The following is a 288,358-nucleotide window of genomic DNA, read 5'->3' on the forward strand; positions in this document are numbered from 1 at the left end:
GACCAAGGTCAAAGATATTGTGCCTACGCAAGCCCGTAGGGTTGCCACATCTTGCAAAGAAAATCATTCTCATTACTTTATTGTCGCACCTTGTATGTAGACATCTATAATAATGATGATAATAATTATAATAATAATTCACAGTAATTATGTGGAAAATCATTGGTACTAGTGTAGCCAGATAGGTATTTCAGTCATTCATCATCCTTAGTACTGATCAGAATAATGGCTTTTAATATTACATCCAGCTCAGCATCAATGTTGATCTCATTGTGAGTGGATGTGGTATCATTAGGAGTAATGACTTTCAGTATTATGTCCAGCTTGACATCAATATCGATCTCATTCTGAATAGAAGAACATTGTGTTGATTCATGAATTCTAATATTTTACCCAGCTTGGCATAAGTATTGCTCTCATTGTGAGCAAGTATTGCATTCACAGCAGCTAGAAAGAAAAAGAATCTCATGGGTAATGCACACAAGAATAAAACATATTCAAGAAATATCAATTATAAATCTATAACAGGAACACATCCCCAAGTGGAGATCTAGGTGTCTATGCTACTAAACATCTCTATAATCATATCTAGGTATTTTCATATGCCATTCGAACATCATATTATCCTTTTCCATTGTGAAAGCGGATTAACAAGTAGTTGTCCATCGAGTATTGGCACTCTGTACTGCTCTAAATGGTCTGGGTGGAATGACAGTAGTTGAGAATGTTGTCAGTACTCGTCCAGTGTTCTCAAAGGCAAGGTATGCAACGTCTTTAAACACAAATTGTCCATACTCTTCACAGAAGCCCTACACATCTACAACAACATGTGAACCTTAATGGGCCATCGTGTAATGCCTCAGCTGTGAAGCAGAAGCACCACATTTATACTAATTGCTGTACGATTCCTGTGAGAGATGAGTAATTAAAAACACATTCGTGTAACAATAATGCTTACACCACGGAGTGTGGAGGGAAATTGTCTAATGATTCATGTTCAGTATGGCTGTCTACAGGGCCAGATTTTATACTTTCATTTTGATTTGAGCAGTCGATCACAGTAACTGGCACCAAATCTTTAAACTGGTTTGGGCTGAGAATCCATCTAAATTCATTGCCCTTACAGTATGATGATCAAAACTTATTATATATATTGTGCAGTAGGCCAACGTTGTTATTGTCCCAGCCAAGCTGTAGATTATTCTGTGGGTAGTATAAAGAAGTCAGTAAGATTCTTGCATTGGTTAGCTTACAGTTCTCAAACACGTTGGGATCCTTCTTCACATTCTGTCTCCTGTCTGTTTGCATTGCCAGAATAATGAATCGAGGTGTCTCTAGTTGAACTGATATCTTAATCAGCCAACTCTGACTTGGTGCTGTAGGTAGAGTTGGATACTCATAAAGTTTCCATGAGTGGAAAATTAATGGTAGTTGAACACTTGCATTCATTACATGTGAAATTTCATATGATCCTTGAACGATGTAGATAAATGGGGCACTTTCCACATCATTGTCTCCAACAAAACTTTATTCTATTCTTTCTGCTGTATGTATTATTATCTATAGTACTTCCACCAAGAATCAGTTCTTGTTTAGCATTCATAGCGATGTGTCTATCATTCTCAAAGCACCCTATCAACATTTTTTTCACTAATAAAACTTTATGATTCACTGTCTCTGTATAATTGGTACTTCAGGCCTATACTGGCTGTCTCGACATGAAGATGATTCGATGGTGTCACCTGGTGGCGTAAGTACCTTACAAAAAATTATGTTGTCATATATAAGTCTCTGTACTTGCAAATCAAACATAAGATTTTTGGTATACTGTAGATGTAGCCTAAAAATGTTGTGCATTTTTATATAAATTAGTGTAAAGTGAATTTTTGTTGAATGGGAGACGATTTCATGTTAACTTATGTGTACACACTTGTTGTTTTTATGGGTCAAAATATGTAAATATGTTGAAATATATAAATAAATAGTCAAAATTTTTTGTGACCTACAGAATTCATTTTATATTAGCAGTAGGGTAAAGAAGGAAACCAGCTAAAATGTTCCTGACATACCACAAAAAAGGCGAATATGCACCTCTTTCATAGACTCTGGCAGAAAAATGGGGAACCAGCTACTTCATTTCTCACTTCGCCCTCCTCAACAAAAATTTTGGCATGCGAACATATTTGTCCTTTTATGTGTTGAAAGAGAGTAGCAGGGAGACAGTGACGGTGGAAGAGAGGACAGTGTCAGTCGGAGAGAGAGGGGAGACAGTGGTGGTGAGAAAGAGAAAATGGCGGTGAAAGAGATGGATTGAGATAGAAGCAGTGGGAGCAAAAGAGAGATGAGACAGTTGAACTTAAAAAGAGGGACAAGTGGAGAAAATATATAGATTTGGGGGGGGGGGGGGGGGTCTGGGCTCCCTTCCCCCACCCTCTCCCCCAGACTGGCGAACTTAGGCACTAATTTTTTTTAAAAAAATGCATATTTGTGCCATCAGCCGTACAATTTTATGTTTGTTCTCTATCGATTTTTGGCCGTTACAGCCATCTTCACAGGAGAAAAACAATGTGCATCAGTGAACCAAATATATATTTTTTTATTGTGAAGATGGTTGTAATAATAGAAACTGGTAGAGAATAAACACACAAAATTGTACAGTTGATGGCAAAAATATGCTCTTTTTAAAATATTTAACAGCTGTAAACTGTCACCTACGAAATGTTTTACTACAAAATGTGCCTGCCCTCCCGTGTACACACATGTCAAAATTTTCCCTGTCTAGGGGTCAAAACCCCGAGCAAACTGTCACCAAGGACATGTGTGGAGAGGAGACAGTTGAAGAGAAAGACAGCAGACTGTAAGTGTGAAAAAAGGAGACAGTGGGAATCGGAGAGAAAAAGGATGGACAAAGACCATGGCAATGGAACAGAGAGACAGTGAAAGTAGCAGAAAAGGAGACTGTGGTAAACATGAGCGAAAGAAAGAGATGGAGGCAGTGGAGAGACAGACAGGACAAATTGCCAATGGGGAAAAAAAGCAGACAGTGAGAGAGAGACATACATAGACAGTGGCAATGAGAGGGAGTTCCTGAGTATGAATGCTTTAAAAAGAGAGACTCGGTAAAAGGCTTTAGAATGTTCTGTGTTAGAAGAGTGCGAATTCTCCCACTTTGCTGTTAAGAGTCTTTTAAATAGGAGCAAATTTGCAGTTTTTCAGCTTGTAGAACTTTACTTTCGAATTTGTTGAATTCTTCATGCATGGCTTTCCTTACACAAATTTTTGCTTCATTCAGTTTTTGTTTGTTTGCGCGTCTTTGGCTACATTTAAATTTGCAATGCAGTTCTCTTTGCGTTAGTAACAGCTTTGTAACACGGCTGTCGAACCATGGTGGGTGTTTCCCATCCCCCATAACTTGGCTTGACACTTACCTGCCTAAGGCATTTTATATAATACTCTTGAACTTAGTCATATAAGTAACTATGTCCTATTATTCTTACCTATACCACAACAGAACCTAAAACATATCTCTGAAATGTATTTCCACTTTACCAAGTGTGTTAGTTGTAGCCATATTTGGTTGGGAGCGAGCGAGGGACAGACAGCGTGAGAGAGAGAGATGTAACTATATTACTTCTCCTAAAAACAATTTCACTCACGAAGTATCATTCCTGATCCTATGTGATGCTTGCTTCAGTAAATTTCTGTCCTTTTAAGTAAAACTAAACCGCCAAAACGAAAAAAAAAAAAACAGGAGAGATGTTAACATCTGTGTACGAATACACTCAGCAGCATCCACAAGGACTTCTTATTAGCATGATCCAACATACTTTCACAAGTGAATGTATATTTAACACTCCAATACACTCTATGTATCTGACAAATACATGGCTGAGTGTGTTTGATGACAGTTTAGCAGTGCAAGGGCGACGTTGTCTTCCTCTCTCCTATTGCTCAAGCACCTGCTCCTCAACAGGTTAGTCGAGCAGTGTCACGCGTCCCATGCACCAGAGGTGATTAATTTACTTTTGTATCTGACAAATACGTCGCGTGTTTTTAAGTAAGTATTTACAAATGTTTCAGTCTCGATTTTACCCTTCAATTTTCTTTTTAGAATACGTTGTGATATCTTGTGATTATAATTATTTTTGTGGAAATGGATTTGTGTACCTGATATGTACTCTTGTATCACTTTGACGCAACGTCTGTATCAATGTTAGTTTGACTATTTCAAATGTTATGGGTAACTTTATTCTGTCCAAGATACATGTACGTAATTTGTTTTTCCAAAGCCCAGTATTTTTCATTGTCAGGTTCAAAACAGCGACAAAAACAGTGCATTATCATCTCGGAATCCCCATCGACACCCAGCAAATTCACCAACTTCCATTTGATGTGGTGATGAAAAAAATTCTACCTTCACTAGCTGCATCTCCTGAAGGAACATCAAACCTCATTCCAGAGGTTCCAGGAGAGGAAGTTGACACTAATACAGAATAATAGGTTCAAGAACACGAAGAGAACTGTGATATTGAACAAAGTGTATCAGATACACTGCCTGATTGTGAAACCAAAGAGACCTCTTATGTTTGTCTCAAAAAGCAAGGAAGAAAAATACTGGATTCAGTTGGACAAAAACACCTTATCCACATAAGAGGAAAGGCAAACAACCTCTTAAGACAACACCCAGGCCCAATCAGAAAGGCAAAAGAGTCACAGACAATTCTAGAAAGCTGCCTCGGTTTATATGATGATAGCATGTTAGTGATGGTTGTAATGCTCACCAACATATTGATAACATCCAAAATAATTATTCATGTTGTAGAGGTGCTAAAAAGACCGACAAAACCGAGATAAAAGCATCTATTGACCTTTTCTATATTGGTGGAACTTACAAAGCCGAGAAACTGAAATTTTCAGATTTATGGGCTGGTGCCGGATTCAGGATTGAGATATTCCGTCTTACCATGGGCATCAATAGGTTTTGTTTCTTACTTCAGACACAAAGATTCGATGACAGGCAAACTAGAAAAAAGCGAAAAGCGCTCGATCGCCTTGCCCCTATCAGGGAAATTTTTGAAAAATCCGTCAAGAACTGTAAAGAGAGTTATCAAGTGCGGGTAGGTGTCACCATCGATGAGAAATTGAAGGCTTTTAGGGGTGGGTGCAACTATACAGTATATACCCTCTAAGCCAGCTAAATATCGAGTTAAAATATTTGGTGCCGTCGATTCAAGCGTGTATTATAGTGCAACATGGAAATTGGCAAGCAAGCAACATAGTAGCCCTTTCCAACAATGCGTGGTTGCCCCTCTTAGTAAATCAGGTCGTAATATAACAAACAGCTGACAACTGGTTCAGTGATGTTACTCTCCTTCACATCTTATCAACAAAATACGGCCTGTCCCATGTGGGGTCTCTGAAAAAGAACAAATGGCAAATTTCAAAAGAAGTGAAAGCTTTGGGTGATAGAGAGGCATTCTCCAGCGTTTCCGCTTTTTAAAACAAAAGGCTCTATGGTTTCATGTGTGCTGCACAAAAAAAAGAATAAAAATAATGCGCTCTTGATTTCCAGAATGCATGTGGGCGGAACAATTGACAAAGGAAGTGGGGAGAAAAGAAAAGCAGATATGATTGCATATAATAATAAACGTAAAACTTGGTGTGGACATGATTGACAAAACGTGTTCTGCTTACAGTGTCCAAAGAGGCACTAAAAGGTAGCCAACGGTAGTGTTTTCCACCATTCTAAAAGCAACTGGTATCAACAGCCAAGTTATTTGCCTGGGGAACGGATAAAAAGTGCCACCTCGCTGAATTTTCCTTCGTGAGCCAGCAGAAGAGCTCGTGTAGGATCACTGGGTTAGGCCGTGTCCTACGAGAGCAACAGAAGCGAGCGACATTGAGCGACTTTTGGATACGCAATACTCCAGCGACAAGCAGCAACATCGGGCGAAAACCTTGGGTGTCCTGCTGTGTGCGAGCGACCACGTCGCGCTACAAGATGGCTGCTTAGCGCCAACCAGTTGTTTCTATAAAACGGCGTCCTCAACCTGTAATATACTGTAGCTGGAGAGTAAGGCTACAGAATTAGATTTACTTAAGAAAATATAGTGAAAAGGAATGCTGTGCATGAAATTAACAAAGGGAGGAATCTCCATGGAGAATCTCATAAGTATCAAATGGTTCAAATGGCTCTGAGCACTATGGGACTTAACATCTGAGGCCATCAGTATCCTATAACTTAGAACTACTTAAACCTAACTAACCTAAGGATAACACACACATCCCTGCCCAAGGCAGGATTCGAACCTGCGACCATAGCGGTCGCGCAGTTCCAGACTGAACTGCCTAGAACCGCAGGGCCACACTGGCCAGCTCATAAGTATCGTCAACCATGAGGATCACCAGACAAGTTCTTTGGATACACCTGAATGAGCAGAGGAGCATTGGACTATCTCATCAATAAATTAAATAGGAATGTTTTTTACATGATCAAGAACTTTTAACAGCCAATAAATGCAGAAGAATGACTATTACATGACTAACTACGCTAAATACAAACATAAGCACACATATTGATATCACTGAACAATCGGTAGCTGTGGTGTAGGCGTAGTGTACGCAGTTTATAGTTTTATCTGAGGAATAGGTCCTGGGTTCGATTCCCAGCGTTCTTATATTTTTACTGACTCAGTTTACTAAGTTTTATGTATACTGTTTACACTGCATCGCTAAGTATATTTTAAGGTCTTACCAAAGAACTTGATCTTCACACCTATCCCAGTATATCACACACATTTAATTCCCAAAAATTACAATGAACCATGAAATTTAACAGATAATTGATGTTGCGAACGTAATTCATCAGCAGTCGGTGTTAAGGCCAAGCCTTTCAATTACTCTAAATAGTCTGTAAAAGTAAAACTTACAAAACTTTTGAAAAGAAAGTCAAACGTTTTGTGTAATGATTTGTCTAAAAGCATGAAATAAAAAATATTAGGGAAACGTTTGGTGCACCTCATTTTCTGTTCATGATTTCGAGCATTATTCAAAGGCACGTGCAGCGTTTCTCTAATCTACTTATTTCTTGTACACGAACCATTTCATGAAATATTTGACTGACTTCTTTCATTTTTTTTTAAATTTCAAGTTTTATTCAGATCTTACTGACTCCTTGTTTGCCTTCCTAACTTACTTAATTTGAAGGAAGCCTTTTTGATATTTAAATACCGCATCAATGTATATTTTTATGTGCAAAATAGCTAGATCTTGAACAGATGAAATTTTTGACACTTAATTTAAACAAGCTTTTGGTGAAATATTCCAATTTTTCCTCAGTTTATTAATTAAGTTTTCGTTCATTACCCTGATGACTTTCAAGGAGTTACATATTTTCATGCCAAACTAGACCTCATACTGGTCACTTTAATACCCCGTTTACCTGTTTCTCTCCCTTTGTTTGGCTATGAAAATTTGGACAAAACCTCTTGGTGTAAGTTATAGGGAGTCTTGTTTTCGCTCTGCTGACGCGTTTACAAAAACGTATCGAGTGTTAATCATATGAGAAAATAGTCCTTTCTGCGTGCTGTCATTTCCAAAATTCGTCGTTTCGATATCTTGAACCTTTTATAAGATATGATGATTTTTACGACCACTTGATTCCCGAAGCGCAGGAAAGGTTCGGACGCGCCGCGAGCGACCCGTCCGCCGATATAACAACCAATATCTCAAGAATGAAAAGAGATATCATTCCAGTCTCAACTTTAAATACAATTTAGATATATTAGTTACATTTCATATGCAATAACGTATGGCCTTAAATGAACTATACGGAAAGTCTACACAATATAATTTTACCTCTGCAAATCCTTAAAAATTTCGTACAGCCATGTACTCAATTTCGTGCAGCACATTAACTATGACGAGTAACGAAAATAAATTCTGACCTTTATCATTTAAGGATATCAAGCTATAGGTTGTGGAGGAATCAAATTTTTTCACCGAATAGTTTTCTCAAAATCAGATGTTAAGTAATTCATAGCTGCCATCGCGTCCTTTCCACTGATTTGGCAAGAAGACACGTGGCTGTCGCTCTGTGTTGCGCGTGCTGCAGCGACAAGATTCAAACACGTTTGAATTCAAACGTCGCGAGTTGCATCGGGAGACAGGCAGCGACACAGATGTCGCTCATATAGGACACTTCCGTAACTACACCTGCGGTTGTATTTGTCGCCTGAAGCGATCTAAGGTTATTGCCCGTTTTTAAGTGCTGAACGTTCTAGTCTTAGGAGTGTGTGTGTGTGTGTTTATGTTCTCTCTCTCTCTCTCTCACTCCTACCAGAACCTTCGATGCACCGATCATGGACTCTAGAACAATACTTTACACATGATAGATTAGATGATTTGCTTAAAAATCTATCGAACTACGTCGTGTATTTATATCGCCCGGTTTTTGTTCTTGTTCTTCTTAACTGTATGCTATTAAATTAAGGCACTTTGAGATCTGTTACTATAGATCGATATGGTGTGCTAAGCTCCAAGACTTCGTAACATTTCGAGAAATGTGGTGCACTTGGATGGATTAGGACTAGGAAAGCTCTATTCAGTCAAGATAGGTGGAGTGTAGCTGTATTCGTCTGCTCGGTTGAGGAATAATTGGGCAGCGATGTTGCGGGGTAGGTAGGTCAATGCCAAGGTGAGGATGGTCTTTTAACGCAAGAGGACTAGATAGCTCTGTGACCGCCATACGCAGAGAGATTGATCGATTACTATGCGTGAGGTCTTAGAAATATGTATAGCGTTGTCTGGTATAATTTGATCGTCTTTATGCGTTCGAGAATTAAGTATGAATGACGTGCTGAGAAGTCATATATGAATGGTCGCAATGATACTTGCAAAGTAGAGGATGTATGGTTTAGCTATGATACTGAAATTAAGAAAACAAGCTGTCACATGATTGGCCAGTGTTGTACTTACTGTAAAATTTTTCGCGATATCAGCTGTGATGTATAATATTACAGTAGATCGGTGGTGTCTTATCCATCGCATCTGTGCATTGGGTACAACATAATGATTGACTGACAATGCTTGCTTGAGTTGGGGGACAAATTTTGGTTGACGGACCGCAACTTCTGGGGTTGCTAGCACCGGACACAGTGATCCTGTACTTGTGTGCAAAAATGACCAATCACTAGAAATTGAATGCAGAGTTATAAACTGTTTGGTCACTGCGACATATGAGTTTAAATGTAGAGGTGGTCAATCACTTCCGAGGGAAGTCACTACAACGCCACCAGGCTCTTCTAGTTTCCCTATGTTGTGGCTGTCGCTCATTTAAAATCATTCAATGTTAAGCTATCGACTGTAAGAATATGATTTATAAGGTGCAAGGTATAGTTTCCTGTGAGAGACTGTGCATCAGTCCGTGTTAATGTCTGTTTAGAATCAGACAATGACTTCGAAGTCGCGGCAGAAAGACGAAATGCTCGGCAGTGTGGAAAAGCGTGTTAGAAAACTATTTGAACAAGGGCCAGAGGCAGCTTCTCATCCGCTTAGAGTATGGGTGATCAAACTTTAAAAGGGTCTCTGCAGCGTGTGTGTATATTTAATATGATCTTGTTCATATAGGCATTTGTAGTTTGAGGTGTTGGATTTGGTGAGCTGTTAGGAATTCTTGGATGGTTGCACTCTGAGTTATTCGGAGGGGAGTATTGTGAATTCCGTTTGTCCGCGCTGGAGGTGGATCGCATTGGTGCCTTCGTGAGTTTTTCACTGTTTGATGGTAGAGGATAAAGATGATAGGGTGTTGATCTGTTGTACTTGTACTTAGTTTGAGGTGTACAACATTGCGCGCATTTCCGGCGAATGGTCAAAACAAGGTCCTGTTGTAGTAACTGAGATCGTTCTGTTTATAGACAGGTTGCAGAAGGTAATAGATATGTCTTTCTCCGACTTAAATTGCAGAGATCAGATGAGTGAAGATAAATGCATACTATCTATGCTTAAAAAGGGAGAATGCTTTTTTATTATTAAGTGAGGTTTGGCAGGAGTGAATATGGTTTTATATATGCGAGTGGAAATTATCAGCAAAGGGTGAATGACGTCGGGTTCGCTGGCTGGGGGAGACACTGTTTACATGTCCTGTTGGAGATGCAAGGGGGAGATAGAGATCTGCGCTATTCAGGAATCCATTTGTGCACTGTATGTCGTTAGACAATAGCTGGAGAGCAGGTATAGGGAAAGCCCACTTCAGCATTCTGGTACTGGGATTGAGTGGACGGCTGTTTACATGGACAGCTATGTGGCTTTGACATGCCGCCGGCGGCGCTCGGACACTCGCTTTGTAAGGCGCTATGGGATTAGTTTGAGCATTTAGTACTTGTTTCGGTGGTTATTGGATTAAGAACTGTAATATTGAAGGTCATGTCCTCAGCGAGATCGCTGTGTAATTGAGTAAGCGTGTTCATATATTTGAAGATATGTTTCACGAATGGTGATGTTAAGTTGATGGCGCAGTTTAGCTACCACTGTAAAAAAAACAGCTGTCTGCTGCTGAAAGAAGGAAAGAAAGAAAGAAAGAAAGAAAGGGGTGACCTTGGCCCCAGACCTGATGAATGAGTTATTAGATAAGAGCAAGTGATAGTTGAATGATGCTGTGTGTTCGGATATAGGAGTCTCTAAACGGCGGGGCGAGATTTTTTTTATGTGGAAATTTATGCAATCTATAGACAGTAATATTCGACCGCTAGTGACAACAGTTAAGAGCGGAAAAATAGGTACAAATCGAGCGCTGGTAGAATGTTGCGGCAATGATAATAATATTTAATTGAAGGTGGAGGTGGTAAACATGGACCAGGCTTTGAATATTGGTGTGAGTGTCGTATGTGCTTGAAGCGCTGTATAAAAGTTTGAGTCTTTAATTGCGTTTGGTATTTCTGGGTGTGTGTAAAATAATTTTACTGTTGAAAGTGCGAGAAAGATGAGTTGATTGGTGTTTAGATAGAGGCTACGTTTGTAGTTCGAAAAGAGGGGATGAGAATGGTAAATTGATTGATGGGCATGGTTTGCGGGGTGATATATGAGTGTCAAGTTAGGGTTGAGGACGTTTGCGTATGTTGATGCTTGGACGGGTGTGAGGTTAGGTGCGGTGGGAGGTGTGAATTAGATCTTATTTTTTAAAAAATGTTGTAAAGTAAGAATAATATTGAAAAGGTTTTTAGATGGCTGGTCACGCGACGAGGCGAGAGCAGGGCTGTGTAGTTATGTTTAGTTAAAGGGCCGTGTAATGTCGTGTGAGGAGCAATGCGCAGTGTGCTACAGTGTCATAGGAGGTAAAGACATGTGCTGCTATGATATGTCTAGCGTATGGAGGCTGCGCTTTGGAATTATGTTACATTGATATAAAGTTGACTTTCACCCGCGTTCGGTGGTCGCGGCTCGGCATCGCGGTCCTGGAAGGACGTATGTGTGTGCTTTGACCGCTGACGAGCGCGTTGACCGCGCCAACTGGCGCTTGCAGAAGCCGAGCAGGGGCTGTGCGAGGTCTGAAATCAGACGGATGGGTGACTTCACGATCCTGTGGGCAGGGTGCAGAGTGGGGGTACCTGCACACGTATGCTGAGTTATTTTGCGACCGGATCTGCAGGCTCTGCTATGCGTTATTAGGATAGTTTACGAGTACTGAGCGTATCTACACATCTGTGTGATGTATTATGTAGTAGCAGTTTGCTATAGTGTGTACTGAAATTATGATTGGGTGCGTGTCTGTGGGCTGTCCAACATGGCCCAGGGCACATCTGGGATTGGTGTTTTGTGATAGCGTTCAAATGGTTCAAATGGCTCTGAGCACTATGGGACTTAACAGCTGTGGTCATCAGTCCCCTAGAACTTAGAACTACTTAAACCTAACTAACCTAAGGACATCACACACATCCATGCCCGAGGCAGGATTCGAACCTGCGACCGTAGCAGTCGCACGGTTCCGGACTGCGCGCCTAGAACCGCGAGACCACCGCGGCCGGCTGTGATAGCGCGATAGATACACTGTATGGTTAAATAAGTTGTTCGAAAAAAATAAATAGAGTGTTCTCAATGATTACAAGCGCCTGCAGCGCAGATCAGAGTAATTGGTTTCCGTCACCATCTCAGTTGCATGCGAGTAGTAAATGTTTTCCTGGCCGTGTTAATCGAGTGTGTCAACGAGCTATGAGCTATTCTGCCAATAGACGTGAAGGCAGGTCCAGACCTGAGACGCCGGCGGTATACATGAGAAGAACAATGCAGCTTTGACATGTGTCGGCTGTCACGAGCGCTCGGAAGCTGAACTTGGCTGGAGACTCTGGAATCCCCTTCCCCGCCGACCGCACGCGCGCGCGGCCTGCCTTGGAGCGCAATCTAAGGCGCATAGGCGATATCAGTTTCCCGGTGATAGATGCGAATGCGACGGTGTTGAGGTCATGTTTGGGGGAGGCCGAGCAGAGGCTTTTGGTCGGTTTGGCATCTGGTGGTGTTTGGGCGCGTCTGTTGCACTATTTTGCGAGCATGTCTGTGCACTGTGCGGTGCCTTATTTGGAGGGTTTAAGAGTACAGAGCTCGTCTGCTGATATTGTGTATTGCATTATTTAAGAGCTGTTTGCTATTGTGTGGTGAAATTAGGAGTTGTTTACGTGTTTGCGGCCTGTGTCAGATGACCACAGTCGGATCAGTGCGGGTGTTTTGTGACAAATATAATCCACGACTAAATAAAATGGCTCCAAATAAATAGAGTGCAGCCCTTCCTTACTTCCCTGAGCAGCACAGCGCAGTATGAGCTGTTCTTGCGCAATAAAGGCAATCTGGTCAGAATGTGAGTGAGTAGACAAATAACTGGACAAATTTATCTGTAGAGGAGTTACAGGTCTGGATTGGAATGAATATCTTGATGGGTGTGGTTGTGTTGCCAAGTGTAGTGCACTACTGCAGTTCAGAAACTACCTTATGTCAGCCTTACATATCGAAACCTATGAGAAGTAAAAGTTTCAAAAAGATATATCGCAAATAAATAAAGTACACTCGTTCTTCCTTCCATCAGCCTATGCACTGAAATTATTTCCGAAAATTAGCAGTTTTTTGCCTATTTGGAGGTAAATGTTTTGCATTATTTACGAGCGGTTCGCATGTCTGTAGGCTGTGCTATGAGTTATTTTTAACTGTTTACACTTACCAAGCGTGTGTCTAGAACATTATAAATGAGTTATGTAGGAGTGTTTTGCAGGTCTGTATGATGTGGGACATGTCGGTGTGATGCATATACTCCATTCCTAAATAAAGTAAATTCGTTCCTCGGTCCATGGACCTAGTGCAGGGTGAGTCCGTATACCAGAAACGTGTAGGAAGAGGTTGAGTGCTGGTGGCTTAGTTTGAAACAATTTTCTTAGGTTGGTGGCGGAAGCGCAAGTGAGCTTTGTTTACTGGCAGATTTCAAACTTGCCATGCGGTGGCGAGGATTTGAACTAATTCAGTTGGAGTGCGGACGTCGTGGTGACTGCACTGCGATATCAAAGATGTGTGCTGACTGTGTTGGAGAACAAGTGATAACCATACTGCTTGAAATAAAGTCTTCAATCCCTTCCCCCCTGCAAAATCAAAGGACGTGAATTACGTTACTATAAGTGCAGTTTATTATTTGACGCAATTATGATAGGCTACCAGTGAAAAAAGATAAGTGACGGAGAAAGCTCGTACATGTGATCAATTATGGTGTTGGGGATTTGAACTTGTGATAGATTTTTGTTATGGATGTAAGGAAAATGGCTTTCTCACCGAGAAAATCGGACATCTTGAATAAATAATAAATGATAATAATACATAGAAGTACAGTTTTCGAGATATTATCGTGTTGCAATTTGAATTTAGCGCAATTTTCTAGTGGAGGTAGGCCTATAATAATAAATGATAATGAATGATAATAAATGACAATGAATGATAATGAATGTTAATAAATAATAATGAATAATAATAAACAAAAGTAAGGTTTTGCAGCCATTATTGTGTTGGAATCTAAATTTGGAGGGAATTTTCTAGTGGAGGCAGGTCAATAATAATAAATAATAATAAATTATAATAAATGATAATAAATAATAATAAATGATAATAAATAATAAAAAATGATAATAAATAATAATAAATATTAATGAATGTTAATGAATGATAATCAATAGTAATAAAAAGAGAAGTACGGTCTTTACATGCATTATCCTGTTGGAATTCAAACTTCCCACCATTTTTTCTTCTGGAGGCTTAGGTTAGTGTACGTAGCACAATTGGACTATTTTCCCGCCAAAATTCAAACTTCCCGCCATTTTTTCTTGAGGTTAGGTTAGTGGACTTAGCACAATTGGACTATTCTCCCGCCAAAATCCGCCATCTTTGATGACGTCATGCACTGTTGCCAAGTGTACATGCCGCCATCTTGGATGACGTATTCGCCGCCATCTTGAAGAAATTTGGCAACAATGCAACGTGCGCTGCCACCACCCTTGTCCCCCTACTCAGGACTACCTCTGCCAATCTACGTTTCTGGGCACCGTCCATCAGGGAATCGAAGCACATGATGACTGATATGTGCCGGCCCCCTGTCATGTTGGAACCACATACGTTGTCTTGTAGGGAGCGTGATGTCTTCCAGCAATTCTGGCCATGCTCTGGCGAGAAAATTGTAATATTGCCTGCCATTTAATGGCCTAGGTAGCAGATACGGCCCAATTAATTAGTCCCCAACAACACCGACCCACACATTAAAGAAGAACCGCACTTGATGAGCGCTAGTAACTGTGGCATGTTGGTTATCCTCACTCCAAACATGTGAATTTTGCATGTTGAAGACTCCATCACTCCCAAACGTTGCTTCATCGGTAAACAACACAGAGGATGGAAATATAGGATGCATTTCACACTGTTCCAGGTACCACTACGAAAACTGTGCTCCGGGTGGATAATCAACTGGTTCCAGGTTGTGGACACGCTGTAGGTGAAATGAACGTAACAATTGCTCTCGAAGGACTGTTCTTACATTCGTCTGATTCGTCCCCATGTTACGTGCAATTTCGCAAGTGCTGATTTAAAGACCCCATTCCACATGCTGCAAGATAGCTTCCTCAAATTGCAGCGTTCTTACCATGCAACAGCGTCCCTCTCCAGGTAATCTGCTAAATGACCCGGTCTCAGGCAGACGTTGGTACACAGCAGCGAAGGTCGTATGATGTGGGATATGGCGATTAGGATATTGTTGTTGATAAACCTGCTGTGCAGCTCGTCTGTTGTGGTGCACTACGTAGTACGCACCAACCATATCAGTGTACTCACTCCAGGTGTATTGCTCCATTAGTAAACAGAGACAATGCACTACTACACCGGTGGACAGCAGTTGCCTACAACTGAAGAGCGTAATACGCCCTCTAACAACTGAAGATCGTAATACGGCCTCCACCAGTTTAAATAATCCCCACAGGAAAAAATGACATTAGGGAAAAATATTTGTTTTGATGTCCCCTACAAACTCCCAGAGTTTGTCGCTTTAAATACTATTCACCCTGTATACAATTTGACGCCTTGATACAAATGAAGATTTAAATATAATGTTTACAGGTTTACTGGTAAACCTATGTGTGGGTAGTTGTCTTGAATTTTCTTAAATTTAGCAGCCAGCATAGCAATCTGCTGTTTTTGGTGAATGTTGTGTTGACTAGTAGACTGTCACAGCATATCACTCTGTTGGTTTTCCTTTGTGTAATTTAATTTTTTTTTTTTTTTACTTTGCAAATGCATCATATGTAAAGTGATTGTGTGAAAATGGCGTGGTATGTATTGTCCAATATCTTATCACTAACACAGGACCTATGTTTACTTAATAGTTAGGTGTGTTAGTTTTGAGTTCAGATGAATCCCAAGAAGTCTTGCATAATCACAGGAATTTTCATCATCTAATATATAAACTGAAGAGAATATTTAGTTTTTTAGTGATTGACACGTAGTTAATTGATTCCCAAATATGTACTAGCTACTATAAGATGGTCCCTACTTTGATTATTTAAGCTTCTAAGTCTTTTCCAGCTGTGAGAAATGTGCTGACCTCTGTATGTAGCATCATATTACATGACGTAATGCTAGTCAAGTCATTTACATACATTATAATTAGCAGGGGTCGAAACATGGCATCTTGCATCATTCACTTAGAGAGGCCAAAAATGCTAATTTAAATCTGTCTCGAAAATATGCTGAATTAACAACTTAATAGTCATGTTATTAAGAACATTTCATATTACAGGACCGTGGCTTATTAGTGTTTTATTGGATATATATCAACTCTAAACAAAATTTTCCTTTGAGATTCATGATAAATTGATTACTTTGGCTCGAAATGTGACAGAAATATTCACTTCACTAAATTTTCTCCATATTTCTTCTTCAGTGCATTGCTTTGCACAGGAAACCCATATCTGGATGCCCAGGTGGGGATCCCAACTGCCGTCCTCACAAATATGAATCCAGTGTTGTATCACAGTGCCATCTCTCTCAGTGTGTCTGTTAGTGCCTTCATGTCAATAACAAGCAGTTCAAGTACATTTATTGTTCATCATAGGCTGTAGACCATGGCTGGCTTCACTGGCAGAGCATCTGGTGCTTATGCAATGGGTGGCAAGTTTCACAGATGCGTGGAGGACAAAAATATCTTCGCCATAGTCTTCATATTTTAGAGCTGACGTTCCTTAGTACGTAAAAAATATTACAGAAAATAACTAAAAATGTTAATAACGTCTAAAATCTTAAATCTTCAGTTTTTGGGGCGAAGACCATGAGGTTTTGAGGACCAATGCACACAGGTAGGGTTGTGTTGCCTTGAGTGCAGAACTGTACCAATCTCTTTCCTGTGTGCAGTCAGTAGTCAGCACTTCAACTGTCACCTTGATTGCTTAGCTTGCTAAAGACTGTCTTGATCGGTCAGGTTGTGCCAAAGACAGGTCTCCATTAAACGATAGAAGCATTAAACAGTGCTTGGGGATGATGAAGTTGCTGAAGACATGGGAAGTGTCTGTTCAAATATTTCGTCCGGGATAAAACTTGTGCGGTTTAGTATAAAAATTAAAAAAAAAATCAAGTCACATTTGTGAGAAGACAGCAGTGTATTACAACTGAGGAAACTTTTTGTATCGTTGCCTTAGGGTTTAATATCTTTAACAAGAGAATGGTTGGTTATGGCAATGTGGACCCATGCAAAGAGTCAGTATGCATCTACGGCTGTGAAACGTCTTAACAGAGCGAGACCTGCTTGGTTTCCAAACGATTTATTTTTTAGGAGGTAATGAGGTAAGTTTTGTTTGTATTATTGGTCTAAGAAACTAGTAACAATCAGTCATTTGAGTCATCGTCATCATTTTCTATTTAGTTTTAATCGTCATAGAAGCTCATTCAAGAACTGGTTTTAAAATTAGAATTGTCATTTTAGGAAGGGATTTGCAGTACTGGCGGCAGAATATCGTAGTGAATGGTGGGAGTGGCTCATTCCATATGAGTAAGCTAAGACACATGTCATAAATTGCAGAGGTGCAGAATCCGACATATCCCTTTCTTGAAACTTCCTGGCAGATTAAAACTGTGTGCCGGACCGAGACTCGAACTCGGGACCTTTGCCTTTGGCGGGCAAGTGCTCTACCAGCTGAGCTACCCAAGCACTACTCACGCCCCGTCCTGACACCTTTACTTCTGCCAGTACCTCGTCTCCTACCTGCTTCTGTAAAGTTTGGTAGGTAGGAGACGAGGTACTGGCAGAAGTAAAGCTGTGAGGACGGAGCGTGAGTCGTGCTTGGGTAGCTCAGTTTGTAGAGTACTTGCTCACGAAAGGCAAAGGTCCCGAGTTCGAGTCTCGGTCCGGCACACAGCTTTAATCTGCCAGGAAGTTTCATATCAGCACACACTCCGCTGCAGAGTGAAAATCTCATTCTGTAAATATTCCTTCCTTGTTTTATAAATGTCCTGTTCATGGCTGATGATTAAATCTGTATGGGAATGCATGAATGTTGAGATCTATTTGCTTAGTAATGTTGGTAGGTGCATAGTTTCGTATTTTTTCTGTTTTAATAAAGTGAAACTGAGGCAGAAATATTTATCTAGCTCACCAGTGTTTCGACGAGTGTGGGTTCACCACACGAAAAACATATTGAGGCTGACCAGCAGACCCGAGTTGAAATCACCTAGGGTCGAATGAAGACAGCAAATAACTTCCACAGTGTAAAGGTCTTGAGATGGTGGCGCAAAGTCGCCTTAGCAGGTTTCGATTGCTCTTAGTGGAAAGAGAAACAAAATACAGGGTGACATTTAACAATTCACTTGTCTAAACAATAGTTTTAATTTCTTTCTACGTGATTTGAACTAATAAAAGCAAACTTCACAGAGTAGTTTTAGTGTCTTGACTAGTGTTAATTATTTTGGTGTTATAACATTGCAAAAATCAGAGTACAAAGCACTTGGTAGCGCTTAAAATTAAAAAAAAATTATTAGACTTACCCATCATTTTACATGGGCATAAAATAATGTGTCAAGAAACAAGCTGCCAAACTGGGTGATAGGCTGGCCCCTACCACTAAAACTTCAGTCACAAAGCTGATTTAACCCTAATATAAGCTCACATACCCTTTTTGTTTACTTTATGGATTGTTCAAATATTACTTGTTTGACATATCTTTACCAGTGAGAAGCAAATGTGTCGAAATTATTTTACTTACAAATGGTGCAGTCATTGAAGGTAATATCTTAATCTGGTTTTGTGCATTATCAGGTTGGAGATAAGCAATCTATGAATGTTAAGTTATTGTGTTCATACACTGAAGAGCCAAAGAAACCGGTACACCTGCCTAATATCATGTAGGGGCCCCATGAGCATGCAGAAGTGCCACAACACGACGTGGCATGGACTCGACTAATGTCTGAAGTAGTGCTGGAGGGCACTGACACCATGAATCCTGCAGGGCAGCACATAAATCGGTAAGAGTACGAGGGGGTGGAGATCTCTTCTGAACAGCACGTTGCAAGGCATCCCAGATATGCTCAATAATGTTCATGTCTGGAGAGGTTGGTAGCCAGCGGAAGTGTTTTAACTTAGAAGAGTGTTTCTGGAGCCACTCTATAGTAATTCCGGAAATATGGGGTGTCGCATTGTCCTGCTGGAATTGCCCGAGTCTGTGGGAATACACAGTGGACATGAATGGTTACAAGTGGTCAGACAGGACGCTTACGTATGTGTTACCTGTCAGAATCGTATCTAGACATATCAGGGGTCCCATATCACTCCAACTACACACGCCCCACACAATTACAGAGCCTCCACCAGTTTGAACAGTCCCTGCTGACATGGAGGGTCCATGGATTCATGGAGTTATCTCCATACCTGTATACATCTATCTGCTCGATACAATTTGAAACGAGACCCATCCAACCAGGCAACATTTTTCCAGTCATCAACAGTTCAATGTTGATGTTGATGGGCCCAGGTGAGGCGTAAAACTTTGTGTCGTACAGTTGTCCTGGGTAGACGAGTGGGCCTTCGGATCTGAAATCCCATATCGATGTTTCGTTGAAAGGTTCACACGCTGACACTTGTCGATGGCGCGGCTTTGAAATCTGCAGCAGTTTGAGGAAGTGTTGCACTTCTGTCATGTTGAACGGTTATCTTCAGTCGTCGTTCTTGCAGGATCTTTCTCCGGCTGCAGCGATGTCGGAGATTTGATTTTACCAGATTCCTGGTATTCACGGTACACTCGTGAAATGGTCATATGGGAAAATCGCCACTTTATCGCTACCTCAGAGATGCTGTGTCCCATCGCCGATTATACAACACCACATTCAATCTCACTTAAATCTTGATAACCTGCCATTGTAGCAGCAGTAACCAATCTAACAACTACACCAGATACTTATTGTTTTCCATAGGCGTTGCCAACCGCAGCCCCGTATTCTACATGCCTACATATCTCTGTATTTGATTATGTATGCCTACACCGGTTTCTTTGGCGCCTAAGTGTATAAATAGTCCTTCGTTAATCAAAATAGAAAAAAATACATACAATCGTTGATAACTAGTTTCGGCTAAACAGCTAGCAAATATTCAGATCACATAACACAGACATTGCTGTGTGTAATCACCAGGATACGTTTCATACATGGTCTGGGACTGCACATGCAAGAGATAGATGCAGGTTAGTTACTTAAAAACGCCATTAACAGAAAGCAAGAAAATTTATAGTCTTATGTACTAAATACAGCATTTTTATGCAATTTAACCTCAAAATATTTATGTGGCCTTAATCTGTACCACCCATGCTGTGTTGCCTTCTTTTCGAGACATGTCATGCTATATACCCAATACAGTAATGAGCAGCTCCATCTATCAACAATATAAAAATTTGTACATTTGTAAGTATAATTATAAACTCAACACTCTTTCATAAAATATAGATGTTCATACGAACTGTTAGGCATGTCTCCTTGGAACCTGAAAACAAGAACGACAGGATCTAACTCTTTTCATGAAGTATGTGCATCATTGCCTAAATATGTGACAACAATATGTTGATGACTTAATCCAAACGCATGGTATATCCTACATTCCAATTTAGTACCAGTAGTTTTTACATCTCATACACCACAACTTCCTTGGGGCCCACATGAAGAGTAATCCACCGGTTCAGATCTGCTGGCCACTGAAGCCATGCTTTAGACCACATCTACCAATTAATTTACTGCCCAAAATAGTAATTACACTTGCCTGCTAAAGTTAAGTTTGCATACACTGCACATTGGTTTCTATAAACAAACCAATTACTTCCAACAATTCTGGCAATATATCCTGTAACAACATCAGATTTGTTACACCTGATAGGATAGGTCAGAAGGTGTCAGATTTAATAAAGTTGGTAGCGCCAAAAATTCACTGTTGGAATGGAGGGGCAGCTTTCCATGTGTTTTACGTCTACAAACATACTCTGCAAGCCAGCATATGGTAGGTGCTAGTGTGTATTCTGTACCTCTGCTTGTCATTTCCTTTCCTGTTACACTCGTAAACAGAGCAAGGGAAAAAACGACTATCTATATGCCTCTCTACTAGCCCTTATCTCTTTAATCTTATCTTCGTGATATGTACACGAAATGTACGTTGGTGGCAGTAGAATCGTTCTGCAGTCAGACTCAAATGCCAGTTCTCTAAATTTGTTAATAGTATTTCTCGACAGGAACATCGCCTTACCACCTGTGACTCCCAAAGCACCCCACCTGTAACATAGCTAGCAGGCCACCTCTGAATTGTTTCAGTGTCTTCCGTTAATCTGACCTGGTACACAACAGTGTGTCGCACTAGTGCCATATATGCAGACGTCTTTACAGATGAACAGATAGTCCCAACAAACCGAAGTCGACCATTTGCATTCCCTACTATAACCCTTACATGCTCATTCCGTTTCATATAGCTTTACAGCATTACATCTGGATGTTTAACTGATGTGACTCTATCAGTCAGCAGACTAGGAATGGTGCGTTAAAATGCTATCGATTTGTTTTCCCTACTCATCTGCATTAACTTTACATTTTTCTACATTTAGAGCTAGTTACCACTCACATACCAACTAGAAATTTTATCTAAGTCGTCTTCTATCCCTCTACAGTCACTCAACGACGACACATTCGCCTACACCACAGCATTAACAGCAAATAGCTGCTTACTGCTGCTTACACTGTCCGCCTTACGAAAATCTAGGAATATGGAATCTGCCTGTTGCCCTTAATCCATAGTTTGCAGGATATCATGTGAGAAAATGGCAAACTGAGTTTCGTAAGAGCGATGCTTTCTAAAACCATGCTGATTTGCAACCAGAATCTTTTCCCTCTCACGGACATTTACTATATTCGAACTGAAAATATGTTTAAGGAGTCTGCAGTAAACCGATGTTGAGGATATTGGTATATAATTTTGCAGGTCCGTTCTTTTACTCTTCTTATTTACTGGAATCACCTTCGCCTTATTCCAGCAGCGTGGGACTTTGTGCTAGGCTAGAGATTCGTGATAAATGCAAGCTATGTTGCCATTTACTAACTTGGAACAGCTCATGCTAGCATTATTTTTTCTTGAGAAACATGAAACACTGTTGTTTCCTGTGTACAGTGGCAGCAACAGCTAAAGTTTTAGGAAAAATGTGGATAACCTTTGTGATGCAGATATATCTGAAAGAAGATTCAAAAGATCGCTATGACTTCATTTGTAGTTCGCAAACGGAATGTAAATCAGCGTAATTTGGGCATGTATCACCTGAAGATTATGTAGTAAGAATCGAAATACTTCGTAGTTATATAATGAAACCACTGATTAAGTCTGTCTTTTTGTTGGTATTTTAAGCATACTGTAATAGACTCAACAACCATTTTTCGTTGAACGAGAATATTTTGAAAAAATGACATGTGACAATTAGTTAACATAAGTAACTTAATAATAATGTTAATACTGACTTAAGAGACAACAGAATAAATCATCAAAATTTTATTTGTACAACATTTCCAGTTTCTGTTATCGCTGTGGCCATAAATGGAAGTGTCTCATTTGCTACCTCACTATCATTACTTTCTGTGCCACCCTCTCCTAAATCTTTGTAGCCTGATATATTCTTTCCATTCTGAACAAATTATCTGAAGATTGGCGAAATTATTGGGTATTTGAATAGGACAACATAAACATTACAAAATAACAAACAATAAACGGAGTCTGTATCACAAGTTACAACATATCAATGAGGTGTGGTCCAAAAATACTGTGAATAATTTTGCTATAAACAAAGTAATAAACTTACATAGAAATTGATTTAATCTCATTCAAAGTTTTGTCCCATGGTAACAATGCAATTACACCAATTTTGATTCCATGACTGGGAGCATTTATGGGAGGCTTCTTTTGGAAGAGCATTTTCCTTTAACCATGGATTTAATTTTTGGGATGAGTCAGAATTGCATGGTGCTTAATCTGGTGAGAAAGGTGGATGTGGACAGACATGAACACTTTTTCGGCCAAAAACTCGCGAATCAAAAGCGAGGTGTGGCACAGCACTTTGTAATGATGAACAAGGAAGTCATTGTCCAATTTTTCTGGTCCTTTTCTTTGTACATCGTCTCGCAAATGTTGCAGTACACACTTGTAAAATTTGGCGTTACGTTCCCCTTGGAACGATTCTGATCACACTATGCAATCAATGTCAAAAAAAACAATGAGCATAACTTTGATACTTCATATTGACTGATGTGCCTTTCTTGGGAGAGGAGATTCACCGACTGTCCATTGAAACTCTGAACTCTCAGCATCATACCCACAGACCCATGTTTCATCCCCGGTTACAATTTTTCACATGAAGTCCAGATCCAAATGAAGACGATTCTTCAACCCTGTGCAAATTTTCCTTCTGTTCATCACTCGAAAGTCTGGGAACAAATTTTGTACTCACTCCTCTCATTTGCAAATTACCGACTTGGGCACAATGCTACAGTCTTTGGTAAGTTTTCGAATAGTTATTCGCCTGTTTGAATGAACAATTTTTGCCACTTTTTGCATATTTTCTTCTGTTTTTGAGGTTAATACTCGGACGCCCAGACTTTGCTTGCCCCCTCGAACGCCCAGAGGGGACATTTTGACTCCTACCATTTAAGAAGAGTTCTCTGTACTATTATTTTGAAATATTAACAATTTATTATATTTTAATGTTTACCAGATTTATAGTCATTTCAGATACAGAGTTGTGAATAAAAAGAACAGACACAAATTATATTATTTATTGACATATAAACAAATTTCACAGAACCTGGTAACACCCAAACAAGTGGAAGCAAGTGACAGGCTTTCCTTTGTTCGAAATTCACTAAAAATTGAACTTTTCCTCTGTACAGAAATTTCAGCTACTTCATTGTTTTACGCAATTGACGCTTTTGCATTCAGTTTCCTTTGTACATTTTCCACAAACCATCTTCTTACAAACGCTGCACTTGGAAATAGTTTATTACATTTGCAGAATTTGCGAATTTGAGATTTACGGCGTTTCTGTAGCATTTGGTCTTCATCTTCATTTTCATTCTTTTCATACTTGTCTGTGGTAATACGAGGAAAGCGACTCTTCAAGTACTCAGAGCGTAGTTCATCTGCAAGCTGCTGAATAATATGTCTTCTTTTGATCTTCTTCCCAGTAACAGCCATAAATACTACATTTTAATTTATTCCTGCTAGGTCAAAAATATTGTAGAAGGAGAGCACTGGCCATCTTCCTGAGGAAGCCTTGACTGAATACTGCCTCGGCATTTTGTCTACTATGTCAACCCCATATTTTGTTTTGTTGTAATAACATACAGTTTGTGGAGCTTTTTTCTCATTTGTATTTATGGTAACACTAGGATGAAGGAAACACATTACTAGCACATTTTTTTTTGCTTTTTTCCTTGATAGACTGTCAACGAAATTTCGTCATGTCTTAAAACTTTTGTGGAATACGGAGGCCTCTTCGAGTACTTCAGAGCATGTGGTATCTCTCTTCTTGCTCTATTTACCGTTCCTACAATGGAGGTTGATTTTTCTTTCAATTTTTTTGGCTAGTTCAGGTTAAGTGAAGTAATTGTCTGCACTGACATTTCTGCCTTTTCCCAGAAATCGGTCTATAAGACGCATCACTACATAATCTGAAACCCTTTCTTCTTGGAATTGTGCAGTATCCTTACCAAGATAAGGGAAACCACTGAGTATATACTTGTTTTCAACATCTAAAGCTAACCAGTATTTTTGCCCATACTTGTCAGGCTTTGAAGCCATGAATTGTATGAAAGGGCACCTAATTTCACTTGGGAAGAGCTGTGTGTCTATTATTATGTCAGCCGGCCGCTGTGGCAGAGCGGTTCTAGGCGCTACAGTCTGGAACCGCGCGACCGCTACGGTCGCAGGTTCGAATCCTGCCTCGGGCATGGATGTGTGTGATGTGCTTAGGTTAGTTAGGTTTAAGTAGTTCTAAGTTCTAGGGGACTGATGACCTCAGAAGTTAAGTCCCATAGTGCTCATCGCCATTTGAACCATTTATTATTATGTCACTTCCAGGTTTGTAACACATTGTACAGTTTTCTATGAATTTGTTCCAAACAGCAGAAACCAATGCAAACTTATCATTCTGTAATCATACAGAGCGTGTAGACTTCTCGTCGAAGCTGAGGAATCTCACAATCTCGCAGAGTCTATTTCTACTCATGGTTTCCACACAAAATAATATGCCCCTGGAATCTGACAATAAGGTGTGAAGGTCTATACTTTGGCAACCACTCACCCCACGAGCATAAATAATTGCAATAAATGCTTCGCGTTCTTTTGTGGTCAATGACCAGCTGTCATTCGCTAGTACTCTGTGTGCCCCTGTTATAGTACATTTCAAGATTTGTTTGATTATACAGGGTGGTCCGTTGATAGTGACCGGGTCAAATATCTCACGAAATAAGCAACAAACGAAAAAACTACAAAGAACGAAACTCGTCTAGCTTGAAGGGGGAAACCAGATGGTGCTATGGTTGGCCCGCTAGATGGCGCTGCCATAGGTCAAACAGATATCAACTGCGTTTTTTTAAAATAGGAACCCCAATTTTTTATTACATATTCGTGTAGTACGTAAAGAAAGATGAATGTTTTATTTGGACCACTTTTTTCTCTTTGTGATAGATGGCGCTGTAATAGTCACTAACGAAGTACGTGGTATCGCGTAACATTCCGCCAGTGCGGACGGTATTTGCATCGTGATACATTACCCGTGTTAAAATGGACCATTTACCAATTGCGGAAAAGGTCGATATCGTGTTGATGTATGGCTATTATGATGAAAATGCCCAACGGGCGTGTGTTATATATGCTGCTCGGTATCCTGGACGACATCATCCAAGTGCCCAGACCGTTCGTCGGATAGATACGTTATTTAAGGAAACAGAAAGTGTTCAGCCACATGTGAAACGTCAACCACGACCTGCAACAAATGATGATGCCAAATAGGTGTTTTAGCTGCTGTCGCGGCTAATCCGCACATCAGTAGCAGACAAATTGCGCGAGAATCGGGAATCTCAGCCGGCCGAGATGGCCGAGCGGTTCTGGGCGCTACAGTCTGGAACCGCGCGACCGCTACGGTCGCAGGTTCGAATCCTGCCTCGGGCATGGATGTGTGTGATGTCCTTAGGTTAGTTAGGTTTAAGTAGTTCTAAGTTCTAGGGGACATGACAGATTTTTTTGCACGCCTTCTGTTTAGCGACAAAGCGTAATTCACTAACAGCGATAACGTAAACCGGCATAACATGCACTACTGGGCAACGGAAAATCCACGGTGGCTCCGACAAGTGGAACATCAGCGACCTTGGCGGGTTAATGTACGGTGCGGCATTGTGGGAGGAAGGATAACTAACTGGCCCCAATTTTATCGATGGCAATCTAAATGGTGCAATGTATGCTGATTTCCTACGTAATGTTCTACCGATGTTACTACAAGATGTTTCACTGCATGACAGAATGGCGATGTACTTCCAACATGATGGATGTCCGGAACATAGCTCGCGTGTGGTTGAAGCGGTGCTGAATAGCCATGGCCCGCACGTTCAATGGATCTGACGTCCTCGGATTTCTTTCTGTGGAGAAAGTTGAAGGTTATTTGCTATCGTGATCCAACAACGCCTTACAACATGCGTCAGCACATTGTCAATGCATGTGCGAACATTACGGAAGGCGAAATACTCGCTGTTGAGAGGAATGTCGTTACACATACTGCCAAATGCATTGAGGTCGACGGACATCATTTTGAACATTTATTGCATTAATGTGGTATTTACAGGTAATCACGCCGTAACAGCATGCGTTCTCAGAAATGATAAGTTGACAAAGGTACATGTATCACATTGGAACAACCGAAATAAAATGTTCAAACGTACCTATGTTCTGTATTTTAATTTAAAAAACCTACCTGTTACCAACTGTTCGTCTAAAATTGTGAGCCATATGTTTGTGACTATTACAACGCCATTTATGACAAAGTGAAAAAAGTGGTCCAACTAAAACATTCATATTTCTTTACGTACTACACGAATGTGTAATGAAAATAGGGGTTCCTATTTAAAAAAAAACGCTGTTGATATCCGTTTGACCTACGGCAGCGCCATCTAACAGGCCAACCAAAACAGCGCCATCTGGTTTCCCCCTTCAAGTTAGACAAGTTTCATTCTTTGTAGTTTTTTCCTTTGATGCTTATTTCGTGAGATATTTGTCCCAGTCACGATCAATGGACCACCCTGTATAATTGTGTATGAACAAGTGCCAAGCACTTGATACAAGTTCATCACTTACATTTCTTTTTGCATGTGCTGTAGGTCAAGGAGATTCTCTCAAAATATTGTGATTAGGAAGACGCCCACCTTGTGAAATAGGCACTGCTTCTATCCAGACTGTCCGATCAGCGGCAAATTCTTTATGTCTTTCATCAGATGATGAAGAAGTAGTCACTTGTTCTACACTCCAAGGAACCGGATTATCTCTTCTTCTGTTACATGATTCTTCGCGATCTATGGAGCACGAATAATAGAACAAATGTTAGGAAGCCACCATAAAATCTAAATTAAATACAATAACATTATATGTAGATAAGAATATGATGTTTATAAATTAGCAGCAATAACAATAATATACTTACTAGACTGTAAACTTCCATTATCTGTATTTGAAGAATCAGAATCATTAGTATTAGATGTTTCATCTTCACTCAATGTCTGCGGTAAAAACTCTTCCTCTGAATCGTCAGAAAAAATTTCGCCACCATCTGAATCACATTCCATAACTCTTTGTATCTCTGGAAGAATCTCTTCAGCTCGTAAAAACTCTTTCTGATTCATTTCAGTCTTCAGCTCACAATCACCTTTGAAAGACTGATTCTTAAAAGGGATTGACGAACAATGGTGAACGAAGTCCATTGTTGTCATTTCATATGGCAATAATATGAACGAAAGCAAATTATTGCAATACAGAGTAAAGTAGTCGAGGCTTGAGAATGAATGAGATAAATGTATGGCATAACTATAAACAAAATTATAGCTTTTTTCTAAAGGGGTCAATATGACCCCTCTGGGTGTTAAAGGTAAAACTGGAAAAAAGTGATATTCAATTAGGCGAAATGCACTGTTTTTAATATAATGAAAGTACATGCCAAATAAATAAATGTCACGAAAGTAAATATTGCTTGAATCATTCTTCAAAACATAGCTAGCACTTAAAAACCGAAAAGGGTCATTTTGACCCCTCTGGGCGTTCGAGTGTTGAACGTTCCGAACGTTGCTCGTCTTCTACCGGCTTATTTCCGCTTCTAAGTCGCTCATACCACTTGTAAACAGTCTTCAGAATTACAGAATTATGGGCATACACCGATTACAACATTTCTTTCTTCAGCACTTGTATGCAACGTGAAACAGAACATATTCATAAGGACATATTCATACGTTGTTCGAAATCCAGGATGTGCAGCAGACAAAGTAAATACAACCTCACTCTAGCACCTCTGGATGTTGACTGACCAGTCAGAACGTGTTCTAACCTGATGCTGCCTGTCTCAATGGATCAGGCAAGTGAAAAAATTACGTCAAATGGCTGTAGCGTCGGAAGTTCCTGTAAAAAAAATTCATTCATCACATTTTTATTCACATGTTATATATACATAACTATATTTTCTGATACATAAACTCGCTACCAACAGTAAAATACTGAAAGATAGTTCGATTTATACATCTGAAACGTCAGTACATCTATGTACACAAACTGCATTTTCCAATACATGCTAATAACACCAAAATATTTAAGAAAATTTCCATTCTTATATTGGAAACTGAAGTACATCTATATACAAGGGGTTATCAAATGAAAACGAGGGACAAGGCAAAAAAGTCAGTAAACTGCTTTTTATTTCAAAACTAATCACCGTGACTGTAAATTATTTATCCCACTTTGAGACAAGACGATCAATGTCTTCATGGAAAAATATTTATAGTTGCCTATGGAACCATCACTGTACCTATGAATCACCTCTTTATCTGGACTAAATTGATGGCCATGTAAGTCTTTCTTCAGGACTCCAAAAATATGGAAATCGCATGGGGAGAAATCAGACCTGTATGGAGGATGTGTAATGGCTTTCCAGCAAAACTTCTGAAGTGTAGTCGAAACAACCTTGGCAACATGTGGGTGAGAATTCCTTAAATAACTTTTACATGACGCATACACAACAATGTTCTTTCACATGATGCATAGGAAGCTGAAATACTCATTGCTTTTGACTTAATTTGTACAAATCATGTAACACAAGCTTAAATTGCTCTAACAACTTGAGCAATGCAAGTAAAATGTCAATCTTCACTCTGGTTTGCTGTTTATGTCTTATGATAAGATTTTTTACTACCTTAATTTCTGCCTCCACCGAATCTGGATTGCATAAATAATTTTCTGCCAACGAAAATGGCATTTGTTTATTGATAAAATTTTCACTTTTTGGAGTTAAACATTTATTTATTTTATTTATTTTTTATTTGTTTCGTGTTCCATAGAGCCATATGGGAATATATCCCTGGATTAGAACGAGTCAAGGTTTTTACAGATTATTGTTTTGTGCACAGATACATTGATCTTATCATTAGATTAGAGAAACTGTGAACTTTAGCATATACCCTTACATATTAGTTAAGATACAGGGCATCTAAAAGAATGTACAGTCATACATAAATTTGGGTATTGTTCTTAAGTTATACAGGTGTCATATACATACATAAATTTGGGTATTGTATTAAGTTACACTGTACTGACAGAGTATGATTAATAAATTGTAGAGGACACACTGTAAGGTTTAAGCACAAACAAGAGATTCTGTGCATTTTTGCTAAGAAATTCATCAATACTGTAACAACATTCATCTAAAAGGAACTGCTTCAGATTTTCTTTAAACTTTGTCATGTTTCCAACCAGTTCTTTAATGTGCGGTGGGAGGGCATTAAAAATCTTGGTGCCACTGTATAAAACCCCCTTCTGGACAATGCTTTTCGTTTTTAGCTCATAATGGATATCCAGTTTCCTTCAGATGTTATAACTGTGGTATGAGCTACTGATTTTGAATAAGTTGCTATTTTTTGAAACAAAGCACATCAGGGAAAAATACACTCCTGGAAATTGAAATAAGAACATCGTGAATTCATTGTCCCAGGAAGGGGAAACTTTATTGACACATTCCTGGGGTCAGATACATCACATGATCACACTGACAGAACCACAGGCACATAGACACAGGCAACAGAGCATGCACAATGTCGGCACTAGTACAGTGTATATCCACCTTTCGCAGCAATGCAGGCTGCTATTCTCCCATGGAGACGATCGTATAGATGCTGGATGTAGTCCTGTGGAACGGCTTGCCATGCCATTTCCACCTGGCGCCTCAGTTGGACCAGCGTTCGTGCTGGACGTGCAGACCGCATGAGACGACGCTTCATCCAGTCCCAAACATGCTCAATGGGGGACAGATCCGGAGATCTTGCTGGCCAGGGTAGTTGACTTACACCTTCTAGAGCACGTTGGGTGGCACGGGATACATGCGGACGTGCATTGTCCTGTTGGAACAGCAAGTTCCCTTGCCGGTCTATGAATGGTAGAACGATGGGTTCGATGACGGTTTGGATGTACCGTGCACTATTCAGTGTCCCCTCGACGATCACCAGTGGTGTACGGCCAGTGTAGGAGATCGCTCCCCACACCATGATGCCAGGTGTTGGCCCTGTGTGCCTCGGTCGTATGCAGTCCTGATTGTGGCGCTCACCTGCTCGGCGCCAAAGACGCATACGACCATCATTGGCATCAAGGCAGAAGCGACTCTCATCGCTGAAGACGACACGTCTCCATTCGTCCCTCCATTCACGCCTGTCGCGACACCACTGGAGGCGGGCTGCACGATGTTGGGGCGTGAGCGGAAGACGGCCTAACGGTGTGCGGGACCGTAGCCCAGCTTCATGGAGACGGTTGCGAATGGTCCTCGCTGATACCCCAGGAGCAACAGTGTCCCTAATTTGCTGGGAAGTGGCGGTGCGGTCCCCTACGGCACTGCGTAGGATCCTACGGTCTTGGCGTGCATCCGTGCGTCGCTGCGGTCCGGTCCCAGGTCGACGGGCACGTGCACCTTCCGCCGACCACTGGCGACAACATCGATGTACTGTGGAGACCTCACGCCCCACGTGTTGAGCAATTCGGCGGTACGTCCACCCGGCCTCCCGCATGCCCACTATACGCCCTCGCTCAAAGTCCGTCAACTGCACATACGGTTTACGTCCACGCTGTCGCGGCATGCTACCAGTGTTAAAGACTGCGATGGAGCTCCGTATGCCACGGCAAACTGGCTGACACTGACGGCGGCGGTGCACAAATGCTGCGCAGCTAGCGCCATTCGACGGCCAACACCGCGGTTCCTGGTGTGTCCGCTGTGCCGTGCGTGTGATCATTGCTTGTACAGCCCTCTCGCAGTGTCCGGAGCAAGTATGGTGGGTCTGACACACCGGTGTCAATGTGTTCTTTTTTCCATTTCCAGGAGTGTATATTGGGCAGGTGTTGTAAGGATTTGTAGAGCTCTAAACATATCCCTGCATGAGTGCCTAGGATGTACTCCACACATAATTCTTATTGCTCGCTTCTGTGCGTGGAACATTTTTTTGCTATTGGTTGATTTCCCCAAAATATTATACCATAGGCTATAAGTTGGTGAAATAGCCAAAATATGCAGTTTTGATTGTGCTCATTTCCCTAGTGTCTGAAATTATTCTTAAGGCAAACGTTGCTGAGCTTAGCCTTTTGCACAGATCTTGAATATGGTGGTGCCACTTCATTTTGCCATCTCATGCAGACCCAAGAATTTGGAGGACCCAACCTTCAAAATCTCGTGCTCACCCATTTTTAGGTTCATTTCAATAGTAACATATGTGTTAGAAGAGAAATGAATGTAATTTGTCTTTTTTAGGTTGACTGTAAGGCCATTGGTTTCAAATCAGTTTGTCAAATCTGCAAAAGCTCTATTTGCAGCCTCATTTGACACATTCCCTGACAGATTATTAACTGATAAAGTGGTGTCATCAACAAACATGAGTATTTTCCCATATTCTGTACATAGTGCTAAGTCATTTATAAATATTAGAAATAGCAGTGGGCCCAATACTGAGCCTTGAAGTACTCCTGCAGTAATGGAGCCCCAGTCTGAAGATACCTGGCCACCATGCAGTCCTTCCACGATTACTTTCTGTTTTCTACCACACAGATAGGATTCAAGCCACGTGCCTACGGTTCCACCCATTCCTAGGGTCTTGGCTTTACGCAAGAGAATATGGTGACTTACACTGTCAAAAACTTTTGACAGGTCACAAAATATTCCAACCGTCATCATATTATTATTTATGGTTTCCATAACATTGTCAATAAAGGCATGTATTGCATCCACGGTTGATACCCCTTTCCGAAAGCCAAACTGGCTACTGCTGTGGATGTTATATTTACTAAGATGCTCAACCATTCTGCTATGCATCAATTTCTCTAGTACCTTGGAGAAAACTGAGAGTAATGAAATTGGTCGATAGTTTGTAGCCTCAGTCTTTTCTCCCTTTTTATAAATTGGTCATATAAGCCCATATTTTAGCCTGTCGGGAAAAACACCTTCTTCCAATGACATATTACTAATATGGAAGAGGACTGTACTTATTTCTTTAAAACAGTATTTCAGTAGCTTGCTGGAAATGTTGTGAATTCCAGCAGAATTTTTACATTTTAAAGACATAATTATTTTTTCTAATTCTATCACTGTAGTTTTTCAAAGATGCATCTCATCTATTTTGTTAGTTAAGGTGTTATGCAAGTATTCTGTAGCTTTCTTTACAGAACCCTGGCATCCCATTTGGTTGGTGACTGTTAGGAAATGATTGTTAAAGTTATTAGCCACCATTTCGGGAGCATCCACCGAATGGCTCCCAGTTCTTAAGCTAATTACTTCTTTGGCAGATAGGCTTTTCCCCGTCTCGCTTTTAACATATTTCCATATGGTTTTCACTTTGTTATTTGATTTGTCTGTTTCCTTTTTTAGATACGTACTTTTAGATTTATGGATCAGCTTCCTTAATATAATAGAGTACACTTTATATTGCCCCATCACTGCAGTATTGTTAGACTGTCTGGCTGAGGTATACAATTCTCTTTTTGTTTTGCATCAAATTTTGGTGCCCTGGGTAATCCATGGCTTAAATGCAGGGTTACATTGATTTTCTCTGACTCTTTTATTTGGAAATACCTCCTCAAAAAGATTTGATGTTAAATTAATAAATACATTAAATTTTGTGCTGCCATCTGCTGAGTTGAATACTTCAGACCAGTCAACTAACTGTAGCTTCTGCCCTTATGTCTCCATTGTTTCTTTATTTATTGGTGTCACATTTTTCCAGGTAGCATTTGGTTTTCTGTTAAGATTTAAATGGGGGATTGTCAGAAGTATAGCATCATGTTCTGACAGCCCATTTAGGACTTGGCTGACTGTCAAGCTACTGTGCCTAGACTTATCATCAAACACATTACCAATTAGAGTACTGTAGTAGTCAGTTACCCTAGTGGGAAATTCAACTACTTGCATTAGATTGTAACAGCTCAGTAGTCGCTCCAGCTCCATTCTCTCACAACTTTCATTCAGGAAATTTACATTAAAGTCGCCTAGTATTATGACTGAAATGTTTTTTTCCGTACAATTTTTGATAACATTGCTTCAATCTGTTTGAGAAAGATTCCAAGATCCCCTGCAGGTGCTCTATAAATTGATAATACACTCCTGGAAATTGAAATAAGAACACCGTGAATTCATTGTCCCAGGAAGGGGAAACTTTATTGACACATTCCTGGGATCAGATACATCACATGATCACACTGACAGAACCACAGGCACATAGACACAGGCAACAGAGCATGCACAATGTCGGCACTAGTAGAGTGTATATCCACCTTTCGCAGCAATGCAGGCTGCTATTCTCCCATGGAGACGATCGTAGAGATGCTGGATGTAGTCCTGTGGAACGGCTTGCCATGCCATTTCCACCTGGCGCCTCAGTTGGACCAGCGTTCGTGCTGGACGTGCAGACCGCGTGAGACGACGCTTCATCCAGTCCCATACATGCTCAATGGGGGACAGATCCGGAGATCTTGCTGGCCAGGGTAGTTGACTTACACCTTCTAGAGCACGTTGGGTGGCACGAGATACATGCGGACGTGCATTGTCCTGTTGGAACAGCAAGTTCCCTTGCCGGTCTAGGAATGGTAGAACGATGGGTTCGATGACGGTTTGGATGTACTATGCACTATTCAGTGTCCCCTCGACGATCACCAGTGGTGTACGGCCAGTGTAGGAGATCGGTCCCCACACCATGATGCCGGGTGTTGGCCCTGTGTGCCTCGGTCGTATGCAGTCCTGATTGTGGCGCTCACCTGCACTGCGCCAAACACGCATACGACCATCATTGGCACCAAGGCAGAAGCGACTCTCATCGCTGAAGACGACACGTCTCCATTCGTCCCTCCATTCACGCCTGTCGCGACACCACTGGAGGCGGGCTGCACGATGTTGGGGCGTGAGCGGAAGACGGCCTAACGGTGTGCGGGACCGTAGCCCAGCTTCATGGAGACCGTTGCGAATGGTCCTCGCCGATACCCCAGGAGCAACAGTGTCCCTAATTTGCTGGGAAGTGGCGGTGCGGTCCCCTACGGCACTGCGTAGGATCCTACGGTCTTGGCGTGCATCCGTGCGTCGCTGCGGTCCGGTCCCAGGTCGACGGGCACGTGCACCTTCCGCCGACCACTGGCGACAACATCGATGTACTGTGGAGACCTCACGCCCCACATGTTGAGCAATTCGGCGGTACGTCCACCCGGCCTCCCGCATGCCCACTATACGCCCTCGCTCAAAGTCCGTCAACTGCACATACGGTTCACGTCCACGCTGTCGCGGCATGCTACCAGTGTTAAAGACTGCGATGGAGCTCCGTATGCCACGGCAAACTGGCTGACACTGACGGCGGCGGTGCACAAATGCTGCGCAGCAAGCGCCATTCGACGGCCAACACCGCGGTTCCTGGTGTGTCCGCTGTGCCGTGCGTGTGATCATTGCTTGTACAGCCCTCTCGCAGTATGGTGGGTCTGACACACCGGTGTCAATGTGTTCTTTTTTCCATTTCCAGGAGTGTATGACTACTGATACACTATTTGTTGCCAGTTCTATACCACACACTTCAAAGTGCTGCTCAATACAAAACTTGCTTACATCAAAAGTTCTAAATACTACATTATTTCTAACATAAATCACTGTTCTGCCCCTCTCCATGTTGGATCTGCAATATTGAGATGCTAAACTGACTCTGTCTAAGCACAACATCTGAACACCACAAGTGACATGATGTTCAGTGAAGCACAGTATATCTGGTTGCTTTTCTCTTTCAATATCATTTATGTTTATTAGTAGCTGGTATAGTGAATTTTTAAGTCCTCTTAGGCCAATGTTCTGATAGAAAATTGTGAGTGGTTTAGTCTTTCTTAAATCTGCACCATTTTTACGATTAGGCTTACTTGGTATCAGGGTACTTTCACTGTGGACATGTAGGCCTACTGTTGGTTTGAGCTTCGGAACTTCTGCTATATCCTCTTCCTCTGCATTGAAGGATAGCAAAAATCCTCCTGGAGCCTGGAAGTTATCTTTCTTCTTGACTGCTTCACCACTTTTATGGTCGCTGCTGGAGATTCCAATGGTTCTGTCTGGCTGGTGTATTGAAAACTCTGTATGTTGCTGGCACAGGATACAGTATTTAAGTGAGTTGGCAAATCAGTTGAGAACGAACTGATTTCGTAAATTAGGGTACTAAGTTCGATCTTTTCTGTAATCAGTTCGTTTAATCTTTCACACAAAAATCGCTTCCCCTCATAGTTCAAACGTAATCCATGTACAGCACGCATGTATTTATCTAATGCCCCTATATCCAAAATCGAACATTTTTCATATCTTGAACAAAGCAGTTTAATCCTTGCATTTGTTTTTCTAATCTCTTTGTTAACACACGAATGGTATGTTAAATGATGCCGATGTGGAATGGTAAAAACAACAGTATTTTTACATTTGTTTTGTTCTAGAAACATGGACAAGCTTTCGACACAGGTCTCAGCTTCATTAAACGCCACGCCATTTGCGCCTGCTATACATACGATAAAATCATTGTCCAGCAACATTTTGTGTTCTAAGTCTACATTTGCTACGATGTTTTTGGTTCTTGCTCCTGGCTTCACCACGTTGCTTACTTGGATTTTATTGTTTACACTTTGCAGGGTTTCCGCTAACTTTCTTCCGTGGCTATCAGCAAGCAAGAGAATATTGCACTTCGATTTGGAGCGAATTTACAGTTGTTATCGCGCAGTTTATTGGGCTTGTTTATCTTGTTAAGTGTCTTCTTTCCATTTGTCTGGACCGTTTCACTACCTTTAGTTACAGGGCTTCGATTTATGTAGCAATTTTCTTTTGTGACCTGGTTTGTTTTGGTACTCGCTGACCTGGTTTGTTTTGGTACTCGCTGTTTATGGAGTTCATTGTCCTTAGTGTGTTCGTCACTATTTGTCGACAGTACTGTGAGTCTGTTTTTTCGGCGAACACAATATCATTTACAAAGTTAGATACATGTTTTGCCCATCCTTTACGCTTCTCGAGATTCTCTACAGCTCCAGTTTGCAATTTGCTTACAGTTTTATCGTTAGGAACACGACACACCTTCTGCAGCTCGGTATTTTCATTTCTTAGTTGCGAAATTTCACGTCTTAGGACTTCCACGATTTTTTGTATACTTGAAATGCGTTCGTTTAATTTCGCTATTTCAGTGTCACACTTCCCACAATTTGCATTTTTTACGACAAAACTGTAACTTTTTTTCGCTTGATCACTATGAACAACCACACTAGACACCATCTTGCCTGAGTATGTTGTCAACTAATTTCCAAGTGATTTATTTAATTATTCTGGAGTTTGAGATAAAATATCTCTCAAGTTCATTGTCTATTATATATAAAACTTTATCATATACTAAATATTTGAAACCAGTTGGTTATACAGGATCCAGACTGTCTTTATTCAGCAAATCACAAACCTATTAATCACGATGTTTTGGCAGCTTTCGAATTCTGCCAAGAAAAGCAGAGTCTTTGGGAATATCAGCACCTAGTTTTGTTGCCATATCTACACTCTCTTTCCATACACAAGTGAAACCTAAGCCTGATCTATGCATTTGGTTGAAATGATCACTTGTAGCTTCTACTAAGTTGATTGCAGCAACAATATCACAGTCTTTGCCCTGAAGGAAATCATATACTGATGCACTTTTCTAGCAAACTTGAGAACAGACATAAAAGAAAAAGAAAATAAAAATTGAACTTTGCACAAAACCCTAATGCTTCTAAATCTCGTTCTGAATTTTCTGCCAGAATGTGTATTAGGGTTACAATGGTACCTTCAACTGTCTTATTCATAGCCAAACATAAGCCATAGTAACAAGTCCATCTAGTGTCACTAACTTTTTAATTTCATTTCTCCCCTCTTCTGTTTTCTTGTGCATCAATAAACATTTTCTGCACTGCTCCCCTACTCATAAAAGTTCCTGCAGTGTCATACAAAAAAAAAATCTGCTGTGTCTTGATCCCTCCACATGTTGCTACTATGATGAAATTCAACTTATGGTTCATACAGCATGTATATATGGCTTGTGTGACTTCCCTGCTTAAAAGAGCTTGAACAACTACACAAGAACCACTCAGAACTGTAGTTTGTGCAACACAGTAATTTAAATTATCTTCACAGTGTGCTACTTTTTTTTTATATGCAGACTATCAAAGGAGACGCGTGTAGTTATTTTGATGGTTCAAAGCCTAGATACCTTCGAGCGTGTTACCATGTAAATAGTATTCAAAAATGGTTCAAATGGCTCTGAGCGCTATGGGACTTAACATCTGAGGTCATAAGTCCCCTAGAACTTAGAACTCCTTACACCTAACTAACCTAAGGACATCACCCACATCCATGCCCGAGGCAGGATTCAACCTGCGACCGTAGCAGTTGCGCGGTTCTGCACTGAAGCGCCTAGAACTGCTCAGCCACCGCAGCTGGCAAACATTATTCAATTACAGTTGATAGTTACTCAGTTTTTGAACAGTCTTTTGACTCATCAACAATTAGTGCAGAATACTGGGCTTGTTTTGCTTCATCTGGGATATGTTCTAGCACGATCATGATTATGGTGCTAAGAATTTCATTTTGTAATAGGATGACCGGAGCGAGTGTCGTGGTTGGGGTTGTAAGGCGTGGCTGGGTAGAAGAAGGTGGCTGTTATTAGCTATCTTCCTCTTTATTGTTGGTTCTCCCAATACATTTTCCGATAGCTCAACCCCATCGCTCATGTCGTGGTGCAGACATGCTGATGCGCGCAGTCTGGGGAATGCGACGCCGCGCTCGCTCAGTGGCTGTGCAGGCGTTCTCATGCTACTTATAGGGAGAATTAGACCCAGTTGCTCTTTTGCAATTACTGAAACACTCACTCATAAAACTAACCAATTCTGTTTTTCTGTCTTCAGTTTGGGCATGCAAAAATCGATACATACAACAAAATGCAGCATCACGTATGATACTATATTCCAGCCATGGGCGAATTTCGTACCAACCTGGCTGGAATTTTCATTTGTCTCAGTACAAGTGAAAAGGAAAATGCCATAATAGAGGTTGTTTTGATTCATCAGTCGGTTTTGTGGATGTATCACAAACTCAAGCAGATGCTGGGGCTATTGCTAGGAATAGAAAATAAATCGTTAATTTTATTTTCATTCAGATTTTCATTTTACAACTGTTTTAATTCTTCTGCTACTGTTTCATGATCATAAAAAGGTTTTTATATACTTCATTTCCTGGATCGTGAAATTTAAACTCTTCAGTTACAGACAAAGGGACTGTAATGTCCTAATTTGGTTTAGTAACTTTTCGTTGGCGACTCAAGAAAACTTATATGCTAAGCTGTTCTGTCATGTTACTATGATCACATACAATTCACTACAATAAACAAATCACACACCGTGATGATACTAAATATGATTATATTGTTCACCATTAATGCAAACTATAAAACTTACGTGCCAATAGAAAACAAAAACTGGGGAAGAACTGTTGGTTCGATAGATCGATCGACTGGTTTGTTCACTTGTAGCTCAGCATGTAGGCATCAATACATAGGTTGACATTAGCTTTTTTCGTAAAATTGACTTCTAATATATTTGTTTCGGTTTACAGCTATAATACGGGACAATACAAATCTGTTTGACAAATTGATGGAGTGCTTTACCTGATGCCTATAAATATATACAGTTTATTTTAATTTTAGCTTTAGTCTTTTATTCTGAAATTTGACCATCTTTTTTGTGTACATCAGAAGTTGGGCCAAGAAAATTATAAGTGAGCCTGGGCCCACCCTGGAGCCGCCATTGTTTAAAGCCCAAACTACACAAATCACCACTTGGGGCACCATCATGAGAGAGGTGCCAATGTGGAAGGGGCATCAGAGGCGTCACAACCAAATATTTTTATACACGAAATATCACAATTAGTCCTTTTGCTGTTGCAGACATGCTCTCTCCATTACATGGCGAGGGTGGCTTTTTTTATGTCTCTACTACTCACTAAATGTTGGAATGCCCGTCTGAGAGGTAGCGTTCTGGCCGATACGAAATAGTTACTCTGGTGTCACCGCCAGACGCCACAGTTGCTAGGTGGTAGCCTTTAAATCGGCCGCGGTCCGTTAGTATACGTCGGACTCGCGTGTCGCCACTATCAGTGATTGAAGACCGAGCGCCGCCACACGGCAGGTCTAGTCTAGAGAGACTCCCTAGCACTCGCCCCAGTTGTACAGCCGACTTTGCTAGCGACGGTTCACTGACTACATACGCTCTCATTTGCAGAGACGACAGCTTAGCACAGCCTTCAGTTACGTCATTTGCTACGACCTAGCAAGGCGCCATATTCAGTCACTATAATTACTGTCTTCAAGTATGTATTCTGAACAGATAATATTGTGAATCATGTAAGTCAAGAGCGACGTTCATCATTAATGGATTAAAGTTAAGTATCAAACTAATTACGTCCGCTTTCTGAATTCTCATTCCTTGTTATGTTCCAGACCTTATGTCAGTATAGTTCTTACCTCCTCACGCCAGCCTGCGTGAGCTAAAACGCGTGCATTTCGGCCTCCACTCGTAACACGGTGTTGGTTCTTCTGCTAACACAAAAGTTACCATTCGATATTTCGAAAACAATCAGATGAAAAAAATTGATGTTTGCGCATCTTATAGTCGGATATCTTCACTCAATAAGGATCTGAATTTCTTTTCGCTATCCATCATACTTACTGCGCGACGTCAAATTAAGTAAAACATTGCACAAAGTTTTTAAGAGTCTGCAGAGGTAAAAGTGCATTGCGTCAACGTTGTATGTGGTTAATTTTAGCCCTAAAATTGCTGGCTTTTAAAATGGAACAGCCAATGATATCTTAGTATTTTACCAACCATTGTAACGAAACAGCTAGTCCTTATCTTTATTCCCTGTACCTCACAGTGGTCAGTGAGCATAGTTCGATCTTTATACTACTCTTGGTGCAGGGTATACTGAATGCTAAAGTTAAATATTCTCACATCTAAAATATCTTTATAATATATCAAAATGCTTCTGACACTACCACTGATCAAACTTGCAGATTAAGCTACACTTCTCAAAGACCATATTTCGATCACTGCACCTCACTTGGTTAAGGCACAATGGACCCCCAAATGTCTGTCAAAAATACATAAAGTGTGTAACTTGCAGTACTTCCATGTCTTGTAGTATTTATCAATAATGTCTAAGCACAAACAATGATAATGTCAATATTGTTTCCACGTTTATATCATCTGTATTATTGATCTATAAACACATGTTAGTTAAAATGATGTGTCAGATACTGAAAGAGTGCAGTTATTGTATAACTTACACTTGACACTTAAAAAATGATTATGGTCTCTCAAATTAAGTGTCACAGTGCTATTTCCAAGTCTAAATTGTTTATATTATTAGTCTACAAAACACGTGCTAGCTATTATAATGTGTCAGTTACTGAAAGAGCACAGTTACTGTGTAACTTGGACCTGACGCATAAAACACGACTGTTGGCTCTAAAATTAAGTTTGCAATGCTATTTCTATGTCTAAATTTTTCGATAATAGTACAAAACACATGTGGCTGAAAATAAAATGCTGCAGTAGCCGTTGACGCTTCATCCTACACCTAATTGAGGCTGTGTTGCAAGTATAAACTGAGCAGGCATCAGTTTAGGAGAAAAGAAAATAATGCACCAAGAAAAATATAATTAATGTTATTACCTGGCTACTATAGCTTTTTCAATTACTTTAGCTTTTCAATTACTTTTGATCTGGGATCTATCTTTGGTAGCATGTTTAGCAACCATTACGTTTTCTGACCCTTGAACATACCATACTGTACCAAAAATGGCACAGTTTAATGAGCTCTTTAATGTGTTGTATAGCTTAAACTGCAACACACAAGTATAACTATGAAAACTGGATAAGGTTCCATACAGAGCGGAAATTTCGATACCCCAAAAATTCGATTATTGCACCAAAATAAAATGACTTATGAAAATATGTAAAGATTTTTTGTACAAAACACACATGGACTGTATATCATAATATGCAAGTATAAGTGCAGGTCACTGAGCATGGTCGAAAATTCAGTCTTTGGACCAAAATAAAATCGTCTGTTTTATTTATCAAAATATGTAAAGGTTTCACTTACCAAACATACATGTCAGTACTGTCATACTTTAATTGTTCTATAACATTTTAAAAAATCACATGGTTCACTTATTTGGACTACTGACATAAGTTATAGGCAAAACTGCGCTTGGAAATGAGTCTAAATAGATTGTTGTACCACACTTTAAAAACACTAAAAATTGTCTATATTATTTATCAAAAAATATTAGGGTTTGTTCCATAATATTACAAAACACACTGTCACTGTTGCTGATCTAACTTATAGCTTAAAGTGTGTACTTGTTGAAAACTGCTGTCTCACAGTGGAAAATACATGACACTTTGATGAACTAGCACACTGAACAGTAATAATAGACATTCATATAGGTAAAAAAATGAGGGTTGTTAAGCTGTTGACTACCTACTTTCAACAACTTTTGAGTCATCCAAATATTATAGTGACTCCAAGTTAGTGTATCAACTTCATTTTGCAGTACAAAATGTTTGGCATCTTCTGCTGATAATGCTAACTTATGTTACTGCACAATGGAGAGTACATGACAATTTGCCCCATACATCGCCATTTTACAGTAAAATAGTAACAAATTGACCCCCTACACTGCTGTGCAGTCAAGGGCGTCTTGCCATGGTTCGCACGGCTCCCTCCGTTGGAGGTTCGAGTCCTCCCTCGGGCATGGGTGCATGTGTTGTCCTTAGCATAAGTTAGAGTAAGTAGTGTGTAAGGCTAGGGACTCCCCCCATGAACCATAGACCTTGCTGTTGGTGGGGAAGCTTGTGTGCCTCAGCGACACAGATAGCCGCACCGTAGGTGCAACCACAACGGAGGGGTACCTGTTGAGAGGCCAGACAAACGTATGGTTCCTGAAGAGGGGCAGCAGCCTTTTCAGTAGTTGCAGGGGCAACAGTCTGGATGATTGACTGATCTGGCCTTGTAACATTAACCAAAACGACCTTGCTGTGCTGGTACTGCAAACGGCTGAAAGCAAGGGGAAACTACGGCCGAAATTTTTTCCGAGGGCATGCGGCTCTACTGTATGGATAAATGATGATGGCGTCCTCTTGGGTAAAATATTCCGGAGGTAAAATAGTCCCCCATTCGGATCTCCGGGCAGGGACTACTCAGGAGGACGTCGTTATCAGGAGAAAGAAAACTGGCGTTCTACGGATCGGAGCGTGGAATGTCAGATCCCTTAATCAGGCAGGTAGATTAGAAAATTTAAAAAGGGAAATGGATAGGTTAAAGTTAGATATAGTGGGAATTAGCGAATTTCGGTGGCAGGAGGAACAAGATTTTTGGTCAGGTGAATAGAGGGTTATAAATACAAAATCAAATAGGGGTAATGCAGGAGTAGGTTTAATAATGAATAAAAAAAATAGGAGTTCGGGTAAGCTACTACAAACAGCATAGTGAACGCATTATTGTGGCCAAGATAGACACGAAGCCCACACCTACAACGGTAGTACAAGTCTATATGCCAACTAGCTCTGCACATGACGAAGAAATTGATGAAATGTATGATGAGATAAAAGAAATTATTCAGGTAGTGAACGGAAACGAAAATTTAATAGTCATGGGTGATTGGAATTCGAGAGTAGGAAAAGGGAGAGAAGGAAACATAGTAGGTGAATATGGATTGGGGCTAAGAAATGAAAGAGGAAGCCGCCTGGTAGAATTTTGCGCAGAGCATAACTTAATCATAGCTAACACTTGGTTCAAGAATCATGAAAGAAGGTTGTATACATGGAAGAACCCGGGAGATACTAGAAGATATCAGGTAGATTATATAATGGTAAGACAGAGATTTAGGAACCAGGTTTTAAATTGTAAGACATTTCCAGGGGCAGATGTGGACTCTGACCACAATCTATTGGTTATGAACTGTAGATTAAAACTGAAGAAACTGCAAAAAGGTGGGAATTTGAGGAGATGGCATCTGGATAAACTGAAAGAACCAGAGGTTGTAGAGAGCTTCAGGAAGAGCATAAAGGAACAATTGACAAGAATGGGGGAAAGAAATACAGTAGAAGAAGAATGGATAGCTTTGAGGGATGAAGTGGTGAAGGCAGCAGAGGATCAAGTCGGTAAAAAGACGAGGGCTAGTAGAAATCCTTGGGTGACAGAAGAAATACTGAATTTAATTGATGAAAGGAGAAAATATAAAAATGCAGTAAATGAAGCAGGAAAAAGGAATACAAACGTCTCAAAAATGAGATCGACAGGAAGTGCAAAATGGCTAAGCAGGCATGGCTAGATGACAAATGTAAGGATGTAGAGGCTTACCTCACTAGGGGTAAGATAGATACTGCCTACAGGAAAATTAAAGAGACCTTTGGAGAAAAGAGAACCACTTGTATGAATATCAAGAGCTCAGATGGAAACCCAGTTCTAAGCAAAGAAGGGAAAGCAGAAAGGTGGAAGGAGTATATAGAGGGATTATACAAGGGCAATGTTCTTGAGGACAATATTATGGAAATCCCCCTGCAGGTCCGGGGTAAGAATAGGCCCGAGGTATTCCTGCCTGTCGTAAGAGGCGACTAAAAGGAGTTTCAACCATTTCGGCCTTTCATGCGATGGTCCCACTTGGGGTTTGACCTCCATTTTTCAAAATTCTACAGAAGTACGAGCCTTTTGGGGAAGGACGCCTTATGTGGTGTCTCACTGGTCCTCAGTGCACTAAGACCTTGGCACTCAGCATTGTAACGGCGTTGTAACCACACCCACTATTCCTCAAATTGGGCCTAAACGCCTGATGGGTTGCGCAAGTTACGCCCATAGTGCATCCCCATCTGCACCTACGATCATGATGGACTTTCCAAGGCACCCAAAATCCAGCACGGTAGCCAGCCCGTTATGGTGGGGTCGTCATGTACCCTCTAGGTTGTAGCCCCCTGACAACACAGGGATCGTACTGCCGATACCTGAGCTGCACCCTCCCAACGTCGGCCAAGGAGTAGATGCCAGTCCCCTTGGGGCATCAGGACTCCCGGCAACAGTCATCCTGCCAGGTGGCCCTTGCTGAGGCTGGGTGGCGCCCGTGGGGAGAGCCCCGGGTCGGAGTGGGTGGTATCGGGGCGGACGTTTCGCAGATGAAACGTCAACATGTATCAGGTCGCTCTGCGGCCGAGTCTTTTAAAAAGAAAGGTACTGTCTCTGGTTCTGGTTCTCCTGCCCTTTCCCCCTTGGCCACTCCCTGGGAGGAAGGACAGGCCCGCCGGCTTGGGGCGAAGTACTTCCCCCGCTATTTAGTCTGTTCTCGGACCGATGGGGGGACGTTCGCCACCTCCAAGCCCATGTTCTCTGTCCAGCACATCGAGGACATCTTTGGGGAAATCGAGGCTCTCAGTAAAATACGTTCAGGGTCCGTTCTTATAAAGACCACCTCCGCCACTCAGTCGGCGGCGCTCCAGGCATGCGACCGACTAGGGGACATCCCAGTGTCCATTGTCCCACATCTGGCACTGAATAGGACGCAGGGGGTTATTTTTCATCGGGACCTCCTGCTGCAATCTGATGAGGAGCTCAGGGCCAACCTGGAGCGCCGAGGCCTGCATTTCTTCCGGCGAGTCCAGCGCGGCCCCAAAGACCGTCGCCTTTATCCTTGCCTTCAAGGGGGACGTTCTCCCAGAGAAGGTTAAGATGATGTGCTACCGGTGCGACGTGCGACCTTACGTCCCGCCTCCTATGCGCTGCTTTCGGTGTTTGCGCTTTGGGCACATGTCGTCACGGTGTGAGGCTGAGCCCCTTTGTGGCGATTGTGGACGTCCTCTTCGTGAGGAACATACATGCACCCCAATACCTCGGTGCGTCAATTGTCCTGGCATCCACTCGCCTAGATCTTTAGACTGCCCCACGTATTAGATGGAGAAGAAGATTCAAGAATAAAAAACTTTGGATCGCCTCTCTTATTTTGACGCCAGGAAGAAGTATGACTGCCTCCATCCCATGACGTCGACAACTTCGTTTGCCTCAGTCGTGTCCACTCCTTCCACAGTATCCTCACCCCTATCCTGTCCCCCCTCCACCTCCTCACCCCTCCGGGGTCTATGCCTCCGCCTCCCAAATCCCTCCCTTCCAAATCCTCCTCCCTCGCGGCCCGTGCCCCTCTGTCCCAGGGGCCACCCTTCCTCCTCCTCCCCCTCCACCGCCTGAGGAGCGATCTTCTTCTCAGGCGTCCATTGGGGAAACGTTCCGGACCCCGGCTTCCGAAGTCCGGCGTTCCAAAACGGACCCCGCGCGTGAGGACCTTCTTCGGGTCCAGCCCACCATCCCCGTGCCTCATCGGACTTCCCAGAAGGCCTCCAAGAAGAAGTCTTTATGCAGCTCTCCACCCCGGCGCGTTTCGCCTGATGCTCCATCCGTGAGTCGCTGCTCCCGGCTGTCCTCAGTTTCGCCGGGACGCTCTGCTGCCAGGCGCTTAGCTGGCCTCTCGTCGGCGAATGATGCTGCCCCTCCTACGCAACCCGGGAAAGCGGCCGCAGCTGGCGACGACTCGATGGAACAGGATCCGCCTCCCGCCGGTTGTAGCGTTGTTCCCTCGAAACCTGGCCCTCCATGGCCGTCGAGGTGACCAGCTCTTCACCCGTTTCATTCCCCCTTTTTTCTGACTAGCGATGGCTTTGTTACATTGGAACATAAGAGGTATTCGATCTAATCAGGAGGAATTACAACTGCTCCTCCGCCTGCACTGTCCGCTCGTCCTTGGTCTCCAGGAAACCAAGTTGCACTTAACTGACCGTATTGCTTTTCCCCACTATACCTCGGAGCGGTCTGACCTCACCCCTGTGGACGGTATTCCAGCTCATGGTGGGGTCATGTTGCTCGTTCGGGACGATGTCTATTACCATCCCATCCCATTGACCACCCAACTCGAAGCAATAGCTGTCCGTATTACTCTTTCTGCCTTTACTTTTTCCGTTTGTACCATCTACACTCCATCGTCATCCGCAGTTAGTCGGGCTGAGATGATGCACCTGATTGTTCAGCTTCCTCCGCCGTTTTTATTGTTTGGCGACTTCAATGCCCATCATCCCCTTTGGGGCTCTCCTGCATCCTGTCAGAGAGGCTCCCTCTTGGCGGATGTCTTCAACCATCTCAATCTTGTCTGCCTCAATACTGGCGCCCTGACTTTCCTCTCGGACTCCACTCATACCTACTCCCACTTGGACCTCTCGATTTGTTCTACCACTCTTGCCCGTCGGTTCGAGTGGTATGTCCTTTCTGACACCTATTCGAGCGACCACTTCCCCTGTGTCGTTCGTCTCCTGCACCACACCCCATCCCCACGTCCTTCGAGCTGGAACATACCGAAAGCTGACTGGGGACTTTACTCCTCCCTGGCGACCTTTCAGGACCACGACCTTCTCAGTTGTATCATCCATGCTGCCGAACGTTCCATTCCTCGTACTACCTCTTCTTCACGTCGCGTTCCTGTCCCCTGGTGGAATGAGGCTTGTAGAGACGCTATCCGTGCTCGACGACGTGCTTTACGCACCTTTCGCCGCCATCCTACGTTGGCGAATTGTATTAGATACAAACGACTCTGAGCGCAATGCCGTAGAGTCATCAAAGACAGCAAAAAAGCTTGTTGGGCCTCTTTCACCAGCTCCTTTAACAGTTTTACTCCCTCTTCTGTCGTCTGGGGTGGCCTGCGCCGGCTGTCGGGCATTAAGGCCCACTCCTCGGTACCTGGCCTGACTTCAGGTAATGAGGTCCTTGTTGATCCTGTGGATGTCTCCAACGCCTTCGGCCGCTTTTTCGCGGAGGTTTCAAGCTCCGCCCATTACCACCCTGCCTTTCTTGCCAGGAAAGAGGCAGAAGAGGCTCGGCGACCTTCCTTCCACTCGCTGAATCTGGAAAATTATAATGCTCCCTTTACTATGCGGGAACTCGAACGTGCACTTGCACTGTCCCGGTCCTCTGCTCCGGGGCCAGATGCCATTCACGTTCAGATGCTGGCCCACCTTTCTCCGGCAGGCAAAAGCTTCCTTCTTCGTACCTACAATCGCGTCTGGACCGAAGGTCAAGTCCCCATGCGTTGGCGTGACGCCGTCGTTGTTCCTATACCCAAACCCGGGAAGGATAGACACCTTCCTTCTAGTTACCGCCCCATTTCTCTTACAAGCTGTGTCTGTAAGGTGATGGAGCGCATGGTTAATGCTCAGTTAGTTTGGATTCTTGAATCTTGATGGCTACTTACCAATGTTCAATGCGGCTTTCGTCGCCGCCGCTCCGCTGTTGACCACCTTGTGACCTTGTCGACATTCATCATGAACAACTTTTTGCGAAAGCGCCAAACGGTAGCCGTGTTCTTCGATTTGGAGAAGGCTTATGATACCTGTTGGAGGGGAGGTATCCTCCACATTACGCACAGGTGGGGTCTACGCGGTCGCCTGCCTCTTTTTATTGATTCCTTTTTAACAGATCGAAAGTTTAGGGTACGTGTGGGTTCCGTATTGTCCGATGTCTTCCTCCAGGAGAACGGAGTGCCTCAGGGCTCCGTCTTGAGTGTAGCCCTTTTTGCCATAGCGATCAATCCAAATATGGATTGCATTCCACCTAATGTCTCAGGCTCTCTTTCTGTCATGACTTCGCGATCTACTGCTGTGCCCAGAGAACATGCCTGCTGGAGCGCTGCCTTCAGCGTTGTCTAGACAGCCTATACTCATGGACTCATGGAGTGTGGCAAATGGCTTCTGGTTCTCTGAAGAGAAGACGGTTTGCATCAACTTTTGGCGATATAAAGCGTTCCTTCCGCCATCCTTACATCTCGGTCCTGTTGTTCTCCCATTCGTGGACACAACTAAGTTTCTAGGGCTCACAGTGGACAGGAAACTTTGTTGGTCTCTGCACATCTCTTATTTGGCTGCCCGTTGTACACGTTCCCTTAATGTCCTTAGAATTCTTATTGGTTCATCTTGGGGAGCAGATCGCACTGTCCTGCTTCGCTTGTATCGGTCCATAGTCCGATCAAAGCTGGATTATGGGAGCCTCGTCTACTCGTCTGCTCGGCCATCCCTCTTACGCCGTCTCAACTCCATCCACCATAGGAGGTTACGTCTTGCGACCGGAGCATTCTACACTAGTCCCATCGAGAGTCTTTGTGCTGAAGCTGCCAAATTACCATTGACCTACCGGCGCGACGTACTGCTTTGTCGGTATGCCTGCCGGCTGTTGTCAATGCCTGACCACCCCTCTTATCAGTCCTTCTTCGCCGATTCTCTCGACCGTCAGTATGGGTTGTATGTGTCTGCGCTGCTGCCCCCTGGAGTCCGCTTTCGTCGCCTGCTTCGACAATTGGATTTTGCCCTCCCTACCACCTTCAGAGAGGGTGAGAGCCCGACACCATCTTGACTCCAGGCTCCGGTTCATATTTATCTCGACCTCAGCTCGCTCCCGAAGGAGGGTACTCTGGCTGCAGTGTATTGCTCACGGTTTGTCTAACTTCGTGCGCGACTTGCCAGTCACACCTTTATTTACACTGATGGCTCCATAACTGACGATGGTGTCGGCTGTGCCTTTGTCGTCGGGGCCGGCACCTTTAAATACCGGCTCCTCGACCAGTGTTCCAGCTTTACGGCCGAGCTTTTTGCTCTCCATCAGGCCGTTCAGTGTGCCCGCCGCCACCGCCATTCATCGTATGTACTCTGCTCTCATTCACTCATTGCTCTTCAGAGCCTTGGAGCTCCATATCCGGTCCATCCCTTGGTGCAACGGATCCAGCAGTCCCTCCATTCTTCTGCTGCTGATGGCTCTCCTGTCAGCTTTCTGTGGGTTCCCGGCCATGTAGGAGTGCCTGGGAATGAGGCTGCTGATGCTGCAGTCCAGGCTGCAGTCCTCCTGCCTCGGCCAGCCTCCCATTGTGTCCCATCATCTGACATTAGTGGGGTTGTTTGTAAGAGGCTTGTGTCTTTGTGGTGGGATACTTGGTCATCACTTCAAGGAAACAAGCTCCGGGCAGTAAAACCGTTCCCAACTGCTTGGACAATCTCCTCCCGACCATCTCGGCGAGAAGAGGTCCTTCTGACCAGGTTGCGGATTGGGCATTGCCGGTTTAGCCTACCTGCTCTTCGGTGACCCAGCCCCGCAGTGCCCTTGTGGTCATGCATTAACAGTGCGCCATGTTTTATTGTCGTGTCCCTGTTTTAGTCAATCTCGTGTTGTCCTGTCTCTGCCATCTACTTTACAGGATATTTTAGCTGATGACGCTCGAGCAGCTGCTCGTGTTCTTCGTTTCATTGCTTTGACTGGCTTGTCCAAAGACATATAACTCCTTCACTTATTTTATCTGCATCTTTGTAAGAACTTTCTGGCCCCCCCCCCTTGAGTTTTACTAGATTCTATGTGCTCTAACACTTATGATACTGCGTGACGAATTTGATAGAGCTCTGAAAGACCTAAGTCGAAAAAAGGCCCCGGGAGTAGACAACATTCCATTAGAACTACTGACAGCCTTGGGAGAGCCAGTCCTGACAAAACTCTACCATCTGCTGAGCAAAATGTATGAGACAGGCGAAATACCCTCAGACTTCAACAAGAATATAATAATTCCAATCCCAAAGAAAGCACGCATTGACAGATGTGAAAATTACCGAACTGTCAGTTTAATAAGTCACGGATGCAAAATACTAACGCGAATTCTGTACAGACGAATGGAAAAACTGGTAGAAGCTGACCTCGGGGAAGATCAGTTTGGATTTCGTAGAAATATGGGAACACGTGAGGCAATACTGACCCTACGACTTATCTTAGAAGAAAGATTAAGGAAAGGCAAACCTACGTTTGTAGCATTTGTAGACTTGGAGAAAGCTTTTGACAATGTTGACTGGAATACTCTCTTTCAAATTCTGAAGGTGGCAGCGGTAAAATACAGGGAGCGAAAGGCCATGTACAATTTGTACAGAAACCAGATGGCAGTTATGAGTCGAGGGCCATGAAAGGGAAGCAGTGGTTGGGAAGGGAGTGAGACAGGGTTGTAGCCTCTCCCCAATGTTATTCAATCTGTATATTGAGCAAGCAGTAAAGGAAACAAAAGAAAAATTTGGAGTAGGTATTAAAATCCATGGAGAAGAAATAAAAACTTTAAGGTTCGCCGATGACATTGTAGTTCTGTCAGAGACAGCAAAGGACTTGGAAGAGCAGTTGAACACAATGGACAGTGTCTTGAAAGGATATAAGATGAACATCAACAAAAGCAAAACGAGGATAATGGAATGTAGTCGAATTAAGTCAGGCGATGCTGAGGGAATTAGATTAGGAAATGAGACACTTAAAGTAGTAAACGAGTTTTGCTATTTAGGGAGCAAAGTAACTGATGATGGTGGAAGTAGAGAGGATATAATATGTAGACTGGCAATGGCAAGGAAAGTGTTTCTGAAGAAGATCGAGTATAGATTTAAGTGTCAGGAAGTCGTTTCTGAAAGTATTTGTATGGAGTGTAGCCATGTATGGAAGTGAAACATGGACGATAAATAGTTTGGACAAGAAGAGAATAGAAGCTTTTGAAATGTGGTGCTACAGAAGAATGCTGAAGATTAGATGGGTAGATCACATAACTAATGAGGAAGTATTGAATAGGATTGGGGAGAAGAGCAGTTTGTGGCACAACTTGACAAGAAGAAGGGATCGGTTGGCAGGACATGTTCTGAGACATCAAGGGGTCACCAATTTAGTACAGGAGGGCAGTGTGGAGGGTAAAAATCGTAGAGGGAGACCAAGAGATGAATACACTAAGCAGATTCAGAAGGGTGTAGGCTGCAGTGCGTATTGGGAGGTGAAGAAGCTTGCACAGGATAGAGTAGCATGGAGAGCTGCATCAAACCGGTCTCAGGACTGAAGACCACAACAACAACAAGGCTAGGGACCGATGACCTCTGCAGTTTAGTCCCATAGAATTTGACACAAATTTCCAAATCTACCCCATACACAGGCCTGTTACAGCAAAATGGCAACAAATTGCCCTATGCATCGTTATGTTACAGCACATTTGTAGCTGATTGCCACAATACATCACCATGTTACATAAAATTGTAACAAATTCCACCATACCCCAAATCAATGGTGACAGTGTGTGTATGTGATATAACCAGAGAGTGGGTGTCAGCTACTGAATCCCAAATAGTATTCTTAACACTGACAGCTGCCATTATCCCAATTAAGGTGTCTACCATGAGCTGAAACGCATGTTGGATACTACTGGTGTCATGATAGTAAGTTTACATGATGATTGCTATTATCCTGATCAGTACAACTACCATTACTTGTAATGTATGATTTTACTCAACAATTAAAAAAATAATGCCCTGTCAGTTGGTCTCAGCTACTGGATCTCAAAACTGTATTCTAATACCAAAAGCTTGTAGTGTATGTGGCATAACCTGACAGTGAGTGTCAGCTACTGGGTCTCAAATAGTATTCTAACAGCAGAAGTTGACACATGTGGCTATAACCCAACAGTGAGTATCAGCTATTGGATCTGGATCTTAAATAGTATCCCAAACACCAAACAAAACTCAAAAAAATGGGTCCATTCATCAGCACTACTTTACAAAATTGTAACAAATTGCCCCATACATCTACGTTGTTGCACGAAAGTGCAAGATATCACAACTCTTACACAAAATTATCAAAAATAGCCACATACATCAACATTCTTGCACAAAACTGTAGTAGACAGCCCTTTTCATTGTCATTGTTACACAAACTGCTAAGACATTGTTTCATACATTGTCATTTATGCTGATGTCATTTATACATATTCTTAGTTAGCAACATATGGTGCAATTTGTTACAATTTCATGTCACAATGATGACGTACGATACAATTTGTTAGTTTTGTGAAACACGAGGTGTATTGGGGTAATTTGTTATAATTTCGTGTACCAATGACAATGTATGGGGCAATTTGTACAGTTACATTTTTGCCTAATCTATAACTGTCTGCCTACATAAGTGACTGGTCAGCATAAATGGTTGGCACACGGAGGACCTGGGTTCAAGTCCTCCATACTGCCAAGGATTTTTCCTTGGTGGAGGACTGGTATGGGATGTACTCAGCCTTGTGATTGCAACTGAGGAGCTACTTGACTGACTAGTAGTGGCTCCACTGTCCAGAAAATCTGCCAAAAGGCCAAGATAGCAGTGTGCTGATCACATGTCCCTCAATAACACATCTGCTTGACACTGCAATGCAGAGGATGACACGGTGGCCAGTGGATAGCCCTTTGGCATTCACGGCGTGGCCAGGAGCTCGTTTTTTATCTATAACTGTATGTAAAATGGGAGAACTGGTTACAATTTTGCTGTATCATGGTGACATACAGGGTATTACAAAAAGATACGGCCAAACTTTCAGGAAACATTCCTCACACACAAAGAAAGAAAATATGTTATGTGGACATGTGTCCGGAAACGCTTACTTTCCATGTTAGAGCTCATTTTATTACTTCTCTTCAAATCACATTAATCATGGAATGGAAACACACAGCAACAGAATGTACCAGCGTGACTTCAAACACTTTGTTACAGGAAATGTTCAAAATGTCCTCCGTTAGCATGGATACATGCATCCACCCTCCATTGCATGGAATCCCTGATGCACCGATGCAGCCCTGGAGAATGGCGTATTGTATCACAGCCATCCACAATACGAGCACGAAGAGTCTCTACATTTGGTACCGGGGTTGTGTAGACAAGAGCTTTCAAATGCCCCCATAAATGAATGTCAAGAGGGTTGAGGTCAGGAGAGCATGGAGGCCATGGAATTGGTCTGCCTCTACCAATCCATCGGTCACCGAATCTGTTGCTGAGAAGCATACTTATACTTCGCCTGAAATGTGCAGGAGCTCCATCGTGCATGAACCACATGTTGTGTCGTACTTGTAAAGGCGCATGTTCTAGCAGCACAGGTAGAGTATCCCGTATGAAATCATGATAACGTGCTCCATTGAGGGTAGGTGGAAGAAACTAAAATGAGCTCTAACATGGAAATTAAGCGTTTCTGGACACATGTCCACATAAAATCTTTTCTTTATTTGTGTGTGAGGAATGTTTCCTGAAAGTTTGACCGTACCTTTTTGTAACACCCTGTATAGGGGCAAAGTGTCAAGTAGTCTCATACCCTAACAGTACCCATCATACATTCAGGGTAATGGTAGTCACCATGTCAAATGACCATCATTACGCCCAGTAGTATCAACCATGGCAGTCACCATAATTAAGGTTGTGGCAGTCACAGTCTACTGTTCAGCACGTTATTTCATCAAAGATTCTTGTAGTCTCCACTATGTAATAGCATAAGTTAGGAATGTCAGCAGAAGATCAAGAACATTTTGTAATACAAGATAAAGTTAATAACTTAGCATGGATGCACTATAATGCCTGGGTGACTTTCTAAAATAGCTGAAAATGGATAGTTCAAAGCATATCAACCCTGATTTCCAACCTGTATGAAGGTGTATCAATGTTGTTTCATTGAGGTGTCATGTAGTTTGAACTGAGTGACAGCATTTTTCAGTCATTGGCAAGTGCACTTATAAGCTGAAAGTTAGGTCAACAGTAATGTTACATGTGTTTCGTAATTTATACAACAGATCTTTAAATATTTTGATAAATAATGCACACACATTTTGTTCTCTTTAAAGCATTGTGCAGTAATCAAACTTTGCTTGTTGTGATGTGCACATTAATCTATTAGATATATCAGTAGTGCCAATAATCTGTATTTTTTTAACAATATTATAGAAGAATGAAATTACTTCAGTAGCACCTTTTATGTTTTGTACTTCACATACACACATAGTTTGATTGCTTCAAAACTGAATTTTTGTTAACAATCAGAGACCTGTAGCTATACTTGCATTTTGATAAATAACTTTGTTTTGATAAAAAGATCTCATTTTCAATACCTGGAACTTTCATCTTTGTGTGAAACCTTTTCCATCTTTTCCTTTTTACATTATGTATTTGGTACTTTTAACAGAGCAGGAAAAGATAGATTACTACTTGCCATACAGATAACCTGCTAAGTTGCAGATAGGTCCAATTAAAAGACACTTACACATAAGCTTTCGGCCACAGTCAATTGGAAAAAGAGAAACACACACCATTCATTACTACAAGCAAGCACACCTCACGCATAGCCCACCCAGATATCCGTGCAGTCTAATGCGCTGTTTCCCGAGTGGGAAGCCTCAGCGATTGAGGGCTGGTTCCCCTTATTCCACCTCAGTTACACTATGTCAAATTCTGTCTCCATGTACACGTAAACCATAATTACTCTACCACGCAAACATTTGGGGGTTACACTTGTCTGGTATGAGGTGTTCCCCTGGGGGGGGGGGGGGGTGAAATGGAGGCTGAACTGCACAATAAACCTGGGTTTGGTGTGGGGCGGCAGTGGGGTGGGTGGACTGCTGTGGTCTGTAGTGGGGTTGTGAACTGTTAGGGCTATGGCAGGACGAAGCCTCTCCATCGTTTCCTGACTGCCAACTCTGGCAGCACAGGCTGGAGTGCAACTATACTGTGAGATAGAAGCAGTAATTTGAATGGGGTGAGGGAAGGGGAATTGCTAGCAGTGTATAGGTTAGGGAAGAGAGGAGTGTCATCTTGCGAGGTGTGCAGGTACTAGAACGCTAACAGGCACAGCGTCAGGAGGTTGTGGAGCAGGGAGGTGGGGAAAATGGAATGAAAAAGGAGAGGAGCAGAGAAAGATGGGCAAGTGCATTATCAGAGGATGACAAAGAAAGAGTGTAGGCGATGAGAATGGGGAGGAGGTAATAGGACAGAGAGGGTGGGAAATGTTGGGTGGAGGGTGTGGGGACAGTATGTTACCATAGGTCTCCCCGGGATAATTACAGGATCACAGAATGTGTTGTAAGGGTAACTCCCATCTGTGCAATTTAGAAAAGCTGGTGGTGGGTGGCTTGGTTGGTGAAGCAGCCATTGAAATCAGGCATGTTATGTTCAGCTGCATGTTGTGCCACAGGGTGGTGTACTTTCCTCTTGGCTATAGTTTGGTAGTGGCCATTCATCCAGGTGGACAGCTGGTAGGTAATCTTCATGTAGATTGTTCTTATTCCTATGACATTTAACTGGTGAATAAATAATGCTGAAACTTGTAGTGCAATGAAAGATAGATAGCTCCATGTCATGCATTTAAAAAATGTATTAGTCATTTACAATAAAATTCAGGTACAATGTGAGATATACAATCACAGCATATTACAATGTGTAAATACACCGATTTCCTAACCATATACAAATTACAGGGTGGTATTTCTGTTGTCACAATAAACTGCCAGCACATACAAAAATAATAACTTGGAATATATATATATATATATATATATATATATATATATATATATATATATATATATATATATATATATATATATATATATATAAAATACCAGACCAAAGATGTAGCTTGTTAGCCACGCTTTAAATTTCTCTGTAGAACATTGTGTGTGAATTCCCAGTTATAATTTAGTTATCAGAGGAAGACTAAATTATTTTTGGATGTATCTACTTTTGCATGGATGGGTATACATACAGCAACCTAGACACTTAATACATTACATTACATTGCCTGAAATGTCAGCAGCTGTTTCCAAAGTGGTAGCTTCAATGTGAGCAATGTTTGACATTCAACTAAATCAGTTTCCAGAGGATTAGATCAGATGAGGGGAGGAAGGCGGGAAGTATTTGCTTGATTCTGTGAGGAATGTAATGAAAAAGGACATTAGTGGATCATTCTATGTAAACAACACAAAGCAATCCTTTCAAGTTAAACATCTCTGATTTCTGCCACATTTTCTATGTTCAATCATCTTGGTAAGAGATGAACAGCTACCGATCTCTGTCATACACTGTCAGATGGCTTGCGGAGTATGGATGTAGATGTAGATGTATATGAGAACCCTGTGGAAATTACAGGCCTGCAAACTGAAACTAAAATTTACTAGAATTGTGATTCTAATCTATATAGAGAAATGGACTAACCACCAGAAAATTAATTTAGTAGGCCCTTACATTAATATGCAGTATGACTTCACATCCTCCAATTAATCTTTTCCCTTCATATCCCAGACTGTCACCAGCCAGCAGTCAAGGTGACCCTGGGTGTAGGGGAACCTTTCTTAACTTTAATGTGTTGTCTCCTAGAGACTTCCATAGAATAACATGAAAGTGTGTATATGTGCCACTTCCATTTTCATTTATCAGTGCAATATAATGAAACTATCAGGTTTCTTTCCATGCGGAAGGATGTGTGCTTAGTAACTGTAATAATTTCAAGTACTAAAGGGTACCCCTTACTACTTGACATTGAAACTAAATAACTCAAAATATACCACACACAGAATATATAAATATACTTTTATGAGGATTGGATAGGAAATTTACGCTTGTATTATTGATTTTAATTAAAATTGTACCAACCATCACCACCTCACACATTATCATTGGCACTTTCGTCAGTGAAATTAATTTCATAATTACGTTCTTGAATGCGCAATGACAGAACAAGCAGTGGCAATGGCCAACCTAAAGAAGTTTTTTTGTTTGTTTGTTTTGTTTATGCCTTCTGGCCGGATCAACGGAAGCGTCCGATTCCACCCGTCTGCTTTGACCCGTGACGTAATGGTATTGTGGTGTGTGACGTCACTACGATGCGGAGTTTTTGAGTTGGTTGTGTTTCTAGGTGCCATGTTGTTATATTTGCTGGTGCCCTCTGCTGGTAAATGTAGACGTGCTGAGTTTAACGGGTAACATTGTGTTCATTTGAGTTTGGGTTGTCATCGTGCTAAAGTGGTTTTGAGTTTCTGTAGTTAGTGCGATAACGTGGGTTGTGAAGTATTTTCAGTGAATTATTTAGGCGAATAGCCTAGGAAGATATTGACTCCTTGCGAGAAAACGTAAAAACTGAAAATTGTGACCGGAGTGTTGCGGCATTTTTTGTAACACAACTAGAAAAAAAAGGAAGACCTTAAAGAATATGGTACCATTGTCTAGGTGAAAGATACGTATGCATGAGACAATACAAATTTAGGCTGAAGTTCTGTAGAAGCCAAATTATTTTATTGTTGCCAGTGCCACATAAGCTTTCTGTGTATGTGATTCATACACTTTTAACTTTTGCTGCAGAGTTTTAAAGGTGGAAAGAGAATGTAGCAACGCATCAGGAGCATTCGTTATGGTCATACAGTGCAGTATTTGTTTCATGCAGTCCCGCACTGCTAGTATGTTCTTACATCCATGTCTCAATTATTAAAGCACGATAAGATGGGTTGGAATGACACTGACGAAATTACATACAAATAGTGTTTAACAACAGAGATCAAGGTACTGCGGTGTTTGCTATGACTTTAAACAGCTTCTACAACACTAATTTATCACCCAGCAGGAGCTGCAAATCTTTCGGATACTAAAGGCGAACGCAAAGTAAAATGATCTCGCGTTCGTAATACGCAGGTATCACAAGAGTTAACAGGGAAAAATTCACCCATTACAAATGCAAATACTAATTAAGTCCGTCATATATGGAAATATCCGACTTCTTTCATTACACATTTCTACATGATCCCACTCTTTTGTTCTTTAATATTGGTGAGATGATAACAAATAAATAGGCAAAACGATTTTGGCTTATTTATGCACAGCCTTGACTTATCCGCGTTATTACCGACAGACATTCCTTTACAGAATTAATTATACTAAACGAGTTGATGGAAAATTGCGCACATTGCAATTAACTAATATCAGATTTTTAAGCCACACAGAAAAAACACCATGAAACGCGAAAGATAATATGGATCACAATTTCATTTTTGTTTTTTATGAAAATGTTTTCAATTAACAATTCAGTATTGATATTTTTATTTCTTTAATAATGCGCTATTTCGCTAGTGGCATCTGGAAAAATGAAATTCGTACTAATTACTGAATATTTTCGTATTTCTTATTTTTATGACTGACATATCTCCCCTTCTAACATCCATGATTACGTCTTTCACAGCAGAATACTTCTTTGAACGCTATGCAGAGGAAAACAAAGACGCGTGAATATTTGAATTTTGGCGGCAGTGGTGTGTTGTTCGCGCATCGTGTACGGTTTGTTGTCGTCGAAGACTAGCAAAATGGCTGGTGTTTTTGGCATTCACGTGGGTAATTCTTCAGCCTGCTTGGCGTATTGTAAGGTTGGTAATGTTTTTCATATTTGTTGTTCACTGAGAACTTCTAATGTGCCAGAAGTGAAGTCATGAACGATTATTCTTCTAGCTCGAATGTATTCGTGAGAAACGTTCTAATAAGATCATATCAATGTAACTTTGACATTATTTTACGTTTTGTTTCTCAGGATGGGAAAGTTGATATTATAGCCGACGACAGTGGCAACAGAATAATGGCTGCAATAGTCGCGTTTGTTGACGGTGAAGAGGTAAGGAAATTTTGTACTAAGCAGCAGTTTATTTGAATAGTGCCCTCTAAGCTGAAATTGCCTGTTACTTCTTAATTTATTTGGTTTACCACTGTTCCGTAATTCCGCTTCGTGATCAAAATTTAAGAGATCGAATGTGTTTCAGACTGTTGGACTCCCAGCGAAGGCAGCTCTTGTTAGAAATGCCACCTGTACCATCGTTCGCAATAAGAAACTCTTAAATGACAGTATTCCTGACGACGAACTTGAGCATCATATAAAGTCAGTGAAATGTAAAATAGTGACTGAAGGAGGCCTGAAATATGAAATCCGAGATGAATACAAGATTGCTGTGTATACCCCAGAAGGAGCCATGTCGTGCATATACAAAAAGCTGTTCGGTATGTAGAAATGTTTTTATGTGTAATGCCCCGATCTCATATTCCTACGAGTAGCTAGTATGGTTCATTCCGTGTAATCTCACAGGGGGTGAAAATGTGGCTATTTCAGAATTTAGTCATATTTGGAACATGGATGCCCACATGTCTCAGTAGTAAAACTGCCAAATAGCACTGTTCTAACTCTTACCATTTTTGATAAATTCAGGTTTGAAGATTCATGGGTGGGTACCCAGTCATTAGTCAGGAACCGGTTTCCGTATTCTCAAACACTTGCTATTCAGTAATGAGGTGACCTACAGATGTCAAGTATTTTAGTCATGTACTGTGTGAGTCATTAAGTTGATATATTGCATAAAAAGTAGGATACATCTCTGTTTTTTATGAAAAACGTTGAGAATTGCTCTTTCTCCGTGATGTGCTTTACATGTGTGATTTTTTAAAAATTATAACTTCACAGAGGGAAAAAATGCAGACTTCATCTTATGCACTATAACTCTTTAGTGCTAGCATTAAGTATAAATAACAATGACAAGCTTTTGGCATTGAAATTAGTAGTTCTTACCTTCACTTAAAGATGACTCCATCACAAAAAAAGGGCAAATTTGACGAATTTCAAAGTCCTGTGGGGTACATAGATAATTGAATCACAATATGATTTTTTGCTGAAATGTTTATATATCTGTCAGCAATCTTATCTGCGAAGAATACAGGGCATTCATAATAAAAACGTGTATTCCTTGAAAAATTGACCTGTAGATCAGAACTGTAAACAATTTACAGCTGAAAACAGTTATGAATCATTTTTCTCAGTGTGTATGTTGTATTTCTCTGTTAAGTGTCTTTCCTGTGTAAAGAATTAAGGGACAATGTGCGTGCACAAATGAGGTGATACATCCATATTCTGTCACTGCAACTTAAAAAGACAAGTTAAATGAAACATAAGAAATGGTGTAAGCAGTAATGAGGCACAGTAATAACTTTAAATATGTACTTATATGTACAGATATAAAAATTTTACAAAAAACATTTTGATAAACAAATTCAAATATAAAGAAGGAAACTAACTTTTAAAACCCTTCCACTTTGCATGTAACTGTTTTCCTCGACATCTTGATGCAGAAGCAAAATGAGTTCACTTAAATGTGAGAGATATTATTTTTTTCCGAAGCACTTATTGTCATGTTTATACAACTCCTCACTGTGTCTTTGTAATGATGGGAATCTGCCTGACATGTAGCATTGGAGAAGGGGACCCAAACAGCATCATTCCAAGCTAGCCATGAAGGGAATTGTAAATTAGCAGTAGGCATGCAGTTAATCTCAACATCTTTAAACTCATGTGATGCCTGGGAAATGGGTCCTGTGTGCCAGATTTTGTTGTATTTGAAAGCCACGTTCTGCCTGACTTGCAACCTTTTCTGCAGACCATTTCATGAGCTCCCATTGTGACACTGTTCCTTTTTTATATGTTGGAAGTCTCTTTATTATAAAGGTGTTAATTGCAGTGAGTAGTAATGTGTGGTGCAATCATATTACTGGAAATGTCATTGCTATACTGTACCTGTGTTCTGAGAAACCTTAATGTTATTTAATCTGTGAAGAAGCAGAGCATATTAGCACCCTGTATTGTCTGGAGTGCCCTGTGAACAATGCAACCAATTTTCCGATATAAGGAGCTCCTCACTCAGAAATGTAGAATTCGGCTCGTAATGGACAGTTTCAAGTTTTTATTATCTGCTCCACCTTTATTGAGTATTGTCAGAGTAACTTCTACTGTTGGTGTCCTAGAGCACATCGGACTTGGAGAAAGAACAATTAAAGAGTCATGGTGTAATTGCTGCTCCAGAATGCAGGAGTGGTCAAAAGATGTTACCTGGAATTGTCAGAGGAGAAGAAGTAGTGATATCTTACGAAAATGATAATATTTCAAGACTTTGTGCAAGGAATTAAAGACTCCTTCCACTATGGTTCATAACAAGAAGATTCACATAAAATTGCATGAAGGTTTCTTGAAATACAGGTACAGCACAATGACAGTTTCAGAAACCCAATTGAAACAAGCATTTCTAGTCATTGTTACTATCACCTTTCTAATGAAGAGACTTCCAATGAATGCAAATGGAGCACTGTTGCTATGGAAACTCGTGAAAATGCTTTTTGGGAACAATTGCAAGTTGAGCAGAATGTGACTTTCAAATTCTACAAAATCTGGTACACAAGACACATTTTCCACCAATCACGTGAATTTAAAGATGTTGAGATTAACTATATGCCCCCTACAGATTCACAATTCCTTTCATGGTCCAGTTGGAATGATGCTGCTTGGCTATCCTTTGCCATTGTGACGTCTAAGGCAGATGTCCTATCATTACAAAGACATGGTGCACAGTTTTACAAACATGACAATAAGTGCTTTGGAGAAAAATCATATCTCTCACCTTTAAGTGAACTCATTTCATTTGTGCATCAAGATATCAAGGAAAACAGTTATATGCAAGGTGTGTGTGTTTTAAAAATGCAGTTTCCATCTCTGTATTTGATTTTTTATTTTTTTTTATGAAATTTTTCTTTGTGGAGGTTTTATATCAGCATATACTGGTATATATTCAAAGTTCTTAACGTCTCTCATTATTGCTTGCTGCTTTTCTTACTTTTCACTGAAGTTTGTTTTTAATTTACAGTAACAGAATAAGAATATATCACCTCCTTTGTGCACCAAAGTTATCTATTGTAATTCTTTACACTGAAAAGACAACTAACAGTGAAATAATAATAAAAAATCCCGTGGAGGCCCGGGAAAAGAATAGGCCTCCGGTATGTTCTGCCAGTTGTAAAAGGCGACGAAAAAGAACAAACCACTAATAGGGCTAACCGCCCTTTTAGTGTGATTAGTTGGTTCAGGACAGAACTAAAGAAGCCTCGGACAAGCGCCGTCATGGTCGGGGATGACGCTTGAACCCTATGCCCGCCCACAATGGTAACGACACTGCTAGCCAACTGGAAAATGATTCAAATCCAAATAGAGGTGTTTTGCAGGATATGCTTCCTGCAACCACCCTAGAAGGAAAACAAAGACAGAGGATGAGATGGTCAGATGAAGTTAATCGACACCTCATGTTCTGTTATTACCAAGCAACAAACCTAGGAACCAACACAACTGGATACAGATCACAAGTATACACAACATTTATTATCAGATACCCAGAATTAAAATTTTTAACAGAACAATGACTAGCTGATCAGATCCGTGTAATAATAACAAATAACAGGATACCCCAGTCAGAATTAGAAAACATCAAACAACAAGTACAACAAATACTGGAACAAAATAATGTGCAATCAGAAGAAGAAGAAAATACAGTAATGGACTCAAACATCGCAGAGCAAACAAACAAAGGACAGCACGCATCAATTAAACAATCAGAGGAAAACGAAATCTTAAGACAGCCACCAGAACAAGCACAAATAGAACACGAAGTGACACACGTTAGATATAGAAGAAAAAATTCAGCTGACATATATAGAATACAAAGACACAAATACAGACATTAGACCATTCTTGCATAGACCACCAAATAACCCACAAGTCGAAACAACAATAAAAACTATCAACACAATCATACACAACAAAATAAATGAAAACACAACTATGGAAGAGTTACAACTACTGGTTTATATAGGAGCACTCACTACACTAAATATACACACTAGGCAGAGATCAGAACCAACCAACACACAGAAGAAACCCACAAAACCAGCATGGCAAAACAGGCTACAGATCAGAATAGAAAAACTGAGAAAAGACATCAGACAGCTAACACAATTTATAAGAAATGAAATGTCAGGAAAAAAACGAAAAAGGCTAGGTAAAATCTCACAACAAGAAGCGATAGAGCAATTAGATGAAAAGAAGCAGAAATTACTATCATTGGCCAAACGACTTAGAAGATACAAAAAAAGTGAAAATAGAAGGAAACAAAACCAAACATTCAACACAAACCAAAAGAAATTTTACCAGACAATAGATAACACACACATTAAAACAGACAATCCACCACACATAACAGACATGGAACACTTCTGGAGCAACATATGGTCAAACCCGGTACAACATAACAGGCATGCACGGTGGATACAAGCAGAAACAGATACATACAAGATGATACCACAAATGCCTGAAGTGATAATTTTCCAACATGAAGTCACCAAAGCAATTAATTCTACTCACAATTGGAAATCCCCTGGAAAAGATAAAATAGCAAATTTCTGGCTAAAGAAATTCACCTCAACACATTCACATCTAACTAAATTATTTAACAGTTACATTGCAGACCCATACACATTCCCTGATACACTTGCACATGGAATAACTTATCTGATACCTAAAGAACAAGCAGACACAGCAAACCCAGGTAAATATCGCCCCATAACATGCCTACCAACAATATACAAAATATTAATTTCAGTCATTACACAGAAATTAATGACACATACAACACAGAACAAAATTATAAATGAAGAACAAAAAGGCTGTTGCAAAGGAGCACGAGGATGTAAAGAGCAACTGATAATAGATGCAGAGGTGAAATATCAAGCTAAAACTAAACAAAGGTCGCTACACTCCACATACATTGATTACGAAAAAGCTTTTGATAGTGTACCCCACTCATGGTTACTACAAATTTTGGAAATATACAAAGTAGATCCTAAATTGATACAGTTCCTAAACATAGTAATGAAAGATTGAAAAACCACACTTAATAGCCAAATAAATTCAAATAATATCACATCACAGCCAATACAGATTAAGCGTGGAATATACGAAGGAGACTCATTAAGTCCTTTCTGGTTCAGCCTTGCTCTGAACCCACTATCCAACATGCTAAATAATACAAATTATGGATACAATATTACTGGAACATACCCACACAAAATCACACATTTGCTATACATGGATGATCTAAAACTACTGGCAGCAACAAATCAACAACTCAACCAATTACTAAAGATAACAGAAGTATTCAGCAATGATATAAATATGGCTTTTGGAACAGACAAATGTAAGAAAAATAGCATTGTCGAGGGAAAACACACTAAACAAGAAGATTACATATTGGATAACCACAGCGACTGCATAGAAGCGATGGAAGAAACAGATGCCTATAAATATCTAGGATACAGGCAAATATAGGAATAGATAATACAAATATTAAAGAAGAACTAAAAGAAAAATATAGACAAAGACTAACAAAAATACTGAAAACAGAATTGACAGCAAGAAACAAGACAAAAGCTATAAATACTTATGCTATACCAATATTGACCTACTCATTTGGAGTAGTGAAATGGAGTAACACAGACCTAGAAGCACTCAATACACTTACACGATCACAATGCCACAAATATAGAATACATCACATACATTCAGCAACTGAAAGATTCACATTAAGCAGAAAGGCAGGAGGAAGGCGATTTATCGATATAAAAAACGTACATTATGGACAGGTAGACAATTTAAGAAAATTCTTTCTAGAACGAGCAGAAACTAGCAAAATACACAAAGCGATCACTCATATAAATACATCGGCTACACCACTGCAATTTCATAACCACTTCTACAACCCTTTAGATCACATAACATCAACAGATACGAAGAAAGTAAATTGGAAAAAGAAAACACTACATGGCAAGCACCCGTATCATCTAACACAGCCACACATCGATCAAGACACATCCAACACATGGCTAAGAAAAGGCAATATATACAGTGAGACGGAAGGGTTCATGATTGCAATACAGGATCAAACAATAACCACAAGATATTACAGCAAGCATATTATTAAAGATCCCAATACCACAACAAATAAATGCAGACTTTGCAAACAACAAATAGAAACAGTAGATCACATCACATGCGGATGTAAAATACTAGCAAATACAGAATACCCCAGAAGACATGACAATGAAGCAAAAATAATACATCAACAGCTGGCCTTACAACATAAACTTATAAAACAACATGTTCCCACATACAAGTATGCACCACAAAATGTACTGGAGAATGATGAATACAAATTATACTGGAACAGAACCATTATAACAGACAAAACAACAACACATAACAAACCTGACATCATACTCACCACTAAAAGAAGAAATTAACACAACTAATTGAAATATCCATACCCAATACAACAAATATACGAAAGAAAACAGGAGAAAAAATTGAAAAATACATCCAACTGGCTGAGGAAGTCAAGGACATGTGGCATCAGGATAAAGTTGACATTATACCAATTACACTATCAACTACAGGAGTCATACCACACAATATCCACCAGTACATCAATGCAATACAGCTACATCCAGACTTGTATATACAACTACAGAAATCCGTAATTATTGATACATGTTCAATTACCCGAAAGTTCCTAAATGCAATATAACATATACCGCACAGTTAAAAGGAAGTCACACTTGAAGGCCCGCGTCACTTTCCATTTTTGACCAGACATAATGTCTGAGAAAAAAAGAATAATAATAATAATAATAATTTATTATCATTCAGCTCTTACAGCAATAGACAGTCATAAGCGTACATTTCTATATGAACTACTATATCAATGTAATTTAGTTTACATGAAATAGGTAAAACTAGAAATTATATGTTAGAGAGCAGCATTTTCATTTCCAAAACATTTGTCAACTGGGTAAAGAGGTTGTTTACTAGTAGCTTATACAGAAGCGTCTGATTCCACCCGTCTGCTTTGACCCATGACATCACAAATATGGTGGAAACGACCGTCCACTATGACTCCAATATGGCGCCTATGACTTCATTACGTAAACATAACAAACATGAAAATACATCGAAAAACACACACACACACACACACACACACACACACACACACACACACACACACACACACACACACACACACACCTTCCACAAAAAACTTAATCAAACTAATGGGAATGGGACAAGTGTAGGAAATTGGGGGTTTTTGGGTGGGGACAATTAAATATAAACACACGCCACTAACCCAAACGACAAAAAACACTAAAATGACAAGACCCCACAACTTCCACTACACACAAAATCCACTGGAATCGATCACTTCCCTTGGTCGACAGAAACAACTGCTACCACACTATAAATCTCAGAAATTTCACCACCACCACACTTAATCCTACCACACAAAAAGAAACAAAAACAAACACAGACACACACACACACTCACTCACTCTCTCTCTCTCTCTCTCTCTCTCTCTCTCTCTCTCTCTCTCTCTCTAGGAAATCAAAATTGCAATCAAACACTTCCCTTGACCTGTTATCCTTACGACATATCCACATATAGCCATCCCTGGTCAGAGACGCCAAAACTTTAGTAAGTCTCATTGCATCACGACACACTAAACACTTCACGACTTCAGCCAACAGCCCGCATTGCTGAAGAAATTATATTAGAGACAACACACTGTCCCCCATCATCGCAGACAACCAAAAACTGTTGACCTTGTCAGTCAAATCCATACCTACCAAAGACATAAGCAAAGAAATTTACCAAAATTTACACATGAACAGAAAAGAAACTACAGTAACGTCAACAAAACAAAACCAAAATCATTAATTCATTGAAATATATTCCACTGAAGGCACAGTCACCACTGATACTACACACATGCAATGCTACCACACAAGTGAACCCCCTATGCCACATAACACGCTACCCATAAACACACCACCAGAGAGAACCACCGACTGCAACAATACGCCACCTATAAACACGCCAGACAGGCACACTAAACCAAAAACATCACCTAACATACAAATACACCACTGGAGACCACCACCGATCACATCAAAACAACACCTACAAACACGCCACTCTCACAAACTAAACTCCGCGCCGTGGTGACATCACACACCACAACAGCCTTACGTCACGAGTCAAAGCCGACGGGTGGAATCGAACGCTTCCGTCGACCCGCTTATACAATTTAGCTTTAAAAATATTTATAGGCAATTCTGTAAAATCTACCCTTGGCCTATTAAACATCCTTAATCCAAAGGCTAGGTAGGAGTTACGTGATTTAGATGATGTGTGGTATGGTATGTCTACATGTGTGCTGTTTCTAGTGTCAAAACTACGTACATCAGTTCTCAGTGTGAAATTAGAAACATTGTTTCTAACATACAATAAAACATTATAAATGAATAAGTTTACTGTTGTCAGACATTCCAGTTTAATGAACAGAAGTTTACAATGTTCTGTTTTATCAGAATCTGTTATTATTCTTATTACTTTCTTCTGCAACAATAAAATGTCATTTGCTTAACAACTGCTACCTCATGAAAAAATTCCGTATGATATGATACATTGGAAGAAAGCAAAATTTCGTGATCTTGCATAGTTATTTGGAACATATCTTTTTAAATTTGTAGTTATGAATATAATAGAGGGAAACATTCCACGTGGGAAAAATATATCTAAAAACACAGATGATGTGACTTTCCGAACGAAAGTGCTGGCAGGTCGATAGACACACAAACATACACATGAAATTCAAGCTTTCACAACAAACTGTTGCCTCATCAGGAAAGAGGGAAGGAGAGGGAAAGACGAAAGGATGTGGGTTTTAAGGGAGAGGGTAAGGAGTCATTCCAATCCCGGGAGCGGAAAGACTTACCTTAGGGGGAAAAAAGGGGTATACACTCGCACGCGCGCGCGCGCGCGCGCCCACACACACACACACACACACACACACACACACACACACACACACACACACACACACACACACACACAGACACAGCAGACATGTCTGTGTATGTGCGGATGGATATGTGTGTGTGTGCGAGTGTATACCCCTTTTTTCCCCCTAAGGTAAGTCTTTCCGCTCCGGGGATTGGAATGACTCCTTACCCTCTCCCTTAAAACCCACATCCTTTCGTCTTTCCCTCTCCTTCCCTCTTTCCTGATGAGGCAACAGTTTGTTGCGAAAGCTTGAATTTCATGTGTATGTTTGTGTTTGTTTGTGTGTGTATCGACTTGCCAGCACTTTCGTTCGGTAAGTCACATCATCTGTGTTTTTAGATATAAATTTGTAGTTAAATAAATAACTCTTGAAAAGTCTAGAAAATATATTTTTAATGTGTGGTTTCCAGGCCAATTTATTGTCAGTAAGAACACCTAAAAGTTTAGTAGTTTTTAATTCATGATGGTTAGGAATCTCTTAGAGGCTAAAATTAAGTACCTGTGTTTTACTTTCATTTAGTAAGAAAACATCGCAGTACCCACATCCTGCGAGGCCTCACTCAGTGAAAACTAACCAATATGCAAAGATGTTTTGTGTTGGCCTTGTAGGTACTGCGATGTTTGCATATGTCTGGTTATGATTAACCAATCATATCCGCTCATCTGGAGATAGAGTCGAAAGTTGATCGAAGGGTAGCGATTTGAAGGGCAAAAGGGAAAAAAATGCCAAGGCAAGAGCCAAGGGAAAGAAACCTTTGTGATAGTTGGGTCAGATTTTACGAGCAGTAGCAGTTTTCTTGCTGTCTGCAACAGGTCACGCAAGGCTAGATTTTGATTCTAATGGGTATTGTAACACTCCGGTTTAATCTACTGACTTTTATCCCTCTCGATCGGGATCTGATAGCAGCCCAAATAGATAATAATTAATGTGACCGTGTACCTAATGGGGCTGGCAATCGGATTGGACTGCTACGGAGATGTTACATTCCATTTTGTCCTTCTCAAATGCTGTAATAAAGAAATGTCTGGTGCCAAGAAGAACAACACAGCTTCATTAATCAATGACCTATATTCATCACAAAAACACAAAGTAAGGAGACAGCCACTGCCTTCGTCGTACAAAATTAATAACGGCTAATCTCAGCACAGGCCCTTTAGTTATTCATTATCGTCACACGCAATTTCAATCATTGTAATCCAACACTACAATCCAACACTGCAATCCAACACTGCAATCCAAATGATGCCGGCGCGGTAGACGCGTAATTACAAATATCGGCACAAAAATATCACTGAATCACACTAGTAATTATACTTTTTCACTTTCCCGAATATTCCTAACAGAAAGGGGTTAAACCACGGCGATGGCCACTCCCTTTGTCGGTACGGTCTTGCATTCCAGCAACAGACCTCCACCCGGCTCGGGCCACAGCGCGTACCACACTCTACTATCTCAACACTCGCTCTCGCAACCCGACACACACTATTGATTGTCTGTCCTGTCGACCTGTGCTGTCGCAAAACTTATAGTAAGGGCCTACGGACCCCTTACAGTATCTTGCAGGCAGATGCCTTTGATGTTGTGCAGTGGTGTTTCTCGGTGGCTGCAGTTTCTCGGTCAGTGTCAGCATACCAGTAACAGTTAGGTTCATCATCATTTAGTGTCTTGATAGGTTGTATATTGGATTAACAGTGTAGGGCGGTGTTGGCGGTTTCTTTGTGCGTTAGTGTGCGAGCTTGTCAGCTTCGCTGTTGTAGCCTGTTGGTCGGCTATAATAGCAACTGGCATATCCAGTCAATGTTGCTGATGTTGTCATGTGAGAATTTATAAATAAACACAGATTAGTAATAAAAACAATAAAGGTCTGAACACCGATCCTTGTAGCACTCCAGGCCTAACATAAACCAAATTTGACTTCTCGCTATCAATGCACACAACTTGGTGTGTGCCCCCCTGCGGGTCCGAGGGTTAGAATAGGCCCGAGGTATTCCTGCCTGTCGTAAGAGGCGACTAAAAGGAGTCCCTCCCCCTCAAGGGGGTAGTTAGCGCCTGCGTCCTGAGACGGACGGTTCCACGACCTATATTTGTGGTCATTTTGGTTTTTCACTTCTTCTCGTTTCTTCCTTCCTTTGTTGGTTCCTTTCTTTGTTCTTCTCCATCTCACTGTCTTCCTTACTCTTTCCCTTGCCTTCTTCTCCTTGCCTTCTTCTCCTTGCCTTCTTCTCCTTGCCTTCTTCTCCTTGCCTTCTTCTCCTTGCCTTCTTCTCCTTGCCTTCTTCTCCTTGCCTTCTTCTCCTTGCCTTCTTCTCCTTGCCTTCTTCTCTTTGCCTTCTTCGGTCTCCGTCTCGGCGTTTGAGACAGTCTGTCCTCTCTCTCCCTCTCTCTCTTCTTTTTCCTCTTCTTCCTTCCTCCCTGTGCGCGCCTGAAGGCCGACCCACGCGTTCGCACGCGTAGCCGGTGACGGGGTAACGCGTAATTCCCCGCCCTGGGTAGACAAGTAAGGCACGCACGTACCCCCTGGTAAAGGCCAGGCCCAGGGAGGGGTGATTGCCTGAACTGATACCTTCTGACCATACCGATTGGTCCCTCCGTCTGTTTCTCGGGAGGTGTGACCTGAGGTGTAAATATTCACCTAAGGCGGGAGTGCCCTCTGAGAGGGTCCCCACAAGGAAGGAGCGTGCCATCGGAGACACTGGCAATCATGGGGGATTCCTCCGCAATGGATTTCTCTTCTTCTTCTCTCTCGACTTCTGCCCACAAACGGAAACTTGACCAGCCACCAGTGACAAAAGTACTACCGCCTGCCCCACAGTTCGTGGTAGTTTCTTGATCTGAGGACGGAAAGGATTTTTTCGCCATAGCCGGATCGGTCAAGTGTTGTACCAGGTTGCGTAATGGTACCTTGTTACTAAAAACTGAGAGCGCCTTTCAGGCACAAAAACTGCTTCGGGCCACACTCCTGTACACGTTCCCTGTCCGGGTGGAGGCTCACCGTACTTTGAATTCGTCTCATGGTGTTGTATATACTAGATTACTCGATGGATTGACTGATGAGGAGATTCAGTCTTTCCTCGCTGAGCGGGGCGTGACGGCTGTCCGTAGGGTCATGAAAAAGGTCAACAATGACCTTGTACCGACCCGGACACTTTTCTTGACCTTTGATAGTGTTCAGCTGCCGTCGCGCATCAAAGTGGGCTATGAGGTTATTTCTGTTCGCCTCTATGTCCTGACCTACGCACTGCTACCAGTGTCAGCGTTTTAATCACGCTCGCCAGTCTTGTTCCAATGCGGCTAAATGTGTCACTTGTGGCAGGGATGTCCATGAGGGTGACTGTCCACCTCCGTCTCCTCTTTGTGTGGACTGTCATGGTGACCATGCAGTGTCCTCCCACGACTGTCCCATCTACAAGGAAGAACGCTGTATCCAAGAAATTCGGGTCAAAGAGAAAGTGTCCACCTCGGCTGCTTGCAAGCTATTTGCTAGTAGGAAGCCCACACTGCTCCCAGTGGGGAGATACAGTACTGTCCTTGCCTCTCCTCAGACTACCAGGGAGGTGGCAACACAGGCATGCGATCTGACCTTCAGCACCACGGTCGTCTGTTTGGCCAGTGCTAAGATCGCACGGTCGATGTCTCCTCTTCCTCCCGTCACCCCTCAGACACAAGCACCTTCATCAGCTTCTGCCAAGATGAAGACCCAGAAGTCAGATGCATGGGCCTTCAAGAAGGAACCGTCCCGTGCAGACTTCCTACGTACTCCGAACTCCCAGCCATCGACCAGTACTTCAACTAAACGACCTTCCAAGAAGGCTCATAGGAAGCACAGTTCTCCTTCTCCGCCACGGCACATTTCTTCTCCTGCGCCACCCAGCGGTTGCCGCCCCAGGCCGTCATCCGTTTCGCCTGGCCGCACCGCTGGTAGCCGAACATCTGGCTGTTCACCTGCAGAGGAAGCTCCCCCTCCCGGCCATCTTAACAAGATGGCCGATGAACCTATAGAACCAATGGACGATGACTGTCCGCCTACTGATAGCGGCGACAGAGCTCGCTCGAAGCCAGGCCCTCAGCGGCCTTCGAGGTGACCCCTTCTTTCATCTTCCTTTTCTTCTCACGATGGCACTTATTCACTGGAATATTCGCAGCATTCGCTCGAACCAAGAGGACTTAAAGTTGCTGCTCCGCTTGCACTGTCCGCTCGTCGTAGCCCTCCAGGAAACGAAGCTACACCCATGTGATCAAATTGCCTTGGCACACTACACCTCTGTGCGTTTTGACCTACACCCTGTGGTAGGTATTCCGGCTCATGGAGGAGTTATGTTGCTGGTCCGGGATGATATTTACTATGATCCAATCACATTGCACACCGGCCTGCAGGCAGTTGCCATCCGAATTACTCTCCCCGCTTTTACATTTGCCATTTGTACCGTTTACACTCCATCGTCATCTGCCGTTACCAGGGCAGACATGATGCAAGTTATTGCTCAGCTACCTGCACCATTTTTGTTAACTGGAAACTTCAATGCCCACCATCCCTTTGGGGCTCTCCAGCATCCTGCCCGAGGGGCTCCCTGTTAGCAGACCTTTTCAACCAGCTCAATCTTGTCTGCCTCAATACTGGCGCCCCTACTTTTCTTTCGGACACATCTCACACCTATTCCCATTTAGACCTCTCTATATGTACTACCCAACTTGCACGCCGGTTTGAGTGGTATGCACTTTCTGATACATATTCGAGCGACCACTTCCCGTGTGTTATCCATCTCCTGCATCATACCCCCTCTCCGTGCTCAACTAGTTGGAACATCTCCAAAGCAGACTGGGGGCTCTTCTCTTCCAGGGCGACCTTTCAGGATCAAACCTTCACAAGCTGCGATAGTCAGGTCACACACCTCATGGAAGTCATTCTCACTGCTGCTGAATATTCCATCCCTCACACTACTTCTTCTCCACGTCGCGTACCGGGCCCCTGGTGGACCGCAGCATGTACAGACGCTTTACGTGCTTGTCGACGTGCTTTACGCACCTTTAAACGTCACCCTACAGTGGCGAATTGTATCAATTATAAACGATTACGTGCGCAGTGTCGTTGTATTATTAAAGAAAGCAAGAAAGCCAGCTGGACTGCTTTCACAAGCACCTTCAACAGTTTTACTCCTTCTGTTGTCTGGGGTAGCCTGCGCCGGCTATCTGGCACTAAGGTCCACTCACCAGTTTCTGGCTTGACGGTCGCGAATGACGTCCTTGTGGCCCCTGAGGATGTCTCCAATGCCTTCGGCCGCTTTTTCGCAGAGGTTTCGAGCTCCGCTCATTACCACCCTGCCTTCCTCCCACGAAAACAGGCAGAGGAGGCTAGGCCACCTAACTTCTGCTCCTCGAATCGTGTAAGTTATAATGCCCCATTCACCATGCGGGAACTCGTAAATTCACTTGCCCGGTCACGGTCCTCCACTCCAGGGCCTGATTCTATTCATATTCAGATGCTGAAGAACCTTTCTCCTGCGGGTAAAGGTTTCCTTCTTCATACTTATAATCGCGTCTGGATTGAGGGACATGTTCCCGCATGCTGGCGCGAGTCTATTGTTGTACCGATTCCTAAGCCGGGGAAGGACAAGCACTTGCCTTCCAGTTATCGACACATCTCGCTTACCAGCTGTGTCTGTAAGGTGATGGAGCGAATGGTTAACTCTCGTTTGGTTTGGATGCTCGAATCTCGACGTCTACTTACCAATGTACAATTTGGATTTCGTAGGCGCCGCTCTGCTGTTGACCATCTGGTTACCTTGTCGACCTTCATTATGAATAACTTCTTGCGGAAGCGCCCGACCGCGGCTGTGTTCTTTGATTTGGAGAAGGCCTACGACACCTGTTGGAGGGCGGACATTCTTCGCACCATTCATACATGGGGCCTTCGCGGTCGCCTCCCACTTTTTATTCGTCCCTTTTTAATGGATCGACAGTTCAGGGTACGTGTGGGTTCTGTCCTGTCAGACACCTTTCGCCAGGAGAATGGGGTGCCACAGGGCTCAGTTTTGAGTGTCGCTCTCTTCGCCATAGCGATCAATCCAATAATGGATTGCCTCCCAGCTGATGTATCAGGCTCCCTTTTCGTGGACGATTTTACCATCTATTGCAGCGCGCAGCGTACATGTTTCCTGGAGCGCTGTCTTCAGCGTTCTCTTGACCGTCTTTACTCCTGGAGTGTCGCCAATGGCTTCTGTTTTTCTGCCGAGAAGACGGTCTGTATTAACTTCTGGCGCTACAAAGAATTTCTCCCACCATCCTTACGACTCGGTCCTGTTGCTCTCCCATTCATGGAGACAAAACAAAATTTTTAGGTCTTACATTTGACAGGAAACTTAGCTGGTCTCCACATGTGTCATATTTGGCTGCCCGTTGTACCCGTTCTCTACATGTCCTCCGTGTTCTCAGTGGTATGTCATGGGGAGCGGATCGAACCGTCCTACTTCGCTTATATCGGTCGATCGTCCGCTCCAAGCTGGATTATGAGAGCTTCGTATACTCATCTGCACGGCCGTCCATCTTACGCCGCCTCAACTCCATACAACATCAGGGTTTACGTCTTGCGATCAGAGCGTTTTATACTAGTCTTGTCGAGAGTCTTCATGCCGAAGCTGGTGAATTGCCACTCACCTACCGGCGCGATATACTGCTTTGTCGGTATGCCTGTCGACTACTGTCAATGCCTGACCACCTGTCTTATCATTCCTTTTTTGACGACTCTCTCGACCGTCAATACGGGTTGTATGTCTCTGCCCTGCTACCCCCTGGAGTTCGCTTTCGTCGCCTCCTTCAAAACCTTGATTTTTCACTCCCTGCAACCTTTAGAGTGGGCGATAGCCACACGCCACCTTGGCTCCAGGCTCAGGTTCGCGTTCACCTTGACCTCAGCTCGCTCCCAAAGGAGGTTACCCCCGGTTCGGTATACCACTCCCGTTTTGTCGAACTTCGTTTGAAGTTCATTAATATGACCTTCATTTATACAGATGGCTCTAAGACCAATGACGGGGTCAGGTATTCTTTTATTGTCGGGGCACAAAGTTTCAAATACAGGCTCCATGGCCATTGTTCGGTCTTCACAGCTGAGCTCTTTGCCCTCTACCAGGCTGTTCTTTACATCTGCCGCCACCGACATTCTGCTTATGTCATCTGCTCCGATTCCCTGAGCGCCATCCAGAGCCTAAGTGATCCGTATCCAGTCCACCCTTTCGTGCACCGGATCCAACGCTCTCTTCAGCAGCTGGTGGACGACGGTTCTCCGGTTAGCTTTATGTGTGTTCGTGGCCATGTCGGTATCCCTGGGAACGAAGCTGCAGATGCCGCAGCCAAGGCTGCGGTCCTCCAGCCTCGGACAGCTTCTTGTTGTGTCCCTTCATCAGATTGTAGCAGGTCATTTGTCGGCGCATTTTATCGCTGTGGCATGCCGATTGGGCTGCACTTACGAACAACAAGCTTCGGACCCCCAGGGGGTCCACAACTCTTTTGTGGATACGTGCGTGGCGAGCACGGGACCCCAAGCTAATATGGCCCTCCTTCCTTTCCGGGCTGCATACCTTCCTTTTCCGCATCCTTCCCTATCCCCCATCTTCGCCCCCCCTCCCATCCCCTCACCTCTGGCTCTTTCCTTCCCTTTCTCCCCCTCTGGGAGTATGGTTTGTGCCTACGTCTGGAGACGGACGCTCGTAAATGTAACGCATTCTTCGCCTTCTCTGCTTGTATGTCTTCATTCTTCCTTTGTCCTTCTCTTTTCCTTACCTCTTCTCTTTACCCTTTTCTCCGCTGCGGCGTTTGAGACCTCTCTTCTTTCCTTTCCCTTTCTTTGTTTTTCCCTTTCTCTTTCTTCCTCCCTGTGCATGTCTGAAGGCCGACCCACGCATTTTCGTGCGTAGCCGGTGACGGGGGAACGCGTAATTCCCCGCCCCGGTTAGACAGGTAGGACACGTACGTACCCCCTGGTAACAGCCAGGTGCAGGGAGGGGTGATTACCCGAGCTGATACCTTCCGAAAGTGCCGATTGGTCTCTCCGTCTGTTTGTCGGGAGGTGTGAACAATCACCTAAGGCGGGAGTGCCCTCAGAGAGGGCCCCCACAAGGGAGGAGCGCGCCATCGGAGACGCCGGTAATCATGGGGGATTCTTCTGCAATGGTTTCCTCACCTTCCACTATGTCTGCTCACAAGCGTAAGTTCACTGAGTCTCAGCCACAGACAGTTCTTCCATCGTTGCCACAGTTCCTTGTTGTTTCTCGGTCTGATGAAGGTCACGACTTCTCCACGGTCAACCCTTTCATTATTCAGAAAGGTGTCGACGCAATTGCAGGTCCTGTAAAGTCTTGTTCCAGATTACGCAATGGCACCTTGTTGTTAGAAACAGTCAGTGCCCTCCAGGCACAAAAATCGCTGCGTACTTCACTTCTCCACACCTTCCCTGTCCGCGTGGAACCGCACCGCACTTTAAATTCCACACGTGGAGTCGTTTATACACGCTCCCTCGATGGATTGTCTGACGACGAAATTCAGCACTACCTGTCTGACCAGGGTGTAACGGCTGTTCATAGAGTTATGAAAAGGGTTGACACGAACATCATTCCAACCCGCACTGTCTTCTTGACATTTGACAAAGTTCAACTCCCATCCCAAATCAAAGCAGGCTATGAGATAATTTCCGTTCGCCTTTACGTCCCAAACCCTACGCGTTGCTATCGATGTCAGCGGTTCAATCGCACCAGCCAGTCCTGTTCCAATCCGGCCAAATGTGTTACGTGTTGCAAGGATGCCCATGAGGGTGCTTGTCCACGTCCATCCCCTCGCTGCATCAACTGTATGGGTGACCACACTGCTTCCTCTCGAGATTGCCCCATTTTTAAAGACGAAAAGCTCATCCAGGAAATCAGAGTGAAGGAAAATCTGTCAACCTTTGCTGCTCGAAAATTATTCGCCAGTCGACAGCCCACCATGCCTCAGACAGGAAAGTACAGCACTGTCCTTGCTTATCCTCGGCCAACAAACGAGGCGGCCACGCAGACTTGCGACCTCACCTTTAGTGCCACAGTCGTCAGATCGGCCAGCGCAAAGATCGCCCGTTCAACCTCACCACTTTCGCCTGCGCACTCTATGGCTCACTCTTTATCGGGTTCTGCTAAATCTCGAGCCCAAAAGTCAGACACCAAGACTTCGAAAAAAGAGCGTACTCGTGAAGATTTTTTACGTACCCCAACTTCACAACCATCGGTTCCTCCTTCATCTAAACATCATATTTCCAAGAAGGCTAATAAGGAACCCAGTTTATCTCCTTCTCCGCCAAGGCGTGTCTCATCTACAGCACCACCTGGCGGAAATCGTCCTTGGCCGTCTTGTGTGTCGCCGAGGCGCACTGCTGGCGACCGATCAACCGGCCAATCGCTGGTGGCTGGAGCTGCTCCTGAACAACCTATGGATCAGGATCTTCTGCCTTCGGCTGAATGCCATTCCATGCTGTCGGTCGCAAGCTCTGAGCAGTCGTTGAGTTGACGGCAACCTTGGTCACATTCCTCCATTTTCTGTTCACCCTATGTCCATTATCCACTGGAATATCCGCAGCATTCGAGCCAATCGGGATGAATTGTCGATCCTCTTACGATCCTACTCGCCGGTCATCTTCTGTCTTCAGGAAACAAAGCTGCGTCCCCATGACCGCTTTGTTCTCTCCCATTTTCAGTCCGTCCGATTTGATCTCCCCTCTGTTGAAGGCACTCCAGCCCGTGGAGAACTCCTGATTCTTCTCCATGATACTCTCCATTATCACCCAATCCACTTAAACACTTCCTTCCAAGCTGTTGCTGTCCGTCTTTCCCTTTCTGGATATACCTTTTCTCTTTGTACTGTATACATTCCATCGTCCACACCAATGGCACGAGCTGATCTCCTTCATCTTCTTGGTCAGCTTCCACCCCCCTATTTGCTGGTTGGGGACTTCAATGCCCACCACCCGCTTTGGGGATCTCCACATCCTTGTCCACATGGCTCACTATCGCTAGACGTCTTCCACCAAGTGGATCTAGTTTGCCTCAACACTGGGGTCCCTACGTTTTTGTCTGCCTCCCAACAAATTTCTCTCATTTGGACCTTTCGGTCGGTACTGTTCCGCTAGCTCGGCGCTTCGAATGGTTCGCCCTTGATGATACACACTCGAGTGATCACTTTCCATGTGTCCTTAGACTGCAGCCTCAACTGCCCTATATGCGCCCGCGACGCTGGAAGTTTGCCCAAGCCGATTGGACACTTCTTTCGTCTCTAGCGACATTCGATGACCGTCACTTTCCTAGCGTCGGCGATGAGGTCTCACATATTACCGACGTTATTCTTACAGCTGCGGAACGTTCAATACCACGCACCTCCGAATTGCCACGGCGCCCCCCAGTTCCTTGGTGGAACGAGGCATGCCGTGACGCAATACGTGAGCGGCGACGTGCTCTTCGCGTTTTCCGCCACCATCCTACTTTGGCCAGCTGTATCTGCTATAAGCAGTTCCATGCATGATGCCGTTGCGTCATCCGCGATAGCAAGAAGGCAAGCTGGAAATTCTTTATTAGCTCATTTAACACCTTCACTCCCTCCTCGGAAGTTTGGAGTTGGATTCGACGGTTATCAGGCGCGCCTAGTTTCTCCCCGGTCTCTGGGCTCACTGTCGCGCATGACACATTAGTGGACCCCGTCGCAATTTCTAACTCCTTGGGTAAACACTTTTCTGAGATTTCGAGCTCTTCAAATTACCCGCCAGCGTTTCTCCCGAAGAAACATGCAGCGGAAGTGCAACCTCTTGCTTTCTTCTCTCAAAATCGCGAAAGCTATAATACTGTTTTCTCCATGTGGAAACTCCAACATGCACTCTCTTCTTCTCGCTACTCCGCCCCAGGACCGGATGGTATCCACATCCAAATGTTGCTGCATTTATCAACTCATAGTCTGCGTTACCTCCTTCGCCTTTATAATCGAATTTGGACCGACAGTACTTTTCCCAGACGATGGCGCGAAGCTATCGTCGTTCCTGTTCCGAAACCTGGAAGGGACAAACATCTCCCCTCTAGCTATCGCCCCATTTCTCTCACGAGTAGTGTATGTAAGGTTTTGGAGCGTATGGTGAATTGCCCTTTAGCTTGGTGGCTGGAGTCCCGCAGTCTTTTAACACCTGCCCAATGCGGTTTCCGAAAGCATCGTTCTGCAGTTGACCATCTTGTTTCTCTCTCCACTTATATCATGAACAATTTTCTCCGGGAACGCCAAACAGTAGCAATAGTTTTTGATCTGGAGAGAGCATACGATACCTGTTGGAGGACAGGCATCCTCCGCACACTGTTCTCTTGGGGCCTTCGAGGTCGCCTGCCCCTTTTTCTTCGCGAATTTATGACAGAGCGCACATTTAGAGTGCGGGTGAACACTACTCTCTCCCGTACTTTCTCCCAAGAAAACGGGTTACCCCAGGGCTCCGTGCTAAGTGTTGTACTGTTTGCTATTGCCATAAATCCAATTATGGATTGTCTCCTTCCTGATGTCTCGGGCTCCCTCTTTGTGGACGATTTTGCGATCTACTACAGCTCTCAACAGACCAGCCATCTTGAACGACGTCTTCAAGGATGTCTCGATCGCCTCTACTCTTGGAGCACCGAAACCGGCTTCCGTTTTTCTCCTAGTAAGACCGTTTGTGTTAATTTTTGGCGACGTAAGGAGGGTGGAAGAAACTCCTTACATCTAGGACCTGTGAACCTTCCATTTTCGGACGTCGCTAAATTCTTGGGTCTTATGTTTGACAGAAAACTGTGCTGGTCCTCCCACGTTTCCTATCTTTCGGCTCGCTGTCTGCGATCGCTCAACACTCTCCGTGTCCTGAATGGTACGTCCTGGGGAGCGGACCGAGTGGTCCTTCTCCGCCTCTATTGTGCCTTAGTGCGCTCGAAATTGGACTATGGGAGCATAGTTTACTCCTCTGCTCGGCCGTCTATTCTTCGACGTCTCGACTCTATCCACCACCGAGGATTACGTTTAGTGTCTGGAGCTTTTTACACCAGCCCTGTGGAAAGCCTTTATGCTGAGACTGCTGAACCTCCGCTGTCCAATCGGCGAGCAGTCCTTCTGAGTCGTTATGCTAGCCATCTGCCTTCCATGCCTGCTAATCCAGCCCATGACATTTTTTTCGACACCTCCTTTGATGTAGGGTATGCAGCCCGCCTCTCCTCCCTACTACCATCGGGAGTCCACTTTCTTCAACTGCTCCATTCTCTTTCCTTCCGCTTTCCTAAAACCTTCTTGACAACTTGGGGTACAGCACCGCCTTGGCTCCGTCCCCGGATCTGCCTGCTCCGTGACCTTTGTCAATTTCCCAAGGATGGTACCCCTTCACTTGTTTATCGTCGGGCATTTGCTGCTCTATGTGCACAAATGAAGGAAGCCACATTTATTTACACTGATGGCTCGAAAACATCGTTAGGTGTAGGAAGTGCCTATATTGTTGGCGACACCCTAAATCAATTTCGGCTTCCTGACCAGTGTTCGGTTTATACTGCGGAGCTTTACGCTGTTCTCCAGGCTGTCCACTACATCCACCGCCATCAGCGGGTACAGTATGTTATCTGCTCAGATTCTCTCAGCTCTCTCCTCAGTCTCCTAGCTCTTTACCCTGTGCACCCTCTGGTCCACCGGATTCAGGACTGTCTGCGCTTGCTCCACCTGGGGGCGTCTCGGTGGCGTTCCTCTGGCTCCCGGGACACGTTGGTATCTGTGGAAATGAGGCGGCTGATATTGCGGCCCAGGCTGCAGTCTCTCTTCTTCGGTCAGCTATTCAATCGATTCCCGTCGCCGATCTACGGAGCGTTTTATGTCATCGTGTTGTTCTTTTATGGCATGCAGATTGGTCGACACTTCCCCATAATAAATTGCAGGATGTGAAAGCTCTTCCTTGTGCTTGGACCTCTTCCTCCCGAACGCGTTGTCGGGAGGAGGTAATTTTAACTAGACTCTGGATAGGGCACTGTCTTTTTAGCCATCGACATCTTTTAAGCGGCGATCCTTCCCCACTCTGTCCCCACTGCTCTCAGCTTTGGACGGTAAGACACCTTTTAATTGAGTGCCCCCATTTTACTCCGTTACACGCCCGTCTACAGCTGTCACCTGATATATCGTCAATTTTAGCAGATGACACGCGCTCGGCCGATCGCGTTCTCGAGTTTATTAGTGCCAGTGAAATGACGTCAGTCATTTGAAGCTTTTTTTTGGGGTCAACCAACCCCTTTCTGTAGTGGATTTTTAAGCCTTCCTTCTGCTTTTAGTTTCTCCAATTTTTTGAGTTTCGTTCCCACTGCTGCTGGTTTCCATTTTCGGTTTTTACTGTTTCCTAAGTCACGGACTGGGCGCTAATGACCATAGCAGTTTTGCACCCTTAAAAAAAAAAAAAAAAAAAAAAAAAAAAAAAAAAAAAAAAAAAAAAAAAAAAAAAAAAAGCTTCGGGCCTTGAAACCTCTTCCCGCAGCTTGGACGTCCTCCTCACGCCCTTCTCGGCAGGTGGAGGTCATTATGGCCCAGTTACGAATTGGACACTGCCGGTTCAGCCATCGCCATCTGCTGACGGCTGCACCGGCGCCGTTCTGCCCATGTGGGCAATTGCTGACGGTCCGCCACATTTTAACGTCCTGTCCGGATTTTAATACACTGCGTCTTGATCTTGGCCTGTCATGTACTCTAGATGCCATTTTAGCGGATGACCCAGGAGCAGCTGCTCGCATTCTTCGTTTTATCAACTTGACAAACCTGTCTAAGGGCATTTGATTATGCTGTTTTTTTAATCCTATGCCTGTCAATCTGCCTTTTATCGTGTTTTCCCTTTTAGTTGCTGTTTTAAACTTGTGCTTCACGGTGCATTCCTAACGTAGTCTGGGCGCTAATGACCATTGACGTTGTGCGCCCTAAAACCACAAAAAAAAAAAAAAAAAAAAAAAAAACAACTTGGTGTGCAGTTCTCTAGCAAAGATTGAAACATATTTAAGCTGTTGCCATCAAAACCATAGTAGAATAGCTTATTCAACAAAGTATCATGCTCTGTGCAGTCAAAGCTCTGCTCAGGTACAGAATGTAGCTTGGGAATACCCCTTAGCCTCGAACACATCTAGGACAAATTTTACTAGAGAATCCATTGCATCAGTTGTGGATTTACTTTTTCTAAATCCAAATTATTTGTCACTAATTGTATCCAATTTATCCAAGTAAACACTAACTTGGAAGAAAGGACAGATTGCTGCTTACCATAAGGAAGATACATTAAGTTGCAGACAGGCACAGTTAAAAGACAGCCTTCATCAGTAAGAGAGATACACAAACATCATTCACACACACAAGCAAGCACACGTGACCGCCAACTCCAACATCTCGAGCCAGAATGCTGGAGTTGGTGACGGCGGTGTGTGTGTGTGTGTGTGTGTGTGTGTGTGTGTGTGTGTGTGTGTGTGTGTGTGTGTGTGTGTGTGTGTGTGTGTTTTTTTTATATATTCCTACCTGCAGTTTCCATTGTTTGATAAACACTAACTTGATCATAAAAAAATTTTATAGAGTACAGGGATTATGGATATAGGCCTACAACTAGCGGGATTGTTCTTTTTGCCTTTTTTATATATAGGCACAACTCCAGAAATTTCTAGTAGATCAAGAAACTTACTATCACCTAGACATATATTTTCACAGTAAGTTAAGGGATAAATTATACAGTCAATAACGTCTTTCAACAAATTGCAAGACAGTTTATAGGTATCAACACTAGCTTAGCTTTTGAAATTTTTCACTATTTTCGGAATGGTTTTTGGACATTCTTCCGTGTAAGTAAACATGCCCAGGGGATGCTTTTCGAGCCAGTTATCCATTATACTAAGTGCATTTTCATGGAGGTTTATTTGTGGTACTACTAATATTTTCAATAGATTGGATGCAAAATTTATTAAATTCTTCTTGGGTTATGGCAATATCATTTTGTTTGGTGTGTACAATAGAGTTGATTACACTCCTGGCTTTTTATGTTTGTTATGGGACTTTTCAGTTTGCTATATTATGTAGTTCATTTGCTTCATCGATTACCTATCTATACTTGTATATAGGCACAATAAAAAACACACACACACATAATTTCAAGCTTTCGCAACCCACGGTTGCTTCGTCAGGAAAGAGGGAAGGAGAGGGAAAGATGAAAGGATATGGGTTTTAAGGGAGAGGGTAAGGAGTCATTCCAATCCCGCGAGCGGAAAGACTTACCTTAGGGGGAAAAAAGGACGGGTATACACTCGCAACACACACACACACACACACACACACACACACACATACACACACACAAGCAGATGATATATTTAAAGGCAAAGAGTATGGGCAGAGATGTCAGTCAGCCTTTAAATATGTCTGCTTGTGTCTGTATATGCGCGGATGGATATGTGTGTGTGTGTGCGCGAGTGTATACCTGTCCTTTTTTCCCCCTAAGGTAAGTCTTTCCTCTCCCGTGATTGGAATGACTCCTTACTCTCTCCCTTAAAACCCACACCCTTTCATCTTTCCCTCTCCTTCCCTCTTTCCTGATGAAGCAACCGTGGGTTGTGAAAGCTCGAAATTTTGTGTGTGTTTTTTTATTCTGCCTATCTACCAGCGTTTTCCCGCTTGGTAAGTCATGGAATCTTTGTTTTTAATATATTTTTCCCATGTGGAATGTTTCTTTCTATTTTATTTATACTTGTATATACCTTTATACCTATATATACCTTTAGCATACAATACTTTATGCAGTTCAGGATAATTTTTATATTTGCACCAGAATACATTATGACAGTGTTTTTCAATTGCCCTAACTCTGGAGTACACCATTCTTTTTTTTTTTAAGCTGCTACTAATATTCCTGTAATTTTTCCAGAGGAATGTTGCTTTCAAACATATTTAAAAATGCAGAGAAAAACTCAGTGAAAACAATATCAGAGGAACAACGTTGTAGCCTACTGAAAAGGGAGTCCCAGTTTTAACAAGTGAGGGCATGTCTAAACCTATCAATCTTCTCTTTACTAATTGCTCTAGTAGTCACAGTTTTAGATTTTGGTTTGGAGCTGTTGGAAGTTACAATACTACGTCTAATAAATACTGCATCATGATTGAGAAAGAGACACTAATTACATTAGAGGACATAAAAGTTCTCTTAATATTTGTAAATATATTACCAAGACAGGTAGGACCTCTTGTAGGTTTACAGTTAACATACAAAAGGTTAAATTGTTGAAGCACATGTTTGAGCTCAGTCACAGTTTTTTTGTGCTGCAGTATGTCAAAACTTGAACTGACATCCCCACTGATGAGAATTTGTCTGTTTTCCATTTTGGTATAGTATGATGTACATTAAGAGGTCATCAGTGGCCTGTACACTACTCCTACATCTAGCTCAAGACTCTGTTACTAGATGTGATATTTCCAATTGCATTAATGCATTTCAACACAAAGGGTGTTGAGATATGACCTACCACAGTTTGGCCCAAGAGATGTTTTTATGTGTATTGCTACCTCCTCCCCCCTCCCCCCCCCTCCCCCATGCAAGTGATGAAGACGAGTCCTCTATTATACCAACTAGGTAATGTGTAATCATTCAGTACTTTGTACCTAAGCCCTTCCTTTTTACACCAATGTTCACTTAAATATAAAATGTCCAACATGTTTTCATTTAAAAATCATTAACTATTAGATTTGTATCTGCCATACTTTGAACATTGAGGTAGCCTGTCCTAAACTCTACTTTTGGCATTACTTTTTTCGTATATACTTAATTGACGTAGGCCAATGTTACTATGTAAAAGTTGATCGGGTTGTGTTCATGTGGCACTGGAACATCCAACCTGGTCTAATCCTGTAAGTTTTTTTATCTTCTCAGTTGAAACATAACCCAGAGTATTGATCTGTCTTCCTACCTAAGTTTATCCAATAATATTCTTAGACTTGCATCACTTAAAACACATTTACCTAGTTTGTTGAGATGTTGGCTATGCTTGGTATGCCAAACTCTGCGGTAACTACTAGTGTTGGGTAAGGAAACATTCCTAAAGTGTTTACAGATAGCTTTGTACGTCTTCTTGGTTTGCTCCACTTCCTTAGTCACACATGACTACTGAGGCAAATCATGTTGATGAAGCACATCGATGATAATCATATTGGTGTGGGTTAACACTTAGTGTCTTCTTCAGTGTCAATGTAGCTGTCTTCCTCTCATTTCCGCTGATGTTGTTCGCTCCAGCCATTACAACTACAAAGTCTTTGTCCTTGGAGGCTGTGCTGTCTTTCTTAATAGATGTTGAAACATCTTGCAAACCAGCCCCTAATTTAACAATTCCTTCTATTTTAAACTCTTCCGGCACAGAAGGTCCACTTTCCATTAACATAACTGATAATCCTCGCGCATAACTGTCTGTGTTAAACTTGATTTTACATTTCTTCTTATATACTAGTTTGCTATTTACTAAGTTTTGAGTGTCTTGCATTGCCTTATCAGATGAGCGTGCTGATGCAATTTCAATATCATCCATGTTTTGCAATGAATTGTGTTTGTTGTTAATTGATAGAACAAAATCCTTCTCATGTTGATGGGTTTGTAAGGACTCCTCTTTGATTTCATAGTTTCCCATGCTCTGCTGGACCTGTTATTGTGAGTTATTAAAGTCCTAACCTTGCTTTCTGGCAATCCTTCTGGTTTAGATATATTGAGACATACCTGATGATTACTCTCTTCCAAGGTATGCTGGAGTCTTTGGTTTTCATCACTCAGTATTTTTAAGTACTCTTGTAGCTCAGCAATAATTCATAACAAAGAATTTTTATCTTCATCAGATAAGTTTTACAATGTTACCTAGGACAAATCCACTCTGTGCTTTCTTCAGTTTGGTCATTTGTGGTAATGTTTGCACAAGTGAAGTGATTCCAATGATCCCACAAATCACCCAAGATACCATTTCTTACATTTCTGTTACATTTTACACACATTTTGGATGAACCTGTTTTTTACGGTAGCTGAATCACTACCTACTACTTCGATCAGTGCCATGTTGTGCAACATATGTACTGAGAAAAAGACTGATAACTGTTTTCAGCTCTGAAGTGTTTACAGTTCTTATCCACAGGTGAACCACACATATATTTAGGAAAAAAAAAATCAAAGAATACACGTTTTTATTTATCGGTGCCCTGTAGTGTTGAATGTGGATGGCATGTGTAAGTGGCATTTTCATTTTCTTCTTTGCACCTAACGTTGTTACCCGATATGTAAAAATTTCAGCAAAAAATAAAGTTGTGATACAGTTGTCTATGTACCCCACAGGACTTTGAAATTCGTCAAATTTGACTTTTTTGTGATGGAGTCATCTTTAAGTGAAGGTAAGAACTACCAGTTTCAATTGCCATTTATACTTGATACTAGCACTAAAGAGTTACAGTGCATAAGATGAAGTCTGTACTGTTCCCCTCTGGAATGTTATGATTTTAAGAAATCACAAATGTAAAGCACATCATGGAAAAGTGTGTTTCTCAACATTTTTAATAAAAAACTGAAGATGTATCCTACTTTTTATGCAATATATCAACTTACTGACTGGCGTAGTAGATGCCTAAAAAACTTGAGGTCTGTAGGTCACCTCATTAGTGAGTAGCAAGTGTGTGAAAATACAGAAATTGGTTATTTACTAATGACCAGTACACACCATTGTGTCTTCAAACCTGAATTTATCAAAAATGGTTAGAGTTATAACAGTGCTATTTGGCAGTTTTCTATTAAGATATGTAGGTACCCATGTACTGAATATTACTAAATCCTGTCATGGTCGCCTTAGGAGCTACCAAAATATAATTTTAAAGGAATGACCCGTACTGCTCTTGGATCACAGAGATGTATTAGTTTTCTCATCTTGACATTAGGATTTATAAGAAATATAATTATCAGCTTGAGCTAAATTTTCTTCTAGGTATGGCTGCTTCACACTATTTAAAATTAGATCACCAGCTGCTGGCTGGAGTATGGTAGTGCCACCTATCCCGAAACAGTGATTTTCATGACAGGTTTACATTAATTTGGAAGGCTGCAATTTGATCGTGAGCAGGCAAAGTCAACGAATGTGTATCAAACATAAAGATTTTGATAACAGATTGATATACTGTGTAGCCTGATGTGTACATTTCCACCATATCTAATGCACTTTGGCATATTTGACCTTTCTTGTCATGCAAACTAGAACTGGTGGCTGAAGTCTAAATACCTTTATTGAGTAATAGACATATCTTCTCCTAGTATTCTGGTACGTACAGTGTGGGGCAAATAAAAGTAGCTCAGGCAAGAATATATGATTAGACGACCATTTGTGGCAGCATTGACAGAGAGGGAAAAGACATACAGTTACTTCCAGCATGATGGAGCAACTCCCCATACAGCCGGCTGAACCTTTAGAGCACTTTACACAGTCTACATGCCTTACTGAGTTGTTAGGAGAGGTCAGTCTTGTTGTGGCCCTGGCTGGCCAAGCAGGTCACTTGATCTATCATTGTGTGATTAATTTGTGTGGGGAGCCCTCAAGTCTAAGGTGTATTGCCACAACCCTCGTTGTCTTCAAGAACAGCAGCAGAACATATCAGATGATATTGCAGTAATTCCAGCAGATCAGCTTCGATCCATCTTCAGCAACTTGCTGATAAGGGCCCAGAAGTGCCAAGAGATAAATGGTGATTACTTTCAAGATCTGCTGTTTTCTGTTAGTACTGTATTTCCTTTTCTCTGCTGTGTTTCATTGTACACTGGAACTATGTTCCCAGTGCTACTTCTATTTGCCTCACCCCGTAGATTGTAAATGAAATTTTAAAAAAATTGCAAGAGAAGGGGTAAGTTATGTTTCCTGAAAATTTTTGATCCAGTTTAATTCTAATGCACAGGAAAGGGGGGGGGGGGGGAGGGAGGGAGGAAGGGGGGTATGGGTAATGCCTGACACTGCAAATTTTGTTATACTAGTGATGCCAGTTAAGGGAGATTTGGCGAAGAAAGTTTGATCATAACCAAATCTCTCAAAACTACTAACTGAAGCTTCCCCACATTTGATGGTTAATCAACTGATTCAAAACCATGTGGTGTTCTGGATAATGTATCACTACCACTCCAGTGTCTGCCAGAAAAGTCTTCTATAGTAGCATAGCTAAGTTGGTGGTGAGGAGGGGAAGGTCAGTTCTCCCTGTGCTAATGTCCTCTTCTACATGAATTGCCAATTAGTCGTTTGCTCATCCTCTGACTATGTATGCACACTGTTGCCGCAACTTCATTTTTACAGTGATTGCTATTCAAATATCGCCATAAGGAGACCATGCCTTTCAGTGGCATACTTATGTGACACTACTTCATCTGATTCATACAGCTGTTAGTGGCACAGTTTTAATTATCTGTTGCTGGTGATTCAATCATATGTGTGTAGACTGTTTGCAAGTGTTCTTTTGCTGTGATAGACCAAGTGATTTGAACCACCATCCTCCTGAATGCAGGTCCAGTATTTATTACTGGGAAAGACCAAGTGGAAGTTGAACTTTCTTTCTGAAAGATTGTGGTTCACACAATCATCCAATCATTCAGATACAGATCTTCTGGGGTTTCCCTAAATTGTTCAAGACAGATGCTTGGGTTGGTCCCTGTAAAAAGGATGTAGCCAACTTCCTTCCCCACCCTTCTACTTCCAAGCTTGTGCTGCATCTCTTCCAAGCTTGTGCTTCATCTCTAATGACATTTTATTGTGAGACTTTAAATCCTACTATTTGCACAGAGAGAAAAATGTGTTCCCTCTCTTAATGTCCCAAATTCTCGGTTGATTACAGTTTGCTGCACTTTCTTAAGAGAAAGCTAACTTTCCAAACTTGTTCATGTATTCTATACTGTTTCTTAATTTTGAGTCAGCTTGAATCAGTCCCAAGATAGATGTACACAAAGGGGGAATCACATAGGAAGTGTATGAATTTATTTATTTATTTTTTATTTTCACCTCAAGCTCCATATGACCAAATTGAGGGGTAAATCTCCAAGGTCATGGAACATGTCAGTACATGAAATTAATACATAAAAGTAATAACAGATAAAAATAAATGCTTATGAACCCGAAAAAAGTTAGTCCATAAATTTGAGTAAACGCAATCAACAATACAACAAGAAGCAGCTTAAGTTTTCAAGGAACTCCTCGACAGAATAGAAGTAGTGACCCACAAGGAAACTCTTCAGTTTTGACTTGAAAGCTTGTGGATCACTGCTAAGATTCTTGAATTCGAGTGGTAGCTTATTGAAAATGGATGCAGCAATATACTGCACACCCTTCTGCACAACAGTTAAGGAAGTCTGATCCAAATGCAGGTTTGATTTCTGCCAAGTATTAACTGAGTGAAAGCTACTTATTCTTGGGAATAAGCTAATATTGTTAACAAGAAATGACAGTAAGGAATATATATATTGAGAGGCCAATGTCAAAATACCCAGGCTCGTGGACAGGGGTTGACAAGAGGTTTGTGAACTTGCACCACTTATTGCCTGAACTGCCCATTTCTGAGCCAAAAATATCCTTTTAGAATGTGAAGAGTTACCCCAAAATATAACATCATACGGTATGAGTGAATGAAAATAAGCAAAGTAGACCAATTTTCGTGTCGAATGATCACTCACTTCAGATACAATTCGAATAGTAAAAATGGCAGCATTAAGTCTTTTAGCAAGATCCTGAGTGTGAGCATTCCACGACAGCTTACTACCTATCTGAACACCTAGAAATTTGAACTTTACAGTTTCACTAATCATATGCCCATTCTGTGAAGTTAAAACATCAGGTTTAGTTGTATTGTGTGAGTCTTACTGTGATTTGGAGTTAGTTTATTTTCTACAAGCCATGAACTTACGTCATGAACTGCTCTATTTGAAACCGAGCCAATGTTGCACACAACATCTTTTACTACCAAGCTAGTGTCATCAGCAAACAGAATTATTTTAGAGTTACTCGCAATATTAGACGACATATCATTTATATGAATAAGGAACTAGAGTGGCCCCAACACTGATCCCTGGGGCATCCCCACTGAGACCCCACATCACAGCCATTCTCAACATTATGAATAATGACCTTTTACTCTCTGTTGCTAAAGTGAGAGGTGAACCAATTGTGAGTTAATCACCATATTCCGTAATGGGCCAACTTCTGGAGCAATATTTTGTGATCAACACAGTCAAATGCCGGAGTTAAATAAAAAAATATGCCTGGCATTCGAGACCTTCTGTTTAACCCATCCAGTACCTCATAGAGGAAAGAGAATATAGCATTTTCAGTTGTTAAACAACTTCTAAAGCCGAACTCTACATTTGATAGCAAATCGTGTGATATAAAATGATCAATTATCCTTACATACACAGCCTTTTCAATAACTGTAGCAAACACTGATGGCATAGAAATAGCTCTAAAATTATCTACATTATCCCTTTCTCCCTTCTTATAAAGTGGATTTACTACTGAGTACTTTAATTGTTCAGGAAACTGACCATTCCTAAAGGAAAAATTACGAATATGGCTAAATACAAGGCTAACATATGCAGCACAGTATTTAATATTCTGCTAGGCACTCCATCATGACCATGAGAGTCCTTAGTCTTTAGTGATTTAATTATTGACTCAATCTCCCTCTTGTCTGTTTCACAGAGGAGTATTTCAGACATCAATCTCAGAAAGGCATTTGCCAAGAAAGTTATATGATTCCCTATAGCAACTAAATTTTTATTTAATTCACCAGCAATGCTCAGAAAATGATTGTTAAATACCGTAAATATATCTGATTTATCAGTAACAGAAATATTTTTACTGCGAACTGACTTAATATTGTCGAGCTTGTGCTGCTGACCGGATGCTTCCTTCACAACTGACCATATGGTTTTAATTTTATCTTGTGAATTAGCTTTGCTGTTTGCATACCACATACTCTTAGCCTTCCTAATAACATTTTTAAGCACCTCACTACTGTCAGGTGGTTGTGACTACTTCTAACATTTTCATATAATTCCTGCTTTGTTCTACATGATATCCTTATCCCACTAGTCAGCACCCAGGCTGCCTATTACTGGTAGTACCCCGTTCAGAACGTTCTAATGGGAAGCCACTCTCAGAGAGCACGAGAAATGTGTTACGGAAAGCATTACATTTATGATCTGTTATTGGCACTATAAACATCCTGCCACACTTGTTCCTTGACAAGGTTTAAAAAACTCTCTAATGCTGTTGGATTAACTTTCCTACATAGTTTGTAATTAAATGTAACATTTGTTTGAGTACTAAAGCCTTTGAGTGTTAGGATTTGTGCATCGTGGTCTGAGAGGCTGTTCACCCTTTTCCTAACAGAATGCCCATCCTAGTAACGAAGAAAGAATAAAAATATTGTCTATGGCTGTGCTACTGTTCCTCTGCACCCTAGTTGGAAAAAAACACAATCTGCATCAGATCATATTAATTTCGGAGCTCTACAAACAGCCTCTTTTTTTTTCTTTCTCCCCACCATCATATACAAAATTTATATTGAAGTCACCACATATAACAAATTTCTGGTACTTCCTACAAAGTGAATCAAGAACACTCTCTAGCTTGAGCTGTCTTTGTGACAGGTAATTCCAGAAGTGTAAAACCCTGTTGGCCCTGCAGATTCTTCCACCAAAAGCTGGTGATGTTTTACTTTGAGTAGCTCAGAGAAAATGTGCATAAGCACAGAAACTGGAAATCTGTGATAAAGAAAATAGGTTTCAGTTTTTGAGGATAAACGTTACTGGAAGATGAACTGTTACTGATTTCAACAATTTCCAGTAGGTGGTTTTTGCCAAAACTGTTTTACATTTCTGTAATCACAAGTATTTCACACATGGAAAAATTGCTACCTGAAAAAATGTATCAAAAGAAAATTCATTTGTGGAGAAAACTGTGGAATTACCGATGCGTGCCTGAGCATTTGTAAAGGCTTGGAAGGGCTTGCCTTAAAATCTACTAAATGGTTACGAAATGGTTTCTTATTGGTCAAGCAGAACTTCTTAAGAACTCACAAAAATTGGGTGGCTATGACGTAACTCGAGCAAGGGTGTGGTCACATGCAATGATATTATTGACATAGATATCTCAGAACTAAAATGAGAATGGCATCACATGAGATAATGGATGTGGAACAAGGACATCAAGGAACAATGGGGCAATTGAGAAGACTGCCACCTCAACTGCAACCTTCATTTCTCCGATGCTGCATTACGGCAAGGTTCCTCTGACTTAGGCATTATGTACCTAACCCTATGTGTTGCAATAAATGGCCATACAATACTGAATTGTGAAGGTTAAGCAACCTGCACTGCCCTGGTCTTGAATTGGTACCCTCCTGGGCTCTGCTGTGCTGTGGCCGGAATGCCCTGGAAGGCAGATCACTGGTGGGAAGGTGTAAAGTCTAAGAAGGTGGACTCGGGGCCTGCAGTCAGACTGATTGTGGTGAAGGCTCAGACTCATGGTGGTTGCTTGTAGAACCATATCACCTCTCTTCATGGTTGGTGCTGCCGGATTAGAACCCTTTGGCTAGAAATACTGGGTGTTTGTACTCGTTAGGTGCTCATTTGTTGAGCCAATGCACTGCTTCTAACCACGTATGGTGTAAAAAGTCCATCACTCAAAGTTGTGGAAACTGCACATCCAGTCCTGCAGAAATCCTGTCCTCTTGCTGTGTCATCAGTATTGCAATGCTGAGGCTGGATCGGCCCAGAGTGTATGAACAGGCCAGTTGCCACAACTGCCATGACAGTGTTTTGGCTCCCGCCAGCTTAGAAGGCTTTTTGTACCTACTGAGGCAGAGCTACTATTTTCATAGTAGTGCCCCAAAAATAGTGGCTGCTCTACATACCTCCCTTCTTCAGTATACTGGGTCTCTGCCTCTGGTTGATCTGCAAAGACTCAACGTACATGAAAAACAGTGTACAATATATTCATTTGCTTCTTATGTGCTTGTCAGCTTGAACCGCAGTGTTCAGCAGCTGTGAACTCAATCTACAATTCTAGCTAACTGGTTTTCAGTTTACGTGTATCTAGTAACGTAGTAACGTGCCTGAAATCTCCACTACAACTGACAGGATAGTGTGCTCAAATGCCCACTCTTGCTTACAGTTACTTGACAGTAAATTCATCTCATGGACTCCTTGTAAAATTACACAACAGAATTCAACTGTTAGCATTGTTGGCACTTATGCAAAATGTCGTTTGCCATAAAAAAAGAAATAAAAGCCACTTAAGTGTACCATGCTGTTAGGTGCATCAGCATTCTGTCACATAAGTAAAAAATATGCAGACCATTTTAAATGCTAGGAAACAGATTCCATAGCTTTTGTACATTAAATGCTCACATATAACAACAATTTTTAACCCTTCATTTCCCACTTTTTTGTGGATTATGCATGATTGATAATCCAGTCTGCTGGTAGCTGGTGTAGTGGGGGTTCACATGGATGGGCAGCCCTCCATTTAAGGCAGATGAAGGCTGCACAGAACAGAGTCAGAAGTGTTGTGGTGCTGGATACTGTGAGACTAATGGTCATAATGGTCATAACTGTAAGACACTTTTTCCTGCTACTGCTGCACATGCTGAAGGATTTATTCCACAGATATATACTCCCTCCTGGGTTGCTACGAGTTGGTTCAGGCAGAGGGTGAGGTCAGATTCTAATGTACCATTGAGTTAGGTCAGATTTAATGCTGTGAGCACCACTAGTGGTTTGTCCGGCTAGTACAACTGTGTTTATGTTATGTTCATACTGGTGGTCCCCGTAACAGTAGCTGTAAGGTGAAATGTAGGCCCCGTTATTTTGTAAATTGTCTCGCTAATTAGCAATCCACAGCCATGTAATCCCAGTCACATTGTTCCTGGGTCATTCCATGTCAGGCTGCCAAATTTCAGATTGTTTTCCTGCTCGGGCATCACCTTATGTAAACATTTGTACATGTCCCTGATGAACACTGGTTAAGTTTAACGTTCCTCGAAGCAATACTGGCTGGGATATAGTCGGAGTGAGTGTGAATTTCTGGCAACTTTGAGCTGTTATATCTTGGACAGCATTTTGTTGGAAGAAATGAAATGTGGTCATATGAAAAGAATTTTAAGAACCATATTTAGCCAGAAAATTTTAGGCAAATTTGCTCAGAAAAGTCAGCCCCCCTAAAATCGCTGGGACCACAATTAATGCTGACAGGTACTGTGAGACTGAAAAAACTCAAACAAGCAATTCAGAACCAGAGAAGAGGAATGTTGAGCAAGGGCGGACACATTCTCCATGACAATGCTCGCCCACACATCGCTCGGCAAACCGTTGCCCTCCTGCAACAGTTTCAATGGAACACAATCACCCACCCACCCTGTAGCCCTGACTTGGCACCCAGTGACTATCACCTGTTCCCTGGGTTGAAAGGACATTTGGCTGGAAAGCGATTCAGCTCCAACAATGTGGTGAAAGAAGAGGTTCACAACTTTCTGAACAGCATGGCGGCAAGCTGGTATGACATGGGCATACAAAAACTGCCACAGTGTCTACAAAAATGCATCGACAGAATTGGTGATTATGTCAAAAAATAGCTAAATGTTCAAGCTGTAAACTGATGTAAACTATTGTAGAAATAAACAGGTCTATGTACTTATAAAAAAATAGGAGACCTTACTTTTGGGATTACCCTCGTACAATATCCCCTGTTAGTTGTATTTGGTACAGGTCACAGACATATGAGTGGTAGTCTAGAATAGGTTGTAAGAGTGATTTGTAAGCAATCTCCTTCATAAACTGGTTGCATTTCTCCAGTATTCTACCAATAAACTAAAGTCTACCACCTGCTTTACCTGTGACTGAGACTATGTGATCATACCAGTTCATAACCATACAAAGTGTTAAAACTCGGCTTTTTGTATTAGTTGGCCAATTCCATCTGTGACTTGTTGATATACCAGTCATAGGATAACGCCCTTTTTTATCATTTTGTGAAGTACACAATTTTACATTTGTGAACATTTAAATCAAGTTGCCAATCTTTGCATCACTTTGAAATCTTACCGAGATCTGACTGAATATTTATACAGCTTCTTTCAGACAGTACTTCATTGTAGGTAACTGAATCATCTGCAAAAAGTCTGAGGTTACTATTAATACTGTCTTCAAGGTCATTAATATAAAACATGAATAGCAAGGACCCCAACTCACTTTCCTGGGGCACACCTGAAGTTGCATGTACTACATCTGATGGTGATCTCCATCCATGATAACATGCTGTGTCCTCCCTACCAAAAAATCTTCAATTCAGTCACAAATTTCACTTGATACCCCATATGAACATACATTTAACAATATGCATAGATGTGGTTGTGAGTCGGATACCTTTCAGAATTCAAGAAATACTGCATCTACCTGACTGCCCTGATCCATAGCTTTCAGTAGGTCACGTGAGAGAAGTGTGAGTTAGGTTTCATATGTTCGAAGTTTTCATTCTGTTTGTAATACCACATTATGTTTGAGCTCAAAAAATGTTCTAAGATGCTACAAGAAATGAATCTAAAGGATAATGGACGGTAGTTTTGTGGATCATTTCTACTATCCTCCTTGTAAACATATGTGATATGTACTTTCTTCCAACTACTGGACACAGTTTTTTCTTTGTGATATTAGATAGGTTATAGTTAGAAGGGAAGCTAACTCGGCCCCAAATTCGGGATGGACTCTGATAGGGATTCCATCAGGCCATCAGCTTTGTTCAGTTTTCATGCTTTCAGCTGTTTCTCAGCTCCACTAACATTTACTGCGCTCATCTTTTCAGTGGTAGAAAGATTAAACTGGGGCAATTCTCCAGGGTTTTCCTGTGTAAAGGAACATTTGAAAAACAGTTAATCATTTGTGCTTTTCCTTTGCTACCCTTAATTTCAGTTTGTATCTCATATGCAAGTGACTATACATTAACTTTGGTGCCACTAACAGCCTTTACATACAACCAGAATTTCTTCGAGTTTTATGTAAGATCATTTGACAGTATTCTGCTGCAGTAGTCATTGAAGGCTTCATGCATTCCTTTCTTGACAGCCAAGTATGTTTCACTCGGCATCTCCTATCCATAGTCCTATGCTTTCTTTTACACCTGTTATGTAGTAGTCTCGGTTTCTTTAGAAGTTTCTTTACAGTGACTGTAAATCGTGGAGGTTTCCTCCCATTATGAACTGTTCTACTGGGTACATATCTTTCCAGTGCCTGGCCAACTATTCTTTTAACCTTGAGCCAGAGTTTCTCAACATGCTCCTGCCGTGTGCCGATAGTTTAAAGTTCATCATTGAGATATGGCACTACTGATTTTTTTGCCTAGTTTACTGAACATACATACCTTTGTGTTAGTTTACCTTTGTACTTTGGTAATCATTGTTGCAACATTCGTGTCATGATCACTAATACCAGTTTTGATGTAGACATTCTCAAAGAGATCAAGTCCCTTAGTTGCTTTATTGATCCAATATATTTCCATCATGAGTGGGGTTCTGAACTATTTGTTCTAGGTAATTGTCAGCAAAGGTATTTAGTACATGATGTCTGGTCATGTTCACTACTAAGAAAACTGCAAGTTTCCCAATTTATTGTTGGATGATTACTGTGTGATTGGGGAACTTAGGCATAAGTTAACTGAGGTTTGGTTTAAAATTTTCAGTTAACTCAGGAGGGGAATGTGGCAATCGATAGAAGGATCCAATCACCACTTTATGCCCACTCCTGATACTGAGTCTTGCCAAGTCAGCTCTTGGATATGCCCATCATCTACAGTCCCATTACTCTTTTTTAAAATCCCCCTCCCCCAGCATCCAACCACCCACATTTGTGCTGTTGCAAGGTATTTAGTACTACGAGGACATGCCAAAAAGTAATGCCCCCGAATTTTTTATGTGAAAACTCTTAAAGCTTGCTATATAAAACAGATGTTATTACCATGTCTTCATGTCTAAATATTTGTTTCTCAACATACACACAGGTGATGGACACATTTCCACAAATGAGAGACAAGTTTGTAATTTTTTTTTAATTTTTTTTTAATTTATAGACACAATCACATGTTTATGACACAGTCGTAACCGGTTTCGGCCATGCAATGACCATCTTTAGATTCTAAAGGCGGCATACACTGAACACAGGTTCATGGGTTTGACAACGCATGAACCTGTGTTCAGTGTATGCCGCCTTTAGAATCTGAAAATTGTTATTGTATGGATGAAACTGGTAATGACTGTGTCATAAATATGTGATTGCGTCTACAAATAAACAAAAAAAAATTTTATGAAATAATCAGTCACGCATTCCATAGACAAAATGTCCTTTTTTCCAGAGACAAGTTTGTTGATACCGCCACTGTAGAATGTTTGACTTTGTTGATGGAGCCACAACCTCACCTCTGCTTGCAACACTTCATCACTATCAAAGTGAAGGCCTCGAATGTGTTCTGTAAGTTATGGAAACAGATGAAAATTGCATGGGACCAAGTTGGACTATGTGGAGGATGATCAATAACAATGAACTCAAGGCATTGAATTGTTGCAGATGTCGCAGTGCCCATGTGGGGTTTGGCATTGTCATGCTGAAGGAGTGGGTGATTCATGTGTGGACAGGCTCTTCAATTTCAGAACCCGATTACAGCACGCTGTTTCTCATGCACAGACTTGTTTTATGCTCAACTCGGAGACCTCTAGTGGCAGATGGCTGCAAACTTGTAGACATGAATTATAAAGATGTAGAATATTCATAATTTTCGTTTTATTTAAAAAGTGTTAAGAGTTTTTACATAAAAAAATTCAGAGGCATTACTTTTCAGCACACTCTGGTTCCCTTGCTGTGTTTGCCCCTTAATCATTTGTAGGACGTATGCAATGTGCTGTATTCCCCTATACTTCTCCAAACACATCTTTTTCTTTGCTTTTTGATGTAACATTGATAACATATCCTCCAACCTCCTCACCTTATTCTTCATCTCCCATGCATTAAATGACAGTGTCACCATCAGTCAGTGACTGATGATAACATCCTCTTGGCTGGTAAATATAACTTAACTTTCCAACTGATGATCCTCTGGCACTGCCGTTCCACTCTTGCTGAAGAGATACAGCACTGCCATGATAGGATTCCCCTGATCCCCATCTCTGGTGCTCAGCAATCTGGGAAAAGGAAACTAATTACTCTCCCTCTCTCCCCTTTGAAAGATCTGATGTCTCCTGACACAATTTGTTGAATTTATAAATAGTACATCCTTGACATGTTTAACACTTGTGTATTTTCCCCTTTGTTACTATGTGCATTGCTTCTACAATCTTGTAACTGGTGTCCAACCCCAATGCGCTTTTCATACTAAGGCTGATGACATTGACTCTGGACATGCCCTGATCTTCCACACCTGTGACACCTTATGTCAGCAGAAAACGCACTTTGTTTATTGCACACCCCTATTGCTATATCAATCTCCTCTAACTGCGTACCAACCTAATGGCAGCTTCCAGGTCTGTCAGGCTATCTGTCTGAACCCTCGTAGATATGTTGGGTGGCTTGCTCCTGTGGAAGGCATCTAGTGCCCTATTATGTCCAGCTTCTTGGAGTATAATCCTGTGTGTCTCCTCACTCCCCCCCCCCCCCCCCTCACCCAACTTCCACGACCCTCCCCCCTCGCCAGCTCATCTGTGTGTTCACTAACTTTCCAGATTCTCTCAGCATAACTTCCCACTGTCTCATTGTATTCCTTCGCTATTCCACTTCACTGCTCATGTTAAAATCTAACACCATTGTATTTTTTTATAGCATTATTGGAAGCCCTGCCTCCACTCCTCAAATGTCGGTGCAATTTTTAAGCGTTGCATACATGTCACAATAGCTCTTGCTTGTATCAACATCCTGCTTGCCATTTGCAATAGCTGACTATCCACCTTACCCCAGACCTTTGCTGTGGCTCCCAGGTCATCTAAGAAAGACATCACATCCTCAGCTGAGAAGGGAGTAATCAAATTAATGGCAGCTGAATCTGTTGGAGAAGTAGCTGGCTTGGTCAGTACCTCCTTTTCCTTCCTAGTGACAAGTTGCCTAGGCAACTCTTCATTATCTGTCGTCATTGTGCTACTTGATTAACCAACAACTGAATCGCCTCCTGCTCTGGAACACCTATGTTCCAAATTTGACCATTGCGGAAACCTTACCTGCAGTACATAACCAATTATACAAAACAACATCACTGTAAAACAATGTTTTTCACATTCGTAACCATACTGTATTATTCACACTTTGCTGCCTACTCATTAATTTCTATGACTTGGCACACTGGCTAGCAGATGACCATACATTGCCATTGCCACAAAAATCTGATGAATCAGCTGGTTCTAACAGCTTCACAAGTGCTACCCATAAAACCAGCTGACGTCCTTCCTTGAACCCACCTCCCGTGCACCCGAAAGTAGGGAAAACAAAAATTCTTCACTCACTCCACTGTATGTTGATACTGAGAGTTGCGGCTGTGATGTGATGATGCATGAAGCTGCAAACATCAGCAGTGGTCAACTTTTCCAACACTACGTGGATGGTTTCTATGGTGGTAGGGTTGGATGATAACAGCGGTGGGTGGTTGTCGAGATGTTGGCCATCATTAACATGTGAAAAAAGCATCTCATTAGTCAAATATTTTACTCAGGCTCGAGCTACAACACTAGTAGTGCTGCATCGTACCGACTATGCCCCCTTGTGGCATGTGGTGAGGACAGTGTGTATAGGACAGCTGAGGCCAGCTGTGATGCAAGTGACCAGAGGAATGCTGACGCCCTGATCTGTGCAGTGGCATATGCACCAACTATGCACGGCGAGGCTGCTTGTGCCAAGGTCTGCTGTGGCATAGGGAACTCGGTAATTAAAGCAGGGGATATCAGCCCTCAAAAGTGGAACTTGCCCTAGTGGACGAAGGTGCTCAGCACCAGGATACCTGCAGCAGCGTAGGACCCCCCTGCGGTTCCAGGGGTTAGAATAGGCCCAAGGTATTCCTGCCTGTCATAACAGGCAACTAAAAGGAGTCTCAAATGTTTTGGCCTTCAGTGAAGGCCCCCGTAGGGTTTGATCTCCATTCTCCAAAATTATTGTGAAAAGCGAGCTAATTGGGGAAGGGGGCCGTACATGGTGCATCGTGTCTCTAGTGCACTGAAACCTTCAGCGTTCTTTATCACCGTGACTTTGCAGTTCCACTCATTCTCCATATGTTTCGTGAGGGTATCTTCCCGCATGCCTTTTCCTCCATCCACTGTGCGGTGTCTCTTTCTGCGCTGACGATGATCATGGACTTCTTTGCACCTCATATCCAACATGGTAGTCAGTCCGTTGCGGTGGGGCTGCAGTGTACCCTATTGGTTGTAGCCCCCTGACAACACAGGGATCACTGTGCTGATGCCTGCGCCGTTAACTCCTCACATATGCCAAGGAGTAGATATCCATCTCCCTGGTGCCTTTGCTGAAGCTGGGTGGTGCCCGTGGTGAGGGCCCCTGGTCAGAGTGGGTGGCATTAGGACGAATGACATGCCATGACGTGTACTACATCATCTCTTGCTGGTGGTCCAACACCAGCATTCTCTATATGGTCAAGATCTAACTTTAATGCGAAGAAGTAGGACTCCAAATCGTGACCACACCAAGGGAGGAACGCCTGGCTAAGTATGGCAGTGACCTTAATTTGCCCCAGTATCTCGTACGTACGAGAGCTGATGGGGAATCTTTCATCTTTTTTGTGGAGTATTTAGAGGACAAGTTTGGGTAGGTGGAGGGATTGTCCAAAATGCGATCTGGGTCAGTCTTGATAAAAACAGCATCCTCTGCCCAGTCACAGGCATTATTCGCCTGTGACAAGCTGGGGGACGTTTCTGTTTCCATCACACCCCATAAGAGTTTATAAATATGTTCCAGGGTATTCTATTTCACAGGGACTTTCTTTTGCAGTCTGATGATGAGCTGCATTCCAATTTAGAGCGGCGAGGGGTTCATTTTGTGCGGCGCTTCCATCGGGGTCCGAGGGATAATCAATAATCAGGTTGCCACCAGTGCCTTCATCTTGGCCTTTGAGGGTGACACATTACCTGAGAAGGTCAAGGTCTACTGCTGTGATGTCAAGCCATATATCCCTCCCCCAATGTGGTGCTGGAAGTTCGGCCATAAGTCTTCCCATTGTACTTCCAGCGTCACCTGTCGAGATTGTGGACGTTCTTCACATCCCAATAATACTCTATGTGGTCCCCCCCCCCCCCCCCCCCTCTCGCCCCATATATGTCAACTGCAGAGAGCACCATTTGCCTCGCCAGACTGCAGGATTCTACAGAACGAAAGGAAAATCATGGAATACAAGACACTGGACTGACTGACCTACACTGAGGCTACGAGAAAATTTGAACAGCTACATCCTGTGCATATGACATCCTCTCATGCCACCACTAAGACAAAGGTTGTAGCCCCATCAGTTCTGCCATTTACAGTTGGCTCTCAGAGCTGTAAGACTCCACCTGCCCCTTGATGGTGGGGGGCACTTCTATCCCTGTTGCTCCTGCAGCACCTACTTCGGAAGCAATGCCCCCTCAACCATCAGGGCATAGTCCCCACTTCTCAACTGGAGAAGCATCAGTCTTCTTCAGCTCCTCTCCCTAAGAAGGGTTCTCTTGGGTCGCTCCCTTCCCAGGTTCCTACCAGTTGGAAAGTGGACACCCACCAGTGGCTGAAGCGCCCACAGGCAGCTGGTCATAGGGCTTCATGATCCTCCTGTGTCCCTTAGTCTGAATCAGCGAAGCTCTCCCAGCCAGAGAAACCTAAGGAGCAGCGAGATAAACCTAAAAGGAAAGAGACCCCCAAGAACCAAGATACTGCGGTGGTACCCACACTACCACTATCTACAGGCTCTGCATCTGAGTCTGAGGTGGAGATTCTGTCGTCCCCCGAGGACCTATATCTCGCTGGCCGCTCGGACACAATGGATATTGATTGCACAGGTACTCAGTAGGTGGTAGCAGGTGACCCTGAGGCATAAATTGCCTCCTTGAGTGCTTCATGCCTTCCCAGCCTCGTGATAATGTCATCCTCCAGTGGAATTGCTGCGGTTTTTCCCACCAGCTGGCTGAAATATGGCAGATGTTAAGCTTGCATTGCCCTCCAGGAAACCTGGTTCCCGGCAAAGCAGACCCCTGCCATCCGCAGCTATAGGGGATATTACAAGAACCATACCGAATATAATAGTGTCAGGTGTTGTTTGCGTCTGTATCCTGAACTCGGTATGTAGTGAAACTGTGCCCCTTCAAACTCTTCTTGAAGCTGTGGCTGTCTGGAAATAACAGTCCGCAATGTACATCTTCCTCCAGGTGGTGCCGCATCCCTGAACATATTGGCTGCACTGATTCATCAACATATTTTTATGCCCATAACCCCTTGTGGGGTGGCACCATGCTTACTGGTCGAGGTCGAAAATTTACTGTCTAAACTCGACCTCTGCCTCTTAAATACTAGGGCCCCCACACATTTCAGTGTGGCTCATAGTACTTACTCGGCCATTGATTTATTACTTTGCAGCCCAGGACTTCTCCCATCTGTCTACTGGAGAGCCCACAATGACTTGTGTGGTAGTGACCACTTCCCCATCTTCCTATCACTCCCCCGGCGTCATTCCCCCAGACGTCTACACAGGTGAGCTTTAAACAAGGCAGACTGGGAAGCTTTCACCTCTGCTGTTACCATCGAATCTCCCCCACATGGTACCATTGATGTGGTGGTTGAGCGGGTTACCAGAACAATCATTTCTGCAGCAGAAAATGTAATCCCTTGTTCCATAGGGTGCCCCCAGTGGAAGTCAGTACGTTGGTGGTCGCCGGAAATTGCTGAGGCCATTAAAGAGTGTCGATAAGCTCTACAGTGACATGAGTGGCACCCTTCCCTGAAGCACTTAATAGCTTTTAAACGTCGCCGTGCCCACATTTGCAAACTTATAAAAATAGCCGGCCGGAGTGGCCGAGCGGTTCTAGGCACTACAGTCTAGAACTGCGCGACCACTATGGTCGCAGGTTCGAATCCTGCCACGGTCATGAATGTGTGTGATGTCCTTAGGTTAGTTAGGTTTAAGTAGTTCTAAGTTGTAGGGGACTGATGACCTCAGCAGTTGAGTCCCATAGTGCTCAGAGCCATTTTTTTTTATAAAAAGACGAAAACAGGTGTTTTAGGAGAGGTACATCTCAAACATTGGGTACCATACGTTGCCTTCACAAGTCTGGACGAAGATCAGACGTGTCTTTGGGTACCAGACCCCGACAGGTGTCCCTGGCCTTAATATCAATGGAGTGTTATCTACTGACGCAAACACAATTGCCGAGCTCTATGCTTGAGCCTCTGCTTCGGAGAATTACTCTGCAGCCTTTCGTACTCTCAAACGGCGGATGGAAGGGAAATTCTTCTCATTCACTGAACATCACAGTGAACTCTATAATGTCCCATTTACTTAGTGGGAGCTCACCAACGTCCTTGCACATTGTCCTGACACAGCTCCTTGGCCAGATCGGATCCACGGTCAGATGATTAAACATCTCTCATCGGACTACCAGCGAGACCTCCTCATGATCTTCAACCAGATCTGGTGCAACAGCATATTCCCATCACAATGGTGGGAGAACACCATCATTCCAGTGCTAAAACCCGGTAAAAACCTGCTTGATGTGGATAGCTACCAGCCAATCAGCCTCAACATAATTCTTTGTAAGCTGTTAGAACGTATGATAAGTTGGCAGTTGTGTCGGCAGTTGTGTTGGCTCCTGGAGTCACGTGGCCTACTGGCTCCATGTCAGGGCCACTTCCGGCAGGCTCGCTCTACCACTGATAATCTTGTGTCCCTAGAGTCTGCCATACGAACAGCCTTTTCCAGATGCTTGCTGTCTTTCTTGATTTGCGAAAAGTGTATGACACTACATGACGACATCATATCCTTGCCACATTGTATGAGTGAGGTCTCCGAGGTCCACCCGTGATTTTTACTGAGAATTTCCTGTCGCCTCGTGCTTTCCGTGTCCAAGTTGGTGCCTCCCATAGTTCCCCCATATCCAGGAGAATGGGGTCCCGCAGGGTTCTGTATTGAGTGTCTCTTTATTTTTAGTGGCCATTAATGGTCTAGCAGCAGTTGTAGGGTCGTCCGTCTCACCTTCTCTGTATGCAGACGACTTCTGCATTTCATACTGCTCCACCAGTACTGGTGTTGCTGAGTGGTACCTACAGGGAGCCATCCACAAGGTGCAATCATGGGGTCTAGCCCACAGCTTCCAGTTTTCGGCTGCAAAGTCGTGTGTTATGAACTTCTGTCAGCGTCGTACCATTCATCCAGAACCTAAACTTTACCTTAATGACAATCCACTCACTGTAGTGGAGACATATTGATTCTGAGGACTGGTTTTCAACACTTGATTGACTTTGCTCCCCCACCTTCGTCAGCTTAAGCGGAAGTGCTGGCAGCCCCACAGTGCCCTCCGGTGCCTGAGCAACACCAACTGGGGTGCAGATCGTTCTACACTGCTGCATCTCTACAGAGTTCAGTCCTGCCTTGACTATGGGAGACTGGTGTATGGTTCGGCAGCACCCTCAGCCTTGCAGTAACTAGACCCAGTGCACCACTGTGGAGTTCGACTAGTGATGGGAGCTTTTAGGACAAGTCCAGTGACCAGTTTACTGGTGGGGGCTGGAGTCATTCCATTACAGATCAGGCGTGCACAACTGCACGTGAGTTAGATCACACACATTCGTAGTTCTCCTGAGCATCCAGATTACTGTCTCCTTTTCCCAACCGTCGTGGTTCATCTCCCGCATCGGCGGCCTAGGTCAGGGCTTAAGTTTGCTGTTTGCATCCGATCCCTTCTGTCTGAATTGGAGTCCTTCCCTTTACCACCTCTACTCAAGGTCCATTCACATACACCTCCACGGTGTAAACCTAGGCCGTAGCTTTGTCTGAATCTTTCACATGGCCCTAAGAACTCAGTTAAACCCGTGGCTCTCCGCTGTCACTTCCTCTCGATTCTTGACATGTCCCGGGGCTCTGAAGTAGTTTACACCGATGGCTTGATGGTTACGTTGGCTTCGCCTGGGTTCACAGAGGACATATTGAACAGCACTTCTTGCCAGATTGCTGCAGTTTCACTGCAGAGCTGGCGGCCATATCTTTTGCTCTTGACTGCATCTGTTCATGTCCTGGTGAGTTGTTTCTTCTCTGTAGTGACTCCTCAGCCTCAAAGCTATTGACCAGTGCTACCGTTGCCATCCTTTGGTAATGACCATCCAGGATTCCATCTATGCCCTGGAATGGTAGCATCATTCAGTGTTGTTTGTCTGGATCCCAGGGCACGTCGGAATCCCAGGCAATGAACTTGCTGACAGGCTGGCCAAACAGGGTACACGGAACCCGCTTTTGAAGATCGGCATCCCTGTAACTGACATTCATTCATTATTACACCGCAAGTTTTTCAGCTTTGGGATAAGGAATGGCATAACCTCGGTACGCATAACAAAGTGCATGTCATTAAGGAGACTGTGAATGTGTCGAAGTCCTCCATGTGGGCCTCTTGCAGGGACTCTGTGGTTCTCTGTTGACTCCGCATTGGCCACACTTGGGTGACCCATGGCTATCTCCTGCGCCATGAAGACCCACCTCAGTGTCGGTGCGGCGTCCAGTTGACAGTGGCCAATATTCTGTTGCACTGCCCTACTTTGGCTGCCATATGACGTAATATTCGGTTTCCAGGCTTGTTTCCATTAATTTTAGCTGACAATGCCTCATCGGCTGATTTAGTTTTATGTTTTATATGTGAGGGTGGGTTTTATCATTCTATCTATGTTTTAGCGCATGTCCTTTGTCCCTCTGTGTCCTCCACCCTAGTAGTTTTATGCTGGAGGTTTTAATGTGGACTGATGACCAGAGATGTTAAGTCCCATAGTGCTCAGAGCCATTTGAACCATTTTAATGTGTTGCAGAGTGGTTGCCTTATCCTCTCATGATCAGCCAGCCATGGTCATCTGCTCTCTTGTTTTAATCCCTTCTACCTGTTTCTTGCATGTCTCTGTGGTTTTCTTGTCCTATTTTGTCCATTGTAGTGTTCATTGCTCTTCTGTCTTTCTTGTGGTTTTTTCCCTTTCTCCCAGTTTTGTGCTTTAAGTCGCATTTGTTTTATTATCGCCCTTGTGGAATTGTTTTAATAGGAACAAGGGACCAATGACCTAGCAGTTTGGTCCCATGCCCCCCCTCTTTAAATCAACCAACCAACCAACAAACCAATGTAGGATGGTGAATGACTGCATTGTCCTGGCCTTGAATTGTTGTCCTCCAGGGCAGAAGTCCGCTGTGGCCTGAGCAAGTTGCAGGGCAGCTCGCCAGTGCGAGGGCGCCAAGTCCAAGAAGGTGGACTGTGAGTCTGGTGGTGAAGGCTCAAACTTGTGGTGGCTGCTTGCAGGACCAAATTACCTTGTCAACTGACACAGCCCTCTCCTCATGGTTGGCACTGCCAGAGTGGATTCCCTTTAGCTAGAATTACTGGGTATTTGTACTGGTTCTGTGCTCATTTTGTTGCGGCGATGTACTGCTTCTAACCATGTACAGTATAATAAGTCCAGCACTCAGTGTGGAAACTGGCCATCCACCCCCACAGTAGCCATATCCTCTTGCTGTGTCATTGGTATTGCAATGCTCAGGCCAGTTCAGCTCATAATGTGTGAATAGGCCGGTTGCTGCAACTGCCATGATGGTGTTTTGGCTCCCGCCAGCTTCTAAGGCTTCTCACACATGCTGTGGCAAAGCTGCAATTTTCGTAGTAGCACACAAACAGTAGTGGCTGCGCTACATACATCATCAGGCCTGCAAATTAAAGACGTTCTTCCCACCCCTCCTAAAGTGGTATTCTGCTCCTCACCCAACCTCCACAATATCCTGATCCATCCCTGTGACACTCCCACTCCCAACCACTGTCGCGGGGGTCATATCCCTGTGCAAGATCCAGGTGTCAGACCCGCACCATTCACTCACACAGTACACCCTACTCTAGTCCTATCCCAGGCTTATCCTGTCCCACCAGTGGCAGGACCACCTGTGAAAGCAGCCATGCCATATACCACATTTGCTGCAATTCCTGCACAGCGTATTACCCGTGTATGACCACTGCCAAACAGCAACCAGGAGCAGAGTTGACCGACCACCCAGTGGCAGAACACTCTGCTGAGCACAACATGCTAGAGTTCAACAGCTGCCTCACAACCCATGCCATTTGAGTTCTTCACCCAGGTATCAGCTTTTCTCAACTACATGGATGGGAGCTATCCTTGCAACTTGTCCTCCATTCCCACACTCCTCCTGGCATCAAATTTCTGCTAACCCACTGCACCCACACCCTCTACGCAAGTCTCCCCTCCATCTGCTCTGTCACCCCTGCCAGTGCACTTCTCCGTATTATCATCATACACCACGACTCACTGGCTCTGGTGCCTGTATGTCACATTCCTATCCTGCATACCAGCTGCCTCCCTCTTAGCCGTCGGCTATCTTTCCCCAACCCCTCCTGTTGCTTCCTGCCTCCTTACTTCTTCACCCGTCCACTCCCTCCCTGACAACACACAAAACACCTAACCCCAGTATACTTCCTAGACTGCAGGCTCAGTGATATGTGTTCAGCTGGCCCAATGTAACTGCAAGAGTATGTGGGTGTGCGCATATATATGTGTACTCTAGTTTGTTAAATGATTTGTCCCTAAGCTAGTAAAGTTTTCATTCATTTTGTGTGCATGTCTGTGACTCAGCACTTATACTATTCAGTGAAGTGCCTCATTGATTTCTTAATTATTTACTTCAAGAAAGAGATAGGTATAGCATTTCTGAAGCTACTTACATTATTTCCAAGTTTTAGAGTGACAGTAACTCATGTTTTTTCCCTGATTTGGTATTCTGCAGACATTAAGGGCATTACTAAATAGCTCCAAGAGCCACAGGAATACTGTGTGATGAGTGTTTATTGCCAGGAGTGCCCTAGGGCAGTGTAATAGGACTGATCTTACTCCCTATATGCATAAATGATCTGATGGACAGGGTGAGCAGCAGTCTGTGGCTGTTTGCTGATAATGCTGAGTTGTACGGGAAGATGTCATTGAGTGTCTGTAGGAGGATACAAGATGACTTAGACAAAATTTGTAGTTGGTGTGATGAGTGATAGCCTGCTCTAAATCTAGAAAAAAATTAAGTTAATGTAGATGTGTAGGTAAAACAAGTCCATGATGACCAAATGGAGCAATACCAGTGTGCTGCTTGATACAGTCATGTCGATTAAATAGCTTGGCATAATGTTTCAAAGTGATATGAAATGGAACAAGCACATAAGGATGGTAGTAGGGAGGGCAAATGAGTGACTTTGGTCTTTGGAAAGTGGACATCATATGTAAAGGAGACCGTGCAAACCATTCTTGAATACTGCTAGAGGGCTTGGGATCCCCACCTGGTTGGGTTGGACATCAAAACTATTCAGAGGTGGGCTGTTAGATTTGTTACTGGTAGGTTCAATCAGCACACAATTATTATGGAGATGCCTCATGAACTCAAATGGAAATCCCTGGAGGGGAGAAGATGTTTTCGCAGAACACTGTTGAGGAAATTTAAAGAACCAGCATTTGCAGCTGACTACAGAAAGATTCTGCTGTTGCCAACATACATTTTGCATATTGACCATGAAGATATACCCCCTGCAGGTCCGGGGGTTAGAATAGGCCTGAGGTTTTCCTGCCTGTCGTATGAGGAGACTAAAAGGAGTTTCACACATTTTGGCCTCCATTCTCCAAAATTTTCCCGAAGAGCGAGCCAATTGGGGAAGGGCGCCTTACAAGGTGTGTCGTGTCCATCTTGTATTGAAATCTTTAGCCCACTTTCTCGTTGTCACTTTGCAGTCCTGCCCATTCTCCATCTCTTGGGTGAGGACATCTTCCTGGGTGCGTTTTCCACCATGCACTATGCAGTGTCGATTTGTGTGTCAACGATGACCATGGACTTCTTTGCACCTGATATCCAGCACGGTAGCCAGTCGGTTGTGGTGGGGCCATCATGTACCCTATTGATTGTAGTCCCCTGACCACACAGCGATTGCTCTGCTGATGCCTGCGCCATTACCTCCCTACATATGCCAAGGGGTAGATGCGCATCCCCTGGGGCATCGGGACTCCCGGCAATGACCATCCTGCCAGGTGGCCTTTGCTGTGGCTGGGTGGTGCATTTGGGGAGGACCCCTGGTCAGAGTCAGTGGCATCAAGGCGGATGATGCACGACGAAGCGTAGTCCATCATCTCTTGCTGGTGGTGAAACACCAGCAGTCTCCAAGCAATGACGAGCTCAATTCAACGCACAGAGTACGACCCCAAATCGTTCCACTCCCTGGCCACACCATGGGAGGAACAGCAAGCAAAGGGTGGCAGCGGATATTATTTGCCCCGGTACCTTGTATGTTCGAGAGCTGATGGCGAATCTTTCAAGACGATGAAACCTCAGTTTTTTGTTGACCATTTAGAGGACAAGTTTGGGGAGGTAGAGGGCTTGTCCAAAATGAGATCTGGGGCAGTCTTGATCAAAACAGCATCCTATGCCCAGTCACGGGAGTTACTTGCATGTGACAAGCTGGGGGGATGTTTCTGTAACCATCTCATCCCATAAGAGCTTAAATATGGTCCAGGGTATCATATTTCACAGAGACCTTTTGCAGTCCGATGATGAGCTGTGCATCAATTTAGAGCAGTGAGGTGTACATTTCGTTCGGCATGTCCACCGGGTTCCAAAGGATAATCAGGTTGCCACCGGTGCCTTCATCTTGGCCTTCAAGGGTGATACATTGCCTGAGAAGGTCAAGATGATGGACTACCTGTGTGATGTAAAGCCCTATATCCCTCCCCCGATGCGGTGCTTTAAGTGCTAGAAGTTCTGCCATATGTCTTCCTGCTGTACTTCCAGCATCACATGCCGAGATTGCGGACGCCCGTCACATCCCATTACACCATATGCCCCGCCTCCCATCTATGTCAACTGTGGAGAGCACCATTCGCCTTGCTCGCCTGTCTGCAGGATTCTCCAGGAAGAAAGGAAAATCATGGAGTAAAAGACCCTGGTCAGACTGACCTACACTGAGGCTAAGAGAATATTTGAACGCCTGCATCCTGTGCATATGACATCGTCTTACGCCGCCGCTACAACAGTTCTGGCACCATCAGCTCCACCAACACAGGTCACCTCTAAGAGCCGGAAGACTACAGCTGCCCCCTTGATCGTGGAGGTCATTTCCCTCCCTGTTGCTCCTGCACCACCTACTTTGGGAGAAACACCCCCCCCCCCCCCCCCAATCATCGGGGACATCCATCCCCACTTCTAAGCCAGAGAATCATAAGTCTTCTTCGGCTTCTCTCGCTAGGAAGGGGTCCCTTGGGTCCCTCCCTTCCCAGGTTTCTTCTAGTGGGAAAGACGACACCTGCCAGTGGCTGAGGAGCCCAAAAAGCAGCTGGTCATACAGCTTCACACTCATCCTCAGTCCTGGAGATTGAGCCAGTGAACTCCTCTGAGCCAGGGAAACCCAAGGAGCAGCGAGGGAAATCCAAAAAGAAAACCCCTAAGACCAAGGAAATTGCGGTGGCACTCACACCACGGCTACCTACAAGCTCTGCAGCTGAGGATAGGGTGGAGATTTTGGCATCCACTGAGGACCTAGGTCTCTCCAGACCCTCAGACACAATGGATATAGACTGCTCGGGCAATAAATTGGTGGCAGTTGGTGACTGTGAGGCGTAAACTGCCTCATTGAATGTTCCATGCCTTCCCAGTCTCACGATGTCCTCCTCCAGTGGAATTGTGGCTGTTTTTTACACCGCATGGCTGAGCTACGGCAACTATTAAGCTTTACACCTGCTATCTGCATTGCCGTCCAGGAAACCTGGTTCCCAGCAATGTGGACCCCTGCACTCCGCGGCTATAAGGGATATTACAGGAACCGTAGTGACTATAATCGAGTGTCAGGTGGAGTCTGCGTTTTGTCCTAAACTTGGTTTGTAGTGAACATGTGCCGCTTCAAACCCATCTTGAGGCTGTGGCTGTCAGAATGACGACGACACAGGAAATAACTGTCTGCAATGTATATGTTCCTGTGGATGGTGCAGTACCCCTGAATGTATGAGTTGCACTGATTGATCAACTCCGTAAACCTTTCCTACTTCTGGGAGATTTTAATGCCCATAACCCCTTGTGGGGTGGTACCATGCTTACTGGTCGAGGGGGAGATGTTGAAACTTTACTGTCTCAGTTCGACCTCTGCCTCTTAAATACTGGGGCGCCACACATTTCAGTGTGGCTCATGGTAGTTACTCGGCCATTGATTTATCAATTTGCAGCCCATGACTTCTCCCATCTATCCACTGGAGAGCACATGATGACCTGTGTGGTAGTGACCACTTCCCCATCTTCCTGTCACTCCCCCAGCGTCAAGCACACGGATACCTGCCCAGATGGGCTTTGAACAAGGTGGACTGGGGAACTTTCACCTCTGCTGTCTCCGCTGAATCTCCTCCACACGGTAACATTGTTATGACTAGCACAATTGTTTCTGCCACAGGAAACACGATCCCTTGCTCTTTAGGGTGCCTGAGGCGTAAGGCAGTCACTTGGTGGTTGCCGGAAGTCGCTGAAGGAATTAAGTAGCGTCGGCGAGCTCTACAGTGGCATAAGCGGCACCCTTCCCCGGAGCACCTCATAGCCTATAAATGGCTCTGGGCCCGTATTCGCTACCTTATCAAACATGGGAAGAAGAAGTGTTGGGAGAGATACGTCTCAACCATTGGATGCCACGTGTCACCTTTCCAAGTCTGGGCAAAGATCAAACGTCGTTTCAGGTATAGGCCCCAACACTTGTCTCCGGTGTTACCATAAATGGCAAGTTATGTACTGACGCAAACGCGATTGTCTAGCACTTTGCTGAGCACTTCGCTCATGCCTCTGCATCAGAGAATTACCCACTAGCCTTTTGCACACTCAAACGGCGGCTGGAAGGGAATATCCTCTCATTGACTACACCCTGCAGTGAAAGTGAATCCTATAACGCCCCATTTATGGAGTGGGGAGCTCCTCAGTGCCCTTCCACATTGCCCTGACACAGCTCCTGGGCCTGATCGCATCCACAGCCAGATGATTAAACATCTCTCATCTGACTACAAGCGACATCTTTTCATCATCTTGAACTGGATCTGGTGCGATGGCATCTATCCATCGCAGTGGCAGGAGAGCACCATCATTCCGGTGCTCAAACCTGGTAAAAACCTGCTTGATGTGGATAGCTATTGGCCCATCAGCCTCACCTGTGTTCTTCGTAAGCTGCTGGAACGTATGGTACGTCAGCAGTTGGGTTGGGTCCTGGAGTCGTGTGGCTTGCTGGCTCCACGTCAGAGCGGCTTCTGCCAGGGTTGCTCTACCACTGATGATCTTGTGTCCATCGAGTCTGCCATCTGAACAGCCTTTTCGAGATGGCAACACCTGGTTGCCGTCTTTTTTGACTTGCGTAAAGCATACGACATGACTTGGCGACATAGTATCCTTGCCACATTGTATGAGTGGGGTCTCCGGGGACCACTCCTGATTTTTATCCAAAACTTTCTGTCGCTTCGTACTTCCCGTGCCCAAGTTGGTGACTCCCATAGATCCATACATGTCCAGGAGAATGGAGTCCCGCAGGGCTCTGTATTGAGTGTCTCTCTATTTTTAGTAGCCATTAATGGTCTAGCAGTAGCTGTTGAGCCCTCCGTCTCACCTTCTCTGTATGCAGACAACTTCTGCATTTCGTACTGCTGCTCCAGTTCCAGTTTTCAGCTGCAAAGTCGTGTGTCATGCACTTCTGTCGGCAGCGTACCGTTCATCCGGAACCCACACTTTACCTTAATGATGATCCACTCACTGTAGTGGAGACATATCAATTCCTAGGACTGGTTTTTGAGGCCCGATTGACTTGGTTCCCTCATTTTCCTCAGCTGAAGCCTCATTTTCGTCAGCTTAAGGCTCATTTTCGTCAGCTTAAGCCTCATTTTCGTCAGTTTAAGCGGAATTTCTGGCAGCACCTCAATGCCCTCCGTTGCCTGAGCAACACCAGTTGGTGTTCAGATCGCTGTACGCTGCTGCAGCTCTACAGAGCCCTTGTCCAATTGTGAATTGGTTCAAATGGCTCTGAGCACTATGGGACTTAACATCTATGGTCATCAGTCCCCTAGAACTTAGAACAACTTAAACGTAACTAACCTAAGGACATCACACAACACCCAGTCATCACGAGGCAGAGAAAATCCCTGACCCCGCCGGGAATCGAACCCGGGAACCCAGGCGTGGGAAGCGAGAACGCTACCGCACGACCACGAGCTGCGGACCAATTGTGAATTGACTATGGTAGTGTGGTTTATGGTTCAGCAGCACCTTCAGCATTGCATTTACTCGACCCTGTGCACCACTGTGGGGTTCGACTAGTGACAGGAGCTTTTAGGATGAGTCCGGTGACCAGCTTACTGGTGGAGGCTGGTGTCCCTCCACTGCAGATCAGATGTACGCAACTGCTCGCTAGTTACGCAGCACAAATTCATAGTTCCCCTGAGCATCCAAATTACCGTCTCCTTTTCTTGCCCGTGGCAGTCCATTTCCCGCATCGGTGTCCAAGATCAGGACTAACGGTTGCAGTTTGTGTGCGGTCGCTTCTCTCCGAACCGGAGTTCTTCTCTTCCCCATCTCTACTTGCGGTCCGTTCACGTACGCCTCGGCTGCAGCTTCGTCTGGATCTTTTGCGTGGCCCTAAGGACCCCATTAATCTCGCCGCTCTCCGCTGTCACTTCCTTTCGATTCTTGACGTGTTTCGGAGCTCTGAAGTGGTTTACACTGACGGCTCAATGAGTGTTGGTCACGTAGGCTTTGCATATGTTCATGGAGGACATATTGAGCAGCACTCCTTGCCAGTTGGCTGCAGTGTTTTCACTGCAGAGCTGGCAGCCATATCTCGTGCTCTTGAGTACATCCGCTCATGCCCTGGTGAGTGTACTGACTCTTTGAGCAGCCTGCAAGATATGGACCAGTGCTACCCTCGCCACCCTCTGGAAGCATCCATTCAGGAGTCCATCTATGTTCTGGAACAGTCCCGCCGTTCCGTCTTGTTTGTGTGGACCCCAGGACACGTCGGAATTCCCGGCAACGGACTTGCCGACAGGCTGGCCAAACAGACGACGCCGAATCCACTTCTGGAGATAGGCATCTCCGAAGCTGACTTGCTTTCTTTCTCACACCACAGGGTTTTCCGGGTTTGGGAGACTGAATGGCATAACAGCATGCACAAGAAACAGTCATTAAGGAGACTATGAATGTGTGGAAGTCTTCCATGCAGGCCTCTCGCAGGGAATCAGTTGTCCTCTGCCAGCTCCGCATTGGCCATACGTGGCTAACGCATGGTTACCTACTCCGACACGAGGACCCACCTCAGTGTCGCTGTGGCTCCCAAATGACAGTCATCCACCTAATGCTGGACTGCCCACTTTCAAGGCGCTCTGCGGCAGACTTTTAACTTTCCCAGCACCCTGCCTTCGGTGTTGGACGACAGTGCCTCCACAGCAGCTTTAGTTTTACGTTTTATCTGTGAGAGTGGGTTTTATACTTCTACGTAGGTTTTAGCACATGTACTTTGTCCCTGTGTGTCCTCCACTCTAGCGCTTTTAAGGTGGAGATTTTAATGTGTTGCAGAGTGGCTGACTTTCCCTTTTTATTCTCGTGGTTGACCAGCCACTGTAATTTGCTTACATGTTTTACTCTCTTCTGTTTCTAGTGTCTCTCTGTTGCTTTCTTGTCCTCTTTTGTTCCTTTTAGTGTTCATTGCCTTCCCTTCGTTCTTGTGGCTTTTTCTTCCTTTCTGCTTTGTGTTATATGTTTCATCTGTTTTATTCTCACACTTGTGGCGTTGTTTTGTTAGGAACAAGGGACCGATGACTTTGTAGTTTGGTCCTTTCTCGTGCCTTTAAACCAACCAACCAGCCATCCAACCAACCATGAAGATATATATGGAAGCATATAGATAGTAGTTTTTCCCTCACACTATTTGTGAATGGAACTGGAAAGGAAGTGACTATAGTTCAATTCTTTTATCTTGGCGGTTCGCGCATGCCCGCCCAGACGCGGGAGATTGCTGTGTTGCCAGTTGTACGCGCAAAGAGAACAATGCCATAGTATAGTTCGCAAACTTACGTTTAGGGGGGAGCGCGCAGTTTATGAAGTAAAGCCACCACGGCCGCATTAACCTTTTCGCTGCTACAGAGACATGCTCCCCGCATTCCGGGCTGTGCGCGATTTTGTCATCACTGCACTGCTCGCCTGTGCAGACACATGGTGTTTCGACTGCTTTGACACACTTTATCATTCGATTTCACTAAAACTATTTGGCCCAAAAATTTGATTTTTACACATCTTCTTGACTGATACCTTCCCCACATAACTGACTTAATTTTGTTTGGATGTTCAACGCAGTTATTGTGCAGCATTAGATGTAGTAAACCACTGCACGAAATTTTGAAGAGTTTGCAGAGGTAAAAGTCCATAGCGTATACTTTCCATATGGTCGATTTTAGTTGCCACTACAAATTTCAAAAAATTACATTCAAATGAATAAAATTCATAAAGTAAGACACTTCGATATTGTTTTTAAATAAAGAAAATATTAAGCATCGAACAAGTTTTGAACTCACAACCTTTCGCTTGGCAACCAAAATATTTAACCATTACGCTAACGCAGCTCATCCTTCAATAAATATCCGGCAGGACTTTAAAATGGCACGCAAAATACCGACAAACACTGCTGGTATGACTATGAATTACTCACATTTCGTCTAAGTACAATAGGAAATAAACAATTACCGCTCTTCTTTATTGCGAAAAAGAGGTTAGTGAGAATGATACAGACACCTTTCCTTGTTATCGCCTGAATTGGAGGCTTATTGCTTGTTTGTTTTAATTAATTAATACAATATGAAGCAATTGGTATAAAGAATGCTTTTTCCAAACTTTCTGTAAAAGAAAGTCTGCTATCAAGACATTGCTTTTGTTCAATTACTTTATTTATGACTGAACGTTTCTAAAACTGAAGTCACTCGTCCGTGCTCTGCACTGCAGTCGAGCTCTGGCAATGTCGTTCTCTGTTCATTGGCTGACTGTGTTTTGTGACGTCAGATGCGCAGAACGAACCTAAACTCGGCCGCCGTCGTAAATGACGTGCACTTTAGTAGAGGGACAAGATGTCCTCCGCCACGCACCGTGAAATGGCTTGTGGAGTATGTATGTTAATGAAGGTCTAGTTAATGAATATTACTAGGGGTGTTCAATATGTAATGCAACACTTTTGTTCTGAAAACCAGTTGGTTTTTTTTTTTCAGGATTCCAATACATCAGAGCCGGCCACAGTGTCCAAGATTCATGTGTGCAGCATGTGCAGGCTGTGGGCAGGCCAAGACTCAGCCTCCCACTCTGCTTTGCTCAGTCCTTAGAAGTATGTGGAACAGTGCTATGTTTCATTTAGCATTGCAGTGCGGTATTTTTCAGTTGGTAAAACTCGGAGTTCGGCAGAATCGTACTGTCAGCGCCGTTTAACCTTCGCTGTTTGATCGTTGCGTGAAGGTCCAGTGGCTGTTTGCTCAAAAAGAGGCAATCTAGCGAACTGTCTTCACAATCTGTTAAAATGAATGGGAATGACAGGAGAGAGGGATGAGAATTCGCAATTTGCATAAGCGACAGATTCTACATATTTGCTATGAAATGACATTACAATACCATTCAGAAAGAATTTAAAGATTTAGTTGACAATGAAAGAGCAAAGAATTACAATGATCAGCAGATGTAACTCATTGTTCTGTACATCAAAAAGCACTTTCTGCTAAATTTGCTGGCCTGCAGCATGTGAAGAAATTGGTGATACAAATAATAAAAATTTCTGAAGTCGCACGCATTATTCCATTCAGAATCAACAGTTTTCAGTGGAACTGAATGAATAGTATGGATACTTCATATATTACTGCAAAGTATGTTGGTTAAGTCAAGGAACATGTCTGGAATGATTTATCAATTTAAAACTTGCTATTGTTTAATTTATTAAGGACAAAGGTGTGCAAGAACAAAAATTAGAATGGAATGTAGACTTCGCGTTTTAAATGGATTTCACTGCACATTGCCCCCAGCAAGATGTTACAAAGTAACTTATTTCTGATTTGATGGGGATGCATTTAAAAAGAAAATCAAATTGTTGAACGGAAAGTTTGAAGAATTCAGTGTGGCCTTGAAGGAATTACAAGAATAGTTTTATAAAGTTCTTGAGGGCACTGTCAATCTTACATCTGTTTCTGATCTGTTTTCGAGATCGTGTGCCATTTCAGTTGAAAGCACCACTGTGCATGTGCAGATGTAACTGATTGACCCGCAAGGTAATTCTAGTTTTAATGAGATATCTTTTTGTGTTAAAACTGCCCAGCATGTCAGCATTGCTTTCCTCAGGTAGAGTTTCCAAGTCTCCATAATGAGGTTGCAAAAACGCTACAATACTTCGATTGACTTATTTGTGTGAAGGACCTCTTTTCAATTATGAAATTAAGTAAGTTGCGATATGTGGCAAATTGTGTGTCAAACTCAGTGAAATTGTATAGATCTGTCTATACACCAACAGTTTGTACCAGTTAAAAATCATATTATGTCTTCAGTGCGCCAAAAATAATTTAAAAATACTGGAAATTTGTTTTGTGTGTGTTCTATGTTGTTGAGAAATGTAAAACATAAAACCAAGTAGCATGCAGTGCGACGGTACTGACATTTTAAATGCAGCACATTCACAGTTTTCCCTCTTACCCCTCTTTGTGCTCAGACAGCGTGGTGTGGTAGTGGGGGAAATGTGAAGCAAAGCTAAGCACTTTGGCACTCATGCCCGGGCCAGGCCCATGAGCTGAATTCTTGGCCATCCATGCAATACATCATTTTAATCCCCACTCTTTTGGCTACAAAACCCTATTTTACAACGTAATTTCAGTTCAGTGTGGCAGCCTTATGCTATCTTTCAGGGAGGGCTTGTATGCCCGCATGGTACTACTCTACTGGTCGATGTCAGACGTAACATCTTGCTGCATCAATAACCGCCCCATCATCTATGTACTGCTTCCCGTGGAGTGCATCCTTCATTAGGCCAAACAGATGGAAGTCGGAAGGTGCACCACCTGGGCCGGGCTATAGGGTGGATGAGGAAGAACAGTCCAATGAAGTTTTGTGAGCTCCTCTTGGATGCACAGCCGTATGTGAGGCCTTGCAGTGTCATGAAGAAAGATAAGTTTCTTGCATTTTTGTGACACTGAACACTCTAAAGTCATTTCTTCAATTTTCTGAGGGTAATGCAATACATTTCTGAGTTCACTGTTATGGCGTCAAAATGTATAGGCTCTAGGACAGCCAGGAAATCTGGCAAAAACCCTGGAATTTTTTAGAAGTCTGGGCTTTTAGTTTTGAGCTAAATTATTGTCATTGTGCCTGGTAAGAACTGATACACTAACAAAGAATTTTACTTTAGCCCACTACTACAGCAAACTACTGCACCAATAAAACATAAATGAGAGAAAAACACCAATATAAAACTTAAGTTACAAAGAAAATGCACCGCTTGCAACAAAACACGGTGCACACAACTGTCTGCCAGCTACAAAATGTGTCAAAGGCTTTAGGACAAAGACTATGCAATACTCCGTAACAACAAACTGCTTTCGATGAGCGTGGCATCACAACAGTTTAAATTCTAACAGGTTGCGGGAAAATTTGTGAAACGTAGTTTGAGAAACTTTACTTTAAAAGTAAATATACTTTTATACAAGATAAATTATGTTAAGTGTCAGACTGTGCAATGAATTTTTTAAATCACAGAGTGTTTGACTTTCATTCAAACCTTAACACTTTGTTGACCAGTCACTTGGAAAAATTTTGAGCACAGAAGACCAGCCATTGATGCCACTATTTCAAATTTTACCAGCACATTTGCGTTTGATATGTCTTGCGGTAGCATTCTCGCTTCCTGAGTACGGGGTCCCGGGTTCAATTCCTGGTGGGGTCAGGGATTTTCCTTGCCTCAAGATGATTGGGTGTTGTTGTGTCATCTTCATAATCATCATTCATCCCCATTATGGTCAGAGGAAGGCAATGGCAGTTGTGATGACCGGGTGGACTATCTCACAAATGTTATCCTTACTGCTGCAGAACTCTTTGCACTTCCTCAGTACCACATCATGTCCCAGTCCCTTGGTGGACTGAGGCATGTCACAACGCAATTCGTGCACGGAGACGTGCTTTCTGCATTTTTAACTGCAACCCTGTGCTGGAAAATTGCATTCATTATTTCCAGCGTGCAAAGTGTCGTCGAGTTCTTCGGGATAGCAAGAGAGCTAGTTGGATTTTGTTCACTAGTTCTTTTAACAGTTCCACAGCTTCCTCTGTTGTTTGGGCCAACCTCTGATGGCTCTCTGGAACAAAGATCCATTCCCCCATTTCTGTCCTGACAGTAGGCGCCGCTGTCATCGTGGATCCTGTTGCTATCTCCAACACCTTGGGCTGCCATTTTGCGGAAGTTTTGAGCTCTTCCCACTATCACCCTGCCCTTATCCATAGGAGGCTCAGGCGATACCCTTCTCTTCTCTGAATCGTGAGTGCTACAATGCCGCCTTCACTATGAGGTGGTAGCTAGATCATGCTCTCAGTTCATTCCGGTCCTCCACCCCAGGACCAGACACTATGGCCGGTATTACACTATCAAATTTCTTTGTCAAAGATTTGATCAAAGATGTGATCCAATATTCCGTCCAATATATTTGACAAAGATCTTTGACGTAGCGCTACAAGGGGTATTACACTGTCATCCAATTTTTCGTCAAAGTTCAAGATGGCTGACAACAACTTGTTATTAACCGCAGCAGTTCTACGTACTCCAATTGCATTGTGTGCACATGCGGAAAAGAAGTGGGGGGGAAAAATGGAACCATACATACGAGGTTGACAGTCTTAAAAGTCCTGGGATTACAACTTGATAATAAATTCAGTTGGGAGGAGCACACCACAGAACTGCAGAAACGCCTTAACAAGTCTGTATTTGCAATTCGAGTGTTAGCAGACATAGGCAATATAACAATGAAAAAGCTTGCATACTTTCATTCCATAATGTCGTATGGGATAATATTTTGGGGTAAATCTTGAAGTCAAACAAAAGTTTTCAAGGTCCAAAAGCGTGTAATACGTATTATTTGTGGAGTAAATTCACGGACCTCCTGCAGAAACCTCTTCAAAGAACTGGGTACTTCAGATTCTTGCATTGGTACTGGGGGAAAATAAGAATGAAAATGAAACTGTTGGCGGGCCAGAAGTACAGTGAGACTGTCGTTTGGACGTACGAGATTTGCAGGTTAGCTTTTTTTGTTTTGTATTTCATGCCTAGATACTTCCGTAGAGTTATTGTTGCATGTGGATCATTATATGTAATGATTATTACAATAAATGCAACGATATGTTTGTACAGTTATCTAGGCATGAGAAACAAACAAAAAAAAACTATAACTCTCGTAGGCCCAAATGACAGAGTTCACTATACTTCCGGCTCGCAGGTTAACTACTGCCTCTCAGTATATTTACTTCTTAATAAAATTTGTCGTAAATAATATATCTCTTTTTCCAACAAACAACTCAGTTCATAAATACAATACCAGGAACAAAAATGATCTGCACAAGGACTTAAAAACACTTACTTTAGTTCAAAAAGGGGTCCACTACTCAGGAACACTCATCTTCAATAATTTGCCAGGAAACATAAAAAATTTAGTTAGAAATAAAGATCAGTTTAAAAGGAGCCTGAAAGACTTACTACTGGCCAACTCCTCCTACTCCATTGGCGAAATTTTTAATAGAAACAAATGATGTATTGTATTTATTCATACTATTAGTATTTTTATTTCAGCTTAAAAAAATCGACATGTTCCACATCCACGAGGATCTCCTCAGCACGGATCTATGGAACGAAAAACTAATTTAATCTGGGTGAAGCCGTGGGTTTTACGACGACATGATAAAAGCATTCAACAAAACTTGTTACGTGAGCTTACAGTGGAAGATGTCAAGTCGTACATCAATTACTTAAGAATGGATGAGCATACATTTCTGTATGTGCTCAATGAAGTGTATCCTCATATCACAAAGCACAATTTTCACTTAAGAACTGCTACATCTTCAGAAGACAGGCTCACTATAACACTCAGATTCCTTGCTACAGGGGAGGGTTATGTTATGTTAGGTTAGGTCTCCAATCTTCTTAATCTATTTTTGTATTCAGGGTGCCTCACGTTGTAAAGCGCCTCATAAGCTTCAGACATCTCTATTAATTCTGTAGTTGTCAGCACACACCAATTGTATTTACCGGCAATGGTTATAAAAACACTACAGACGACAGAACGCTGCAGCGATACTAGCGCTCCGTGTGGTAACATATCGCATTGCAGTGAACAGAAGACAAGCGATTTCTTTGATCAAATATACGGCCTCGGCCTAGATTTGATCAAATATTGGACGACATTTGTCAAAGATCCCTATTACACTATCAAAAATCTTTGACAAAGATATTGGACAAAGATATTGGACAAAGAAATTTGATAGTGTAATACCGGCCTATCCACATTCAGATGTTGCAGCACCCCTCTTGCGGGCAAGCACTTTTTGCTTAACACATACAACCACATCTTGTCTGAGGGCACATTTTCTGGATGCTGGCGTGAAGCTACTGTCATACCCAGTAAGGACAAAAACCTTCCTTCTAGCTACCGCACCATCTCTCTTGCCACCTGAGTTTCCAAGGTGATAGAACGTATGATTCATGCCCGGCTGGTGTGGTGGCTCGAATCTCGCCATTTACTCAAGAATGTACAGTGTGGATTTAGAGCGCGGCGTTCTGCACTTGACCATGTCATTACTTTGTCCTCCCATGTCATGAATGAATGGTTTTCTGCAGAAGTCCCAGGCTGTGGCCGTGTTTTTCGATTTGATGAAGACCGACGATACCTGCTGGAGAACTGGTATCCTCCATACTCTTTACACGTGGAGCTTCCATGGGGGCCTACCCTGTTCTTTTCGGGCATTTTTACAGGACCGAGTTTAAGGTGCATGGAGGTTCTGCTTTGTCGGACACCTTTATTCAGGCGAATGGTGTACCTCAGGGTTCCGTCTTGAGCATCATCCTCTTTGCTGTCGCCATTAACCCTATCATGGCCTGTCTCCTGCCAGGCATAGCCAGCTCTCTATTTGTCGATGATTTTGCCATCTACTGCAGTTCTCCACAGACCTGTCTCATTGAGCGACATCTTCAGTGCTTTCTTGATTGTCTTCACTCCTGGAGCATCGCCGATGGCTTTCGCTTTTCCACTTACAAAACCGTCTAAATTTCTGGCAGTGAAAATGGTTTCCCCCACATCTCTACATCTTGGGCCTGTTGCTCTTCCGTTAGTTGGCACTACGAAATTCCTTGGGCTCATGCTTGATATGAAACTCGCTTGATCCTCCCATGGATCTTACCTGTCAGCCCGCTGTACACAGTCCCTCAATGACCTAAGTGTCCTCAATTGTACTTCTTGGGGTGCCGATCGAACCACCCTCCTTCATTTGTACCGGTCCCTTGTCCATTCGAAACTCAGCTGTGGGTGCTTTGTTTATGCACCCTGCATGCCCATCCCTTTTATGCTGTCTCTACACTATCCATCATCGTGGCATCCGTTTGGCGACAGGCATATTTTACACCAGCCCGGTTGAGAGTCTGTATGCTGAAGCTGCTGAACTACCACTGTCGTACCGCCGTGACTATCTCCTCAGCAGGTATGCATGCCGTTCGTCTGCCATGCGTGGCCACCCTTCCTATACTTCCTTCTTTGATCATCAGTATGGGGCTCGTCCCTCTTCTCTGTTACCTCCTGGAGTCCGTTTTTGCCACTTGCTACTGGTGGCTTAACTTCACGCTACCTGCAACTTTCCCTTTGGGTGTGAACCCTTCACCACCTGGGATTCGTGAAGCAGCCAATGTTAACCTGAGCCTTCATTTGCTTCCTAAGGACACTACTCCAGCCTTGGTCTATCGCCTTCAGTTTCACGACCTTTGCATGGAACCTAGTGATAGTACCTTTGTATACACTGATGGCTCTTGGACAGACCATGGGGTTGGGTGTGCATTCGTCATTGGCACCTATGTCTTTCGATATCGGGTTCTGGCTCACTCCTCAGTACTTACAGCCGAGCTTCTCTCCCTGTGTCAGGCCACAGAGTACATCCGGCGACACAGCCTTCCCAACTGTGTCCTCTGCTCTGAGTCACTCAGCGCCCTTCAAAGTCTCTCTGCTCTGTACACTGCTCATCCCTTAGTGCAGTGGGTACAGGAAAACTGTCACTTGCTCACTCTTGGTGGAGCCAATGTCATGTTTCTGTGGGTCCCTGGTCATGTTGGTCTGCCAGGAAATAAGGCTGCAGTCCTCTTACGTCAGCCCGTGAGTACCTCTATTCCCTCCGATGATCTCTGCGTTGCGATCTGTCAGGAGGTGGTGTCCCTTTGGCATTGCCAATGGTCCTCCCTTCATGGGAATAAGCTTGCATATTAAGCCTCTCCCAGCACCTTGGACGACCTCCTCTTGGCCCTCCGACTGAGAGGAGATTATTTTAACTTGGCTGCATATTGGGCACTGCCTTTTTTAGCCATCGTCATTTGCTCAGTGGTGCTGCCCCACTACTGTGTACACATTGCGCCCAAATTTTAACTGTCTGCCACTACCTGCTGGAATACCCTTTTTTTACTAATTTACGTTCCATCTTGGGTTTGCCGTGTAATTTATCAGCTGTTTTAGCAAATGATGTGCAGGCTGTTGCCCACATTTTACTTTTTATCCACCGAAGCAATATGGCAAAATCCATTTAATTTTTAGTTTGGGATCTCCATTTTTGTATGGCATTTTTTTTAGTCCTTTTTCCATGTGCCTTGTTTAGATTTCTTCTATTCTTTCCATTGGGACTGACATCTACTCGTTTCCCTTGTCTCTGTGTTGCGTCCTACAGTTTTGACTTGGGTGCATCTGACCTCAGTTGTTTTTTGCATCCTAAAACAAAACAAAACAAAACAATGAACTGCTTTCTCAGTTACCTGCCTTATCAATTTCTCTTGAGTATTGAGTCCCTGGTATTTGAAATTGATGCAGGTGAACGCAAAGCTCTGCTGTAATCTTGGATTAACACTTTTTGGATGCTTGTATATTACTCAAGTCGAAAGTAATATGTCAAGTGTTTGAATTTTTTTTCCCAAAAGAAATTACATAAGTTTTAGTTTAAATTTAGTATTACTTCAGGCTACTGGGAAACAAAACATTCTATCAGCTGTTATTGGAAAGTTCTTGTAGAATGTAAATACTGATGACCATAGATTTTAAGTCCCATAGTGCTCAGAGCCATTTGAACCATAAAACACACACACACACACACACACACACACACACACACACACACATCTATGCTCCTACAGGGTACTGTCCGGACTAAGACTGCAAGTGCTCTTTTTTGGCAGTCAAATTGGCTGTTGTCAGGGTAGTATCAGGTGGAGTGGGTAGGGAGGCAAGGAGAGAGATTGGTGATGGGTGGCTAGTGGCTCAGAGGGATGCGGCCAGTTTGCCTGCTTGGAGTGTGTGAGGGATGGATGGCAAGTACATGGGCTGGCTTGATTGTAGCAGCTGGTGGGAAGCGGCACATGCTGAAGGTGATATGGGTACATGAATTAGAAGGGGATGACAGGTTGGGGTCGCACCTACAACTACTTTTCCTTTGAGGGGAAAGTTAACGAACAACTTAGTGGCACAACCATGGGCACCTTTATGACACCCTCCTATGCCGACCTCTTTATGGGCTATCTGGAGGAAACCTTCCTACCTCCAAAAACTCTCAACCCCTGGTCTGGTTCAGGTTCATTGATATCTTCATAATCATTCCTTCACAACCTCAACACCTTTTCTCCCATCCCCTTCACTTGGTCCTCCTGTACCCAACATGCTGCCTTCCTGGACGTTGACCTCCACATCTCTGATGGCTCTATCCACACCTCTATCTGCTTGAAAGCCACTGACCCCCAGCAGTGCCTGAATTTTGACAGCTGTCATCCTTTCCACAGCAAAAAATGCCTGCTGTACAACCTAGCCATATATGAATGACATACCTGTAGTGACAAGAATTCCCGTGTCCAGTGTGCTGAAGGCCTCACAAAGGCCTTCACAGACAGGCAATACCCCCCAAACCTAGTCCACAGAGGGATTTCTGTGCCATATTGACACATGCAACCAGTCCTCCCACCACACCCAAGAATCAGCTACAGAGGAGTGCCCCCAATGTCACCTATTATACCCCAGACTGGAACAATTGAACCATATCCTTTGCCAAGGCTTTAATTATATCTCATCCTACCCAAGATCCTTCCCCCCCCCCCCCCCTTCCTTCCACAATCCTCTCAAAGTGGTGTTTCATCGCCCATCAAACCTACACAACATTCTAGTCCTAACCATGTGCCTCGGGGATAATATCCCTGTGACAGACAAAGATACAAGACCTGGCAAATCCACCCACCCAGCACCTCCTCCTCCAGTCTTATCACAGGCTTAGCCTACCCTATCAGAGACCGGACCACCAGCAAAAGCAGCCATATCATATTTCAACACCGCTCAGCTCTTTATGTTGGTATGATTGTCTGTCAGCTGTCCACCAGGATGAACAGCCACCGCCATACTGTTGTCAAGAACAAAGTTGACCACCTAGTGGCCAAAATGCAGCTGAGCACTGCATGTTTAAATCCAATGGCTGCTTCACAAATTGAGCCATCAGGTGTCTTCCCTCCACCACCAACTCCTCTAAACTATGCGGGTGGGAGTTACCTGTACAACACATTGTTCACACCCATAATCATCCTGGACTCAATCTGATAGTGTCACAACCATGGGCAATCCTGGACTCAATCTGATATCTCCTCCCAACGGTTTCCCTTTCCTCCATCCTGTCACCCCTTCCAGTTCATAGCCCCAGTTCACCTTCAGCATGTGCCGCTTTCCACTGGCCAATACAATCATGCCACCTATATACCTGTCGCCTGTCCCTACTGCATTCCTAACTGTCAAACTGGCTGCCTCCCTGCGAGCTGCTAGCCACCCACCCCCCAGTGCCTCTCCCCGCTTTCATCTACCTCTCCTGATAGTGGCCCCACCACAACCAGTCAACCTGCCAAAAAATAGCATTTTGCACTGTTAGTCCTGTCGCCACCTTGTAGGGGCATAGGCATGTGCGTGCGTGTTACTTTAGCTCATCAAAGGATAACTTTGAAAGCTAGTCAGTTTTCTTTCTTTTGTGTTTGCCTATCAACCACTGGAACACTTCTGCCGAGTGGGGTCTTCAGGGCCCGCTCCAGACTTTTGTCTGCCAGTTCCTGTTCCATCGGTTGTTCAGGGTTCGGGTTGGTACCGTTTTCAGTTCTCCACAGACCCAGGAGAATGACATCCCACAGGATTCTGTATTGAATATACTTCTATTCCTCATTGCTATAAATGGACTTGTGGTATCTGTCGGTCCTTTGGTCACCCCTGCTCTGTATGTGGATGATTTCTGCATTTGGCTTAGTTCCTCTCCGATGGCCTCTGCAGAGCGGCAGCTCTAGGGAGCTACACGGCATGCCTCTGCATGGGCCCTCTCACACGGGTTTCAATTCTCTCCTTTAAAATCGCAGATGGTCCACTTCTGTCTCTGTACTATGGTCCACCCCGATCTGGAGCTCTACCTCGATGCATAATGATTACCTGTGGTCCCACAGTTTCGTTTCCTGGGTCTTCTTTTCGACAACAAGCTCACTTGACTGCCTCATATTAGACTTCTGAAGGTAGGATGTTTTCGTAAACTCAATGTCCTTCGCTTACTTGCCCACATCTCTTGGGGTGCGGACCGCTCCATCCTTCTCCGCCTTTATCGAGCCTTGGTGCTGTCTTGCTCGGACTATGGTTCTCAAGTTTATGGTTCAGCTGCTCCTTCCACACTGCACTTTCTGGATCCCGTCCACCATCATGGTATCCGTTTGGCCACTGGTGCCTTCCCTACTAGCCCTGTTGATAGTCTCCTGGTTGAAGCTGGGATCTCCCCCCTTTCTGTTTGGTGGTCCCAGCTTCTGGTTTCTTATGGAATTGCTGTCTGTTCCTCCCCCACTCATCCTTTCTTTCCTGTTCTGTTCCCAGACCAAGGACATTGCCCACCTGATTCCCGCCCTCAGGTGGGTTTACCAGTTGGGCTCTGCCTTGCGTCTCTTCGCCATGATTTTAATGGTGTTCCATTGTGCTTTCCACCAAATTTTATGGGAGTTTTGGGATGCTGTTGTTTTTTACACTGATGGCTCTAAATCTGCTGATTGTGTGGGATATGCCTTCACGTCCTCTGTTGGCATGGAAAATCACCTCCTGCCAACTACATGTGCCGTGTTTACTGTGGAATTGATGGCAATTTCCCAGGCCCTTACCTTTATTAAACAGTTCCAACTCCACCGTGTTTTGCTAAGTACGGACTCGAGTGGCCTTCTCGCTACTGACCAGGGTTTTTCCCGCCATCCCTTGGTCTCGACCATCCACAACTGTCTCGCTTATCTTCACTGTGCTGTTGTTCCGTTGACTTCCTTTGGGTCCCTGGTCATGTGGATATACCAGGTAACGAGCTTGCTGATTGTTTAGCTCTGTGAGCAGTCACTGACGCTCCCCTTCTCTGTAACCCCTCATGGGGCGGATTTACGGCTTCACATCAAATCCCACTTCACACAGTCATGGGCCAACTCTTGGGAGGCTACCTCCCTGTCTAATAAACTTCATGCAATTAAGGTGACACCTGTCCTGTGGCGTTTTTCCTTCCATCTCTCCCAAAAGGACTAGACCACCCTGTGTCATCTCCACATTGGCCATACCAGGCTGACCCATGGTTTTCTTTTGCGTAAGAGCCACCCCCACTTTGTGATTGTGGAGCCTTCCAGTCAGTAGCCCACTTTTGGTGGAATGCCCCCTTCTTTTGGCTCTGCGTACTAAGTACAGACTTCCCCACACTTTACCTTTAATATTGGCAAAAGATTCGCGGATGGTCGAACTGGTTCTCAGTTTCCTCCATGAAAATGGTTTTTATTCTCAGTTTTAAGGTTTTTTAATCTCTCTCTGGAGTACCGAGCGAGGTGGCACAGTGGTTAGCACACTGGACTCGCATTCGAGAGGACGACGGTTCAAACCCGTCCCCGGCCATCCTGATTTAGGTTTTCCGTGATTTCCCTAAATCTCTTCAGGCAAATGCCGGGATGGTTCCTTTGAAAGGGCACGGCCGATTTCCTTCCCAATCCTTCCCTCACCTGAGCTTGCGCTCCGTCTCTAATGACCTCGTTGTCGACGGGATGTTAAACACTCCTCCTCCTCCTCCTCCTCCTCCTCCTCCTCCTCCTGTCGCTCTGGAGTAGGGGCAGGGTGATGAGGGTTGGGGTGTCTCCCACTGTGAGCTGTGTTTGGAGATCCCTGACTCCCCTCCTTGGCCAAGATCCTCTTTTCTTTCCCTTTTACTCTGTTTTTATCACTTTTTAGAATTGGTTAGTCTCCTTTTACAATACACACTTCTACATTCTAGCAGCTGAACGCTTTTGAATAGCAGGTAGTCTTGCCTGTACTGCATCAGAGGTGGAATATTTCCTGCCTCTAGCATAGCCTTAGAGTTGCTCACTTCTTGACTTCCCTCATTTTGTTTTCACCATTGACAACACGACTGCACTTCTACGTTTTTTAGCCTTTTAGCTTTTATTGTTTTGACTTTTCTGAGATGTCAGTCTGTCTGAATGGACCACATTTGAAACAAGGGACTGATAATCTTTCTGTTTGGTCCCTTCAACCCCAATCAAACAACCAACCATTTTTTGCATAGTTTTCTGCTTGTTGAGTTCCTTCCCAGAGGTGAAATCCTCAGTGCAGTACAGTACTGTGGAACATGGAGGAAACTTTGACGTGCAATTCAAAACAAAAGGCGTGGAATGCTCAGTCCAGGCATTGTGTTGCTTCATTAAATGCATGTCCCCATTCTGCTGGTTTCACACAAAACCTTGTTCAGAAATTCGGTTGGGAGCAGTTCGATCACCTTACTGTACAGCCCTGACCTTGCACCTTCTGGCTATCATTTGTTCTTGAATGTAAAGCTCAAGTTTGGAGGAAGGTGCTTTGACAGCGTTGATACTCAGAAAAACTCTGTTCATCATTGGCTGTCTTCACTGGCAACATCTTTCTATGAACTGGACATAGAAAAGTTTGTTTCCCTCTATGACAAATGTCTGAACAATGGTGGCAACTATGTAGAAAAATAGTCTAAGAAATGCTCTTTCTTGTAAAAATAAATTTTAGTTTGAAAAAAATGTTTTATGAGGTTTTTTATTTTTTTATTTTATCCCCAAAACAATACTTACATTCCGGACATGCCACATAAATTAATTTATTTATGCAATAATATATCTTTAATAGTATAATTGATATTACCTATCCCATGTGCGAGTTTGTCCTCCGCTATAGCTTTGTGCTCTATTCTGTAAGTTAAACAGCCAGATTAAAAAGGGGTGATTTCCAGTGTACTGATATTTCAGTGAGTGTGACCACCTTATTGCAGCAACTTTCCCAATTTCTTATTCTACTTGGGTACTTCAATCCACACTACCTCCTTTACGGGCATACCACTTCTTCTGGTAGGAGTCTTCTGACTGACCAACTTCTTATTGACCGTGAACTGTGCGTCGACAGTGAACCCACTTCTGTGCCCCCATGACATCTTTTCGCCTGTCGATCTACCATCTCTTCCCCCAATCTCGTGGCTTTTCTGTGTTGGTCACTACATGATTATATTTGTGTCAGTGACCACTGCCAGATAGATTGACTACCACAGCGGCTGCTTTGAAGAGCCAACTGGCAGATGTATAACTATACTGTTACCTTCGCCCCCTCTCTATTAGACTGCATTGATGAGGATGTGCAAGATCTCTGATGCGATCACCCATGCTGCTGGTGCTGCTGTTCCCCATTTTACGGGTCCCCTCCATCACCGACTGGTGCCATGGTGGACTAAAGACATTGCAATAGCTGTTCAGGATTGCCAAAGTATGTTGCAACATTTCTAGCAACATCTTTCGCAGATGATCTATATCACCTTTAAGTGACTTCATGCTAAGGCTTACTATCTAATTAAACACAATAGTAAGAAATTCTAGGAGTGCTAAGTCTCCTCCCTGGGAACGTATGCCTCTGTACCTCAGGTGTGGGCCAAGCTCTGTAGTTGACTGGACTGCCAAAGATTTACAACTTTCCCTCCCCCTTCATGACGATGGTGGTGACCTCTTCTTATGCGACTGCTTTCAAGATGCGTAAGCGACGAAATGAAAACATCCCCTTATTGTTCACATCTTGGCATGCTGAATTATGTAATGAACCTTTCACTGATACAAGTCTGACTGTTACTCAACTGCTGCCTTTTCTCAGGATATTAAGCCGTATTTGGCTCAATGGTGTCTTCCCTTCACAGTGGCAAGTTAGTGTCATTGTTCCATCATTAAGCTGATCAAAATCCAATTTCCATTGATAGTTACTATCTGTTTAGATGCACCGATGGTCTCTGCAAACTGGTTGAAAGGTTGGTTGCCTGCCAGTTATGCTGGGATCTTGAATGTTATGACAGCTCTTTCCGTGTGCCGCTCTTTCCGTGTGCCGCTCTTTCCGTGTGCCGCTCTTTCCGTGTGCCGCTCTTTCCGTGTGCCGCTCTTTCCGTGTGCCGCTCTTTCCGTGTGCCGCTCTTTCCGTGTGCCGCTCTTTCCCTGTGCCGCTCTTTCCCTGTGCCGCTCTTTCCCTGTGCCGCTCTTTCCCTGTGCCGCTCTTTCCCTGTGCCGCTCTCTTTTTCCTCTGCTGCGGTGTTTGGGGCCATTCTTTCTTTCCTCCTTTCCTTCATATCTTTTTTTCTCCTCCCTGTGTGTGCCTGATGGCCACCCATGCGTTTGTCGCATAGCAAGAGACTGAGTAATTGGTAATTCCCAGCCCTGAGTTGGCATATAGGCCCCCCATGTACCCCCTGGTACAGGCCACGCTCAGGGAGGGGTGATTGCTTGAGCTGTTACCTTCCTCCTCTGCCGATTGGTCCCTCTGTCTGTCGTTCGGGAGGTGTGACCTGAGGTGAGGACAATCACCTGAGGCGGGGAGTTCCCCTTTGGAGGGCCCCTGGCTGGAAGGAGCGCACAATCGGAGACGGTGGCAATCGTGGGCGACTTTCTCCCAATGACTGACTTTCCTTCTCTTTCTCTCAGTGTTTCCCGTAAACGAAAGTGGAATGAGGCTCCTTCCTCAATGTCTCTTCCTGTTGCGCCTCGATATCTAGTGGTCTCACGTTTAGACGAAAACCAGACTTTTACTACTGAAAACCCCTTTGTTATACAGAAAGGCGTTGATGGCATCACCGGCCCTGTGAAGTCATGCTCTCGACTCCGCAATGGTACTCTGCTTTTGGAAATTGATAGTGCTCTCCAGAAACTATTCAAGGCCCAAATCATCCACAAATATCGTTTAAAAGTGGAGGCTCACAAGGACACTTAACTCGTCCCGTGGTGTTATCTACAACTGGCTGTTGGATGGTTTGACAGAGTGTGAAGTAACTAATTATCTATCGGATCAGGGTGTTAATGCTGTTCATCAAGTTATGAAAAAGGAAGCTGCCTCGCACATTGTTCCTGACTTTCGTTCAGTTAACGCTTCCTACCAAGATAAATGCAGGCCCTGTGCGCCTGTAAATTCCCAATCCGTTCAGATGTTATAAATGCCACCAGTTCAATCATACCAGAACATCATGTAGAAATGCAGCCAAATGTGTCACTTGCAGCAGGGATGCACACGAAGGCACCTGTCCACCTCCTTCCCCCCACTGCGTTAATTGTCATGGAGACCATGCTGCTTCTTCTTGTCTTGTCCCGTCTGTCAAGACAAACGGGCTGTTCAGATGATAAGGGTGAAGGAGAAGGTACCTTTTCCTGTTGCCCGGAAACTGTCGGCAAGCCGTAAATTGACTGTCCCTTCGTCTGGAAGCTACAGCACCGTGTTAGCCCCTCCCCATCCCACGAAAAACATGGCTATGCAAACTTGTGACTTACAGTTCAGTTCGATGGTGGCCTTCAAGCTGACACTCCACCTCCCGCTTCCCAGGCTGCGGATTCTGCGACCCGTTCTTCACCCTCACCGACAAAGACAGTTGCAATGCAGCCAGTGAACCGTCAATTCATAAAGGAATATTCCCAGGAAGATTTCTTGCGTACCTCGAGTTTGCAGCCGTCTGGCCATTCTGCCAATTGCCAAAAGCTAAAACAATCATCTAAAGGCAAACAGTCTTCCCCCTCTTTGACTCGTCGGCCCACTTTGACTCGTCGGCCCTTTTCAACTGATCGACACCGGGGAAGCTCCATTGATCCTGCTGAATTGATGGACGAAGATCCTCCACCCGTGGATTCCAGTGGCCATCCTCCCTCGATGTCTCAACCTAAGCGGCCGTCGAGGTGAGTGTTTCTTCTTCATTTTCCGGTGTTCCTAAATTTTATGGCCCTTTTACAATGAAATATCCGTGGCCTTCAGTCTAACAGGGCGTACCTCCAGCTGCTCCTGTGATCGCAATGTTCGCTTGTAGTTAGGGTCATGCTGCTTCTACGAGATGATGTTTGTCATCATCCTATCCCATTGCACACCCACCTGCAAGCAGTTGCTGTCTGAGTTTTCCTTCCCGAATTTACCTTTTCTCTCTGCACTTCGTTTTCTGCTGTCACTAGGGCAGACCTGATGTAGCTTGTTGCTCAGCTTCCTCCACCCTTTCTACTCCTCGTTGACACCAGTGCCCATCATCCTCTTTGAGGCTTGCCTGTCGCCTGCCCGAGAGGTTCTTTTTTTGGCAGATCTTCTTAATCATCTTAATCTTGTGCGCCTTAACGCTGGCAAAGTCATGTTTCTCTCTGATTTCACGCACACTTATTCCCACTTAGACCTTTCGATCTGCTGTGCCCAGCTCGCTCGACGTCTCAAGTGGTGTGCTCTTTCCGATACTTAATCGAGTGACCACTTCCCTTGTGTGACTCGCCTGTACACTCATACCCCACCACAGCTGCCTGTTCATTGGTAATTCTCTCTTGCTGACTGGAGGTTATATTTCTCCTTGGCAGTCTTTGACAAACGGCCAGTTCCAGCTGTGATGATCAGGTCGAGCACCTCATGGATGTTATTCTCTCAGCTGCCAAATCCTCTAGCCCTCATACTACTACTTCTCCCCATTGGATCCGGGTCCCTTGGTGGATTGTGGAGTGCGGCAATGCGATTCGTGTCCGACAACATTCGCTTCGTGTATTTCACTGTCATCCTATGTTAACGAACTGAATCCGCTACAAGCAACTACGTGCATAGTGCCGTTGCACTATTAAGGAAAGCAGGAAGGCATGCTGGGTTTCCTTCACCAGCTCGTTCAACAGATTTACTTTACTTTACTTGGGGTGGCCTGCACTGGCTTTTCGGGACTACCACCCCCTCCCTGATTCCTGGTCTGACTGTGGCAGGAAACGTCATAGTCGACCCTGTCGATATTTCCAGTGCTTTGGGCCGGTACTTTGCGGAGGTTTCTAGCTCCACCCACTACCATCCTGCCTGCCTTCCTCGGAAACAGGCGGAGGAGGCTCGTGCAACCTCTTTTCTCTCTTTGAATCAAGAATGCTACAATACTCTTTTACTATGAGGGAGCTCGAGCGTGTTCTCTCCTCATCCTGGTCTTCTGCTCCTGGGCCCGATACAATCCACGTCCTCATGCTGCAGAATCTTCCTCCTGTGGGAAAACACTTTCTCCTGAATACCTACAACTGTATTTTGACTGACAGTGTATTTCCCACGCTTTGGCATGAAGCTACTATTGTTCCCCTACCTAAGCCTGGTAAAGATAAAATCTCTTCCTTCCAGCTATCGTCCAATTTCCCTTAGCAGCAGCGTTTGTAAGGTGATGGAACGCATGATAAATGGTCGATTAGTGTGGTGGCTCTAGTCACACCATCTTCTCACTAATGTTCAGTGTGGGTTCCGAAAGCGGTGCTCAGTGGTTGATCATCTCGTCACCCTGTTGATGTTCATCATGAATAATTTTATGCAGAAGCGATAAACAGTGGCCGTTTTCTTTGATTTGGAGAAAGCCTATGATACGTGTTGCCAGACAGGCATTCTACGTTCTACGTACTATGCACACATGGAGCCTCTGTGGTCGTCTTCCCACTTTCATCTTGGAATTTTTAACGGACCAGAGTTTTCTGGGTGTGTGTAGGTTCCTCCTTATCTCACACCTTTTCACAAGTAACAGGGTGCCTCAGGGCTCCCTACTGAGTGTCGTCCTCTTCGCCGTAGCCATCAATCCTATTATGGACTGCCTTCCAGCTGGCATTTTTGGCTCTCTTTTTGTTGAAGACTTTGCTATTTATTGCAGCTCCCAGTGGATGTGTCTCCTGCAATGCTGTCTTCAGTGTTGTCTGGACCATCTCTATTCGTGGAGTGTCATAAATGGTTTCCGCTTTTCTACTACCAAATCCATTTGCGTCAACTTCTGGTGGAACAAGGCGTTTCTTCCACCGTCCTTGTGACTGGGCCAAAATGCTCTCCCGTTCGTGGATGCAATAAAGTTCTTAGGGCTTATGTTCGATAGGAAACTCAGTTGGTCTCCCCACACGTCCTACCTGGCCTCACGCTCCACCCGATCCCTCAATGTCCTTCATGTATTGAGTGGTACCTCTTGGGGAGCTGACCGGACTGCCCTCCTCTGCCTCTATCAATCTCTTGTCCACTCCAAGTTGGATTATGGATGCATTGTCTACTCCTCTGCACGGCCTTCTATCTTAGGCCGTCCGAATAAACCATTCGGGGATCTGTCTCTCCGCCGGTGCTTTCTGTACTAGCTCTGTTGAAAGTCTCTACCCAGAAGCTGGTGAACTACCACTGTCATACCAGCATGACATCATACTCGGTAGGTATGCATATCGGCTTTCTTCCACGCCAGGCCACCCAACCTTTGACCTTTTCTTGACCGCCAGTACGAGATATATGTTTCTTTTCTGTGGCCTCCCGGCGTCTGCTTTCGTCACCTGCTTCAGCAGCTGCAGTTCACACTTACTGCCACTTTCCGAATGGGGGAGAGCCCTTCACCACCTTGACTTCAGACACAGGTTTGTTTCCATTTTGACCTCAGCTTGTTCCCGAAGAATTTGACTACCCAGCTGACGTATCGCTCACAACTTGCCGATAGCATATTTTTGAACACTGATGGTAGAACGGGCCACAACAAGAAAAAATTGTCAGGTAAACGTGGACTCTAAATTGCATATCTTTAATAGCTTTGCTACTGTGAAAGACATCTTTTCTACTGAACAAGGGTTCACAGCTCTTAAGGTATGAATTTTAGAGCCTATGTTTACTACACAATTTTTTCTTGGTTTGGTCCATGCTACCCCCTACCAAAATATGGAAAGCAAAGAGCTCATGGTAGAAGAGATTTGGTTCACAGTATCGAATATGAGGTGTTCATAGCTCTTACGACATGCGTTTTGGAGTCCATCTTTACCAGATTATTTTGCTTCGAATGATCGTTCCTTTAATATCCCTGAATATAGACCATTCGGTGTTGGCTGTGCTTTTGTCGTCGGGACCGATAAGTTTCAATACCGGCTTCTTGACCAGTTCACAATTTTTACAGCAGAGCATTGTGCCCTCTATCAGGCTGTTCACTGCGTCCGTAGGCACCAGCTCACTCGTTGTGTGATCTGCTCCGACTCTCTCAGTACCCTTCAGAGTCTAGATGATCCCGATCCAGTCAACCCCATCGTCCAGCGGATGCAGGACTGCCTCCATTTGTTCCCGGATGGGAGAGCCCAAGTGATGTTCATGTGGGTTCCTGGTCATGTTAGTTTGCCTGGGAATGACGCAGCTGATGCTGCAGCCAGGGCTGCCGTCCATCTTGGTCAGCCCGCCTCTTACTCTGTTCCCTTGCAAGATATTTGTACTTTCCTCTATTGGCGTATCATCTCACTTTGGCATGTGGTGCTCCCTTCATGGGAACAAACTAAGAGAAGCCAAAGCTCACCCACCAGCCTGGTCGACTTCGTTCCGGCTGTCTCGCCGTGAGGAAGTACTGTTAGCTTGGTTACGAGTAGGGCACTGCCGCTTTAGTCACCACCATTTGTTGAGTGGTGACCCTGCAACCAGCTGCCCTTTCTGTAGCCAGCCATTAACGGTCAGACATTTCCTGGTCCTCTGCCCATATTTTAGCCACGTACATCTCAGGGTTGCGCTACCACCGCTTTGCCAGACATTTTGGCAGATGACGTGCGAGCTGTGGCTTGCATTTTAAGTTTTTTAAAAAGCAGTAATATGACAAGAGATTTGATTTCGACCTGGTGACTCCGGTGTCTTGTCGATGTCTTTCAGATACTCTTCCGTAACATCTTGATGTTTTAGATTTTTTTTTTTCACCTCGCAACGATTTTTTACCCTTGCGGTCCCAGCATTCTGTGGTTCTCTACTGGGTGCCCATGACCTTAGATGTTTTGTGCCCTAAAACCTCACAAAAAAGAAAAAAAAAGACAAACTGGTTAACTTCTGCAAAAATTGTTTTCTTACCACCACAAACAACAAAGCAGTTTAAATCATTTTTAGGACTCTGTAATTACTATAGGGAATTTGTTGAGGAGTTTGCCAAAATTGCTAAGCTGTTGAATCATTTGTTGAAAAATGATGTGGAATTTCCGTAGTCAACTTTCAGACAGCATTTGAAAAATTGAAGGGAGCATTGACAACGAACCTGGTACCAGTGTTCCCAAACTATGAGTGAGAATTTATTCTGTTGTGTGACATGAGCAGTCACGTGATTGAATGTATTCCCAGTTACGATGTAGATGGCAACGAACACTTGGAAGAATATGCATTGACACAGATGAATAAGCAGAACAGAACTATTCAACCACAGAGATGGAAATGTTGGCTGTTATTTATGCTATTACGTATTTCCATTGTTATTTGTACACGAAAAAGTTTAAATTTGTGAAATGATTGCTGGGACCACAAGAGGCTCGCAAGTATGTCAACGTATTGTGCTCTGAAATCAAGTGAATTCAACTATGAAGTCATACACCAATCAGGAAAGAAAAACAGAATTCTGAGAGCTCAAGAAGGAAGATTTGATTTAAAGTATTTAGGGCACAGCTGCAGTCCACAAAGCACTATGGCCTGTTGTGTAGGAAGATGAAATACAGCCCCAGTGTGGTGCCAACTGCGCTTGACATGATTAACAACTATCATATGACCTTATACATGGTATTTCATTACGAATGGTCTATATTCAGGGATATTAAAGGAACGATCACTCGAAGCAAAAAAATCTGGTAAAGATGGACTCCAAAACGCATGTCGTAAGATCTATGAACACCTCATATTCGATACTGTGAACCAAATCTCTTCTACCATGAGCTCTTTGCTATCCATATTTTGGTAGGGGGTAGTATGGACCAAACCAAGAAAAAATTGTGTAGTAAACATAGGCTCCAAAATTTATACCCTAAGAGATATGAACCCTTGTTCAGTAGAAAAGATGTCTTTCACAGTAGCAAAGCTATTAAAGATATGCATTTTAGAGTCCACATTTACCTGACAATTTTTTCTTGTTGTGGTCCATTCTACCTCATTCCAAAATATGGAAAGCATGTTTCATAGTAACAAAGATGAAGAAAGCTCATAACTGTTACAGTATGCATTTTAGAGCAAGTACAGTGGCAAAGACAATGGTGAAAAGCTGGTTGCTAAAGTTTAGTGTTCCTGATACAATAATTACATATTTACATCTACATTTATACTCCGCAAGCCACCCAACAGTGTGTGGCAGAGGGCACTTTACGTGCCACTGTCATTACCTCCCTTTTCTGTTCCAGTCGCGTATGGTTCGCGGGAAGAACGACTGTCTGAAAGCCTCTGTGCGCACTCGAATCTCTAATTTTACATTCGTGATCTCCTCAGGAGGTATAAGTAGGGGGAAGCAATATATTCGATACCTTATCCAGAAATGCACCCTCTCGAAACCTGGCGAGCAAGCTACAGCGCGATGCAGAGCGCCTCTCTTGCAGAGTCTGCCACTTGAGTTTGCAAAACGTCTCCGTAACACTATCACGGTTACCAAATAACCCTGTGACGAAATGCGCCACTCTTCTTTGGATCGTCTCTATCTCCTCCGTCAACCCGATCTGGTACGGATCCCACACTGATGAGCAATACTCAAGTATAGGTTGAACGAGTGTTTTGTAAGCCACCTCCTTTGTTGATGGGCTACATTTTCTAAGGACTCTCCCAATGAATCTCAACCTGGTACCCGCCTTACCGACAATTAATTTTATATGATCATTCCACTTCAAATCGTTCCGCACGCATACTCCCAGATATGTTACAGAAGTAACTGCTACTGGTGTTTGTTCCGCTATCATATAATCATACAACAAAGGATCCTTCTTTCTATGTATTCGCAATACATTACATTTGTCTATGTTAAGGGTCAATTGCCACTCCCTGCACCAAGTGCCTATCCGCTGCAGATCTTCCTGTATTTCGCTACAATTTTCTAATGCTGCAACTTCTCTGTATACTACAGCATCATCTGCGAAAAGCCGCATGGAACTTCCGACACTATCTACTAGGTCATTTATATATATTGTGAAAAGCAATGGTCCCATAACACTCCCCTGTGGTACACCAGAGGTTACTTTAACGTCTGTAGACATCTCTCCATTGATAACAACATGCTGTGTTCTGTTTGCTAAAAACTCTTCAATCCAGCCACACAGCTGGTCTGATATTCCGTAGGCTCTTACTTTGTTTATCAGGTGACAGTGCGGAACTGTATCGAACGCCTTCCGGAAGTCAAGGAAAATAGCATCTACCTGGGAGCCTGTATCTAATATTTTCTGGGTCTCATGAACAAATAAAGCGAGTTGGGTCTCACACGATCGCTGTTTCCGGAATCCATGTTGATTCCTACATAGTAGATTCTGGGTTTCCAAAAACGACATGATACGCGAGCAAAAAACATGTTCTAAAATTCTACAGCAGATCGACGTCAGAGATATAGGTCTATAGTTTTGCGCATCTGCTCGACGACCCTTCTTGAAGTCTGGGACTACCTGTGCTCTTTTCCAGTCATTTGGAACCTTCCATTCCTCTAGAGACTTGCGGTACATGGCTGTTAGAATGGGGGCAAGTTCTTTCGCGTACTCTGTGTAGAATTGAATTGGTATCCCGTCAGGTCCAGTGGACTTTCCTCTGTCAAGTGATTCCAGTTGCTTTTCTATTCCTTGGACACTTATTTCGATGTCAGGGCACTAATTTTATATCCAGTATGATTAAGCACCTATGTCGTTTACTAAGCACTCACAAGCTCAGGACTAGCCCTTGGCTCCCTCAGTCTATCAGGAAAACAGAATACATTCACTGTACAGTTGGTAAGATGTTGAGTTGTTGTTGTGAACTTCCATCACAATGATTGGTACATTTACCTTCCATATGTTATGTCAGCTTACAATTCTGATGTCCAGTGTAGTGTTGGTCTATCATCATGTGAGGTAATATATGGTACAAACCTGCCTTCTCTTTTTGAGGTGATTAAGCCTAAAATTGGAAAAACTGGGAATCAGTTACGAAGTTTGCAAAGACGTTACATGATGTTTGTAAGAAGTTAAAGAAAGCAAACACAGAAGCACTCGAGCGTCAAGAGCAAGCAGGATGACATATCGGCCAATTACTGCAGTTTGGAGTTGGCCAGTGGGTCTTAGTGACGAATCCCTGCTCACCTAAGGACAAAGCAAAGAAATTCCTGACACCACCACGGACCATAGCAGATCATAAAAATGAATTCACTCATTATTGTAAAGTTGTAATTACCAACAAAGACCCCCTCATTGTTCACGTTGGACATGTTAAGCCATTTAAGGGAACTGTGATGCTCCGCTGCAAATGCTGACATCACCGCCAATAGAGGGCACTAAATCTAAGAAAGCAATGAAGGAAGGATCAGCAAAGTGTGCATTAAGTGCTTTACGCAATTAGATCACAATGAGGAGTAATAATGATTGTTTTGTTTTGTTTCGTTTTAAGGTGCTAAAACAACTAAGGTCATACACGCCCATGTCAGAAGAGGAAAAAGGAGTTAAATGCAACTACAAGCCCAATTGATGGACAGCCATTCCCTTGGAGAAACAGCCATAAAATATGGAGGTCCTGAACTAAAGATTAAATGTCCTTCGCCATACTGCTACAACGGATAAAAAGTAAAACACGGTTGACAGCTCTCTCGCTGCTCACTAAAATGGCCGATAATTCAGACAGCAAACATACAGTAGAACATAGGTGGTTAAAAAATAGGGACATTCCATCCGGAAATGGCGAACCATAAAAGTTTGATGACAATGAGCGTACAGTGGTGAGGGATTCCACTTAACAAATGGTGATGGTTAAAAAGACAATGCCCAACATGCAACCTAGCTAAAATGATCTTATCATGGTGAGATGACCAAGAGGAGGTCGGCCAAGCTGCTGGGAGAGTTTTAATTCCCCTGATCTTGTTCGCATGAAGGGAAGACCAATGGTCTTACCAAAGTGACACGACTTGCTGACAGATGGCAATAAGGAGATCATCAGAAGGAATGGAAGAACTAGCTAGTCAAGATAGGACTGCAGCCTTGGCAGCAGTAACAGCAGCCTCATTTCCCATCAGACTGACGTGACCAGAAACCTGCATAAACATCACAGTGGCCCCATCAAAAGTGAGAAAGTGAAAGCGTTCCTGGACCCACTGCACTAAGAAATGGATGGTGTGCAGCACGCAAGAGGCTCTGACCCACCCAGGGGGTCCACAACTGTTTTGTGGATGTGTGTGTGGCAAGCACGGGACCCTGAGCTAGTGTAGCTCTTTTTCCTTTCTGGGCTGCATACTTTCCCTTTCTGCATCCTCCCCCCACCCCGCCCCTTCCCTTCCTCTTCCCCTTCTCCCTCTCTTGGGAAGTATGTTTCGCATTTACATCTGGAGACGGACGCTTGTAATTCTATGACGTGGTTTCTCTTCTTTCATCTCTATAATGGAAAGTCCCTGTCCCTACTTTGTCCTTTTCTTTTCCATGATTCTCCTCTTTATCTTCTTCTCCACTTGGGCTTTTGAGAATTCTTCTCTTCTATCCTTTTTCTTTGTTCCTCCCTTCCTGTTTCTTCCTCCCTGTGGGTGTCTGAAGGCCGACCAATGTGTTCTCACGTGTAGCCAGTGATGGGGTAATGTGTAATTCCCAATCCCGGGTAGACAAGTAGGACATGTACGTACCCCCTGGTAAAGGTCAGGCCCAGGGAGGGGCGATTAGCCGAGCTGGCACCTTCCGAACATGCCCATTGGACCCTCTGTCAGTTCTTCGGAAGGTGTGATCTGAGGTGTGGACAATAACCTAAGGTGGGAGTGCCCTCAGAGAGGGCCCCCACTTGGAAGGACTGCGCCATCAGAGACGCAAGTAATCATGGGTGATACTTTCGCAATGGTTTCTTCTACTTCTACAAAAGAAAGCTAGTGAGTCTCAGCCACAGAAAACTCTTCCCTCACTGAGAAAGTTCCTAGTTGTTTCTTGATCTTGTGAAGGTCAAGACTTCTCAACAGTAAACCCTTTCATTATTCAGAAAGGTGTCCTGTAAAGTCTTGTTCCCAGTTATGCAATTGGGACCTTGTGGTTAGAAACAGACAGTTCCCTCCAAGCACACAAATTGCTTCGAACTACACTGCTACACGCCTTTCCTGTCCGGGTGGAAGCACACCATACATTAAACTCATCGCGTGGGGTGGTTTATACCCGATCACTTGACGGATTATCAAATGAGGACATTCAAAATTACCTTTCTGATCAGGTAGTAATGGTCGTATATCGAGTAATGAAAAGAGTTGAAAAGGAATTGGTACCAACCCACACTCTCTTCTTGATGTTTGACAGAGTTCAACTTCCATCGAACATTAAAATGGGATATGAGGTAATTTCACTTCACCCATACATCCCCAACCCTACATGTTGCTATCGGTGTCAGAGGTTTAATCATACCACCCAGTCATGTTCCAATGTGGCCAAATGCGTTACCTGTGGCAGGGATGCCCATGAGGGTGACTGTCCACCCCCCATCCTCTCACTGTGGCATTCCTCTGGATCCCAGTGCATGTTGGTATCTGCGGAAATGAGGCAGCCAATATAGTGGCAAAGGCTGCTGTCTCTCTTCCTCAGCCCACTGTTCACACGGTTCCCTTTGCCGATCTACAGAGCATTTTGTGTCATCGTGTTGCTCTTTTATGGCACACACATTGGTCTGCACTTCAGGATAATAAATTACGGGACATAAAACCTATTCCCTGCGCTTGGACCTCTTCCTCCCAGCCTTGCTGTTGGGAGGAGGTAATTTTAACTAGACTCCGGATTGGGCACTGTCTTTCTAGCCACTGACATCTTTTAAGTGGCGATCATCCCCCATTTTGTCCCCACTGCTCTCAATTGTGGATGGTGAGACACCTTTCACTTACGATGCACGCTCACCTTATCGCATCCTTGAGTTTATCAGTGTTAGTGAGAAGACATCGGTCATTTGAAGCTTTCTTTTGGAGAAAACGACTCCCGTCAATAGCAATTTTCTAAGATTTCCTTCCGTTTTTAGTTTCCCTCCTACTTGAGTTTTGCTCCCATTGCTGCTGATTTGACATACGGTTTTTTACCCTTCACTAAGCCACGGAATGGGTGCTTATGACTGTAGCAGTTTTGTGCCCTAAAACCATTATATTATTATTTATCGCAAATGGACCCAGAAGGATCACGCAAAGCTTTCTGGCGTCGTTTCTTCCATACTTCTTTCATTCGTTCTCCATGTTTTCTTTTTCTTTCTTCTATCCATTTTGTTCCTGGTCTCTTTAGTGCTTCCTTCTCCGACAATACAATCCACTTTTCTACCTTATTTCTAAAAGTTTTTCTATCTTTGACATCTTTAAGTTCAATATTTGCTTTTTGTAAATCTAATTTTACTTGGCTAATCCATGGTGTTGTTGATTTGACTTTTTCTATGTAAGTGAGAATTCTGTTGGTGAGTCGTGTGGGGGGAAGTCTAGTGACATGTCCATAAAATTTTAATCTTTGCCTTCTTATGTCTGCTGCCAGGTTTGATATAGTTTCTGTGGTTCTTCTTGATTGTATCCGGTATCCTTCTTCTGTTAATTTTGGACCTAAAATCTTTCTCATAATTTTGCGTTCTTCTTTTAGTATTTTTTCTAAATCACATTTTGTGTGGAGTGTGAGCGTTTCACTAGCATATAGTGCTGCTGGCTTAATTACTGCGCAGTAGTGTCTGATTTTTTGTGTTCGAGGAGATGCATTTTTTATTGTATATTTCATGTGTCATACCATATGCTCTCTTCATTTTCTGTTGTCTGATCTTCTGTGCAACTTTCTCTCCTCCGGTTGGTTCCAAAATTTCACCTAGGTATTTAAAATATTTTACTCTATTTATTTTTCCATATTTTGTGTTCAAACTGTGTATATGGAATTTCGTACAGAAAAATTCTGTCTTTTGAAACGAAATTTGTAAACCTACTTTATCCGCGCATTCCTTAAGGATCTCTCTTTGTTTGGTGGCGATTTCTTCATCATCTGCAAGTATGGCCAAGTCGTCCGCGAATGCTAAACAAGATATCTCCACGTTGTCTTTGGTTCTACCGAGATGGATTGGTTTCCAGTAGGATTGATTTTTTAATTCTTTTTCCCATTCCTTAATGACTTTATCCAGGACTATATTAAACAGAAGTGGAGATAGCCCGTCACCTTGATGTACTCCAGTTTTTATGAGAAAAGGTTCAGAGATTTCTCCCCTGAATTTAACTTTAGATACAGTGTCTGTCAGTGATTCTTTGATAAGCCTTAGTGTTTTGGAGTCAAGTCCAAGTTCCTCTAAAATGTTAAACAAAGATTGCCGGTCAATTGAGTCATAGGCTTTCTTAAAATCTACAAATGTACAAATTATGGGGGCATTTCTAATTGCTTTGTGTTTTAATATTGTCTTTAAATTAAATATTTGTTCTATGCATGAGTGACCGGGGCGGAAGCCTGCTTGATAATCACCACTTTGGCGTTCCAGCTGCTCTTGTGTTCTTTTCAGCAGGCATGTTGAGAGAATTTTGTAGGTGACTTGTAAAAGTGAGATTCCCCTGTAGTTATTGACATTTGTTCTGTCTCCTTTTTTATGTAACGGGTGAATAAGGGCACATTTCCAATCCTCTGGTAATTTTTCTGTTTCCCATATTTTTGTTATTATTTTTGTGAGCTCTTGCAACGTCTTTGGTCCTAGGTTTTTTAATAGCTCTGCAACAATGCCATCTTCGCCAGATGTTCTATTATTTTTTAAGTTTTTAATGTGACATTTGATTTCTTCCTGTGTTGGTGGTAATGAATCCGGTTGAGCGTTGGCACAGATTTCTTTGGGAAACCTTAAACTAGGTTCTGGGCCAAATTTCGACCCGCTGTCCTAACGGATACGTCCGTTGCACGTCGCACATTGATTTTTGCGGTTATTACATGCGGTGTTGCTAGTCTGTTAGCACTGGCAACACTACGCAAACGCAGATACTCTCTGTCGTTAAGCGAAGGCCGTTGGCCATTGCGTTTCCCGTGGTGAGAGATAATGCCACTCTCTTGGCACTGTGGATCTCGGAATATACGAGGGCAGTTCAATAAGTAATGCAACACATTTTTTTTCTGAAACAGGGGTTGTTTTATTCAGCATTGAAATACACCAGGTTATTCCCCAATCTTTTAGCTACACAACACTATTTTTCAACGTAATCTCCATTCAATGCTACGGCCTTACGCCACCTTGAATTGAGGGCCTGTATGCCTGCACCGTACCATTCCACTGGTCGATGTCGGAGCCAACGTCGTACTGCATCAATAACTTCTTCATCATCCGCGTAGTGCCTCCCACGGATTGCGTTCTTCATTGGGCCAAACATATGGAAATCCGACGGTGTGAGATCGGGGCTGTAGGGTGCATGAGGAAGAACAGTCCACTGAAGTTTTGTGAGCTCCTCTCGGGTGCGAAGACTTGTGTGAGGTCTTGCGTTGTCATGAAGAAGAAGTTCGTTCAGATTTTTGTGCCTACGAACACGCTGAAGTCGTTTCTTCAATTTCTGAAGAGTAGCACAATACACTTCAGAGTTGATCGTTTGACCATGGGGAAGGACATCGAACAGAATAACCCCTTCAGCGTCCCAGAAGACTGTAACCATGACTTTACCGGCTGAGGGTATGGCTTTCAACTTTTTCTTGGTAGGGGAGTGGGTGTGGCGCCACTCCATTGATTGCCGTTTTGTTTCAGGTTCGAAGTGATGAACCCATGTTGCGTCGCCTGTAACAATCTTTGACAAGAAATTGTCACCCTCAGCCACATGACGAGCAAGCAATTCCGCACACATGGTTCTTTGCTCTTTATGGTGTTCGGTTAGACAACGAGGGACCCAGCGGGAACAAACCTTTGAATATCCCAACTGGTGAACAATTGTGACAGCACTACCAACAGAGATATCAAGTTGAGCACTGAGTTGTTTGATGGTGATCCGTTGATCATCTCGAACGAGTGTGTTCGCACGCTCTGCCATTGCAGGAGTCACAGCTGTGCACGGCCGGCCCGCATGCGGGAGATCAGACAGTCTTACTTGACCTTGCGGCGATGATGACACATGCTTTGCCCAACGACTCACCGTGCTTTTGTCCACTGCCAGATCACCGTAGACATTCTGCAAGCGCCTATGAATATCTGAGATGCCCTGGTTTTCCGCCAAAAGAAACTCGATCACTGCCCGTTGTTTGCAACGCACACCCGTTACAGACGCCATTTTAACAGTTCCGTACAGCGCTGCCACCTGTCGGAAGTCAATGAAACTATACGAGACGAAGCGGGAATGTTTGAAAATATTCCACAAGAAATTTCCGGTTTTTTCAACCAAAATTGGCCGAGAAAAAAAATGTGTTGCATTACTTATTGAACTGCCCTTATATATATATATATATATATATATATATATATATATATATATATATATATATATATATATATATATATATATATATAAAAAAAAACAAAGATGATGTGACTTACCAAACGAAAGCGCTGGCAGGTCTATAGATACACAAACATACACATAAAATTCAAGCTTTCGCAACAAACTGTTGCCTCATCAGGAAAGAGGGAAAGACGAAAGGATGTGGGTTTTAAGGGAGAGGGTAAGGAGTCATTCCAATCCCGGGAGCGGAAAGACTTACCTTAGGGGGAAAAAAGGACGGGCATACACTCGCGCACACACACGCATATCCATCCACACATATACAGACACAAGCAGACATATTTAATATATATATATAGGGCCAGCTCTGTTGTAAATACTGAGTAGTGTTCTGACAGCTGATATCAAAAATGTTTAGTGCCAGTGATGAAGGCATACCCAATACCGTGGTCAGTCAGAGAGCCATCAGTGTACACCAAGGTACTACGATGAAGTTCCGTGCGAATATCAAGAAACTTATGGGGACAGAGCAAGTCCTTAGGAATCCAATGAAGTACAAGGTGAACACAGACCACTGCACGAAGCCAAGGTGGTGAAGGGTTCACACCCAAAGAAAAAGTAGCAGGTAGCATGAAGTTAAGCTGCTGTGCATTAGCCGAAAGCAAACTCCAGGAGATATTAGAGAAGAGGGGCATGCCCCATGCTGGTGGTCAAAGGAGTCATTGGAAGAGGCATAGGATGAGTGGCCAGGTATGGCAGACAAACAGCATGCATATCAGCTGAGGAGAACATGATGTCGGAATGACAGTGGTAGTTTGGCAGTTTCAGCATAAAGACTCTCAACCAGGATAGTGTAAAAGGCGCCAGTGGCCAAACGGATGCCACAGTGATGGATTGTACTCAGACAGCATAAGATGGACGGACGTGCAGATGCGCAAACAAAAGACGCATAGTCTAGTTTGAAATGGACAAGGGACTGGTACAAGCAGAGGAGGGTGGTCCAATCCGTTCCCCAGGAAGTACCACAGAGAACACACAGTATACTGAGGGACAGGGTACAGCAGGCGGTCAGGTAAGACACATGGGAGGACCAAGAAAGTTTCCAATGGAGCACGAGTCCTAGTAATTTCATAGTTTCAACGAACGGAAGAGCAACAGGCCCAAGATATAAAGATGGTGGAAGAAACTCGTTGTGCCACCAGAAATTCGTACAAACTGTTTTGTCAGTGGAAAACTGAAAGCCGTTGTCGATGTTCCATGAGTAAATAAGATCGAGACAGTGCTGAAGACACTGCTCAAGAGGACAAGTCGATGGAGAATAACAATTGATGGCAAAATCGTCAGTGAAAATCGTGCCGTAAACAGTCGGGGGCACAGTGTCGTCGGCTTCTTCGGGACAGCAAAAATACTAGCTAGATTCCATTTACTTGTTTTCTCTCTTGGACCTAGGTCCATTCCCAAATTTCCGGCCTAACAGTAGCAGATGGTGTCGTCTTGGACCCCACAGCTGTCTCCAACACCTTAGGTCACTATTTTCTGGAGATTTTGAGATTTACCGACTATTGCCCTGCCATCTTCCATCCCAAATGAGTGGAGACGGCTCGGGTGATACCCTTCTCCTTTCATAATTGTGAATCCTGCCACCTTTACTGTGAGGGAGCTAGATCACACTCTCGCTTCATCCCAGTCTGGACGATGTTCACATTCAGATGTTGCAGTACCTTTCTCTTGTGCGTAAGGCATTATCTCCTCCATACATACAATGACATCTGAGCAGATTTCCAGCGACTGCCCCATTTCTCTCACCAGCTGTGTTTGCAAGCTGATGGAATGTATGATTAATGCCCGGCTGGTATGATAGCTTGAGTCTCGCAGTTTACTAACTACTGCACAGTGTGGATTCCTAGCCTGCCGTTCGGCAGTTGACCATCTCATGACTTTGTCAATCCATGTCGTGAATGGTTTTCTGCAGAAGTACCAGACTGTGGGATGTGTTTTTTGATTTGGAGAAAACTTATAACACCTGCTGGAGGACTGGTATCCTTCATACTCTCCATACAAAGAGCTTCAGAGGCTGCTTGCCCCATTTCCTTAAGGAATTTTTACAAGACAGAGTTCTCAATGTAACTGTGGTTTCTGCCTTGTTGGACGCTTTTAACCAGGAAATTGGAGTGCCTCAGGGCTCCATCCTGAGTGTCATCCTTTTTTGCTATAGCCATTAACTCTATAATGGCTTGTCTCCCGCCAGGCATCTCTGGCTCCTGTTTCAGTGATGATTTTGTGATTTATTGGCTTCAGAGGCATCTTCAGCGATGTTTCAATCGTCTTACTTATGGCACATTGACAATGGCTTTTGATTTTCCACTAACAAATCCGTTTGTATGAATTTGTAGTAGCGCATTGGGTTTCTTCCACCATCTTTACATCTTGGGCCTGTTGCTCATCCGTTCACTGTAACAATGGAATTCCTCGGGCTCGCACTTGATGGGAAACTTTCATGGTTCTCCCATGTGTCTTGCCTTGCTGCATGCTGCACCTGGTCCCTCAGTGTCCTGTGTATCCTCAGTGGTACTTCCTGGGGAGGGGATTGGACGTTTGTACTGATCCCTTGTCCATTCAAAACTAGGCTATGGGTGTTCCGTTTATGCATCTGCATGTCCATCCTTCTTACACTGTCTAAAAACTCCCCTGCGGGTCCGGGGGTTAGAATAGGCCTGAGGTATTCCTGCCTGTCGTAAGAGGTGACTAAAAGGAGTCTCACATGTTTCAGCCTCTGTGATGGTCCCCTGTTGGGTTTGACCCCCATTTTTCAAAATTTTCCTGAAGTGCCCCTTACATGGTGCATCGTGTCCATCGTGCGCTGATACCTATCACATCCTTAGTTGACGTGGATCTGCACTTCTGCTCATTCTCCAACTGTTGGGCAAGGTCACCCTCCTGGGTAGGTATTTTTCCATCAACTGTGTAGTATCATTTCTACTCTGACAATGATGATGGACTTGTTTGCTTGGTTGCACCTGATGTCCAGCACCATAGCCAGTCAATTGCGGTGGGGCCACCATGTTCCCTGTTGGTTGTAGCCCCTGACCACACAGGGATCTCTCTGCTGATCCCTGCGCCATTAACTCTCCTCATATGCCAGGGGTAGATACCCATCCTCCTGGGCTATCGGGACTCCTGGCAATGGCCATCCTGCCAGGTGGCCTATGCTGTGGCTGGATGACACCCGTGGGGAGCCCCCCTGGTTGGAGTGGGTGGCATCAGGGCGGATGACACCCGATGAAGCGTAGTACATCATCTCTTACTGGTGGTCAAGCACCAGTAGTCTTTCAGCGTTCACAGGCTCAATTCAACACACAGAATTAAGACCCCAAATTGTTCCCCTCCCTGGCCGCACTATGGGAGGAACATCAGGTTAAGGATGGCAGCAGCTCTTATTCGCCCCGCTACTTTATATGTTTGAGAGCTGATCGGGAATCTTTCATGATAATGAAGCCTCAGTTTTCTGTTGAGCATTTAGAGGAGAAGTTTGGGGAGGGGGGGGGGGGGGTTGAGGGATTGTCCAAGATGAGATCTGGGTCAGTCTTGATCAAAACAGCATCCTCTGCCCAGTCACGGGTGTTACTCACTTGTGACAAGCTGGGGGATGTTTCTGTAATCATCGTGCCCCATAAGCGCTTAAATATGGTCCAGGGTATCATAATTCACAGGGACCTTCTTTTGCAGTCCGACGATGAGCTGTTCACCAGTTTAGAACGGTGAAGTGTACATTTCGTTCGGCGTGTCCATCAGGGTCCGAGGGATAAGCAGGTTGCCACCGGTGCCTTCATCTTGGCCTTCGAGGGAGATACATTACCTGAGAAGATCAAGGTGATGGTCTACTGCTGTGATGTGAAGCCCTATATCCCTCCCCCAATGTGGTGCTTTCAATGTTGGAAGTTCCGTCGTATGTCCATCCAGGGGGCTGACAGTCCCTTTGTGGGTACGTGTGTGGCGTGCACGGGGCTCCGAGCTATTTGCAGTCTCCTTCCTTTTCCCAGACCTGCATTACCATCCCTGTTCCTATCCTTTCCTTTCCTGTCCTTGCTCCTTTCCCCCTGCCCCCTCCTTTCCCTCTTGGTGGAATTCATGTCGACTTGGCTTTCCTCCCGGCTTTGTTTTGGTATGTGCTATTGTTTAGTTTGCTGTTTCCATCTCCTTTTCAGCGTTTTGGTCCCCTTGGAGTTTGACCTCCATTTCCAACATTTTCCGTCAGTGTGAGCCATTTGAGGGTGAACTCCCTACCTAGTTTCCATGTTGGAGGCTCATCTCACCCTCCCCTCCCCACCCCTCCATTTTCCCCTTGCACCCTGGCCCCCCTTCATGCTAGGTCACCAGCATGGTAGCCAGTCCGTGTGGTGGGGCTGTTAAGTACCCAACTGGCTGAGCCCCCTGACAACATAGGGATCACACTGCTAGTACCTGAGCTGTTAACGGCTCGTGTATGCCAAGGAGTTGATGCTCATCACTTTGGGGCATCAGAACTCCCAGCAATGGCTGCCGTGCCAGATGGCCCTCGCTATGGCTGGGTGGTGCCCACTGGGCGAGCCCCTGGTCTGGGTGGGTGGTACTAGGGCAGACGCCTTGCATATGAAGCGGGAAAGGCTTCAATATCCTGGCCATTCTTTGGCCATTTCTAAGAGTGATAGTAGACATGATAGTCCTTCTGATCCTTTGGCCTGCCCCTCCCTCGCCACCCCATGGGAAGAAGGTCAAGCTTGCCGACTTTGGTTGAAACCTTTCCCTCGGTACCTGGTTTGTATCAGGACAGGTGGTGAGAGTTTTGCCACGACCAAGCCTTTGTTTTTTTGTTGAGGCGATTGAAGATAAGTATCATGAAGTGGAATCCACGAGTAAAATGCAGTCCGGTTCTTTGCTCATAAAGACATCTTCTCCTGCCCAGTCTGCAGAGGCCGGCCGGAGTGGCCGAGCGGTTAAAGGCGCTACAGTCTGGAACCGCACGACCGCTACTGTCGCAGGTTCGAATCCTGCCTCGGGCATGGATGTGTGTGATGTCCTTAGGTTAGTTAGGTTTAAGTAGTTCTAAGTTCTAGGGGACTTATGACCACAGCACAGTCTCCGTCGCACCCCACCAATCTTTGAACTCGGTACAGGGTATCATTTTCTACTGGAATCTTCTTCTCCAAACTGACAAGGAGCTCCATGCAAACCTCGAGCGGCAAGGAGTCCGATTTATCCACATTGTACAGCGAGGCCTTAAAAACAATCACACTGATAGAGACTCCTTTTTTCTGGCCTTCGAGGGGGATATCCTCCCAGAAAAGGTAAAGGTGGTGGTGTATCGGTGTGATGTAAAACCTTACATGCCACTACCGATGAGATGCTTTAAATGCTTACGGTTTGGACACAGGTCTTCCCGCTCCACGAGTTATCACCTCTGTGGTAACTGTGTCAAATGATGGTACGATGGTCCCATAGTGGACTCTGGAAATTGCTGCAATCAAATTTCAGAAACGGATTTGCTGGTAATGGTATGTATCTGCCATAGGACCACACACCTGCTCTTCACAAGACTGGGCAAAACTCAGGCGAATTTTTGGCTATTGTCCCGTTGCAGGAATTTCTGTGCATGGTGTTGTCCTTCCCATCTGTACTTTGTCGCAGAGTGTTTCGCTCAACACTTTGCCCAAGCCTCTGCGTCGACTCAGTATCCGCCCTTGTTCCTCCTCCTCCTCCTCCTCCTCCTCAAACAGCGCTCGTAACGACTGCCTTTGTCTTTCATTTCTCGCTGCTTGGAGCCTTATAATGCCCCATTTAGCGAGTGGGAATTCGCCAGCACCCTCACCCTTCGTCCTGACACGTCTCCTGGACCGGATTCGATACATAACCAAATGCTCCAGCACTTATCGGTGGCTGGCCACCGTCATGTACAGACCCTTTTCAACCATCTGTGGAGTGAGGGGGTATTTACTACCCAGTGGCAGGAAAGCATTGTTATTCCGGTGTTGAAGCCTGGGCAGCCACCTCTTCAGTTGGATAGCTACTGTCCAATTAGCCTTACCAACACCCTCTGCAAGCTCGTTGAACGCCTGGTGAGTTGGCAGCTGTTTTGGATCCTCGAATTCTGCGACCTTTTGTCATCGACTCAAGTTGGTTTCTGCCGTGGCCGCTCTACATTGGATAACTTAGTCCACCTGGAGTCTGCTATCCGGTCGCCTTTTGCCCATTGGCAACACCTCATTGCAGTCTTCTTTGACCTGCATAAAGCCTATGGCACCAGCTGGTGCCACCACATCCTCACCACCCTTCACAACTGGGGCCTTTGTGGTGCTCTGCCCATTTTTATCCATAACTTTCTTTCATGTCGCTCTTTCCGGGTCCAAGTTGGTTCCTCCTACAGCACTTCCCGTCAGTAAGAAAATGGGGTTCCACAGAGTTCTGTACTGAGCGTCCCTCTTTTTTTTTCATCGCCATTAATGGACTGGTAGTGGCTGCTGGGCCGACAGTGTTCGCGTCTTTGTATGTTGACGATTTTTGTACGTATGTCGCTTCCTCTGTCATGGGCGCTGCAGAAAGCCGTCTACAGGGGGGCAATCTACCAGGTTCAATCTTGGGCTCTCTCCCGTGGCTTTCAGTTTTCGGTGACCAAATTGTACGTCACGTATTTCTGCCGTCGCCATATAGTCCATCCTCATCCGGACCTGTTCCTCGATGGCCAATCCCTCGAGGTGGTGGACACCCGTCTCTTCTTGGGTCTGGTCTTTGATGTCCGGTTGACACGGCTCCCTCGTCTTCGCCAGCTGAAGAGGATGTGCTGGTTACGTCTCAATGTTCTCAGATGTCTGTGCGATACCACCTGAGGTGCAGACCACTCGATTCTCCTGTGATTGTACAAAGCACTGGCCCAGTCTCGTTTAGACTACGGGAGTCTTGTCTATGGTTTTGTGTCACCTTCGACATTGCAGATACTAGATCCCATCCACCATTGTGGGGTCCGACTTGCAACTGGTGCCTTCCGGACTAGCCCCGTGATTAGTCTTCTCACAGAGGCAGGGGATTCCACTTCTGCAAGTTTTGCACCAACAACAGCTGATATCTCATGCGCTCTGCATTTGCTGCACCCCAAAACACCCTAATTATGGTCTCCTTTATCCAGACACTCCAGTGCTGTAATTCAAGAAAAATAAAATACACTATACCTGTCCATCCCTGGCCAGCACCACTGCTTCCACAACCCACCACTTCACAGCCTCTGTACCTTAGAGGCCCCAGTGACCCCAGGTCGCTATAGTATCGTGCACACGTGTGACCACATTGACGTAATCACTAATATGTTGGCCACTACTGACCTTAAGCAGCTAGTTGTTTCTGGGTAGAATCATGTTCTGTGCCAAGTTTATTCCCTAGGTGGCACAAATCACAGATCCCCTAGATCGACTATGCAAGAAGGGTGTCAAATTTGTGTGGTTGACCACCTGCCAATTGGCATATCAGAACATTAAGTACAGTTTCAAGGTGGCATTGTGACTGACACTATATGCATTGGACCTGCCCTTGACACTCGAGACAGACACTTCCCGATATGGTATAGCGGTTGTTTTGCCTCATAAGGTGTCGGGTATTAGTGAATGGCCAGTTGCTTTCACCTCTGGAATGTAGACTGTATGGCAGCAAATTACACCTGTTGAGCGACTACAAAGCTCAAAGCCTCGATTTTGTTGTTTGTACATTGTTCTAAACTCCTGGAAAAGATGATGCATTGTCTGCGGAATTGGGCATTGTTTTTGATTGGGTATCAATTGAAATCCACTTTCACCCAACTCACCAACGTGGACACCCTACCCCCACTTCCTCTTGGTGCCAATGTGCAGTTCAACCACAAGGAAACAGTTTGTTTCCCCTGGACCAACATCCACAATAAATCCTAGTTCAATTCCTTCTGACTGCACGTGAGGTATCCACTGTGTTGTTTCACGATCCTCTCCTGTTGAAAGTTTTGTCTGGGGTACTGGAGAGGTGTCCAGATTATGTTTTGAGCCTTAATGATCTAGCCTTTCACAATTATTTCATGTTATGCTACTGATTCAATGCTACAAATGATGTTTTAATGATGGCTGCAGAGGACTCTCGAAAACCTGACCATCATTCTATCCTCGCTCTGTCCCCGCATCCTCCAGCTCCTTTGTGCTTGTCATTGGTGGAGGACATGTATGGAGGCACTAGCCCCACAGCACATGTACTGGTCCAACATCAATGCAGACATTGAAAGCGCATATGGCTCGTGTCGTGCCTGATCTCTCAATCACTTGTCCCACGGTCTAGGTTCCTCGTCGTGGCCCCATCCTGATAACTTGTCGGAGAAGGTCCTCGTTGATTTTACCGTGACATTTCAGGTTGTTATGTGGCTTTTGGTGGTGGTCACCCTCTCAAAACTTCCCTTACGTGGCGTGGATGCTGTTCATTACCACCATTTCTACCACTTGTGACCTCATGATGGCATTTTACCTTGAGGGAGTGCCACTTATTCCCTGGTGTTGGATAATTAGCCCCCATTTACGTAGATGCAGCTTTAGGCTTTCTGTGGCTGTAATGCGATCACCACTCTGTTTCACCGTGCTCCTAATGGGGAGATTGAGCAGACGGTCCATACATTTAAAACACAGCTGCTGAAGACCTTGCAGACATCATCTGGCTGAAATACTGCATTTGAGTTGGTATTGTACACCATTAGACCTCCTGCATCCTGTGCTGTGTGCCAAACCTGCATATAGGCCTGCCTGTGGGTGGAATGTCTGTCTGGGCATGCATATGCAGTTGGTGTCTGTGATGGACCCAAGGGGTCATCATTGGTGACAGAGAGCATCAGTGGCTTGATGTTAAGGCCAGACATGACTGTCTGACCCACCAACACAAAACAGCTCTGGCTGTGACCACAGTCGCATTTGGCACCCTGTCGTCACTTCCGATGCTCAGGCTGGAACTAAGATGACTGCCACCTGTGCCTCGTGTCCCTTCTCACTGGAGGATGGTTGAGAGGATCACAGTGTGTGTGCCTGTGGAGGTGGGGGACCAGTCCCTCTGTCGTGACCTTCCATCACTCTTGTTGTAACTGTGCAGTCTCCTGGCCTCTGCTAACCATGCAGTCCTCGGGCCTGGGTTTGTGTCGTAAGAATGAACAGGAAGTAATAATTGCCTTTTGCTACTTTTTTTTCCATTTGAAATGGCTGATATGATTACATGTGTTTAATAAAAATGAATCTTTCACTTTACATTGGAGTGTACATGTAATGAAATTTTCCTTCAGAATAAAACTTTTCACTTGACTGAATCTCAGACCTGAACCTATGCCTTTCGTAGTCAATACTTCTACTCCCTGAGCTGTATGACCACAGGTGCAGTGTGTGTCTCACAGTTTGTCTGCGAATACCTATCCGCTCATTCACATGCTCTAATAGTTTAATTTCTGTACCTCGTGCTATTTCTGTTGAATTTATTTAAATTTACGTAATACACATTTATGGGAAGAAATGTGGAGAACTGCGGGATGAACCGCTTAAAGTTTCCAATATTCATTTTCATCAATTTGTTGACATATTTCTCACAATGTCTGCCAGATCACATGTGTAGCCTCTGACTTTATCAGAGCTTCAGTCAGTCACCCCAGATGGTTGAGGAATATTCCATAGTAAATTTGTAAGGATACCACAGTTTTCCAATATTTTACTAATAAACTGAAGCCCACCATGGACTATGATCATGATGGGACCTTCAGATTATTGCTTTGCTTTGCAGTTGTTATCCCCCATGTGACTTCCCTTACGTGGCGTGGATGCTGTTCATTACCACCATTTCTACCACTTGTGACCTCATGATGGCATTTTACCTTGAGGGAGTGCCACTTATTCCCTGGTGTTGGATAATTAGCCCCCATTTACGTAGATGCAGCTTTAGGCTTTCTGTGGCTGTAATGCGATCACCACTCTGTTTCACCGTGCTCCTAATGGGGAGATTGAGCAGACGGTCCATACATTTAAAACACAGCTGCTGAAGACCTTGCAGACATCATCTGGCTGAAATACTGCATTTGAGTTGGTATTGTACACCATTAGACCTCCTGCATCCTGTGCTGTGTGCCAAACCTGCATATAGGCCTGCCTGTGGGTGGAATGTCTGTCTGGGCATGCATATGCAGTTGGTGTCTGTGATGGACCCAAGGGGTCATCATTGGTGACAGAGAGCATCAGTGGCTTGATGTTAAGGCCAGACATGACTGTCTGACCCACCAACACAAAACAGCTCTGGCTGTGACCACAGTCGCATTTGGCACCCTGTCGTCACTTCCGATGCTCAGGCTGGAACTAAGATGACTGCCACCTGTGCCTCGTGTCCCTTCTCACTGGAGGATGGTTGAGAGGATCACAGTGTGTGTGCCTGTGGAGGTGGGGGACCAGTCCCTCTGTCGTGACCTTCCATCACTCTTGTTGTAACTGTGCAGTCTCCTGGCCTCTGCTAACCATGCAGTCCTCGGGCCTGGGTTTGTGTCGTAAGAATGAACAGGAAGTAATAATTGCCTTTTGCTACTTTTTTTTCCATTTGAAATGGCTGATATGATTACATGTGTTTAATAAAAATGAATCTTTCACTTTACATTGGAGTGTACATGTAATGAAATTTTCCTTCAGAATAAAACTTTTCACTTGACTGAATCTCAGACCTGAACCTATGCCTTTCGTAGTCAATACTTCTACTCCCTGAGCTGTATGACCACAGGTGCAGTGTGTGTCTCACAGTTTGTCTGCGAATACCTATCCGCTCATTCACATGCTCTAATAGTTTAATTTCTGTACCTCGTGCTATTTCTGTTGAATTTATTTAAATTTACGTAATACACATTTATGGGAAGAAATGTGGAGAACTGCGGGATGAACCGCTTAAAGTTTCCAATATTCATTTTCATCAATTTGTTGACATATTTCTCACAATGTCTGCCAGATCACATGTGTAGCCTCTGACTTTATCAGAGCTTCAGTCAGTCACCCCAGATGGTTGAGGAATATTCCATAGTAAATTTGTAAGGATACCACAGTTTTCCAATATTTTACTAATAAACTGAAGCCCACCATGGACTATGATCATGATGGGACCTTCAGATTATTGCTTTGCTTTGCAGTTGTTATCCCCCATGTGACTTGCCGTGAAATGCTTGTTACTGACATAACTCTGGTTAAATATCTGAGATGAATCTGTCTTTTTAAGTATGAGTACAGTAATGAATCAAATAATTACCTTGGGAACTTACTGAATTCAAGCATAATTTATCTGTTCAACAAACAGTTATGATCAGGAGTGGTTTTAGATTTGTACATAAAAAACTGTATAGGGAGTGTAAAGAATAAGATGGAGTTTTACCAAAAGTGTGTGTAGACTTCTTTAGGCTTCACTGATGGAATGTGGTGGTTAGTGATCAAGAATGCTGTACTTGTATTTTGGAGGAAAGTTGTTTGGATCCCAGTCCAGCCAGCCTGACTTAGGTTTCCTGTGGTCCCCCAAATTCATTTTAGTTGTATACATCCAAGTGTACCATGGAATGGTTGTTGACACCATCTTTGGCCAAATAAACTAATACTTCACCTTTTATGACACAGAGGGGTGATGACTTTTTAAACTTTCCATTCTTTACAGTAGAGCTCACCAATGCCGCTACTAAACTAAATTCACAGAGATTGTTCTTTTGTTAGAAAGTAGTGCAAACTTGGTTTTCAGTTAGCAAATTTGTTTCTTGATTAAATGTATTAAGCTACTCTAAGAAATGTATCAAACTGCTTTGCTCCTAAGTAGAAAAATTGTAATTACATTTTATACTGTCTAGTGTTGTAAAAGTTGTAACTTGTGTGTGTGTGTGTGTGTGTGTGTGTGTGTGTGTGTGTGTGTGTGTGTGTGTACACAACTCGAGTAGGCAATACAGCTTACTCAGACATCACTGATCACTGTGCACCCTACCTTAGACATTATTTTTCCTTCTTTTCTTTATCTTTGTCTGAAAACATGGTTGACTGGATTTCCATTATTCACGAATTGCTAGTATAAGCATAAAAACTACAGACAGAAGCTACAGACATTATTAAGAAAAGATACTAAGAGCACTGACCTTCAGGCACTTATATATGTTGTCTGATAGTTGTTTTCAGAAATCTGTAGCAGTGTATTTACTCATATTACAGGGTGATTCAAAAAGAATACCACAACTTTAAAAATGTGTATTTAATGAAAGAAACATAATATAACCTTCTGTTATACATCATTACAAGGAGTATTTAAAAAGGTTTTTTTTTTTTTTTCACTCAAAAACAAGTTCAGAGATGTTCAATATGGCCCCCTCCAGACACACGAGCAATATCAACCCGATACTCCAACTAGTTCCACACTCTCTGTAGCATATCAGACGTAACAGTTTGGATAGCTGCTGTTATTTCTCGTTTCAAATCATCAATGGTGGCTGGGAGAGGTGGCTGAAACACCAAATCCTTAACATACCCCCATAAGAAAAAATCGCAGGGGGTAAGATCAGGGCTTCTTGGAGGCCAGTGATGAAGTGCTCTGTCACGGGCTGCCTGGCGGCCGATCCATCGCCTCGGGTAGTTGACGTTCAGGTTTCATAACTAACCTTTTTCGTAGGACTCTCCATACAGTTGATTGTGGAATTTGCAGCTCTCTGCTTGCTCTGTGAGTCGATTTTCCTGGGCTGCGAACAAATGCTTGCTGGATGCGTGCTACATTTTCATCACTCGTTCTCGGCCGTCCAGAACTTTTCCCTTTGCACAAACACCCATTCTCTGTCAACTGTTTATACCAACGTTTAATACACCACCTATCAGGAGGTTTAACACCATACTTTGTTCGAAATGCACGCTGAACAACTGTCGTCGATTCACTTCTGCCGTACTCAATAACACAAAAAGCTTTCTGTTGAGCGGTCGCCATCTTAGCATCAACTGACGCTGACGCCTAGTCAACAGCGCCTCAAGCGAACAAATGTACAACTAAATGAAACTTTATAGCTCCCTTAATTCGCCAACAGATAGTGCTTAGCTCTGCCTTTTGTCGTTGCAGAGTTTTAAATTCCTAAAGTTGTGGTATTCTTTTTGAATCACCCTGTATTATGATTCTTTGTTTGTCAGTTATGTATTAATACTGTCTTTTTCATGTTTTTCTTATAATACAACTAGTTTATAAACTGACAGTGGGATCTTAACTACTTAATGATCCATTTGGGCATCATAGGAGATATTCCTCAGAGTATAAATTGTATCATTCGACACTCCATTCTTAATACTGTACCCGCATTGTTAGATTGTGAGTAGTAATTACTTAAAATGATTCTGTTGTTCAACACACTAGCTGGAAAAAATTGCAACATATCTCTGTTGTAATTATTCCAGAGACTGACAAAGGTGTTATGCACAATCCAGTAACAACAGTGTGACCACTGCCTATGTTTGGAATCAGCATGAATAACCACTCACAAACAGCAGGTGGCAGCGCCAGCGGGGGAGGGTATATAAAGTGTGTTGGGGAACATGGAAAACATTGCAGTCGTTATAATGTGGAAACAGAGCAGTTTATCTGACTTCCAGAAGGACATGATTATTGACTTTCAGGCCAAGGGTTGAAGAATTTCCAAAACAGCTAAGTTATGAAACTGTTTGTGTGCCACTGTGTTTAAAGTATACCGTGCACGGTAAAATAGGTGCTATACAAAACCAGCACAACGGTAGCTATAATGCACTACGGGCCAGAGATGACGGGGTGAACAACAGCTGTGTAGATATGTATGGGTGAGCATCAGACTGCCCAGATAAACCCATGGCTACCAAAAATGTCTCCTCAATGACCGTCCAGCAAACATTGCTGTGTATGGTTCTCCGCAGCAGGTGCCTGGTTTGTGCACTCTTGCTGACTGGTGTTCATCGGCAACAAAGACTGGAATTAGCTCGCCAGCACTGCAGCTGGGTGTCCACTGATTGGTGACAGGTTGCCTTTTCAGATGAATCACATTTTATGCTCCATTGGACAGCTGGCCATTGGTGTGCACGGTGTGAATCATCTGAAAGCAAAGGGGTCCAGGCTGGAGGAGGGAGCTTTATGGTCTGGGGAATATATTCAAGGCATTACCCGAGTTATTTTGTCATTCTGAAAGGCACAGATGATTGATATAAGTATGCATCTAGCCTTGGTTACCATGTTCACTCATACATGCAGTTCGTTTTTTCCTTCACACAATGGCATTTACCAGCAGGACAATGTAATGTGTCACAGAGCTCACAATGTATGTGTGTGGTATGAAGAGCACCAGGATGAATTTACTGTACCCCCCTGGCCACCAGACCCTCTGGATTTAAACCCGGTTGATAATCTGTGGGACCACCTCGATCGAGCTGTTCTCGCGGTGGATTCTCAAGAGAAACCTGTCACATTCTGGCCATGGCACTGGAGTCTGCATGGCTCCATATCCGTGTCGTTACCCTCCAGAACTTCACTATCACTATTCCTGCATGTCTCGCAGTGGTCTATGCAGCAAAAGGTGGTTATTCAGGCTTTCGACTGATGGTCACATTAATGTGATTGGACAGTGTATATGTAACATGTCAAAATTACAATCTTACTTTGGTTGCTATCTTTGCGAGCAATCTGTACAGAATTGGATCCTGACAAGGCAGCCAATTTGAAGAAGTTTTGGGGTTTAAAATTTTATACACATTTTTTGTGCAGGATAAAAAGACATAGCCACCAAAGAGTGGCTACAGATTTTATCAGGTAGTGCTATGGTTAAATACATCCATCCTGTATTATCACAGATATACTTCTATCTTCTAAATGCTGACTTCCTTTGGTGTAGTGCTTTGACATGTTTTGCTTGTAGAAGCTGTCAAGTGGGAATATGATTGCTGAAATAGAGGGAATGATTTGGTCTCGGTGACTTTTCACTCATTATTTCACACTGTCCTATTACACAAAATGATTAAACTATTAGAGTTTTCCTTTTGAACATGTAACTAATAAGTACTCTCACAGTGGAATCAATACTTTGCAGTAACAAAACTCTTTGGCCCATTCACAAAATGTTCCTGCCCCTAAAAAAAATGAATTACAAATTTTTGATGCAGGTACCGAACTAATCTATGGGTAGCTTTTCTGATTCTGTAACTTTCAAGGAATTTGGTGGTAGAACAAAGCAATTTACAGGAATACTTACGTTGCAAATGCAAGATCCTGCTTTTAATGGGGTCGCATGTCAATTTAACAAGTTTTCCAGTGCTGCATCATATTTGTACTGTGTGTTTTTCAAGTGTTTCAAATTATTTGATGGAAAAGAATAAGCTGTAGGCATTGACTCTACTGACGACCAGCCAGCTAGCTGTCAATCAACAATATAGTGTTTGTATACAAATATGAAGCTTGTGGTTTGGTAATAATGTAAAGCATTTCTTTATTTTTTGTTATTTGTTTCAGGGTTTGCTTCCACATGTGTACCTCCAGATACAGATCTGTGCACAGTCCTGTGTGTCCCCTTAAATTTTTCGAAGTGTAGTCGTCAGGTACTGGCACATGCAGCTGAAGATGCAGGATTCGATGTTCTGCAAGTAATTAGTGAACCTATAGCAGCCTTGCTTGCTCAAGGCTATGGTGTTGAGTCCCCAGATGAGAGAGAGTGAGTGCTGTAATGCAGTATGTTATTCTTGGTGTTGGTGATAAGTTATGAAACAATCTGCATGATCTTTAGCTACTAAATGAGGTGTTCAACATTGTTAACATATATTTTAGGGCGAATATGCTGCTCATTATTGAAATTGTTGTTTCCACTATTGACTAGCCTACATAAGATTGGAGGAATGCATGTTTTCTCCTGAGACTTTACTCTGAGGGCTTTGGCCCCAAAACAATGCATAGCATGTGCACATAGGCTGATGTTTTCATCAATAGAGCTGATAAACATTCCACAGTGATACGTTTCAGTGCTGTGTTTTGTGGGTTACATTTCTCCAAATAAATTATTAATTTCTTATTAACAGATGAAACTTTTATGTTAAGATGTCAGTGGTTCAGTTTGTTGAGGAAATCTGCATAAATAGCAGTAAAATATTATTTTATAGTGAAGTGTATATGAGAAAGACATGTTGACTGTTGTTACATGAGCCCACATCAGTTGCTTTATCTTTTGATCCTGAGGTCAATGATCCTGCATGATCTAGACTACGGTCAGATTGCTCATTATTAGGTGTTCCAATTTAACGCAGATGATGGATCTCCTCGGGGAAATAACAGTCAGATCGTAAAGGAAGTCCTTTGGATATCCCATATGTTTACTGTGGGAAGGTCTCGTCTGAGATACAGAAGCAGCTCTGCAGCCATCTGTTTAGTGCAATGGTTACAGCTGGTTGTAAGTAATGCTTGTCATCATCTTAGTTCCTTTTGGTGGCGAACAGGGTTACTGTCACTCGTCTAATGGAATCACAGTTCACAATTTGTTATTTCATGCCCAGTATTGATTGGAATCCTTGGTTTGGAGCCAGGTAGATTTAAACTAGAGGCTCCATTGATTTTTTGGTGATCTTGGGTGCAGATTTCTTGACTTAATCTGTATTGGATGTAGAATTTTAAAGTGCCTCCCTGAATTGGTTAGGCATGCAGTACCCGCAGAAAGGATTTCCTTCAATAGCGCAATATGTATAGTTTGCAGTATAGTTTGCATCCTTTTTTTTTATTAGATAAATTACTTTGTAAGCCTGTTTACCTTTAGATGTTGAACACCAAAGAGCTATGATCACTTCACATGTATTTCATATTGAGGAGATCAAATAGCCATGTAAGTCAACTGTGAAAATGAAAACTGAATATTAGGTAACTGGACAAGTATTCAAGGCAAGATCACTGAATTACTGTGACTTGCTTAAACAGCATTGCTTGTGTAGCAAGTGGAACAGAAAATTGGGTAAAACTAGAAACAAACAGAAACAAAATCTTAAATTCTGACTGGAATATATATGTGACAAGTCTCTTTTTGTGTAATGAGATAAATGCAGTCAACAATAGATAATTTGGGTAAAGTTAAGCCTTAAAGGTGGGCCAAAATTTCTTACTAAAACTATCTATTGGTGACACACTACATCAGTTGACCCACCAAGGTTCAATGACAATATTACTAATTTAGCCCCTGAGGGCTCACAACTCTCATGTCAGTACCTACCTGCTTGGCTACCATGGAGCCCCATGCTTTGCAGCATTACTTCGTTTCTGTCCTGCAAGCTTATACTTCCACTGTCCCTTTCTCCCTCTGCCTCTCCATTGTTTGGTTTTCTTGATGCAGACCCAGCTCAGATCTCGTTTCTGACTGGGATTAGAGTTTCCGCTTTTTTTTGTTTTCTACAACTTTCCATTAAGTAAAGACATAGTCCCCGTTGTTAGGTTTGACCTGCCATCAGTTTTCAGATTCTCCAGAAATGTTGACCATGCAGGGAAGGTCACCCAATGCAGTGTAAGCTCCAGCATGGTGGCCATCCTGTCATGGTGGTCATCAAATAGCTGCACAGTGGTAGCCCCCCTGGCCACGTGGGTATCGTATCGTTGGTGCCTGAGCTGAAAACTTCCCATGTATGCCAAGGTTTATGTGCATGTGCCCATTGTGACTGGGACACGGGGACTCCGAGCAACGGATTACTGGCCACGTAGCCATTTTCTGAGGCTGGGTGGCGCGCATGGCAAGAGCCCCCATTCGAAGTGGGTGGCACCATGGCGGATGAGCCGCAAATGAATCTGATGAAGTTATCTTCCGCCGGTAGCTGTATGATCCCAGCAGTCTCTATGGAAGGAAAGTACTATTTAAGTGCAGAGAGATATGACCATAAAATGTTTCCTTCCATAGGGCTAAGCGGCAAGCAGAGAAATATCCCCCCCCCCCCCCCCCCGTCCCCCCAATAATTAGTTTGCTCAGGGATTGATGGGGATTCCTTCTTGGCCACAGAACCCTTCTTCTTTGTGGAGAACATAGAAGTCAAGCTTGGGGAAGTGGCAGCCATTTCTAAAATGAAAAGTGGGTCAATTTTGATCAAAACAGTATCCTCTGCCCAATCACGGGTGCTACTAGCTCTTAACAAGGTGGGTGACATACCGGTGACTGTCACTCCCCATAATAGTCTAAATATGGTTCAGGGCATTATTTTCACAGAGACCTGCTCTTACAATCTGATGCTGAGCTACGCACCAACCTGGAGTGCCAGGGTGCACACTTTGTTAGTCATGTACATTGGGGACCAAAGGACAACAGTGTCGCTACCAGTGCCTTCATGTTGGCCTTTGATGGTGATTCATTACCTGAAAAGGTCAGGGTGACATTATACCAAAGTGATGTGAAACAAAGCATCACTCCCATGGACGCCTGCCCAGATGGACTCTCAGCCGTGTTGACTGGGATGCGTTTGCCTCTTTTGTTGCCCTTGGCTCCCCACTGCATGGAGATATTGATGAGGCAGTCCAGAATACAACCACAACCATTATTTGAGCAGCTGATTTTGGCGATTCCCTGTTCCTTCTGTGCACCCCGACAGAAGACAATACCTGGATGGTCATCAGAAATTGCAGAGGCCATTAGAGATCGTAGGCGAGCTCTCCAGCACCATAAGTGGCACCCATCGATGGAGCACGTTATTGCCTTTCAGTGGCTCCATGCCTGGGTCTGCCATCCAATAAAATGATGGAAACAAGAATGCTAGGAACAGTACGCTTCAACCATCAGACGATGAACCTTCCCTTCATAGGTTTAAGCCAAGGTTAGATGTATCTACAGATACCAGACACCTGCAGGTGTACCTGGTGGTGTTACGTTGAATGGTGCCATCTACACTAACACAGATGCCACATTTTTCTCTGTATTATGCTAGAGCCTCTGAGTCTGAGAACTGTCAACCCTTTTTTGTGTCCTAAAAAAGTGGGTAGAGCAAAAGCAGTTATCTTTTACTGCACACCACCTGGATCCGTATAATGCTCCATTCAGTGAGTTGGGATTTGTCAGTGTCCTAGCCCACTGCCCCAGGATCGGACCACATCCTCAACCAGATGATCAAGCACCTATCTGTGGATTGTCAGTGTCATATCCTTGCCATCTTTAACTGCATCCTGGAGTGAGGGCGACTTCCCATGGCAACAGCGACAAATCATCATCATCCCAGTACTGAAACAGGGCAAGCACCCTCTAGAGATGAATAGTTATTACCCAGTTAATCTCACCAGTGTTCTCTGCAAGTTGTTTGAATGCATGGTGAGCTGGCGGCTGTGTTGGCTCCTTGAGTCTCGGTGTCTTCTGCCTCCATCCCAGGACGGTTTTTGCCGAGGTGACTCTATACTGAAAATCTGGATTGCCTGAAGTCTGCCATCCAAACAGCTTTTGTCCAATATCAACACCTTATAGCCATCTTCTTCGACCTGAAAAAGGCTTAAGACACCACATCCTAGCTACTGTACACATCTTCTTATCCCACCATACTTTGCAGGTTCAACTTGCTGCTTCCCACAGTACCACCCCCACCCCCGTCCCCTCCTCCCCCAATCCGACGAGAGAATGGGGTACCACAGGGCTCTGTTAGTATGGATGTCGCTGAACATCAACTGCAAGGTGCCATAGGAAAGGCGCAGTCATGGGACCTCACCCATGGCTTTTACTTTACAGTGTCGAAACTCATGTTATGCACTTCTGTCAACATTGTAGTGTTCACCCACAACCAGAACTTTACCTCAACAGCCAACTACTCAATGTGGTGGGAACGTTTTGGTTTTTTGGACTGGTCTTAGATCCTAAGTTGACGTGGATTCCCCATCTATGCTAGATTGATCGAAAGTGTTAGCTGCACCTTAATAGTCTTCACTGCCTGAGTAACACCAGCTGGGATGCAGATCGTACTACCTTTCTACAGCTTTACAAAGCCCTGATACAATCCCGTCGAAACACCGGAATCCATCCCCCGCAACAGCAGTCCAGATCAAGGATTACAATCGCAATCCACATCCTGTCTCTCCTCTCTGAACTCCAGTTGTTTCCTCTATCACCTCTCCTCCAGGCCCATTCACTACACATTCATGGTGCATCCCTCGGCCACAGCGTTGTCTTGACCTATCACCAGATCTGGAAGACTCGGTTCCTTCTGAGGCCGTCTGCCACCAATTTTTAGCCATTCTTGTCATATCTTGGGGTTCAGAAGTAGTCTGTACTGATGACTTAATGGGTGCTGGTCACGTGGGCTTTGCTTATACTCGCATGGGACACTGAACTGTGCTCCCTGCCAAATGGTTGTAATGTTTTCACTGCGGAGTTGGTAGCCATCTCTCGTGCTCTTGAACATATTAGTTTCTGCACCGGTGGATCCTCTCTCATCTTCAGCAACTCCTTGTGCAGTTTGCATCTCTTGACCAATGTTACCTTCACCGTCCCTTGGTAATGGCTATCCAGGGTTCCCTGTATGTCTGGACCCCAGGCCACATCAGGATCCTGGGAAATGAACTTGCTGGTAGCCTGGCCAAACTGGCTACCTGTAAACTGATTTGTGATTTTGGTATTCTAGTAATGAACCTCTGATCAGTATTATGCCATGAAGGTTAGGGAATCTGGAATGGCTCACTCTCACTTCGCCAAACAAAGTAGGGTGATGAAGGAGACTACAGATCTGTGGAGGTCCTTCATGTGGGCCTCTCTCAAAGACTTGATCGTCCTTTTGCTGGCTGCATATTGGCCATACTTGACTAACTCTTGGTCATCTCTTCTGTCGCAAAGACCCACCTCTCTGTCATTGTGGTTCCCATTTGCTGGTAGTCCACATTTTGCTGGACTGTCCGAACTTAGCCACCATGCAGTGGGCTCTTAATCTCCCTCACTCGCTGTCTCTGGTGTTAGGAGACAATGCCTCAGTGGCTGACTTAGTTTTACGTTTTATTCTTGAAGGGAGCTTTCACCGCTCTCTTCAAGGTAGGTCCATTTACCCATATTGGCCCATTGATGGGTTGGCAGAACACTCTTTGCCTCCTCTGCCAAGTCCGTGCTGTGGCTATCTGGGCATTGTGGTGCAGCCTGGTCCTCACCTTACCTGCTCTTTTACTCCCCCCCCCCCTCCCCCCCCCCCTCCTATGGTCTGTTAGACTTGTTCGTCTTTTGTCTCTCTGTACTTCTTTCATCGTGTCCATGTTGCTAGTCTTTCCTAGGTGATTTCTGAGTGGGCTACATCTGGTAAGGAGGGGGGGGGGGGAGGGGACTGGGATGTATGTTCCCTCATTGCATTGCACTGTGCTTTCGGAGGCTTCTGGCTGCTCCCTAGAGGGAACACCTTTCTTGTGCTCTCTCTCTCTGTCTTTCTTTCTTTCTTTCTTCTTCTTGTCCATTATCTCACCTTCATAGACCTTGGGGTTTTCCTCCCCTGGGTTTTGTGTCCTGGATTTTCCATTGTTAGATGTTATAATGTCATCATTAATTAAATAAGAATGGTGGTGTTTTTATTGTAGTCATAATTAAGAACAGATTATTTAGAATAGTAATCCGCCAGTTACAAGCTGTGAACAGTTGTTACAAACTACTTGCAAAGAGAGAAAAAAGAAATAATTTCTGTTGGCACTCCTGTCCCGCATACAAACTGTAACTTCAACAACACACTAAAGTCATACACGCCCATGTCAGAACCTTTGAACACCAAGATGAAAAAGGAGTTAAATGTGACTGCACGTTAAGCCCAATCAATGGAAGGAAAGGCAGGTGAAACAAGGACTTACTCTTGGAGAAAAGTACACGAAATATGTCATAGAGACTATGAAGACCATGAATTAAATATTAAATGTCGTTCGCTATATTGCTATGATGGATAAAAAGTAAAACACAATCAACATCCAATGTGCTGTTTGCTAAAACGACCGATAACTCAGACAGCAAACATACAGTAGAACGTAAGTGGTTAAAAAAGAGACATTTGGTCAGGAAACAGCTAATGGTCAAAGGTTGATGACAGTGAGCACAAAGTGATGGTGGGTCACCACTTGACAAATGACGATGGCTAAAAAGACAGTACCCAGTACGTAACCTAGCTAAAATCATCTCCTTGCGGCGAAACGGAGAGGAGATCGGCCAAGCTTCTGGGAGATGTTTCATTCCCTGGAGTTTGTTCCCATGAATGGAAGACCAATTGTAATGTCAAAGTGACACCACCTTCTGATAAAAGACAACATGGAGATCATCGGAAGGAATGGAAGAACTAGCTGGATGATGTAGGAGGACTGCAGACTTGGCAACAGTGTCAGCAGCCTTGGCAACAGTGTCAGCAGCTTTGTTTCCTGTCAGACCATCCATCAAGACAGAGCAAGTGGAAGCTTCCTTTGACCTGTTGCACTAAGGGATAGACAGTGTACAGCATACAGAGGCTCTGAAAATCACTGAGAGAATCCGAGCAGATGACAAAATTGAAAAGCCTGTGTCGCTGGATGTACCGTGTGGCGTGATACAGAGCAAAGAGCTCTGCTGTTAATACTGAGCAGTGTTCTGGAAGCAGATATTGAAAATGGTCGGTGGCAATGATCAGGCATACCAGACACCATGGTCATTCAGAGAGCCAACAGTGTACACAAAGGTACTATCACTAAGTTCCGTGCAAAGGTTGAGAAACTTACACCGATAGATCAAATCTGGAGAAGTTTCCTAAGGAAGCGAATCAAGTTCAAGGTGAACATGGGCCACCACAGAAAGTCAGGGTGGTGAAGGGTACACATCCATCGGGAAAGTGGCAGATAGCGTGAAGTGAGGCTGCTGGAGCAGTAACCAAAAGCGAACTCCAGGAGGTAACGGAGAAGAGGGACACACCTACTGGCAGTCAAATGAGTCGTTCAAGGAGGTGACATAAGATGAGTGGCCAGGTATGGCAGACAAATGGTATGTGTATCTGCTGAGGAGAACATCATGTCGTTATGACCACAGTAGTTAGGCAGCTTCTGCATAGAGACTTTCAACTGGGCTGGTGTAAAAGGTGCCAGTGGCCACATGGATTCGATGGTGGTGGATTGTATTTAGACAGTGTAAGATGGATGGATGTGCAGATGCATAAACGGAGCATCCATAGTCTACTTTCAAAAGGCCAAGGGATCTGTACAAACGGAGGAGGGTGGTCCAGACCACTCCCCAGGAAGTACCACTGAGGACCCGTAGAACACTGACGGACAGGGTACAGCGGGCAGCCAGGTAAGACATGTGGGAGGACCAAGAAAGTTTCTATCAATCATGAGCCGCAGGAATTTTGTAGTTTCAACAAACGGTAGAGCAACAGGCCCAAGACCGGGTGATCAAAAAGTCAGTATAAATTTGAGAACTGAATAAATCACGGAATAATGTAGATAGAGAGGTACAAACTGACACACATACTTGGAATGACATGGGGTTTTATTAGAACCAAAAAAATACAAAAGTTCAAAAAATGTCAGACAGATGGCGCTTCATCTGATCAGAATAGCAATAATTAGCATAACAAAGTATGGCAAATCATAGATGATGTTCTTTACAGGAAATGCTCAATATGTCCACCATCATTCCTCAACAATAGCTGTAGTCGAGGAATAATGTGAACAGCACTGTAAAGCATGTCCGGAGTTATGGTGGGGCATTGGCGTCGGATGTGGTCTTTCAGCATCCCTAGAGATGTCGGTCGATCACGATACACTTGCTACTTCAGGTAACCCCAAAGCCAATAATCACATGGACTGAGGTCTGGGGACCTGGGAGACCAAGCATGACGAAAGTGGCAGCTGAGCAAACAATCATCACCAAACGACGCGCACAAGAGATCTTTCACACGTCTAGCAAAATGGTTTTTTTTTTCTTCGGTTCTAATAAAACCCCATGTCATTCCAAGCATTTGTGTCAATTTTTACCTCTCTATCTACATTATTTCATGGTTTATTAAGTTTTCAAATTTATACTGACTTTTTGATCACCCGGGATAAAGAAAGTGGAAGAAACCCACTGTGCAGCCAGAAATTCATACAAATGGTTTTGTCAGTGGAAAAGCGAAAGCCATTGTTGATGCTGCATGAGTAAAGACAATGAGACAATGCTGAAGACTTCGCTCAAGGAGACAAGTCCATGGGGAACTGCAATAGGTGGCAAAATCGTCAACAAAAAGGGACCCGGAAATACCCAGCGGGAGACAGGCCATAATAGGGTCAATGGCAATAGCAAGGACAACGAGTGTCAGGATGGACCCCTGAGGCATCCAATCTTCGTGGATAAAAGTGTCCTACAAGTCACATTCCACACGTACTTTGAGAAGTCTGTCTTTTAAAAATTCCTGAAGCAAATGTGGCAGGCGGACTGGAAAGCCCCACATGTAAAGAGTACAGTGGGTACCGGTCCTCCTGCTGGTGTCGAAGGATTTCTCCAGATCAAAAAGCACATCCACAGTCAGTTATTGTTGCAGAAAACTGTTCATGACATGGGTTGCCAAAGCGGTGAGATTGTCAACTTCAGAATGGCACGCCTGAAATCCACACTGTGCAGTCGTTAGTAATTTGCGAGACTTGAGTCACCATACCACCCGGGCATTAATCATACATTCTAAACCTTGCAAACATAGCTAGTGAGGGAAATGGGGTGGTAGCTAGAAGGAAGGTCTTTGTCCTTACTGGGCTGAGGAATGGGTAGGATGAAGGCTTTATACCAGCATCTGGGGAGCATGCCATCTGCCCAGATGTGGTTGTATGTACTAAGCAGAAAATGTTTGCCCGCAAGAGAAAGGTGCTGCAACATCTGAATGCGAACATCATCCGGCTGTGGGGTGAAAGATAGGGATACAGTGAGAGTGATCAGCTCCCACATAGGAAAGGCCGCATTGTAGCATTTAAAATTCTAAGAGGAGAAGGGTGTTACCCAAGCCTCCTCCATTTGTTTCCAATGGAGGAAGGTAGGGCGGTAATGGGTGGAGCTTGAAATATTTGCAAAATAGTGGCCCTAGCTGGTGGATATAGCAATGGGCTCCACAATGACATCATCTGCTCCGATCAGGCCAGAAATTGGTGAATTGACCTTGGGCCCAGAGAGTCGTTGGAATTTAGCCCACAAAATGGAAGACAGAGCGGAACTGTTAAAAGAATTAGTAAATGAAATCCAGCTAGCTCCTTTGGCATCCCAAAGAGGGTGATGACACTGCGCACGTGACTGTTTACATCAAATGCAGTTTTCCAGTGTTAAAAACGCTGAGAGTGTGTGTCTCTGCACATGAATTGTCACGGTACGCGTCAGTCCACCAAGGACTGTGACATGATGTGGTAAAGTGGAAATGTGAGGAATGGAACATTCTGCAGCGGTAAGGATAACTTTTGTAAGGTCATCACAACTGGGGAAATGTCGTTTGTCAAAGGTCACCAGGGAGGAGTAAAGCCTCCAGTCTGCCTTTGAAAGCTGCCAATTAATTTAGTAATTAGATGAGGGAGGAGTCGGCAAACAGATAGGATGTGGGGAAATGGTTGCTCAAGTATGTCTAAAAGAGAACACACCACTCGAGACGACGGGCAAGCTGGGCAGTGCAGAATGAGAGGTCCAAATGGGAATAAGAGTGTGTCGAGTCTGAAAGGAACGTTGGTGCTCCAGTGTTAAGGCAGAAGAGGTTGAGTTGATCGAGAAGGTCAGCCGAGAGGGCACTTTACGGACAGGTTCACAAAGAGCTGCAAAGGGGGTGATGCGCATCAAAGTCACTGAGCAGCAAAAAGATTTGGGAATTTCCCAACGAGCTAGAGGAAGTCTGCCCTGCTGAAACCGAATGACAGGGATTTAGGCAGTGCAAAGAGAAAAGGTGAAGCGAGGAAGGAGAATGCGGACTGCAACAGCTTGCAGCCGGATGTTGAGTGAGAGGGTTTGACTACGAATGTCATCACGAATAAGCAGCACGACTCCACCACGAAATGGATTGCCGTCCTTGGCCATATTTTCCTTTTTTCATAAACAGTTTCTTCTCCGGAGAACCAAAAAAAAAATTACTGATAGAAATAAAATTGGCTTGATATTGTCTACATTGTCTCCATAAGTTATAAAGTGATTTTTACTTAATTCATGTTTTAACCTATCTGGAAAGTGATTGAGTCCCCTGTTCAGCATGTCTTTGAGACAGAGTACCTCTAACATAATTTGTACAGGTCATTTCCAGCCTAATTGATACTTTTTATTTACAGATGAGTCTTTCCACTATTTTAATAACTGATTAAATGTTCGTGCTTTTGTTGGGTAGCTGCAGAAAAGAAGGCTGTCTCAAAACACAAACCGTGATGAGATGTAATATGATGAGCAGCCACCTACTACTGTCAAACTTCTTTCACTACTTGCATTATAGTTTTAATTTTGTTTAGAGGTCTACTTACTGTGTTGATGCAATGAATTGTTTTATCCTGTATTTTTGTAGAGCTCTTGCCAGATATTCTCTGCAGTATTAGATTTAAATGCCTATGTTGCAATAGGACCCATATCTCTAAATCTGTGATTTGCTGTTGTGGAATGTGAGTCTGTTTCAGTGTTGGGGCCACTCCTGTTCCTTATTTATATAAATGATATGCCCTCTAGTATTACGGGTAACTAAAATATTTCTGTTTGCCGATGACACTAGCTTGGTAGTAAAGGATGTTGTGTCCAACATTGGCTTGGTTTCAAATAGTGCAGTTCATGACCTAAGTTCATGGCTTGTAGAAAATAAACTAACTCCAAATCACAGTAAGACTCAGTTTTTACAGTTTCTAACACACAATTCAACAAAACCTGACATTTTAATTTCACAGAGTGGGCATATTTACTGAAACTGAACAGTTAAAATTTCTAGGTGCTCAGATAGATAGTAAACTGTCGTGGGAAGCCCACATTTAGGATCTTGTTCAAAGACTTAATGCTGCCATTTTTACTATTGGAACAATATCTGAAGTGAGTGATCATTCGACACAAAAATTAGTCTACTTTGCTTATTTTCATTCGCTTTTATCATATGGTGGTATATTTTGGGGTAAGTTCTTGTTGTATTGTAGATTGCATTTACTTAAATTTATGGATTGACCTTTTTTGGGTTCATATACATTTTATTTTTATCTATTATTACTTTTATGTTGTAATTTCATGTACTGACATGTTCCATGACCTGGGAGATTTTCTCCTCAATTTGGTCCTATGGAACTTGACATGTAAATAAAATAAATAAAATTAATTTGAATGTTGATTTTTGTGCATCATTATCTGACAGGCCATTACTAAATTTGATCACAATGTGCTTCTCAATTTGAAGACAAGCTATTGAAAACAATACGTATGATCCTGCGACTATTTCCCCACGCACTAGTTGGAAAGTGTGACATCTTTATCAGATTGGAAGTTTATTAATGTTGTTTTTGCTGTAAATTAGTCAAAAATATAATATTGAAATCTTTACCAAATTAATTTGATGTGTATCTTATAAACTGAGATTGACAAAGTCCTAAGTCTGGAAAGTAAAGTCATCTCACCGAACTGAGAGGTGAAGTGAAACCATCTTTAATCCAGTTTCTAAAAATATGGATTGTACCTAGTAAGATGTCCTAGGTCTTTGAGGCATGTGGTTTACAATATATCATGTGAGTTTGGTGTGAATTATTACAACAGTGTAATCACATTATTAATGAACAGTGCAAGAAACACTCCAAAATGTATAACTAAGCCGTTGTGAGAAACCATTCATTGCAAAGCATGGTGTTACCAACACACACAAATTATTATTTGACAATACTGAAATCCTGGCACACACCTTGTGTTACTGGGATTCATTTATCAAGAAAGCAGTGGAGATCCACAAGTGTCCTAAATTTTTTAATGGGCGTCACCTGAATCCCAACATGGAGGAAAGATCTAGAAAACAATATAAACCCCATACTAATGCGAGTGGCTGATCTGTTTCCTTATCATTGTTGTGGTATTATTGGTAAAGCGAGCATGAGCGGTGCTAAAGAAAGCATGAGAGCTTTAAATCTGACAGATATGTGTTGACTAGAGTTTGTTTACATCTTGCAGCTTGTCATACCAAGGTATTAAGGAGACATTTTGGGAACTTGCTTACCTGTTTTGGTGAATTTCAGTAGTTGTTTCTGTTTGAGTGAGTGTATGTTCAGTGAATTCTGGAAGTAGTCAAAGTTACAGGTTTTTAGTTATTCCAAGATAGATACCAGAGACTTTATGCTCATTTCATTAATAATGTATCAAGTTACCTCTTCATTTTAATATTTGGTGGCTAAAATCTACTTCATTTTAAATGATCAAGACTTTTTATTTATAAAAAAAAAAAAAAAAAAAAAAAAAAAAATTACACGGACTTGATCAAATCTGGTAGAAGTAATATTACTGAATATATTGCTGCGTTAGTCTAGAACAAAATTAGGTAAGTAGAACCCAACAATATACAGATACTAACTTTATATAAATTAATCCATTGAGTAGGAGGAGTTGTCAAACAGAAATTATTTCAGTTGTTTTTAAAACTTTTATTATGTGCCTGCACCCTTAATTTGTAGGTGATGTTTTCAAATATTTTTACAGCTGAGTAAGTTAAGTTGTGAATAGTGGAGGCAATTTTTGTTCCAAGTGTTAGACTTACAAACAATACTACTATTTTTAAATTGTGCCTGATGCCTCACAACAAACTTCATAAGAGAGGTTGTTAGGATGCCTAAATTTTTAAACAATTGCCTTCATGAAGTTTGAGGATGACCACCAGATATCCTTACAGAATATTTCTGTATGATGAATACTTAGTGTCTGTGTGTAGAATTGCCTCAAAAAACTATTTCCAGTCACATCAATGAATGACAGTGTGCAAAGTAAGCTGGTTTTTTAATGGTTTCATTAAAAAAATCAGCAATTACATGTAGAGAAAATGTTGCTGAATTCAAGCATTTTAAGAAATCTGTAATATGTGATTTTCTATTCAAGTTTTGGTCTATATGTGCACCTAGGAATTTTTAACAATTGATTTTACATGTTTCCTATCTCCCAGTGCTCTCTTATTGTTGCTGGTGATATATCTTGCCTTGTAAAGATTTCAGTGAAGTATATGTTTTCTAAGTAATATTCCGAGAATCAATATTTTTTAGCCTTTCTTTTATTGATCAGTCTGTTGTCACACCTCTGAAGGACTTGATTGTGAATGTTGCATTATCTTCAAAGAACACCATTTCTGCTTTATTAATGTAAGGTGGAAGATCATTTATACATATCATGAACAGGAGTTTTCCCAGAATTGAACTCTATGGAATACCTGTAATAATTTGTCCACACTCAGGGGGAGATTCATCATTAAAACTTCATGAGCTATCTAACATGGCCATTTTCTTTCTGTCAGTGCAGTACAAATTCAACCACTTAAAGCATTGTACCTTGAAAACTGAACTTTTTAAGTTTATCCAAAACAATCTTGTGATTTACAAAATCAAATGTCATACATACATCACAAGAACGTCCTGGTAGGTATTGACTCGCCAGTCAGATATTTCAGTATGTGGTCAGTGAAATGGTAGATGCCATATTTAGTGGAGAGACTCATCTGGCATTCAAATTTTGACTGACAGTATATTTGTAGATAGGCATGACCATTCTTCAATACATTACCTTTTGCAGCAACTTTAGAAAATGAAGTTCATAGTGAAATTAGTCATTAGTTATTAACATCTGTCCTATTACCTTTCTTAAAAAGTGTTCTAATATTGTTGGGCTTTGGCTGGTCTCGAAAGATACCTTGTGAAAGTGATGCATTAAAAATATGGATGTAAACATCAGCTGTAACTGAAGTACATGCTTTTAATATTTTGCTTGAAATACTATCATCCTTATGAGAAATTCTTACTCTTGAGAGTTAAAATCCTGTTATCTATTGAAGAAGTTGGAGTGATCTGAAATTTATGCTTGTGATACTGGTTATTGCATATGCTGCAATGCTTTTCCTTTCTTGAATTTTATGTGATTGGCTGTTCGAGAACTGACAATAGTAGTGATGATGTATAGGATAGGTGGGCAACCAGTTGCCTGCAGGCCGGATTCGGCCCATCATTGGTTTCAGTTTGACCTGCAGAAGAAATTTTTGGGGAGAGTGTGAGGCGCTCACATTGTACTCCATCCAAGACCTATTTTTGGATATTTCTGCTGATGTTCACCTTGCCTCGGGTTTGCAACTCGTGACACAGACCACTGTCAGTTTTGCTTACTCTGCACATGCATAATGCAATTATACCACCGCTGACTCCCCCCACATGTTACTTATTGCCTACTGCCTACATCTGTGTTACACATTGATGGATTGTAAACATTGGTAACAGGTGACAATGACATGAAAACTACTGACTACTCAGGAAATGTGCTGATTTAAATGGCAGCAGGGTGCCATTCATAGTGGTGTGTCACTCCCATAAACATTGTCACAGATGCTACAGTTTTCATTTCCTGCACCTGAAGCACTACTATTGCATCACTTGAAAAGTGGTCTGTGAGCTTAAGTAATTATGTGAATTAGGCCCACAGGTTACCCGTGCCTATCCTACAGCAATGTAGGAGTGTCTGGGGGTGGCACCTAGTAGCTCAAATTCGATTTCCTGTCTATAAGGACGAGAAAATTGAAAGCATGAGTTTCAACTTTTGATTTGTCACAATTAAATAATTTTCATTTCAGGAAAACCTTGTGATCACATGTGCTGTGCAGTTCTACACTGTTGCATAGTAAATAAGCTATATGCTTTTAAAATATCGGAACAGGCATGAAGCAGGATTGAAGACTTGCTTGCAAATAAGAGTCCACTATGTTGTTAGTAAAGGGATCCACAGATAGAAATAAAGTAGCATCCTGTGTACTGAACGGAAGTGCAGTAGGAATATTATTAGAACTGTGGAAGGGGGGGGGGGGGTGGTGTTGCAAGTCGTTTCTGGATAACTCCCTTGGTAGAGCATTTACCCATAAAAGGCAAAGGTTTCTACCAGTTCAGATCTTAATTTAGCACACAGTTTTAATCCACCAAGAAGTTTCAGTAGGATTACTGTTCACTTTATTGTGTTATGTTGTGCCAGATAATACTGACATTAGAAAATTGTTACAAATTCCAGAAAGACTTGTAATTTATCAGTACTTGGTGCAAAGACTGATTACTGACTGTCAGTATAAATAAATCTAATATTGTGCTTCTAGATAAATGAAAAGTATAATAATGTTTGAGTACCCAATCAGTGATCAGTCGTAGAAATCAGGATGTAGAGTTCATGTGCTTAGTGATATAAGGTGGAATAGACACAAAAATCTTACTTTGTGGAAATCAGATGCCAGCCAGGCTTTTATTTGTTGAAAGGATTTGTAGGAAGTGCAATTTATTCACAAAGGAGCTCACCTATGAAACCTTCATTTGACCAATTCTTTGGCAATTTGGTGTCCTTACCAAGTTGGGTTAATGGATGAGATTCAAATAAGAGGTTTACAATTCATCATACATTTGTTTAACCATACCAAGAACATCACAGAAGTGCTTAATAAATTGTTCCAATACAGGGTTGCCCTCAGGAAGTAGTACTTTTTCATTTGGTTATTACGAAGTTTAGCTTATATTTAGACCAGTATAACTTATAGGTAACTGTTCTACACACGTTACCATTATTGAAAAGCCAAACAAAAGTTTATTTCATAAAATGTACATCATTGGTGATACATTGCTAAAGAGGTTTGTGGAAGGTCCTTGTTGAATTCTCAACTATTTCTTGAAGAATTTTCTCTGTGTCTTTATGTATCATGGCTTTCAATTGATCAGTATTGTGGAGCCATGAAAAAAGCTTTTTTCTTAAGATGATCCCACAGAAAAAAATTTGCTGCCGAAAGATCGGGTGCTCTCACTAGCCATGGGATAACACTGAATCATAATAGTAATCGATGTGGAAAGTGGCACCTCAGTTTAGTAATTGAGTTAAAAGCCCCATCTTTCTCAAACCATATTGTGTTTAGATGAAAACTTCCCTGCACTGTGTGGACTGAAGAAATTATTGATAAAGGCCGCATACTGCTCAGAACTGACACGTACTGACTTCCCATTGTTGTTGTCTTCAAAAAAATATGGCCCAATGATTCCAGTGAACTGTCAAAAAGCACACCAGATGATGACATGTGAGCCATCCTGCAACTTTTCATGAATGAGCTACAGATTTGTGTCTAGAGTAATATTGAAAGATTGATTTATTGATAAACCTATTCATATGAAAGTTTGCTTCATCAAACATCACGAGATTCATCAGAAATACCTCTTACTGGTCAATTCTATCCAGTAACATTGCGTGGAAATTGTACCAACTCACTTTTATCTCCCTGCTGTAACTGTTGAGCCACTTGCATCTTATAAGGAGGAAACTTCAAATCCTATTTCACGATCCCCAGCAAAGACGTGTGAAGGATCTGTGATGGTCTGGAATGGTGACAGACTGGCTTTGTTGCAGAGCTGCATGAAATCATTGGATATTTACTGGCATTCAGATTGTCATTTCAGGTCCCTTATGTTTCACACTGGCTCCACAGTCTGTCTTACACCATTGTTTCATCTGTCTGGAACATGGAAAAGGCAGACTCTACCATGGAGCATAGACTGCTGCAATGCTCTGCACGTGACATAACTCCCCTATTGCCTCAGTATGCACATGCACTGGCCAGCGTTCCATACTGAACTGAATGGCATATGATGTGGACCTGATTAGATGCAGTAGATGGTGTGAATAATCTACACCTTTGCAGGGTGGCCGATTGAAGATATACTATTTCCTGTGGGCCAACCTTTATAAGTATTTTATAGAAAAAAGAAGTTAAACAAATTTTCTTTAAATATCTGAGCTAGCAGGGGGATAAAGTGGCTAATATGGTGGTCTGACATTCAAGAGGTCAGTTTTTCAAATCCCCATGTGGCCATCCAGAGTTTTATTTTCTGTGGCTTCCCTAAATCTCTTAAGACAAATCTCAGGATGGTTCCTTTGAAAAGGACACTGCTGATTGCTGATTTCCCCCCCCCCCCCCCCCCAAACCAGTCCAAGCTTTTGTTCCTACTCTGATGACTTTGCCCTTAAGAGGACATTAAATCATAATTTTTGGTGCTTTTAAGTATCTTCACAGAGATTAAAAAATGTTACTTGCTCTTTTCATGTCAAAAATTGTGCAGTGGTTGTTGGTTGTGGCACTTGAATAGATGGTATATTTCTTGATTTTTGGAAACTACAATATATTAACAATTTTGCATGTAATGAATAGATGAGATCATGGAATGTGTTTCCAACAATTGTCTTTTCACTTTTCCTCCCGTACGGACATTTCAGCATATTGTACATTTGATGAGTTTATTGGAACATCATTTATTTTTTTCCGTGTGTTTGGTATATGTGATAGACTGTTTCTGTTTATACTGCACATGAGAATCTCAATAAACAATTTAAGCAGCACTTACAGACAGTCCCTTGCTTTGTAGTTTATCAATAAATACTTTCCTTAGAAAATGGAAGTGAAATTGTGTATCTATAGAAGATTATTATTATACACAATGTCTTACGATAGTCTGTAAATGAGGATGAATGGACTGCCTTGAAACATATTGTTGATAAATTCCTGAGTTCAGTTTCCAAATACTGATCTAAGAAGCAGTTTCAGGTAAAAGGGCATATGAAACTACTAGTGTATAAAACAAATTACAGATTGCTATTCATTGAGAGAATATTGAAAGTGTTTATTCGCCAATGGTGAGGCTGGATTTGAAATCCCAGTGCTGCCCATGTCTCATTCTAACCAGCTCTGATAAATGTTTGACAAATTTAGTAATTACTGCCATGTTACAGTATTTGAAGTGGTTGTGCAGTTTTCTTATACTGTAATGCAGTGCTAAAATTTGGAGATGTTTTTCTATTGCTTTGTTGAAATTGTCGTGAAATGTACTGCTTTCTCATCCAATACTGTTTAGGGGGAAAAAAATTGGAACACACCAGAAAGCAGGTATCTTACTGTGAATGGTCAGTCCAGTGGAACTATAGAAAGGAACTAAAAATTATCTGCATTCTCAGCCAGTTCATAATGAATCATTTGGTTTTGTTTACCTGGGCTTATAACCTGGGAATGCATATTCAATTGTTGCTGTTTACGCTAGGTATTATCGGAAATAATTGGTAGGCTTTGCTGTATTGTTGAAATTTGCAATACTGCCTGTATTTACTGTGTGGCTTTAAAAGTGATAACTGCACAAACAGTCATGTTGTAAATTCCCACAGTTAGTTACTTTAAATTTGCTCACACTTTTCTCAGTCCACAGTTGTGGAGAATATGATATGGGAGGATCAATGCAAAACTGGATGAGCCAAGTATTAAACAATGCGTGGTCTTTTGTGTGACTTTACTTCTTGACACAGTCTCTTAAATCTCTTAAATTCAGTGAATATTTCCTGCACTGCTCTTGAACTTCAAATTTTTTGAATGGAAGCTCTTCAAAAGAGTGATGTGCAACAGTCACCAAATTGTAATACGGCAGAAATGTTTTTAGGAGCTGGGATTTTGTGCAGATTGTGGCACATAACAGGCAAAGGTGAAATTAAATTCAGCATAATGTTGATGCTATAATGTGTCTGTAAACTGAACAGTAACAAAGTGAGTCCCCACTCTGTGTACACAGCTACATCATAAGTCTGTTTTGCAAAATCATACTGCTCCTGCCAGATTGTCCCTTTGAATTAGTGGTGATGCAGATGGACCCAAGGAGTGTTCATTTTATATTAACACTATATGTTTTTTTGTTGTTGTTTTGGTCTTCAGTCCAGAGACTGGTTTGATGCAGCTCTCCATGCTATTCTATCCTGCGCAAGGTTCATCTCCCAGTACCTACTGCAACCTACATTCTTAACACTATATAGAGTATAGAAATTAATAACTAATATAACTAACACAAGTAGAATATACATTAATCACAGCGAACTTCATTGCACTACTAGGATTCAAATGTCACTGCACTACTGGGATTCCAATACAATTCTAGCATTTTCTGGCATAAGCACCCCCCCCCCCCCCCAAATTGAGAGTTGAAATAATGGTAATGATGATTGTAATGGCTCAACAGCATCCAAGGGAAATATCTGTAGAGTTTTAAGTGGGCAGTACCAGTGCATTTTGTAATGACTGCATTGGTCGACTGTTGAGGTCCCTGGCAGTGATGGGTAGATCAAGGTCAGAAGGTCATTATTAGTCACCCAGGTCAGGGTGAGCAGCTGTGAGGTGAGTGGATACCTGGCAGATTCCTTTTGGGATGTTACAAAAACAGTATTGACAACGTTAACATTTGTTATTCAGAGAACAACAGTAGTTGGGACTTTGCTCCAGGCCACTAGTGCTTGTAGGTTGAGCAGTACGCGCCCAGTCGAGGGATGCTATTGTCAGCTCATGGCCAGTGCTGTCGTGGTGATTGATGTCAGAAGCAGCAGGTCATTCTCCTGCTTGTCTGCTGCACTGCCTAGTTGTAGCAGAACATCTCGGCACAGGGTTCGCAGAGGCGTACCAGACCACGTTGCGGCTCCCAAAACAGGAGATGCAACCCCCAGCATTGGAGTCTGCGAACAGAAGCAGAAGTGGGTAACAGAAAGCCCACTTACCCTTGCAATGGTGGAAGTCTGGCTGCAAGTCTCCACGCTCATACTGTAGGCCACCAGGAAACCCGCCGGAAGAGAGGCACTAATATTGTTGCATCAGACACGGCATGAATAGTGGCACTGTGACTAGCAGTGGTAGAGTTCCCAGGATGGGATTTGTGATTCTGTAGAAGCTTGCAGACTGTTAGATGAGTACACAGCAGATCAACATAGGTTGCTCTTCGTAGCTGGGCGTCAGCAGACTTAGCATGTCTGGGAACATCTGAGAATAGGGATCCGATACAGGGGCGGTGAAGGGACTACGAGAGTCTGCTGGTCACTTCAGACAGCGGCACCCCAAGCCTGGAAAAGGCAACAAACCGTAGTAGCCTGACACCACTTTCGACTGGTGATAAATAAATTCATTCTGCCGTTCTTGTTTTGTCATCTCCTGAAGGAACATAACCAGAGAGGTAATATTAACCAACTTCACTCTTTGGAGGCACTGGCTAACATCTCCTGCTTTGTCAGATCCCTGAATGAATGCTCTTACACTCTGAACAAGTTTTTTTTTTTCTTCATAGTTTGTGATCAACAGAGTGCTGCCACGTCTCTCCATATGTTGTCGTTTTACAGAATTGGCGTCAGACTAGGGCATTGCTTAACACTCATGCTTTCTATGGCTTCTTGCAATACCAGGAAAGGTGTTTTAATTTTTACCTGGCTACACCAAGTGCAATATTTTGTGGTGCCACACACCCCTCTCCTTTAAAAAGTATGCCCCAGATTTTGTTTAAAGTGCTTCTATAACTCTTGATATACACTCCTGGAAATTGAAATAAGAACACCGTGAATTCATTGTCCCAGGAAGGGGAAACTTTATTGACACATTCGTGGGGTCAGATACATCACATGATCACACTGACAGAACCACAGGCACATAGACACAGGCAACAGAGCATGCACAATGTCGGCACTAGTAGAGTGTATATCCACCTTTCGCAGCAATGCAGGCTGCTATTCTCCCATGGAGACGATCGTAGAGATGCTGGATGTAGTCCTGTGGAATGGCTTGCCATGCCATTTCCACCTGGCACCTCAGTTGGACCAGCGTTCGTGCTGGACGTGCAGACCGCATGAGACGACGCTTCATCCAGTCCCAAACATGCTCAATGGGGGACAGATCCGGAGATCTTGCTGGCCAGGGTAGTTGACTTACACCTTCTAGAGCACGTTGGGTGGCACGGGATACATGCGGACGTGCATTGTCCTGTTGGAACAGCAAGTTCCCTTGCCGGTCTAGGAATGGTAGAACGATGGGTTCGATGACGGTTTGGATGTACCGTGCACTATTCAGTGTCCCCTCGACGATCACCAGTGGTGTACGGCCAGTGTAGGAGATCGCTCCCCACACCATGATGCCGGGTGTTGGCCCTGTGTGCCTCGGTCGTATGCAGTCCTGATTGTGGCGCTCACCTGCACGGTGCCAAACACGCATACGACCATCATTGGCACCAAGGCAGAAGCGACTCTCATCGCTGAAGACGACACGTCTCCATTCGTCCCTCCATTCACACCTGTCGCGACACCACTGGAGGCGGGCTGCACGATGTTGGGGCGTGAGCGGAAGACGGCCTAACGGTGTGCGGCACCGTAGCCCAGCTTCGTGGAGACGGTTGCGAATGGTCCTCGCCGATACCCCAGGAGCAACAGTGTCCCTAATTTGCTGGGAAGTGGCGGTGCGGTCCCCTACGGCACTGCGTAGGATCCTACGGTCTTGGCGTGCATCCGTGCGTCGCTGCGGTCCGGTCCCAGGTCGACGGGCACGTGCACCTTCCGCCGACCACTGGCGACAACATCGATGTACTGTGGAGACCTCACGCCCCACGTGTTGAGCAATTCGGCGGTACGTCCACCCGGCCTCCCGCATGCCCACTATACGCCCTCGCTCAAAGTCCGTCAACTGCACATACGGTTCACGTCCACGCTGTCGCGGCATGCGACCAGTGTTAAAGACTGCGATGGAGCTCCGTATGCCACGGCAAACTGGCTGACACTGACGGCGGCGGTGCACAAATGCTGCGCAGCTAGCGCCATTAGACAGCCAACACCGCAGTTCCTGGTGTGTCCGCTGTGCCATGCGTGTGATCATTACTTGTACAGCCCTCTCGCAGTGTCCGGAGCAAGTATGGTTGGTCTGACACACCGGTGTCAATGTGTTCTTTTTTCCATTTCCAGGAGTGTATATTCACAAAATGACCTTTGTATATGGGACATTTTATTTCTTCCTTATTCTAGTCTGGTCTAAATCACAAGTTCATTGACCATATTCTTAATGGTGAAACATCTTAACTAAGGTCAGTTCTCTGGACAATCTTGTGCCCCCACGAAAATGTCTTCCCACTGAGTTATTTACAAACTAGTACAACCATTTGATCCCTTTCTCGCATCTTAACACATTCTCTCAAACATTTTACAATTAACAATCACACTTATTCCTTGTCATTTAAAAAGTAGGTTGTACTTCTATCTTACTTGGGTAATCCTTAATTGCTACCAGTTATCCAGTTGATTGGTGTTTGATGTACTTCTCAGTTCAAGGGTGGTGTTTGGGTTTCTATTTAAGGTAGATATAGAGAACAGAAAATGCTGTCAGAATCAATACAACACTAGAAACTGATGTAGTTAAAACACTGTGGTGTTGCTTATTGCGATGCTCCCATACATACTGTGCCATGTGTTCAGTGGCTGTCTGTCCCCCTTGTGATACTGTCAACTCATCTAATGAATTGAGGAGATCCTGGGTGTTTCATTCAGAAAGGTTAGGTTCTTAGTAGTCAACATGTCTGGCTGTATCTCCAGCCAATACAATAAATGCTGGGTCAGATTTCTCATCGTTATTCCAGTGATAGTAGCTGGAAGCCGAAACATTGTCCCTGCTACATACCATTGACTAGCATTCCGTCGTCCTGTAACTCTAACCTTGTGATTCCCTTCGGCCTTTCTTGCTCTTAGCAGTTCACTATTGCCACCTGTGGGGGGAAAATACAGAGTGAACCTAATTTTGGAAAATATGGGTGCAATGTTAATGCTCCCTTCTGACATCTGGCTACTTCTGGCTCCTCTGAAAGTAGTTGTATTTCACATGCCAGCACACTAGCCTGAACCCACCTCTTCAGACGTACTGTACCGTTCCCACTTCGGCACGATCGTATGCCAACATCAGTACGTAGGTTTCCTTCCGGTCTAAGACTAGTGACACTTCCTCTGCTTTACCAATACAAATTGTCCTATGGCTCTCCATTTCACTGAGCGCAGATGAACCGTGTATCCCCACTCAACAGTGGGAACTACACTGATATTTGAACTGTTACCCCATCCTTGTTAATCTCACCAATGCTCGTGGTGCTAAGTCCGTTACCTAATATAACTGTTCTCTCTGTCTCTCGTACAAAAGTCATAACCGCTGGTATTCTCCCTGTATTTTTGTTAATACTCCTTTTTCTGCTTCCCAATGCAATTCCACAAATTTTTCCTGCAGCCTTTGTATTTTGTTCCTTATCTCTTGTGCATCACGTCTCAACTTCAGTGGCAAGAGGTTAAAACTCTCGTTTTGAATTGTCAGTTTTGTAATGCGTCCACTACACCTTCCGTGAAGGGATGTGGAATCACAAGGGTTATTGCACCCGTTTGAATGTTTGTGAAGGAAGCCCCAAAACACAACGTGCCCCCACCCACCCCCAGGAGTGTCGTCATTCTTTGGCGAGTTCATGCTTGGCTACCACGAAGCCCCAGCCTTTGCAGCATCTTTTCCCTTTTGTGCTGCACGTCTATCCTCTTGCTATTCTTTTTCCCCTCCCTTGCGGAGCATGTACGGGATATTTTTGGGAATGTATCCTGCATTTTCAGTAGCCTGATATCAGAACAGTCATTCCACTGTGTTTTTTCCCCCATTCTCCTATCTTTCCTCCACTTCAGTGTTTGAGAATCCTCTTTTTCTTCTTCCTCTCTGCGCTCTCCTGAAGGCTGGCCCATGCATCTGATGCATAATAGTTGACTGGGTAATGTGTAATTCCCATCCCCGGGTCGACAGGTAGGGTTCGCACCTATCCCTTGGTACAGGCCGGGCACAGGGAGGGTTGATAGCCTGAGCTGTCACCATCCCAAATTGCCAATTAGTCCCTCTGTCAGGCATTTGGGAGGTGTGAACAATCACCTAAGGTGGACGTGCCCCCCCTCTGAGGAAGGCCACCACAATTGGAAGAAGCGTGCCATCAGAGACGCTGGCAATCGTGGGGTATTTCCTTCAGTGAGCCAACGTCATCATCTCAGTACACAAAACATAAACTGAAAGAATCTAACGATTCAAAGACCCTCCCAGCTGCACAGCAGTTCCTTGTGGTTTCGTGTACTGAAGACTTCAGTCTTTTGCTATGATTAATTCAGTCATTATTCAGAAAGGTATTGATGCAACCACTGGCCCTGTAAAATCCTGCTCTCGTTTACATAGAGGCACTGTACTTTTGGAGACTACTTGTGATTGTTAAGCACAACTGCTTGCAGCTTCACTCCTCCACGGCTATCCTGTTCGTGACGAGGCCCGTGGAACACTGAATTCTTCGTTGGTGTTATTTACAGTAGGCTGATTGATGGTCTGTCTGAGGCAGAAATCCAAACTTACTTTTTTGATTAAGGCTTCATTGAAGTGCATTGGGTGATGAAAAAGGGAGATGCATCTTTAGTGCCCGCCTGCTCTCTTTTCCTCGCATTTGATAGGGTTGTGGTTCTATCAAAGATCAAAGCAGGCTATGAAGTTATCACAGTCTGACTGTACATTCCAAACCCAATGCGCTGCTGCCTGTGTCATCGTTACAACCACACTCGACTGTCCTGTTGACACCTGGCCAAATGTTTAACCTGTGGTATGGATGCTCACAAGAACAAGTGTCTGCCTCTTCCTCCTCCTCCTCCTCCTCCTCCTCCTCCTCCTCCTCGCTGTATCATTCCAATGGCTACCAGGCAGCCTCCTTCCTTGATTGTCCCACGTATCTTGATGAGTGGGCTGTCCAGGAGATCTGGGTGAAGGAAAAAGTACCTTACCCAGTCAGTCGTAAGTTGTTGGCTAGTCAGAAACCCTGCATTTTACCATCCGGCAGTTAACGATGCCATTCCTGCTGCATCTCGTTCCACAAAACATGTTGTAAAATCGTCCTGTCATGGTAGCATCCCAATCTCTTTCTGCTCAAACTGCAACCGGCCACCAAATTTTCACCTCACTCGGCGAAATCACCTGTTCCACAACCAGCAGGCTGGAAAGAACAGAAGGAATACTCCTACAAAGACTTTTCACGTCCCTCCAGCCAACAAACACCTGAATCATCATCTGCCAACCACAAAGACTCCAAGAAGTAAAACAGAGGCAAACGGTCTTCTCCTTCGCCTGCATGGAGATCCTCATCAATGGTTTCACCATGTGGTACCCTCACCTGGCTGACCTCCGTGTCACCAGTGCGCAACACCAAATGTTTTTCTGCCCTGGACTCCACAGAGTGACTGTGGGAGAATGTCGATGCCTCTGTAGATCTCGTGGAGCAAGATCCTCCAGCCTCTGCGCCATTCCCTGTAGCAGAGTATCTTCGAAGGCTGGCACTTGGCAGCTGCCTAGGTGACACCCCTTCACTTTTTCTCCCCTCCCCTTTCCTCGTTAAGACCTCTCATCCAGTGGAACATTCACGGCCTTAGATCCAACAAGGAGGAATTATGGATGCTCTTGGAATAGCAGTGTCTTCTTATTCTGTGCTTCCAGGAAACAAAATTGTGTCCTCACAATCACTTTGACCTTATGCATTTCTTTCTGGTCCGCTTTGACCTCCCCCATGAGGATGGCATTCCATTTTGTAGGAGAGTCATGCTGCTCATCTGGGATGACCTTCATAGTCACATCGTCTCCCTGAACACCTAGCTGCAAGCTGTTGCAGTCCACATTTTCCTTCCTCGCTTCACCATTTCCCTTCGTACTGTTTACATTCCTCTATCTTTCGGTGTCACCAGGGCAGACTACCTCCAGCTGATTGGGCAACTCCCTCACCCCTTTTTGCTGCTCGATGACTTTAATGCACATCATCCCCTTTGGGGCTCTTTGCAAACCTGTCCTTGACATGCCATCTTGGCTGACCTCAATTAACTCAACCTCATCTGCCTTAATGCTGGAACACCCATGTTCCTGTCAGACTCGACACCCACTGATTCCCATTTGCGCTATCCATTTGCTGACTCCTACACACTCCCACACCCCTCCCCCCCGTAATGTGCAAACCAAAATGGCTGCTTTCTAAAGCCGACTGGCGGCTTTACTCCTCCCTAGCGACCTTTGGCAAACAACTTTTCCACAATTGTGATGACCAGGTAAAATCCCTTGCCAAAGTTATCCTAACCACCACAAAATATTCCATTCCTCGCACTTCGTCTTCACCACACGATGTCCCTGTCCCATGGTTGACTGAGGTATACTATGACCCAATTCGCACAGGGAGACATGGGCTCCTCATTTTTGACCATCATCCTATGATGCAGAACTGTAATTTTTATAAACACTTGCATGTGCAGTGTTGTCGTGTTCTTTGGGATGGCAAAAAAGACAGCTGAATACTAGTTCTTTTAACAGTTCCACTCCCTCTTCCATCGTGTGGGCCAAACTCGGGCGGCTCTCTGGGACCAAGGTCCATTCCCCAGTTTCCGTCCTGACCATAGCAGATGATGATGTAGTGGATCCTATTGCGGAGGTGTTGAGCTCCACCCACTTTCACCCTGCCTTCATCCATCGGAAACGAGGGGATGTGGCTCAGGTGATACCCTTCTCTTCCCAGAATTGAGTGTTACAACACTGCTTTTACTATGAGGGAGCTAAATCATGTTCACATTTCATCCCACTCCTCCACCCCAGGGCTGGACGATGTTCACCTTTCTATTTTGGGCAACCACTTTCTCCTTCATATGTACAATCGTATCTGGACAGTGGGCATGTTTCCCAGATGCTTACGTGAAGCCACTGTCATACACGTACCTAAGCCCAGTTAGGACAGACGCCTACCTTCTCTCTATTGCCCTATTTCTCTCACCAGCTTTGTTTGCAATGTGATGGAATGTATGAGTCATGACAGGCTGGTATCGTGGCTTGAGTCTCGCAATTTACTAACCACTGTACAATGTGGATTTTGAGCACGCCGTTCTGCAATTGACCGTCTTATCACTATGTGAACTCATACGATAATGGTTTTCTGTGGAAATATCAGACTGTGGCCGTGTTTTTTGATTTGGACGAAGCCTGGGACACCTGCTGGAGGACTGTTATTGTCTCTACTCAATACATGTTGGGCTTCCAAGGCCACTTGCCCCATTTCCTTCAGGAATTTTCAAAAGGCAGGGTTTTCAAGGTATGTGTGGGTTCTGCCTTGTCGGAGAACTTTATCCAGGAAAACGGTGTGCCTCACGGTTCCATCCTGTCGTTCTCAGTGCTGTCGCCATTAACCCTGTTATGGCCTGTCTCCCAACAGCCATTTCCGGCTCCCTTTTCGTTGACAATTTTGCCATCTATTGTTATTCTCCATGGACTTGTCTGCTTGCGCAGTGTCTTCAGCACTGTCTCGATCTTCTTTAATCATGGAGTATCGACAATGGCTTTCTGTTTTCCACTGACAAAACTGTTTGTATGAATTTCTGGTGGCACAATGGGTTTCTTCCACCATCTTTATTTCTTGGGGCTGTTGCTCTTCCATTTGTTGAAACTACGAAATTCTGGTGCTCATGCTCAATTGGAAACTTTCTTGGTCCCCCCCCTCCACGTGACTTACCGGGCTGCCCACTGTACTCTGTCCCTCAGTATCCTGTGTGTTCTCTGTGGTACTTCGTAGGGAACAGATTGGATCACCCTCCTCCATTTGCACCGGTCCCTTGTCCTTTTGAAAGTAGACTATGAATGTTTCATTTATGCATCTGTACATCCATCCATCTTACGCCGTCTAAGCACAATCCATCATGGTGGCATCCATTTGGTCACTGGCGCCTTTCTCACTACCCTGGTTGAGAGTCTCTATGCAGAAGCTGACAAACTGTGACTGTCTCACAATACATGATGCTCTCCTCAGTGCCCCCAGGGGCTCAGCATTCATGTGCCTGGTACGGGCTTGGCGACCCTGGGGTTCCTGAGCTGGGAGCTGGTAAGTGCCGCCAGTCCCGTCACCATAAGCTGTGGGCATATTTCAGCAACCACCATGCTGTGCGGCAGTGGAATGTTGTGTGTCTCAGGGAATGGGGATCTTGGCTTGACCGCCCGGATCGTGAGGATGGAATGAACCTCTTATAAACAACCCCTCAGTCTCAAGGTGTGCTGCACGCTGATAAGATGCATGGCTGTTGAGGTGGAACACTCGTTAGTGGACAACCTCTGGGGAACCTGCTGCACCTCAGTTCTATAAGGCTTACCTAGGCACGCGGGGCTCTGTCTAGGTGGACTTCTAGTTCCCTAGCTGCTCATGGGACCGAAATGGATCCTTCGAAATCCTCTTTCCCTCCTACCAGCAGAAAGGGTGGGCTGCTGGAAGGTTCTAACACCCACTCTCTTAAGATGGCTCATGCACGCAGTCCCCCTGACTCTGGCACTTCTTTGACACGTAAAGTCTTTGGTAACAGAGTGCATTCTGGTAATCAGAACGTGTTTCTCATTGTGAAACAGAAGGAGGGTAGTTTCGAGAAGGTTTCGCCCTTCTATATACAAAAGAGATTGAAGGGAATCTGTGGCTCCTTAAAATCGATGAAGCGTTTCCGTAATGGGACCTTGCTAGTGGAAACTTCCACTTCCCAGCAAGCAACTAACCTCTAATCTGCTAAATGCCTTGGGGAGTATGCCGTATACACTGAAATGTACAGCGCCTTGAATTATAGCAAAGATGTTGTGACATGCCGGGATCTAGTCGACATTCCCAGGGAAGAACTGCAACGTGAGTGGCCTTCGGAAGGTATCATTGATGTACAACATATCATGAAGAGAATTGATGGCAATCTTAGCAAAGCAAATCCAACTCCTTTATGCTGACCTTCAGTAGCACGAAACTTCCTGACCATGATGAAGCTGGCTTTCTTTGCCTTAGTGTGAGGCCTTATTTCCCGACCCCAATGCACTGTTTTAAATGCCATCGTTTTGGGCATACCTCTTTAGGGTGTAAAGGCGAAGCGACATAGGCAACTGCGGTAAGGCTGCTCATGAAGGAGCTGGGTGCTCGTCTCCAACCAAATGTATAAATTGCTCCGGAACCACCCTGTTTGGAGTAGGGACTGCCGAATATTTTTAGAGGAATGCAAAGTCCAGAAAATTAAAACAACCGAGCGTATCTGCTATGGTGAGGCCAAGAAGATGTAAAAGTCAACGCAACCTGCCACATTTGCTACATCTTTTGCATCCATGGTTCAGAAGTCTACTCCAATGGCCGATGCCTCTACGCAGACAGAGGTGGTGAGTGTTAGCACTAACACCTGCAGATGTCAGTGCACGTGCAACGCAGCCAGTGTTTGAGCCTGTAGCCCCTACTCGAACGGCAGACACAGGTACAGTGGCGAACTTGGGCCGGCCCTTGGCACCTCCGACAGCTGAGGCTGTTCCGAAGCCCAGTACGTCCATTACCATTCCCACGTCGGCTCCCCCAAAGCCCACCAAACCGCAGAAAGCTCCTATACAGCAGCAACAGCGGGTCAGATCATGTGGTAAACCATCCGACCATGCAGATGTCGTTTTATGTGATGCTTCTTCTGTCTCTTCCCCAGAGCTGATGGAGTACAACGTATGTGTGGGGCAATCATCTCGCCTCACTCCTGCCTCTCCACCTGCTGCAGTCTCCCCACCCCATGGGAGAGACAGGATGAAGGTGCTACCACCGTCATAGGTAGCTCCCATACTTCAGTGGAACTTGCAGGGGTTCAGGACGCATGTGGAGGAACGTTGTCTACTCTCTCAGGGTAGACCACTATGTGTGTGTGTCCCCAGAAGACTTATTTCCATCCATCATACTCCCTTGAGCTATGAGGCTATACACTCTACAAAAAGGACAGCCTTCATGGAGAGAGAGCTAGAGGAGGCGTAGGTATTTTCGTCAGGATGGACTACCACTCCTCGCCTCTCTCTCATACGACGACTTTACAGGCCGTCGCTGTGTCTGTGCACGTGCGTCATCCATTGACCGTATGTTCTCTTTACTTGCCTCCACATGATGCACTTGATGAAGCAGCCCTCACTGACCTTCTTACACAGCTCCCCCAGCCGTTCATTATTTGTGGTGATTTTAATGCCCACAATGCACTTTGGGGCTCTGCCATTACCTGTCCCAGGGGTAGAGCAGTTGAGAGGCTTCTCCTGTCATCCTGTGCCTACTTGCTCAATGGAGGACAGAGCACTCACTTCTGCACAGTGACTGGGTCATTCTCTGCCATTGACCTCTCGCTTCGCTCTCCAGCTCTTGCCGCCAGTGCTCAATGGGAAGTGGTCACTGACTTGCACGACAGTGATCACTTCCCAATCTGGATTCACCTGCCAGATGGCGTGGGCCCCGAAAGGAGACCACCACGATGGGTGCTCAGTCGGGCCGACTGGACACTTTATAGCCAGTTGGCCCAGTTCGAACACTGTGCGAATGTTGAGGCATGGGTGGATCATATTACAAAAATGGTCCACCATGCCACTGCAGCATCCATTCCACAGTCCACAGGCCACCGGAAGAGGCAACCTGTCCCTTGGTGGAGTGCCGAATGCTGCTCTGCAATTAGGACCAGGCGTGCGGCTCTGCGCCAGTTCCAGTGTCGGCCGACTGCTGAGAATCTTGCAACCTTTCAGGTGGCGAGGGCAAAATGTCGCCGCATTATTAGAGAGAGCAAGAAGAGGTCGTGGCAACAGTGCCTGAACGCCATTAATCGTTCCACCAAAAGTTCCATTGTGTGGGAGACCATCAGGAGAATTTCTGGGAGAGGAGGGAGGTGACCCATGGCTGCTGTAATGAATAATGGCACTCTCCACACGGATCCATGAGACATTGCCCACGCTATGGCAGCGTATTTTGCCACGGTTACTGCAACAGCCAGTCAGGATCCGGGTTTCCAGTGCCATAGAGCGTTTGCTGAGAGGTATACTCTGGACTTCCAGTCCACCTCTAATGAAATTTACAATTGCCCATTTTCCAGGTGGGAGTTGGATTCTGCATTATCGTGACACATCACCTGGTCGCGACAGGATCCATTACAGTATGCTACGGCACCTCACAAGGCGCAACAAAGAAATCCTCCTCGCACTTTTTAATGCCATTTGGGCGTCATGTCACTTTCTTGACTCGTGGCATGAGGCAGTTTTAATTCCCTTTTTAAAACCTGGAAAGACCGCATGAGCCCAAGTAGTTACCACAGTGTTGCCCTCACTAGTTGCACAAGAAAGACCTGGGAGCGGATGGTCAACCGGCGCCTTGTCTGGATGTTAGAATCCCGGCAAGTCCTCAGTCGCTTTCAGTGTGGGTTCAGGAGGGTTTGTTCCACCTTCGATAACCTTGCCCTCCTGGAGGTGGCTATACAGCAAGTTTTGCACCACCATCATCACCTTCTAGGTGCATTTTTTGACATCGAGAAGGCCTACGATACCACTTGGAGGCGTCTCATCCTGGAGCAGCTTCATGAATGGGATTTTCGTGGTTGTCTTCCACTTTTTATTCAGTCTTTCCTCTCGCCACGATATTTTAGATACCAAATTGGTGACGTCCTGTTTGACTGCTTTGAGCAGGAGAACGGTGTTCCTCAGGGTAGTGTTGTAAGTGTGACTGTCTTTGCCATCACTACTAATAGCATTACCTCCATAGCGAAAAGTCCTGTCCAGTGTTCCTTGTTTGTGGATGATTTCTCTTTGTTTTGCTCTTCTTCAAGCCTTGCAACAACAACGCATCAGTTGCAACTTACTCTTAGACATTTGGATGACTGGGCGCAGAAGAGTGGTTTTAAGTTTTCCACTGAGAAGTCCACATGTATTCTTTTTCACCGTTCTCGTTCGTTTGTAACCTTTTACTGAGTTGAGGATGAGGGACACTGTCCTTGCTTTTGAAGACACGGTGAGATTTGTGGGGCCCGTTTTTTGCTCGAAGTTTACGTGGTTACCTCATCTTAAAGACCTGAAACGACTGTCACTTAAGCTACTTATTCTTAGGAATAAGCTAATATTGTTAACAAGAAATGACATTAAGGAATATATATATTGAGAGGCCAATGTCAAAATACCCAGACTCGTGAATAGGGTTCGACAAGAGGTTCGTGAACCTACACCACTTATTGCCTGAACTGCCTCTTTCTGAGCCAAAAATATCGTTTTAGAGTAGGATGAGTTACCCCAAAATATAATACCATATGATATAAGCGAATGAAAATAAGCAAAGTAGGCTAATTTTCATGTCGAATGATAACTCACCTCAGATATCATTTGAATAGTAAAAGTGGCAGCACAAAGTCTTTGAACAAGATCCTGAACTTGGCTTTTCCACAACAGTTTACTATCTATCTGAACACCTAGAAATTTGAACTTTACAGTTTCACTAATCATATGCCCATTCTTTGCAATTAAAACGTCAGGTTTTGTTGAATTGTGTGCTAGAAACTAAAAACTTAGTCTTACTGTGATTTAGCGTTAGTTTATTTTCTACAAGCCACAAACTTAGGTCATGAACTGCACTATTTGAATACGAGCCAATGTTGCACACAACATCCTTTACCACCAAGATATTCATCATACAGAAATATTCTGTAAGGATATCTGGTGGTCATCCTCAAACTACATGAAGGCAATTGTTTAAAAATTTAGGCATCCTAACAACCTCTCTTATGAAGTTTGTTGTGAGGCATCAGGCACAATTTAAAAATAGTAGTATTGTTTGTAAGTCTAACACTTGGAACAAAAATTGCCTCCACTATTCACAACTTAACTTACTCAGCTGTAAAAATATTTGAAAACATCACCTACAAATTAAGGGTGCAGGCACATAATAAAAGTTTTAAAAACAACTGAAATAATTTCTGTTTGACAACTCCTCCTACTCAATGGATTAATTTATATAAAGTTAGTATCTGTATATTGTTGGGTTCTACTTACCTAATTTTGTTCTAGACTAACGCAGCAATATATTCAGTAATATTACTTCTACCAGATTTGATCAAGTCCGTGTAATTTTTTTTTTTTTTATAAATAAAAAGTCTTGATCATTTAAAATGAAGCAGATTTTAGCCACCAAATATTAAAATGAAGAGGTAACTTGATACATTATTAATGAAATGAGCATAAAGTCTCTGGTATCTATCTTGGAATAACTAAAAACCTGTAACTTTGACTACTTCCAGAATTCACTGAACATACACTCACTCAAACAGAAACAACTACTGAAATTCACCAAAACAGGTAAGCAAGTTCCCAAAATGTCTCCTTAATACCTTGGTATGACAAGCTGTAAGATGTAAACAAACTCTAGTCAACACATATCTGTCAGATTTAAAGCTCTCATGCTTTCTTTAGCACCGCTCATACTCGCTTTACCAATAATACCACAACAATGATAAGGAAACATATCAGCCACTCGCATTAGTATGGGGTTTATATTGTTTTCTAGATCTTTCCTCCATGTTGGGATTCAGGTGACGCCCATTAAAAAATTTAGGACACTTGTGGATCTCCACTGCTTTCTTGATAAATGAATCCCAGTAACACAAGGTGTGTGCCAGGATTTCAGTGTTGTCAAATAATAATTTGTGTGTGTTGGTAACACCATGCTTTGCAATGAATGGTTTCTCACAACGTCTTAGTTATACATTTTGGAGTGTTTCTTGCACTGTTCATTAATAATGTGATTACACTGTTGTAATAATTCACACCAAACTCACATGATATATTGTAAACCACATGCCTCAAAGACCTAGGACATCTTACTAGGTACAATCCATATTTTTAGAAACTGGATTAAAGATGGTTTCACTTCACCTCTCAGTTCGGTGAGATGACTTTACTTTCCAGACTTAGGACTTTGTCAATCTCAGTTTATAAGATACACATCAAATTAATTTGGTAAAGATTTCAATATTATATTTTTGACTAATTTACAGCAAAAACAACATTAATAAACTTCCAATCTGATAAAGATGTCACACTTTCCAACTAGTGCGTCGGGAAATATTCGCAGGATCATACGTATTGTTTTCAATAGCTTGTCTTCAAATTGAGAAGCACATTGTGATCAAATTTAGTAATGGTCTGTCAGATAATGATGCACAAAAATCAACATTCAAATTAATTTTATTTATTTTATTTACATGTCAAGTTCCATAGGACCAAATTGAGGAGAAAATCTCCCAGGTCATGGAACATGTCAGTACATGAAATTACAACATAAAAGTAGTAATAGATAAAAATAAAATGTATATGAACCCAAAAAAAGTCAATCCATAAATTTAAGTAAATGCAATCTACAATACAACAAGAACTTACCCCAAAATATACCACCATATGATAAAAGCAAATGAAAATAAGCAAAGTAGACTAATTTTTGTGTCGAATGATCACTCACTTCAGATATTGTTCCAATAGTAAAAATGGCAGCATTAAGTCTTTGAACAAGATCCTAAATGTGGGCTTCCCACGACAGTTTACTATCTATCTGAGCACCTAGAAATTTTAACTGTTCAGTTTCAGTAAATATGCCCACTCTGTGAAATTAAAATGTCAGGTTTTGTTGAATTGTGTGTTAGAAACTGTAAAAACTGAGTCTTACTGTGATTTGGAGTTAGTTTATTTTCTACAAGCCATGAACTTAGGTCATGAACTGCACTATTTGAAACCAAGCCAATGTTGGACACAACATCCTTTACTACCAAGCTAGTGTCATCGGCAAACAGAAATATTTTAGTTACCCGTAATACTAGAGGGCATATCATTTATATAAATAAGGAACAGGAGTGGCACCAACACTGATACCTGGGTCTGCCCCCACTTGACTGTACCCCACTGAGACCCCCACATCACAGCCATTCTCAACATTGTGAATAATAACCTCTTGCTGTCTGTTGCTAAAATAAGAGGTGAACCAATTGTGAGCTACTCCCCATATTCCGTAAGGTCCAACTTCTGGAGCAGTATTTTGTGATCTACACAATCAAATGCCTTAGTTAATTTAAAATACATGCCTACTACAGTAGTACAAGTTTATATGCCAGCTAGCTCTGCAGATGACGAAGAAATTTAAGAAATGTATGACGAAATAAAAGAAATTATTCAGATAGTGAAGGGAGACGAAAATTTAATAGTCATGGGTGACTGGAATTCGACAGTAGGAAAAGGAAGAGAAGGAAATGTAGTAGGTGAATATGGATTGGAGGTAAGAAATGCAAGAGGAAGTCACCTGGTAAAATTTTGCACAGATGGTAATTTAATCATAGCTAACACTTGGTTCAAGAATCATGAAAGAAGGTTGTATACATGGAAGAACCCTGGAGATACTAGATGGTTTCAGATAGATTATATAATGGTAAGACAGAGATTTAGGAACCAGATTTTCAATTGTAAGATATTTCCAGGGGCAGATGTGGGCTCTGACCACAATCTATTGGTTATGAACTGTAGATTAAAACTGAAGAAACTGCAAAAAGGTGAGAATTTAAGGAGATGGGACCTGGATAAACTGACTAAACCAGAGGTTGCACAGAGTTTCAGGGAGAGCGTAAGAGAACAAATGGTAGGAATGGGGGAAAGAAATACAGTAGAAGAAGAATGGGTATCTTTGAGGGATGAAGTAGTGAAGGCAGCAAAGGATCAAGTAGGTAAAAAGACGAGGGCTAGTAGAAATCCTTGGGTAACAGAAGAAATATTGAATTTAATTGATGAAAGGCGAAAATATAAAAATGCAGTAAATGAAGCAGGCAAAAAGGAATACAAACGTCTCAAAAATGAGATCGCCAGGAAGTGCAAAATGGCTAAGCAGGGATGGCTAGAGGATAAATGTAAGGATGTAGAGGCTTATCTCACTAGGGGTAAGATAGATACTGCCTACAGGAAAATTAAAGAGACCTTTGGAGATTAGAGAACGACTTGTATGAATATCAAGAGCTCAGATGGAAACCCAGTTCTAAGCAAAGAAGGGAAAGCAGAAAGGTGGAAGGAGTATATAGAGGGTCTATACAAGGGCAATGTACTTGAGGATAATATTATGGAAATGGAAGAGGATGTAGATGAAGATCAAATGGGAGATACGATACTGCATAAAGAGTTTGACAGACCACTGAAAGACCTAAGTCGAAACAAGGCCCCGGGAGTAGATAACATTCCATTAGAACTTCTGACAACCTTGGGAGAGTCAGTCCTGACAAAACTCTACCATCTGGTGAGCAAGATGTATGAGACAGGTGAAATACCCTCAGACTTCAAGAAGAATATAATAATTCCAATCCCAAAGAAAGCAGGTGTGACAGATGTGAAAATTACCGAACTATCAGTTTAATAAGTCACGGTTGCAAGATACTAACACGAATTCTTTACAGACGAATGAAAAAACTAGTAGAAGCCGACCTAGGGGAAGATCAGTTTGGATTGCGTAGAAATATTGGAACACGTGAGGCAATACTGACCCTACGACTTATCTTAAAAGAAAGATTAAGGAAAGGCAAACCTATGTTTCTAGCATTTGTAGACTTAGAGAAAGCTTTTGACAATGTTGACTGGAATACTCTCTTTCAAATTCTAAAGGTGGCGGGGGTAAAATATAGGGAGCGAATGGCCATTCTCAATTTGTACAGAAACCAGATGGCAGTTGTAAGAGTCGAGGGGCATGAAAGGGAAGCAGCGGTTGGGAAGGGAGTGAGACAGGATTGTAGCCTCTCCCCGATGTTATTCAATCTGTATATTGAGGAAGCAATGAAGGAAACAAAAGAAAAATTTGGAGTAGGTATTAAAATCCATGGAGAAGTAATAAAAACTTTGAGGTTCGCCGATGACATTGTAATTCTGTCAGAGACAGCAAAGGACTTGGAAGAGCAGTTGAACGCAATGGATAGTGTCTTGAAAGTAGGATATAAGATGAATATCAACAAAAGCAAAATGAGGATAATGGAATGTAGTCGAATTAAGTCGGGTGATGCTGAGGGTATTAGATTAGGAAATGAGACGCTTAAAGTAGTAAAGGAGTTTTGCTATTTGGGGAACAAAATAACTGATGATGGTCGAAGTAGAGAGGATATGAAATGTAGACTGGCAATGGCAAGGAAAGCATTTCTGAAGAAGAGAAATTTGTTAACATCGAGTATAGATTTAAGTGTCAGGAAGTCGTTTCTGAAAGTATTTGTGTGGAGTGTAGCCATGTATGGAAGTGAAACATGGATGATAAATAGTTTAGACAAGAAGAGAATAGAAGCTTTCGAAATGTGCTGCTACAGAAGAATGCTTATGATTGGATGGGTAGATCACATAACTAATGAGGAGGTGTTGAATAGGATTGGGGAGAAGAGAAGTTTGTGGCACAACTTGACTAGAAGAAGGGATCAGTTGGTAGGACATGTTCTTAGGCATCAAGGGATCACCAATTTAGTATTGGAGGGCAGCGTGGAGGGTAAAAATCGTAGAGGGAGACCAAGAGATGAATACACTAAGCAGATTGAGAAGGATGTAGGTTGCAGTAGGTACTGGGAGATGATGAAGCTTGCACAGGATAGAGTAGCATGGAGATCTGCATCAAACCAGTCTCAGGACTGAAGACCACAACAACAAGAAGCAACTTCCCCACCACACAAAGAACTCCTTGAAAAACAGCCAGCTAATCTGTATCCTGGTAAAGGAAGCCCCTGAATTTTCAAATTATTATGTGGTACTCCAATATACCAATAATTCCAGAATCACATCTGTAAGCAGTTCACTAACTTTATCTCTAATACCTTTTATATTTTGATGAAATATGCTAATTCCTTCTCTTCTTGGAAACATGACTTCCTCTGAATATAAGCCTTTAGTTAGAGGGACTTCCTTTTAGCAGGTATACATATCAGCTGTCTTCACTCTAAAATAGGTGCAGCTTCAACATCAACTACTACAGGAATTTTTCCATGAGTGATCCTACCAACACCCACTACACTGTCGTCTATAAGCTTTGCCAGCTTCCCCTTCCCATACCTTCTGAGGTGGAGGCCATGCCTAGTGAAACATGACAGAATAAATTGTCCCTCATAGTTTGGGAATATCAGTATCAGGTTTGTTGTCAATGCTTCCTTCAATTTTTCAAATGCTGTCTAAAAGTTGACTATGGAAATTCCACACCTTTTTTCAACAAATGATTCAATAGCTTAGCAATTTCAGCAAACTCTTCAATGAATTCCCATTAGTAATTACAGAACCATAAAAATGATTGAAACTGCTATGTAGTTTGTGGTGGTAAGAAAGCACATTCTGCAGAAGTTAGGCGTGCGTCAATTTTCACATCTTCCTCTCATTACTGAGTGTTAACTGTGCTGGATTTAGCCTCTTAAAGAATTCCTCTGACCATTGCATGTGCTCTTCCATATCCTTAGAAAATGCAATTATGTTGTTGAGATAAAAAACAGTCTTCATTTTAATCCTCTGAGCACTCCGTCGGATACTAATAGCCTCCGAGATAGCTGGCACATTCTTCAGACCAAATGGCAGCCTAAAATATTGATAGTGACTCCAAGGGACAGTAAATGTGGTCTTTGGCTGCTCTTCCAGAACCACTTCCAACAATGATAACCACTCCTCATACACATTGTGAAGTATTTACATTGACTTAAGTTCTCTCTAATCTCCATTATATTTAGTACAGGATGTCTGTCCATCACCGCTCATGCAGCAAAATCTATGCTTTTTTGTTCCATTCTATGATTTTTTCAGGACTATTACAATGGTAGCTGCCCATGGACTGTAACTTGATTCAGTATTGCCCTCAGCCAGCAGTTGATCAATAAATTCTTCCAGTATAGGTTATAGGTGCCTAGGTATCCTGTACGGCTTCTTATACACTAGAGCATTGTTAACCGTTGGTATGGTATGGCGTGTTACCAGTATTGCAGGTAATGATTGACCAGGATTGAACAGGTTGACAAATCATATTAACAAGACTTTCATTGTTGACTTATCTCTTCCCTCCAAATTGTTTTACCTTCTCGCATAATGCAATTGTGTTGATGGTCTGGTTGTGGCAAAGGTCCTCACATGACCTACCCAGATTATACTCGTCCATGATCTCCAAGTTTGCAATCTATAAGCTCAACTTGTCAGAGCTAAAATCATCCACACTTTCCAAAACCATACAATCCCCATCTATTTCCTTCACATGTACCAGGCTTCGGTGCACAATATAGTGCAACATGTCCATCTTGTTATTGCATTCCAGTACCTCTGCAACACGCATCATCGGAAGGTCAGTACCCACCCTCATTTGTAACACTGAAGTTTTCTGCATTGCTTTTTAACATGGTCCATATGTCCACAGCTGTAGCATTTCATCTTTGTGTGGTAAAAGAAACACACAACCCTTATCTTGTCCTCAGGCCACAATATTGATCTCTTCCACTTGCTTAGCAGCCATAATGGTGGCAGCAAAATCCTTCGGGTTTTCCATTGTCGCTCTCCTTGACATGTCTGCTGGAAGTCCTCTTAAAAACACATCTGATTCCTGTTCTCCTCTTCTTGTGGATTAATTCTGTCTGCTTCTACTTTCTGTGTAAGCTCGTACAAGTTAGCATTGATTTTCCTAATTCTGCCTATGAATGCCTCTACCAACTCGCTTCACTTTTGAGACAACGCATTAAGCTGTTCTCTAAAAAAACCTTGCGATATTCTGCTTGCGATAACGTGGTTAGTGCGCCTTCTTAAGCTGCTTAAATGTCTGTGCTTTATCCAGCACTTGATGGTACTGATGTATGCTGCTTGCATCACAACCAACTGTAATTTAGACACATCCAAGGATGTCTTGTCTGACCAACTACCCAACCTAGCGGCAGCTTCCAGGTCATCACTGTACATTGAGACATCCTCGGTTGCCCTACCCGAAAAAGGAGTTGCTAGATTAGCTGTGACAGGATCCACAGAAGGGATAGGTGAACTAACCAAAGCTTTTGCTTCCACTACATCCACTTGTTTATGCTCATTCTCGCTATTAAAAGTCTCCCTCTCTTTGCAAAGCTTCATTTATCTCCTTTAGCTCGGCAAACTGCCTTGCCAAGAGTTCATCCATTTCCTGGATTGTCATTGTTTCTGTTTTTGGCATTTGTGCAAACTCTTAACACACCACTCTAATGAAAGCATCAACCACAATACACACAGACACGGTTACAAGAACAAACTACACTATTCCTTATGAAGGATAATAGCCCAGTGTTATTCAGAACACTGATGCACTTTGTGGCCATTGCTTCGTCTTGTGCTGCACACAGCTGCCACCACTCACATGCATAGGAAGTCATTCCCAGCCAAATTACAGTACTGCCACCTCACTGGTTGTAAGTAACATTCCTTATAATTACCCCTATACAACAGAATCCCAATCCCTGAAAAGGCAGCAGGTCATAGTTACCGGGCAGTGCCATTGGCTGGTGATGACTTCATTCATTTCTGGTTGTTTGGTTTAGTTGGCTCCGGAAGTAACAGTTTAGAATCGCAGACAGTCTAGTACCGGCTGTACAGCTGTTCTACATTCTGAGGCTCTGTCTCTTTTGCATTTTATGCTAAGGAAAATTCAGTAACAGGGTGTAATTTGTCAGAACTGTAAAATGCAGATATTTGGTTATGTTATCTATGTAAACCAAAGTGTGTTTGCAGAGACTGTGGTAGGTGTTATAGATCTTGATAATGATCTTAAACCTACATAGATGTGTGAAAAAATACTAATATAATTTAGGTGCAAATCCCCATGTCCTGTATGGGCATCCATTGTTCAGTGTGTTTATGGTGGTGAGGTATGTGGATACTTCAGACTTTTATTGCGAGAGAGAGAGAGAGAGAGAGAGAGAGAGAGAGAGAGCTGCAAAAAGGGACATAATTGAAATGTAATCATCAAATGATTCTCTTAAATTTTTTTAAATTGAGTTGATGTAACAAACCAAAATCTGAACTCACTTTCAAGATGAGTGAGGTTCAAATCTCCACCTGGCCATTTTAATTTAAGTTTTCTGTGATTTCCTCTTCTCACTTCAAAGAAATGCAATAATAATTTGATTCCAGTGCCATTTCCTTCACATCTCCTCATGAGCTAATGTTCTGTTCCTAATGTTCTGGGTTGACAAAATGTTAAACTTTTATATTTCTTCCTTTTTATCTGATAAAATAAAGAAACCACATACAGAAATGATAAAATAAAGAAACCACATACAGAAATATGTGCATGTGTTATTCAGTTGTTTCTGCTTGGACTGTGTTATAATGAAATATGTTGTTTTAATGGTGACAGCATCTTTCAAGAACCTAGGGGACAGATGTCATGTGAGAAAATTTATGTATTCTTCTTTATTATTTTGTGTAATCCTTAATTTGGATGGTAGGATGTGGAATCAAACCTGTATACTCCCATATATAAATTAGTCAGTTCTTGTAAATAATTACTGGGTTTAATTTTTTGTGTTTTTTTTTTTTTTTTTTTTTTTTTTTTTTTTTTTTTTTTTTTTTTTTTAATCCAGAAATTGAGTAATCATTGTTTAGTATAACATTGTTTGTAATTATGTAATTTGTATTTTTAAATAATTTATGAGTAATGATTACATACCTCCTGCAGGATGTGCCTCGTTTATCGCCTGGGGGGAGCTACAATGGATGTTACAGTTGTATTGTGCTGTGCAGGAATGTACACAGTGAAAGGCCATGTGTATAAAACAAACTTCGGAGGGGACAAGTTCACAGAAATACTTGCCAACTTTCTCGCCGAAATATTTCACCAGTGTGTTCAATTGGTCTCTGTTATTACAAGATGTCTCTCTTCTTGACACTGTGTTATTGTAATATTGTTGATAATTACCCTATGTATGATTTGTGATAAAAAAGTAATGGAAATTTTTATTTTCCTAAAAGAATCTTTGTTTATTCATAATCATCAGCCTTTTCCGCTTCAAAGTAATCCCCCTCAGATATGATACACTTACACCAGCACTTTTTCCAATCTTGGAAGTGCTTGTGAAATTCACTTTTTGTTATGATGTTCAGCTCCTTCAGTGATTCTGTTTTTATCTCATCAGCGGTGGCAAAACAACGTTCTCTCATTGTTCTCATCGACCTCAGGTATAGGAAGAAGTTGCATTTGGCCATGTTTGGTGAGTATGGTGGCTGAGGCAACATAACGTTTTTGGCTTTTGCCAAAAAATCATGATCAAGCATTGAGATGTGAACGGGAGCATTATCGTGGTGCAATTTCCACGAGTAGTTTTGCCACAGTTCTGGCAGGTTTTTTTTTTTTTTCTGCTTCATGCAAACAGCACTTAACTTACAGGTAGTGTTCCTTATTGACTGTACAACCATAAGACAAGAACTCTTGATGCACTATCCAATTGTCATTGAAGAAAACAGTGAGAAGAACCTTGGCATGTGATCGAATTTGTTGAATTTTTTTCAGTCCTGGCTCTTCAGGCAGTTTCCATTGGGACAATTGGGCCTTGGTGTTGGTGTCATACCCGTATACCCATGTTTTGTCACCTTTTTTTAATCTTATTTAGAAGTTCTGGATTGTTGTCAACTTTGTTCAGCAATTCCTGAGTGAAGTCTAGGTGGCGACATTTTTGGTCAAAATTCCACGATTTTGGAGCAAACTTTGCTGCTGGTTCACGTTTAATCACCCCCCCCCCCCCAAAAAAAAAAAAAAAACCTTGGCATGAGCCAAAGGATATGCTGACATCATCAGCAACATCTCTGATGGTGATTTGGTGGTTTTCCAGAGCCATTTTCTTTACTACTTCCACTTTATAAGTAATGATGTGCTAGGGCATCCAGAACAGTTACTGTCTTTGTCTTCTCAACCCTCTTTGGAATGTTCATACCCCTCATAAATTCTTGTCTTACTCATAGTAGAGTTGCCAAAAGCCACAGTCAGTATTTCAAATGTTGTGCTACACTTTATTCAATTTTTCAAGCAAAATTTAGTGCAACAATGTGGGGAAAACATAGATTGCTACTTACTGTAAAGATAACACACTAAATTGGAGACAGGCACAGTTAAAAGACTCAAATAAGCTTTTAGCAATGGCTTTCATTGGAAAAATAGAAACACACACCATTCATTCACGCAAGCAAGCACACCTCACGCACACATGACCACCAACTCCAGCATCTTAGGTCTGACCCCAGCTGCCGGAGTTGGCGGTCAGTAGTTCATGAGGTGTGCTTGCTTGTGTGAATGAATGGAGTGTGTGTCTCTTTTTGCAATGAAGGCTGTTGCTGAAAGCGTATTTGTAAGCATCTTTTAATTTTGCCTGTCTGTAACTAACAGTAAGTAGCAGTCTATCTTTTCCTATGTTGGATATTCCTGCCTGGAGTTTCCATTGTTTAAAATTTAGTGTAAATTCTTTGATCCACCTTTTTCGAAAGTAAAACATTTTCCAGGGACTCTGAAAACACGTATAACCTTTTCGACTGTGAACAATAAAATAAATATTTAAAACAGCTGAAAATCCCAAACATATATCAGGAATATGTGTATCAACAAGAGAAAAAAAGGAAAGAAATTGAAGATCAGATGTATGAAGCCCATGAAATAAAAAAATTCCCATTACTTTTTTTATCACACTTTGTATTATGTATAGTGATGATTGCTGTCCCGCTCCTAGTAGTTGGTCATTTTGACAATATGTGCAAAATGCACCTGTCTCCTTTGAAAATATAATATTTTACTGTTAATTCCTTTCCAAACACTACAGAAGACTGCCAGTGGTGTGTGAAATACAGTAATATTGTTGTTGTTGTTGTTGTGGTGGTGGTGGTGGTGGTGGTGGTGGTGGTGGTGGTGGTCTTCAGTCCTGAGACTGGTTTGATGCAGATGTCCATGCTACTCTAGCCCGTGCAAGCTTCATCTCCTAGTACCTACTGCAGCCTACATCCTTCTGAATCTGCTTAGTGTATTCATCTCTTGGTCTCCCTCTATGATTTTTACCCTCCACGCTGCTCTCCAGTACAAAATTGGTGATCCCTTGATGCCTCAGAACATGTCCTACCAACCGATCCCTTCTTCTGGTCAAGTTTTGCCACAAACTCCTCTTCTCCCCAATTCTATTCAATACCACCTCATTAGTTATGTGATCTACCCATCTAATCTTCAGCATTCTTCTGTAGCACCACATTTTGAAAGCTTCTATTCTCTTCTTGTCCAAACTATTTATCATCCATGTTTCACTTCCACACATGGCTACACTTCATACAAATACTATCACAAACGTCTTCCTGACACTTAAATCTATACTCGATGTTAACAAATTTCTCTTCTTCAGAAACGCTTTCCTTGCCATTGCCAGTCTACATTTTATATCCTCTCTACTTCGACCATCATCAGTTATTTCACTCCCTAAATAGCAAAACTCCTTTACTACTTTAAGTGTCTCATTTCCTAATCTAATTCCCTCAGCATCACCCGACTTAATTCGACCACATTCCATTATCCTCGTTTTGCTTTTGTTGATGTTCATCTTATATCCTCCTTTCTAGACACTGTCCATAGCGTTCAACTGCTCTTCCAAGTCCTTTGCTGTCTCTGACAGAATTACAATGTCATCGGCGAACCTCAAAGTTTTTATTTCTTCTCCATGGATTTTAATACCTACTCCAAATTTTTCTTTTGTTTCCTTTACTGCTTGCTCAATATACTGATTGAATAGCATCGGGGAGAGGCTACAACCCTGTCTCACTCCCTTCCCAACCGCTGCTTCCCTTTCATGCCCCTCGACTCTTAAAACTGCCATCTGCTTTCAGTGCAAATTGTAAATAGCATTTCGCTCCCTGTATTTTACCCCTGCCACCTTCAGAATTTGAAAGAGAGTATTCCAGTCAACATTGTCAAAAGCTTTCTCTAAGTCTACAAATGCTAGAAACGTAGATTTGCCTTTCCTTAATCTTTCTTCTAAGATAAGTCGTAGGGTCAGTATTGCCTCATGTGTTCCAACATTTCTGCGGAATCCAAACTGATCTTCCCCGAGGTCGGCTTCTACCAGTTTTTCCATTCGTCTGTAAAGAATTTGCGTTAGTATTTTGCAGCTGTGACTTATTAAACTGATAGTTCGGCAATTTTCACATCTGTCAACACCTGCTTTCTTTGGGATTGGAATTATTATATTCTTCTTGAAGTCTGAGGGAATTTCGCCTGTCTCATACATCTTGCTCAACAGATGGTAGAGTTTTGTCAGGACTGGCTCTCCCAAGGCTGTCAGTAGTTCTAATGGAATGTTATCTACTCCCGGGGCCTTGTTTCTACTTAGGTCTTTCAGTGCTCTGTCAAACTCTTCACGCAGTATCACATCTCCCATTTCATCTTCATCTACCTCCTCTTCCATTTCCATAATATTGTCCTCAAGAACATCGCCCCTGTAAAGACCCTCTATATACTCCTTCCACCTTTCTGCTTTCCCTTCTTTGCTTAGAACTGGGTTTCCATTTGAGCTCTTGATATTCATGCAAGTGGTTCTCTTTTCTCCAAAGGTCTCTTTAATTTTCCTGTAGGCAGTATCTATCTTACCCCTCGTGAGATAAGCCTCTACATCCTTACATTTGTCCTCTAGCCATCCCTGGTTAGCCATTTTACACTTCCTGTCGATCTCATTTTTGAGACTTTTGTATTCCTTTTTGCCTGCTTCACTTACTGCAGTTTTGTATTTTCGCCTTTCATCAATTAAATTCAATATTTCTTCTGTTACCCAAGGATTTCTACTAGCCCTCGTCTTTTTACCTACTTGATCCTTTGCTGCCTTCACTACTTCATCCCTCAAAGCTACCCATTCTTCTTCTACTGTATTTCTTTCCCCCATTCCTGTCAATTGTTCCCTTATGCTCTCCCTGAAACTCTGTACAACCTCTGGTTCTTTCAGTTTATCCAGGTCCCATCTCCTTAAATTCCCATTTCTTTGCAGTTTCTTCAGTTTTAATCTACAGTTCATAACCAATAGATTGTGGTCAGAGTCCACATCTGCCCCTGGAAATGTCTTACAATTGAAAATCTGGTTCCTAAATCTCCGTCTTACCATTATATAATCTATCTGAAACCATCTAGTATCTCCAGGGTTCTTCCATGTATACAACCTTCTTTCATGATTCTTGAACCAAGTGTTAGCTATGATTAAATTACCATCTGTGCAAAATTTTACCAGGTGACTTCCTCTTGCATTTCTTACCTCCAATCCATATTCACCTACTACATTTCCTTCTCTTCCTTTTCCTACTGTCGAATTCCAGTCACCCATGACTATTAAATTTTCGTTTCCGTTCACTACCTGAATAATTTCTTTTACCTCATCATACATTTCATCAATTTCTTCGTCATGTGCAGAGCTAGTTGGCATATAAACTTGTACTACTGTAGTAGGCGTGGGCTTCGTGTCTATCTTGGCCACAATAATGTGTTCACTATACTGTTTGTAGTAGCTTAGCCACATTCCTATTTTTTTATCCATTATTAAACCTACTCCTGCATTACCCCTATTTGATTTTGTATTTATAACCCTGTATTCACCTGACCAAAAGTCTTGTTCGTCCTGCCGCCGAACTTCACTAATTCCCACTATATCTAACTTTAACCTATCCATTTCCCTTTTTAAATTTTCTAACCTACCTGCTCGATTAAGGGATCTGACATTCCACACTCTGATCCGTAGAACGCCAGTTTTCTTTCTCCTGATGACGACGTCCTCTTGAGTAGTACCCACCTGGAGATCCAAATGGGGGACTATTTTACCTCCGGAATATTTTACCCAAGAGGATGCCATCATCATTTTTTTTTTCCTCACTAGAAAATGTCAATTGTAATTTATTGCATAGAGAAGCTCACATAGTTCCTTTTTCCATTGTCATTCCACTCTGTTCAGAAGGTGAGAAGCAAATGCACTCATATTCAGTCAAACGTGTGTCAATTCGGTATAGCATAACTGTGTTATTTCACAGTTTTGGTATTACCTCACAGACACTAGCATTCGTTTGAGTCTGATTTTTAGAATATCCGTTGCAGCCATAATTGGGAAGACCAAATTGGATTTCTCATTGTGCTACATTGATCTGAGCATGGTTAGCTACTGGGAAATCTAACACCAGCATGTACTTTTCTCATGCTTTTCTCTGTTTATCACTTTTCTGAAGCATATTCATCTTGGTCTGTCAGGAAGTCAAATCACAACTTCCCTTCAGTTTTGCACCCAGGTGCCATTTAACCCTTTAGCTGTACAACTTGGCTGCCACCAACTTTCTTCCTTGATTACACAGAACATATCACAGAAATCTGATCCCCTGTGTTTTCACCATGATAAATTGCATTAATCAGCAGACCTTTGTGCGGTCATTAGTTGAGCTCACAGCAACTTTTGCTTTTTGGTAGGCTGAAGTAATGTTGGTCCTTCCTTTCCCCTCTATCATTTAACATACTCCTACCAAAGCCCCCCCCCCCCCCCATTCGTGGCCATGTCTTCTGTGTTCCCCTTCTTGTAGTTTTGTGAAATGTGTCCTCCGTTCTACAGGCAAAACATTGAATTTTGTCTTACATGAAGTTGTACTTTGTTGGCTGCTCCTACAATAGTTTGTTTCTGGTTATGGTTTGAAAACAGGATGATCCAGTTTCGCATTAAGTTGAGGCCTCCATAGCTCTTCTATGAATTGAGCTGCCATTTGTATTGTTTCTTCAAATGTGTTGCAGTGTTCCAGTCTAACCGTGTAGACCATTCAAAAATGTATGTTATGCCCTTTGTTCAGCTTCAAACAGTTCTGGCTCATTGCGTGAATTGTTCTCTCTATGGTTCTGTGTGTTAACATTAATTTTCCTATTGATGCTCAGTGGCATCTCTGTCCAAAATATGCATATTTTGGAGTAGCTCCCGTGCTTTTCTTCTTGTTCTGTTGCACAAGTGACTGTTTAAATTGATCCTATATAGCTTAACAACTGTGTATATTATCACATGTGACAAGACAGATTGCACCATCATGGATTCAAAGCTTTGCCATGGTCCTTTTCTGAGAGTCACTCCAGAATCCTAGGCTGCTGCATTCTAGAATTTACCAAAAAGCAGGTGAACATCCCGATCTTATCTTCAGCAAAAAATCGGAACTGTAGGGATCAAACAAATGTTCTCCAGATCCAGAGTGGTGCACAGTGGCGTGCTTTTGCGACCCAGCCCACCACATACGACACGGCCATTCAGTGCTACGGAGGGGCACGAGCGCTGAGTGACGTGCGGAAGCAGCACGTGTGTCCTGGCATCAGCTACCCTTACTTTTTTGTTCACAGGCACTATGCTCATATTTATGAGATATATTTTAAATGACTACAGTGAGTGTTTCATGATGGCTTCATGTGTTACTTTTGTAACAACATTCTTGATTTTTTGTTCTGATTATTACTCATTGCAGTGGGTCATCAGGCACATTTTTTCTTTTATTTTCAGCAGGTATTTGCAGTTTCGTTCTTGCAATGTGTAGATGGGGTCGACCTGAACAAATACTTCTCATTAAGTCTCTCGTGCGACGAGGTCCTGTCAAAAAGTGTCGGCTTCTTTTCTGTTACAAAGAAATTTATTTCTAAATCAGAATTTTACATGCCCATTCAACAGAGTGGTCCCAAATTAGCCTAATGCAATATTCACTGTATAGATATGTATTATTTCTGCTGCGCAGTAAGTGGGAATCAGGACGGTGCTGTCACTGCTGGAGTACTGGCTATCTTGTTTTGCTGTCCTTGTTAACACATATTGGTAAAACGAATATCCCACTATACTAATTTGTCATCAGTCTGTGAAATGGGCATGTAAAATTCATTTTGTTTGTAATGGGAAACAAAGCGACGCTTTCCATTGAAGCTGGACATTGCTTGAAAGATGTGACGGGTACCAAAATACACTCCTGGAAATGGAAAAAAGAACACATTGACACCGGTGTGTCAGACCCACCATACTTGCTCCGGACACTGCGAGAGGGCTGTACAAGCAATGATCACACGCACGGCACAGCGGACACACCAGGAACCGCGGTGTTGGCCGTCGAATGGTGCTAGCTGCGCAGCATTTGTGCACCGCCGCCGTCAGTGTCAGCCAGTTTGCCGTGGCATACGGAGCTCCATCGCAGTCTTTAACACTGATAGCATGCCGCGACAGCGTGGACGTGAACCGTATGTGCAGTTGACGGACTTTGAGCGAGGGCGTTTAGTGGGCATGCCGGAGGCCGGGTGGATGTACCGCCGAATTGCTCAACACGTGGGGCGTGAGGTCTCCACGGTACATCGATGTTGTCGCCAGTGGTCGGCGGAAGGTGCACGTGCCCATCGACCTGGGACCGGACCGCAGCGATGCACGGATGCACGCCAAGACCGTAGGATCCTACGCAGTGCCGTAGGGGACCCCACCGCCACTTCCCAGCAAATTAGGGACACTGTTGCTCCTGGGGTATCGGCGAGGACCATTCGCAACCGTCTCCATGAAGATGGGCTACGGTCCCGCACACCGTTAGGCCGTCTTCCGCTCACGCCCCAACATCGTGCAGCCCGCCTCCAGTGGTGTCGCGACAGGCGTGAATGGAGGGACGAATGGAGACGTGTCGTCTTCAGCGATGAGAGTCGCTTCTGCCTTGGTGCCAATGATGGTCGTATGCGTGTTTGGCGCCGTGCAGGTGAGCGCCACAATCAGGACTGCATACGACCGAGGCACACAGGGCCAACACCCGGCATCATGGTGTGGGGAGCGATCTCCTACACTGGCCGTACACCACTGGTGATTGTCGAGGGGACACTGAATAGTGCACGGTACATCCAAACAGTCATCGAACCCATCGTTCTACCATTCCTAGACCAGCAAGGGAACTTGCTGTTCCAACAGGACAATGCACGTCCGCATGTATCCCGTGCCACCCAACGTGCTCTAGAAGGTGTAAGTCAACTACCCTGGCCAGCAAGATCGCCAGATCTGTCCCCCATTGAGCATGTTTGGGACTGGATGAAGCGTCGTCTCACGCGGTCTGCACGTCCAGCACGAACGCTGGTCCAACTGAGGCGCCAGGTGGAAATGGCATGGCAAGCCGTTCCACAGGACTACATCCAGCATCTCTACGATCGTCTCCATGGGAGAATAGCAGCCTGCATTGCTGCGAAAGGTGGATATACACTCTACTAGTGCCGACATTGTGCATGCTCTGTTGCCTGTGTCTATGTGCCTGTGGTTCTGTCAGTGTGATCATGTGATGTATCTGACCCCAGGAATGTGTCAATAAAGTTTCCCCTTCCTGGGACAATGAATTCACGGTGTTCTTATTTCAATTTCCAGGAGTGTATATGCGGAAACAATAGAGAAAATGTGCCTGCTGACTCTCGGGTGAGACACCCTTACAAAAATTACAATCAAAACACTTGTGATTAAAGACATATATTGTTCAAAATACTAACTTCAAAACACAACTCCCCCTGCAGGTCCGGGGGTTAGAATAGGCCCGAGGTATCCCTGTCCGTCGTAAGATACGACTAAAAGGAGTGTCTCACTGTTCAGCCCTATAAGTCCAGGTCCCATGTTACGGGTTGACCTGCCACGTTCCAAATTCTACAGAAGTGTGGGCCATATGAGGAAGGACACCTTAAGTGGCGCATGAGTGCCCTTAGATTCAATCTCCTGGACCTCTTGTCATGGCTCTGCATCTTCACCTGCCATTCAACTATTTGGGTGAGGACACTTTCTGGGATATGTCATCTTCTTCCATTGTTTCCTGTCCTCTTTCACCCCCAAGACAGTATTGGATTTCTCTGTACCCAATATCCAGCACGGTAATCAGTCCGTTGTGGTGGGGTCATCATGTATCCATTTGGTGGTGGCCCCCTGACAACACAGGGATTGCACTACTGATGCCTGAGCTGGAAACGCCCCACGTATGCCAAGGAGTAGATGCCTGTCTTCCTGGGGCATAAGGACTCCCAGCAATGGCCGTCATGCTAGGTGGCCTTTGCTGTGGCTGGATGGCGCCCGTGGGGAAAGCCCTTGGTCGGAGTGGGTGGCATCAGGGTGGATGACCCGCAATGAACTGGACTAAGTCATCTCTTCCTGGTGACTGTATTGTGCTGGCAGTCTCCAAGAAGGCCAAGATTGAGTACAATGCTGACATATATGACCCTAAATCGTTCCCGTCCCTCGCTATGCCGTGGGAGGAATGTAAGGCTACAGTAAGAAGAGAGCCATATTCACCTCAGTATTTAGTCTGTAGCAGAATGGTCGGGGACTCATTTCTACCACTGAAGCCTCAATTTTTTGTTGAACATCTTGAGGATAAGTTTGGGGAAGTGACAGCACTGTCGAAGATCAGAAGTGGTGCAGTCTTGATTCGGATTTGTGACCGGCTGGGTGATATTCCTGTTTCTGTCACTCCCCATAAAAGCCTCAACATGGTCCAGGGGATTATTTTCCATCGTGATTACCTCTTGCAGTCTGACAACAAGCTCCGTGCCAATTTAGAACGTCAGGGTGTTCATTTCATCTGGCGCGTTTACAGGGGACCCAAAGACAACAGGGTTGCTACCGATTCCTTCATCTTGACCCTCGAGGGCGATTCATTGCCAGAAAAGGTCAAGGTGATGGTTTACCGCTGTGACGTTTAACCATACGTCCCTCCCCCTATGCGGTGCTTTAAGTGCTGGAAATTTGGGCACATGTCTTCCCGCGGCACTTCCAATGCCACATGTTGAGACTGTGGACGTCCACTGCATCCAGATATTCCTTGTGCACCTCCTCCCACTTGTATCAACTGCGGAGAGCAGCACTCCCCCTGCCTGCCGGACTGCACAGTACTCCGAAAAGAGCAGAAAGTCGTGAAGTACAATACTTTGGACTGGTTGACTTACCAAGAGGCTGAACATAAATTTGAACGATTACACCCCGTTTGGTTGACATCCACGTACGCTGCAGCTACGTAAACATCACCATCACAAATAACAGTTGTGCCACACTCTGTGCCATGAACGGTTGGCCCTCTGGGCCTCCAGACTACATCTGCCCCCTTGATGGTAGGGGGAAAAATCTCCTTCCGTTGCTCCCAAAGTACCTTCTTTGGGAGCAAGGCCCTTCCAAATGCAGGGGACATTGGTCCCCTCCACCCAGCTGGAGGAGCAACAGCCTTCTCCGGCTCCTGTCATGTGGAAGGGGTCCCTTGGTATCCTCTCTCCCAAGTTGTCCACTAATGCCACAGTGGACACTCGCCAGTGACTAAAGGAGCCAAAAGCTGCTGGACGAAGAGCTTCTCGGTCTTCCTCCATGCCTGAAGCTACTTCAGAGAAGTCCTCCCAGCAAGCCCCTAAAGAGAAGTGAGAGGCTAAGCAAACAAAGAAGTCTGCTAAGAAAAAGGACCCTCTGGTGGCCCCAACACCACAACTTCCTACAAATTCTGCACCTGCAGATGAGGTGGAGATCTCACTATCCCCTGTGGACCTGGATCTCACTGATGGCTCATCCACAATAGGAATGGATACAAGTACTTAATCGGTGGCAGCAGGTGACCCTGAGGCGCAACATGCCTCATTGCATGCTTCATGCCTTCCGAGCTTCACGATAATGTCATCCTCCAGTGGAATTGCTGTGGTTTTCTTCACCACCTGGCTGAGCTATGGCAACTGTTAAGCTTCACACCTGCTTTCTGCATTGCCCTCAAGGAAACCTGGTTCCTGGCAATGTAGACCCCTGCCCTTTGCAGCTATAGGGGATATTACAATAACTGTAGCGACTTTAATAGTGTGTCAGGTGGAGTTTATGTCTATGTCCTAAACTCAGTATGCAGTGAACCTGTGCCCCTTCAAACCCCTCTTGAAGCTGTGGCTGTCAGGATAAGGATGATGTAGGAAATAACTGTCTTCAACGTATATCTTCCTCCAGATGGTGCAGTACCCCTGAATGTGTTGGCTGCACTGATTCGTCAACTCCCTAAACCTTTCGTACTTTTTGGAGATTTGAATGCCCATAATCCCTTGTGGGGTGGCACTGTGCTTGCTGACCGACATAGAGATGTCAGAACTTTCCTATCTCAACTTGACATCTGCCTCTTATATACTGGGATCCCTACACATTTCAGTGTGCCCTTAACTCGGCCATTGATTTATCCCTCTGCAGCGCAGGACATCTCCCATCTGTCCACCGGAGAGCCCACGATGACGTGTGGTAGTGACCACTTTCACATCTTCTCGTCACTCCCCCAGTGTCATTGCCCCGGACATCTACCAAGATGGGCTTTAAACAAGGCAGACTGGGAAGCTTTCACTTCTGCTGTCACTGTTGAATCTCCTCCACATGGTACCATCGATGTGATAGTTGAACAGGTCTCTAGAACAATTGTGTCTGCGGCAGAAAACACAATCCCTTGTTCCTTAGGGTGCCCCCCCCCCCCCCCCCCCTCCCCAGTGAAAGTCAGTACCTAGAGCACCTAATAACTTTTAAACGGCTCCATGCCTGCATTTGCCAGCTTATAAAAAGATGGAAACGGGCATGTTGGGAGAGGTATGTCTCGACCATTGGGTGCCATATGTCACCTTCCCAAGTCTGTACGAAGATCAGGGTACTAGACCCCGACAGGTGTTAGTGGCATTAACATCAATGGCATCTTATCTGCCGATGCAACCGCTGTTGCCGAGTGCTTTGTTGAGCACTGTGCTCCAGCCTCTTCATCAGAGAATTATCCCCCAGCATTTTACACCCTCAAACGGCGGATGAAAAAGAAAGCCATCTTGTTCACTGAACGTCACAGTGAACCCTATAATGCTCCATTTACAGAGTGGGAGCTCCTCAACGTACTCGCACATTGGACCTACTTGGTGTGGATAGCTATTGGCCCATCAGTCTCACCAACGTTCTTTGTAAGCTGCTAGAATGTATGATAAGTCGGTGGTTGTGTAGGGTCCTGGAGTCAAGGGGCCTCCTGGCTCCATGCCAGGGCGATTTCCGCCAGTATCGCTTTACCATTAATAATCTAGTTTCCCTCTAGTCTGTCATCTGAACAGCCTTTTCCAGTGCCAACAGCTGGTAGCCGTCTCTTTTTATTTACGAAAAGCTTAAGACACAATCTGGCAACACCATATCCTTGCCACATTATATGAATGGTATCTCCAGGTGCCTCCGCCTGATTTTTATCCAAAATTTCCTATCGCTCCGTACTTTCTGTGTCAAAGTTGGCGCCTCCCAAAGTTCTCCCCATATCCAGGAGAATGGGGTCTCGCAGGGTTCTGTATTGAGTGTGTCTCTATTTTTAGTGGCCATTAACGGTCTAGCAGCAGCTGTCGAGCCATCAGTCTCACCTTCTCTGTATGCAGACGACTTCTGTATTTCGTACTGCTCCTCCAGTACTGTTGTTGGTAAGCGGCGTCTACAGGGAGCCATCCACAAGGCGCAATCATGGGCCCTAGCCCATGGCTTCCAGTTTTCAGCTGTGAAGTCATGTGTCATGCACTTCTGTCGGCATCTTACTGTTCATCCAGAACAAAAACTTTATCTTAATGATGATCCACTTACTGTAGTGGGACATATTGATTCTTACGACTGGTTTTCGACGCTCGATTGACATGGCTTCCTCACCTTCGTCAGCTCAAGTGGAAGTGCTGGCAGCACCTCAATGCCCTCTGCTGCCTGAACAACACCAACTGGGGTGCAGATTACTCTATGCTGCTGCAGTTCTACAGAGCCCTTGTTCTATCCCACCTTGGCTATGGGAGTCTGGTTTGTGGTTCGGCGGTGCCCTCAGCGTTGCATTTACTCGACCCAGTACACCACTGTGGCAATCGACTGGCAACAGGACCATTTAGGACAAGTCCGGTGACCAGCGTCCTGGTGGAGGCCCAAGTCCCTCCATTAAAGGTTACGGGTGCACAACTGCTCGCCAGCTACGTTCCGCGCATTCATAGTTCTCCTGAGCATCCGAATTACCATCTCATTTTCCCATCCACGGCAGTTCATCTCCTGCATTGGAGGCCCAGATCTGGGCTTAAGATTTCGGTTTGCGTCCAATCTCTTCTGTCTGAAGTGGAGTCCTTGCCTTTACCACCTGTTCTCAGGGTCAATTCACGTACACCTCCATGGTGTACACCTAGGCCAAAGCTATGCCTGGCTCTTTCACGTGGTCCTAAGGACTCAGTTAACCCCAGAGCTCTCTGCTGTCACTTCCTCTCAATTCTTGACATGTACTGGGACCATGAAGTGGTTTATACTGACAGCTCAATGCCTGATGGTCACGTTGGCTTCGCATTTGTCCATGGAGGACATACTGAACAGCACTCCTTGCAAGATGGCTGCGGTGGTTTCACTGCGGAGCTGGTGGCCATTTTTCTTGCTCTTGAGTGCATCTGCTTGTGCCCTGACGAGTTGTTTCTTCTCTGTACTGACTCTTTGAAAAGCCTACAAGCTATCGACACTCGCGATCTTTTGGTAGTGATCATCCAGGAGTCCATCTATGACCTGGAATGGTCCTGTCGTCCTGTGGTGTTGTGGACCCCAGGCCACGTCGGAATCCCAGGAAATGAACTTGCCAACATGCTACATGGAAACGGCTTCTGGAAATTGGCATCCCTGTAACTGACTTGTGATCATTATTACACCGCAAGGTGTTTCACCTCTGGGAGGGGGAATGGCATTGTCTAGGTACGCACAACAAACTGCGTGCGATTAAGGAGACTACGAATGTGTGGAAGACCTCCATGCGGGCCTCTTGCAGGGACTCTGTGGTTCTCTGCCGACTCCGCATTGGCCATACGTGGGTAACACATGGCTACCTCCTTCGTCACGTGGACCTCACTTTGGTGTCACAGTGGCTCACATATGACTGTCGTCCACATTTTACTGGATTGCTCACTTTTATCCACTGTGTGGCGGACTTGTAACCTTCCCAGTGCCCTACCTTCGGTGTTGGGTGACAATGTCTCAGCAGCAGATTTAGTTTTGCGTTTCATTCGTGAGGGGTTTTTTTATTGTACCATCTAAGGGTGGGCATTTAGCCTTCTCTCTAAGGTCGCCACCCTCCCTCCATTTTAACTCTGTCGCACTTTCTTTGCATTTGTTTGTCTTGGTGGTCATGTTTTCCCTATATATGTTTATCTCGCCTTGTCTTTTTGGGGTGGATATTTTAATGTGTTGCAGAGTGGCTGGCGCCTCCTCTTTCATTATTGTGATCAGCCAGCCCAGACTATATGCTCTAAGGTTTTAAGACTTTCTTCTTCTTTTCCTTGTGGTGTATGTTTTCCCTGTTTTTTGTTTATTCCATTCATTTTCTTTTTAGGTGTGGGGTTGGGTGTTTTTATACCCCAAACAAACAAACCAACCAATCAACCAAAACATGATAAGCTAAGGCTGATGTAAAGCTCCCAACATTGGCCCTGTTGCTCAACAATATTTTGGAAACAAGCAAAGTTTTATTTCATACCAAATAACAAAAGTAATATGAAAAACTGCATATGTAACTCAGAAATATGCAGCAAAATGTGCAGTAAACAAAAACCTTTCACCAATACATACAGCAGAAACTGAAGATTAATGTCTGAAAAGAGTTCCAGCATATATTTCACTCATTTGTCTCTGACAGAATTATTATGAATAAAAAGAAGAGCATAAGCACTGTGCGGGTGTAAAAGCGACTGTGGTGTTGAAAATGAAACCAGCAGCAGTAAAATTTCTTTCAGAGTCAGAGGTAGATGCTGGTACACACAATATTGTGCTGGCGATCTTCTGAAGAGTGAGAAAATTTTGCCTGTTCATTTTCCAATAAGAAGCCACATTTTCTTGAATTCTGCAGCTTTGATTTAAATAGTACGCGTAGACACATTCAGAGTACCAGGTAGGACGAGTGGTGGCACACATAAAGACATTCCTAGCACACACGGACAGGTACAAAGGCACGTGCATTAACACATCCAGAGCAGTTAAATGGTTAATGTATGAGTACGCAAATGTAGAACAGTCATTGGAAGCAATCATTTCATAAAATATTTAGGAGTATGTGAATGGAGCAATTTAAAGTGAAACAACCACATAAAAGTAATCACAGGAAATGCAGATGTGAGACAGGTTCATTGGAAGAATCTTCGGAAATTTTGTCCGTCAACAAATGAAGTAGTATTTCAAATCCTTTGTTCGAAGAATACTTGAATATTACTCGTCAGTGTGGGATCTGTACCAGATAGGATTGATAAAGGAAATACAGAAGATCCATTGGAGGACAGCACGCTTTGTTACAGGTTCATTTACTGAGCATGAAAGCATCCTGGAGATGGTCAACTGGCTCCAGTGGCAGATGCTGCTGGAGAGGTGTGGTCTACTGTTGAAGTTCCGAGAGTGTACATTCCTAGAAGAGTCAAGAAATAGATTGCTTCCTCATACATATATCTCGTGAAAATACTGTGAAGAACCGAGCGGGGTGGCGCAGTGGTTAGACACTGGACTCGCATTCGGGAGGACGACGGTTCAATCCCGCGTCCGGCCATCCTGATTTAGGTTTTCCGTGACTTCCCTAAATTACTCCAGGCAAATGCCGGGATGGTTCCTCTGAAAGGGCACGGCCGACTTCCTTCCCAATCCTTCCCTAATCCGATGACCACGCTGTCTGTCTCCTTACCCAAACCAACCAACCAACCAAATACTGTGAAGGCTTACTGGCAGTCATTGTTCCTGTGAACCATTCCTAACTGGAGACAGGAAAAGGGGGAAGTGACAGTGGTACACACAGCACTGTAACTTGTGCTACATAGATGTATAACGAACACGGGTAGCAGTACAGTAGTATTTGCATTTGATTGTTGTGTCTACTAAAAATAAAAAAAAGAACCATTGCTGTAAACATTGTGAAGGCATTTCTTGTAATCAAGTTTTGGAGCTGAAGGCAACTGTTAATGGATTATGGTTGATGAAAAGAAACAGCTGTGTGTTGTAAAAGTACGAAGTGCTACCCAAAATATCTGGGATTAGTGCTGCCATCTGTTGAAAACCTTACCTTTGGACTAATGGTCACCATCACCCTCGAAGTAGTTCCCGTCCGCACGTACACACCAGTCCCAGCGCTTCTGCCACTGGTCAAATGTTCCCTGGAAGTCCTGTTCTTTGAGAGTGTTTATCACTGCCAGCGATGCTTCTCGAATCCTCTCTAGAGTGTTGAACCGACGGTCTTTCAACTTCAGTTTCAGTTTTGGCAATAGCGCAAAGTCGCAAGGTGCAAAATCTGGCGAGTACGGTGGGTGGCGTAAAACCACCGTGTAGTATTATGCACCAGTCTCAAAAATTTTGGATTCCACCCCATGTAGTTTTAAATTACATAGGTTATCACTAATGTCTATTTTTCAATACATGTATAATTTTATTCCACCATCATTACCATTCTTCATGCATAAGGAGGTCTGTCTATGGATAGTCATTCCCTGATGACAGAAATCTGGACTGCATGTGGATGTGCCTGTTGGATGATTTGTTGTTACATCATATATATACCCTGGCGAGGGCATAGCAGCCTGGACCCTCACATTGTACTTCAGGATAACAGCAAAGTGTTGTGAGCCTGCCCTTGGTGCCCGGCACTTAGGTGGGATGCAGTGGTTCGTGTGGCAGTGGAGGCAAAGGTGTCTGCGTCATCAGCACAGCATGGAGCAGTGGAGTGGTGGCATCACATAACTGCCTAGCTGTTCAGTGATGACAAGCTTGTTCGTGCACCCTTAAATACCGCAACCCCATGCTGATTTCACACTAGTAGTGGAATTAGTGTGTTATAAAGAATAGTCTAGAACAGGCAATGGCCCAGTTGTTGCTGTCAGGCTGCAATACTCCCTGCAGGCTGGTGCACTGTCAGCACACGTGACCTATCATCATGGAGGCGTTGCAAAGCTGCCAACCACGCTGTCCACTGGCAATCACTGACTGACCATGGAGGTGTCCATATTTTCATTCTGCACTTCAAAGTCTCGTTTATAGTTGTACCCATTACATTTTCTCCCACCTACAGAGAAAATTTGTCCTCAGATTTTGCAGAAACACAGGTACTGGTTTATTTACAACTATTCACAATTCCACCTCCACACACAGTATCCCTTTGTCCTTTGCACTATTTACATTATCTGTCTGACTTCACTAGCATTTGGCTCTACATTGAGGTCTTCATTTATGGTTAACTTTGTCCCATGTCAAATTGCTTCTGGTTGTGACTGGTTTGAACCGATAAGTTGAAGGTTGACAGAGATAGGATTTGCTTTTTGTTTGAATTTGTGGTATATGATTCCTGTTTCTGTGAAAATCAGACTTCTGGGGCTGACGATCCCATAACCAGTAATTACAGCTCCCAGAATGAGACTTTCACTCTGCAGCGGAGTGTGCGCCGTTATGAAACTTCCTGGCAGATTAAAACTGTGTGCCGTACTGAGACTCGAACTCAGGACCTTTGCCTTTTGCAGGCAAGTGCTCTACCGACTGAGCTACCCAAGCACGACTCACGCCCCATCCTCACAGCTTTACTTTTGCCAGTACCTCGTCTTCTACTTTCCAAACTTTACAGAAGCTCTCCTGCAAACCTTGCAGGTCCTGAGTTCAAGTCTCGGTTCGGCACACAGTTTTAATCTGCCAGGAAGTTTCAGTAATTACAGCTGATTTTTGGTATATTGGTATTTGGTGTATTTGGTATTTCTCTTATATGCTCTAAAAGATGTTCCATCAACATGCGGCCGTGCTACTTGGTTAACATTCAATTAAGGAGGCAAGCAGGGTGAGGACTAACATGTTATTAAGGAGGGTTAGATTTCCGTGGATAAAATATCAAAGGCAAGATCAGGTACATAAATCAATGTGTGGGTTGTATTCAGGGTGATGGTTCCTGTCACAATGGTGGATAATTAGAACGTTGGTCCATTATGTCCCATTGGGTACCATTGATTAACAGTTCTTGACCTTGTAGTTCTGTCTTCTGTGTGCCACTCTGTCGACCCTGCTTGTAATGAGCACAGACACCAGCTGCTTGGTTTGCTATGTAGTTCAACCAGTGTAGACCCACTCTTTGGAAACATACTGTTTTTTTTCTGGCATTACTTCTTTTGGGCATTCTGTAGCAGAATTTGAGAGGGGAACAACAAAAAGCCACAGGACCTCAGAATGTCCCAGCCCGTCGGGACTCGCAGCAGTGGCAGCATACAGGGATCCTGTCACGCACCTGGTCAGCTTGATGGAGCAGGACAATCAGCTGTTATTGTCGGTTGAAGACACCCAGCCAGCCCCTGACTCGCTGAAGTGCACCGGGGATCCTAATCAGCATGAGGCAGGTCGGTACTGGCCTCTATCATACGCGCCATCGCAGAATATTCCAGTGGTACTGGATGGACAGAGTGAGGATGTAGTGGATGAGAAGATACCAATTAAGTCCTGTGCACCACTACTCTTCTTTTCAGTGTATAATTTAACCACTAGCGGTTCGAAATGCTTACATATTGGTACGGAAGCAACCACAGACAGAGAGTGGCGTATTCTGATAGAGATCGAGAATGCAGCTAAAAGTATTAGAGTTCGGTTTATGGAGGTGGAATGGGATGAACTCTATCGTGCAAAAGCGTATATCATGCAGCAGTTGACCGCCGGCTATCACCCGAGCTGTCCTCCTCCGGACACTTACAATACTGCTCTAACCCTATCCATCACAACAGATACAATGAGTCTGCACTCCGTGTGAAATCAGGCAACACATCCATTTATCTACAGAATTCCACCAATCAAAACTTTTTCGATCTACAGATGGTACTATTCAGTGTGTTGGAGAGACTGAACAGATGGCTGCCTTGTGTTAAAGCTGTGTACAGAGATATTGCAGAGTATCTAAGTATGAACAGTGTGCATGTAGACGACTTCGAACAGTGGGTCGGTATGGTGCTGGCGAAAGCTAATGTACCGGCAATAAGTTTGAGAGAAAACCGTCCTGAATTCTATGCTTACAAGAAGGCTTTATTTTCTATATCCTGTAATGGCGTTAAGATAAAGAAAGAACCAGTTGATGTAGTGCATCCTGTGTACGATTACTGAATAAGTTAAAGTATATGACCATGTATGTGTTTTTCATTTCTTACCTCTTATTATATTGCAAGTACTAAAGCTATTGCCCAACTATTTTCACTGGAAACATGCAACAGCAGAAAGTTATGTCATTTAACTAAACCCCATTGCACGCCATTACTTGAAATGGTCGGCATCATAGAAAGGGCATACTGTTCATTATCTTCTGTAAAAATGCATTGCACGCCAGTACCTGACGTAGTAGGTATCATGGCAGAGTGGGTGAAGCATCAAGACTTAGTTGTAAGCGACTGGAGCTGTGACGGTGCGCAAGAAGACCGGATGGAGAAGAATGGCGCACTCCTTCCCCACAATATAGTGCAATACAGTAGAGACCCATTAATCCGAACTAATTGGGACTGGACCTTGTTCGGATTACCGATTTGTTCGGATTAGCCGGAATTATGATGACGAGTTTCTAGAATGAAGTATACCAAGCAGATAATAGGTACACCATGGTAACAAATGGGAACAAGTGTGGGAACAATGGCTCACTCTCACTCCCTGCCCTTGTTGTTGTGCATTGTTGAGACCTTTGTAGTGTCTGAGGTCAGTACACTGTCAGCTGGCTCGCAAAGTACTTGGTTATGTTAGTTATCGATCGCTGGCACGCATAACAGTTGTATTGTATTCATTCAGGTGTAGTGGTGTATGTATTTTCGTCATGAGTAAACGGAAACATACAACGTTAGCTCTCAAAGAAAAACTGAATGCTTTGAAGCGGATAGACAAAGGTTATAAAGTATCTAAACTGGCAACGGAGGAGTGGCCGAGCGGTTCTAGGCGCTTCAGTCTGGAACCGCGCGACCGCTACAGTTGCAGGTTCGAATCCTGCCTCGGGCATGGATGTGTGTGTTGTCCTTAGGTTAGTTAGGTTTAAGTAGTTCTAAGTTCTACGGGACTTATGACCTCAGATGTTGAGTCCCATAGTGCTCAGAGCCATTTGAACCATTTTGGCAACGGAACTGGGTGTTGATAAAGCAACCATTTGTGATTGGAAGAAGAACCGAATGAAGCTTGAACAGTCCTGTGCAACGTCTTCGAGAAAAACACTCCACATTCGGCAGACTTTGAAACAGTCCCAGTACGATAAAGTGGACGAAGCTCTTTTCCTTCGGTTTACGCAGGAAAGAGAAACGACAACTCCGTTGAGAGGAGAAGGCTGTTTACCTGAACAAGTTAATGAAAGGTGATGAGTCTTTTAGTGCGAGTACGGGTTGGCTGGACAGATTCAAAAAACGTCATTGAATCCGCCAGCTAACAATTTGTGGAGAGAAGCTTTCTTATGACCATGATGCAGTGAAAGAATACTTGGGTGAGTTTCAAAAAATGATAAGAGAAGGAAAATATTCTCCCCAACAAATTTATAATGCTGACGAGACTGGCCTTAATTTTAGGGCATTGCCAATAAAAAGCCTCGCATCAAAAGCAGAAGACCATGCTCCTGGTTTTAAAATGTACAAAGATCGTGTGACTTTATTAGCGTGCAGCAACGCTGCTGGTAATCACAAACTGCCTTTAATACTGATCGGCAAATCTGCTAGGCCCCGAGCTTTTAAAAACTGCCACATGAAGTTCTTGCCGTATACAACCAGAAAAAAGCACGGATGGATGGTAAGCTGTCCAAAGGATGGTTTAGCGGTCAGTTTGTTCCCTCTGTTCGACGGTTTTCTAAGGAAAATCGTTTGTCTCCCTGTGCAGTTATTTTGATTGATCGAGTGCCATCTCACCCTAGCACTGAGGAACTATGTGACGGAGAAATTGTGGCGAAGTTTTTGCCGCCGAATGTTACACCACTTCTACAGCCGATGGACCAGGGAGTACTGCTAGCATTAAAACTGATTTACAGAAAACAATTTTTAAGAGTGCTGATCCAAGATGATAGCACTCCTTTACTGGACAAAATGAAAAAGACCGATATGAAGGATGTTTATTGGGCCGCTGAGGCATGGCAGAATATTTCAGAAAATACTCTGAGAAGATCGTGGAGAAAACTGTGGACATCTCTCGAATTTCAGGACAACCTAGTTGAAAATGAAGAGGAAGATGTACTACAAATGATACAGACAATGCCTGGATGTGAAGAAGCTAGTGAAGGAGACGTAGATGATTGGATGGCAGCGGATGGGGCACAACCTTACTGATGCTGATTTAGCTGCTGTTGTGACTCATGACCAGGAAGTAGTGGACTACTGTGACGGAAGTGACAACGAGCCTGAAAGTGATAAAGGAGAGCCGGTGCCACACAGTGACGCAGCAGAAGTTCTCGACCTCGCGCTACGTTATTTGGAGCACCAGCCCACTGCTACACCTGCTGATTTGATGTTTAACAGACGATGGCGCAACTATGTGTCATATAACAAACTGTCTTCATTACGCCAAAAAACAATGAGTTTTTGTCATCTAAAAAGTAGGGATAAAGTGTCCGCTGTATTTTAGTAAGTTTGATAGCTTTTCGTTCATTGTTATGCATTGTTTAAACCTAATGTTTTCTTGCCAATTTTTCTAATACATATTTACTATACTGTGTAAATTAGAATAGTGTGTATGTACAGCAGTTTGCTATACTTAGACTAACATTCTTAATGTTCGGATTAAACGAACGTTCGGATTACCAGGGTTCGGATTAGCAGGACTCTGCTGTAATTGTAGGTCCATCCAACTGTGGCAAGACACATGTTCTCATGTCGCTGCTAACACATCCAGATGGAGTCCGCTTTGAGCATGTATGGGTATTTTCAAAAACACTGTTTCAGCCCAAATACCATCTATTACAGGAGATTCTGCAGGGTGTGACATACGCGACATTCAATGAGAGCAGAGATATCCCTCCACCGGAAAAAGTAAAGCCAAATACAGTGTTCATATTTGACGATGTTGTTGTGGGAAACCAAGATCAAGGTAGGTGATATTTCTGTTTCTGTCGCCATATGGCTGTTGATGTATCTTATCTGAGTAAGACATATTCCAGAATCCCAAAACAGCTGGTGAGGGATAATGCAAACCTAATTATAGCATTCAAAGAGGACAATCTGAATTTCAAACACATTTACCAGGCTCATGTAGGAAGCGACATGTCGTTCAATGATTTTGTAAAGATATGCGCAGATTGCTGGAACCACAGTATGGGTTTCTCCTTACTGATAAAACAAGGAAACTGAATGATGATGGTAGGTACAGACGGAACTTCCAGGAGTTGCTATATATACAGCCATGCAAAGGCTTTAGTACATCAGTACACGCATCACCATGGATAAATTCGCACGCATGCCGGGAGCTCAGTTTGGTAGGAAGGGTGTACATAGACAAAACATTCGCTTGTACGTGGACGCGAAAATTCAAACTCTCGAACATAAGGTTGGAGCTGTACGCAAGGTACTAGACGTATTGTCAAACTCTTCTGAGGCTGAACAATACACTGAATGATTGGGTTAATGCAACCGAGAAGAGAGAAGAAAGTAAACAGTTTAACTGGAGGGGGAATAGCTGTCATTGAGAACGGGACAGTCTACGAACGGGTTAACGCAATTGAAAAGAAGATAGGCAACTTAACTGAAGGGAAAATAGCTGTTGCCGAGAACAGTGACTAGCATAAGAAGAAGAAGAGCGGATATATGCAACCTCACGCTGCACAGAAGTCCGATTAGTATACACCGAGAAGTTCACTAAGCATAAAGTTATCGATGCACAGAAGGCCGTTCGCGACAAGTTACGGTTGCTGAGGTTGAGCCATTTGAAGCAAGAGCTGACACTGCGATAAACCTTTAAACCAGTTACTGAATCTGTCGATGAACTCTTAGCGAAATTCCGCTACGACGACGATGACGCTATTGCCGATTTCATTAACCGTCACAGCGACGCTAGGATAGACAAAACATTCGGTATTAGTGGTGAGAAACCATACATGTTCGGCACACAGCCTATAACTTTAAATGAAAAAACGATACAAATCGGCAATAAACAATTTCAAAGAAAACCGAGTCTACTGAACCTTATTTTCCTAAGACCCACAAAAACTGTAAATTATTCGCCTTAGATCTGGAAATGTTTCGCGAAATAATGCTTTTAACTGATTTACATAAGAATGCAAAAAGCCGAAGCAATGTGAAATACAGATCTCTTTAAGATCTATTTTGGATGGTGAAAAAATAGCAGTGGTGATGATACTGACATGCAGCATAAAAGAGTGAGCAATCGACGCCCGCAGTGTATGTATATTACGACGACGCCATTGAGTTAATAGACAGCCTACGACTGCTCATGGCATCAACTCCCGCTGGTAATATGGCTCATTCGAATGAAGTTTTTTCAATAATTTCTGAGCTTAGAGAGACAGGCATCATCGAATAAGTAGTTAGACAACTGCACAAACCAGCAAACGACCTGTGGCAGGCGGATCTTGTCGACATGAGGGAATATTCAAGTGTGAATAACTGATTCAAATATATTTTAATGGTCATTGATACTTAATATAAATATGCCTGGGCATTACCTGTGACAGCGAAAACAGGAAAGGAAGTCGCGCATGTGTTTGATGGAGTGCTGCAGACGGGGACAAATCGAAGCCCAGACAACCTTCCAACAGATCACGGCGCTGAGTTTTTCAAAAAATATGTCAAGGCTGTGATGGAATGGTATGGAATACATCACTACTCGACGTTCATCCACCTGAAGGCGAGTATCGTGGAACGTCTGAACATAACAGTGAAAACCCAGATGTGGATGCAATTCATTCTTTGTGTTTCACGCAGATGGATCGATATCCATCCGCAAATAATTGCACAGTATAATTGAACCAAACATCGCACAATAACAATGAGACCAATCGATGTTCGTGATATTTTCATATTTATTTCATATTTATTTGGCTGCCTGTAGACAACTGTTGTGTTGTATAGGCATCGTTAGATGGTTGTACAAATGGTTATACATAAGGTCAGTAGTTACATAGTTATACAGATTCTGGTACAAATGATTACACTAAAGTTAACATATGGTATATGATTATATAAAAGGTCAGTATGGTTGTATGACATAAATTACAGTTTCTTTGATCACATTCACATTTATAATAATAGAGAATCATATTTTTTCATTATGTAGGAATTCACTTATGCTATAGAATGTTTTCTCTTTCAACCATGTCTGTACCACCATTTTAAATCTATTCTCATGCAATTCCCTCGTTCCATGTGATGTATTGTTCTAAAATGTTTTGCCACCATGTAAAAAATTATTCTGGATTTTACTCAAACGTGTCCAAGGAATGTCTAATAAGTTCCTATTTCTGGTTTCATATGAGTGCACATCTGACCTGCTTTCATACATGTGGGCATTCTCTTTGGCATGCATAATTGCTTTAAGTATGTATAGACTGGGAACTGTAAGAATTTTGTGCTCCATGAAGTACTGTCTGCAAGAAGTTAAATTGCTCACACCAAAAATACATCTAATGGCTTTCTTCTTCCAGAGGGAAACATCTTTTGCCCCAGCAGAGTTTCCCCAAAGAAGTATTCCATAATACAGATGAGTATGGAAAAAGGCATGGTATGCCATAAGTATGCACTCCTTACTGACACAATCCTTCAGTTTTCTAAGGAGATATACAGGGTTATACAAAAAGGTACGGCCAAACTTTCAGGAAACATTCCTCACACACAAAGAAAGAAAATATGTTATGTGGACTTGTGTCCGGAAACACTTAGTTTCCATGTTAGAGCTCATTTTATTACTTCTCTTCAAATCAGATTAATCATGGAATGGAAACACAGAGCAACAGAATGTACCAGCGTGACTTCAAACACTTTGTTACAGGAAATGTTCAAAATGTCCTCCGTTAGCGAGGATACATGCATCCACCCTCCGTCGCATGGAATTCCTGATGCGCTGATGCAGCCCTGGAGAATGGCGTATTGTATCACAGCCGTCCACAATACGAGCACGAAGACTCTCTACATTTGGTACCGGGTGTGCGTAGACAAGAGCTTTCAAATGCCCCCATAAATGAAAGTCAAGAGGGTTGAGGTCAGGAGAGCGTGGAGGCCATGGAATTGGTCCGCCTCTACCAATCCATCAGTCACCGAATCTGTTGTTGAGAAGCGTACAAACACTTCGACTGAAATGTGCAGGAGCTCCATCGTGCATGAACCACATGTTGTGACGTACTTGTAAAGGCACATGTTCTAGCAGCACAGGTAGAGTATCCCGTATGAAATCATGGTAATGGTCTCCATTGAGCGTAGGTGGAAGAACATACTGACGAAACTAAAATGAGCTCTAACATGGAAATTAAGCGTTTCCGGACACATGTCCACATAACGTCTTTTCTTTATTTGTGTGTGAGGAATGTTTCCTGAAAGTTTGGCCGTACCATTTTGCAACACCCTGTAGAACTCTTGCCAACTTACTGCACAGCTTTTCTGTGTGCGTATTCCAGCACAGTTTGGTATCAAGATGAATGCCTAGCAGTTTTACTGAATGTCTGAGTTCATTAGGTCCATCATTAATATCTCTAAGGGAAAAAGAGGATGTGTTCAGTTTTATTTTTATTTAATGACAGCCTATTTTCATGGAACCAGTGAGCTGGCTTTTCCATCATGGATTTGTTCATTTGTTTGACAACATTCACATCATTATGTGACGTGATAAAAGTTGTGTCGTCAGCATACATTACAGATTTATATGGTAATGTGTTGGGCAGGTCATTCACATACACGATGAATAAGAAAGGTCCCAGTACAGAGCCTTGTGGGACTCCATATGTTACCTTGAGAAGGTCAGATTTGTTGTTTGAATTTATATAGACCATTTGGTTTCTGTTTGTCAAATATGATTTCAGCAGTAATAGTTCTGCTTCAGTTATTCCATATTTTTCTAGTTTCTTAATTAAAATGCTATGTGAGTCAATGTCAAATGCCTTGGTTAAATCAACTAAAGTTGTATAGGTATGTTCCCTATTTTCAAAACCTTGTAATATTGATAAGACAACTTCCTGAACTGCTTTTATTGTTCATAGCCCAGTTCAGAATCCATACTGAGCCTTATTGAGAAGGTTGTGACACTCAAAAATATCGTTTAATTGGTCTTTCATTAATCTGTAAATAATTTTAGATAATATTGGTAGTATAGCTATAGGTCTGTAGTTTTGGGGTGAATTTCTGTCTCCCTTTTTGTACATGGGCAATACAATTGTCGGTTTAAGGCAGTCTGGAAATGTTCCCTCTGTAAACATCCTTTTGATTAAGTAAGACAGTGGAATGCATGTAGTGTCTATTATTTTCTTTATGGTAAAATTGGAAAAACCATGGATGACCTCAGTTCTGGAGTTGCTTAGTGATCTGACTACATCCAGTATATCCTTAGGATAAATGGTTCTCCATTCAAATTTTGGCAAGTCTCCTGTCAACTCTGTTTCCTGCAATCTGGGAAGTCTGTCCTCTCTCTCATCTAAATTACTTTCATCCGTCATAGCTAATTCTCCAGAATTTATGAAACTATTATTTAGTTCAACTGTACTTAGAGGAACAGGTAAATTTTCTGCAATTAGCCCTGTTTCTACTTTAACTATTTTACATGCTGCTTTATATTTGTTGCTGGACTGATAAATATAGTTATCATTAGCCTTTTTCATTGCAGAAATGATTTCTTTTCTGTACAGCTTTTTTAAATTGGTATATGAGTGTCTATACTCATTATTCAAGCAAGATTTATCATAGTAAATTCTTAACAGAATCCTTAAGTTATTTAAGTAAGGTGTATGCCAGTCAGTTACTTTTCTTTTCTGTTTTCTCCTTGCATTTAGTCTATTGTGTTTAATGATGAGGGGGCAATATTCATTAAAGATAGCGGTAATGGTGTCTAAGAAATAATCAAAAGCAACACTTAATGACTCATTTTCCATGACAGCATTACACCAGTCCACGATCATAAGTCTTTGTGTGAGATTTGTTATATTTGATTGGTTTAACTGCCTCACTGTCCTGGGTTCTGTTGGTTGACCCTGTTCTTTTTCGAATGCCATTAATTTTAGGAAAATTCCATCATGGTCAGAGAGCATTGGTTTAACAACATTTAAGATTAATCATCTTTGCAAATGTTTGATATGCCATTATCTAGGCAGGCATTCTGCCTGGTAGGCTCATAGTTAAGGCAAGCATAACTGTATGACTTGAGGGTACCTAGCAGCAATCTGCTTTTAGGACTTTGCACCAACATCAGTATTAATGTCACCAAATATTAAAATTTTATGGTTCTTATATCTAAGCAAGCACATTAAGAGATTATCTACATGCTGGACAAAAACTTTGGCACCAGTCTTGGGGGCACAGTACATGGATACTACAACAATCTTGCATTCGGGGAAGTGAATGGCAGGAATTTCAATTTCTCCTTCGTCGACTAAGTGCTTGAGACCTATTATCTTAACTGTATGGCTTAGTTCACTTTTCATTAGTATTGACATTCCTCCATTTTCCATAGCTGATCTAAAATAGCCAGTTAAAAATTTGAAACAAACAGGAGTATACATCTTGGATTCGTGTTCTTTACGCCAGTGCTCATTTAGGCACAGAATATCACAATGCAAGTCATCTAAAAGCAGTTCAAGTTCATGAAGTTTATTTCTCACTGACTGTTTGTTTATATGAAAGAAGGACAGATAATCACAATCTTTAACTTTCGATTTTAGCGTAGAGTTACACTCATCTGACTTTGCAGTTAATGGTGGTGGTTGCAGTTTAATAGGCCTAGGCCAAGACTTGTAATGGCAGGTCTTGGTCATCACTGCAAGTTGATGACCAAGACCTGCTCTTACGAGTCTTGGTCTAGGCCTATTAAACTGCAACCACCACCATTAACTGCAAAGTCAGATGAGTGTAACTCTGTGCTAAAATCGAAAGTTAAAGATTGTGATTATCTGTCCTTCTGTCATATAAACATACAGTGATAATAGACTTCTAGATACAGTATACAGTCGTATTAAAATGGTAGATCCGAGCAAACAGCAATTTAATTTAGGTGATTTAGTACGTATTTAAAACCACAAGACAACATTTGAGTAGTCATGCATGCCAAACTGGTCAACCGAGATATTCATAGTTTCCAAAGTGCAGAGAACGAATCCTAGAACCTACGTCTTACAGGACAGCAGTGGTACTGAAATTGCAGAATGCTTTTACACACAAGACTTACAGAAGAGCTCGGAACCAGATGTGTATCTCGTAGAAAGGGTCATACGGCATCGAGAGAATAGAGCGTTGGTTAAATGGCTTGGTTTTCCCACATCACAAAACAGCTGGATCGACGCTGACGATTTGTTATACAGGGTGTGGTGTCACCGCCAGACACCACACTTGCTAGGTGGTAGCTTAAATCGGCCGCGGTCCATTTAGTACATGTCGGACCCGCGTGTCGCCACTGTGTGATCGCAGACCTAGCGCCACCACAAGGCAGGTCTCGAGATACGATAGAGCACTCGCCCCAGTTGTACGGACGACCTAGCTAGCGACTAGATGTACGAAGCCTTTCTCTCTCATTAGCCGAGAGACAGAATAGCCTTCAGCTAAGTTAATGGCTACGAACTAGCAAGGCGCCATTAGCCTTACAGTGATTGTAATTAAAGTCTCCTGTGTATAGTCAAGAGCGATGTACCACAATGATTGATTAAAGATAAGTATTAATCCAGCTACGTACTTTTCTTCATAGCATTAATTACGTAGCCTGTTGCAGTACTTCACGCCCGTCTGCGTTAGTCTAGCGTGCATTTTCAGCCATCTCGACCTACAAGGTGTTGGCCCAGCTGCCGACACATCACAGGGTGTTACAAAAAGGTACGATGAAACTTTCAGGAAACATTCCTCACACACAAATAAAGAAAAGATGTTATGTGGACTTGTGTCCGGAAACGCTTAATTTCCATGTTAGAGCTCATTTTAGTTTCGTCAGTATGTACTGTACTTCCTCGATTCACCGCCAGTTGGCCCAATTGAATGAAGGTAATGTTGACTTCGGTGCTTGTGTTGACATGCGACTCATTGCCCTACAGTACTAGCATCTAGCACATCAGTACGTAGCATCAACAGGTTAGTGTTCATCACGAACGTGGTTTTTCAGTCAGTGCAATGTTTACAAATGCGGAGTTGGCAGATGCTCATTTGATGTATGGATTAGCACGGGGCAATAGCCGTGGCGCGGTACGTCTGTATCGAGACAGATTTCCAGAACGAAGGTGTCCCGACAGGAAGACGCTCGAAACAATTGATCGGCGTCTTAGGGAGCACGGAACATTCCAGCCTGTGACTCGCGACTGGGGAAGACCTAGAACGACGAGAACACCTGTAATGGACGAGGCAATTCTTCGTGCAGTTGACGATAACCCTAATGTCAGCGTCAGAGAAGTTGCTGCTGTACAAGGTAACGTTGACCACGTCACTGTATGGAGAGTGCTACGGGAGAACCAGTTGTTTCCGTACCATGTACAGCGTGTGCAGGCACTAGCAGCAGCTGATTGGCCTCCACGGGTACACTTCTGTGAATGGTTCATCCAACAATGTGTCAATCCTCATTTCAGTGCACATGTTCTCTTTACGGATGAGGCTTCATTCCAACGTGATCAAATTGTAAATTTTCACAATCAACATGTGTGGGCTGACGAGAATCCGCACGCAACTGTGCAATCACGTCATCAACACAGATTTTCTGTGAACGTTTGGGCAGGCATTGTTGGTGATGTCTTGATTGGGCCCCATGTTCTTCCACCTACTCTCAATGTAGCACATTATCATGATTTCATACGGGATACTCTACCTGTGCTGCTAGAACATGTGCCTTTACAAGTACGACACAACATGTGGTTCATGCACGGTGGAGCTCCTGCACATTTCAGTCGAACTGTTCGTACGCTTCTCAACAACAGATTCAGTGACCAATGGATTGGTAGAGGCGGACCAATTCCATGGCGTCCACGCTCTCCTGACCTCAACCCTCTTGATTTTCATTTATGGGGGCATTTGAAAGCTCTTGTCTACGCAACCACGGTACCAAATGTAGAGAGTCTTCGTGCTCGTATTGTGGACGGCTGTGATACAATACGCCATTCTCCAGGGCTGCATCAGCGCATCAGGAATTCCATGCGATGGAGAGTGGATGCATGTATCCTCGCTAACAGAGGACATTTTGAACATTTCCTGTAACAAAGTGTTTGAAGTCACGCTGGTACGTTCTGTTGCTGTGTGTTTCCATTCCATGATTAATGTGATTTGAAGAGAAGTGATAAAATGAGCTCTAACATGGAAAGTAAGCGTTTCCCGACACATGTCCACATAACATATTTTCTTTCTTTGTGTGTGAGGAATGTTTCCTGAAAGTTTGGCCGTACCTTTTTGTAACTCTCTGTATAACAGAAAGCGCAGGCCACAAGCACCTCAGTAGCATAACATGCGTGATAGGAGACGCATTAGAGGAGGAGGCGGTATTCTCGACAAACTACCAGTCGAATTACACATTCCTGGATATAACTACTGTGAACCTGGAACAAAACTTCAAGAACGATTGGCACGCAGTGATAAGGGAATAAATCTACTCGACGAAGCGTGTATGGAACACGACGTCGTGTAAGAAAGGATATTGGTATAAGTCAACACATTACAGCATTTGCAGTTGAAAAAACTATGCGTGGTAAACTGAAGTTGGGTTTGGGAGCAAAGAAGTTCAGCCAAGTTATGAGCGCAGAACGTAGGGCGCTAAGGAAGAAGATGAAAACCAAAGGGTGCATGAAAAACTGTATCCCGACAGCGTTGTGTGCAGCTAAAAGCGCCTTGAAGCAGAAAGGAGTGAGAAAAAGAGATCGATTAAACCGCCCAGGGTTCTACCAGTACCCATCACCTCGGGTGGAATTATTCTCTTCCTCATTCCTGCCTTAGCCGGTCTCTCACCAGTCGGTTCACTGGCTGGGGGTGCTGCGGCTATTGCCAGGACAGTCAAGAATGCACAAAGCTCTCAGGAGCAATTGCAGGAGGCGCGAAGACATAACCGCGTGATGGAGGCAGCAGCCATCGGAAAAGGCCTATACTTGAAATCATACAAGAAAGACTAGATCTCTTCACAATCAATGTCACCTAGCTGTCCTACCAGACAGGGCGCTTACAAATGCAGATCTGCTTAAGTTTGTTACGAAGAAATTCAACATTCCGAGGAGTGTTTATGGGGAATACATTACCGAAGACTATGTGGAAATCAGGAGAATGCGGAATTGGGAATCTCGATGTAGCAAGAGGACCTGGAACTCACTGGGTAGTATACGTTAAAAAAAGAAATACAAATAACGTCTACTATTTCGACTCACTCGGCGCACCAGCATCCCCCAGAAGAATTACAACGATACTTCACAGGCAGAAGACATGTGTTCTACAAATTTCGACACGACCAAGACTTTAATACATTCCTGTGTAGTCATCTATGCATCATATTCCTTCTGACTTTTATGAATGATACACTATGTGATCAAACGTATCCGGACACCTGACTGAAAATGACTAACAAGTTCGTGGCGCCCTCCATCGGTAATGCTGGAATTTAATATGGTGTTGGCCCACCCTTAGGCTTGATGACAGCTTCCACTCTCGCAGGCATATGTTCAGTCAGGTGCTGGAAGTTATTTTGAGGAATGGCAGCCCATTTTTCAAGGAGTGCTGCACTGAGGAGAGGTATCGATGTCGGTCGGTGAGGCCTGGCACCAAGGCGGCGTTCCAAAACATCCCAGAGGTGTTCTGTAGGATTCAGGTAAGGGCTCTGTACACGCCAGTCCATTACAGGGACGTTACTGTCGTGTAACCACTCCGCCACAGGCCGTGCGTTATGAACGGGTGCTCCGTCGTGTTAAAGATGCAATCGCCATCCCCGCATTGCTCTTCAACAGTGGGAAGTAAGAAGGAGCTTAAAACATCAATGTGGGCCTGTGCTGTGATAGTGTCATGCAAAACAACAAGGGGTGCAAGCCCCCTCCATGAAAAACACGACCACACCATACCACCACCACCTCCTAATTTTACTGTTGGCACTACACACGCTGACAGATGACGTTCACCGGGAATTCGCCATACCCACATCCTGCCATCGGATTGCTACATTGTGTACCGTGATTCGTCACTGCACACAACATTTTACCCCAGTTCAATCGCCTAATGTTTACGCTTCTTACACCAAGCGAGGCGTCGTTTGGCATCTACCGGCGTGATTGTGGCTTATGAGCAACCCCTCGACCATGAAATCCAAGTTTTCTCACCTCCCGCCTAACTGTCATAGTACTTGCAGTGGATCCTGATGCAGTTTGGAATTCCTGTGTGGCAGTCTAGATAGATGTCTATCTACTACACATTACGACCCTCTTCAACTGTCGGCGTCTCTGTCAGTCAACATACGAGGTTGGCCTACACACTTTTGTGCTGTACGTGTCCCTTCTCGTATCCACTTCGCTATTACATGGGAAGCAGTGGACCTAGGGATGTTTAGGAGTGGGGAAATCTCGCGTACAGACGTATGACACAAGTGACACCCAATCACATTCGAAGTCTGTGAGTTCCGCGGAGCGCCCTATTCTGCCCTCTCACAAGGTCGCTGATATGGAGTACTCGGCAGTAGGCTGCAGCACAATGCACCTAATATGGAAAACGTATGTTTTTAGGGGTGTCCGGATACTTTTGCTCACATAGTGTATATAAGAACAGGTATTAAGCATCTATTCACCAGTCGATGTTTAGGTACAATGTCGTACACTCTGACATTATAACAACGTTCGTCTGTACTACGTGCGGATTACTTCCCACCAACTGATTTAAGCGGTGGAGTTTGGAGCATCGCGCTGATTGGACTGGAGACTCACAAAACCATCCCAAATATCACAGAGGCTAACAACTAACTGCATCTGGAAGTTGATGGTAAAGAAGAAATTGTAGAAATTTAACCTGGTGCGTACGATGTTGATGACTTAAATTAAGTTTTAAAACAGTCTGGAAAAGGGATTGAGCTCCGTGCAAACATCAGTACACTGAAATCTGTAATAAGGACGGTGAATGCTTCGATTGACTTTAAGCAGACAGGTTCAATTGGCCCACTACCGCGCTTCACAGAGGGACAGGTTTTGGAGACGGATCCCATTAAATTTTACAAATCTGATCAGACAGTGGATATTCTCCCTGTCAGTACAATCCGTGTTGAATGTAATATTGGAACGAACTCATATCTCAACGATAGATTGGTTCGTTCAATTTATGGATCCTTCCCATCAGTTGGAACAGGGTATTAGATTGTTGAGACTCCTACCACCGTTATATACCTTCCAGTGACAGTTCGGACATTGGACTATCTGGAGCTGCGTATTGCGGGTCAGAATAACCAACTTGTTACTGTCGTGGTGAGGATATCATTGTACGACTACATCTACGACAGGATGGGCGTAAGGTATAAAACCAGTGCACGCAGCGCACTTCGCAGCAGAAATGCAAGGTGATAACACGTGCGAACTACAAGTTTCTTAAATCAGTAGGCTTGAAACCTCGCAATGACATCGTCGCTCAATATATCTTACCCAGTGGAATATGATAGGCGAATCGTACGCCAGGAATACTTCTCGCATAGACCTTGTACTTCAACGACGATGAAATTAGAATTGTCATCCACTATCAAGATGCTTTAACTCTTCCGTGCAAGAGTTTCATACATTTGGATGGATCCTTTAAGAAAAGGAATGGTAGTCATACAGTGGGATCAAGACTTACACATGTAATGCTTTGGCGTTCCTGTTCCAGGAAATACGTTATAAACTTAATGGGGTACACGTAATGTTGGCATAGCATCAACCCTTAAAACATTTGTCTCATCATCACCCTCGGATCTAAATGGCTTAGAAAACGCAGGATGGTTCATAGACGAGCCTGTGGGCAGAACAGCAGAAGAGTACCACCGATTTACTGCATGAATACCTCTAAAAATATGCTTATGGAGTACTTTGAGGACACGCGGCGAATTATTATGAATGCTAAACAGGAGCTTATTCTGGAACGGAGCGCAACAGATAGCAACTCATACATTCAAGCAGCTCATGAGGAGAATCAGATCATCATCAATAAAGTTATTGGAAAGTGCCGCACATCACTGTGGCAGACGAGGAGCGTCTGAAGCTTTTAAAAGTTCTGATTACCGGTACATATCTGCCACAACTTTCCGCTCAAGGGAGGTTTTTGAGTACCCGGTGCCATGAACATCGAGCAGACAAACATGGGCTATTAAAACCTCAGTGCACCTGCAAACACCAAGATTCATCATACTTGCATTCCAGACCAGTAGAAGGGGGAATTTAGCAAATGTTTCCATGGTATTTGACAACTGCAATTTCACTAATGCCAGAGCCTACTTGAATTCCGAATTTTATCTGTATGACAATTTACTGCTACAGTGGGATCAGAATGTATACAGTCTAGCATTTGACATGTATGCAAGCTTCCATGCTTCTTATTATGTAGGTGTTGAAGAGGAAGGATGCCTACTCAGTCCACGGAAATTCAAGGAGCTGGTACCAATCGCCGTGATAGACTGTTCTAAGCGGAGTGAGATAGTTAAATAAGGAGCAATAGATGTACAAATCGAATCCTCATCAATTTTCCCATAACACACTGCAGCGTATGCTCTAGTTCTACATGACTGTGTGATTAACTATTGCCCACTTACTGGTGTTGTGCATCGTGCTGCATAAATGACCAAGTGCTGTGGCATGCCCAGAGCATTTCACAATGACAACTTGCAGTGTGAACATCGTTGCCGACATTCAAGGTTTCTATGATGATGAGTGTAGACAATTCGTATTTAAATATGTTGCACTCATATCATACACAGAAAATGCTGGTATAATAGAGACATTCTCAGCAAGAATTGCATCACCGAGGCCTTTCAAGGATGTGAACTGTGCTAAAACACGGAGGAGTGCAAAGTGGCTAACACATTTCTTCCATGGACTCCACTAGGACGATCCTGGTATACCTTATAAAGAAATGATGACGTTACTTCGAAAATTCGATCATCCTGAGACCATCATCCATGTCAAAGGCGAGGAGAAGATCGCATGACTCTTCAAGTTTGCAACTATTCAATACCTGGAATTCTACAGGTGCCCCGCTATCCATAAGCTTAAGAAGAAGAAAATGTGTGAAAATATTGTTGTGTCTGCTTGTGAAAATGTAAAATTACTTTTAAGTTGGATGAATGAAAATAAATGAATTTTTTACCTCATATTCTGTGTTTTTCTTTCTTTCTACCTAGCTCCTACTTAGATAGTACGTAGCTTTGCCCAGATCCTATGTCTGTGGCTTTGTTCAAGCACAGGGGATGTAATACCAGCCAAGTTTGCTATATGTCTCTGGAAGTGGACACGATCACGCGCCGCCTGTTCCCGAAAACCTATACATCCAGCACGATAGGCGAAATCCCAAGCAATTTTTTGTTTTTTTTATAACATATATTTTGTTTTTGTCCATCTTAAACGTCACCTTCCTCATGCTTTAAAGTAATATCTTGTGTATCTTGCCCAGCCTTTATATTCATTTATAAGGGTAGGGATTTGTGAAATAACACATATGATAACGAATAACAATTTTTTTATTCAGACATAAATCCTCCCTTTAGTAATACAGCTTTACAGCCACAAATCTTGTTGTTTTTGCAATACACGAAATAATACTGCTTTTAAATTCACAGTTCTTGTACCTGTTTGAAATTTTTTATTTACAGTTCATAGTTTTTAAAAATAATAACACTGATTAATAATTTTTTTGTACTTTACATTGCAGTACTGTTTACAGCTATTGCAGAAATACAGTTTCTCTTACACTAATACTATTACTAGTGAAATTCCACCCAAACAGAAGACTTCATTCATATTTTGAACTGAGCGGCTCTAAACATTTTCCACCTCAAGCAGCTGAAATAATTCAATAATACATTGAAGCGGATGGCCCTTAAATGTTCATCCCGAACAGCTGCACTAAAATGAACTGGGTGGAACTCACACTTAAAACTAGTATGGCTTGGATAGCTAGCGGTAATTGAAACTTAAAAACTAATCTATTTACACACACACACACACGCACACGCGCGCGCGCAGATGACGTTCAAAAGCTAGAAACATGGTAAACTATTTTTTTTCTTCATTTACATTTTGTAACTTTCTTGATAATTTTGGTTCAAATTCTTAAATCTTATATACATTGCAAATTTTTAATTTTTTAAAATAATTATTTATAATAATATATAATAATAATTATATAGTTGTGCCTAGATATTATGGTACTTATTTCGAATAAAAAACAGAATATATTTACATACAGGCACACATATTTACACAGACATCCATACTCAAATGCACTCACAAGTGTACACACAGACCACAGACGCACATAAGCACTCACACATGCAGGCACGCCATACATCACACATACAATATTTAAACTATGATTAAAGAGCCATACTATTAGGTACAAGCTCTCACTCATCCAGTCTCTCTCTCTCTCTCTCTCTCTCTCTCTCTCTCTCTCTCTCTCTCATTCACACCGTCGGAGTCCTCCATCTCTCTCGTGCTTCAAGTAAATAATGTGAGTACAGGAGGGTTTCGATCCCGTCATCACAAATGGCTCTTTTATCATTATGAGGTGACAATCCGACTTTAGATGGCAGCACAGTGTATACCTCGTGACCTTGCGGAGGTTGTGGTGGATCACCGCGAACTCCACCGTACAGGCACTGCAAGGAGTCTTCCACCGTGAGGGTACGTGATGCTGCACGTCGCACACCCTTAACCCATCTCTGGGTGGCTCCATCTATTGTACGATATGCATACGTTTTGGATCTTAGACCCACAAACTTCACAATCGGCAATCCATTCGCCTCATCTTTCAAGTCGATAACATTCTTATTCTGAGGAACAATGCCATAAGGATTATTGGCTGCGTGTCCAGATGTGTCAAATTCATTACTGTGACACCTAATTGCTTCATATGGATTGCAGTTATTCACCTAGTAGATGAAGCTATCTGTATCCATATAAAGTAACTTTGGTTCAACAAAATGAATTTTAGCAAACACATAGTGGAAGTGGTATATGTGGAGTTTGGAGGTGTCCACTATTCACATACCCAAATAGACTGATTTCGTAAACTCTACTGAAGGCTTCGACATCTCCACAGCAACAAAGTTCTCACTGAAAATAGTGACCCGCTTAAAACTTGGTCTGGCAATGCACTTTCTTACGCCTCACAGCCCATACCATTCAGTCCTAATCGAAATATCGCGTCCATTTCTTACATTCTGCATGGTTTTATCGAAAATGAAATTATTCATTAATTTGTAAAAGTCTTTTTCGGAATCACTAGTCGCGACCACCCTCTTTTCGGTATTTAATTCAATATACCCCTTCAACCAGTGGGACTGATTGAAGGAAATAGCCCAGATGATTCTACCTAGCCCCATCCCTAACTGAGACACTGCTGGAGATTACGATAATGAACTACATACCTCTGCTTGTGTTCAACAGTGGTCATCAGTTTAGGGATAGTGCTTCCTCGCGGAACTTGTTGCTCTGGACATAACGGCAAGTCACTTGTCATTTCATGCAAACTAACAGGGTATATGATGTCTGCCTCCGCCACATATCCTACATCAGAATCAGCCGCCAGACCAAATATTTTTCCATCTAATCCCTCTAATTCGTTTTCGGGCACCAACTGAAACCCACCAACTGGCAGCGACTGCATCATGACATGCCTGTATAAGTTATTCACATCCAAATATAGAATATAACTTGGATTGAGAGATTCGTTAAACCACTCACTCATACATGGATTATTTGTCTTGGCATGCCTATGGACACACTGGCAAAGTCCTCCACAGATCCCGCGCTCAAGGAAAAGAAGTATATCAGCATCAGTCAAAAGTTCGATGCTGCACCTCCTTTTCTTAAGCATTGTCTCCCAGGACAACCAAGGTGCCGTGTAATAAAAGGCAGGTTCAGAAATTATGTGGTCATACAAACACTCTGGAACTTCTCAAAAACATCTGCAAGCTAGGGCACATCAGTGTCCATGTATAGTCTTGCGTATTCACCCAGATTTGAAATGTTGAATTCCCGCCAGACATTCATGGCATGCTCATAATCTGCACTAGTTATAGCATCGCCTGTGAGAGTACTTCTAAATGCAGATATGTCGGGTAGCCTGGTTTCGTCGAGTTTCGCCTTACTATCCAGATACACATAAGGAAAACTCCTTTCCTAGTCACAAGCTGAAACGTTTCCTCATCGGGGTAGGCAGACCAGGTGATATGCATGTCCTCCCGAGGTAGATTTTCGAGTTTCTGCAGTAGCGCCTGCATAAAACGTAGTGTTTCAAGGAAGCGGAGGGTAATTTTTGGGATCATTCGTTTGGAGAACGAAATATAATTCTCAACACTCTCAGGCAGGACACTGACCTGATTTCTCACCCAACCGAAATTAACCAATTGCTCAACTAGAAAGTGAGCTTCATACCCACTTAAATTATGGAAAAATAGGAATGTGTCATGGTAACTGATACTTCAAATTCCATGTGTTGTGAGCTGCACAGTGGAACTTCCCCGTAAGATGACAATGATTTCTATGGGTAGTTTCAGCTTTTCTATCTAACGGAAGCCCACAAATATGACAGTTAACTGCATCATTGTATAATTTTTTATCCTCCTCCGATTCGATTATGGGGATGTTGTTGATGTAAGGCCTATCAAGATCCCATGAGAGTTTTTCAAGCTCACTGAGCAACCAGACCGCAGGATTCTCCCTGACATAAGATTGATAGCAGTTAATACTTGAATCATATGAACATTCATTCAATTTGGTATGCCACCGCATACAGTCGTTTTTTTGCATGAATGTTGTATGTGAGGCTTACGGGTTCTCCTCACAGTGGGTGATAGGGGCAAGGAGACAATCGAACTCTGCATATACAACAAATGTACATCGTTCCTGGTGTGAGCATTCTTGAATTTAATGAACTTGTTTTCTTCTGTAGGCATAACAACACGTACCGGTTCCTTGGATTCACTGTCCTCCAGATGCCTTTTCAAATACTTTTCTTCTGAAAAGTTATTTAGACACCTAAAGCAAATGTGTTTTTTATGTTCATGCTTCGACAATTGGCTGCAAAGGAGGCAGGACATGTCTTTGATCCATATGTAATGCCGATTATCACCTTCAGAGAAGAGCAGCATGTTTACACGAAAATCACGCTCACCTGCATATTTCGAAAAATGGAGTGGTCCAACTATAGTATGCTTGTCCTGTTCGTCTGGCTTGCTTTTCTGCTTCTTCTTCAGGCAATAAACGTGAACCGATATTGCAGGATTTTGTGCCTCAAATTTTGGTATGTCCTGAATCTTTATGGGGAACTCAATACCGTCAAAGCTATAACATCCATGATCGTTAAGACCTATTCCGTATCGAGATATGTGCTGCGAATCTTTTTTCTCACACAATTTCTCACACAAGCCAGAATTGACCATCAAAACAAGCGTTATCTTTTTCAGTTTTAACGTTAATGGAATTCTCATATGTAATCCTTAATATCCTCAGGGAGTTTCAAATAACTGGACCCTCCATTTAACGGATCATAGACATTAATCTGGATGTCGTGGTGTGGTATTTGGTTGAGTGCTTTAGCTGACCCTCTTACATCCATCTCGGAAAATTGGGCCAGTGTAGCACGCAAGGTGGATTCATGATACCACTCGGCGATTGATGTACTCCGAGATATAACGCTATTATCACTCCAGATGCAGTGCAAAGTTTTCTTCTCAGCAGCATCCTGCTGTTTGGGTGGGTGAGTCAACTCACACCAGAGCAATGCATTACATTTAATGGCAATCGTCTAGGGCTATCACCAGCATGAGGAGGTTCTGGAAACCTGGCTGGGTCATGATACCCCCCAGCCAGATTCTCAATACTAGTAAATGAGATATGCCCCTCAAACGCCCTAGCAACTGCTGAGTATTCTAGAGGGGTCATGACGCCGCCAATCTGATGTTCTTCACTATCAGGACAGGATAGAGCACTACCACTAGCCACAGGTTCATTATCATTAATACTACAGCTAGGTGACGACTGCACCCAGCTGGTGGATGAGGGCGCTGGGGACGTGGCGCCTTCGGGAAGGATGGGTATGTGCCGAGGCACACATACCTTTAATTGCCGGCGAGGGCGAGCAGCCAGAGCGTGAGTAGTAGGAGGCGGTGGCGGTGACCTCCTGTGGGAGCACCGAGGCTGTGGCGAGGATGCTCCTGCATATTGGAGCCTTCACCATCGCCAGCCTGGGGAGTGGGAGATCGTTGCTCTGGCTGAACCACCCATGGATGCCAGAGGGTATGCGGTGGTTCAGGGACAGGCACTGCAGCAGCCGCAGCTGCCTCTCGCACGGGAACGAGCGCCACTTTGCATGGTGGTGGAAGTCGCTCAGGTGTGTGTTTGACACTCGCCCCCCACAACCACTGTTCTAGGTGCACGTGTCACAGCAAGCTCTTGTCGTTGCGGTGTCGGTGTCACCTCTGTCACATATGAATAACGGGAAAAATTAAGCACAGTGCTGAAGATTTTTTTTTTTAATATATGCTGTAAAGAAACAATGACAATTAATTAAATCACCATTCCAGAATAATAATAATTATGTGCTTAACGATGACTGTCACATATAATCACCTTTTACATTGTGGCTCCCAGGATTGAGCAGTTCAGTCGATCTTTCTGGTAGTTCTCCCAGCCAGCCAGCCAAATATCTCCATCTCCTGTTCCAGAAGGGAGAGATCACGTTGTCTTTCAGCAGCCACCATCTCACGCTCCCAATCAAGCATCTCACCCTCGCCAGAATTGTTGTGGTTGTTGTGGAGCCATCAATCCATCTCACGAAAGTCCTCTACAACAAGATATTGATTATTAGAAAAAACAACAAAAAATTTGTACTGAATTTGACTACATCAAGATATCGATTATAACTACGAAAAAATTAAATAAATCAGTAAAAATTTCATACCACATGGAAGTGATGACTTCTGGTCATCATTCTCGACGCATACCCCTACCAGAATCTCATTTTCCTCTTGGGCAATAGCAACATCTATAACAATAAATAATATATACCTCACACAACTGTATATGATGAAAAAAAGTCTAATGGCAATATAATACAACTGTACTTACTTTCTTGCTGTATTTCAGACTCCAGCAGCAGCAGCTCAATGTCCATTAGCTGCTGCTCTAATGCTGCAACAGTGAGATCAAAAGTTTTGTAAACATTTGTTACGATCTGAATACATCAAGAGCTGTTTTCTGAACATGCAAACTACCACACAGAATTTGGAGATGTACTTACATGATGGTAGCACAAGCTCTTCCACTTGATGGGGACTTTCAGCTTCGATTTGAACACTTTAAGAGACGCTTTCTGAACATATAACTATCACGTACAGAATTTTGGGACGTACTTTCATGATGATAGCACAACCTCCTCCGCTTGCTGGAGACTTTCAGCTTCCAGCTGGCGTTGTAATTCCATCAAAATTTCGGGAATGAATGCTGTAATAGTAAGAAAAAAGAACTTTTATAACCATTTGTTACGAAAATGTATCACAATCTCGAAAAATTTTAAATACTTTGCTATGAAATATTGTAATATAACACTTACATGACAATTGACCCAAGTTTGGCCGTTTCCCACCACCAATGCCGCTGACATCACTGCTGGCTGAGCGTTTCTTGGTGCCGGACTCACACTGCCACAACTATGCACTGTCAAAGATTGATGATGATTGTGGTGGGATTGGGCTTTATATAGCTTCAAACTCCACCCTCTATTTTGTAGAGGACCAATAGGAACGCAGAGTGTCATACCAGCAACTTATAACTTGCCTTCTTTTTTCTTAAAGCGGGCTCGGTGCAGCTGTTTGAGGAAAATATCACGTCTGTGGGGGGAGGAAAGAAAGATCTGAGACAAACATTCTGTCATCAAGTGGATGGAAAATTGGATGCAGTTGCTGGCTTTAGAAAAACACTCTTTGTTCATTCTGAAACAGATGGATAGTCTGACACACCCAATGCCAGCTGCATCCCTAGAAATATGTTGCTGTTTTCCTTAGGACAGAACTGTGGGGGAAGACGCTAACTTTGCGTTCTTTTTCTTCTTGGTGCAGGCAGTTGCTGTGGGAGACAAAAAATAATAATTCTGTGAAACAAGTAGAGGTCCCTTTCCGAAAACATCCTGTGTTTGCCGGCAAGTGGAGGGGAAATTCGATGCAGCTGCTGGCTTTAGAAACACACTTTTTGTGCAGCCTGAGACAGATGGATAGTCCGACAGGCCCAATGCCAGCTGCATCCCTCGAAATATACAGGGAGGTCCATCTGAGGTTTCGGATGAGATTATCTCGAAAACTATACATCGGGTACAAATAGTGGGTAAGACATGTTCGTAAGCTCAAAGGGGGACATCAAATGATACTACACGTGACACCCAGCCCCCGCCCCCTTGGGTGGGGTGGGGGGCAACTTTTAAATCTTAAATGGAAACCCCCATTTTTTTATTGCAGATTCGGATTCTCTGTAAAAAAGTAATCAAGTTTTGTCTGAAACATTTTTTAAACCATTGACAGATGGCGCAGAAATCGAGAAAAATTAAAATTGGGCAAGAACTCTGATTTATTTAAAATGATCCGAGAAGGACACATCAAATCGATACAAAATGTGTCCTTCTCGGATCATTCTAAATAAGTCGGAGTTCATCCCCAATTTTAATTTTTCTCGATTTTAGCGCCATCTGTCAATGGTTTACAAAAATGTTTCAGACAAAACTTGATTACTTTTTTTATGGAGAATCCAAATCTGCAATAAAAAATGGGAGTTTCCATTTAAAATTTAAAAGTTGCCCCCCACCCCACCCTACCCAAGGGGGCGGGGGCTGGGTGTCACGTGTAGTATCATTTGATGTCCCCCTCTGAGCTTACGAACATGTCTTACCCACTATTTGTACCCGATGTATAGTTTTCGAGATAATCTCATCCGAAACTTCAGATGGACCACCCCGCATGTTGCTCTTTTTCTTAGGACGGAGTTGTGGGGGAAGACACTAACCTCCGAAACAGGCAATGACCAACAAAGCGCGCCTTGAGAGTGGAATTGTACACCGATTCCAGCTGCTGTGTGCCGCCCCCTGATCGCCAGACATGTGGTCGACCGGTGCATGTGTTACAGTTGTGTCATTGGGCCGCCTGAAAGATACGAGTTCATGTGGCATGGTGCCTTTCATGTCAAAAGGCCCACGGCTGGTAAGGGAGTGGGCGGCAGTGAGCCGGGCCGCCTTCTGGGGCCCTATTCTGTATCGTTCATACTGATCGGTGAAGTCGGTTAGTCTCGGTAGTGTCGTCATTTTATGTTCTTTATCGAAATATCCTATTCAGTAAGCTTCTGAGACCTGTTACCGAACGGTCCTCCCACCGATTTTACGAAAATTGTACCGAGAGGTTTTGGATTTTGGTGTGGCCCCGTCGATCGGTGAGCTGTGGTTTACGTACACCTATAATTTGTTATTTTAAACATATTTAGCGGTTTTAGCTTTGGATTTAGTGATTGTGTTACTAAAGAATCACCAGAGGACGCATCCGGTTGGAAAGTGAGTTCATAATAGACTAGTTTCCTTTGTTATAAATTCCTTTGTTAGGTTAGGTTGTTACTGTGAAAGATTACATAAAAAAATACCGTTTTCGGTCAATATTCTCTCAAAATATGTGTTACTCTTATGTAAAGAAAAGTTTAAAGATCATAAAATATCAAGACATCGGCTGTGCTTACGTATATTACATGAGTGTGAACTGACATTACTAGTGACTTTGTGTACTTTTTCCCACAAATGGTTTAGTTAGTACTTATCGAAACTTGTTTACAACTTTCAAGTACCAATGGAAACCAATTATGTGAAGCCTGATATTGGAAATCTTCCAAACTATCACGCATTTATGCCTTACGCAGCACCGTTTGGCAACGAAGTCAGCCTGTGTTCCTCTACACGATATTACGAGAAATGAGCACTACATTTCTGTTGTTTGGCGTGACCAACTGGTTAGCGCTCGGGAATGCGGTACGACACGTCACGGGGTTGCGCACGGATGGGTGCAAAATGTTTTTTTTCCTCTTCATATATGCAACACGTTCTGAGACATTGTTATTTGTGTAAGTTAAGATTTTTCTGCAATATTCGTTACTACTTACATGTAAGAGCGCACTTCCTCAGTAATGATTTCGTGATTTCCGTGTGTTTAAAATACGAAATATGAAACTGCTACAGTCTGGAACCGAGCGACCGCTACGGTCGCAGGTTCGAATCCTGCCTCGGGCATGGATGTGAGTGATGTCCTTAGGTTAGTTAGGTTTAAGTAGTTCTAAGTTCTAGGCGACTGATGACCTCAGAAGTTAAGTCACATAGTGCTCAGAGCCATTTTATGAAACTGCTGTGAGTAAAACAACCGACAGTGACCTTTATATTTTTTCTTGTCAGAAATAATTGACCATTTTTTACGGATATGTAGCGATTTCCGAGTATACGGTTAGACAGGAATCTAAGATCACAACTTAAATTACTGGGAATGTAACTAGCAGCAGTCATCTTAGTAATCTAGCTTGTCACAAGTATTTATCTGCGATCGAATCCTCAACAACAGTAGACAGAGATGAATGACCTCTGCCGTAATATTTTTAGACTGTAGCACCATATACGAAACATTTTCATTCGTGAGATGCATGTTATAAACTTCGACGAACTGCAGGAGCTTTCAAAAATGCGTTTTTTCAATTTTGTTTTTAAGACTCAAATCGTTGACGTATCATATAGGGAAGTTTTTCCGGAACATGAAATCCAAAACACGATGTCAGTGTGAATGAGAGTAAGTGCTCGCGGTCGCGCAAAGATGTTCACGTAGTCGGACTCTTGAGACGAGCGCCGCCTACCTGGCGCGCTGGCCGTGGACTTTCGCTGTGTGAGCATGGAGAAGTCAGTTGGAACAGAGCTGCATGACCGTAATCTCTGAAATAAAGAGTCATTTTCCAGGTATTTACAGAAGGCTATGTCCGTCTCGTGTATGGAGGGTGTGTGACGTAAGCGGGGCGGTGGCGCAGCGATTGTACAGTTATTACGCGCGCGCGAGAGCGAGTCAATTAGCGGGCGTTCTAGTGCGGTGCAAACGTGCTGTTATATAGTCATGGCGGATTCCACTGTCGAGTAACACTGCGTTCTCGCTCGCACAGGGACACGTGGTGGACGGTGAGCAGTCGGCATCGACAGGTTTGAACGTGGCGCCGAAAGTGTTGCAGGGAAACGGCCGAGCGTTGTGCGATTCAGCTCCGAGGCAGACAATTTTGGCGGGAAACGTGTGGAGGTGACGAATACACGTGGTGACCGGACAAGGGGCCGCTGTGACGTCAAACTTGACAAGTTCCAGCGTGTCCAGCGAAAACATATTTACGACGTGGGAGCGATCGCTGGGCTCGCCCCCCGCACTAGTGGCCGACCGCCTCACGTGACAGGCGTAGGCAGTGTCTCCGCGTGCTGGACAGGGGGTGGCGAGGATTTGAACTAATTCAGTTGGAGCGCGGACGTCGTGGTGACTGCATTGCGATATCAGAGATGTGTGTGCTGACTGTGTTGGAGAACAAGTGATGACCGTACTGCTTGAAATAAAGTCTTCAGTCCCTTCCCCCCTGCAAAACCAAAGGACGTGAATTACGTTACTATAGGAGCAGTTTATTATTTGACGCGATTATGATAGGCTACCAGTGAAAAAAGATAAGTGAGGGAGAAAGTTCGTACGTGTGATCAATTATGGTGTTGGGATTTGAACTTGTGATAGATTTTTGTTATGGATGTAAGGAAAATGGCTTTCTCACCGAGAAAATCGGGCATCTTGGATAAATAATAAATGATAATAATAAATAGAAGTACAGTTTTCGAGAGAATATCGTGTTGGAATTTGAATTTGGCGCAATTTTCAAGTGGAGGTAATGAATGATAATAAATGATAATGAATTATAATAAATGACAATGAATGATAATGAATGTTATTAAATAATAATGAATAATAATAAACAAAAGTAAGGTTTTGCAGCCATTATCGTGTTGGAATTTGAATTTGGATGGAATTTTCTAGTGGAGGCAGGTCAATAATAATAAATAATAATAAATTATAATAAATAATAAAAAATGATAATAAATCATAGTGAATGATAATAAATAATAATAAATAATAATGAATGTTAATGAATGATAATCAATAATAATAAAAAGACAAGTACAGTCTTTGCATGCATTATCCTGTTGGAATTCAAACATCCCGCCATTTTTTCTTCTGGAGGCTTAGGTTAGTGGATGTAGCACAATTGGGCTATTAATGCGCCAAAATTCAAAATTCCCGCCATTTTGTCTTGAGGTTTGGTTAGTGGACGTAACACAATTGGCCTATTTGCCCGCCATCTTGGATGACATTATGCGATGTTGCCAAGTCTACATGCCGCCATCTTGGATGACGTCATCGCCGCCTTCTTGAATAAATTTGGCAACAATACAGCATGGCCTGGCACAAAGGTTGTCCCCCTACTCATGCCATCAGGGAAACTAAAAATTTCTATGCATTTCAGCTGAGAATCATGGAAATGGATAAACTGCGCCTGATACTGTTAAGGAGGAGGCAAGAGCGATGAAGGCGGACACGTCAGCTCAATGGCATGCGGCGTCATGCGTTATGGCAACGTAAACGCAATTTTCGATACTTGGAAGAATAGCGCGCCTGTGTCGTCTGCTAGCCGCTTTGTGTTCGTGGCGCTATGCCCGCGGCAGGGTGCATGCGCGAATCTGTGGCCGCTTGGTTTTGATTTGCTTGCGTGACGCAAACCGACAACAGCGCTTCGGTTCTCTAGACCCGAACGGTATCGCTTCCGAAATGCATACTGAATAATGCAGGGGCTCTAATGCGAGTACTAGACCGTTCAGTGCTCTCGAATACCGAAACGATCGGCACAATGGCGGAAAGATACAGAATAGGCACCCTGGGACTGCAAGGAACTGCTACCTGATGCGGAGGGGCTGGTGGCTGCTAGGAACCGGCCACACCAGTGCTGCACTCGTGACCTGCAGAGCACCTCGTTGCGTCGTAATGACTTTGCGATCGTAATATATGAAGCGATCAAGTGATCGCTAGCTAAACAAGACTATTCGTGTCCTACGAAATGCAAATTATGTCCCTCTCAAGGCATAATGCTCCGATTTCCCATTCTCTGAACTGTTTTTTTTTTTTTCGATTTCTACCGCCTATTTTCGTCTTATAAACTATTTCCATCAATAATTTCCGTTAATAACATGTACTCTGTACTGACAATTGATTTGTACACCGAAAATTTTGAATTGCCCCCAAAATTCGAAATTCCCACCAAAATTCGAAATTCCCGCCAATAGGGTAGGCTGGGGAGGGGAAGGGCTGTAGCAGAGGTGGGGGAGGGGGAGGAGGCTGGGGCCCACGTACAGGCTGAGAAAAGCGCGTGACATCATCCAGGGATGGGGGTGGGTGTGGTCAGGGGCAGGGGTGGGTGTGGTCGGGGGCAGAGGTGGGCGTGGTCGAGGCGGGGGTGATTAATTGATCAGTTTAATTAATTTGCATATCAATTTGATACCAAAATTGCTCTGACGCCGCCACAGCCTACTACTAGACTCGTGTACACAACGTATAAAAGGCAGGCGCATTGGCATAGCCGGCGTTTCTACTCGTGTGATTCATGAGAAAAAGACTGAACAGACTTTGAACACGGTTTGGCAGTTATGGTAGACACACAGGACATTCCATTTCGGAAATCGTTAGGGAATTCAATATTTCGAAATTCACAGTGTCAATACCATGTCGAAAATGTCAAATTTCAGGCATTATCCGTCATCGCAAACAACGCAGTGGTTGACAGCATCAGTTAAGGACCGAGAGCAGCTGCATTTGCATAGAGTTGTCAGTGCTAACATACAATAAAATGGGACAACTCTGACGTGCGGATACCAACGTCACATACCGTGTTGTTCCAGCGATCGTGATGTGCGTGTGATGCCCATACTGACGTTACAGATCGTGCTGTTCCACCACTAATGACGTGTCTATGTGACACGAACATACAGATGTCACAGATCGTGCTGTACAATAACTGTTCCACCGTTCCTAAATAATTCAGTACACTGATGTGTGGACACGAAATCAACTCGTAAACTGTCCAAATAATGCATAGTATGGCCTACAGGTGTGCTCACAAAATAATTCAAAAGACACGTGCAAGCACCGCCCGCAGCCCCCTGTCCACTGCACTGCACTGGAGGCTACCTGTGAAGGGACGCGACCGTCAGCTGCCAAGTCACGCACAGCTACCCGCAATCGTGAGGCAGCAACATCCCATTCGTACTCTGTACCTGAGAAATTCCTCTCAAAACATGTGTTCAGCAGGACACAGTTGCTGACGTGATCGAACTAGAGTGAAGACCTAATTTTTCAGAGTGCGCTCATGCCAGGTCTGGACCACGTGCTCGTGTGTTTTTTAACATTCCTGGCCCAATCACGCTATAGCTGTGGTACAGGCCCAGTGGCAGCATCGTTCACAATTGTTTTCTACAGAGGAGACTTTCAGCGCTAAAATTATTTTCCACAGACCGCTAAATTTCACTGACAGTTAAACCCACAAAAGATGTCTACTGATCATCAAATACATACATAGTAGACTCACATGAATATCAGAAGCCAGGAACATATTTACAAGTATAACTACAATTAATTATTATTACGATTGCCACAACAGTATCACACCAATCGATGTACACATAATTTCAACTCTTGAGGGTTGTGGTTTGGGAACGAATATTCATATCTATAGCGAGCATAATTTTCCACGTAAAAAATCTCTCTCATACTCTTGCAGTTATCGATGTGCTGAATCTATACGTCCCTCATGATAGGAAAAAATGTTCAAATGTGTGTGAAATCTTATGGGACTTAACTGCTAAGGTCATCAGTCCCTACGCTTACACACTACTTAACCTAAATTATCCCATGGACAAACACACACACCCATGCCCGTGGGAAGACTCGAACCTCCGCCAGGACCAGTCGTACAGTCCATGACTGCAGTGCCTTAGACCACTCGGCTAATCCCATGTGGCCCCTCATGATAGGACACACACTCATCTTCTCTAGTCATGCTATGACATAACCCAAACAACTCTTATGATGGACAGGCGTCAGGTGCTATGAGTGACAATGAATACTGCACCTGTGAGTGTAATGCTTGGAAAGAGATCACCGATGTGGATTTGTGTACTGTAATCATCATAACTATCGATAGAACAACAAGGAAAACGCGAATTCGTTCTTCCTTGAGGTTCTAATGCGGCACTAATTCCATCACGCGTTACCCTTCATGCTTTTGACATATGCAAACGTTCTTGCCACCGTTTAGAGACTACTATATCCCAACACAAAGGATGAATCGAGCATTATGATCGGTTTTAACGAATTACTGATGCCAGCGGTGTGGAAGCACTGTCAGCGTGTTCTCCTTCTGCAGGAAAGACTTTCAGCGGATATTTTACACAGACCACCATATTACATCGACAATTAAACCCTGCCACGTGCCCTACATGTTGTCAAATATGGAAAAACTCTTCCTCAATTATAATGCTCGCCACCGGCCGGTGTGGCCAAGTGGCTCTAGGCGCTTCATTCTTAAACCGCACTACTGCTATGGTTGCAGGTTCGAATCCTGCCCTGGGCATGGATGTGTGCGATGTCCTTAGGTTAGTTAGGTTTATGTAGTTATAAGTTTTAGGGGACTGATGATCTCAGATGTTAAGTCCCATAGTGCTCAGAGCCATTTGAACCATTTTACAATGCTTGCCCACTGTGGACAAGAGCTTGAATATTAGAACATGAAACCGACTGGCGACCCATCAATACCCCACTGCATACCCTACATAATGTCAAATATGGAAAGACTCCTACTCAATTACATGGATCTCCCACTGAGAACAGGAACTTGAATATTAGAACGTGAAACTGATCTCCGACCCAGCAATATATCACTGCGTACCGTGTCGATGTAGTATACATACAATTCATATCCTACACCATACAAAATAACCCCTTTTACATCAGAAAGCTCTCGGTGAATCAAAGTCACTCTTAGAACTGATATGCAAAGACTGGCCCGTTTTCCACTCAGTACAAATGCGCTACTATTTCTGGTCCAGATCTGCCTGCTTGTTTGCCTTTCTACACCCATCGCCAGACTCTGGGATTACACAAACACAAATATTTCCGCATTGTTCGCCATAATATTATACCATTTTCGATGTACTTGTAGATATCAAGCACACAGCAGTAGCCTACCGATCGCTCGTGCGACATAATTCCGATCTGGGAATGGGGTGGTGTGAGCAGGTCGCAAATACCACCTACGTACCACATTACTTAGCCAAATCACTTTCAAAATGCGGTAATTTTATTACGAGTTTGTATCACGGGCTATGTGTCGGTCGGATAATACACATTCCTACGATCACCCTCTCGGCATTTGTCCAGAAAAAACCACCTCATTCAGAGGCAATGTTGTACCTCGATTTATGAAGGCAGTATAACTTTTAACTTGGATACTGGTGTGCACCTGTAGAATCAAGATCACTTCTGACAGTAACATACAGTAGTTGCCATGATCGATTTGATTTTTTTAACATCTGGCCGATTACGTCTCTCTTTCTATGACACAGTAGTTGCACTCACAAAAAAACCTTATGAGACATGCATACCCATCGTTGACTTTGGGTCAGTCTCATTTTACATCATGTAGAATCATTTATTGGTCAAGTACTAGACATAGTCGTAGTAGGGGATACGTGATAGGTTCGCCTTGAGCATCATGCTTATAGTGTATGTGTTTATGTTCCAACACGTGGAAAAGGGCATGACTATGTCCAGTCGTAAGGAAGGTATGGATTTGACGTCGAGTACTGTGTTAGCAAAGAGAAGAATAAGTCAAGTCATAAGATATGGTACAGATATTTCTATTTGCAGATCCACAACTGTCAACAGGGTGTATTTCCAATACTTCACTCATTGTCGAATGTCGTTCCAGTGAGACCTCAATCGTAACATATAGTTGTATGTACATGGATCAACCATATGTGTGACAGGTTTACTAGGGCGATGATTCTGCCTGTGTGTGCTTAGTGTGCAGTGCTGGTGACCGGTGCGGGGATGATTCACATTTGCCGTTAATGGTAGAAGCCCTCAGAATGGAGAGACCTGTTGGAGTGCAGGAATGTAGACGTCTTAACCAGATTGTCCTTTAGACGACCGAATAGGGAACTAATACCTAGTATGTGTTGGATAGGTTTCACGATCATGTGGAAATCTGACAAGATTTATTTATTTATTTATTTATTGTTCAGTGAGACCAAATTAAGGAGAAGTCTCCATGGTCATGGAACGAGTCAGTACATGAAATTATAACACGATAGTAGAAACAGATAAAATGAAATATAGGAAACGTATTCAGGCGACAATTTGTAAATTTAAATAAAGAAAATCAGCGATGTAACACCGTAATTTGCTTAATTTTTCAGCTCTTCCAGGAGCTCCTTGACAGAATAGAAGGAGTGAGCCATGAGGAAACTCTTCAGTTTAGACTTGAAAGTGTTTGGGCTACTGCTAAGATTATTGCAGTTTGTGTTGGGCCATTATCCCCTCCCATGTAAATTGTTCGGTTGACTGCTTCTTCACATTTCACGTCTTTATTTAGTTGAGAGAACATCGAATGTTGTACGTGCATTTAGCATGTTGAAGACAGGTTTGCTGGTTCTCTAGACATGAGAAACAGGTTATTCGACTTTGTGAACTGTAGGGATGATTGTTACAGCACAAACATCGCTATTTGAGACTGGAAATATCAGTTTCCTCTATTTGTTTCGAGTTCTCATGTAAAGGTCCCCGCAGACGGGATAAGCGCTAAAGTTTCGCGTTTGTAGAGAAATAATTTCCAGTCTGTATCTTCGGAATTTGTTGCATGAGAGATCGGTAGGCTACTGCTGTGTCCTTGATATCTATAAGTACATCGAAAATGTAAGGTATATTATGGCGAACGATGCGGAAATACTTGTGTTTGTGTAATCCCAGAGGTTGGAGATGGGTGTAGAAAGGCAAGCAAGCAGGCAGGTCCGGTCGAGAAATAGTAGCGCGTTTGTACCGAGGGGGAAACGGGTCAGTCTTTGCACATCAGTTCTAAGAGTGACTTCGATTCACCCAGGGTTTTCTGATGTAAAAGGGGTGATTTGTATCTCATAGGATACGAATTGTATGTTTACTATATCGACACGGTATGCGGTGATATATTGCTGGGTCGGAGATCAGTTTCACGTCTAATATTCAATATCCTGTCCTTGGTGGGAGAGCCATGTAATTGAGTAGGAGTCTTTCTGCGTTTAACGTTATGTAGGATACGTGGTGAGGTATTGATGGGTCGCTGGTCGGTTTCACGTTCTAATATCAAGCTCTTGTCCCCAGGGGGCGAATATTGTAATTGAGTAATAGTCTTTCCCTATTTGACGACATGTGTGGCACCTTGCAGGGTTTAATTGTCGATGTAATATGGTGGTCTGTGTAAAATAACCGCTGAAAGTCTCGTCTGCAGAAGGAAAAAACGCTGATAGTGCTTCCACACCGCTGGCATGAGTAATTCGGCGGGTACATTCTATAAGAGCCGATCATAATGCTCGAGTCATCCTTTGTGTTGGGATATAGGAGTATCTAAACGGTGGCGAGAACGTTTCTGTATGTTAAAAGCATGAAGGGTAACGCGTGATGGACTGAGTGCCGCATTAGAACCTCAAGGAAGAACGAATTCGCGTTTTCCTTGTTGTTCTATCGATAGTGATGATGATTACAGTACACAAATCCACGTCGGTGATCTCTTTCCAAGCATTACATTTGCGGGTTCAGTATTCATTATGACACATAGCACCTGACGACTGTCCATCATAAGACTTGTTTGGGTTATGTTGTAGCATGACTAGAGAAGATGAGTGTGTGTCCTATCGTGAGGGACGTATAGACTCAGCACATAGATAACTGCAAGAGTATGAGAGAAATTTTTTACATGGAAAATTATGTGCGCTATAGATATGAATATTCGTTCCCGAACCACAACCCTCAAGAGCTGAAATTATGTGTACATCGATCGGTATCAGACTGTTGCGGCAATCGTAATAATATTTAATTTTAGTTATACTTGTAAATATGTTCCAGGCTTCTGATATTCATGTGAGTGTAGTATGTAAGTATTTAATGATCAGCAGATAACTTTTGTGGGTTTACTGTCAGTGAAATTTAGCGATCTGTGGAAAATAATTTTAGCGTTGAAAGTCTCCTCTGTAGAAAACATCGTGAACGGTGCTGCCACTGGACCTGTACCACAGCTATAGCGTGATTGCGCCAGGAATGTTAAAAAAACACACGAGCACGTGGTCCAGACCTGGCATGAGCGCACTAGGTCTTCACTCTAATTCGATCGCGTCAGCAACTGTGTCCTGCTGAATACATATTTTGAGAGGAATTTCTCAGGTACAGAGTACGAATGGGATGTTGCTGCCTCACGATTGCGGGTAGCTGTGCGTGACTTGGCAGCTGACGGTCGCGTCCCTTCACAGGTAGCCTCCAGTGCAGTGCAGTGGACAGGGGGCTGCGGACGGTGCTTAATGTCAGTATGGGCGTCACACACACGTCATGATCAGTGGAACAGCATGATCTGTGACGTCAGTATCCGCTTGTCAGAGTTGTCCCATTAGAATGGCGATAGATAGAAAGCAGTCAAACAGATGAGAGGGATGATAGCGCACTCTGGTTGTGGTGTTGTGCTCTATGTCAGCTGGGCTCTGGACCTCGTGGCGAACACATCAGATGGCGGTAGTGGCTCAAATTGTTTAAATAAAGACTGGTGCATGATTTCGACAGTTGATGATTAGCAATCATTTTGCAGAGTCTTTTAGTGGTTTGCATGTCTATAGGCTGTGTGACATGATCCCAAGCATGTCAGAGCGCGTGTTTTGTATCAGTGTAATAAATATACTCCATCCCTAAATACAAGGTGATTCAAAAAGAATACCACAACTTTAGGAATTTAAAACTCTGCAACGACAAAAGGCAGAGCTAAGCACTATCTGTCGGCGAATTAAGGGAGCTATAAAGTTTCATTTAGTTGTACATTTGTTCGCTTGAGGCGCTGTTGACTAGGCGTCAGCGTCAGTTGATGCTAAGATGGCGACCGCTCAACAGAAAGCTTTTTGTGTTATTGAGTACGGCAGAAGTGAATCGACGAAAGTTGTTCAGCGTGCATTTCGAACGAAGTATGGTGTTAAACCTCCTGATAGGTGGTGTATTAAACGTTGGTATAAACAGTTTACAGATATGCTACAGAGAGTGTGGAACGAGTTGGAGTATCGGGTTGATATTGCTCGAGTGTCTGGAGGGAGCCATATTGAACATCTCTGAACTTGGTTTTGAGTGAAAAAAAACCTTTTTAAATACTCTTTGTAATGATGTATAACAGAAGGTTATATTATGTTTCTTTCATTAAATACACATTTTTAAAGTTGTGGTATTCTTTTTGAATCATCCTGTAAATTGTTTCAAAATAAATAAAGTACACTCCTTCCTCTCACTACTAACAGGCTGAGTCCTTCTCCCACGAATCCCTAGGAGGAGGTGGTGGTCGGGTGACTTAGGTTCGTGGAGGTAGTCCATGTGTCCTTTCTTTTGCGCCATTTTCTTAGGGTAGCAGAGGTAGCCCAATTGACCTATCTTCCCAGCAAAATTCAAACTTGGCGCCAGTTCCTAGGATGAGGTCGCGGTCAGATGACAGGTTAGTGGAGGTAGTCCAAGTGTCCTATCTTTCACGCCATTTCCTTAGCTTAGTAGATATACGCGAATTGACCTTTCTTTACCACCAAAATTCAAACTTTTTGCCAGTTCCTAGGAAGAGGTGGCGGTCGGATAACTTAGGTTAGTGGGGGTAGCCCAAGTGACATATTTTCCCTCGATTTTCTTAGGTTAGTATGGATAACCGTGGTTGGTGTGATTAACTGTAGTTTGATGCATTATCCTGCTGGAATTTGAAGTTCCCGCCATTTTTGTCGGGGAGGAGAGGGAAGGGGGATTATGTTAGTGGAGGTAGTCCAACTGACCTATCTTCCCGTGATTTATCTTTCGTTAGTGGAGGTGTGATGCATTATCTTGATGGAATTTGAACTTCCAGTCATTTTTCTGGGGTGGGGGTTAGGTTAATGGACGTAGCCCAATTGTCCTATCTTCCCACCAAAATACAAACTTCCCACCAGAGGGGTGTGACAGGGGGTGTGGTACTTGCGTCATCAGTAACGTCACGGCCGCCATCTTGGATGACGTCATGCGCTATTGCCAAGTGTACACGCCGCCATCTTGGATGACGTCATCGCCGCCGTCTTGGATACTTCTGGCAACAATGGAGATTGGGGCCACACATACTTTGTTCTACTACTTGTGACTGTCTGACTTGTGAAAGACTGTCTTTGGATTGTGACTGACGAAGCATTTAGCTGTATGTCTTTAGAGGAGAGCTGGATAGAGTGAGGCAAGTTTTTCACTGTGTGTTTCGCTGTGAGATACTATTGCTTTCAGCCATGTTTCCCATGTGAATTGGCAGGAGGAGTGGGTACAGATTCATAACGAAAGATCATGTTTATTTCCATTTTCTCAAGCTGAGATTGGACATGTCTGAAAGTACAGCCACTTTATCCATATAAGTATATAGTTCTGGCAATACGGGCCTTGACCTTCCTCTTCTATGCAGATGCATAGATATTTCCCGAACTCTTACGCGACTTGGTAAGAATGTCTTCCACGAGTAATGAGTGTGTTGAGTAGGGACACTATGAATGTAATGTGTGGACATATAAGGTGCGAACGTGGGTCTCACGGGAGCCATGCGCGTAATAGTCCCTGCAGTCGCACTATCCTCTGTGCCCTCGGTGTCTCAGATGGATATAGTGTCTGCCATGTAAGCAGGAGATCCTGGGTTCAAGTCCCAGTCGGCGCACAGATTTGCACCTGTCCCTGTTGAAATATATCAACGTCCATCAGCAGCTGAAGGTATTAATATATAATTCTAAATTCGTTCTAGACAGCTTCAGGTCATCAATGGTGTCTGTTGTTTTGGATATGTCCAAAAGAACAGACACCATATCCATACAAGTATATTCGAACAGCAACGTTCTCTTCTCAAACGAACGGAGACGCCGAACGTTTCATTCGCAGTTTAAAGGCTCAGCTTTTGCTACTTGATGCTTCACACTAGAGAGAAAACGCTTTGTTGTTGTTTCTGAGCACTTTCGCCAGTAAAACTCTTAGATTGTCGTCATCACAGTGCTCTACTGAATCTCTTTCTCCCTCGGTCACTCGGTTTTGCAGCGAAGTTCTCCAAGAATGATGAAGTTCCCTGTCGTTTCTACACGGATTCTCATCATTTTGAATCTGGCGTCTTCACTCAGACGTTTGGCCACGCTCACTGTACCATTCATAGGGCATTGGGCACCCACTGATGACGTTTGAACCAACTTTAGTTCCGTGATTATAGTGACGCTGCCATAGATTATAATTATTCAGACATGCTGCCTGCAACCCAGCCAGTTGACCCCGAGCGCCCTTGCCAGTTCCTGAAAGCTGGGCGCGTGGGTCTTTCGACGACACTGCCACAGAGATCGACCCATGCCCATCCCCGCAGCCTTTGCCGCCTCCTCAGCTGCCGCATCTGTCGGCGTTCACAGTGCCGACAGTCGCGGAAATCGAGTTTGCATCAGCTGTACAGCCTTCTGTTTCCTCACGTCCAACCTGCGATTTTTCGACGGACTCCCACACGGTTCATAAGATGAATGTTGGGACGTGTGTCTCTTGGCGCCATCTCCCATTGTGCCATTGTGCCACAGCCAATACCATCAGCAGCACGACAACACAGACCTCCCTCTCATCGGTGCCCACACCCACGTTACGTGAAGACAGTGAGCACTTTTGGGGAGGGGGGAATGCAATGTAGACGGTGTCTTTAACGACCACACTCAGCGCCCCATGTATCGTTCACAGCTACGTGGCAGATGTCACTTTTAAATATCCTGCCAGTGCGCCACCGATGAGCTCATTGTCTTCAAATGGTTCAAATGGCTCTGAGCACTATTGGACATAACTTCTGAGGTCATCAGTCACCTAAAACTTAGAACTACTTGAACCTAACTAACCTAAGGACATCACACACATCCATGCCCAAGGCAGGATTCGAACCTGCGATCGTAGCGGTCGTGCGGTTCCAGGCTGTAGCGCCTAGAACCGCTCGGCCACCCCGGCCAGCCACTGTCTTTCATTGGGGTGCAACTCACACACGTCACCAGAGGATGCTGAATTCACATGACCTCAATGCCTACGATTCAAACTGGCCGGCATGTCTTTCTAAGCAACCACGTCAACGCTCTACGCCATATTCGGTGGGTCTACACACTTATCGACCATAGTGCAGATGACTGTAGTGAGGAAATACGTTGATGTAGGATGGTCGTACAAAGCATTATTAATAGTCAGAGACTTATCTGATCCTATCAGCACTCAAGATAATTTGTTTCTATCAAGAATATTACTCTGTTACGACAGATGGCCACTTGTTATGGCTTCTGTAGTACTTGTTAGCAGCAGACACAGTGGCTGCGCTAAAGTCTGAGACGGCATGCAGGTTTACAAGTATTTATTGAACTTTCTTTACAATTTTACCCTCGTCGTCGCTGCCCAGCCCTGCGGATCTCTCCGCCTGGCTGCTGCTGTGTAGATTCTCCGACAACGCGCGCAACGCGCGCCACCAGTGCTGCGCTGAAACCAGGATGCCCTGTGGTTGAGATGAACTCGTCGCCGTGAGGTCAGCTGCCGACGTCTGCTGCACCGGCGGCTGGGAAGTCGTCAGTCGCGATGTCCGCGAGGTCCCGTCACGGACGTACCACGCGCCGTGCGGCCGGGTTGCCGTGAAGTCCGGGCGTCAGTCCCCGGCGGCGCCTGTGACCGAGACTGCGCTATGGCCGGTCCTGCTGGAAGTTCTCGCTGTAGTTAGTCAGCCATGGTGCCGACCGAACTCGGGCCGAACCCCAGAGCTGAAGTTGACATCTGGCAGCGAACGGATGACTCCTGCGAGCTGGAACAGTCTTCCGGAATCGTCACCTACGAAGATCGAACATTCGGAGGCGGACCACGTCCGTCCTCAGATCCGAACTGCTTTCTAATGGCATCTGTCTGTTTCTGCCTGCGCTCCACTATTTATATCCGGCAGGAGGGCGTTTTTTTACCCTTGGTGGCAGCTTCTTGTTATTACTCCTGCAGTATATTGCAGCGTAACGTAGCGTGCTGGCCTCACTTCTCCTTCCTCAGCATTCTCCAGGCTTCGCTTGGCGCTCGGTCTGTGTGTGTCCTTGCGTCAGCTTGCTGGTAGACTGCAACTGTCCGCAAGGCTATCTGTGCCGCGCTTACTTCGCAATGCCGCGATCGCCGGCTGCCTCTGTTTTGCCATTCTCCACTGCGTGAAGCAACGCTTACTACATGTGGCCGTAACTCTGCCTCCTCGTAAAAATTATATTCGTCTCCGAATTTACCCAATACGTTAACTCTAGTTCTATCCTATATTCTACTTCTTCCCTATATACATCCAGGTTGCCCTGCCTCATGCCCTACTGGTAATCCATTCTACAGGAATCTCATGGAGCAGTCTTGCATTAACATGCTGAATCCTCCGTTTTAATAAGACATATACCACACTGATAAAGACAATCAAGGCGGTAATAGTACTGGTTGAAATACCAATGGTCACTATGCAATGTTTGCACCTGGTATTGTACTCCTCCACATGCCTTAATAATTGCTGCATTGAAATTTGACCTTTCTCCGAATCTACTAGTTGATCTATCTTTTTCAATAGTGTAGTATCCAAGGTGTTGTTAATATACGTCAAATTTTCTCCTGGAGCGATACTGAATGACGCATCTGGCCAGTACAACATCAGATGAGTATCTGAAACCTTGGTGACTCCCGTGGCTGCCGCTGGTAAGCTGAAACGATCCCCTACTACTTCACAATTTGTCCCGTTGACTAGCACACCAGTGTCCTGTAATTCCATCTCCGTGGTTGCTGTCCAATTCCCATTGTCATAACACTTGGCTGATATCCTCTCCGTAGCGAAAACTGAATACAACCAGTGCCTCCCAACTTGCTGAAAATGTGGCATAGGCTTCACTATTATTCTCCGACACTCCGAAGCTTCTGATTCTGCCCTAAATAACTGGATCTCACACGACCCCTTGCCCGTGAAAACAACCCGTGATGGACAAATGGAAACTGACTGCGTTAGACATCTACTCAACTCTAAACTCGACATAGTAGCATGAGAATCTCCCTCCTTAGAAATTAATAAAACCTCCTGTGTCCTGAACTGTACGCTCTTCCCATGCGCTCCCATCTGACAGGATAAGGATGCACTGTGTAACAGTGATACTGTCTCCCCACACTAGTTACTGGAAATCTAATCTCTATATACATCTTAACTAGATCTGTTGTTACCTTAATCCTAGACATATGATAAAAAAGTGACATACTCGCTTCAACTATCGGCACTACGTGCTCTACCCCCTCTGGAAACTCTCCCTGTGCTTGCTTCAGACTCCGTCTGAATTTTTCTGGTGACATCAACGTCACACTCACCTGCCCGTGCACAAAAATAATACACATATGACAATTACTGCTAACTATACATCCCTCGAACGCAACTTATACTTAATACCCGGTTTACTGTCTGCTTCTGGCGCTTCTTTTACCGTTCTGCCAGAAGGAGAAGTACATATACATGGATCTACTACCCCATGGAATGGCTTAACTCTACTAACGTGAACCACCGTTGTCTTGGTAGACAATTGTAATTTTACATTGACAGGTGATGTCATTTCCACTGCCTGGTACGGTCCCTGGAGCTTGTTTGTGAATTTCTTGCTTCTCCCTTTTGGAACATACGGATTAGCTAGTAGCACCCATTGGCCTACTCTGTACTGTGGCAACTTCCTCGTTGTACCTCCCATCCGTTCTTGTCGTTGTAACGCTTTCGTGTTAGCTCGTCTAACTCTCTGCCATACTTCGTTAATGGTTTTCGCAAATTGCCTTACATGCTCGCCCTCCGCTCCCAGCCTTGGACGAAGCACGTCAAAAGGTGATGGCATCTTCCGCCCATACACCACTTCGTATGGCAACAATCCTGTCGACGTATGTACCTTACTATTATATGCACTGGTTACGAATTGCAAGTACACATCCCAGTCGGTGTGTTGACTATTTACATAGAGACTCAACATCTTAGCGATCGTGCGATGCACTCTCTCCGTTCGTGCGTTTGCTTGCGGATGGAATGAACTAGTCTGTAGTTTCTTTATCTTCAGTAACTTACACATTTGCTTCATCAGATCAGACGTGAAATTAGTACCTCGATCCGAGATTAAGGACTTAGGTATCCCATACCTGAGTAACCAATTATTAACTAAAGCTTGTGCCACCGTACTTGCTTTCTGATCTGGTAATGCGACCATGACTAAATACCTAGAAAATTGGTCAATCACTGTTAACACATACTTATTCCCAGCTGCACTCCTGTTAAATGAACCTAATACATCAATCCCGATTTGTTGGAAAGGTCTGTCTGCTTCTGGTAATCTTTGAAGCTGAATCTTTTGATGGCTCAAGTCGGCACGCTGTGCGAATGGCACACAGTTCCTGACGTACTCGTCCACGTCTTGACGTCGTGCCCTCCACCAAAACTTCTCCGCTATCCGCCTATCCGTGGCTCTTCTCCCGCCATGTCCTGAAAGAAAATGGTCATGTGCCTGTTGCAATACTTCAGATTTTAATGCTGCTGGTACGACGACGCGCGGGCCGCATTTCGTCGACCTGCAAAGTAACCCGTCCTGTACTAGGAACTGCGGTTGCTTTCTGAACAATTGGCAATCACTATCCACGGCTTGTGCCTTTTTCCACTCATCTTCAGTCACCCCTCTTACTTGTAATACTGCCACTTTCCTGCTCAATGCGTCAGTATTGGCATGTTTCACACCTGGCTTGTGTATTACCTCATAATCGAACTCACTGAGTTTCAGCACCCATCTCACTAGCCTACTCGCTGGGTCTTTCAGACGTAATAACCGTTTCAGAGCTGTATGATCCGTCACAACCTTAAACCTTCTACCGTACAGATAACATCGAAATTACGGAATCCCGTGTATTACCGCTAACAATTCCTTCTCCGTCGTGGAGTAATTTTGCTCCGTCTTGTTAAGTTGACGAGACGCGAACGCAATCGGATGTTCTTTGCTATCAATTTCTTGCCCAAGTACAACCCCGAGAGCGTGATTAGACGCGTCACATTGTAGTATAAACTCCTTCGAAAAGTCTGGAAACTTCAAAACTGGATCTGATGTCAGTATCCGTTTCAACTCTTGAAATGCTTTCTCGCACTCTGACGTCCACTGGAAGGTAACACCTTTTCTTAGCAACTTAGTAAGTGGCCTCGCTATTTCTGCGAACCCCTGTACGAATTTTCGATAATAGCTCGCAAGACTAATATACGATTGCAGTTGTTTAACCGTTTGCGGAACCGGAAAATCTCGTACTGCAGAAGTGAGACGAGGATCTGTCCATACCCCGTCTTGACTGATAACATGCCCGAGATAATTTACCTGTGCTTGCGCAAAATGGCATTTGTCCAAACTTAATGTTAGCCGTGCTGCCTCTAATTTTTTTAAACACCTCCTCTAACCGTTCCACATGCTGCTCTATATCTCTTGAAAAAACTATAATGTCATCCAGATACACCATGCATTTTTTCGGTTTCAACCCGCGAAGGACTCCATACAACAACCTCTGAAATGTTGCTGGAGCGTTTTTTTGTCCAAACGGCATTCTTGTATACTCGAAGTGACCACAATGCGTCGTAAATGCTGTTATTGGCCTGGCCTCCGGACATACTTCAATCTGGTGATAACCGCTTCGCAAATCCATAGTGGAGAAAAATTTACACTGCCCTAGGTCGTCTAACGTTTCTGTGATATTCGGAATCGGATATACGTCCGCCACTGTCCGTTCATTCAAATGTCTGTAATCGCAACAAAAGCGAAATTTTTTCGACGCATCCAGTGTCTTCTTCGGAACTAGGGTCACGCTACTTAGCCCAAGGACTATTACTGTGCTGGATTATCCCATCTTCCAGTTGTTGCTCTATTAATTGCTCTACTACTACTTGTAATTGTTTCGGTAGTCTGTATGGCTTACTATACACCGGAGCGTAATTCCCTGTCGGAATACGATGCTGTGTTATCGGTGTAGCAGGTAACGTACCCTGTGCTTCAAACAATGCTTTATACTTTAGTAATAATGCTTCCATACCCGAACGATCATTTCCTCTCAAATGATTTACCTTGTCACGAAGTGCAGACGTGCTGACGGTTTGCTTTACATCATAGTCTAGCCTCTAACTATCAATGTCCTCTTCATCCATTAACTCTACTGTGGCTATTACTAATCCCTTCGGCAGATCAACATCATCCCGCCCAAAGTTATCTAAACTCACCGGAACCGTAAACTGCCCGTTTATGTCCGTTACCCGTGATACACTCCTACGAATAAAGCAATGCTTTTCGTCTAAAACCTCATAACTCGGTAGTGGCTCTACGAAGAATAACCCCTGCTGTGGCACATCGACATCCACCAGTACCCAGATCAACTTCCCTGTACCTGTTCGTACCTTGTCACACGAAATCACCTTTAATGCACTTGTACGCAGTTTAGTTGGTATCACCTTAGCTATCGGTGCACCTTGCGACTCTGAAAGATTTGCAACGGCTGTACCCATTGAGAACAAGTTCCCATCGAGTTCCAGCGTATGTTGCGAAAGGTCAATTTTGGCGTGATGTTTAATCACAAAGTCCAACCCAAGTATCGCTGAAAATCCCTGTCCCACAGTTGACAACACCTCCATTTGCTCCCGGAACCACACGTTCCCTATCTTAAACTTGAGCTGTGCTGTCGCTAGTGCATCTAATTTTTTATCACCTACTGCGCGCAATCTGTATCTCGGAGCTTCCTATCCTTTCTTGCCCACGAGGTCCACACTGACAACTGATACATGCGCTCCAGTATCCACTAAAACTCTTCGCCACTTATCTTTTATCCAAACCATCAAACTACAATCCGCCTCTTCGTGCAGTCTCTGAATACCTCTTTTTACTGGGAATGCCTCCCGACGGCAGGAACACTCCCTTTTTTGTTTAACAGTTTTTTACCTGCTGTATCATTAACCCGTTTCTTGGCTTTACACTGCCGTGCCTTATGCCATATTTTCTGACAATTGAAACATTGCGGTTCCCGACATTGTCTCTTAAAATGACCTTGCTTCCCAAACGGTAACACTCTTTAGAAGACGAAAAAATTTTCTTGTTATTGCGACTTTTAGTGGCGCTATCCACTTCCTGCAAATGTGTAGCTATGCGCAATGCTGCTGCTAAGTCACTTGGATTTTCCATCCGTATCCGGCGTGAAAAATCCGGCGAGACCCCTCGCAAAAATGCGTCTAAGGCTCTATTCTCTGCTTCTTTCAATAGAACTTCATTTCCACTCGCATTTTGCGTTAACTCATACGTGTGCGCATTCGTTCTCCTAATTCTGCCTGAAACTTCTTCTACCCTTTCACCCGTTTTTTGCATCATCCTCCCCAATTTTTCTCCAAAAAATCTGGCACTGTTTTGTTTCCTAAACGTTTGCAATAATCCCTCAGCTAACTCTGTGAACGTAGTAGCATCCTTTAACCCTTCGTGGTATGCCATATAAGTCTTTGCGTTACCTACTAACCATAACCTCGCCATTTGCAAACACATTTCATCCGACCAGTCACACAGTCTAGCAGTACTACGTACGACACCAATGAAAACATTCACATCCTCTGATATTTTACCCGAGAAGGAAGGTTTCAAATTAGCCGCTGAACAATCTGCCACACTGGAAAAGACAGTACCCTCGCATTCTACACTATCGCTTCCCGTGCCTGATTGAGTATTTAACAACAATTGTTGCTCCATTCTCTGCATGTGCTGCTTTTGAACCTATTTTATTCAATCAGTTTCTTAACTTGCTCTGTCAATGCGACTATGGCGTCACTTGTCCCGGTTGCACATGTCTCTGGCATTTTCCGTTTGGTATACCTCACCTCACAAAAATAAAATTGTATTACCCAGAAGCAAGTTAATTCCTAGCACGTCTAAGGGCAAGCCATCTAGACTTACCACATTGCCCCGTTACATGACCATAGAAGCCACACACATCACAAGTTCTTGGCACAAATTTATCGCAAGGAGCGATGTGACCTGTTAATCCACACACTACACATTTAGATGGTACTAAGTTAACGTGACTATCATTCCCACGAAACTGCGATAAGTCTACAGGGCTGCTAGGCCTTTCAAATGACACTCTCACATCCGTTAATGTTACCCTCGACATGTCTAGCTACACAGAAAACATAGAGAGAAGGCAGTTTCTGGACTCACCGTATTCGGTGTTTCTCGGTTGCTCCGCACGGTGCTAGTCAAAGTCGTGGTGTTGGTGCACCTGACACCACTTGTTACGATATATGGCCACTTGTTATGGCTTCTGTAGTACTTGTTAGCAGCAGACACAGTGGCTGCCAAAGACTGAGACGGCGTGGAGTTTAAAATTATTTATTGAACTTTCTTTACAAATTTCTCCCTCGTCGTCGCTGCCCAGCCCTGCGGATCCCTCCGCCTGGCTGCTGCTGATTAGATTCTCCGACAATGCGTGCAACGCGCGCCACCAGTGCTGCGCTGAAGCCAGGATGCCCTGTGGTTGAGATGAACTCGTCGCCGTGAGGTCAGCTGCCGCCGCCTGCTGCACCGGCGGCTGGGAAGTCGTCAGTCGCGATGTCCGCGAGGTCCCGTCACGGACGTACCACGCGCCGTGCGGCCGGGTTGCCGTGAAGTCCGGGCGTCAGTCCCCGGCGGCGCCTGTGACCGAGACTGCGCTATGGCCGGTCCTGCTGGAAGTTCTCGCTGTAGTTAGTCAGCCATGGTGCCGACCGAACTCGGGCCGAACCCCAGAGCTGAAGTTGACATCTGGCGGCGAACGGATGACTCCAGCGAGCTGGAACAGACTTCCGGAATCGTCACCTACGAAGATTGAACATTCGGACACGGACCACGTCCGTCCTCAGATCCGAACTGCTTTCTGATGGCTTCTGTCTGTTTCTGCCTGCGCTCCACTATTTATATCCGGCAGGAGGACGTTTTTTACCCTTGGTGGCAGCTTCTTGTTATTACTCCTGCAGTATATTGCAGCGTAACTTAGTGTGCTGGCCTCACTTCTCCTTACTCATCACTCTTCAGGCTTCGCTTGGCGCTCGGTCTGTGTGCGTCCTTGCGTCAGCTTGCTGGTAGACTGCAACTGTCAGCAAGGCTATCTGTGCCGCGCTTACTTCGCAATGCCGCGATCGCCGGCTGCCTCTGTTTTGCCATTCTCCACTGCGTGAAGCAACGCTTACTGCATGTGGCGGCAGCAACTCTTACTGTATATAACTGTCGCGTCCCAGCACAGTTTTGTAGTGTGATCGGAACGTTGACGACAATCTGAGGGTTGTTTGAGTGTCCACCTTTATTGTCGGAGATGAGAGGGAGAAAGCTCTCCGAGGTAGACTAGGTGGTTATTGGTTACAGTGGTAATCTTTTAGGATTGATGATTGGCTGTGTATGCTGAAGAATTCAGTATTCATTTAAGTCGTATCTTTATTCTCTTTGATAACTTATGAAAGAGGTGTCAGTTCCTAACCCCTTTCTGTACTACTTGTCAGACTTTATTCACTCTTATCAGCAGGCCACTCGCCTTAGCTTACAAGAGACTATTACTATTCCATAAATTGTTCTTGTTGATTATGAAGGTCTCTGTCCAGAGCAATTCCCCAGAATAGATAATCATTACTTATCTTGCAGTTGTTGTGTGTGTTTCCAGATCTGATCATCGACTTCTCGCTGCGAATATTACTTCTGCATACTCATGTTGCGCGGCGGACTGGCGTACTACTGCTTTCAGACTCCTCCATCAGACTACTCCACCAGAATTCTCCATCAGACTACTCCACCAGAATTCTCCGTCATACTCTTCTCATTTTATCTCTTGCTTATAAACCGTTTAAGTCGCGGCTGACCCTCCATTTGATTTCTCCTAAAGGTTTCCGCTCCCCTTTCAATTATCGAACAAACGAAAAGATGGCTGACATAGTGTTTAGTGTATCTGGGATTGTAAAACAGTTAAGATCCTTAGACGCCATAAAGGCATCTGGCCCAGAGGGTATCCCCGTAAGATTTTATGTTCACTATGCTACAAATATAGCACCATTCTTATCCATCTATCAGAGATCGTTGGAACGGCGGGAAGTTCCACGGGACTGGAAGAAGGCCCAGGTCATAGCAATCTATAAAAAGGGTAGGAAATGGATGCACGTAATTACCGGCCAATTTCACTGACATCGATTTGTTGTAGAATCATGGAACATATTTTGTGTTCAGACATAATACCTTCCTAGACTCTGAGAAGCTCATCTGCAGAAACCAGCAAGGTTGTAGAAAACAGCGGTCATGCGAGACACAGCTGGCCCACTTTGTGCATGATACACAACAGGCTCTAGATATCGGCTCCCAGGTTGATGTCATATTTCTCGACATTCGAAAGGCGTTCGACTCAGTTCCGCACTGTCGCTTGCTACAAAAAGTGCGCGCTTACGGTCTATCCAGTGACATGTGCGGTTGGATAGAAAGTTTTCTAACGGACAGGGAGCAGTATGTCGTACTGAACGGGGTAACTTCAACAGAAACAAGAGTAACTTCAGGTGTGCTCCAGGGCAGAGTAATAGCTCCTCTGCTTTTTACGATTTACATAAACGATCTGGTTGATGGTATTGACAGCGGTCTTAGACTGTTTGCCGATGACGCTGTAGTCTACAGGAAAGTAGTATCACATGAAAGTTGTGAACAAATCAATGAGGATTTGCAGAAAATAAATGCGTGGTGTAATGACTGGCAATTATCTCTCAATATTAGTAAGTGTAACCTAATGCGTATAACAAGGAGAAAATACCAATTAATGTATGAGTACAAAATAAATGATCAGTCTTTGGAAGCGGTAACATCAGTCAAGTATCTGGGTGTGACTATTCGAAATGATCTCAAATGGAATGATCAGACTACACAAGTAATAGATAAGGCGAACTCTAGATTGCGGTTTAGTGGTAGAATCCAGAAGCGATGCAGTCTTTCAACAAAGGAAACAGCTTACAATACGTTAGTCTTCCAGTCTTAGAGTACTGTTCGTCTGTATCGGACCCTTACCAGTTGGTCCTGATTCAAGAGATTGAGAAGGTCCAAAGAAGAGCGGCAAGATTCGTGACTGGTACATTTAGCCATCGCGAGAGCGTTACAGATCTCATAGAAAGTTTGAAGTGGGACACACTTGCAGATAGACGACGCGCTAAACAGAAGGGTCTGCTCACTAAATTCCGAAATCCAATCTTCGCCGAGGATGTAGTGCGTATGTTATTACCACCAATTTTCATGATCATCATTCAAAGATAAGGGAAATAAGAGCTCGTACTGAGGCGTTCAGACAGTCGTTTTTCCCTCGCGCGATCCGCGAGTGGAACAGAGAGAGAGGGGGGGATATGATTTTGGCCCGAATTGTGCCCTCCGCCACACACCGCTTGGTGGCTAGCGGAGTATATATATATATGTAGATGTAGATGTTCCCACTTACGTACACTAGAAATTTTCCGTTGACGTCAGGGCTTGTATCCCTTGGTGCAGTCTCAAATAGTTCCATTACGTGTTTAGTCTGTGATCTGACGGGGTACTTTACGTAACATACGGAAAACTTCGGCTGTCGTCCAACTGCGGTTCAACTAATGACTTAATGTGGGTGTTTTGATCGTATGCCTCTTCCCTCTCCCCCCTTCACAAATATTCTCCACTAGGGTTTCTCAATGCTTAAACTCGGAGGCTTCTAACTTCATGAAGTGACAATTGTTCTCCGCTCATTTTATATGACAAGTATTGCTTAATAAAATCATTATTAATTTGTTTTTTTCTTGGGACTGGACATAACTCAGCACCACAGAAGGACCTACAGCACTTCAAAGTTATTTATTTATTCTTCACAATTACAGTTTACTATCTGAAAAGCTAAAATAGCCCATACAAATCACTTTTCCTTGCTAATAATACATTTATGTACTAACCGTTTATTTCTGATATTTAATTTTTTTAATGCTACAACTACTTCTACTACAACAAGACTACTATAAAACCCTTAACCAGTTACCCAAATAATACTACTATAAGCATGACAGAATCTGTTCAGTGTTTGTTCATTTCTTTTGGTGCATTTAACCTGTCGATGGCTTTTTCCGCTATTAGATCTGCCCTCATACTACCCCAGTCAACAGCCATTGTCTGCTGGGTTCCTTGGGCGCTGGACAGCACATCAGCAACGTTTCCACTACAACAAGCAATTCCACCAGTCACTGTTAAGTCTTAAAGTCCACACTTCCATGGTAACTTGCACCAACGAAATGTAGAATCTTGAAAAACTTTCATTCGGTGGTCGCCGACCTCAGTTGTCTTCTCCCCATCTGTAGCGTATATTGTCTAGGTGGAACGGCAGCATGCTGACGTGTGGTTGAATGCGTTGAGTATTCCTCGGTCTTTCTGGATACTGCGGGTGCAGTATCGTCCGAGATGCGCTAAGTCGAGTCACTCCTTAGTGCTGCTTTGAGATCCAACAGCCTTAATGCCCAACAGGCGTCTTCGTGGAGTACGCAGTCCCACAATGTGTATTCTCGTGTACCCACGCTGCCGCAAATGCAGCCATCATTCATTTGTCCTTTAATTTTGTATAGATACGTAGCATACAGGCCATAGCCAGTCAGGTAATGTATCAATCCACTCGACAATTTAAGAAATCTCATTTTTAGTCTCTCCCAGATCTTAGTGAGAAATTCGTATGTTCTTCTGCCTGTGCCTGAAATGTCCCATCATGTTGCCACAGTTATAATATGCAGTCTTTTATTAACTATTTCGAATTGGCCTCAGTTCCAGTCATCCTTCGAACTTCCATTTGATTGCTTTTTTTAACCAATAAAAGGCTCCTCTTTCCGAAATTTCCAGGTCTAGTGGGCGTATACCTAGAATTACTAACAAAGAATTATTCGGGCACCCATTAATCTTAGCAGCACACTTCTTTGAATTCATCTCAGCAATGAAGCTGCAGTCTATGAGCCCAAACGCTCGCTCGATATCCTATAGCTGACTGATGGTCATGGCCATCATTTTATTGATCACATTTGTACATTTTCTGCCTGCATCCTCTATATGATGTGCACAGTTGCTACTTTCAACCAGAAATACCTCTTGATACTCGTATATCGTTACTGTACGTCTTCTAATCCTTACATCATTTACTTTTATTGTAGGGTTTCTTGCTAGATTCCCTTTCAGCAGGAGGTACGTCATTTTGTGAAGCACCAGTGACAGTTTAATACTTCGATACCAGTCCTCAAGTTCGTGGTGTGCCACATTACATTAATCCTCTACAATTATTCTGGAATCACCACTTGCAGTGAGCAGCACGTCATCTGCAAATACTACCAGTGCTCTTATGTTACCGCTGTCATGTAACTTCTGTAGTACGGGCTCAAGTGCTAAATCCCAAAACTCTGGACCATGCACTGATCCCTACAGATCCCGACAAGTACCAATCAGTGACCGTACAGTAAAAATGAACACACCTTCAGCGAACGGAAAGAAATATAACACAATATGCTACTTTAATTTAGCACCTGACAGTAATTAGCCATTGTTTGAATATTGAAGAAGTAAGCTTCTGTCGAGCGTATTTTGTCATGCATCTGTTTTGTTACACCAATAGCCATTTGAGGTTTACGACGACGTGAGTACCTGTGCATTGGGAGGGCGACTTTTCGTTCTCTAGCAACGCAATTTTTGCGAGACGGAAATCTCGGCATGGATTTCCTCCTTAATGGTACCGCACACACATGCAGCAATTTCATCACTCAGTCGATCGGCGGGTTGGTTTCGTTTCATTACAGTTTATCAAGCATGACCAGAGTTTGTTGAAGTGTAATCTTTTTTCCTTATGAGCTACACATTGTTCACCAATAGTAAAATCCTGAATATTCTGGCTATAGAAATATAAACTTAATTGGTGGGAAGTAATCCGCACGTAGTACAGACGATCGTTGTTTTAATATCAGAGTGTACGACATTGCACCTAAACATCGACTGGTGAATAGATGCTTAATACCCATTCTTATATACACTATGTGAGCAAAAGTATCCGGACACCCCTAAAAACGTACATTTTTCATATTAGGTGCATTGTGCTGCAGCCTGCTGCCAGGTATTCCATATCAGCGACCTCGTGAGAGAGCAGAATGGGGTGCTCCGCGGAACTCACAGACTTCGAATGTGATTGGGTGTCACTTGTGTCATACGTCTGTACGCGAGATTTCCACACGCCTGAACATCCCTATGTCCACTGCTTCCCATGTGATAGTGAAGTGAAAACTAGAAGGGACACGTACAGCACAAAAGTGTGTAGGCCAACCTCGTATGTTGACTGACAGAGACTGCCGAAAGTTGAAGAGGGTCGTAATGTGTAGTAGGTAGACATTTATCCAGACTGTCACACAGGAATTCCAAACTGCATCAGGATCCACTGCAAGTACTATGACAGTTAGGCGGGAGGTGAGAAAACTTGGATTTCATGGTCGAGCGGCTGCTCATAAGCCACACATCGCGCCGGTAGATGCCAAACGACGCCTCGCTTGGTGTAAGAAACGTAAACATTAGACGATTGAACTGGGGTAAAACGTTGTGTGCAGTGACGAATCACGGTACACAATGTGGCGATCCGATGGCAGGATGTGGGTATGGCGAATGCTCGGTGAACGTCATTTGCCAGCGTGCGTAGTGCCAACAGTAAAATTCGGAGGTGGTGGTGTTATGGTGTGGTCGTGTTTTTCATGCAGGGGGCTTGCACCCCTTGTTGTTTTGCATGACACTATCACAGCATAGGCCCACATTGATGTTTTAAGCTCCTTCTTACTTCCCACTGTTGAAGAGCAGTTCGGGGATGGCGATTGCATCTTTAACGCGACGGAGCACCTGTTCATAACGCACGGCCTGTGGCGGAGTGGTTACACGACAGTAACATCCCTGTAATGGACTGGCGTGTACAGAGCCCTTACCTGAATCCTACAGAACACCTCTGGGATGTTTTGGAACGCCGCCTTGGTTCCAGGCCTCACCGACCGACATCGATACCTCTCCTCAGTGCAGCACTCCTTGAAAAATGGGCTGCCATTCCTCAAAATAACTTCCAGCACCTGACTGAACATATGCCTGCGAGAGTGGAAGCTGTCATCAAGCCTAAGGGTGGGCCAACACCATATTGAATTCCAGCATTACCGATGGAGGGCGCCACGAACTTGTTAGTCATTTTCAGTCAGGTGTCCGGATACGTTTGATCACATAGTGTATCATTCATAAAAGTCAGAAGGAATATGATGCATAGATGACTACACAGGAATGTATTAAAGTCTTGGTCGTGTCGAAATTTGTAGAACACATGTCTTCTGCCTGTGAAGTATCGTTGTAATTCTTCTGGGGGATGCTGGTGCGCCGAGTGAGTCGAAATAGTAGACGTTATTTGTATTTCTTTTTTTAACGTATACTACCCAGTGAGTTCCAGGTCCTCCTGCTACATCGAGATTCCCAATTCCGCATTCTCCTGATTTCCACATAGTCTTCGGTAATGTATTCCCCATAAACACTCCTCGGAATGTTGAATTTCTTCGTAACAAACTTCAGCAGATCTGCGTTTGTAAGCGCCCTGTCTGGTAGGACAGCTAGGTGACATTGATTGTGAAGAGATCTAGTCTTTCTTGTATGATTTCAAGTCTAGGCCTTTTCCGATGGCTGCTGCCTCCATCACGCGGTTATGTCTTCGCGCCTCCTGCAATTGCTCCTGAGAGCTTTGTGCATTCTTGACTGTCCTGGCAATAGCCGCAGCACCCCCAGCCAGTGAACCGACTGGTGAGAGACCGGCTAAGGTAGGAATGAGGAAGAGAATAATTCCACCCGTGGTGATGGGTACTGGTAGAACCCTGGGCGGTTTAATCGATCTCTTTTTCTCACTCCTTTCTGCTTCAAGGCGCTTTTAGCTGCACACAACGCTGTCGGGATACAGTTTTTCATGCACCCTTTGGTTTTCATCTTCTTCCTTAGCGCCCTACGTTCTGCGCTCATAACTTGGCTGAACTTCTTTGCTCCCAAACCCAACTTCAGTTTACCACGCATAGTTTTTTCAACTGCAAATGCTGTAATGTGTTGACTTATACCAATATCCTTTCTTACACGATGTCGTGTTCCATACACGCTTCGTCGAGTAGATTTATTCCCTTATCACTGCGTGCCAATCGTTCTTGAAGTTTTGTTCGAGGTCCACAGTAGTTATATCCAGGAATGTGTAATTCGACTGGTAGTTTGTCGAGAATACCGCCTCCTCCTCTAATGCGTCTCCTGTCACGCGTGTTAGGCTACTGACGTGCTTATGGCCTGCGCTCCCTGTTATATAACAAATCGTCAGCGTCGATCCAGCTGTTTTGTGATTCGGGAAAACCAAGCCATTTCTACGAGATACACATCTGGTTCCGAGCTCTTATGTAACTCTTGTGTGTAAAAGCATTCTGCAATTTCAGTACCACTGCTGTCCTGTAAGACGTAGGTTCTAGGATTCGTTCTCTGCACGTTGGAATTTGTGAATATCTCGGTTGACCAGTTTGGCATGCATGACTTCTCAAATGTTGTCTTATGGTTTTAAATACGTACTAAATCACCTACATTAAATTGCTGTTTGCTCGGATCTACCATTTTAATACGATTGTATACTGTATCTAGAAGTCTATTTATCACGAACATCGATTGGTCTCATTGTTATTGTGCGATGTTTGGTTCAATTATACTGTGCAATTATTTGCGGTTGGATATCGATCCATCTGCGTGAAACACAAAGAATGAATTGCATCCACATCTGGGTTTTCACTGTTCTGTTCAGACGTTCCACGATACTCGCCTTCAGGTGGATGAACGTTGAGTAGAGATGTATTCCATACCACTCCATCACAGCCTTGAAATATTTATTGTAAAACCCAGCGCCGTGATCTGTTTTAAGGTTGTCTGGGCTTCGATTTGTCCCCGTCTGCAGCACTCCATCAAACACATGCGCGACTTCCTTTCCTGTTTTCGCTGTCACAGGTAATGCCCAGGCATAGTTATATTAAGTATCAATGACCATTAAAATATATTTGAATCCGTTATTCACATTTGAATATTCCCTCATGTCGACAAGATCCGCCTGCCACAGGTCGTTTGCTGGTTTGTGCAGTTGTCTAACTACTTATTCGATGATGTCCGTCTCTCTAAGCTCAATTTATTGAAAAAATCGTTTTTTCATTTAAAGTTATAGGCTGTGTGCCGAACGTGTATGGTTTCTCACCACTAATACCGAATGTTTTGTCTATCCTAGCGTCGCTGTGACGGTTAATGAAATCGGCAATAGCGTCATCGTCGTCGTAGCGGAATTTCGCTGAGGGTTCATCGACAGATTCAGTAACTGGTTGAAAGGTTTATCGCAGTGTCAGCTCTTGCTTCAAATGGCCCAACCTCAGCAACCGTAACTTGTCGCGAACGGCCTTCCGTGCATCGATGACTTTATGCTTAGTGAACTTCTCGGTGTATACTAATCGGACTTCTGTGCAGCGTGAGGTTGCATATATCCGCTCTTCTTCTTCTTATGCTAGTCACTGTTCTCGGCAACAGCTATTTTCCCTTCAGTTAAGTTGCCTATCTTCTTTTCAATTGCGTTAACCCGTTCGTACACTGTCCCATTCTCAATGACAGCTATTCCCCCTCCAGTTAAACTGTTTACTTTCTTCTCTCTTCTCGGTTGCATTAACCCGATCATTCAGTGTATTGTTCAGCCTCAGAAGAGTTTGACAATACGTCTCTAGTACCTTGCGTACAGCTCCAACCTTATGTTCGAGAGTTTGAATTTTCGCGTCCACGTACAAGCGAATGTTTTGTCTATGTACACCCTTCCTACCAAACTGAGCTCCCGGCATGCGTGCGAATTTATCCATGGTGATGCGTGTACTGATGTACTAAAGTCTTTGCATGGCTATATATATATAGCAACTCCTGGAAGTTCCGTCTGTACCTACCATCATTCAGTTTTCTTGTTTTATCAGTAAGGAGAAACCCATACTGGGGTTCCAGCAATCTGCGCATATCTTTACAAAATCATTGAACGACATGTCGGTTCCTACATGAGCCTGGCAAATGTGTTTGAAATTCAGATTGTCCTCTTTGAATGCTATAATTAGGTTTGCATTATCCCTCACCAGCTGTTTTGGGATTCTGGAATATGTCTTACTCAGATAAGATACATCTACAGCCATATGGCGACAGAAACAGAAATATCGCCTACCTTGATCTTGGTTTCCCACAACAACATCGTCAAATATGAACACTGTATTTGGCTTTACTTTTTCCGGTGGAGGGATATCTCTGCTCTCATTGAATGTCGCGTATGTCACACCCTGCAGAATCTCCTGTAATAGATGGTATTTGGGCTGAAACAGTGTTTTTGAAAATACCCATACATGCTCAAAGCGGACTCCATCTGGATGTGTTAGCAGCGACATGAGAACATGTGTCTTGCCACAGTTGGATGGACCTACAATTACAGCAGAGTCCCGCTAATCCGAACCCTGGTAATCCGAACATTCGTTTAATCCGAACATTAAGAATGTTAGTCTAAGTATAGCAAACTACTGTACATACACACTATTCTAATTTACACAGTATAGTAAATATGTATTAGAAAAATTGGCAAGAAAACATTAGGTTTAAACAATGTATAATAATGAACGAAAAGCTATCAAACTTACTAAAATACAGCGGACACTTTATCCCTACTTTTTAGATGACAAAAACTCATTGTTTTTTGGCGTAATGAAGACAGTTTGTTATATGACACATAGTTGCGCCATCGTCTGTTAAACATCAAATCAGCAGGTGTAGCAGTGGGCTGGTGCTCCAAATAACGTAGCGCGAGGTCGAGAACTTCTGCTGCGTCACTGTGTGGCACCGGCTCTCCTTTATCACTTTCAGGCTCGTTGTCACTTCCGTCTCAGTAGTCCACTACTTCCTGGTCATGAGTCACAACAGCAGCTAAATCAGCGTCAGTAAGGTTGTGCCCCATTCGCTGCCATCCACTCATCTACGTCTCCTTCACTAGCTTCTTCACATCCAGGCATTGTCTGTATCATTTGTAGTACATCTTCCTCTTCATTTTCAACTAGGTTGTCCTGAAATTCGAGAGATGTCCACAGTTTTCTCCACGATTTTCTCAGAGTATTTTCTGAAATATTCTGCCATGCCTCAGCGGCCCAATAAACAACATCCTTCATATCGGTCTTTTTCATTTTGTCCAGTAAAGGAGTGCTGTCATCTTGGATCAGCACTCCTAAAAATTGTTTTCTGTAAATCAGTTTTAATGCTAGCAGTACGCCCTGGTCCATCGGCTGTAGAAGTGGTGTAAAATTCGGCGGCAAAAACTTCGCCACAATTTCTCCATCACATAGTTCCTCAGTGCTGGGGTGAGATGGCACTCGATCAATCAAAATAACTGCACAGGGAGACAAACGATTTTCCTTAGAAAACCGTCGAACAGAGGGAACAAACTGACCGCGAAACCATCCTTTGAACAGCTTACCATCCATCCGTGCTTTTTTCTGGTTGTATACGGCAAGAACTTCATGTGGCAGTTTTTAAAAGCTCGGGGCCTAGCAGATTTGCCGATCAGTATTAAAGGCAGTTTGTGATTACCAGCAGCGTTGCTGCACGCTAATAAAGTCACACGATCTTTGTACATTTTAAAACCAGGAGCATGGTCTTCTGCTTTTGATGCGAGGCTTTTTATTGGCAATGCCCTAAAATTAAGGCCAGTCTCGTCAGCGTTATAAATTTGTTGGGGAGAATACTTTCCTTCTCTTATCATTTTTTGAAACTCACCCAAGTATTCTTTCACTGCATCATGGTCATAAGAAAGCTTCTCTCCACTAATTGTTAGCTGGCGGATTCAATGACGTTTTTTGAATCTGTCCAGCCAACCCGTACTCGCACTAAAAGACTCATCACCTTTCATTAACTTGTTCAGGTAAACAGCCTTCTCCTCTCAACGGAGTTGTCGTTTCTCTTTCCTGCGTAAACCAAAGGAAAAGAGCTTCATCCACTTTATCGTACTGTGACTGTTTCAAAGTCTGCCGAATGTGGAGTGTTTTTCTCGAAGACGTTGCACAGGACTGTTCAAGCTTCACTCGGTTCTTCTTCCAATCACAAATGGTTGCTTTACCAACACCCAGTTCCGTTGCCAAAATGGTTCAAATGGCTCTGAGCACTATGGGACTCAACATCTGAGGTCATAAGTCCCGTAGAACTTAGAACTACTTAAACCTAACTAACCTAAGGACAACACACACATCCATGCCCGAGGCAGGATTCGAACCTGCGACTGTAGCGGTCGCGCGGTTCCAGACTGAAGCGCCTAGAACCGCTCGGCCACTCCTCCGTTGCCAGTTTAGATACTTTATAACCTTTGTCTATCCGCTTCAAAGCATTCAGTTTTTCTTTGAGAGCTAACGTTGTATGTTTCCGTTTACTCATGGCGAAAATACGTACACCACTACACCTGAATGAATACAATACAACTGTTACGCGTGCCAGCGATCGATAACTAACATAACCAAGCACTTTGCGAGCCAGCTGACAGTGTACTGACCTCAGACACTACAAAGGTCTCAACAATGCACAACAACAAGGGCAGGGAGTGAGAGTGAGCCATTGTTCCCACACTTGTTCCCATTTGTTACCATGGTGTACCTATTATCTGCTTGGTATACTTCATTCTAGAAACTCGTCACCATAATTCCGGCTAATCCGAAAAAATCGGTAATCCGAACAAGGTCCAGTCCCAATTAGTTCGGATTAATGGGTCTCTACTGTATTGCACTATGTTGTGGGGAAGGAGTGCGCCATTCTTCTCCATCTGGTCTTCTTGCGCACCGTCACAGCTCCAGTCGCTTACAACTAAGTCTTGATGCTTCACCCACTCTGCCATGATACCTACTACGTCAGGTACTGGCGTGCAATGCATTTTTACAGAAGATAATGAACAGTATGCCCTTTCTATGATGCCGACCATTTCAAGTAATGGCGTGCAATGGGGTTTAGTTAAATGACATAACTTTCTGCTGTTGCATGTTTCCAGTGAAAATAGTGGGGCAATAGCTTTAGTACTTGCAATATAATAAGAGGTAAGAAATGAAAAACACATACATGGTCATATACATTTACTTATTCAGTAATCGTACACAGGATGCACTACATCAACTGGTACTTTCTTTATCTTAACGCCATTACAGGATATAGAAAATAAAGCCTTCTTGTAAGCATAGAATTCAGGACGGTTTTCTCTCAAACTTATTGCCGGTACATTAGCTTTCGCCGACACCATACTGACCCACTGTTCGAAGTCGTCTACATGCACACTGTTCATACTTAGATACTCTGCAATATCTCTGTACACAGCTTTAACACAAGGCAGCCATCTGTTCAGTCTTTCCAACACACTGAATAGTACCATCTGTAGATCGAAAAAGTTTTGATTGGTGGAATGCTGTAGATAAATGGATGTGTTGCCTGATTTCACACGGAGTGCAGACTCATTGTATCTGTTGTGACGGATAGGGTTAGAGCAGTATTGTAAGTGTCCGGAGGAGGACGGCTCGGGTGATAGCCGGCGGTCAACTGCTGCATGATATACGCTTTTGCATGATAGAGTTCATCCCATTCCACCTCCATAAACCGAACTCTAATACTTTTAGCTGCATTCTCGATCTCTATCAGAATACGCCACTCTCTGTCTGTGGTTGCTTCTGTACCAATATGTAAGCATTTCGAACCGCTAGTGGTTAAATTATACACTGAAAAGAAGAGTAGTGGTGCACAGGACTTAATTGGTATCTTCTCATCCACTAGTAGGGGTGGGGTGAGATTTCAGCACAGCCCTGGGAGAAAGAAATTCACTTCAAAATTCGAAATTCCAACCAAAATTCGAAATTCCCACCAAAATTCAAAATTTCCGCCAATAGGGTATGTTGTGAGTGGAGGATGGGTGGGTTAGGGCGGGGGGAGGGGGAGGTGCTGGGGCCCACTGCAGGCTAAGAAAAACACGTGGCGTCATCCAGGGGTGGGGCTGGGAGTGGCCGGGGGCAGGGGGCGGCTGTTATTAATTGATCAATTTAATTAATTTGCATATCAATTTGATACCAAAACTGCGATGACACCGCCACTAGCCTACTGCTGATACTACCGCCATCTATATATGTGCAGATCGCTGTTCCATGTCTCTTATCACCTCAGTGTATGCTGCTGCATTCGGCGCGGTTGCCCTGAGCCATATGGAACTGGTGCCTCAGCGAGCTATCCTCGGTCGGCGTTGCAACAACAGGAACATTAAAATCAAGTTCAGCGAAATCTTGCTCTTCCTTAGCTATAATTACTTTAAGCACGTCATTGAGAGCAGGGTTGCGATGCTTAAAATTCTCAACCCATATTCTGTAATCAACAAGGGTCTGAATAATGGCATTGTGAAGCATTTCGTCTTGAAATGAAAATCCACAAAGCAGTTAAATTTACTGTTCCTAGTGAAATCCTTCAGTTCGGCGATCCATTCCTTGTAAGACTGATTATTACGATGGTGGGTAAGAAAAAAATTTGGAATGAGAAGCAGCTACATGAATCTGAGCTTTGAAGAAGTCGTTCAGTTTCCTAGCAATGTCTTCGTAGGGTAGGGTTTCGGGCTCTAACTGAGGAATCAGCTTACTAGACAATCTGGAAACTTACATTCCTACCCACGAGAAGAAAATGGAAGTGTGGTCTGATTCACCTGATATGCTGTATGCTTGGAAATGCTGCTCGAACTGCAGGCAGTACACCGTCCATTCCTCTGGTTTTGCATCGAAAGAGCAGTAGGGAAGAGGCTGCACGTGGCCGCTGTATTTCTGTGCTTCAATCGTTCTTGTTTGCTGGGTTTGTTGTACGTCTATCGATCTGACAGTGACAGTTAGCAAAGAAGTGGTTTGTTGGCTCCGAAACTGAACAAGAGCAGTGAGTGACTGCTGTGGAGAAGTTGCCAATGCATACACAAATTAAAGACACTGGAAAACATATTCCACACGAAACTGTAAAAAGCCTTACGAATTTTCGACGACTGTCACTCTAAAGCACAGAACTTGTCGCCAATGGATGACTGATGTGTCGGTGATAGAGGTGCCCAGTAAAAACAATCAGGCATTTACAAAAATGTAACACATTAGTAAGTTTGTTTACAATATGCACACTTAATAACTGAGATACATATAACTTCTAAGTGCTGCAGGTAATTCTGCAGTGCTGAGCTATGTACAATAAAAGCAATGTTCTTGATAGAAAAAGTAGTCTTGAGCGCTGATACAGTGAGATACGTCACTGACTAGTAATAATGCTGATTAGCGTCGTGCAATGTTGATGTATTTTCCTCACTGCAGTATTCCTTACTAAGGTTGATAAGTCTGTACATCCACTGAGCCTAGGGCGAAGCACTGAAAAGGGCAGGCCATGACGTTGGGATCGTGGATTTACTTCAAGCTTTGTACACCTTTAGTAGGCCATTAAAACAACAATGTGCAAGTAGTAAGGTGTCCTACTATGGCAGTTCCGAGAAAATCGCAAGAGAAGTTTTACGCGTCGATTATGTAACTGATGTATCTGTGCTTAGCTGTCGACTGCTAGATCTCATGGCGGTCAAATGGTCACAGTCGGCTCTCAGCCTTGGCAGCGTGCGGACGGCAACGCGCGCCGGCCAAGTGCTCCGCTGCAGGCGTTGTTTACTTCCGCGTCGTAGCTTTACGGCTTGTGTCCGTCCACCGTGAACAACATGTCGACCGCTTACCGCCGTGCAACTCTTAAAGTTTCCTTCCCAGCTGAACATGCGCGACCTCGTGCACATGAAGTTGAAACGTTCCTATGTGAAGAAGTTCGTTTAGATCCTAACCACGTTCTCGGAATCCATTTTTTCGATCACGAGTAGTGTCGTTTATATTAAAATGACAAACACCGAGGTGTGCGAAGATGTTATTCGCCGCCATGCCAATGGACTTAAGTTCAAATACTCTGATGGTCACGTCGGAACTGTAACACTTGAATTCGCAGAGTACGATCAACGCACGATTAGGGTGTTTGGACTATCTTTTGAAGTGCCGAAGGACGAAGTTGTCTCTGCGTTACAACCATACGGTAACGTCATCGGTTATGTAGAGGAAAAATGGCAAACCTTCACGACCTACCACGTCCTTAATGGTGTGCGTCAGGTCAAATTTGAACTGAAAAAACATATACCATCATACCTGACAATTGGCGGGATGCAAGCCATTGCCATATACGATGGCCAACCCCGAACATGTGCGGGTTGTGGACAAGAAGGCCACGTCACATCCGACTGCATGCGACGCCGCGTGATCCAGACGCCGGTCGGCGAGGAAGCGTCCCCAGCGGTCATCACTCAGATCCCTGTCACATTTGCCAAGGTTGCCCAGGAAGGTAGCACCTCTACAGAGGGTCTTCCTGCTCCGTTGACATCGTCTGATCAGGTAGATGCAGCCGCTACTGAGATTCCTTCTGAGGTGCCACAGACGCCAGATCCTGACCTGCCGAATATTCGCAGCACTGTGACTGAAAATGCTACTGAGATGGACGTTGATCCGGGAGTGGTACCTACTTCTGATTTCCTTCAGACTGGTCCTGAGTCAGACGAAAGCCACCCGCAATCAGACTCCGAACGACATGTTCGAAAACAAGGGTCAACACGAAAGAGAAAGAAACGTAGCCGTACACCCCCCGATGAATCCATTCTACAGGTGGATACCAGGGATGCAGACCCGAAGATGGACGACAAACCGCTCCTTGATGACCAAAAGTCTGATGCGAACGACCCGCCACAGGCGACCAATGGCAACGAACACCCCTCCTTACTGGCGCCGTCGCTCCCACGGGTCGACGTTGAAGAGAGTATATCCGCTGAGCCGAAAACTACGTCTCCTCTCCACATGGATGATGTACACAGCCGGTACCCTACCGCAGTATCAGTCTCCTGGGCAGACGACGTGGAGATCGAAGGGACTGGGGTGGACAGTGCTGATGATGGGGCGCCCTCATCGGTTGCGCCCGCGCCAGCAAACTCTCCACAATAGCAGCCATTTCAGCGGACCGGCAAGATCGACGACCTCTCGCTCCTGAAGAAGGAGCCCCACCTGTGCCTGTGGGACTCCAACACCAGCATTATCGTGTCGCAACGATTAACCTCGCGACCATTCGTGCGTCCCACAAACTAGCGCTTCTCCGCGATATGATTTAGGACGCGGACATAGATATTGCGCTTTTTCAGGAAGTGCATGTCGCCGATTTCTTACCACCACATGGTTTCACGGCGCATCTTTCTCCCGCTTCGGACACCGGTAGTGGTGTTGCCATCATCTTACGAGAAGGTCTTCTTGCCGAAGATGTCCTATACCTCCCCAACGGCAGAGGTATGGCCCTTACTCTCTTTGGTGTACGCATCGTCAATATTTATGCGCCGTCGGGCTCCAGCTACCGTCGTGAACGCAATGTCTTCTTCGCGAATGAAGTTACACCCCTTTTTATCGGACCACACGATGACTGGGTCATGGGTGGAGACTTCAACTGCACCCAGCGACCTCAGGAGCAATTGCCGCGTCACTCACCATGAGCAGCTCTGGAAACAGTCGTCACGCGGCTACAATTTGTCGACAGGTGGAGACATGTTCACGGTGATCTTTTGATCTTTTGGGCTTTACGTACTACAATGCGCACTCCTCTAGCCGACTGGATCGCATCTACATCTCACGATCCCTAATTCAACACACTCGACAGGCTGAAATCTGGCCTGTTGCTTTCTCAGATCATGAGGCTTACATCTGTGATGTTGTTCTCACAAGACAGGCAGTATGGCACGGACGTGGTTTATGAAAACTGAACATGGCACTTCTTAATTCACCTGATTGTCGACTTCTAATAGAAGGCACTTGGATCACATGTAATAGACGCCGTCCCACGTATCTGTCTACCATATCCTGGTGGATCCAGTGTGCAAAACCTGCTCTTCGAAAAACTTTGATCCGGTATGGCAAAGATGTTGTCTCCTGGAGGAAGAGCACTATGGACTTTTACTACAGGATCCTACGAGAATGCTCCACGTTGCCAGCCTCCCCTGAGCGCCATACAAGGATGAGCCATGCTAAGACCCAAATCTCCAATCTCATGCGAAGGCATTTGGAAGGAGCGATAGTACGACCTCGTACTGCTGATCACATGCCTCATGAACATCCGTCGATGTACCATATCATCCAAGAATGCCAATATCGACGCCGAAAATTGATTCACGTCCTAATAGACCAAGAAGGGCGCCGCTATGTAACCCAATCTGCAATAGGGAATGTGCTTCACGCCCACTACCAGCAGCTCTACGCCGCAATTCCACATTCCCCAGAGTTGATCGAGGAAGTCTCACAGCTCAACTTCGGTGGTATCCCAGGAGATGCGGCGATTGACTTGATGTCAGAGGTGACTGATGATGAAGTCCGCGATGCGATCCGGGCAGGAACCATCAGTCGCTCCCCAGGACCCGACGGTCTTCCTCTCGAATTTTATCGCACCTTCCGTGATTTGTTAGAGTCCACCTTCACCTCCATCTGATGTCTCCGGAAGTACCTGTGCCGGACGCTTTCATGGAAGGAATTATTATTCCTGTACATAAACCGCATGGTGGCAACAATATCAGTGATTATCGGCCCCTCACCCTCCTTAACAGTGATATGAAAATCTTCACTCGCC

General features: G+C 43.5%; 1 protein-coding gene across 2 annotated transcripts; it reads left to right on the forward strand.

Annotated features, from left to right (window-relative positions):
• The first annotated feature begins 59,022 nt into the window (after nucleotides 1-59,022).
• Nucleotides 59,023-204,746, forward strand: LOC126469632 (heat shock 70 kDa protein 14-like). 2 transcript variants are annotated; one of them, XM_050096759.1, is made up of 5 exons: nucleotides 59,023-59,188; nucleotides 59,350-59,430; nucleotides 59,576-59,810; nucleotides 162,518-162,716; nucleotides 204,500-204,746. In XM_050096759.1, the coding sequence occupies exons 1-5, from the start codon at nucleotides 59,129-59,131 to the stop codon at nucleotides 204,705-204,707; spliced, it is 783 nt and encodes a 260-aa protein (XP_049952716.1). In that variant the 5' UTR covers nucleotides 59,023-59,128; the 3' UTR covers nucleotides 204,708-204,746. The 2 variants fall into 2 exon arrangements, with proteins under 2 accessions (XP_049952716.1, XP_049952715.1); XM_050096758.1 differs by lacking the exon at nucleotides 59,023-59,188 and having other exon boundaries at nucleotides 59,233-59,430.
• Nucleotides 204,747-288,358: the final 83,612 nt, after the last annotated feature.

This window comes from Schistocerca serialis, chromosome 3 (genome assembly GCF_023864345.2).
Source record: "Schistocerca serialis cubense isolate TAMUIC-IGC-003099 chromosome 3, iqSchSeri2.2, whole genome shotgun sequence".
Classification (NCBI taxonomy): Eukaryota; Metazoa; Arthropoda; class Insecta; order Orthoptera; family Acrididae; genus Schistocerca; species Schistocerca serialis.

Excerpts from the sequence above, each read along its gene's own strand:
- LOC126469632 (XM_050096758.1), top strand. The coding sequence starts at position 59,251 with ATGAACGATTATTCTTCTAGCTCGAATGTATTCGTGAGAAACGTTCTA. Across the intron at positions 59,811-162,517 it reads CATATACAAAAAGCTGTTCG|GGTTTGCTTCCACATGTGTA; the intron begins GTATGTAGAAAT and ends TATTTGTTTCAG. Across the intron at positions 162,717-204,499 it reads GAGTCCCCAGATGAGAGAGA|GATGTGCCTCGTTTATCGCC; the intron begins GTGAGTGCTGTA and ends TACCTCCTGCAG.